This window comes from Podarcis bocagei, assembly GCF_964188305.1.
Source record: "Podarcis bocagei genome assembly, chromosome: Z".
NCBI lineage: Eukaryota > Metazoa > Chordata > Lepidosauria > Squamata > Lacertidae > Podarcis > Podarcis bocagei.
The window spans coordinates 13,640,823-13,887,285 of record NC_138140.1 but is presented as its reverse complement, the minus strand read 5'-3'; the positions used below and the strand labels follow the sequence as shown (position 1 = coordinate 13,887,285).

Genomic DNA, 246,463 nt, shown 5'->3' with positions numbered 1-246,463 from the left:
CTGCTGCTGGGAGTAGCGATGGGTATCACCTTGAACAGCTCCTCTCTGTGGAAACCAAATTTAACCTATTGCCATAGCTCACCTCCAGTTTTGAACCTTGGCAAAACCGGATCTTGAAGAAAATAATAATAAAGTGCAATTAAAATAAATTAACCCTGTTGCCTTAGTTTTTTCACTTTAGCAAGGCAAGAAGGGGAGGGGTATTTGTGTGGTTCTGTACGCCAAAAACCGACTCACCATTTATAGGGCACCTTAGGTGCTTCACGTACATACACCCAATATGTTAAGAATTAACACCAGTCCTGTGAGGGAGGCCAGTATTAGTAATCTCTTCGTATTGCAGATGGGGAGGCTGAAACAGAGTGGCTTGCCCAAAGGTTGAATGGTAAACTCGGGATAGGCACAAGGCGGTGCCTTGGTCCTCATCTCTGATACAAAACTACAAAGTATATACAAAAGTAACAAATGTGGTGACAGTAATAATAATGCAGCAAAACAACACCACCACAAACTGGCTTAGAAGTATAAAATCAAATTTACTAGAATAATAACTAGAATACAGATAGACTTGTAACCATTCAAGCAACAAACATACTAAGGTGCCATGTGCAAAACAAAGCCTGGAGATACTGTAAACATGGAGTGGATAAATGTACAACTGTATCTTAACAAGTTGCATGTGCAATAAATGTTACACAGACTGGATAAATGAACCTTTCAACAAGTAGCGTAAGTCCAATCACAGAACGGCAACCCCGTGCCGCCACAATGGCAAGGGTAGCACACTGGAGAATATGAAAAAGTTTTTCAAAGCTGTTTTTCAAAGATTGAACTGGATGAGATGGTCTTCAATAGGTCTTGAGTTGGAAACACAAAGGCGTTTGCATGGATCAATCACAGGAAGGCAAATCAAAGCCACCACCCTGGTGAGAATAACGCAAGTGGGCAAAAGGAGACCTGTTCTCCGGATATATTACAGATTTCGCTACACGCTTCATCAGTCCGAAAAAAGTCATAGAAAACTGTTTGCTCAGGATAAAGAAAGTATTCACAGGCACAGCGTGTTGTGAAACGCCTCGCTCTTCCCCAGTTCCCATTTACCGTGATTGGGCATGCTCCACTGATGCAGAGCACTTTCCCTTGACCCGCCACTGAGCGCACCACACCGGAAGTCTCATATATAAAAACATAAAACATTACTTTTTAAAAAAACTTCCCTATTCAGGATTGCCTTCAGATGGCTCAGGGGACGGATAACTCCATACCCTCCAACCTTTCTCCATTGAAAATAGGGACATCCTAAGGAAAAGTGGGACACTCCAAGATCAAATCATAAACCAGGATGGCATCTTTAAATCAGGAACATCCCTGGTAAATATGGACACTTGGAGGGTCAGCAACCAGTGCCATTTTTCTAGAAAAAGATGTGCCAGAACGCACCGTGAACACCTCCCTCATTCTCTTAGAATGGCAATGGTACCCAGAGCTAGTGCTCTGCACTCTGGGGCAGGGCTAGCTGCCCGTGGGGGTGGGGCTAGCCACCTGCAGGGACAAGGTGAGTGTCGGGGGGGTGAGCATCCCAGGGAGGCATGGTGAGTATCCCAGGGAAGTGGCGCAGTGATGTTCCCCCACAGCGATGACACCCAGGGCAGCCCGCACCCACATACCCCTTCCTCTGCCAGTGATAGCGCCCACCTGAGATGTGCCAGAACTGAGTTCCAGCAAGTTCCAGCTGAAAAAGCCCTGCTTCCAACATTATAATTATCGTACCAAAGAGCTTCGTAGCTTCTCTCTCTCTCTTTCACATACCCCACCTGTCACACACTCCAAACTTACATAACAGCAAAGGTTATTCCCCAGGGTTGCCAGTTCAGGAACATTCCAGACCCTTCCATTTCAGGTGTAACAGGGAGTCCTTGGAGCACCCCACAATCACCCAACCCTAACTTCTATAAGTTCAGGTCGAGCGTCACAAGCAAGAGACTTTAGCCAGGTGATAGAAACAAAACAGCAGCCAGTAGGCCTGATCTTTCTTGTTGCAACAAGACTTCCCACTGCCGCAAAGACAAAGCAGCCAGAAGCCCCCAACAATAGTTACATCCGTATTTTAAAGTTTCCCATAAAATATCTCAGGATGCATCATCAAGACATCATAGATCTGTCACAGAAAAGGTGTGGTCTCAGGTAGAACCTGAGATCCAGGCATACCCCTGTCACGCAAATATGCTCTTTGACACCTACTCCCATCCCAGTACCAAGGAATGTATTTACAGCTCCTTGGTCCCTGAGTCAAATCAAATACACCCCTCTGTCTTGTCTGGCTTCATCCCACTATAGGATGGATAGGCATTGTGATTGAGGTGGTTGGATATCTGTCTGACACTCTTGGGGCAGGATATCACTGGCCATGACTCCTTTGGAAGGCCCTGCAGAGGTGTCTGTTCATCTCGGGGATTATGGTGGGCTCACTCACCCCTCCCCTTATACCTCACTTCCCTGGATCCTAAATGCCATTGGAACTGAGATGATTGATACACTGAGTGATTTCCGATGAATTTCTAAAGTTTTCCCATTGAACCAGTACATAAATACATCGATCAGCGAATAGTTCCCAACCCCTTCTTTCCTGCTTCCAAGAGCTGGGACTCATGATTTTACAGCTTTTAAATGGAATTATGTCTTGACAAGACACTGGCTTTTTCTGCCATCTATTAATTCCAACTCTGGGGAGTCCAACTCTCCCTCCCACCCCACCCCCACACCTTTTCAATGTCATGCTGGAGGAATATGTTGACCTGACTGATATTTTGGGAAATGGTTTGCCCATTTACCCTCTATACAATTGGAGAACTCTCCATTTATAATACTAAACTTGGCATGAGGGTTCCCAGGGTGGGGCGGCAGACCTTATTGCTGTTTGTATGCTGGGTGCCATTTTGAATCAAGATGGCAGACTAAAATTTCAGTTTGGCATGACTTTGCCCATTTTGTGGCACATGGTAAGCTACAAGTAGAGATATGATCGCGAGATTCAGCTCAGGAGTGCTCAAGGTGTGTGTGGGGGGGGGTCTTCATTGATGTTTGGATGTTGGGTGCCATTGTGAATCCTGGACAGTGCCTGTGTCTGTGATATTAGTGTGGTGGTTGTTAGAGGAGAGGTAGTACTTTGGTGGAGGACACACCATGCTCCTTCTGTGGTAGTTCATTTTCAGCGAGCCAGCCAGCAAGAAATCATACGGAGTAAGTGAAGTTAACTCTTTATTAGAAGAAAAAAGGCCTGCTTGCTCACTTCATCAGGGCAAGGAGTCAGATGTGCTCTTGTGAGTGAGGTCTGAGGCCTTCTTCTGACATTAGAGCCACTCAGGGATAGAAATAATTTCTCCCTCTGCAGTCCCAAACATGGTTAGAAGCCCACAGCTTGCTTTAGTTCTGCACTTGCTGGGTGTGAACAGAGAGCCAAAACAAACCTCTATCTTAGCTTTCTGGCTCTGAGCTGGAGGAAGATGATGCAGGTGCAGAAACAGGGAAAGATATCACACCCTTGCATCTTTGTCCTTCATCTTACACCATGTTCCAGTGCTGCAGTAGGCTCTATGTAGCAAGGGCACGTTCTGGTGACCACAAATTTTGAATTGGCTACCCAGGTTACATAGATTGTAGAAAAATCAGCAATGCTTCTGTTCACTGATTCCTGGAACTTTCTTGAAATGTAGGCTTCAGCTGGAAACATTACTGGAGCAGCATGTGGGAATGAAAGGCACACCACTTGTTCAATGCAACAATCAACCTCAAGAGATGATCCCAGAGTTGGATTATTTTCTACGACATGTCATGGGTGTTTAGAGTAAGATGCATACCACTTCCGGAAGCGGCGCCATCGGCAATGGCGGATTCCCTCTAGTTCTGAGGGAATAGCTCAGCGGAAATCGGGTCTTGCCGCTACGGCGAAGCAGGGACCCCTTCGAAATCACAGGCGGGTAAAGCCTGTGACCGTGGGACTCGGCGGGCACCTTTGGCGCCCCCCCAATCTGCGAGGGAACCCTGTAAGGGGCTCCGGAGCAAAACGGGGAGTCTGGCGTGGTGCTAAGAGTCAACTGCTTCTTCCGTGGAGTGAAGCCGCACAGCTGTTGCTGGAGAGCGCTGACCTTTTTCCTGTGACAATTCGGCTACTAAACAATTACCCGTGAGTAGGTCAAGTTTAAAGATTGGGGAATTTAAGAAAAAAAATGATTAATTTGGCACTGAACCGGGAAGGCGTAAACAGGAATTCCGCCTTCCGTTTTCTGTATATAGATCAAAGACTGTCTAAGCTAAGACCTGGAGAGTTGCGCTAAAAGGACTTAAATCCTAACGTCAAATCAAAAGAACTCCCTCCCTGAACTGAAGGAGAGGGGAGGGAAGAGGGGAAAGTATTTTTTGCCTGCAAAAAAAGGGGGGAAAGGTGGAAAGGGAATAAAGACCACCATTTAATCCTTGGGAATGGACTGCCAGGATCAATAGAATTGCTGTATTGAGAGTTGCACTGTTTATGGACAATGTAACTTTTTGACAGTTAACTCTGCAAGTGAGATACTTTTATTCTGAAGGGCTCCTTTGGACTTGAAACTGTTGCTTATTTTGTTGAAGGGGGACTTTGGAAAGTTGGAAAAGAAACTTTATTGTAATACCATTGACTGTTACTGTGTCCCCCTAGTGGAACACTGAAATTGCTACAACTAGCTGGGGAATTTTCCACTTCTAACTGGTTAGGGAAATTTCCACTGCAAAACAAGCTTTGGCCGTGGGACTGACCTTGATCCTCAGATAAAGTGTTATGGCAAACTTGTCTCAGGAAAAAACAACAAGATCCGGCAAGGTTAGACTGCAGCAGACCAGTGCAGTATTGCAGCAACGCAGAGCATCTGCATCCAGCCCTTCTGCACCACAAGGGGAAGATCCTGCACAAGCTGGGTCAAAAGGAATAGCATCTGAAGAGGGATTTACTTCAGTATTAAGTAAAATCTATGAAACCTTGGAAAAATTAAGCAAACAAGTTACTGAAGCAACAACTAAAATTGACCAAAATACCACTAGCATTAATAACTTGGGGCAGAAGGTGAACTCAAACACAGAATCTATTGAAAAACTGCTGCAAGAATCTACTTTGAATTGAAAGACAGCTAAGGAAGCAAAGGAAAAAGCATCGGCTGTGGAGGAAAAGATAACACCGATATGTAAGCAGCTTGAGGACCACCGGTCGCTTTTGTCTATGATTGAACTGAAGGAGAAACAGACTAATTTGAGGATCAGGCGGTACCTGAACTTGAAAAAGACAGCCTAAGTGATTTTCTTACACAGGAATTTGCAGACTTCTGGAACTTGGATGATAAGCAAGACTTCCAGATAGTAAGTGCTTTTAGACTTGGAAGAGGAGGGAGAAAGAACAGGGTGAGAGACTGTTTGATTACCCTCCGAACAAAAGAAGAGAGAGATAAAATATTGAATCTGCATTTCCAGCAGACTTTGGAGATACAAGAATCAAGAGTGGAGATTTTTAAGGACATTCCAAAATATTTATTGGATCTTAGGGCTAACTATGGAGAGTTGGTGGCCCTGCTGAGAGGAAACAGAATTGTTTTCAGGTGGGAGTTTCCCCAAGGCCTTTCTTTTACCTTTTGTCAGGGAACTGACATCGGAGCGAGAGGTGAAGGGGAGGCTCCCAGATGATGCTGGCGAAGGACCCAGCAGCAGGGGGAGAAACAGCTCAGTAGAGGGGGAAGCTAATCAGCACAACACCAGGGATAAAGGGGGGCAGATGGGGGAATTGGAGAGAGGGCTCCAGGACTCTTCACTGGACATCAGTGAGGAGAGCCCAGGTCCTCTGCTACCCACGCCTTCCCTGCGCAGAAGACTCCCGCGCAGTGAGAGGAGGAGGAGACTGGGTGTCAAACAACTTTTATGTTGGAAGAGGTTCAAGAAACGCCCACTGACGGATTCTGCCAGCAACTGAGGCAGCCACGATGAGAAAGGGCTGTGCAGTCAGAAAGGTTTAACAAGGCAAATTAGCCGAGAAAGGCACCAGTTTACGCACGAGTAACTCATACCCATTACACCTTTAAAGGGAAAAAAATCAAAATAAGATCAGTAGAAGATAAAGAAAAAATTTTGAGAGAACACAGAGAAAACCTACAAAAGGAAGCTGAAGAAGAAGAGCCAAGAGTACTAAAACCAGGAATATTAGACTTAGTGTCACTACCTTTGGGATTGGACAAACTAGAGAAAGTGACTCCACCAACAGAACAAGAACAATTACAGTGGTGCCTCGCAAGACGAAATTAATTCATTCCGCAAGTTTTTTCTTCTTGCGAGTTTTTCGTCTTGTGATGCACGGTTTCCCATAGGAATGCATTGAAAATCAATTAATGCGTTCCTATGGAAACCGCCTTCAGACCAGGTCCGGGGAAAGTCTGTCCCCCGACCTCTTCTGAAGGCTGGGGGGGGGGACAAGGGCTTTTCTTCCCACCCCCAGCATTTTAAAAAACCCTGGGACAGTGGAGGACTTCTCCGCTGTCCGGGGCGATGTAAAAGCCCCTGGGAAGGCAGGCAGGGGGGACAAAGACTTTTGCCCCCCGCCCGCCTTCAGAAGAGGTCCTGGACCTCTTCTGAAGGCGGGCGGGGGGCGAAAGTCTTTGCTCCCCACCGCCTGCCTTCCAAAGCCGTCCGGGACAGAGGAGAAACGTGCTGCCTTTCTCCACTCTCCCGGGAAGGCAGGCAGGGGGGAGCGAAGACTTTCACCCCCCGCCCTCCTTCAGAAGAGGTCCTGGACCTCTTCTGAAGGTGGGTGGGGGGCGAAAGTCTTCGCTCCCCCCTGCCTGCCTTCAAAAGCCGTCCGCGATAGCGGGAAGCACTTCCCTGCTATCCCGGACTGCTTTTAAAATGCTGGCGGTGGGGAGCAAAGCCTTTCGGCCCCCGTCGGCCTTCCTGGACCTCTTCTGAAGGCCGGAGGGGGGGAAAGGCTTTGCTCCCCACCACCAGCATTTAAAAGAGGTCCCCGGAGATTTCCCTATGGGCTTTCTTCTTGCGAAGCAAGCCCATAGGGAAATTCGTCTTGCGAAGCGCCTCCAAAACAGAAGACCCTTTCGTCTTGCGGGTTTTCCGTCTTGCGAGGCATTCGTCTTGCGAGGTACCACTGTACTTGGCGCAGTTGGAGGAGAAGCAAAATAACGACATCATGTCTCTGCAACTATTAAGCTGGAACATTCACGGTTTTAATTCCCCAGAGAAAAGGAAAAAAGTTTTTCATTTGTTGAAAAAGGAACAATTGGACTTGATTTGTTTACAGGAAACTCACGTGATAAGGCTACACAGGAAAGTATTGATTAACAAAAGATTGGGCCAAGAGTTTATTTCATCGGATAAGGTTAAAAAGAGAGGAGTTGTAATTTATGCTAAAGAGAGCCTATCACCAAAATTCATTTTTAAAGATGACCAAGGAAGATTTGTGGCAATTGAAATTCAAATTCAAGGAGAGAAATTCTTGATAGTAGGAGTTTATGCACCAAACGAGGGGAAATCTGAATTTTTTAAGAAGTTGCATGAGACATAGTTGGACTACATGGAGTATAACATCATTATGATGGGAGACATGAATGGAGTGGTGTCCACAAATATGGATAAGGCAAAAAGACAGGTAGTCACGAAAGACGGCAGACTGCCAAAAACCTTTTTTGACATGACTGACAACATGGACTTGATTGACATTTGGAGAACTAAGAACCCCCTGGGTAGAGAGGGAACTTTCTTCTCTGAAGCCAAAATGACATGGACAAGAATTGACCATATTTGGATAACTAGAGGATTGGCTCCTAAAATTCAAAAAGCGGAAATTTGTCCTAAAACTTGCTCCGACCATAATGCTGTGAGAATGAAGATGAAATTAACACCAATTGGTTCCTTTAGATGGAGGATGAATGACACCTTGTTTAGAGATGTAGAGGTTACCAAGAAGGCCCAAAAAATCTTGAGAGACTATTTTGAGATAAATTTGAATACCACGGTTGAAAAAAGAGTAATCTGGGACACAAGCAAAGCGGTCATGAGAGGATTTCTGATTCAACAGAATGCAATAAAGAAGAGAACTCAAAATGAGAAAAAAGATAAAATTCTGGAGAAAATAAAAGAAGGAGAGAAGAAATTAAGAGCGAAACCAAAGTCGCAAGAGATTCTGAGAGAAATAAAGTTATATCAAGTACAAAATATGAAAATGATAAATCAGGAAATAGAATGGAAAATTAAAAAGATGAGACAAAAGACATTTGAATCGGCTAATAAATGTGGGAAACTGCTAGCCTGGCAGATGAAAAAAAGACAAAAATTAAACACCATCACAAATTTGGAAGTGGAAGGAAAGAATATACAGAATCCATTGGAGATTAGAAAGTGTTTCCAGAGATATTTTAAACAACTATATACACAAGGGCCACAGAAAGAGACTGATATAGACCAATTTTAAGAACAAATGGATTACAAAAAAATTCTCAAGAAAATAAGTTAATGCTGAACTATAAAATAACGGAACAGGAGGTTGAAGGTGCCATCCAGAATATGCAGTTGGGCAAATCTCCAGGGCCGGACGGTTTAAACTCAAAATACTATAGATCTTTGAAAGATTGGTTAATTCAACCACTAAAGTAGGTTTGCAATGAAATTTTGGAGTGGAAAAAAGCGCCAGAGTCGTGGAAGGAAGCTTACAGCACACTTATACCGAAAACTGAGTTTGAAAAAACCCAACTTGAGAATTACCGCCCCATATCCCTGCTTAATGTGGATTACAAAATTTTTGCAGATATATTGGCTAAAAGATTGAAAAAAGTTTTAGTTGAGGAGATACATAAAGACCAAGCTCGCTTTCTCCCGGGCAGACACTTGTCTGACAACACGAGAAATATAATTAACATTTTAGAGAAGCTGCAAGAGAACATTAATACTAAAGCAGTTTTGATATTTGTTGAGGCAGAGAAAGCCTTTGATAATATTTCTTGGAGTTTTATGAAGAAGAATCTTCATGGGATGGGGGTTAGACAAGGCTTTGAAAATGGTATAGGTGCAATTTGGGACTTCCGGGTTGGCGCGATCTGGAAATGGCGGATTCCCTCCGAGCTCCGGAGGGAATCGGCTCAGCGGTGGATGGGTCTTTGCCGTGCCGGCGACACGGGGACCCTTAAAAACCGCAGGCGCGGAAGCCTGCGGACTGAAGACTCGGCGGGTGCCTTAAGCGCCCCCCCTGATTCGCAATGAGCCTTTTTAAAGGCTACGGAGGGGATACGGGGGACGGCGCGGCACTGAGAGTCGACCGCTACCGCCGCTGAGCGAAGCCGCGAGCCATAACTGGAGAGCGCTGACTTCCTTCCTTGAAATTTGGAATGAAAAAGGAACCCGTGAGTAATTTGGAACCGATCTTTAAAAACTTTTACCCTTTGAATTTGAGACGACCGGGGGGTGTGCCAAAAGGAAGTCCCCATCCCCCCCCTTGCAGACGATCCAGAGCAAAGATATAAGAGCTAAGCTGGAGTGCCTACCCTGTAAAGGGTGAGTTTTAATAAAGACAGTAACTTCCAGGATTTGGAAAAGCAAATTTAAGCAGGAGAGTGGAGTGTTGGAAGAGTTTCTGTTTTGTGGCAAACAACCCTCCCTCCCGAGCCCGGGAGCGACCTGCTTTGGAGCCTGTATAGAGGAGCAGAATTTGACAGCTGTCAAAGCTGTCAAATGGACTGTTAATAGTAAAAAATTGCTACTTAAAACCTCTCCGGATAAAAAGGTGTTACAATTGAACTAAAATTCTGGGAAACAAAGAAACAATAACAGGACAGAGGATTGTTGGAGAAAAGACCATCCAGTAACCAGATTCCCTCTAGGGGGAATTCTGTGGAATTACAATGGCTGTGGGTGGAAAGATACTGAGAGAAATCGAAAGGATGTTTTCACTGGTGGGAACCTTACAGGAGCAGACTACAGCTATGAGTAAACAATTGACGGCCTTGGATTTGGAAACAAGTAGTTCTGCTGAATGTAATGAGGACCTGAATGAGAAAGAACCCACAGCTGAATTTGAAATAATAAACAAAGAAGAGGAGAAGACAAAACAAGAAAGAGAACAAGTTATGTGGGAAAATACAAACCAGAAGCCGACATCTGGAGAACACAAGCAAGGAGACTATTGGATGAAATTCATTTTAAGCCTACGAAAGATACAGAAGACGAAAGTGGAGGCCCTGGGAGTTTATGGAACTCAGGAACTCGAAATAAAGAAGTACAATTGGGGCCTCCACATAGACTTTGACTCTGACTATCACCAAGACTCAGGCCTTGTGGAAATTCTTCAGCAGTTGTTTCTAAATATGGGAAGAGACTATGGACTGATTGGATTGATTGCTAAGGAAATCTTTCGAGACTCAATGACAGACAAAGAGGACTACCAACAAAACCGGCGGAGAGGGACTGAAATAGATTTGAGAGCCTCGGATGTGCGGAATCCAGGCTAAAAACTGTTACTTTGGACATGTCTTGGGAAAGGACGCAAAGCGGGGATGGGAGGGAGGGAAGTAAATTTAAACAACACTCAAGACCAGGGGGTTTAGTAATAAGGAAATTATTCAAGAAAAAATGAGAAATCGAGGGAAGAGAATTGGGGTCCAACTTAGGGAAAATTTATTTTTGTTTTTATAAAAGGACTAATATTAAGACGGAAGAAATGCCAATTTGCTGACATAAACTTGGGAATAGGGATGCAAGGGAGGGGGTGGGGGGAAGTCAAGGACTAGGGTTAGAAAATAAGATTTTCTGGAACTATTCATGTTTGCTGTCTTTTATGTTTGTTTTGGTGTTATGTGTTTTGTTTTTGTCTATAAAAAATGTGAAAACCCAATAAAAATTATTAAAAAAAAAAAAAAGAAAATGGTATAGGTGCAATTTATTCAGAACAAAAGGCCAAATTGATTGTTAACAACGTGGTGACAGAAGAATTTAAGATGGAGAAAGGGACACGACAAGGATGCCCAATTTCCCCTTTGCTTTTTATTTCAGTCCTGGAGGTTTTGCTAAATATGATTAGAAGGGACCATTTGATCAAAGGTATTCAGGTCGGAGCTAAACAGTACAAACTTAAAGCTTTTGCAGATGATTTAGTATTGACATTACAGAAGCCAGAATCTAGTACTAAAAGAGTATTAGAATTGATTGAGGAATTTGGCCAAGTGGCAGGATTTAAGTTGAACAAGTTAAAGACTAAGGTGCTTGAGAAAAATTTAACACCGTTCGAGAAAGAGAGGTTTCAGAAGGAGACGGGTTTAACACTAGTTAAGAAAGTAAAATACCTGGGGGTTAACATGACTGCTAAGAACTTGAATTTATTTAAAGATAACTATGAGAAATGCTGGTCAGAAGTGAAAAAGGATCTTGAAATATGGTCAAACTTGAAGCTTTCCTTGTTTGGTCGAATTGCTGTGATAAAAATGAATGTATTGCCTAGAATGGCAGAGAGACATTTCTAGATTTGTCTGGCAGGGCAAGAAGCCCAGAATAAAATTTAAAATATTAACTGATGCAAAGGACAGAGGTGGATTTGCCCTGCCAGACCTTAAACTTTATTATGAATCAGCGGCATTTTGCTGGTTGAAAGAATGGCTGCTTCTTGAGAACACAGACATTTTGGATTTAGAAGGTTTTAATAACGTTTTTGGGTGGCATGCATATTTGTGGTATGACAAGGTTAAAGCACATAAAGCATTTAAAAACCATATTGTCAGAAGAGCATTGTTTAATGTCTGGACAAGATATAAAGACTTACTTGAAAATAAAACCCCAAGGAGGCTATCACCGATGGAGGCGAAGGCTCAGAAAAAACTCAATATGGAGGCCAAATGGCCCAAATATTGGGAGATTTTGGAACAGGAGGGTGACAAACTGAAACTGCAGAGTTTCGAGAAATTAAAAGACAGAGTGCGAGATTGGCTTCATTATTATCAAATAAGGGAGGCTTACAATTTGGACAAAAAAATTGGTTTCCAGGTGGAAAAATCAAAACTGGAAACAGAACTGTTAGATCCCAAAACCAAGATATTATCAAGAAGTGGCAGAAATATATTTCGAAATTTGTCTGGCAGGGCAAGAAACCCAGAATAAAATTTAAGATTTTAACTGATGCAAAAGAAAAGAGGGGGGTTTGCCCTGCCAGACTTTAAACTTTACTATGAATCAGCAGCTTTCTGCTGGTTGAAAGACTGGCTGCTTCTTGAGAACACAGACATTTTGGATTTGGAAGGCTTCAACAATGTTTTTGGGTGGCATGCATATTTATGGTATGACAAGGTCAGAGCACATAAAGCCTTTAAAAATCATATTGTCAGGAAAGCATTATATAATGTCTGGATTAGATATAAAGATCTGTTGGAAAATAAAACCCCAAGGTGGTTGTCGCCAATAGAAGCTAAAGCTGTGAGAAAACTCAATATGGAGGCCAAATGTCCGAAATATTGGGAAATTTTGGAACAAGAGGGGGATAAAATGAAATTGCAGAGTTTTGAAAAATTAAAGGACAAAGTGCGAAATTGGCTCCATTATTACCAAATAATGGAGGTTTTCAAGGTGGACAGGAAAATTGGCTTCCAGGTGGAAAAATCAAAACTAGAAACAAAACTGATAGAACCCAATACTAAGAATTTGTCAAGAATGTATAACTTGCTGTTGAAATGGAATACACAAGATGAAACAGTGAAATCAGCCATGATAAAGTGAGCACAAGATATTGGTCATAACATTATGTTTGCTGACTAGGAACAGTTGTGGATGAAATTTACGGCATGTAATACCTTAAAGGAAAATATTATGAAAATGATTTATAGGTGGTACATGACCCCAGTCAAGCTTGCAAAAATTTACCACTTTTCTGATAACAAATGTTGGAAATGTAAATAAATTGAAGGTACCTTTTTTCACCTTTGGTGGACGTGCCCAAGGATTAAGGCTATCTGGGAAATGATGTATAATGAAATGAAAAAGGATTTAAATATACCTTCCCTAAGAAACCAGAGGCCTTTCTGCTGGGCATTGTCGGCCAGTCGGTGCAAAAGAAAGACAGAACTTTTATTATGTATGCTACAACAGCGGCAAGAATACTCATCGCAAAGTATTGGAAGACACAGGATCTACCCACCTTGGAAGAGTGGCAGATGAAGGTGATAGACTATATGGGACTAGCAGAAATGACTGGCAGAATCCGAGACCGGGGAAAAGTGACAGCGGAAGAAGATTGGAAGAAATTTAAGAACTACCTTAAGAAATATTGTAAAATTTATGAATTTTAGAATAATGTGGCTTTTAAAACTAAATGGAGTACAGCTGTAAAGATTAAGTGAAAGGAAAGTAAGGATGATAATTAGATACAATCAAGGGTGAGGATTTGCTGAATTAAATTTTTGAAATGGGAATGCAGAAAGGGGAGGTATGAGGAGGTTGGTGAAATCAGTTTAAAGAAAATAAGGTATTGAAATTATACTTGTTCTTTTCATGTTATCTTTGTTTGTGTGTGTGTGTGCATTGTTATGTTTGTTATAATCTGTAAAATTTTAATAAATATTTGTAAAAAAAGAAGAAGATATTATCAAGAATGTATAACTTGCTGTTGAAATGGAATAGGATGAAACGGTTAAATCTGCTATGATTAAATGGGCTCAAGATGTTGGACATAATATAATGTTTGCTGACTGGGAACAGTTGTGGACCACAGGTATGAAATTCACGGCATGTAATGCCTTAAGAGAGAATATTATGAAAATGATATACAGGTGGTATATGACACCAGTCAAGCTTGCAAAAGTATATCATTTGCCCGATAAATAGTGTTGGAAATGTAAAGAAAATGAAGGCACATTCTTTCACCTTTGGTGGACGTGCCCAAGGATTAAGGCCTTCTGGGAGATGATCTATAATGAATTGAAAAAGGTATTTAAATATACGTTCTTGAAGAAACCAGAGGCCTTCCTCCTGGGCATGGCTGGTCAATTGGTGTTAAAGAAGGATAGAACTTTGTTTATGTACGCTACAACAGCAGCAAGAATACTCATCGCAAAGTATTGGAAGACACAAGATCTACCCACCTTGGAAGAATGGCAGATGAAAGTGATACACTACATGGAACTGGCGGAAATGTCTGGCAGAATCCGAGACCAGGGAGAAGAGTTGGTGGAAGAAGATTGGAAGAAATTTAAAGACTATTTGCAGAAATATTGTAAAATTAATGAATGTTAAAATGATGTTGGATTGAAATGAAACGGCTTTAGCAATAAGGTTAAAAAGAATATGTAAGAATGGATTGATAACTAGATGAAAATACGAAGTTATAATATGTTAAGATATAGAATTAAGATAAAAACAAAGAGGGAAGGGATTTGCTGAATTAACCATGTGAACTGGAATACAAAAAAGGGAGGTGTGAGGAGTGTTGTGACGTGGGGTTTGTGATTTCAGCTCTCTTGACATAATATGCTGGAGACAGTTCTCTAGTAACACTTCTTTATTAAAGCAAACAAGACTGAAGACTGAGGAGGGGAAAGCTACATTTATAGGGACAGGGGACTAGCTAGAAAGGATACATTTTGGAGGGAACAATATCAGGCAAGCACAGTCCTGCCTTTTGGAGGAAACCAATAAGACAGAGGATCCAAATACAGCAGCTTAAATGAACCAATAGTAGTTGTACCCTTTGAAACCAAAAGGCAGTTACTTTACCCTAATGCAAATACAGACAATAATAATACAGATATAAAATCCTTTAACTCAATACACAACAAGGAGGTCAGGAAACAAGTAAATGAAATATAAGACATGAAAATATTGATTTGTTTTTAATTGTTTTTTACTTTTCATGTATTTTGTCTTTGTATCTTTATATCTTTTTTATTATTGTTGTTGTTATTTTTTATTTTTTATTTTTAATTCTGTAACTCTCTACTGTCTGTAAAATTTCAATAAATATAATTTAAAAAAAAATAGAGTAAGATGCATCACCAAACCTCTTAAATCCGACATTATTTTTGCATTCAGGTACCTCAAAGCGACTTACACAGTAAAGCAACTGAGGGTGTGAACACACTACATTGTCAAAGCACACAATTTCCCCTTACCACAAAAACCTCTTAAATCCCACATTATTGGCTACACCAGCTCAGTTTCCTCTTCAGCTATTTGTACGATCTAACCAACATCTGTTAGGATTTGAATGAGTACAAAGAATTTGAACCTGCTGTTTCTGGTAACAGTGATATCATCCCCACAAAAACGGACTGGCAAGCAAAAATGATAGAAGATCAAAATTTAAGATACTGACAGATGTAAAGGAAAGGGGTGGATTTGCCCTGCCAGACTTTAAACTTTATTATGAATCAGCAGCTTTTTGCTGGTTGAAGGAATGGCTGGTTGAAGGAAAACACAGACATTTTGGATTTAGAAGGTTTTAACAATGTATTTGGATGGCATGCATACTTGTGGTATGACAAGGTCAAAGCCCATAAAGCATTTAAAAATCATATTGTCAGGAAAGCTTTGTTTAACGTTTGGATAAGATATAAAGATTTGTTGGAAAATAAAACCCCAAGGTGGCTGTCACCAATGGAAGAAAAAGCTTTGAAAAGGCTCAATATGGAGGCCAAATGGCTGACATATTGTGAGATTTTTGAGCAAGAAGGAGATAAATTGAAATTGCAGAGTTTTGAAAAATTAAAGGATAAAGTGAGAGACTGGCTCCATTATTATCAGATAATGGAGGTATATAATTTGGATAAGAAAATTGGCTTCCAGGTGGAAAAGTCAAAATTAGAAACAGAACTGTTAGAACCCAAAACTAAGAATCTGTCAAGAATGTATAACTTGTTGAAATGGAATAGAATATTATGAAAATGATATACAGGTGGTACATGACCCCAGTCAAGCTTGCAAAAATCTATCATTTGCCCGATAATAAATGTTGGAAATGTAAGGAAACTGAAGGTACATTCTTTCACCTTTGGTGGACGTGCCCTAGGATTAAGGCTTTCTGGGAATTAAAGAAGGATAGAACTTTTTTTATGTATGCTACAACAGCAGCAAGAATACTAATCGCTAAGTATTGGAAGACACAAGATCTACCCACTCTGGAAGAATGGCAGATGAAGGTGATCGACTACAGGGAATTGGCTGAGATGACTGGCAGAATCCGAGATCAGGGAGAAGAGTCGATGAAAGAAGACTGGAAGAAATTTAAAGACTATTTAAAGAAATACTGTAAAATTAATGAATGTTAGAAAGATGTTGGATAGAAACTAAGCGGTTTTCAGCTGTTATGTTCTAGGAGATATAAAAAAAGGAGTATAAAATGGGTAAAAGTTTAATGGTAAGGATTTGCTGAATTAACAAATTGAACTGGAATACAAAGAAGGGAAGTATGAGGAGGTCGGAGAAAATAAGGGTATGGAAGTTATGTTATTGAAAATTAATATGTGTTTTTAATTGCTTATTATTTTGTATGTTTATTTTTTATTTTTGCTTACATTCAAAAAAAAATTTCAATAAATATCTTTATAAAAAAAACACCAGAAGGTATTAGGAAGGTATCGGCCGGTAAAGAAACTAAAGTTAAGGTACTGACAGGAATATTATCGGGAAAACCATAAACTTGTTGATGTTTGTAAAATAAACTTTTTTTTTTGGTTCACTTTTTTATAAAAAATGATAGAAGATCTACAACTTGCCAGAACAACAGGGAGAATAAGAGGAAATTCAATACCAAAAGTTAATCAAGATCGGATAACATTTAAGGAAGATCTTAAAAATGAGTGGCAACGTTAATCTCCTGACAGACCTAGAATGAATCTTGGAATATGGAGAATGTACATAGTAAAAGTTTATGGGTATTAAACGAGAACGCTAAATAAGAAGAAAGAAATGTGTTTTGCCAGACCAAGTGTAAATAGCACAATGAGAAGATTCGGAAGGTAGCTACCTGCGCCTTCCTCGCCTTCTCTTCCTTCCCTCGATCTCCTCAGACGCGTCCCTTCTTCGCCCGGCGAGCGGAGGCGCCACCTCATTGGCCAGCATCGAGCGAGCGTCACCCGCCCTCCCGCCTCCCTCTCCCAGAAACCAGCTTCCCATTGGTCCAGCCGTGTCCCCCTCCCTTTCCGTCAAACTTAAGAGTCCCGCCGCCAAATTCGCGGCAGCGGCAGCAACAGCTGATCGCTGGCGTCCCCGTGCACGCGTTTCTTCCCTCCGCGTTGAAGTTTGCCCCGTTTGGGGACCGCGAATGCCGCCGGCCGCTTTGGCTTGCTGGTTTCGCTTCTGCAGCCCAGCACTTGAGCCATGGCCGAGAAGTTGCAGCCGCGCACTTTGCGGCTCTCGCCTCCCGGCTTGGGCTTAGTCGAGGGGCGCGGGGAGCGAGGGGCCGTCAGGATGTTGGGGGACATGGATGAAGAAGACGAGGCCTTCCAGCTTCCGACGGGAGGGTGAGAATGCGGCGCCTCTCTGCGTGGGGGGAGATGCGGGGTGTGCGGGTGTCTTTGGGTCCGCGTGAGGGGGCGGGGCTGTGTGAGGGGACCATAGCTGTGGGGGGGGCTGGGGCTGCATGTGGGGCTGGGGCTGCATGTGGGGCTGGGGCAGCATGTGGGGTTGGGGCAGCATGTGGGACTAGAGCTGTATGTGGGGCTGGGGCAGCATGTGGGACTAGAGCTGTATGTGGGGCTGGGGCAGCATGTGGGACTAGAGCTGTATGTGGGCCTGGGGCAGTATGTGGGGTTGGGGCAGCAGCATGTGGGGTTGGGGCAGCATGTGGGACTAGAGCTGTATGTGGGGCTGGGGCAGCATGTGGGACTAGAGCTGCATGTGGGGCTGGGGCTGCATGTGGGGCTGGGGCAGCATGTGGGACTAGAGCTGTTGTGGGGCTGGGGCAGCATGTGGGACTAGAGCTATATGTGGGCCTGGGGTGGGTGTGGGGCTGGGACTGCATGTGGTTCTGGGACTGCATGTGGTTCTGGGGCTGTATGTGGGGCTGGGGCAGTATGTGGTTCTGGGGCTGCATGTGGGACTAGAGCTGTATGTGGGGCTGGGGTGGGTGTGGGGCTGGGACTGCATGTGCTTCTGGGGCTGTATGTGGGGCTGGGGCAGTATGTGGTTCTGGGGCTGCAGGTGGGACTAGAGCTGTATGTGGGGTTGGGGCAGCATGTGGGGCTGAGGTGGGTGTGGGTCTGGGACTGTATGTGGTTCTGGGGCTGCATGTGGGGCTGGGGCAGCATGTGGGGCTGGGGCAGCATGTGGGGCTGGGGTGGGTGTGTGCAGGCTTGCGAAGGGTGATTCCGAGCACATGCAGAGGGGTTTGTCTGCAAATACCTGCTGTTAGGCGCTGAGAGAGAGGCGAAGTTCAGCTGAGCTAGGCGTCTTTGAGCCAGCTGGTGAGGATGAAATGGGCGGGGTTTCGTCCAGCTAAGGATGAAATGGGAGGCACTGGCTTGCATCCGACTAAACTATGCCTTGGTTACGCCCGCCCATTTCAGTGGACCTACTCTGAGCAGAGCCAGCATTGAGCTGAAACTGAAGTGCCTTGTGTTTTCACTGTTTCTTACATGCTTAGCTTTGGAGCATGCAGTGGCTAAAAAGCTCGCCTCTCATGATGATTGGGTGCGAGCAGCAGGGACCACTTCTTCTGTGCTAATGTTACACTAAGAGAGAGTCACAAAGTGAGCTTCATCTCCAAGTGGGGGTCTGCACCCTGATCTCCCAGGTCACAATTTGGCATTCTAACTCCTGCCCTAAAGTGGGTGCCAGTAACAGGACTGAATGGAGGTGTTTTGTGGTCTTAGATTCCTTCTACAAAAGGAACCCTAAGAAAGATTTCTAGTGCCCTTTACACTGTGACATTTTAGGTGTTCAAAATAAGGGCACTGCACTACTGCTTTTGGCAACGCTGGCAGTGAGCAAAGGTCAGAGTGACATATACCCAGTGGGAGTTGTAGTTCAGAAATTTATGGAGAACTGCAAATGCCCCCCCAATATTCAAAATATAGTCCGGTACCCCACAAGGTTTTGGGGACCATGGACTGCCCCCTGCTTATGACCCCTGATCTATGTCTTCCCAGAATGTCACTCTCCCCAGAAGGAGAAGCCAAGCTCACAATCTCTGTTCCGCTCGCTTCTTTTGGGAGCCCCTCAAACATGCATGTTTTCACTTGTGGTTTTTCTCTAGCTGTTTGGAGTGCTGTCAGGCATTTAAAATGGGCACTTCACCCCTTGCATATTTTTGCTTTCAGTTCTGTATAGCATGGAGTTTGGGTCTAAGGCTGGAGATTTAATGTTTGTAGATACTTGGCCTTAGTATGTGTGTGTTGTTTGTTTCTTTCTTTGTTTTAATCTGCAAGTTTCTAGCTCTCAAGTGTGCGGGGAAGTGGGCTAGGATGTGCGGTAACTGGTAAGTTTCTGCTTCCAGAACAACCCTGAGATGAGATACTTCTGAATGTCTGTAGGGAAAATCACTTGTGTTCAGCCAGGTTTATTCCCTCTCCCCACCTTCCTGGCAGTGAATCTCCGCATGTGGGGAAAGATAAACCGCAAGGGCAGGGCTTGTATCTTTGCAGTACAATAGTACCTCGGGTTACATACGCTTCAGGTTACAGACTCCACTAACCCAGAAATAGTACCTCAGATTGAGAACAGAAATCGTGCTCCAGTGGCGCGGCAGCAGCAGGAGAGGCCCCATTAGCTAAAGTGGTGCTTCAGGTTAAGAACAGTTTCAGGTTAAGAACAGACCTCTTCAACAAATTAAGTACTTAACCCGAGGTACCACTGTAATGGATACGTTTTAAATTTTTGTTTTGTTTACAGTGTCTTCTGGACATCTGTTCCAAAACCAAAGCATTCCAAAACCAAGGCATACTTTCCTATAGAAAGTAATGCAAAATGGATTAATCCATTCCAGACAATTAAAAACAACCCCCAGAATAGCAATTTAGCATGAAAATGACTATCTAATTATACTATTGATCCATAAAATGAAAGCAATAGACCAGGCTGCTATCTGCTAACCAGTATTAAAAACTGGCAGTGATTTACCCATTGCCATTGGAGGGATGAGTGCACGGGGTGTGTGATGGGGGAGTTCCAGTGGCGGAGGGGGGATGGAAAGGAAGGCAAAAGTCATCTCTCTGAGGAGCAAGTTGGCTTCTCTTCCTCCCCCCATGCCAGCCTTTCTAGATCCATCCCCCCACCCACCCAACCCGCCACTTGGGTGTGTGAAGAACTCTTACTGCAGTGGTGGCACCAGCATCCTGTCACGGCAGTCACTTCTGGGTGTGGATCGGTGGCAGCGAAAGCGGAGAAGGCGAAGTCGCTACATCATTAACGACACCCTTCTCTGCTTCCAGATTTCACTGCCGGCACCAACTGAGGGAAGGCCATGCCGCGCAGGCAGGGGGTGTCGCTGCCACCCTCTGGGCCCCTCTGCCACCACTGTCCTTGCAGCATCAGCCACTCCCTCCTCCGCTTTTGGGTGTCGCCCAGTGGCTGGTGCAGCTGGTGCTGAATAAGGGAAGCCCAGGTCAGGCAGCAAACAAGCAGGCAATGGAATTGTGGCACTCAAAACAAAAGTGCACCCCCCCCCCACCGAAGTACGTCCAGATGCCAAAAAAAGTTTGAAAACCTGAACACTCATTTCCGGGTTTGAAGCATTCGGGTTCCAAGTAGTTTGTGAACTAAGCTGTTCAAAAACCAAGGTACCACTGTACTAGGTTCTATAAAAGCTTGGGTGCAATAATTGGGCAACAGCCTTTTCCGTTTTAGGGACTTTGTAGTTTAGACAAAAAGCAAGTAAGAGATAATATGATAGAAGTTTATCAAATTAGGCATGGCATGGAGAAAGTGGATAGGGAACAATTTCTCTCCCTCTTGTGAACATCTGATGAAGCTGAATGTTGGAAGACCTTCAGGAAAGGCAAAAGAAAGTACTTTCTCACACCATGCACAGTTAAACTACAGAACTCTCGCGCAGGAGGCAGGAATGGCCACCAACTTGGGTGACTTTAAAAGAGGATTAGAAAAATTCAGGGAGGAGAAGGCTAGCAATGTTTTGTCACCGTGGCTGTGCTCACCAAGTTGGTGGCAGCAGGGCTTCTGAACAACTGTTGCTGGAGACCACAGGAGGGGAGAGGCCTCTTGTGCCTGGGTTCTGTTGGCTACTGTAAGAACAGAATGCTGGACTCGCTGGGCCTTTGGCCAGATCCTGCAGGCTTTTCTTTTGTTCTGAAGAGAGGTTATAGAAACTAATAGGAAAAGGAAGGGATTGTCTCCAACTAAGTTCTGCTTAGAGAAGACCCACAATGCGTCTACTCCTTTAGTTGTGTGCATTAATTTCTTATGACAGCTCTGCCAGGCTGGTTACCCCCAAGAGAGACTGGGCAAAGCTCCCCTCGGCAAGCACCCCTAAGTGGGGTGGCCAACATCCTAATCCCTAACAGGATTCTAGTTTTTGAATCCATTACCCTCTGGTCTTTGGGGAAGGCTGCAACAAAATCGCCAACCTGCAGTTGGCTTGCAGATACATGTCTTGTTCTGTTCCCACCCGCTTGCCTCTCTCTGTGAATGAAGTGAATGGTTACTTTTCTCTCTGCCCAGGACCAGGCTGGCCTCTCTCTTTGGACAGGATCAGACAACTACAGAATCTGGAAATGTGCTCTTCCAATACATGCCACCCAAGCAGCCTAAAAAAGGTCAACCAGCTACTGGTAAGTAAACTGTTCACAATGCCTAGGAACATAAGACGAGCCCTTGTGGACCATCTAGTCCAACCTTTGGTTCTGAAGCCCCACAGAATCAACTGGGTTGGTCAACTCCCGAGTAGTGCTGGGGAGAGACCCCTGACCTGGGGCCCCAGAAAGGTGCTGGTGGTGTGTATTCACCACACTGGGGTAGATGGACCCAGTGATTTGACGCCATACAAGGCAACTTCCTGTTCTTATATAATTTTGTGAGAAGGGCACTATATGAAGTATGGGGGAGAAGTAAAATATCAGTAGTGACCAAAACACCATGGTGGCTGTCACCGATGGAATCTATGACAGTTCATAGGAAAAATATGAACAGTGATTGGTTAACATACAAGGATTTAGTAGAGGAAATAAGTAGCAACCCGAAAATAAAGGACCTAAGAGAACTGAAACAGAAGGGAATAACCTGGCTGGAATATTATCAACTAAAAGCCGCCAAACTATTTTTGAATTGGGAAAGAAAGGAGGAGGATATCAAAGAAATTACAGTAAAATGGGAGAGGGACCTGGGACATATGATCAAACCCAGTATTTGGAATGAATAATGGGCTAAAAAATCATGGCTGGCTTCCTTATAAGGGAAGATCTTATTAAAATGTACTAAAGATGGTACTTGACCCCCGTAAAACTAGCAAAAATAAATAAATCATATAATAAGTGCAGGAGATGTAAAGAACAGTTAGGAACATACTACCATATGTGGTGGTCCTGTCTAGAGATATAAAGATTTTGGAATATGATTTATAAAGAGATTGATAAGAACTACATTTAGCAAGAATCTGGAAGAATTTTTACTAGGAATGGTTTCAGATAATATTCCCAAAAACAAAACCAGGTTATTTATGTATGCAATGTCAGCAGCAAGGGTTATTGTGGCAAAACACTGAAAATATAAAAATACACCCACTAAAGATGAATGGGGAGTCAAATTATGCGAGTACTTGGAGCTCGTGAAGCTGACAGATGCAATAAGAGATAAACCTAAAAAGATGGTGAAAGAATAACGGGAATGTTTAAATAATTATCTAGGGGATAAGGGTACATCAATAAAGACCTGGTTATGTTTAGAATGATACCACATAGGGAAATGTTCCCTGATACCAAGATGAGGGATTCTATGGAATGCAGATAGAGAGAATTGATAAGAAGAATGATCTGTTGTGATCTTGACGGAAGCATACAATGGACGAGCCTTCTTGTGTTTTGGCTCATTCCCCCCCCCCCACTTTTTTCTTTTCCCTCCTCCTCCTCCTCCTTTCCTCTTTTTTTCCCTTCCCCATAATGGCTTATGTTCTATGCCATGTACTTTGATATTTTTTGTAGTTTTTTAGCTTTTTCCATTATTGTTATTAATAATTTTTCTTTTGTAATTGTGGTTGTTTATATTTATCTGTATTTGTTTAAAGCAAAAAAAAAGTATTAAAAGAAAAAAAAGTCAACTTCCTGTTTTCCATAAATCTGAGCTACTGGCTCAGACAAGGGAGCTAACTTGGCCTGATATTTGCAAGCAATGCTCTGTTTGCAACAGAGCACTTACCCTTCTCATGTGCTGCTCCAGCTGCAGGTCTGTCTACCCAGAAGCATCCTCCTGCAGCTGCTGCTGCTGCTGCACCCACTGCTTCTCCTGTGCCAACTGCAGCAGTGCATTCAGTCTTCTTCGCTACAGCTGTTCATGCATATTTGTTGTGAGTACTACAGCAGAGGGGATGAGCTGCAGGGTGTTCTTGCTACCAAAATCCTGTGCTCACATCTTTTGCAATCATCTCTCCATCTTGCCTGGCTTGTTTGGGAAGAGGTGCAGCTGAATAATAATAATTTATTTTTTATACCCCAGCCACTCTGGGCAGCTTCCAACCAAATATTAAAAACAGTACAGCATCAGACATTAAAAACTTCCCTAAACAGGACCACCTTCAGTTGTCTTTTAAAAGTAAAATAGTTGCTCACTGCCTTATTGCCTTGACATCTGCTGGGAGGGCGTTCCACAGGGCAGGTGGCACTACCGAGAAGGCCCTCTGCCTGGTTGCCTATAACCTCACTTCTCACAGCGAGGGAACCACCAGAAGGGCCTTGGGGCTGGACCTCAGTGTCTGGGCTGGACGATGGAGGTAGAGCAACAGTGGGGGGGTGTCAATCGGGGCGAATGGGGCATCCCTCCCCAACCTCAGCCTGCCCGCACCTGCCTGTTGTTGTTTTTTTACTTCCAGCCAATCAGGCTATGGATATCATTGACTCTGGCTCTATGTGCTGGCTCAATTGCCGTATGCCATACCAGTGAAAGCAGGTCCAGTAGGACGCCACCCCCTCATTCTGCCCTCAGTTGGCTCCCACCTGCCTGCCTTCTTACGTCCAACCGATCCAGAGGGCAGGACTTCCTGTCAGCTTCCTCTTCCCCCTCAGTCTCCATGCTGCCATGGTAGAGCACAGCAGGGAGGAGGATGGGGACATCCCTAGACTTAGCTGGCCCTTCTTGTCGTTGGCTCTGGTGCCACCTAGAGTTGGGCTCCCTGCATTCACCCCATTGAGGCACCAGCCAACACTGAACTGAACTGAGGGTAGAGACCTCCTGGGATGGGGAGCTTGTGGGCTGATAAAATGTTGCTGGGCTGCTACCGCCCGCCCCCCACATCGCCCCTCACTGTTGGCCAGATGGCCTGGGCTGATGGGAGTTAAACAACCCCTGGGAAGTCTTTGTAAAGAGCTGCTTAATATAACCCATGGGGTTGGCATGGTGGCAACAATTGTGGGAAGCTAAGAGGTGTTCTCTTCTCATTCCAGTACCAATGGGAAATATGTGAAACATGGCAAGTATGGAGCAGCTGTAGTGGGCAGCAATGCAACCAAGGAGGTAAGAGGAGGAGGTGTGGTGTCTTGAAGTAGCCTGGCTTTCTGCCAACCTGCTGTCCTCCAGATGTTTGGGACTACAGCTGCTGTTGGTCCTAAACATCTGGAGGATACAGGGTTGATGTAGGTTGGGCTAAGGAAATGCTTCCCTTTGTCTGAATCCTGGTTTCCTGATGGTGTCTTACTCTGGAAAAAGCAAAGGTGCTGTTTTGGTTCTTGTCTCTTTCTGCCTAATCAGCTCACAAGGGTTATAGCTCCCATTTTTCTTATTCTGACCTCACTTCTCTACAAAAAGTATTCTCAGCAGGGAAGGGGCTGTCGCACAGCAACACAGCATCCAGTTTGCAGATAGAAGCTCCCAAATCCAATTGCTAGCTCCTCTGGGTAGGGCTGGGGACACTGCTGCCGGTCAGAGTAGGCAGTCCTGAGTTAGAAAGACCAGTGGTTTGATTCAGTCTGAGGCAGCTCCCTGTGCTCTTATGTAACTAGAACCATGTGGACTAGCATCTTGACAAAAGAAGGGCCTAGGGGGTATTGTGTGCAGAGTGGACAGAGGAGTGTGAGACAGTAACTTTGTCGTGGCTTGAAAAATCAGTAAACGTTCCCACCACACTCAAAAAAGGACAGGGGTTTCAGCAGCTTATGTTGGAAAAGGGATTCAGTTTTTCCAGCCTCTGTCCTTTCAGCTCAGTCAGTAGCTCTTCAGTGGTTTGTTCTGCCCCACTTTCTATGAAAGGATTCACAGGTGTTTTACAAGCAACAGATAAAATATGTCAGGAAACATATGCGTTTATTCCAGGAAGACTCTGGTATGATTGCCTTGTCCCACTCCCCTGTTGCAGGTGAGGGTGGTGGGGACAGGAGAAAACACTGGGCTGTCATTCCCATTTAGCTGATTGGGCGGAAAAGGACAGATCTCACCCCTTGGTTTCTCCAGGTGTAGGGAGCCTTTGGTTCTCCAGATGTCGCTGAATGACTGCTCCCATCATCAGCCAATGGGTGTTGTAGCTCAGCACCAAAGGCTCCCCACTCCTGCTCCATTGTAACGAAGTCACTCCACATGTAACTAAGCCAGGCACCTGCAACCAAAGCAATTCCTACGATGAACACCTCTGATGTATTTATATGTTAATATGTCATTTGGCTGTTGGGGTGCTGTGGAAACGCTACCTGGTATAAGAAGAGCTCCAGGTGCTTTTGAAAACAGCCAGCCCCGTAGTTTTTGATTCCTCACTTTTGCTCTTGTTTTCTTCTGTCCTTCCGTCTCTTGTGGAATCCAGTACAGAGTGCTTCTCTATATCAGCCAGCTGCAGCAGATTGCGACTGCCAACATCCATGCCTGTTTTGTATTCACGGTAAGCTTTGACGTTAAGACCTGCAAGGACCATGGCATAGGCTGAAGCTAAGCAGAATTCTTTGGTGGTTGGAAATGCACATTGCATATGAGGTCTCAGCTGTGGTCAATTAATTTCAGTGGGTCTGCTTTGAGTGGGGCTAATGCTTGTTGCAGGAGTGCCTGGCATGCTCTGGTCCATGGGGTCACAAAGAGTCGGACACGACTAAATGACTAAACAACAACAACAATGCTTGTTGCAACCCATTAGATTTGAATGGTGTTAGAACCAGGGGGCCCCTCTATGGATAAAATGCTTACATGGAGGCAACAAAGTAAAGGAAATGACATTCTACCTACTGTAGCTAACATCCCTTGGGGTAGCCCTCCACCCCGAAATCCTATAGCATTTTTCCATTTCTAAACATGACACACTACATATGTTGGTGTGTGTGTGTGTGTGTGTGTGTGTGTGTGTGTGTACTTAGAGTAGATTCACTGAAATTAATGCACCAAAGTTCATCATGTCCATCAATTTTCATGGGTCTGTTCTGAGTAGGGCTAACATTGGGACACAACCCAAAGTCTTTAGCAATACCCATCAGGAAGAAAGGTTTTTTGAGCAGAGGCTGTCTGCTGCTCAGAATTCCATTTTCTCCTTTCTCTTTCCGCAGGTGCAGCCCAACAACTACTGCACATTTTATGATGATCAGAGGCAGATTTGGTCCATCATGTTTGAATCAGAAATGGCGGCTGTGGACTTCAGCAAGCAGGTGCTAGAGGCGTGCATTGCATTGTGGGGTGGGGGGTGACTGTCCTGCAGACACTGAACTAGTGTTCGTGGGAGGTCAGCTCTCTTGCATCAGTCACCAGAAGCTTTCTCTGCCAACTACTAAGAAGTATCCAGGGAGAGCAAGGAATGGTGGTGTAGCCAGTTGGGGCCTTTTCAGGCCCCTGGGGTCTTCAGCCAGTCCTGCGCTGGGCCAGATTGCATAGGTGCGGATGACAATGCAGGCTAATGACACAAAGGGCCTTGGTTCTTCCTCCTTGCAGCTGTGCATTGCCAAGTATAACAGCAGTCGTTCTCCTGACTCAGTGCTGTGCCAGGATCTTGTTCTCGGAAACGGCCAAGGTGTGGCGACTGGAGATGTCCTGGGGATCACTTTTACAGGCTGGCTGTTCCAGAACGGTGGTCTTGGGCAGGTGAGACCTGGCAGAGGGGGTGGCTGGGGATGATGGGGGTTGAAGTCTCTAGCAGCACTGCATGGTCACAGCTTTCCCACTCCTGGTTTATAGATTGCATACAGCCCTTTTCTCCCACAACCCCATCCTTTTGCCTTTCAATAACATTGCAAGGAAATGAAACAGGAGAGGGACTTGGTGAGGTTCACCCAGCTTGCTTCACAGCTCAATGTGCATTTGACCCCAACCCCAATGGGCTCTAGCCAGTGCTTTTCCATGGGGGTTGCATTGGTTGCTCTCCATAGGTGGGGCCTATCCCAGCCTTGCCGCCCTTTCTCAACTGGGGATGCTGGAGAGGGAACCCAGGACCTTCTTCCTGGGAAGCACATGCTGTTAGGTCCTAAGCTACACCTGTCTTCAAGGTGTAGATCCTATTTCTCAACCATAATTCTACCCAATCTGCAACATGGGAGGCACCGCTAGGTAGGGGATTCAACATAGAAAGCTGCCTTGCACTGCATCAGGCCACTGGTCTAGGTTGGCATCGCCCACATTGAGTGGCAGTAGCTCTCCAGGCTTTCAAGCAAAAGCCTTTCCCTGACCTTCCTTGGAGATGCCAGGATTGAACCTGGAGCCTTCTGCCTGCAAAACAGGTCTGTGTCCCTGAGCTGTGCCCCGTCCTTCGGTACTCATTGCTGTTGGCTCAGCAACTGGAGTAGCGGAATGTGAACCTATTACCTTCCGCATTAAAAGTAATTTCACCTCATCGACCTTCCACTTTTGGAACAGGTTTTCGACTCAAATGTAAATAAAGAGAAGTTACTCCGTCTGAAGCTAGGCTCTGGCAAAGTCATCAAGGTAAGATGGCGCTATCTTCCCCCCGCAGTGCAAGAATTCTTTCTTCCACTTCCACATCTAAGCAGAGTTCAGCAGCCCGGGATGTGTGGAAGGCTGAATAGCAGTGATGTTTTTTGAGCTCAAACCCTGATCAAATGGCTTCCTCAAGAACGGCAGGCAGGTAACTGTCCCAGCTTGTCTACGCCTGCCAGGATCTGCTGGAGTGGGAGACCCAAACAGAGTACCTCGATCCATGCAAAATTCCTCATCCTCCCCTACTGGTCAGTCAGGCTTGGCCTTTCTTTACAGGAGGGGTGGGGAACCTCAGGCCCAGCAGGGACTGAAACTGGCCCTCAGGATTCACCCCAGGCCATGCCCCTCGCCAAGCCTGCTCTGTGGCCTGGACCAAAACAGTCCTGGACCTCCAGTGCTGCCTCTTGCTGTCCTGGATGAGAGGCAGAGGGGGGAGTGTGAGTGGGTGTCTAAGGTAGCCTATTGTACAAAGGGAAAAATTACATTCGTTGCCCCTCCCGCTTTCCCCTCTAGCCCCGCCCACTCCTGGCATGCTCCTCCCCACCAAGAAGGTTTCCCCAGAGGGAATGGTTTTCATCCCTGCTTTAAACTACAGTACTGTCCTCAAGAGTGCAAGAGATGTGTCAGTATTCCTGTGCCCTGCTCTCGACCAGCCTTTACCAACCTGACAAACATACACACAGATCCTGTGGACTCCAACTCCCATCATCCCCAGCCAGCACATGCTGATTGGAGTTGGAGTCCCAGGTATCTGGATGACGTCAGGTTGGCGAAGGCTGTGTGGTTCTGGCACTTAGCGAAGGTGGTCACCTAAACTTGTTTTCTGCTTGGTTCTCCATTTCTGGAACTTGAAGGGCTGGGAAGATGGGATGATTGGCATGAAGAGAGGAGGTAGGCGGTTCCTCCTTGTCCCGCCAGCATTGGCTTACGGGCCTTTGGCAGAAGCTGAACGCATTCCTCCGGACTCAACTCTGGCCTTTGAGGTGCAAGTCAAACGGGTGAGTGTGTCTTCCTCCCAACGTGTTAGCAACCAAGAGAACCTCAGAAGGTTGTTGGGTGGTCGGTCTACTGCCTGGATGAAGTTCTACAAATGGAGGCAGTGGTTGCCTTGACCAGACTCCATGATGCCTCTTTTTTGCTCCCTTAGGTGAGGTTTGCAAAGGGTGCTGACTCCGCCGGACAAAGCCTGGGCCCAAGGGACTCCCTCACACCTTCATCAGCACCACAATCAGAAAACCCCGCTACATACCCAGCATGGCTGACTCCTCCTACTCCCGCTCCAAAGCCAGGGTGAGAAATAAATTGAGGGTGCCCTTAGCTTTGAAGCCTTCCATTCTCCCAGTTGTCGCATCCTAACTCTGTATAACCTCAGCTGCATAACTCAGACCCCATCTGCACTGTACCACCTTGGGATCTACGGATGAAGTCTGGTATACAAATTCAATAAATCACAATAAATCATAAGTTCCAAATAGCGCCATGCCATTTTCAACAGCTGTGGCTTCCTCCAAAGAATCCTGAGGGCCACCTTTTCTCATAGACAACCTGGCAGGGGCCACATTCCAGGGCTGGGCTGGGGCTCCAGTGGACAGAGCAACAGATGCTGCTCCTGCCTTCTGTGCAGCCAGAAAATACTCCATGTGGGGCTTCTTTCTGCACACACCTCTCCCTGTCCAGGGAAGCAAGGTGCACTGTCACAGTTCAAGGACATATTCCAGCCAGGCTCAAGCTCCCTTGGGGAGGTAATGAGGTGGGGTAGGTGAGGGGCTTGGCCGAGGCAGAGTCCCAAAGGCCACTTGAGTATCCTACCCCTTAACAGACTCTTCATACTGTGCTCAGGTTTGTTAACTCCCTTCCTTCTATACTGCAGGGAGCCAGCTGTGCGTGCCAAATCAAGCTCTATTAACAAACATCTAGCGGTAAGTCCCAATTGAAGCCAAATCTGCCTATAGATTGTATAGTTCCTGTTGAATGTGACCAAAGCAATGAGAAGTAACTTGGTCCTCCCATAGAGAGTGGGATCCTTATTGGTGAGCATTTTTTGAGAAACTCAAAAGCTCCCACATAATAAAAGTACCGTATTTTTCGGTCTATAAGACGCCCCCTATTTTTTGGGACTTTGATTTAAGAAAATGGGGGGAAATGTATCCGTGTATAAGATCCCCCCTAATTTTGACATTATTTTTAAGAGAAAAAGCCTAGTCTTATACACGGAAAAATAGTGTGTCACAGGAAAAGCATATCATCAGTAACTATGAGTAATTAACATTTGATATTGTGCTTGCATAGACTTCTGAGATGGGTTTCTAAGTGGTTTTTTTTTTTTTTAAATATGCAGTTTTAAAGTTCTTTCATTAATAGTTTTAGAGTGAAAATGTAGCAAGGAAATGGTGTGTTCATGAGGGACCCCCCCCCCTTTCTCTTTCCCTGGACAGTTTCAAAAGTGAAACTGATTTCCCGTATGGCGAAGATGGGTCAGCCTATGCTACCTGTCCCATCCAGCACATTTGCACCCCAGCAAGACTCAGCTGACAAGGAGGTAGAGGTGTGTTAGCTTCAATTCCCAGGTTCTTTTCAGTGGGGTTTGTGTGTGTTGGCTGTTGCTGAAATTCAGGTAGGTTGGCAGGATGACTGTTGAGGAACATAGCAAGCTGCCTTATACCAAGTGAGACTGCTCATCCACCTAGCTTCCTACTGTCTACACTGACTGGCAGTGAAGGAGGGGAGGCCCTTTTTTTTAGTTGATTACAAACCTACCTGGTTCTCCAGGGTTTCAGACAGGGGGCATTCCCTGCCTACCGGGTATCAAACCTGGGGCCTTTTGCATGAAACTGAGGGTCTTGCCCTCCCCAGATCTAGTAGTCACCCCAAACTGGTTTTGGGTGTGAATCTTAATTTGCGGGAAAGCCTTGTAAGGATCATCAATCATTTTATTTGTATGTCGCCTTTCCCAAGTTAAAACAATGCTCAAAGCGGCTTACAACGTATTAAAAAAAAACCATAACTACAAATGTTCTGGCATGCCTCTCTCTCGTCAATGTGGGATTTGAAGCCTCCAGGGTCCCTTTCCACTTCCCAGGAGGGTTAATTGTGCACTTTCTTCTTCAGGAGCCGCATGTCATTCAAGAATTTTCAACCCTCTGTCTGAACGACTACCGTCCAATGGCCCCTCCTCAGTGGGCAATGCAAGGTAAAAAGTGTGTTCCCTTGTTGTGCCTTGGTGATGGTCACCAACTTGGGTGGCTTCAAAAGAGGGTTAGGCAAGTTCATGGAGGAGAGGGCTGTCAGTGGCTGGAAACCGCAGGAGGGGAGAGGGCTCTTGCGCTCAGGTGCTGTTTGCAGGCTTCCCATGGGGGCACCAGCATCTTAAAAAGCAGAGACATCACCTTACCAACAAAGGTCAGTATAGTTAAAGCCATAGTTTTCCCAGTAGTGATGTATGGAAGTGATAGCGGAACCATCAAGAAGGCTGATGGCTGAAGAATTGATGCTTTTGAATTATGGTGCTGGAGGAGACTCTTGAGATTCCCATGGACTGCAAGAAGATCAAACGTATCCATTCTGAAGGAAACCAGCCCCGAGTGCTCACTGGAAGGACAGATCGTGAAGTTGAGGCTCCAGTACTTTGGCCACCTCATGAGAAGAGAAGACTCCCCGGAAAAGACCCTGATGTTGGGAAAGATGGAGGGCACAAGGAGAAGGGGATGATAGAGGACGAGATGGTTGGACAGTGTTCTCGAAGCTGCAAACATGAGCCTGACCAAACTGCGGGAGGCAGTGGAAGACAGGAGTGCCTGGCGTGCTCTGGTCCAGGGGGTCACGAAGAGTCGGACATGACTAAACGACTAAACAACAACAACATGGGGGCACCTGGTTGGCCACTGTGAGAAGAGGGTGCCGGACTAGATGGGCCACTGGCCTGATCTGGCAGGGTTCTTCTTGAGTGCAGTGGCTCTACTCAGTAGAATTTAGTTGGACACAACCCAGAAGCCAGCATGATGATTGTGCATGGAAAGCGGAGGAAATCTGGATGTGTGGGGATGGGGGGAGCAGTGTCCTTCATTTGCTGTAGATCAGCTTGAGCAGAGTCTGCATCGGTCACTGGCATTGTGTTTAGATGCTTGAATTGATCTGTTTGTGTGCTGACTCTTCTGGGCTCCTTTGGGTGGAAATAGAGACAAACATGTTGATGATGATGACGATGATGATGGACTGCTTGTATTGAGATGGGCAACGCTGATGCCTCTGCTTTCTTCCTAGCTCCTCATCCAGCTGTGTCGGGGCTCCAGCCGCCTGCTGCCCCCCAGCCACACCCACCTCTTTCAAGAACCCCTCAAAACTGTCAGGTAAGGAGTCCTTTGTAGGCAGGGAAAGGTTCTTTCATAGGCTGCCAGGTGAGCCACAACATCATGCTCTGTTCCCTGGTTTGCTCAAGACAGGGGCATGCGACTAGCAGGCTTGACTAAGTTTCCTCATCCTTTTCTGTCAGTGTCAGGTCTTCATTTGCAAAATAGGGAGGGTGCAGCATAACCATGTAGCCTTATTGGAGTTCACCGATTGGGTCTGCGTTGCTCCGGGACAGGAGGAAGGAAGTCAAAATGACACCGAGGTTGGTTCAAAGAAAGAGTTTATTCTGCTCTCCGGATAGCAGAAGGCACTTGCGTGATTAGTCCCCAGCAAGTCCAAAGAAATGACAAGTTTCATGCAGTATATATATCCTCCAGGCACCCTCTCCCTCCTTCCAACCACATCAGCCTTTGTATGCAGGTTAACATCACATATGTTCCTGCTCTGGTACTCTCAACCATAAAAGGATCTTCCTTCCTGTACTTCTGACCATATCTGGGAAGAGGTAATCATCTCCGGGAACACGCTCTGGTGTTTGTTCCCGGACCTGGGTTTGTGTGTCAGAGTGTGTCCAGGACGTAAGATAAAGCACAGACGTGTCTGCTCTCTGTTCTGTTCTACTACTGGTACAGTGAAGGCCATGGTTGCCGTCACAACTGATAAAGAAGAGGGCTCTGAGCACTTGTCTATACAGCCGGGCTTTTGTTTATGCATTGAGCTCTGCTGGATGAGGCCAATGGCCTATCTCACCCAGCATCCTGTTCAGATGGGGGCACCAGTTCTCAGTGGCTACCTGGATGCCCCAGTGCAAAGTGCACAAACAGTGCCTGCATGCAAGAGCTCTTTCCCCTCCTACAGTTTCCAGCAACTGGCATTCAGAAGCATTCCTTCTTCCAGCCATTAGCTGTCGAGGCCAGTAGCCATCAATAGGCGCCTACCCATGGATTTGCCCAATCCTCTTTTAAAGCTATCCAAATGGTTGTCCATCATTGCCTTTTGCAGGAGAGGATCCCTTGCAGTCCTTGGCCTTTGGGTCTTCTAGCCCTTGAGAGCAGGCTTAAGCAATCCTGCTGTTTTAATGGGGGACCTTGTTGCCGTCTGTTTGGTCAGTGTGACAAGTCACCTGACTCTCCTTTCCCTCCCCCACCTGTGTTCTCAGCCTTATGCAGGGATGCCATATGCTTACCCCCAAGTGAGTGCCGCAGTTTCCCAGCTCCAGCCTGTTGGGTTGTGCCCAGCTCCTTTCCAAGGTATGTTCAAACTGTGCACTATGTAGCTTTGGGAGCTGCTTCCAAACATTAACTTTTTTAAAAAAGCAAACCCCTTTATTAACATTGTTGACAACCCAAAAGTCTGGTAGCAGGTTTGCTATATATGAAGAAAGCAAACAATAAATAATAAGAGAAAGCAATGGTGACTCACCAGTATTAATTAAGACACCTATATTTCCCAAACTGGTACGGATAGGGAATCTTGAGCATCTGCCTCTGTAGCCCAGGAAATGAAATCCTACCTGTTGAGCATTAACTCAAGTTAGAAATCCCCCTGTTCAGAGCATCACAGCCTACTGGATCAGGCCAGTGACCCATGTAGTCCAGCATTTTCTTCTTACAGTGGCCAATCATTATGCCTGTGGGAAACCCACAAGCAGGATCTGAGCACCTTTCCCTTCCTGTGCTTTTCAGCAGCTGGTATTCAGAAGCATTTATTGCCCCCAATTGTGAAGTCGGAACATGGACTCATGGCTAGTTGCCATCAATAGCCTTCTCCTCCTCCGTGAATTTGTCCAATCCTCTTTTAAAGCCATCCAAGTTGGTGGCCATCACTGCCTCCAGCAGAAGAGAGTTGCTCGGTTTAAGTCTGCACTGTGTGAAGAAGCATTTCCTTTTGCCTTATTCCAGCCGTTTAAAAGCTGGGAAGAGGCAGCTAAGTTGCCTTATAGTCCCCCACCCTAGAAGATTCACGGCTGCTTGTTAAGATGCTCAAGGACAACTGTGTTCTTTTCTCCCTGCCCTTTCTTATTGGTGTGACCCCTCTTGTCCCGCCCTGTCCACTTCTACAGTGGTACCTCGGGTTAAGTACTTAATTCGTTCGGGAGGTCCGTTCTTAACCTGAAACTGTTCTTAACCTGAAGCACCACTTTACCTAATGGGGCCTCCCGCTGCTGCTGCTGCGCGGTTTCAGTTCTCATCCTGAAGCAAAGTTCTTAACCCGAGGTACTATTTCTGGGTTAGCGGAATCTGTAACCTGAACCCAAGGTACCACTGTATTTGCTTCTGCTGGCAGTCTCATTTTGAAACAACAATAACAAACACAACCTTGCAAAGTCTTCTTTCCTGTCACAGCAGCTGGAGACCTTGGTTCATTCCTGCTGACAGAGACCCGGCAGCAGAACACAGAGATCCGCCTGGCCGTTGGGAAGGTGGCTGACAAGATGGACCAGCTGTCAGTCAAGGTAATACAGAACTTTCAGGATAGGAAGCTGCTTAAGAACTGCCTTGCTAGCACTTTCCAGAAACAATAGGAAGGTGTTTTTCTCGCAACAGGCTTTTCCAGTGGGCTGAAAAGCTCCCTCCCCTGAGGTGTTGGTTTTGTATTGTTGATTATTTTATTTCATAAAAAACTCAAAGCACTTTACCAAAAGAATAAAACAATAGAATTATTAGTAAAAACAATTTAAATACTCAAAAAATTAAAACCAGCGATAAACTAGAAACCTATCAGCATTCTAGAAATCTAAAGAAGCATGTGCCGAAAAGGGTACAGGCGGTTCTCCATTTACACGGGGTTTGCGTTCTGAGGCACTGTGCATGTCAGCTTGCCCCACACCCCTGCAGGGCCAAAACTGGTGCGCCCACAGATGGGGAGTTGCCGGTACAGTGAAGGTGCCTGCCTCATATTGATAGTTGTTGTTCAACTGTTTTAAGGCTTTTAAACAACTTTGGCGTTTTATCTTCATTAAAAAATACATATATCAGGCAGTATATACATTTTCTGAAATAATAAATCAGTCTACCTTCAGGTTTTGCTTCCGTTTCATACTGTTTGGAGAACTGTATCTAGCTGTTTTTATAGTAGGCTTGTGAATTGTCTTTTTAATCTCTGATGGGGGGGGAGGTTTGGGACGAGGGAAGTTGCTTCAGCTAGGTGGTGGAGCACCTTTTTGCATGCAGAAGGTTCCATGTTAGCTCCCTGACGTCTCCAGGAAGGACTGGGTGACTCCCCAGTCTGAAAACCCAGGGAGATGCTGCCCGCCAGTGTTGACAGCACTGAGCTAGATGGACCCAGTGGTCTGATACTGAGCCAGGTTCCTGTGCTCCCGGCAGTTTCTCTCCTTGGCAAACAAGTGAGCAGCTCAAAGGGCCCAGGCCTGATCTGGCTTCTTCTCTCCCATGTGCTGATGCTTCAAGCTGCATCTCCTTTCTCTCCCCACATCCCTTGCAGCTGGAGGAACTACGGAAGCAAAACTCTGGCCCCGGTTTGCTGCCAGGCGTCTCTTCTGTTACCATGGAAACCTCTATGATCATGAGTAACATCCAGCGTATCCTGCAGGTAAAGAGCCTGTCTACTTGAGAGCATGAAGACTAGAACCTTGCTTTTACCTTCAGGTGAAGGGTCACAGCTAAGCGGCAGAGCATGTGATTCGCAGGCAAAAGGTCCTAGGTACAGCCCCAGTGGTGTCTCCTGGCAGGGCTGAGAGAGACCCTGTGCCTGAAACCCTGGAGGAGACCCTGCCAGTCAGTGGGGAGCCTTGGGCACAGATGCTGCCCTGTCCTTCCCTGTTCCTGCTCTGCACCTTCCTTGAGTTCTTTTGGCCAGCTGGAAGTGTCTTTGTTGCTAGCCTGGATGTGGAGCAATCGGTGTAGAGACTTCTAGTCTCCTGTATTATAGCCACATCTGTTGCTCCACCCACTTTTGTCCCTAGCCCCGCCCACACCTGGACAGTTGATCCAGAGGCAAGGCAGCCTTTGGACTGGCAGAGGTTCTTTGCCCCTGTTGTAGGCTGCACTGAGCTGGATACACACAACTATCTGGCTTGAGCTAAGGGAGCTTCCTCTGTTCCAGTTCCTCTAAGGCTCCACTAGCAATTGGGCTTTTAGTATTGCAGCTCCAGACAGTTTCCAGCCCAAATCAGACCAGGGCCTAGTGTGACGCTGTTCAGATGCCTCTTGAAAGCATGCTTGCTTTGGAGGGCTTTCCATCCTGAGATGTCAGTTATGCAGATCAAGTTTTATACCTGCTGAAATGGTGTTGTTTTTTAAAGTTGAGTAGAATAGATGGGCTTATTGTATCAGAGTTTGTGAAACTGATTTTATTCATTCTCAGAGCTTGGATTTCTGTGTTGTATTTTGCTTTTACCATGTATCTTGCTTCCATGGCTTCATGCAGTACAGCTGTCTCACAATTTGCTTACTAAATAAAGTTTACCTAAGAGGCTTGCTAAAGGGGAGCAGCTCCAAACTGCCCATGTTCTGTCCATGACCATGGCGGAAGACCACAATGATTTCTCTCCTCAAATCTGGGTCCCCGAGAGAGGTTGGGGAAGACATTGTGGCTGGAGATTGTGAGAGTTGTAGAGGCCAGGACTGCCTCTGACACATTCCGTTTTGCTCTTTGTGCCACAGGAAAATGAGAGGTTGAAGCAGGAGATCGTTGAGAAGAGCAGCCGCATTGAGGAGCAGAACAAGAAGATTGGTGAACTGATTGACCGCAACCAACGGTGAGGGAGACTCTTGCTCACTTTTGATGCTCTGTGAGAAACAGCTGGTATTTGTGGCTGAAGCCTAAAGCTCAGGTGGCCTGGCTCAATCCCCAGGCACCCCAAGGCTGCTGCCAGTCAAAGTGGACAATACTGGGCTGGATGGACAAATAGAGGATTACAGGAATATAGCCAGTGTGGGGTGGCAGATAAGAGGGTCTGTCAGAGTAAGATCTGGGAGACCAGGGTTCCAATCTCCACTCTGCCTTGAAGGTGACCTTGGGCCAGTCACACTCTCTCAGCCTAAGCTACCTCACAGGCTTGTGAAGATAAAAAAGGGAGGAAAACTATATACCAGTATTTGAGCTCCTTGGAGGAAAGATGGAACATGAAATAAGAACTATTCTGATTCTGATATAAAGGATAGAAGCTCTCCTAGGGTGGCTTTTCAAAAGTGAGATCTACATATGATACTGCCTTGATTCACGTGTGTAAAAAACAATTCTTCCCCCAGCTATGTGGAGCAGAGCAACCTGTTATCTGAGCAGAGCAACAGCTCACTGCAGAGGACCATGGAGCACACCCAGGCAAGGGTCCTACATGCTGAACAGGAGAAGGTAAGCCCTGGCAGTGTGGCAGCCACAACAGGAAGGCCAAGTGACTGAGGCTGTGGGGAGGGCAAGGGCTATCCCAGGAGTTCACAATCGCTAGTGCAGGTCACAATTCCCCTTTGCCTGCAGGCCAGAAAGAAGTTACATTTCTGAGCAGCAGCAACAACAAAATAGAACAAACGACTGGCTAGGTATACATGCACATACAGGTAAAAGATTCATAAGCTTCAGGTAATCCTTTGCAAAGCACCTCAGGTTGAATATGAGAGAACAACAGAATGTCCCTTTAAAATCTAACAGAGTGGGTAAGGGAAAAAATGCAATACATTAGTCTACAGTAAGTTCTCATTGGCTGCATTCACATGCCATGCTGAACTGTGGATTGGGATGACGTGAGCAAGGACAGTGAATATCCCCCTCACTTCCTCCTATGCAGCCAAGAAGAAGGGTGTGAGAGTTTCCACTTCTAGGTAACTGCTGCTTCCTCTGTTTTCTGGACTGAGAACAGCCATTAATGTTAAGCAGAATTAGTTTCTGAAGTTAGCTTATTGAAACAAACATTTGAAGTTGGTGTGTTTGATATTACCCATAGTTGATGTTAGCTGCAGCTCGTTGTCCCAGGCAACACAGCAAACCATGGCTGGGCACAAGTGTCAGGGTTCCTGGCCGCATGAGAGGAGGAGATGTAAGGGGAGAGCATGCAAGTCCAGGTTTGCTGTGGCTTGTTCTTGCTTGGGCATCAGCGTGCAAACCCTGCCATTAAGGGATCTTCCATGCATCTTACCCTGAGTCTCTTTGGATTTTGAGTGATATAATCAGCCCTTGGACCACAGAATAAGCAGAGTGCTCTTAACCCAAAATGCCATTGCCTCTTTTGATAAAACTTTCTCCCCTCTTGCTGTTCTTGCTTCTGGTGGTGTTAACTCTCCTCTCCTTGTCGCCGCTTTTCTCTCTAGCACATGCCGCCACTGGATCAGGGGTGGGACCAGGTGAGGCATTGTCCTTGGGTGTCCTGATCACCTGAGCACTTCCTTATTCCTTTCATACTTTCCAGGTCAACCATTTCATACTTTTAGCAGGGGAAAACCCCACGCCTTCTGCAGGTGTCTCTCGTTGCGAAGCCTCTCTGTGCCTTGGCATACCGGCTTCAGTGACAATGGGTTTTTCTAAATCAGGGGTGGGGGGACTCCAGGCCCCTGGACTAAAGGCCACCTTCCAGGCCTATGTGCCTGGCCCTCAAAACTCCTTCCAAGCCACGCACCCTCACCAGTCCTACATTGCACCCTCCTTGAGTGCTTTTGCCTGGCTGGATCAGGCCCAAAGCCTGTCTTATTCTCACAACCAGATGTGAATCCTACAAGCAGGATCTGCACTCACCCCACTTGCAATTCCCAGGAACAGCATGCTGTCTCCAACAGTGGAGGGAGACCCTAGCCCTTGTGGCTGCTGGCTGTGTATAGCTTTTCCTGCCCCATTGTTTTGTCTAATCTGCTGCTAAAGCCATCCACCTTTTTGGCCTTCATTCCATCTTGTGGGAGAGAGCTCTGCTGTGTGAAGATGTCCTTTATTTTGTCTGTCCTGAATTTTCTGGGGAATCCTTTTCTGCTCTCCATTTTATGCACCTTTGTCGTGCATGCTTTCTCCTGACCTAACTAAAAAGCCCAAGGCTTCTGCCTCCCCCTGCTCCTCATAGCCTTGCCAGTAGACCAGTTCTTCAGGGTGTTTTCTGGGAGACTCATTCTTAGCATTTGGGACCCTCCAAAAGCACAGCTCTTGCATCCTCCCAGGAAAGGTCTTGTGGGCTCTCCTTCCCCATATGTTCTCCTATCTCTTCTGCTCCTTTGCATTGCAGGTCAGGATCAGCAAGGAGCTAGCGGAAGCCACGGCGCAGATCTCCCAGCTCCAGCTGGAGTTGACCCGTCATCAGAAGCAGGAGATAGATCTCCACTCCCAACTGAATGAAGCCCTGACAGAGTCGGAGAGGCAGAGAGCCCAGGTCAGCCGACTGCATGCACAGCTGGCAGGTAAGGGAAGCTGAGAGGAGGCGCTGAAATGGCAGAAGAGCACTATCCAAGCACATGCAGAGTAGTTTTATCATCCTAGGAAATTCTTTAGCTTGCGGGTAGGGAGCCTGTGGTCCTCCAAGTATTACTGGCCTTCACCTCTCATGAGCCCCAGCAAGCGTAGCCAGGGATGATGGGGTTGGAGTCCAGCAATCTCTGGAGGTCCTGCTCCTTAGGGCCTCCTGCAGTGTAGCTGTTAAAAACTCAGACACACAATCTCCAAAAAGACTCTTGACTTTAATTCCATCTGTTTAAAAAAGGCAAGCTTCTGATCTCTGCAAACTTGATTGATTGTTTTTCTATGCTCCTTTTTGTTGAAATGAATCTCCAGCTTACAAACAATAACATAATGTAACATAATAGAAAATGGGTTCGTGCATATTCTGCACCTTCCTTGCCCTGCATGCAAGAGCAGAGCAGTGTAAGAGTGAGATATGTCTATAAACGCCATGATCATCACAATTATAACAAATAAAGGCTTGACCTATCTCGCTTTGCATGTCATGAGTTATCTCATATATTAGTTTCACCTTTTAAGTTGAAGTACTGAAATAAATGAACTTTTCCATGATATTCTAATTTTTCAAGTTTCACCTGTATGTCTTTAAAGTTACACGGAGGCCCCATCCACACTATACAGCGTTATCATGGCCACTGCAGTCAGTCATGGCTTTCTCCCAAGGAATCCTGGGAAGTGTGGTTCATTCCAGCTGCCAATAGTTGTGTTGAAGTTGAGAGCCCTGCTTAAGTGGCCATTTCCAGCATAGTTTAACAGTCTGGGAATTGTAGCTGTCTCCGGTCTCCCACCACCCCTCAGCACCCTTAAGAGAATGTTCCCATTTCCCAGAATGTTTTCTGGGAAGCTGTGAGTGTTTGACGCATATAGTGCAGATGGCGCTTTACTTAGGCTTAGCTACAGCAGTGGATGGAAACAAGGACATGCATTGTAACCGGCTCTGTGGCCCACCTCCACAGAACTTCAGAAATCGTCTGACGTCATGAAAAGCAGATACCATGAGGAGAAGCTGAGTGGGGAGAAGTTGGATGAGAAGGTGGTAGCCCTGGAAGAGGAGCTGGCTGATCTCCGCATTAAGAAGGAGAATCTGGAGAAGGTAGTGCCCAGGGGTGGCAAAAGTCATCACCCGAGGCCAGAAGTGGCTCCCTGGAAAACTCTCTCTGACCCTTAGGATTATCCCAGTGCCACACCCCTCCCCTTCCCTCACAGCTTTGCACCCTTGACTGTTCTTTGCCTCCCTGGAAGATCTAATAATAATGATGATGATGATGAAAGAATCTATACCCCGCCCATCTGGCTGGGCTTCCTCTTTCATTCTTAAAGGGAGGATTGAAAGGGACAAGTGGGGAAATTAACGTGTGTTGCTCCACCTACTTTTACTCCTGGCAGGCGGCCCCCAAGAAGTGATAGTCAGTGGAGTCTAGTCTATTAGGCAAACAGGGCACTGCCCTCACCCAGCCACCACTGGCTTGCCTTCTTCCTTACAGCCAATCAGGATGTGGCTCTGCCTGTCATTGGACTCCTTGCCTTCTGCCCCACCCACCTCAATGGGCAGGAGCCACCTATCCTTGGAACACCTCTGCTCACTCTGCTGGGTTCTCATGTCTGCCATAGGTCTCTCTGCTTACTGTTTATTACAAGGGCTCCTGAACTGTGGTCTGCGGACCACCACTTAGTTAATGCTGGTTTCCTTCTAGCTTTCCCTGCTTAAAACCACAAGAAGCTCAGGGAACGAGAAGCTGTCACCACAGCAGGAACAGCCAGAGCCTGTGAAAGGCAAGGTCAGTGGGGCTCTCTTAAAACATCTTGATGGAGGGTCTGCGGTTCTAATGTGTCCCACAAGCTTGTTACACATCTGTGCTGTGAACCAGTGTGATGCTGTGTAGTAATGCAGAGACTGAACTGCATTACTGTATATAGAGCTTAGCGTTAGCTGAAAAAGCAACTCATAAATTACATGTTGTCAAAGGCTGGAGGACCCTGAAAAATTCGATGCAGGCAGCTGGGTAGGAGTTTACCTTGTATACAATCTGTAGAGAGAGACACTGGACTCCCTGTCCATAGTACAGTGTGAAATGTGACTTGCCTAATTGGTCCCAAACTTTTGGAAGGGCACCAGGTTGGCAGAGGCAACAGCAGTTAACAACAGTTTAAAACAGTTTACAGTCTCACAAATAAGGTATCTCCTAAAAATACACACTCTGTAACCTCTCTCTGTAACAAACCCTGAAGTGCTCTTGAAATAAGAAGTGTTAAGGAAAGCGGCGGGGGGACAAGCAGTAGAGAGAAATCTTAGTCACATTCAGCAAAAGCAATGGCAAACCACACTTCTGTAACTTCAATCGGGAGTTCTTACCTGTTAGTCTGAACAGCACTGCAATGTCATCTATCTCTTGGCACGTGGATGCTATCCAGATAATGTATGTTGGTTGTAAAATAAATGAATAAATGAAATCACCACCACATTTGGCTGTCCAGAAGCTCTTGCAAGCCCACTGTCCTTGCTGGTGTTGCTTCCCTGCCTTCTGACTCTTTGGCATCATCCTGCCCCAGGTGAAGAAGATCATGAATGAGGTCTTCCAGTCCCTGCGGGGCCAGTTCAACTTAGAGGAGTCCTATACTGGCCAGGAGGTCCTGGGTATCGTCCTGAACGCCATCAAGGTACAGCCCAGGGCAGATGGATCCTGACACATGAATAAGATGCAGATTGAGTGAACTGGTCTAGCATTTCTCTTCCTTTTTGTATGGTTCCAAATGTCATGAGTTTGGGTGCCAGAGTTTTGGGTGCAAGATGCCCATAACTACTGGGTTTAGTAAGTGTTAGAATTTAATCACTGCTTGGAGAGTGAAACTGAAAGTCAGACGCTTAACAGCTGGACTCAGCTTCCTGTGTTGAGGAGATCGCTTGAGAGGTGGGCCATTAGAGAACTAATAATGAAGATGATGATGATGATGATGATGATGATGATGATTTATTTTGTTTATACCCAGCCACTCTGGGTGGCTTCCAACACATATATAAAACATAGTCAAACATTAAACATCTTTAAAAAATGGAACACTTTACCAATTTGCAGAGGCCATGCTAACCTCTTTATCAATCCAATTTTAGTATACAGTATGTGCTGCAGACAGAAAGATGGGCCATCAGCAAGACAGACACTCTACCAGCCAGCAGATGGGTGAAGCCCCACCCAGAGCTTTGAGATAGTGAGTTTGAAGACAGTGCCAATGTTTTAGTTAGGAGGAAGTTTTAGGATTTCAGTTGGCTATGGTGTGATCAAAAGAAAAAAGGCTTTCAGTCTGTTAAATGCAGCAAGCTGGAGAGGCAGGATCAGAGCACAATGCAGACTGACAGTTTGAATTAGAGATTGCAGCAATGGGAAAAACGGGACTCTCTTGGAGTGTATGCTGGGGGCCCCCTCCATTACAGGCTCAGGTGTAAATAAACTATATATCATTATGACACCACAGTCTACACTGTGCCTCATTTCCAAAGAAACACAGGCTAAGTGTCTAGACCCCTGCAATATTGCACATATTAGGGTGGCATTTAGCCCCATATTACTAATCATGGGAGCAGCAGAGAGGGTGAAGCCCAGCTCTCTAGAAATACAGTGGTACCTTGCAAGACGGAAAACTCGCAAAACGAAAGGGGTTTTGGTTTTTTGAGTTGCTTCGCAAGACGATTTTCCCTATGGGTTTGCTTTGCAAGACGGAAACGTCTTGCAAGTTTGTTTCCTTTTTCTTAAAACCGTTAATACAGTTGCGACTTGACTTCGAGGAGCAACTCATAGCACGCGGTGTGGTAGCCTTTTTTTAGGTTTTTGAAGACTTGGGTGATTTTTGAAGCTTTTCCAAAACTTTTCCGACACCGTGCTTCGCAAGAAGAAAAAAACCGCAGGACGAAAAAACTCGCAGAACGAATTAATCTCGTCTTGCAAGGCACCACTGTAACAGGTTGTATCTAAGGTACTACAAAGTGAAAGTCACTTAGCTGTGCCTGTGTGGCTGAGTAGGGATTCAAACCCTGGTCTCCTGAGTCCTGGTTAGAGACCAACCATTACACAGTACTTTCATCAGGGGCTGCAGTCGTTTTTGTGGCAAATAATCCCCCCTCCCCTCTACTTGTTCCAGACAACAACTCTGCAGCTGCTGGAGAGTCAGGAGGAGCAAAGGGGGAGCAGCAGCACCGAGGAGGAAGGACCTGCGGGAAGGAAGCAGCCAAGTGCCGTACCCCTTTATGGGGATCCCCACAGCAACTCTCTCCTAGAACCAGCACCAGTGGCATCCCCCGCTCCTTTGGCTAATCTGAAAGAAAGCTCAAGCAGTCCTCCATCCACCGCTCTCGAAGGAGCCCAAGACAGTCTGCTTTTTGCAGCTCCTGAGGCTCATTCTTCGGAAGCACCGGTTGAAGAAACACGTGCAGCCTCTGCTCAAGCTGCAAGGCTGCCTCTCAGGCTCTCCGCCAGAATTGAGAAGGAGAGGCCAAGCACTCAGGGTGAAATGGACACAATAGACACCGCCATTCTGGCACCTCCAAATCCAGCAGCGGATGAGATGGCCCCTGCAATGGAGGGGCCCACAACGGGTCCAGAGGGCAAGGAGGAGAGTGGGGCAAGTCAGCACACTGCTGGCCCCACTTCTCAAGCTGCTGTAGCCGACAAGCAGCAGGACTTGGCTGGAGCCTCACAGCCAAGACCAGCGTCCAGCCCCATGGAAGCGGATTCCAGGTCTGTGCCAGGGCGGGAGGGGGACGGGAACTGTACCCATTATGAGTCTCTTGCCTTTCCGTGCCTTCCCCCCCACCCCCTAATAACATGGGGTTTAAGGCACAAAGGAAGACCCTGGCTCCCCCTTGTTGGGTGATAACGCCAAGGCCTGTTGCCTCCCCCCAACTGCAGCGTCGCCTGGGATTCATTCCTCGGGTCTCCCGTCACACTGATGTGGCCCATATCCAGGGACATGAGCACACAGTGAGCAGAGTTCAAAACAGAAGCTCAGCCTTGAGTAGTAACATCTAAGCCTAATTTATTGCAAATTAAATCAAAGGTAACAGAACAAAGAAAACATGGCTGCTCTCTCTGTCTTTCTTCCTCGGAGAGAGAGCGGCAAAAAACTAAAGCTATACAGAGTGGAAACAACATATCTCAATTTCATCTCACAAGACTCCCACAATCAGTGCTGGAATGTAAACAGACATGTGACATGTAACAATCCCACACACATCTGCAGTATGGGAGGAATGGAATTCTCAACACCCCTCTGCTCCATTCATTGACATCAGCGCTAGCACTCCCCGACTCCCTCATTTAACCCCCACATCAACCCTGTAAGGTAGGCACTACCCAATGAGCTTCAGGACTGAGTAGAGATTTGAACTCTGGTCTCCCAGGGTTCTGGTCCGTTAACCACTGCATCACTCCCACTCTCCTTTTCCTTCTGTCTTTTTCTCTTGCAGTCTTCTTGAGGACAAGGGTGGTTTCTTCAAAGTTGCCACTCCCAAGCCATCAGCATTGGGAACTCTCTTGGCAGAAGACGACGACGAGGAAGAGGTGGTAAGAGCTTTGAGGGAGTGCAGTGGTGTATGGTGCCATTTGGGACGGCTTAAGGTGGCAGGCATAGAGGCCCTCAATAGGTGTTTGATAAACTAAAGTGGTAGTGTTTTGTTACCAGGGCACCACCAATCTTTCCTGTGGCTGTTAGGGGCACTATATTGTTACGGTTTTGTGGCATGTTCATATTTGTTTCAAGCATGTTTTCAGCCGCTATGGCCTTTGAGTAACAAGTGACTAACAAGTCCAATTAGTCCAATCACTTTATTAGGGTCAATGTCCACTATTCAATACTAACAATAGCTGGAACCATAGCCACTGACGGGCAGCAGAGCCAACTACTTCCCGTTTTGTCCTCTTCTTCCCTGCTGAGTCCCACAAGGGCCAACCCTGAGACTTACTAGGAGAAAGCTAGAGCCCGCATCCTTGGCTTCCTTCTCCCGCTTGCCTTGCTGATGGTCCTGCTCAGCTGGCCACCTGAGTCAGAGCCTGCTCTGCCAAGCAGCAGTGACCTAACCCTGCCTTTTTTTCTCTCGGTTTCAGAGCCTTAAGGGTCGGCCTCCCCCCACCCCACTCTTTGATGATGATGACGATGACGACGATGACCTGTACCTGCTGGGATGAGCAGCTTGGAAAATGCCATGGCAATACTTTCTTTTCTCAAGAGCTTCAGTGATTGCTATCTGGGGCTGAGATGGATGGAGCTGGGGGTTTTCCTGTGGGCCTCCCCAGATTGCTCATTTGGGCTTTGGTGGCCTTAATTTGTGGTTTTTGAGGCTGCTAGCAGGAAGAGGGGTGACTCTCTCTCTCTTGGTAGCAAATATCAATTGGGGACTTTGTCTAGCTTCAAAGTCCTGACTGTTTAATTCACCACTGCCGAACACACCTGTACCCTACACACTTTTGACCCAGCTGCTGCTGGGAGTAGCGATGGGTATCACCTTGAACAGCTCCTCTCTGTGGAAACCAAACTTAACCTATTGCTATAGCTCACTTCCAGTTTTGAACCTTGGCAAAACGGATCTTGAAGAAAATAATAATAAAGTGCAATTAAAATAAATTAACCCTGTTGCCTTAGTTCTTTCACTTTAGCACGCCAAAAACTGACTCACCATTTATAGGGCACCTTAGGTGCTTCACGTTCATACACCCAATATGTTAAGAATTAACACCAGTCCTGTGAGGGAGGCCAGTATTAGTAATCTCTTCGTATTGCAGATGGGGAGGCTGAAACAGAGAGTGGCTTGCCCAAAGGTTGAATGATATGCAGAAGGTGATACAGTGGTGCCTCGCAAGACGAAATTAATCCGTTCCGCGAGTCTCTTCGTCTAGCGGTTTTTTCGTCTTGCGAAGCAACGCTATTAGCGGTTTAGCGCTATTAGCGGTTTAGCGGCTATTAAAGGCTTAGCGGCTTCCCTGGGTCCTAAATGCCATTGGAACGGAGAAGATTGATACAATGAGTGATTTCCGATGAATTTCTAAAGTTTTCCCATTGAGCCAGTGCATAAATACATTTATCAGTGAATCGCTCCCAACTCCTTCTTTCCTGCTCCCAAGAGCTGGGACTCATGATTTTACAGCCTTTAAATGGAATTATGTATTGACAAGACACTGGCTTTTTCTGCCATCTATTAATTCCAACTCTGGGGAGTCCAACTCTCCCTCCCACCCTACCCCCAACACTTTTTCTATGTCATGCTGGAGGAATATGTTGACCTGACTGATATTTTGGGAAATGGTTTGCCCATTTACCCTCTATACAATTGGAGAACTCTCCATTTATAATACTAAACTTGGCATGAGGGTTCCCAGGGTGGGGCGGCAGACCTTATTGCTGTTTGTATGTTGGGTGCCATTTTGAATCAAGATGGCAGACTGAAATTTCAGTTTGGCAAGACTTTGCCCGTTTTGTGGCACATGGTAAACCACAAGTAGAGATATGATCGCGAGATTCAGCTCAGGAGTGCTCAAGGTGTGTGTGTGTGGGGGGGTCTTCATTGATGTTTGGATTTTGGGTGCCATTGTGAATCCTGGACAGTACCTGTGTGTGTGTTATTAGTGTGGGGGGTGTTAGAGGAGAGGTAGTACCTTTGGTGGAGGACACACCATGCTCCTTCGGTGGTAGTTTGTTCTCAGCGAGCCAGCCAGCAAGAAATCATACGGAGTAAGTGAAGTTAACTCTTTATTAGAAGAAACAAGGCCTGCTTGCTCCCTTCATCAGAGCAAGGAGTTAGACGTGCTCTTGCGAGTGGGTCAAGTCTGAGGCCTTCTTCTGACATTAGAGCTGCTGAGGGATAAAAATAATTACGCTCTCCGCAGTCCCAAACATGGTTAGAAGCCTACAGCTTGCTTTATAAACACTTGCTGGGTGTGAACAGAGAGCCAAAACAAACCTCTGTCTTACCTTTCTGGCTCTGAGCTGGAGGAAGATGATGCAGGTGCAGAGACAGGGAAAGATACCACACCCTTGCATCTTTGTCCTTCACCTTACTCCATCTTTCAGTGGTGCAGCAGGCTCTTTGTAGCAAGGGCATGTTCTGGTGAGCACAAATTTTGAATTGGCTACCCAGGTTACACTAGCTTTACAAGCTCGTTATAAGACATTGTAGAAAAATCAGCAATGCTTCTGTTCACTGATTCCTGGAACTTTCTTGAAATGTAGGCTTCAGCTGCAAACATTACTGGAGCAGCGCGTGGGAATGAAAGGCACACCACTTGTTCAGTGCAAGAATCAACCTCAAGAGATGATCCCAGAGTTGGATTATTTTCTACGACATGTCATGGGTGTTTAGAGTAAGATGCATCACCAAACCTCTTAAATCCGACATTATTTTTGCATTCAGGTACCTCAAAGCGACTTACATAATAAAGCAAACTGAGGGTGTGAACACACTACATTGTTAAAGCAGACAATTCCCCCTCACGACAAAAGAATGTTGGGAACTATGGTCTGTTAAGGGTTTGGGGAACTTGAAGGTGGGAAATGTAATTTAAATTTATGTTGCATATGCAACCAGGTTGCACAAATGCCACACATTTAAAGCACATTCCCCTCAAAGTACCCTGGGCACTTTAGTTTAAAGGTGCTTGGAACTGTAGCCCAATGAGGGGTACACTATGATTTCCAGGGTTCTTTGGGGGGGAAAGATGCATGCTTTAAACGTATGATGTGTATGCAGCCAACCGGGGAACTTAAGTTTAAGGGTGCTGGGAAATGTAGCTCCACGATGAACAAGCTACGATTCCCAGGATCCTTTGGGGGAGGGAAGCATGTACTTTGAATGTGACTTAAGTGACTGGGAAGTCAACGAGGAGGAACTAAAATGGGTTATGATACACTGGGCCCAACATATTGGACACGATATATATGGAGGAGTGAGAAAGGCTGTGGAAGGAGGACATAAGATTCACTGCATGCTATAATCTTAGAGAAAATGTGATGAAGATGATGGAAGCTAAAGCTGTTAAGAAGCTTAATATGGAGTCTAAATGGCCGAGATACTGGGAAATTCTGGAACATGAAGGGGACAGACTGAAATTGCAGAGTTTTGAGAAATTAAAAGGGAAAGTGAGAGACTGGCTTCACTATTATCAAATAATGGAGCTTTTTAAGATGGACAGGAAAATTGGCTTCCAGGTGGAAAAATCGAAATTGGAGAGTGAGTTGTTAGAATCCAGTACTAAAAATTTGTCAAAAATGTATAATTTGCTGCTGAAATGGAATACACAAGATGAAACAGTTAAATCGGCCATGATTAAGTGGGCACAGGACATTGGTCATAACATTATGTTTGCTGACTGGGAATGGTTGTGGAACACCGGTATAAAATTTACGGCATGTAATGCCTTAAAGGAAAATATTATGAAAATGATCTACAGGTGGTACATGACCCCAGTCAAGCTAGCAAAAATCTACCATTTGCCTGACAATAAGTGTTGGAAATGTAAAGAAATTGAAGGTACTTTCTATCACCTTTGGTGGACGTGCCCGAAGATTAAGGCTTTCAGGGAAATGATATATAATGAAATGAAAAAGGTACTTAAATGTACTTTCCCTAAGAAGCCAGAGGCCTTTCTCTTGGGCATTGTCGGCCAATTGGTGCCAAAGAAAGACAGAATTTTTTTTATGTACGCTACGACAGCAGCAAGAGTACTCATCGCAAAGTATTGGAAGACACAAGATCTACCCACCGTGGAAGAATGGCAGATGAAAGTGATGGACTATATGACACTGGCTGAGATGACTGGCAGAATCCATGATCAGAGGAAAGAGACGACGGAAGAGGACTGGAAGAAATTCAAAATTTATCTTAAGAACTATTATAAAATTTTCTAACAAGAACCAATCTCTCAACCAGCAGAGGGATGCAGCTTCATAGTACAGTCTTAAGTCCGGCAGGGCAAACCCCCCTCTTTCCTTTGCATCTGTTAATATTTTAAATTTTATTCGGGGCTTTTTGCCCTGCCAGACAAACTTCGCAATGTCCCTCTGCCACTTTCCAAAACATTCCACTCTGTCCACGATCTGAAGGGTTTGAAACAGAAACAACATTCTTGGCAATACATTCATCTTGACTGCAGCTATTCTGCCCGACAAGGTAAGTCTCAATCTTGACCATATTTCTAAATCCTTTTTAATTTCCGACCAGCATTTTTCATAATTGTCTTTAAACAAATTCAAGTTTCTCCCAGTCAGATTAACCCCCAGGTATTTCACTTTTGGAACAACATTTAATTCTGTTTCCTTCTGAAACCCATCTATTTCTGAAGGTGTCAGATTTTTAGCCAAAACCTTGGTTTTTTGTTTGTTCAGCTTAAATCCCGCCACCCGACCAAATTCAGAAATTAGTTCTAAGGCTCTTTTTGTACTAGCTTCTGGCTCCTGTAATGTCAAAACCAAGTCATCTGCAAAAGCCTTCAATTTGTATTGTTTTTCTCCGACCTGTATTCCTTCCACCCGCTGGTCCTTCCTAATCATATTCAGCAACACCTCCAGGACAGAAATAAATAACAAGGGTGATAAGGGGCACCCCTGTCGTGTCCCTTTTTCAATTTTAAACTCCTCAATCACCACGTTATTTACTATCAATTTAGCTTTTTGCTCTGAATAGATTGCTTCAATACCATTTTGAAACGCCCTTCCCACTCCCATCCCTTCCAGATTTTTCTTCATAAATTTCCAAGATACATTATCAAAGGCTTTCTCGGCATCTATAAATATCAAAGCTGCCTTCGTGTTCAGATTTGTCTGTAATAACTCCAAAACATCAATGATATTCCTAGTGTTGTCAGACATATGCCTGCCAGGGAGAAAGCCTGCTTGGTCTTTATGAATTACTTCATTTAAGACTTTTTTCAATCTGTTTGCCAAAATGTTTGCAAAAATTTTGTAATCCACATTTAGGAGTGAGATAGGGCGATAATTCCTGAGTTGAGTCTTTTCAGATTCCAATTTTGGAATCAAGGTGATGAATGCCTCTTTCCACGATTCGGGTGCCCCCTTTCCTTCCATAATTTGGTTACATACCTCCATTAATGGCTGAACCAAATATTCCTTCAATGTCTTGTAGTATTTGGAGGTAAGCCCATCTGGGCCTGGAGATTTGCCTAATTGCATGTTCTGAATGGCACTTTCAATCTCCTGTTGTGTTATTTTGTAATTCAGTGCTGTTTGCTTGTCTTGTGTTAATTTTTGAAGGCCATAACTTCCTAGAAAATTATCTATCTCAGTCTCCACTTGGGGTCCTTGAGTAAACAATTTTCTAAAATATCTCTGGAAGCACTTTCTAATATCTTCTGGTTTCTGAATACATTCTCCTTCAACCTCTAGATTGGAAACAAAGTTCAACTTTTGTCTCTTTTTCAGCTGCCATGCCAGCAGCTTCCCACATTTATTTGCCGATTCGAATGATCTTTGTTTCATTTGTTTAATTTTCCATTCAACTTCTTGATTTATCAATTTTGCATATTGTGCTTGATGGAATTTTATTTCTCTTAAAACTTCTTTTGATTTTGGGTTTAGTCTCAACTTTTTCTCGCCATCTCTTATCTTCTCCAAGATCTTATCCTTTTTACCATTCCAGAGTTTTTTCTTGATAGAGTTCTGCTGTATCAGAAATCCTCTCATCACAGCTTTACTTGCGTCCCAGATTGTTTTCTTTTCCACCAAAGTATTCAAATTTATTTCGAAATAATCTTTCAACGTTTTTGGGGCCTTCTTCACAATCTCCTGATCTCTAAACAAATAGTCATTCATTCTCCATCTGAAGGATCCAGCTGGTGTAAGTCTTAAATCTATTTTCAAGGCGTTGTGGTCGGAGCAAGTTTTAGGGCAGATCTCGACCTTCTTTGTCTTAGGTGCCAGTCCTCTAGATGTCCAAATCTGGTCGATTCTTGTCCACGAAAGATGGGCCTCAGAGAAAAAAGTTCCCTCTTTACCTAGAGGGTTCTTTATTCTCCAAATGTCAATCAAGTCCATATTGTCTGTAAGTTCAAAAAAGGTCTTTGGGAGTCTGCCATCTTTGGTCAAGTTCTGATTTTGAGACTTATCCATATATGTGGAGACAACTCCATTCATATCACCCATCAGGATGATGTTAGTATAATCAATATAGTCCAACATTGTCTCATGTAGCTTCTTATAGAATTCCGATTTCCCGTCGTTTGGTGCATAAATTCCTACAATCAAAAATTTCTCTCCTTGTGCTTGAATTTCAATCGCCACAATTCTTCCTTGTTCATCTTTAAAGATCAATTTTGGTGCTAGGGCCTCCTTTGCATAAATCACTACTCCTCTTTTTTTTACCTTATCTGATGAGATAAATTCTTGGCCTAGTCTCTTGTTAATTAGTATTCTCCTATGGAGCCTAGTCACATGTGTTTCTTGAAGGCAAATAATGTCTAATTGTTCTTTTCTCAAGATATGAAAAATCTTTTTCCTTCTTTCGGGAGAATTTGCGCCATTAATGTTCCAGCTAAGAAGCTGTAGAGACATCTTGGACTAATTATTTACCTGCTGGGGTGTCTCCTTTATCGTTTTTGTCAGGAGGTGGAACCGGATTCAATCCAAACAGAGGAGGTGGCCCGGCACCTGCTATTCCTTTCCGAAGGTCTTCCCCGTGGTCGTTTAGGAACTTTTCTTGCTCCTCTGCTGTTCTGATTCTTACCCTCACCCCTTTCAAAGTAAAAGATAATCCTTGAGGGAATTCCCACCTGTATGGGATTGTGTTGTTTCTCAGTAAGCTTGCTAGGTCTTTATATGTGGCTCTTAAGTCCAAAAGTTGTTTTGGTATATCTCTAAAGATTTCTGCCTTTTTTCCCTGGATCACCAGTGGGTTTTTAAAATGCAAGCCGAGTATGGTTTCTTTTTCTTGCCTAGATCTCAAAATGACCAGGCAATCTCTTGGTTTGTCCTTCTTAGCCACTCTTCCTAGTCTAAAAGCGGTGGCAATTTTAAAGTCTTTTTCCTCTGCCAGACCCCAGAATTTGGATAATTCTATTGTCAAAAATCCAATCAAATCCTCCTTTTCTAATTCTGGGATGTTTCTAATTCTGAGGTTATTTTCCCTATTTTTCAGCTCTGCAAGAGACAGGTACACTTGTTGTTCATTCACCTGTCTACTCAGTGGTCTGACTTCGCCTCTTAATTCCTCTATCCTCTTTTTATTTTCGTCTGCTTTTGTGTTTGCTTCCTGTGCTAGTTTCCGATTTTCTGTTGCAGTCTTTTCAATATTATCTATGGCCTGAGAATTTTTAGAAACTTGGTCTGTCAATTTGTTAATTGAGGCTGTTACCTGGTCAAGTTTAGCAGCTTGTTCATCAAACCTAAGTGCTTGTTCATCCGCTTTCTTGTTCAGTGCTGCCAGCTGCTCCAATATTTCTTTAGAGACAGAGTCTATCCCTCCAGCAGCCATCTCTCCAAGAGTAGGCTGTATAGCTTGTCCTTCCTGCAGACCTGTCACGATTGGGACAGATGATCTGCGTGGCTGCACAGGCAGAGTTAATTGCAAAAGTTCAGTTTGTTTTGCTTTTTTTCTTTCTGCAGCCCTTGTTTTTGCTGTGCCACTCATTCCACAGCTGTCCCAGTATCAAGGTCAAATTGTAAATCCCATGGGAAAATTAATTCCAGAAAAAATAAACATCCAAGCAGGAAAATTCCAAAACAAGTGGCAGTTCTCAGAGACTATTAAATCCACAATCCAGCAGGGGGAGCTCCCTGAAAATTAGGGAGAAGGATAGGAAATTTCCACCAAAAGTTCCCTTGCACACAAAAGAAAAATATTATCCAAGACAAAAGGGGAACCCCTCTCCTTAAGTTTAAACTGCAGAGAATAAAAGTTCTTTACCAAGGTGCTTGCAACAGTTCCTTTTCCCGCTTACAAAGTAGCCCAATGTTACTTCTAACTTTGTCTATAGTTACTGCAGACCGATGTTACTTGTATCCAGTCAGACCGAGAGCAGGGTTTCAAAAATTTGTAATCCACAAGGTAAAAGAAAGAGGAACATAAATTTGTCTCTCATAAAACTGTTATATCCTTTCTTTAACTTTTAATCAATCAAGGTCGAATTTGCAAATAAATTCCAACTCTTTTAAGGTTCCTTTCAGCGCTTCAGCTTTAAAGGGGCTTTGCTCAATACTTTAAACAGAGCCGGGAGACTGACTTCCTTTTTAGTGTCTCCCGCTTTCAGCCGAATTTCTCCAAATTTAGTTCGTACAAAGCTTCAAATTTCCTACTCACGAGTAAGTTGTTTCAGTTCGATTGTTGAAGGAAGAAAGGTCAGCGCTGGTCAGCAGCAGCCGCGCGGCTTCACTTCCGCGGAAAGAGCGATGGATCCACAGCACCGCTACCCCCTCCACGTTCCGAAACCCCTTACGGGGTCCCTTCTGCGTTTCGGAGGTCGCTCCTGGTGCCCGCCGAATCCCACGGCCACTGGCTCACTCTACCAGTGGTTTTTCTTCATGGGTCGTCGCTGTGCCGCAGCGCACGACCCTTTTCCGCGGAGCCCCTCTTCAGCAGCTGAAGAGGACCGCCATTGCTGAGCGCGCCGCCTCCGGAAGTATGGTGTCCTAGATCTGGAAGGGCATAGCAATGCTTTTGGATGGCATGCGTATCTCTGGTACGACAAGGCAAAGTCTCATAAACTGTTTAAAAACCATATTGTCAGGAAAGCCCTACTCATTGTCTGGACTAAATACAAAGACTTATTTGAAAGTAAGACTCCGAGGTGGCTATCACCGGTGGAGGCTAAGGCCGTAAAACTTCGTAATATGGAGACTGGCTGGTTGAAATATTGTGAGATAATTGAAAGAGATGGTGACACTTGGAGGTTGCAGAGTTTTGAAAAACTGAAAGGAAAGGTGCGAGATTGGTTTCATTATGCCCAAATTTTAGAGACTTTTAAAAAAGACAAAAAAATTGGTTTCCAGGTGGAAAAATCAAAATTAGAGACAGAATTACTTGAACCTAAGACGAAAGTGCTTTCAAGAATGTATAATTTGCTGCTTAAGTGGAACACCCAAGATGAGATAGTTAAATCAGCTATGATTAAATGGGCACAAGACATTGGGCACAACATTATGTCTGAAGACTGGGAAAGGTTATGGACCACCGGTATGAAATTTACGGCATGTACTGCCTTAAAGGAAAACATTATGAAAATGGTATACAGGTGGTACATGACCCCAGTCAAACTTGCAAAGATATATCATTTGTCTGACAATAAATGTTGGAAATGTAAGGAAGCTGAGGGAACCTTTTTTCACCTCTGGTGGGCATGCCCGAGGGTGAAGGCCTTCTGGGAAATGATCTATAACGAGTTGAAAAAGGTGTTTAAATACACCTTTCATAAGAAACCAGAGGCCTTCCTCCTGGGCATTGTGGGCCAGAGAGTGTTAAAAAAAGATAGAACTTTCTTTCTATATGCAACCACAGCAGCAAGAATTCTTATTTATTGCTAAACACTGGAAGGCACAGGAGTTACCCACGCTGGAAGAATGGCATTCGCAGCTGATGGACTATATGGAATTAGCTGAAATGACAGGCAGAATCCGAGACCTGGGAGAAGACGCCGTGGAAGAGGACTGGAAAAAATTTAAGGACTATTTACAAAAATATTATAAGCTATATGAATGTTGAGAATTTGCTAAATGTTCTGGAAAAACATGCTTCAGTATTGAATTTGGTAAACGTTGAAAATTAAGTTAAGATCTTGAAATGTATAAAATATGGACCATATAACTAAATGAAAACACAAAAACATATGAAATAAGGTATTAATTTGCTGTTTATTTTTATTGTAAAGAAAACAGGGGATGGGGGACGTGGGGAAGTCTGATCGATCATGAAAATGGATGTGAAAAAGTGAATCTTTTCCTTTTCTTCTTTTATAACTTCTTTTCTTTTCTGTAAAACTGCTTTTGATGTGCTATGGATGACATACCTTTCTTTTACCCTGGAAAAAAGCAATAAAAAATTTTTATTAAAAAAAAAAAGAACTATTATAAAATTGATGAATGTTGAAATGCCGAGGTGTTGAGAGAAAAAGGAATACAGTGACATAAGATTAAGTTAAAGAAAAGATTAAGAGGACACATATTTGATAAAATTGCTTAGAAGTTGCTAAAATAATTTGGTAAATTGGGATGCAGAAAGGGGAGGTATGGGGGAGTCCGAGAAACGAAGGTTATGGAAAAGAGGTTATGAAATTATACATGTTTGTTTGTCTTTTTACTTGTTTGTATTGTTTAAAAATTGTTGTAAAACCAATAAAAAAATTTATAAAAAAGAAAAAGGTATTTAAATATACCTTCCCGAAGAAACCAGAGGCCTTTCTCTTGGGTATTGTCGACCAGGGGGTGTTAAATAAGGATAAAACTTTTTTTATGTATGCTACAACAGCAGCAAGAATACTCATCGCAAAGTACTGGAAGACACAAGATCTACCCACCTTGGAAGAATGGCAGAAGAAGGTGATGGACTACATGGGTTTGGCAGAAATGACGAGCAGAATCCGAAACCAGGGAAGAGAAACAGCGGAAGAAGATTGGAAAAAATTTAAGGACTATTTAAAGAAGTATTGCAAAATTAATGAGTGTTAAAATGATGTTGGATTAGAAAATAATCAGTTACTAGCGGTAACGGATAAGCTAAGGAGAATAAGTAAGATTAAATTCAAGTTAAAAGAAGGGAAGGATTTGCTGAATAATTGATTAGAAATTGGAATACAGAAAGGGGAAGTATGAGGAAGTCGGGGAAGTAAATTATAAGAAAATAAGATTTTGAAATTGTACCTGTTTTTTGTTTGTTGTGTTTATTGTATTGTCTTGTTTTGTTTTTGTTGTTATAAAAATTATGGAAACTCTAATAAAAAAATTATTTTTTAAAAAAGAAAATGTGATGAAGAAGTTATACAGGTGGTACCTAACCCCGGCCAAATTGGACAAGATGTACAAAAACAGTTCAGATGTTTCTTGGAGAGGCAAAAGTGTGGTTGGTACCTTTATACACATGTGGTAGGAATGCAAGAGGATAAAAGAATTCTGGGATATAATTTCTAAGAAGAAGAAGAAGAAGAAGAAGAAGAAGAAGAAGAAGAAGAAGAGTTTGGATTTGATATCCCGCTTTGTCACTACCCTAGGGAGTCTCAAAGCGGCTAACATTCTCCTTTCCCTTCCTCCCCCACAACAAACACTCTGTGAGGTGAGTGGGGCTGAGAGACTTCAGAGAAGTGTGACTAGCCCAAGGTCACCCAGCAGCTGCATGTGGAGGAGCGGAGACCGAACCCGGTTCCCCAGATTACCGCTCCTAATCACTACACCACACTGGCTCTTTACTCTTTACTCTAAAATTTAAAAGATCTTCAAACTCTCATTTCCAAAAAAAAACCCTGAATCCTTCCTGTTAGGTATTATGTCCATGGAAATTAAGAAAAACCACAGACCACTTTTTATGTATGAAACCACAGCAGCCAGGATTTTAGTAGCAAGGAATTGGAAAGGTGATGTTATAAGTTCTATAACAGTGATATCATCCCCACAAAAACGGACTGGCAAGCAAAAATGATAGAAGATCTACAACTTGCCAGAACAACAGGGAGAATAAGAGGAAATTCAATACCAAAAGTTAATCAAGATCGGATAACATTTAAGGAAGATCTTAAAAATGAGTGGCAACGTTAATCTCCTGACAGACCTAGAATGAATCTTGGAATATGGAGAATGTACATAGTAAAAGTTTATGGGTATTAAACGAGAACGCTAAATAAGAAGAAAGAAATGTGTTTTGCCAGACCAAGTGTAAATAGCACAATGAGAAGATTCGGAAGTTAGCTACCTGCGCCTTCCTCGCCTTCTCTTCCTTCCCTCGATCTCCTCAGACGCGTCCCTTCTTCGCCCGGCGAGCGGAGGCGCCACCTCATTGGCCAGCATCGAGCGAGCGTCACCCGCCCTCCCGCCTCCCTCTCCCAGAAACCAGCTTCCCATTGGTCCAGCCGTGTCCCCCTCCCTTTCCGTCAAACTTAAGAGTCCCGCCGCCAAATTCGCGGCAGCGGCAGCAACAGCTGATCGCTGGCGTCCCCGTGCACGCGTTTCTTCCCTCCGCGTGGAAGTTTGGCCCGTTTGGGGACCGCGAATGCCGCCGGCCGCTTTGGCTTGCTAGTTTCGCTTCTGCAGCCCAGCGCTTGAGCCATGGCCGAGAAATTGCAGCCGCGCACTTTGCGGCTCTCGCCTCCCGGCTTGGGCTTAGTCGAGGGGCGCGGGGAGCGAGGGGCCGTCAGGATGTTGGGGGACATGGATGAAGAAGACGAGGCCTTCCAGCTTCCGACGGGAGGGTGAGAATGCGGCGCCTCTCTGCGTGGGGGGAGATGCGGGGTGTGCGGGTGTCTTTGGGTCCGCGTGAGGGGGCGGGGCTGTGTGAGGGGACCATAGCTGTGGGGGGGGCTGGGTCTGCATGTGGGCCTGGGGCAGTATGTGGGGTTGGGGCAGCATGTGGGGTTGGGGCAGCATGTGGGATAGAGCTGTATGTGAGGCTGGGGCAGCATGTGGGACTAGAGCTGTGTGTGGGGCTGGGGCTGCATGTGGGGTTGGGGCTGCATGTGGGGTTGGGGCAGCATGTGGGGTTGGGGCTGCATGTGGGACCATAGCTGTGTGTGGGGCTGGGGCAGCATGTGGGGTTGGGGCAGCATGTGGGGTTGGGGCAGCATGTGGGACCATAGCTGTGTGTGGGGCTGGGGCAGCATGTGGGGTTGGGGCAGCATGTGGGGCTGGGGTGGGTGGGTGGAGGCTTACGAAGGGTGATTCCGAGCACATGCAGAGGGGTTTGTCTGCAAATACGTGCTGTTAGGCGCTGAGAGAGAGGCGAAGTTCAGCTGAGCTAGGCGTCTTTGAGCCAGCAAGGTTCCTTCTCTCTTTTTCTCTCTTTTTCCTTCTTTCTGTCTCTCTGCCTCACAGCGTTGCTGGTGAGGATGAAATGGGCGGGGTTTCGGACAGCTAAGGATGAATTGGGAAGCGCTGGGTTGCATCCGACTAAGCTATGCGTTGGTTACGCCCGCCCATTTCAGTGGACCAACTCTGAGCTGAAACCGAAGTGCCTTGTGTTTTCACTGTTTCTTACATGCTTAGCTTTGGAGCTAAAAAGTTTGCCTCTCATGATGATTGGGTGCGGGAGGCAGGGACCCTGCTGCAGAAATAGTAACCTCCGCAACCCCAGACCCCTACACCACTGGTGATGGGAGTGCACTTGCTCTACAATCCAGAGGGCCAAAGGAACCCCACACCTTTTGTAGAGTGAGGGAATACATTATGTTTTAGTAGTGGTTTGGGAGTAGGAAGTTCAGCCCAAGGGTTAATGGGGAAAGGAGCATTTTTCTTAAAAAGCAAGACTTATTGGGGAGTAGACTCCACTGAATTCAACTGAACTTCCCCATGAATGTACATAGGGTTGATTTGCATACAAATGCCTGTTGCCTGTGCTGTGGTGAAATATTTTCCCTTTTCCTAATTCTAGCTTTCTGTTTCCACTTCTTCTGTGCTGATGTTACACTGAGAGAGAGTCACAAAGTGAGCTTCATCTCCAAGTGGGGGTCTGCACCCTGATCGCCCAGGTCACAATTTGGCATTCTAACTCCTGCCCTAAAGTGGGTGCCAGTAACAGGACTGAATGGAGGTGTTTTGTGGTCTTAGATTCCTTCTACAAAAGGAACCCTAAGAAAGATTTCTAGTGCCCTTTACACTGTGACATTTTAGGTGTTCAAAATAAGGGCACTGCAGTGCTGCTTTTGGCAACGCTGGCAGTGAGCAAAGGTCAGAGTGACATATAGCCAGTGGGAGTTGTAGTTCAGAAATTTATGGAGAACTGCAGATGCCCCCCCCCCAAATATTCAAAATATAGTCCGGCCCCCCACAAGGTCTGAGGGACAGTGGACTGGCCCCCCTGCTTAAAAAGTTTACTGGCCCCCGATCTATGTCTTCCCAGAATGTCACTCTCCCCAGAAGGAGAAGCGAAGCTCACAATCTCTGTTCCGCTCGCTTCTTTTGGGAGCCCCTCAAACATGCATGTTGCCACTTGTGGTTTTTCTCTAGCTGTTTGGGGTGCTGTCAGGCATTTAAAATGGGCACTTCACCCCTTGGATATTTTTGCTTGCTGTTCAGTATAGCATGGAGTTTGGGTCTAAGGCTGGAGATTTAATGTTTGAAGATACTTGACCTTGGTATGTGTGTGTTGTTTCTTTCTTTGTTTTAATCTGCAAGTTTCTAGCTCTCAGGAGTGCGGGGAAGTGGGCTAGGATGTGTTGTAACTGGTAAGTTTCTGCTTCCAAAACAACCCTGAGATGAGATACTTCTGAATGTCTGTAGGGAAAACCACTTGTGTTCAGCCAGGTTTATTCCCTCTCCCCACCTTCCTGGCAATGAATCTCCGTATGTGGGGAAAGGTAAGCCGCAAGGGCAGGGTTGTATCTTTGCAATACAATAGTACCTCGGGTTACATACGCTTCAGGTTACAGACTCCACTAACCCAGAAATAGTACCTCAGATTGAGAACAGAAATCGTGCTCCGGTGGCGTGGCAGCAGCAGGAGGCCCCATTAGCTAAAATGGTGCTTCAGGTTAAGAACAGTTTCAGGTTAAGAACGGACCTCTTCAACAAATTAAGTACTTAACCCGAGGTACCACTGTAATGGATACCTTTTAAATTTTTGTTTTGTTTACAATGTCTTCCGGACATCTGTTCCAAAACCAAAGCATTCCAAAACCAAGGCGTACTTTCCTATAGAAAGTAATGCAAAATGGATTAATCCATTCCAGACAATTAAAAACAACCCCCAGAATAGCAATTTAGAATGAAAATGACTATCTAATTAGACTATTGATCCATAAAATGAAAGCAATAGACCAGGCTGCTATCTGCTAACCAGTATTAAAAACTGGCAGTGATTTACCCATTGCCATTGGAGGGATGAGTGCACGGGGTGTGTGATGGGGGAGTTCCAGTGGCGGGGGGGGGGATGGAAAGGAAGGCAAAAGTCATCTCTCTGAGGAGCAAGTTGGCTTCTCTTCCTCCCCCCATGCCAGCCTTTCTGGATCCATCCCCCCACCCACCCAACCCGCCACTTGGGTGTGTGAAGAACTCTTACTGCAGTGGTGGCACCAGCATCCTGTCACGGCAGTCACTTCTGGGTGTGGATCGGTGGCAGCGAAAGCGGAGAAGGCGAAGTCGCTACATCATTAACGACACCCTTCTCTGCTTCCAGATTTCACTGCTGGCACCAACTGAGGGAAGGCCGTGCCGAGCAGACAGGGGGTGTCGCTGCCACCCTCTGGGCCCCTCTGCCACCACTGTCCTTGCAGCATCAGCCACTCCCTCCTCCGCTTTTGGGTGTCGCCCAGTGGCTGGTGCAGCTGGTGCTGAATAAGGGAAGCCCAGGTCAGGCAGCAAACAAGCAGGCAATGGAATTGTGGCACTCAAAACAAAAGTGCAACCCCCCCCCCCCGAAGTACGTCCAGATGCCAAAAAAAGTTTGAAAACCTGAACACTCATTTCCGGGTTTGAAGCATTCGGGTTCCAAGTAGTTTGTGAACTAAGCTGTTCAAAAACCAAGGTACCACTGTACTAGGTTCTATAAAAGCTTGGGTGCAATAATTGGGCAACAGCCTTTTCAGTTTTAGGGACTTTGTAGTTTAGACAAAAAGCAAGTAAGAGATAATATGATAGAAGTTTATCAAATTAGGCATGGCATGGAGAAAGTGGATAGGGAACAATTTCTCTCCCTCTTGTGAACATCCGATGAAGCTGAATGTTGGAAGACCTTCAGGAAAGGCAAAAGAAAGTACTTTCTCACACCATGCACAGTTAAACTACAGAACTCTCGCGCAGGAGGCAGGAATGGCCACCAACTTGGGTGACTTTAAAAGAGGATTAGAAAAATTCAGGGAGGAGAAGGCTAGCAATGTTTTGTCACCGTGGCTGTGCTCACCAAGTTGGTGGCAGCAGGGCTTCTGAACAACTGTTGCTGGAGACCACAGGAGGGGAGAGGCCTCTTGTGCCTGGGTTCTGTTGGCTACTGTAAGAACAGAATGCTGGACTCGCTGGGCCTTTGGCCAGATCCTGCAGGCTTTTCTTTTGTTCTGAAGAGAGGTTATAGAAACTAATAGGAAAAGGAAGGGATTGTCTCCAACTAAGTTCTACTTAGAGAAGACCCACAATGCGTCTACTCCTTTAGTTGAGTGCATTAATTTCTTACGACAGCTCTGCCAGGCTGGTTACCCCCAAGAGAGACTAGGCAAAGCTCCCCTCGGCAAGCACCCCTAAGTGGGGTGGCCAACATCCTAATCCCTAACAGGATTCTAGTTTTTGAATCCATTACCCTCTGGTCTTTGGGGAAGGCTGCAACAAAATCGCCAACCTGCAGTTGGCTTGCAGATACATGTCTTGTTCTGTTCCCACCCGCTTGCCTCTCTCTGTGAATGAAGTGAATGGTTACTTTTCTCTCTGCCCAGGACCAGGCTGGCCTCTCTCTTTGGACAGGATCAGACAACTACAGAATCTGGAAATGTGCTCTTCCAATACATGCCACCCAAGCAGCCTAAAAAAGGTCAACCAGCTACTGGTAAGTAAACTGTTCACAATGCCTAGGAACATAAGACGAGCCCTTGTGGACCATCTAGTCCAACCTTTGGTTCTGAAGCCCCACAGAATCAACTGGGTTGGTCAACTCCCGAGTAGCGCTGGGGAGAGACCCCTGACCTGGGCCCCCAGAAAGGTGCTGGTGGTGTGTATTCACCACACTGGGGTAGATGGACCCAGTGGTTTGACGCCATACAAGGCAACTTCCTGTTCTTATATCATTTTGTGAGAAGGGCACTATATGAAGTATGGGGGAGAAGTAAAATATCAGTAGTGACCAAAACACCATGGTGGCTGTCACCGATGGAATCTATGACAGTTCATAGGAAAAATATGAACAGTGATTGGTTAACATACAAGGATTTAGTAGAGGAAATAAGTAGCAACCCGAAAATAAAGGACCTAAGAGAACTGAAACAGAAGGGAATAACCTGGCTGGAATATTATCAACTAAAAGCCGCCAAACTATTTTTGGAAAGGAGGATATCAAAGAAATTACAGTAAAATGGGAGAGGGACCTGGGACATATGATCAAACCCAGTATTTGGAATGAATAATGGACTAAAAAATCATGGCTTGCTTCCTTATAAGGGAAAATCTTATGAAAATGTACTATAGATGGTACTTGACCCCTGCAAAACTAACAAAAGTAAATAAATCATATAATAACAAGTGCAGAAGATGTAAAGAACAGTTAGGAATATACTACCATATGTGGTGGTCCTGTATAGAGATATAAAGGTTTTGGAATATGATTTATGAAGAGATAAAGAGATTGATAAAAACTACATTTAGCAAGAATCCGGAAGAATTTTTATTAGGAATGGTCTCAGATAATATTCCCAAAACCAAAACCAGGTTATTTATGTATGCAATGTCAGCAGCAAGAGTTATTGTGGCAAAACACCGGAAAGATAAAAATACACCCACTAAAGAGGAATGGGTAGTTAAATTGTGCGAGTACTTGGAGCTCATGAAGCTGACAGATGCAATAAGAGATAAACCTAAAAAGATGGTGAAAGAAGAATGGAAATGTTTAAATAATTATCTTTTTCTTTTTTTAAAATAAATTTTTATTAAATTTTTCCACCATAATAACACAAGCCACAAAGCAGAATAATACACAAAAATAGAAAAGGAAAAACAGAAGAAGAGAAAAAAGGGGGGAAAGGGAGGGGGGAAAGGGAGGGAACAATAAACAAATAAACAATAATAACAAACTTAATTCTTCACAAATCCAACTTTTTAAACATCTTGATTGACTTCCTCAAATCCCTCCCTTCTGAGTTTCCTTGTAATTTAAAAGTAAGAGCTTTCCAATATCATTATTAAACTAAAACAATTTCCAATTATAGTCATCTTATTCACTTTTCTTGACATTCTGAATCCCATTTATTTAATTATAACTTAATTTGTCCTAGGCCTATTTGTTTCTTTCAGGTAATTTCTAATTTTTTATATTACAATATTTGTTCAAATAGTCCTTGAATTTCCTCCAGTCCTCTTGAAACTCCTCTTCTTTCTGGTCGCGGATTCTTCAGCTAGCTCCGAAAAGTCCATCATCTTCATCTGCCAATCTTCCACTGTTGGTAGTTCTTGTATTTTCCAATTTTTAGCAAGTCATATTCGAGCGGCCGTTGTGGCATACAAAAATAATTTAACATTTTTCTTGGGCAATTCTAAACCTGTTATTCCAAGGAGAAAGGCCTCTGGTTTCTTAATAAATGTATATTTCAACATTTTTTCCAGTTCATTATAAATCTTCTCCCAGAAGTCTTTCACCTTGGGACAAGTCCACCACATATGGAAAAAAGTACCTTCTTTTTCTTTACATTTCCAACAAAGATTATCACTTTTGTGATAAATCTTTGCTAATTTTACAGTGGTCAAGTACCATCTATACATCATCTTCATAATGTTTTCCTTTAACATCATACATGCAGTGAACCTAACCCCTTTCCTCCATAGCCTCTCCCAGTCCTCCGTCATTATATTATGTCCCACATCCCTTGCCCAATCAATCATGACCGATTTAACTTGTTCATCCTTTGTATGCCACCCCAACAACAAACTGTACATTTTAGACATATTCTTATCATTAGTGTCTAACAACTTCGTTTCCAATTTGGTTTTTTCTGTTGCAAAACCATTTCTCTTATCCATCTTATATAATTTGTTAATTTGATAATATTGCAACCAATTCACTTTATCTTTAATTTGTTCAAATGGTTTTAATTTAAAACTTTCCTGATTTTCTAACAACAAATCTGAATACCTCAACCATTTGTTTTCCATATTTAACTTTTTTTGGGCCTGTGCTTCCATTGGTGAAATCCATTTTGGTGTTTTTCTTACTAAGAGATCTTTGTATCTAGTCCATACATTGTATAATGCCTTTCTAATTACATGATTCTTAAAACCCCTGTGGGCCTTTACCTTGTCATACCATAGATATGCATGCCATCCAAATCGATTATCCAGTCCCTCCAAGTCTAACACATCATCATTCTCTAATTGAATCCAATCCTTGATCCAGCAGAATGCAGCAGCTTCAAAATATATCTTCAAATCTGGCAGGGAAAAGCCCCCTCTTTCTTTTATATCTGTAAGTAATTTATATTTAATTCTAGGTTTTTCCCCCTGCCAGATAAATTTAGACAATACGTTCTGCCATTCTTTAAAACATTTGACATTATCAATGATTGGTAAAACTTGAAATAAGAACATCTTCGGCAATACATTCATCTTAACCACCGATATTCGGCCCATCAATGAGAGTTTTAAATTTGATCATACCTCAAGATCTCTCTTTAATTCCATAATTTTTCATAGTTATCTTTGTAAAGATTCAAATTCTTTACTGATAAATTCACACTCAAATATTTAACTTTTTTCACCAAAACAAGGCCTGTCCTTTCAAAAACGTTTTTTCTTTCCTCATTATCTAAGTTTTTTTCTAAAACTTTGGTTTTGCTCTTGTTTAATTTAAATCCTGCTACCTGCCCAATCTCTTGAATCAGCTCCAGTGCTTTCACTACACTGGTTTCTGAATCTTGTAATGTTAAAACCAAATCATCAGCAAAGGCTTTTAATTTATATTGCTTGAATCCTACTACAATGCCTTTAACCACCTCCTCTTTCTTCAACATGTTTAACAAAACCTCCAGAACAGAAATAAATAGCAGAGGGAAAAGCGGGCATCCTTGCCTGGTTCCTTTCTCAATTCTGATTTCCTCTGAGACATTATTAACTATGATTTTTGCTTTTTGTTCAAAATAGATCGCATTAATACCATTAAAAAATTCCTGGCCAACCTCAATTCTTTCTAGATTTTTCATCATAAATAACCAAGAAACATTATCAAAGGCCTTTTCAGCATCAATAAACATTAACATTGCTTTACAATTTCTTTTCGCTTCCAACCTTTCTATTATATCAATTATATTTCTAATGTTATCTTTCCTATGTCTCCCAGGCAGAAATCCTGTCTGGTCCTTATGTATATAATTTGATAGAACCTTTTTTTAATCTATTGGCCAAAATGTTTGCAAAGATTTTATCCACATTAAGTAATGAGATTGGTCTATAATTTTTTCACATGAGATCTATCTTGATCTGTTTTTGGAATCAGAGTAATAAATGCATCTTTCCAGGTTTCGGGAGCTTTGTCCCCTCTTAAAATCTTAGTACACACATCTGCCAATGGTTGAATTAGCCAATCTTTCAATATTTTATAATATTTTGCAGAAAGACCATCCGGTCCCGGGGCTTTGCCTGACTGCATCTTATTTATTGCCATCTCAACCTCCTGTCTTGTAATCATGCCATTTAGTAGGAACCTTTTATCCTCGGGAATTTTCTGCATTTCATTTGCCACAAGAAATTGCTCAATTTTATCCTTATCTTCTTTACCTTTTTTATACAGCTGTTTAAAGTATTTCTGAAAACATTTTCTTATATCTCCAGGGTTTTCCATAGATTTTCCTTCAGATACAATGTTTGTAATAGTACTTTGCTTCTGTCTCTTTTTTAATTGCCAAGCCAACAATTTCCCACATTTATTTGCAGATTCAAAATTTCTCTGTTTCATCATTTTAATTTTCCATTCTATTTCCTGGTTAATAATTTGAGAAAATTGAATCTGCAATGCTTTAATTTCTTTTGGAATCTGTTGACTCTTTGGCATTAATCTTAAACTTTTCTCTTTGTCTTTTATTTGAGACAGAATTTTCTCTTTTTTCTCATTCTGTATCTTTTTCCTTATCGAGTTCTGTTGTATGAGGAAACCTCTCATTACTGCCTTACTTGCATCCCAAATGACTCTTGTTTCAACCTCTGTGTTCATATTTAGTTCAAAATAGTCTTTTAGAGTCTTTTGGGTCTTACTAATTATCTGTTCATTCCTCAACAACTCATCATTCATCCTCCATCTAAAGGAACCCTGCAGGTATAATTTCATCTCCAAAACCACTGCATTATGATCTGAGCAAGTCTTAGGGCAAATTTCTGTTTTAGGAACCTTAGGAACCAAATCTCTGGATACCCATATATAGTCGATTCGCAAGAAAGATTGATTTGAATTTAAGAAAAAAGTGAAATCTCTCTCCATTGGATTTCGTAGCCTCTGTATGTCCGACAAATCGTATTTATCAGTCATATCAAAGAAAATCTTTGGTAATCTGCCGGAACTTGGATTTTTCTGTCCCTGTGTTTTATCCATTCATGTTGATGCTACTCCATTCAGATCTCCCATTAAAATCAATTTGTAATCCATACAATCCATGTTTTAAGTCCAGATTCTTAAAGAATTCCACTTTACCATCATTTGGTGCATAAATTCCCAGCAAAAGAAATTTATCGCCTTGTGCAGTAATTTCAACTGCAATGTACCTCCCTTCCTCATCTTTAAACAACAATTTGGGATTCCATTTTTCTTTAACATAAAAAACCACACCTTTTTTCACTTTGTCGGAAGAAATAAATTCCTGCCCAAGTTTCTTATTTTGGAGAATTTTCTTATGAAGTCTTATAACATGTGTTTCTTGTAAACAAATTAAATCCAAATTCTGTCTTGCCAGTACGTGATAAACTTGGTTCCTCTTAAAACATGAATTTAGACCATTCACATTCCAGGAGTAGATTTTCAAAGACATCCTGATTTATTAGGGGCCCACTGCCCCTGCCCCTGATGAAGGAGAACTTTCCAGTCCAAGCTCTTTTGCGTTTTTCGCCAAGAATCTTTCTTTCTCTCCGACAGTTGTTATTCTTTGTTTCCTTCCTTGAAATTTAAAAGATAGTCCTTCCGGGAACTCCCACCTGAAGAAAATGTTCTTTCTTCTTAGGGCACTGGCCAAATCCGTATAATTATTTCTCAGGGCCAAAAAATATGTCGGAATATCTTTAAACAAAATTATTCCCTTCTCATCTATCTTTAGACTTTATTTATAATGGTGGCCTAAAATAATGTCTCTCTGCTCTTTAGTTTTAAAAATCACCATACAGTCATGTGTGATCTTAGTGTCTTTTTTAGGTCCAAATCTGTAGGCCTTGTCTATCCAGGAATTTAGATCTTCCAACATGGAAGATGGTGAAAGAAGAATGGGAATGTTTAAATAATTATCTAGGGGATAAGGGTACATCAATAAAGACCTGGTTATGTTTAGAATGATACCACATAGGGAAATGTTCCCTGATACCAAGATGAGGGATTCTATGGAATGCAGATAGAGAGAACTGATAAGAATAATGATCTGTTGTGATCTTAACGGAAGCGTACAATGGACGAGCCTTCTTGTGTTTTGGCTCATTTCCCCCCTCTTCCCCCCCCACTTTTTTCTTTTCCCTCCTCCTCCTCCTTTCCTCTTTTTTCTTCTTCCCCATAATGGCTTATGTTCTATGCCATCTACTTTGATATTTTTTGTAGTTGTTTAGCTTTTTCCATTATTGTTATTAATAATCTTTCTTTTGTAATTTTGGTTGTTTACATTTATCTGTATTTGTTTAAAGCAAAATAAAAGTATTAAAAGAAAAAAAAAGTCAACTTCCTGTTTTCCATTAATCTGAGCAACTGGCTCAGACAAGGGAGCTAACTTGGCCTGATGTTTGCAAGCAATGTTCTGTTTGCAACAGAGCACTTACCCTTCTCATGTGCTGCTCCAGCTGCAGGTCTGTCTACCCAGAAGCATCCTCCTGCAGCTGCTCCTGCGGCCGCTGCTGCTCCTGCGCCCACTGCAGCAGTTCAGTCAGTCTTCTTCACTACAGTTGTTCATGCATATTTGTTGTGAGTACTACAGCAGAGGGGATGAGCTGCAGGGTGTTCTTGCTACCTAAGTCCTGTGTTCACATCTTTTGCAATCATCTCTCGATCTTGCCTGGCTTGTTTGGAAAGAGGTGCAGCTGAATAGTAATAATAATAATTTATTTTTTATACCCCAGCCACTCTGGGCAGCTTCCAACCAAATATTAAAAACAGTACAGCATCAGACATTAAAAATTTCCCTAAACAGGACCACCTTCAGTTGTCTTTTAAAAGTAAAATAGTTGCTCATTGCCTTATTGCCTTGACATCTGCTGGGAGGGCGTTCCACAGGGCAGGTGGCACTACCAAGAAGGCCCTCTGCCTGGTTGCCAGTAACCTCACTTCTCACAGCGAGGGAACCACCAGAAGGGCCTCGGGGCTGGACCTCAGTGTCTGGGCTGGACAATGGAGGTAGAGCAACAGTGGGGGGTTTTCAATTGGGCTGAATGGGGCATCCCTCCCCAAACTCAGCCTGCCCCCACCTGCCTGTTGTTGTTTTTTTACTTCCAGCCAATCAGGCTGTGGATATCATTGACTCTGGCTCAATGTGCTGTTGATTTCCTTCCCTTATGCCACACCAGTGAAAGCAGGTCCAGTAGGAAGGTACCCCCTAATTCTGCCCTCAGCTGGCTCCCACCTACCTGCCTTTTTATGTCCAACTGATCCAGAGGGCAGGACTTCCTGTCAGCTTCCTCTTCCCCCTCAGTCTCCATGCTGCCATGGTAGAACACAGCAGGAGGAGGATGGGGACAGCCCTAGACTTAGCTGGCCCTTCTTGTCGTTGGCTCTGGTGCCACCTAGAGTTGGGCTCCCTGCATTCACTCCATTGAGGCACCAGCCAACACTGAACTGAAATGAGGATAGAGACCTCCTGGGATGGGGAACTTGTGGGCTGATAAAATGTTGCTGGGCTGCTACCGCCCACCCCCCAACATTGCCCCTCACCGTTGGCCAGATGGCCTGGGCTGATGGGAGTCACACAACCCCTGGGAAGTCTTTGTAAAAAGCTGCTTAATATAACCCATGGGGTTGGCATGGTGGCCACAATTGTGGGAAGCTAAGAGGTGTTCTCTTCTCATTCCAGTACCAATGGGAAATATGTGAAACATGGCAAGTATGGAGCAGCTGTAGTGGGCAGCAATGCAACCAAGGAGGTAAGAGGAGGAGGTGTGGTGTCTTGAAGTAGCCTGGCTTTCTGCCAACCTGCTGTCCTCCTGATATTTCGGACTACAGCTGCTGTTGGTCCTAAACATCTGGAGGATACAGGGTTGATGTAGGTTGGGCTAAGGCAGGGGTCTGCAACCCGCGGCTCCGGAGCCGCATGTGGCTCTTTTACACCTTTGCCGCGGCTCCGGGGCGGATACTAGCGAGGGGAGGAGGCACATTGTGCGCCTCGACACTCCCCACTGTGGCGGGCGCTGTACTGGCTGTGACATCGCATGGGGGCGGTGAGTGCGTTAGTCATGCACCGTCCTGACGTCACCTTCCCAGTTTTGCGGCTCCCAGGTTTTTTTCCTTCGGAAACGGGTCCAAGTGGCTCTTTTTAGGTTGCAGACCCCTGGGCTAAGGAAATGCTTCCCTTTGTCTGAATCCTGGTTTCCTGATGGTGTCTTACTCTGAAAAAAGCAAAGGTGCTGTTTTGGCTCCTGTCTCTTTCTGCCTCATCAGCTCACAAGGGTTATAGCTCCCATTTTTCTTATTCTGACCTCACTTCTCTACAAAAAGTATTCTTAGCAGGGAAGGGGCTGTCGCTCAGTAACACAGCATCCACTTTGCAGACAGAAGCTCCCAAATCCAATTGCTAGCTCCTCTGGGTAGGGCTGGGGACACTGCTGCCGGTCAGAGTAGGCAGTCCTGAGCTAGAAAGACCAGTGGTTTGATTCAGTCCAAGGCCCTGTGTTCTTATGTAACTAGAACCATGTGGACTAGAATCTTGACAAAAGAAGGGCCTAGGGGGTATTGTGTGCAGAGTGGATAGAGGAGTGTGAGACAGTAACTTTGTCGTGGCTTGAAAAATCAATAAACGTTCCCACCACACTCAAAAAAGGAAGGGGGTTTCAGCAGCTTATGTTGGAAAAGGGATTCAGTTTTTCCAGCCTCTGTCCTTTTCAGTAGCTCTTCAGTGGTTTGTTCTGCCCCACTTTGCTATGAAAGGATTCACAGGTGTTTTACAAGCAACAGATAAAATATGTCAGGAAACATATGCATTTATTCCAGGAAGACTCTGGTATGATTGCCTTGTCCCACTCCCCTGTTGCAGGTGAGGGTGGTGGGGACAGGATAAAACACTGGGCTGTCATTCCCGTTTAGCTGATTGGGCGGAAAAGGACAGATCTCACCCCTTGGTTTCTCCAGGTGTAGGGAGCCTTTGGTCCTCCAGATGTCGCTGAACGACAGCTCCCATCACCCCTCTCCACTGGCCATGCTGACAAGAGCCAATGGGTGTTGTAGCTCAGCACCAAAGGCTCCCCACGCCTGCTCCATTGTAACGAAGTCACTCCACATGTAACTAAGCCAGGCACCTGCAACCAAAGCAATTCCTACGATGAACACCTCTGATGTATTTGTATGTTAATGTGTCATTTGGCTGTTGGTATAAGAGCAGCTCCAGGTGCTTTTGAAAAGAGCCAGCCCCGTAGTTTTTGATTCCTCACTTTTTCTCTTGTTTTCTTCTGTCCTTCCGTCTCTTGTGGAATCCAGTACAAAGTGCATCTATATATCAGCCAGCTGCAGCAGATTGCAACTGCCAGCATCCATGCCTGTTTTGTATTCACGGTAAGCTTTGACATTAAGACCTTCAAGGACCATGGCATGGGCTGAAGCTAAGCAGAATTCTTTGGTGGTTGGAAACGCACATTGCATATGAGGTCTCAGCTGTGGTCAATTAATTTCAGTGGGTCTGCTTTGAGTAGGGCTAATGCTTGTTGCAACCCATTAGATTTGAGTAGTGTTAGATCCAAGGGGCCCCTCTATGGTTAAAACGCTTACCTAGAGGTAACAAAGTAAAGTAGATGACATTCTACCTACTGTAGCTTACATCCCTTGGGGTAGCCCTCCACCCCGAAGTCCTATAGCATTTTTCCATTTCTAAACATGACACACTACAGACGTTGATGTGTGTGTGTGTGTGTGTGTGTGTGTGTGTGTGTGTGTGTACTTAGAGTAGACTCACTGAAATTAATGCACCAAAGTTCATCATGTCTATCAATTTTCATGGGTCTGCTCTGAGTAGGGCTAACATTGGGACACAACCCAAAGTCTTTAGCAATATCCATCAGGAAGAAAGGTTTTTTGAGCAGAGGCTGTCTGCTGCTCAGAATTCCACTTTCTCCTTTCTCTTTCCGCAGGTGCAGCCCAACAACTACTGCACATTTTATGATGATCAGAGGCAGAATTGGTCCATCATGTTTGAATCAGAAATGGCGGCTGTGGACTTCAGCAAGCAGGTGCCAGAGGCGTGCATTGCATTGTGGGGTGGGGGGTGACTGTCCTGCAGACACTGAACCAGTGTTTGCGAGAGCTCAGCTCTGTTGCATCAGTCACCAGAAGCTTTCTCTGCCAACTACAGTGGTGCCCCGCAAGACGAATGCCTCGCAAGACGAAAAACCCGCTAGAGGATAGGGTTTTCCGTTTTTCGATGCGCTTCGCAAGACGAATTTCCCCATGGGCTTGCTTTGCAAGACAAAAACGTCTTGCGAGTCTTGCGATTTTATTCGCTCCCCCCTTTTTCTAAGCCGCTAATAGCCTTTTAGCCACTAAACCGCTAATAGCGCTAATCCGCTAATAGGGTTGCTTCGCAAGACAAAAAAACCGCTAAACGAAGAGACTCGCGGAACGGATTATTTTCGTCTTGCAAGGCACCACTGTACTAAGAAGTATCCAGGGAGAGCAAGGAATGGTGGTGTAGCCAGTTAGGGCCTTTTCAGGCCCCTGGGGTCTTCAGCCAGTGCTGTGTTGGGCCAGATTGCATAGGTGCGGATGACAATGCAGGCTAATGACACAAAGGGCCTTGGTTCTTCTTCTTCACAGCTGTGCATTGCCAAGTATAACAGCAGCCGTTCTCCTGACTCCGTGCTGTGCCAGGATCTTGTTCTCGGAGACGGCCAAGGTGTGGCGACTGGAGATGTCCTGGAGATCACTTTTACAGGCTGGCTGTTCCAGAACGGTGGTCTTGGGCAGGTAAGGCTGGCAGAGGGGGTGGGTGGGGATGATGGGGGTTGAAGTCTCTAGCAGCACTGCATGGTCACAGCTTTCCCACTCCTGGATTATAGATTGCATACAGCCCTTTTTGTCCCACAAAACCATCCTTTTGCCTTGCCATAACATTGCAAGGAAATTCCCCATGAAACAGGAGAGGGACTTGCTGAGGCTCACCCAGCTTGCTTCACAGCTCAATGTGCATTTCAACCTGACCTTTGCTCACTGAGGCTTTAATGAGCCCTAGCCAGATTGTTTCTATAGAAAAAAGGCTTTTTCATGGTGTTTGCATTGGTTGCTCTCCAGAGGGGAGGCCTTGCCCAGCCTTGCCGCCCTTTCTCAGTTGGGGATGCTGACCTTCTTCCTGGGAAGCACATTCTGTTAGGTCCTAAGCTACACCTGTCTTCAAGGTGTAGATCCTATTTCTCAACCATAATTCTACCCAATCTACAACATGGGAGGCACCGCTAGGTAGGGGATTCAACATGGAAAGCTGCCTTGCACTGCATCAGGCCACTGGTCTAGGTTGGCATCGCCCACATTGACTGGCAGTAGCTCTCCAGGCTTCCAAGCAAAAGCCTTTCCCTGACCTTCCTTGGAGATGCCAGGATTGAACCTGGAACCTTCTGCCTGCAAAACAGGTCTGTGTCCCTGAGCTGTGCCCCGTCCTTCGGTACTCATTGCTGTTGGCTCAACAGTGGGAGTAGCAAAACGTGAACCTAATACCTTCCGCGTTAAAAGTAATTTCACCCCATTGACCTTCCACTTTTGGAACAGGTTTTCGACTCAAATGTAAATAAAGAGAAGTTACTCCGTCTGAAGCTAGGCTCTGGCAAAGTCATCAAGGTAAGATGGCGCTATCTTCCCCCCGCAGTGCAAGGATTCTTTCTTCCACTTCCACATCTAAGCAGAGTTCAACCCGGGCTGTGTGGAAGGCTGAATAGCAGTGATATTTTTTGAGCTCAAACCCTGATCAAATGGCTTCCTCAAGAACAGCAGGCAGGTAGCTGTCCCAGCTTGTCTACGCCTGCCATGATCTGCTGGAGTGGGAGGCCCAAACAGAGTACCTCGATCCATGCAAAATTCCTCATCCTGCCCTACTGGTCAGTCAGGCTTGGCCTTTCTTTACAGGAGGGGTGGGGAACCTCAGGCCCAGCAGGGACTGAAACTGGCCCTCAGGATTCACCCCAGGCCATGCCCCTCGCCAAGCCTGCTCTGTGGCCTGGACCAAAACAGTCCTGGACCTCCAATTAAAGCCTCTTGCTGTCCTGGATGAGAGACAGAGGGGGGAGTGTGAGTGGGTGTCTAAGGTAGCCTATTGTACAAAGGGAAAAATTACATTCGTTGCCCCTCCCGCTTTCCCCTCTAGCCCCGCCCACTCCTGGCATGCGCCTCCCCACCAAGAAGGTTTCCCCAGAGGGAATGGTTTTCATCCCTGCTTTAAACTACAGTACTGTCCTCAAGAGTGCAAGAGAACTGTCAGTATTCCTGTGCCCTGCTCTCGACCAGCCTTTACCAACCTGACAAACACACACACAGATCCTGTGGACTCCAACTCCCTGCTGATTGGAGTTGGAGTCCAAGGTATCTGGACGACGTCAGGTTGGCGAAGGCTGTGTGGTTCTGGCACTTAACGAAGGCGGTCACCCAAACTTGTTTTCTGTTGGTTCTCCATTTCTGCAACTTGAAGGCCTGGGAAGATGGGATGATTGGCATGAAGAGAGGAGGCAGGCGGTTCCTCCTTGTCCCGCCAGCATTGGCTTACGGGCCTTTGGCAGAAGCTGAACGCATTCCTCCGGACTCAACTCTGGCCTTTGAGGTGCAAGTCAAACGGGTGAGTGTGTCTTCCTCCTAACGTGTTAGCAACCAAGAGAACCTCAGAAGGTTGTTGGGTGGTCGGTCTACGGCCTGGATGAAGTTCTACAAATGGAGGCAGTGGTTGCCTTGACCAGACTCCATGATGCCTCTTTTTTGCTCCCTTAGGTGAGGTTTGCAAAGGGTGCTGACTCCGCTGGACAAAGCCTTGGCCCAAGGGACTCCCTCACACCTTCATCAGCACCACAATCAGAAAACCCCACTACATACTCAGCATGGCTGACTCCTCCTACTCCCGCTCCAAAGCCAGGGTGAGAAATAAATTGAGGGTGCTCTTAGCTTTGAAGCCTTCCATTCTCCCAGTTGTCCCATCCTAACTCTGTATAACCTCAGCTGCATAACTCAGACCCTATCTGCACTGTACCACCTTGGGATCTACGGATGAAGTCTGGTATACAAATTCAATAAATCACAATAAATCATACGTTCCAAATAGCGCCATGCCATTTTCAACAGCTGTGGCTTCCTGCAAAGAATCCTGAGGGCCACCTTGTCTCATAGACAACCTGGCAGGGGCCACATTCCAGGGCTGGGCTGGGGCTCCAGTGGACAGAGCAACAGATGCTGCTCCTGCCTTCTGTGCAGCCAGAAAATACACCATGTGGGGCTTCTTTCTGCACACACCTCTCCCTGTCCAGGGAAGCAAGGTGCACTGTCACAGTTCAAGGACACATTCCAGCCAGGCTCAAGCTCCCTTGGGGAGGTAATGAGGTGAGGTAGGTGAGGGGCTTGGCCGAGGCAGAGTCCCAAAGGCCACTTGAGTATCCTACCCCTTAATAGACTCTTCATACTGTGCTCAGGTTTGTTAACTCCCTCCCTTCCCTACTGCAGGGAGCCAGCTGTGCGTGCCAAATCAAGCTCTATTAGCGAACAACTAGCGGTAAGTCCCCATTGGAGCCAAATCTGCCTATAGATTGTATAGTTCCTGTTGGATGTGGCCAAAGCAATGAGAAGTAACTTGGTCCTCTCATAGAGAGTGGGATCCTTATTGGTGGGCATTTTTTGAGAAACTCAAAAGCTCTCACATAAAAAAGGTACTGTATTTTTCGGTCTATAAGAGAATACTTAGATTTGGGACTTAGATTTAAGAAAATGGGGGGAAATGTATCCGTGTATAAGATCCCCCCTAATTTTTGACATTATTTTTAAGAGAAAAGGCCTAGTCTTATACACGGAAAAATACGGTGTGTCACAGGAAATGCATATCATCAGTAACCACGAGTAATTAACATTTGATATTGTGCTTGCATAGACTTCTGAGATGGGTTTCTAAGTGGTTTTTAAAAAATAATAATGCAGTTTTAAAGTTCTTTCATTAATAGTTTTAGAGTGAAAATGTAGCAAGGAAATGGTGTGTTCATGAGGAACCCCCCCCCCACCCACCCACACATTGGAAGGTTCTATAAATGTAAGGCCCCCCCGTATGGGTGTGCATGTTTACAGCATCTTAGTTGATTATCTGTATATTTCATTCCCGTTTCCTATCAGAGGGCATGCTGGCTGGGGGTTGATGGGAGTTGTAGTCCGTTACACCTATAGGGCCCCAGGTTGGTGAAGGTTGCTGTGCCCTTTTCTATAATTTTATTAAGTTTTCTATTTTGCATTTCAAAATAAACATTTTACAAACTGTAAAATATCCAGTCACTTCCCTTCTCCTTCCATGGTTCTTTTTATATATTATACATTCCTGCATATTTTAGTATACCATTCAAACCAGTTTTCCACTTTTACACCCATCAAAAATTATTTACTCTGTTGAATTTATCTCAGTTCTGCCGTCATTTTCAGCTGGTTGATATGCCCTTAACTAAGGCCTAAGTACTGAGCATCTGACATGCATTGTCAGGCACACAAAGGAAGCCACAGGGCGAGGTGGGGGGTAAGAGAAGGACAAACCAGCTGCTTTCTCTTAGGGGATCTTGGTTGGGCTCTGGTCCCCTTGGCTTAATCCTGCCCAGGGGATGTGACAGCCCTCACCACCATTTTGAAATCCCACTGTTAGGCTTTGAAAGGGTATGAGAGGTTGTTTTACTGGATGCATCCCATGATATGGGAAGAGGAATCTCTCTCTTTTTTTAGGAAACCATGAAGATATCTAATGCAGGAAGATTGGAAATCTAAATGAAATTTAAGCTGTTGTATGAGCTTGTAAACCACTTTTATTTTCCCTGAAGGAAGGGAGGCCCTTCTTTTTTTTAACTTAATTACAAACCTACCTGGTTCTCCAGGGTTTCAGACAGGGGGCATTCCCTGCCTACCGGGTATCAAACCTGGGGCCCTTTGCATGAAACTGAGGGTCTTGCCCTCCCTAGATCTAGTAGTCACCCCAAACTGGTGTTGGGTCTGAATCTTAATTTGAGGGAAAGCCTTGTAAGGATCATCAATCATTTTGTTTGTATGTCGCCTTTCCCAAGTTAAAACAATGCTCAAAGCATCTTACAACGTATTAAAAAAAACCCATAGCTACAAATGTTCTGGCATGCCTCTCTCTCGTTAATGTGGGATTTGAAGCCTCCAGGGTCCCTTTCCACTTCCCAGGAGGGTTAATTGTGCATTGTCTTCTTCAGGAGCCGCATGTCATTCAAGAATTTTCAACCTTCTGTCTGAACGACTACCGTCCAATGGCCCCTCCTCAGTGGGCAATGCAAGGTAAAAAGTGTGTTCCCTTGTTGTGCCTTGGTGATGGTCACCAACTTGGGTGGCTTCAAAAGAGGGTTAGGCAAGTTCATGGAGGAGAGGGCTGTCAGTGGCTGGAAACCGCAGGAGGGGAGAGGGCTCTTGCGCTCAGGTGCTGTTTGCAGGCTTCCCATGGGGGCACCAGCATCTTAAAAAGCAGAGACATCACCTTACCAACAAAGGTCAGTATAGTTAAAGCCATAGTTTTCCCAGTAGTGATGTATGGAAGTGATAGCGGAACCATCAAGAAGGCTGATGGCTGAAGAATTGATGCTTTTGAATTATGGTGCTGGAGGAGACTCTTGAGATTCCCATGGACTGCAAGAAGATCAAACGTATCCATTCTTAAGGAAACCAGCCCCGAGTGCTCACTGGAAGGACAGATCGTGAAGTTGAGGCTCCAGTACTTTGGCCACCTCATGAGAAGAGAAGACTCCCCGGAAAAGACCCTGATGTTGGGAAAGATGGAGGGCACAAGGAGAAGGGGATGATAGAGGACGAGATGGTTGGACAGTGTTCTCGAAGCTGCAAACATGAGCCTGACCAAACTGCGGGAGGCAGTGGAAGACAGGAGTGCCTGGCGTGCTCTGGTCCAGGGGGTCACGAAGAGTCGGACATGACTAAACGACTAAACAACAACAACATGGGGGCACCTGGTTGGCCACTGTGAGAAGAGGGTGCCGGACTAGATGGGCCACTGGCCTGATCTGGCAGGGTTCTTCTTGAGTGCAGTGGCTCTACTCAGTAGAATTTAGTTGGACACAACCCAGAAGCCAGCATGATGATTGTGCATGGAAAGCGGAGGAAATCTGGATGTGTGGGGATGGGGGGAGCAGTGTCCTTCATTTGCTGTAGATCAGCTTGAGCAGAGTCTGCATCGGTCACTGGCATTGTGTTTAGATGCTTGAATTGATCTGTTTGTGTGCTGACTCTTCTGGGCTCCTTTGGGTGGAAATAGAGACAAACATTTTGATGTTGATGATGATGATGATGATGATGATGGACTGCTTGTATTGAGATGGGCAACGCTGATGCCTCTGCTTTCTTCCTAGCTCCTCATCCAGCTGTGTTGGGGCTCCAGGTGCCTGCTGCCCCCCAGCCACACCCACCTCTTTCAAGAACCCCTCAAAACTGTCAGGTAAGGAGTCTTTTGTAGGCAGGGAAAGGTTCTTTCATAGGCTGCCAGGTGAGCCACAACATCATGCTCTGTTCCCTGGTTTGCTCAAGACAGGGGCATGTGACTAGCAGGCTTGACTAAGTTTCCTCATCCTTTTCTGTCAGTGTCAGGTCTTCATTTGCAAAATAGGGAGGGTGCAGCATAACCATGAAGGTAATAGCCCTTCGGTGCAAATCCCAAAAGCGCTAGATTAAGAGCTGGCAGCATCCATTGCCTTGGGTTGGAGGGAAGCAGTTTGTTACCTCGGCAGTGCTGAGGTAGTTTCCACCAAATCCAGCGGGGATCTTCTATATGTTGGATTATCTTTAGAAGAATGTAAGAAGAACCTCTGCTGGATCAGGCCAATGGCCTATCTTGCCCAGCATCCTGTTCACATGGGGGCACCTGTTCTCAGTGGCTACCTGGATGCCCCAGTAGCTCTTTCCCCTCCTCCAGTTTCCAGCAACGGCATTCAGAAGCATTCCTTCTTCCAGCCATTAGCTGTCGAGGCCAGTAGCCATCAATAGGCGCCTACCCATGGATTTGCCCAATCCTCTTTTAAAGCTATCCAAATGGTTGTCCATCATTGCCTTTTGCAGGAGAGGATCCCTTGCAGTCCTTGGCCTTTGGGTCTTCTAGCCCTTGAGAGCAGGCTTAAGCAATCCTGCTGTTTTAATGGGGGACCTTGTTGCCGTCTGTTTGGTCAGTGTGACAAGTCACCTGACTCTCCTTTCCCTCCCCCACCTGTGTTCTCAGCCTTATGCAGGGATGCCATATGCTTACCCCCAAGTGAGTGCCGCAGTTTCCCAGCTCCAGCCTGTTGGGTTGTGCCCAGCTCCTTTCCAAGGTATGTTCAAACTGTGCACTATGTAGCTTTGGGAGCTGCTTCCAAACATTAACTTTTTTAAAAAAGCAAACCCCTTTATTAACATTGTTGACAACCCAAAGGTCTGGTAGCAGGCTTGCCATATATGAAGAAAGCAAACAATAAATAATAAGAGAAAGAAATGGTGACTCACCAGGATTAATTAAGACACCCATATTTCCCAAACTGGTACAGATAGGGAATCTTGAGCATCTGCCTCTGTAGCCCAGGAAATGAAATCCTACCTGTTGAGCATTAACTCAAGTTAGAAATCCCCCTGTTCAGAGCATCACAGCCTACTGGATCAGGCCAGTGACCCATGTAGTCCAGCATTTTCTTCTTACAGTGGCCAATCATTATGCCTGTGGGAAACCCACAAGCAGGATCTGAGCACCTTTCCCTTCCTGTGCTTTTCAGCAGCTGGTATTCAGAAGCATTTATTGCCCCCAATTGTGAAGTCGGAACATGGACTCATGGCTGGTTGCCATCAATAGCCTTCTCCTCCTCCGTGAATTTGTCCAATCCTCTTTTAAAGCCATCCAAGTTGGTGGCCATCACTGCCTCCAGCAGAAGAGAGTTGCTCGGTTTAAGTCTGCACTGTGTGAAGAAGCATTTCCTTTTGCCTTATTCCAGCCGTTTAAAAGCTGGGAAGAGGCAGCTAAGTTGCCTTAAAGTCCCCCACCCTAGAAGATTCACGGCTGCTTGTTAAGATGCTCAAGGACAACTGTGTTCTTTTCTCCCTGCCCTTTCTTATTGGTGTGACCCCTCTTGTCCCGCCCTGTCCACTTCTACAGTGGTACCTCGGGTTAAGTACTTAATTCGTTCGGGAGGTCCGTTCTTAACCTGAAACTGTTCTTAACCTGAAGCACCACTTTACCTAATGGGGCCTCCCGCTGCTGCTGCGCGGTTTCAGTTCTCATCCTGAAGCAAAGTTCTTAACCCGAGGTACTATTTCTGGGTTAGCGGAATCTGTAACCTGAACCCAAGGTACCACTGTATTTGCTTCTGCTGGCAGTCTCATTTTGAAACAACAATAACAAACACAACCTTGCAAAGTCTTCTTTCCTGTCACAGCAGCTGGAGACCTTGGTTCATTCCTGCTGACAGAGACCCGGCAGCAGAACACAGAGATCCGCCTGGCCGTTGGGAAGGTGGCTGACAAGATGGACCAGCTGTCAGTCAAGGTAATACAGAACTTTCAGGATAGGAAGCTGCTTAAGAACTGCCTTGCTAGCACTTTCCAGAAACAATAGGAAGGTGTTTTTCTTGCAACAGGCTTTTCCAGTGGGCTGAAAAGCTCCCTCCCCTGAGGTGTTGGTTTTGTATTGTTGATTATTTTATTTCATAAAAAAACTCAAAGCACTTTACAAAAAGAATAAAACAATACAGTGGTACCTCGCAAGACGAATGCCTTGCAAGACGGAAAACTCGCAAGATGAAAGGGTTTTCCATTTTTGAGTTGCTTCGCTAGACGATTTTCCTTATGGGCTTGCTTCGCAAGATGGAAACGTCTTGCAAGTTTGTTTCCTTTTTCTTAAAACTGTTAATACAGTTGCGACTTGACTTCAAGGAGCAACTCATAGCACGCGGTGTGCGTCTCCGTAGGGGCAAGAACGCATGAAGGCGGGTTCTGAGGGAGAGGGAGCTTTGTTTCGGCGAAAAATAGCAAGGCGAGCACACTTCCCTTCTCATAACTCTCAGTTAGGGAGGCGGGGCTCTTCGGACGGGGCTCCTTCCTTCTCCCCAACCCCCAGCGCCCCGGCGGTGACAAGAGCGCCTGCCCGGGCCCTCCAGCACTCGCCCTGCGAGGGGCGCCACCTACCTGCATCTCTGCGCTTTCTAACCCCGCGACTTCTGCGGCTGTGGCAAGTTTGCCTCTCGGTGTGTGCGCGCGCGAGTGTGTGTTCTCCTTGCCCCGCTCGAGTTAGTCCCGGCGCAGCGCAGGCAGCAGGTGAGTCACCCTTTGGCAGCGCGGAAGGCGCCGGGCCAGGCAAGGTCAGCTCGGGAGCCACCAGGGACGCGCCCCCGCGCTCCTCTCCAACGGGCTGGATGCACCCCTCTCCGCTCGTGCGCTTCTGGCTGGCTGGCCGGCTGCAGCAGCAACAGGGGCAATAGGCATCCACCGTCGCCGACGCTCCCTCCCTCCCTCCTGCCCGCAGCGGGCAGCTGGCTGGCTGGCGCTCTCGCTTTCTTTTGGGCTGCTGCTGCAGAAGGGATTTTCCACCAGACAACTTTTAGGCCGGTAGGAGTTTTGACTACTGTGGCGACAGCAGCAGCAAGACGGCGCTGACTGTAGTGCAAAGGGTCGGAGCAAGGTGAGCCGAACCGATCCCAGGGGCTCAGGCAGCAACCTCCGCCCCGCGCCCGCCTCTCCCTCCCTCCCAAGCACCCCCTTTTTTGAGGTTTTTGAAGACTTTGGTGATTTTTGAAGCTTTTCCAAAACTTTCCCAACACCGTGCTTCGCAAGACGAAAAAAATCGCAAGACGAAAAAACTCGCGGAACGAATTAATTTCATCTTGCGAGGCACCACTTTAGAATTATTAGTAAAAACAATTTAAATATTCAAAAAAGTAAAACCAGCCATAAACTAGAAACCTATCAGCATTCTAGAAATCTAAAGAAGCATGTGCCGAAAAGGGTACAGGCGGTTCCCCATTTACACGGGGTTTGCGTTCTGAGGCACTGTGCATGTCAGCTTGCCCCACACCCCTGCAGGGCCAAAACTGGTGCGCCCACAGATGGGGAGTTGCCTGTACAGTGAAGGTGCCTGCCTGATATGATTGTTGTTGTTCAACTGTTTTAAGGCTTTTAAACAACTTTGGCGTTTTATGTTCATTAAAAAATACATATATCAGGCAGTATATACATTTTCTGAAATAATAAATCAGTCTACCTTCAGGTTTTGCTTCCGTTTCATACTGTTTGGAGAACTGTATCTAGCTGTTTTTATAGTAGGCTTGTGAATTGTCTTTTTAATCTCTGATGGGGGGGGAGGTTTGGGACGAGGGAAGTTGCTTCAGCTAGGTGGTGGAGCACCTTTTTGCATGCAGAAGGTTCCATGTTAGCTCCCTGACGTCTCCAGGAAGGACTGGGTGACTCCCCAGTCTGAAAACCCAGGGAGATGCTGCCCGCCAGTGTTGACAGCACTGAGCTAGATGGACCCAGTGGTCTGATACTGAGCCAGGTTCCTGTGCTCCCGGCAGTTTCTCTCCTTGGCAAACAAGTGAGCAGCTCAAAGGGCCCAGGCCTGATCTGGCTTCTTCTCTCCCGTGTGCTGATGCTTCAAGCTGCATCTCCTTTCTCTCCCCACATCCCTTGCAGCTGGAGGAACTACGGAAGCAAAACTCTGGCCCCGGTTTGCTGCCAGGCGTCTCTTCTGTTACCATGGAAACCTCTATGATCATGAGTAACATCCAGCGTATCCTGCAGGTAAAGAGCCTGTCTACTTGAGAGCATGAAGACTAGAACCTTGCTTTTACCTTCAGGTGAAGGGTCACAGCTAAGCGGCAGAGCATGTGATTCGCAGGCAAAAGGTCCTGGGTACAGCCCCAGTGGTGTCTCCTGGCAGGGCTGAGAGAGACCCTGTGCCTGAAACCCTGGAGGAGACGCTGCCAGTCAGTGGGGAGCCTTGGGCACAGATGCTGCCCTGTCCTTCCCTGTTCCTGCTCTGCACCTTCCTTGAGTTCTTTTGGCCAGCTGGAAGTGTCTTTATTGCTAGCCTGGATGTGGAGCAATCGGTGTAGAGACTTCTAGTCTCCTGTATTATAGCCACATCTGTTGCTCCACCCACTTTTGTCCCTAGCCCCGCCCACACCTGGACAGCTGATCCAGAGGCAAGGCAGCCTTTGGACTGGCAGAGGTTCTTTGCCCCTGTTGTAGGCTGCACTGAGCTGGATACACACAACTATCTGGCTTGAGCTAAGGGAGCTTCCTCTGTTCCAGTTCCTCTAAGGCTCCACTAGCAATTGGGCTTTTAGTATTGCAGCTCCAGACAGTTTCCAGCCCAAATCAGACCAGGGCCTAGTGTGACGCTGTTCAGATGCCTCTTGAAAGCATGCTTGCTTTGGAGGGCTTTCCATCCTGAGATGTCAGTTATGCAGATCAAGTTTTATACCTGCTGAAATGGTGTTGTTTTTTAAAGTTGAGTAGAATAGATGGGCTTATTGTATCAGAGTTTGTGAAACTGATTTTATTCATTCTCAGAGCTTGGATTTCTGTGTTGTATTTTGCTTTTACCATGTATCTTGCTTCCATGGCTTCATGCAGTACAGCTGTCTCACAATTTGCTTACTAAATAAAGTTTACCTAAGAGGCTTGCTAAAGGGGAGCAGCTCCAAACTGCCCATGTTCTGTCCATGACCATGGCGGAAGACCACAATGATTTCTCTCCTCAAATCTGGGTCCCCGAGAGAGGTTGGGGAAGACATTGTGGCTGGAGATTGTGAGAGTTGTAGAGGCCAGGACTGCCTCTGACGCATTCCGTTTTGCTCTTTGTGCCACAGGAAAATGAGAGGTTGAAGCAGGAGATCGTTGAGAAGAGCAGCTGCATTGAGGAGCAGAACAAGAAGATTGGTGAACTGATTGACCGCAACCAACGGTGAGGGAGACTCTTGCTCACTTTTAATGCTCTGTGAGAAACAGCTGGTATTTGTGGCTGAAGCCTAAAGCTCAGGTGGCCTGGCTCAATCCCCAGGCACCCCAAGACTTTTGCCAGTCAGAGTGGACAGTACTGGGCTGGATGGACAAATAGAGGAATACAGGAATATAGCCAGTGTGGGGTAGCAGTTAAGAGGGTCTGTCAGAGTAAGATCTGGGAGACCAGGGTTCCAATCCCCACTCTGCCTTGAAGGTGACCTTGGGCCAGTCACACTCTCTCAGCCTAAGCTACCTCACAGGCTTGTGAAGATAAAAAAGGGAGGAAAACTATATACCAGTATTTGAGCTCCTTGGAGGAAAGATGGAACATAAAATAAGACCTATTATGATTCTGATATAAAGGATAGAAGCTCTCCTAGGGTGGCTTTTCAAAAGTGAGATCTACATATGATACTGCCTTGATTTATTATTATTTTTCACATGAGAGGATGGAAAGTATCAAATCATGCAAACATTCACGTGTGTAAAAAACAATTCTTCCCCCAGCTATGTGGAGCAGGGCAACCTGATATTTGAGCAGAGCAACATCTCACTGCAGAGGACCATGAAGCACACCCAGGCAAGGGTCCTACATGCTGAACAGGAGAAGGTAAGCCCTGGCAGTGTGGCAGCCACAACAGGAAGGCCAAGTGACTGAGGCTGTGGGGAGGGCAAGTGCCATCCCAGGATCATAGAATCATAGAATCGTAGAGTTGGAAGAGACCGCATGGGCCATCGAGTCCAACCCCCTACCAAGCAGGAAACACCATCAGAGCACTCCTGACATATGGTTGTCAAGCCTCTGCTTAAAGGCCTCCAAAGTAGGAGACTCCACCACACTCCTTGGCAGCAAATTCCACTGTCGAACAGCTCTTACTGTCAGGAAGTTCTTCCTAATGTTTAGGTGGAATCTTCTTTCTTGTAGTTTGGATCCATTGCTCCGTGTCCGCTTCTCTGGAGCAGCAGAAAACAACCTTTCTCCCTCCTCTATGTGACATCCTTTTATATATTTGAACATGGCTATCATATCACCCCTTAACCTCCTCTTCTCCAGGCTAAACATGCCCAGCTCCCTTAGCCATTCCTCATAAGGCATCGTTTCCAGGCCTTTGACCATTTTGGTTGCCCTCCTCTGGACACGCTCCAGTTTGTCAGTGTCCTTCATGAACTGTGGTGCCCAGAACTGGACACAGTACTCCAGGTGAGGTCTGACCAGAGCAGAATACAGTGGCACTATTACTTCCCTTGATCTAGATGCTATACTCCTATTGATGCAGCCCAGAATTGCATTGGCTTTTTTAGCTGCCGCGTCACACTGTTGGCTCATGTCAAGTTTGTGGTCAACCAAGACTCCTAGATCCTTTTCACATGTACTGCTCTCAAGCCAAGTGTCACCCATCTTGTATTTGTGCCTCTCATTTTTTTTGCCCAAGTGCAATACTTTACATTTCTCCCTGTTAAAATTCATCTTGTTTGTTTTGGCCCAGTTCTCTAATCTGTCAAGGTCGTTTTGAAGTGTGATCCTGTCCTCTGGAGTGTTAGCCACCCCTCCCAATTTGGTGTCATCTGCAAATTTGATCAGGATGCCCTTGAGTCCATCATCCAAGTCGTTGATAAAGATGTTGAATAAGACCGGGCCCAAGACAGAACCCTGTGGCACCCCACTAGTCACTCTTCTCCAGGATGAAGAGGAACTATTGATGAGCACCCTTTGGGTTCGGTCAGTCAGCCAGTTACAAATCCACTGAGTGGTAGCATAGTCAAGACCGCATTTTACCAGCTTCTTTACAAGAATATCATGGGGCACCTTGTCAAATGCCTTGCTGAAATCAAGGTAGGCTACATCCACTGCGTTCCCTTCATCTACCAGGCTTGTAATTCTGTCAAAAAACGAGATCAGGTTAGTCTGACATGACTTATTTTTCAGAAATCCATGCTGACTATTGGCATCACAGCATTCCTTTCTAGGTGCTCACAGACTGTTTGCTTAATGATCTGCTCCAAGATCCCGTCCTTGAGTTCACAATCGCTAGTGCAGGTCGCTATTCCCCTTTGCCTGCAGGCCAGAAAGAAGTTACGTTTCTGAGCAGCAGCAGCAACAAAATAGAACAAACGATTAGCTAGGTATACATGCACATACAGGTAAAAGATTCATAAGCTTCAGGTAATCCTTTGATAAGCACCTCAGGTTGGCATGATGTGAGCAAGGACAGTGAATATCCCCCTCACTTCCTCCTATGCAGCCAAGAAGAAGGGCGTGAGAGTTTCCACTTCTAGGTAACTGCTGCTTCCTCTGTTGTCTGGACTGAGAACAGCCATTAATGTTAAGTAGAATTATTTAGATTTAGATTTAGATTTAGATAAATTTATTGTCATTGTCCGTATATACACAGTATACACAACAACGAAAATCAAACACCCACCCAAAGACCGGGTTCACATATACATTTGCACGTATCTCCGAACTCTCATCCTATTTAGACGTAATCTATAAAACATAACATAATCCAGAATATAGCATGACCTATTAAAAACATAACATAACCTAAAACCTATCTCATTCCTTCCACTCCCTACTTACTAAACCTTGCAACTGGCCCTGAGATCATTATTTAGTGCAATCAGAGCTCTTGGATAGAAACTATTCAGAAGGCGTGTGGTTCGTGTTTTCATTGTCCTATATCTTCTGCCCGAAGGCAATAGTTCAAAGAAGTTGTGAGCAGGGTGGGTGGGATCTCTCAGAATATTATGTGACTTCTTCAAGATGCGAGACGTGAAGATCTCATCCAGGGTTGGTAGTCGGAGCCCAATAACGTTCTGGGCAATTTTAATTGTTCGCTGTAAAGCTTTTTTATCCGTTTCAGAGCTGCTCCCATACCACGATAATATACTATAGGTTAGGACACTCTCGATGGTACTATGATAATAGGACAGGAGTAGGTGCTGGGATAGATTCAGTCCCCTGAGCATTCTCAGGAAATACAACCTCCCCTGCACCTTCCTCACAACCATATTAACATTTGCAGTCCATGAGAGGTCCTCCGAGATATAAATGCCCAGGTATTTAAAACTACCAACCCTCTCCACTTCCTCGCCATTTATGTGCAATGGTAACAATACACTTTTCTTTCTCCTAAAGTCAATTATGAGTTCTTTGGTTTTTTTGGTGTTAAGCATAAGATTATTTTCTTTACACCATTGAATTAACCCCTGTACTTCTTTCCTATAAGCAGTCTCATTGTTCTCACTGATGAGCCCCACCACTGTTGTATCATCCGCAAATTTGATGATTGTGTTGGACTTATACAGTGGGGTGCAATCAAATGTGTACAGAGAATAGAGAAAGGGACTTAGCACGCATCCCTGAGGGGCTCCTGTGCTTAATACTAGAGTAGAAGAATAGTAAGGTCCCATTCTCACTGTCTGCGGCCTATCAGTCAGGAAATTCCTTACCCACAGACAGATCTTCTGATGTATACCCAAGTTGGTCATTTTAAGAAATAACCTGTCTGGCAGAATTGTATTGAAGGCAGAACTGTAGTCCACAAACAACAGCCTTGCGTAGGTTCCCTGTCGTTCTAGATGACTCAATACAGTATGGACGGCGATGGAAATAGCATCATCAGTAGATCTGTTTCTTCTGTATGCAAACTGGAACGGGTCTAAAGTGGATGGAAGACTAGCCTTAATATAATCTAGCACCAATCTCTCAAAACATTTCATAACAACAGATGTTAAGGCTATTGGTCTATAATCATTGAGAGATACCACCACTGGCTGCTTGGGGACTGGCACTATAATCGATGTCTTCAGGCAGGTAGGGACATAACCCTGCAACAGGGATAGGTTGAAAATGTCCGTAAATACGCCAGCTAATTCTGCAGCACAGTCCCTAATAGCCCGTCCCATGATTCCATCCGGTCCAGCTGCCTTCCTGATGTTAATGCTCCGAAAGGCACGTTGTACGTCACAGGTCTGTAATAAAAGTGGTTGTCTATCAGTAGTAGTTTCTGATAATGTGCTGGTGGTCAATGCTGTAGTGACGGTAGTTCCAGTTCCCTCCTCAAAGCGGCTAAAAAATTGATTCAGTTGATCAGCCAGGTGCGCACTGCTGCTAGCCAATTCGTTTTTAGTATTTTGCCCTGTAATTTGTCTCAAGCCTTGCCATACTCGACGAGGGTCGGAGCTCTCAAAATGTTTTTCGATCCTCCGGCAGTACATAGCTTTGGCGTTCCTAATGCCCTTTTTCAATTTGGCTCTAGCTTCTCTATACTGCTGCGCATCACCAGAGTGAAAAGTGAATTAGTTTCTGAAGTTAGCTTATTGAAACAAACATTTGAAGTTGGTGTGTTTGATATTACCCATTGTTGATGTTAGCTGCAGCTCGTTGTCCCAGGCAACACAGCAAACCATGGCTGGGCATAAGTGTCAGGGTTCCTGGCTGCATGAGAGGAGGAGATGTAAGGGGAGAGCATGCAAGTCCAGGTTTGCTGTGGCCTGTTCTTGCTTGGGCATCAGCGTGCAAACCCTGCCATTAAGGGATCTTCCATGCATCTTACCCTGAGGCCGCTGGGATTTTCAGTGATATAATCAGCGCTTGGACCACAGAATAAGCAGAGTGCTCTTAACCCAGAATGCCATTGCCTCTTTTGATAAAACTTTCTCCCCTCTTGCTGTTCTTGCTTCTGGTGGTGTTAACTCTCCTATCCTTGTCGCCGCTTTTCCCTCTAGCACAGGCCGCCACTGGATCACTTGCAATTCCCAGGAACAGCATGCTGTCTACAACAGTGGAGGGAGACCCTAGCCCTTGTGGCTGTTGGCTGTGTATAGCTTTTCCTGCCCCATTGTTTTGTCTAATCCGCTGCTAAAGCCATCTAACTGTTTGGCCTTCATTTTATCTTGTGGGAGAGAGCTCTGCTGTGTGAAGATGTCCTTTATTTTGTCTGTCCTGAATTTTCTGGGGAAACCTTTTCTGCTCTCCATTTTATGCACCTTTGTCGTGCATGCTTTTTGCTGAACTAACTAAAAAGCCCAAGGCTTCTGCCTCCCCCTGCTCCTCATAGCCTTGCCAGTTCTTCTGGGTGTTTCCTGGGAGACTCATTCTTAGCATTTGGGAGCCTCCAAAAGCACAACTCTTGCATCCTCCCAGGAAAGGTCTTGTGGGCACTCCTTTTTTATGATATTTATTAAAGTTTCAAAAAAGGTTACAAAAATAAGAAAAAGTGGGGAAAAAAGAAAAGAAAAAATACAGAATACAGAAAAATAAAAACACTTAAAAACAGACCAATCTTTCCATATCTTGTCTTTCATTTACTTGTTTCCCTGACCTCCTCACACCTCCCTTTTTTGTATTCCAGTTCAGTTAGTTAGTTAGTTAGTTAGTTAGTTCAGCAAATCCTTTCCCTCTTTGTTTTTATCCTAATCCTTTAACTTAATATATTGTAACTTTGGGTTCTCACCTGTTAACAAACCATTTTTACATACTCCTTTGTAACATTGCTGCTAAAACCACTTAACTTCATTCTGACATAATTCTATCATTCATTAATTTTGCAGTATTTCTGTAAATAGTCTTTAAATTTCTTCCAATCTTCTTCCACCGACTCTTCTCCCTGGTCTCGGATTCTGCCAGCCATTTCCGCCAGTTCCATGTAGCTTCATCCAGGGGCGCCGACTTATAAAAAATATTGGGGGGGGCCCATACCGGGGTCCTGCCGCTGGTTCGCTCGGGTAGCCGGGAGAACGCAGTTCGAGGTGGCGGTGTTGGGGAGAGACCCTCGCTCAGGGCGCCACGAGACTTGGCGGCCGGCGGCCTATCTGGCGGGTTTTGGAGCGTATTTCGGCGGAGCGATTGGGGAGGAGGGGGCTTGTTGCCGGATTCTTCAGCCGGGCCGGAGATCCGCTGCTGGGGGTCCCTGGGCCGAGTTGTGAGCACGGCCTGCTGAAGGGAGATCCAGCCGATTGCGCGACGGGGACGGCTGGGGCTCTCCGGCTAGGGTGCGCGGCTGGCTGGCTGGCTGGCTGGCTGGTGAGGGAGCAGGTGGGGAGGAGGCGGGGGTCCTCACTCTCTTAGGAAACGCACCCGCGCGCCCGATTGCCACGAAGTCCGAAGGGTGCGTGTGTGGAATTAAAAAGCAAAAACGAGATACGGGCAGGGCAGGAAAAGAGTTTTCCGCAAGAGGATGGAGGGCAGGTTGAAGAGAAAATCACTCAAGATGAGACAGTCAAATCAGCCATGATAAAATGGGCTCAGGATATTGGGTATAACATCATGTTTGAGGACTGGGAAAGGTTATGGACCACCGGAATGAAATTCACGGCATGTAATGCCTTGAAGGAAAATATTATGAAAATGATTTATAGGTGGTACATGACCCCAGTCAAGCTTGCAAAAATATATCACCTGTCTGATAATAAATGTTGGAAATGTAAGGAGGCTGAAGGGACATTCTTTCACCTCTGGTGGACTTGTCCAAAAGTGAAGGCCTTCTGGGAAATGATCTATAATGAGTTAAAAAAGGTATTTAAGTATACCTTTCCCAAGAAACCAGAGGCCTTCCTCTTGGGCATTGTTGGCCAGAAAGTGTTAAAGAAGGATAGAACTTTCTTTATGTATGCAACTACAGCAGCAAGAATACTTATCGCAAAATATTGGAAGACACAAGATTTGCCCACACTGGAAGAGTGGCAGACGCAAATGATGGACTACATGGAACTGGCTGAAATGACTGGCAGAATCCGAGATTTGGGAGAAGAAACAACGGAAGAGGACTGGAAAAAATTTAAGGACTATTTACAAAAACAATATAAGTTGTATGAATGTTAAAAATTTACACGATTCGGAAACTATAGCTTCAGCAATTAGATTTGGGAAACAGGAAATTATATTTTAAGTAAGAAAAGGTCAAAATCTAAGGTAATACTATGTTTAATTTAAGATATAAGTAACTGATGAAAAGTATGTTAAATTTAGAGGTATAGTATTTGAAAAGTACAAAATAAGGTACGAAACAAGGTAATAATTTGCTGATATCTTTATTATAAAGAATGCAGGGTAAGGGAGATGCGAGGAAGTCCAGTTAGTTATATAAAAAATGTGTTGAATGGTTGGTTTTCTTTTCTTCTTTTTCTTCTTTTCTTTTTCTTGTTCTTTTACTTTTTTCTTCAGTGTATGTTTCTAACTTTGTATTTGAAAACTTAATAAAATATTTATAAAAAAAAGAGAGAGAAAATCCTTTCGCTTTTCTGGGGCGCAGGGAAGTCTCAGAGCTGGAGGTTGGGGAAGGGACCCCCTTTGCTCTGCCCTCTTCTCCCGTCTTAGATTCGCATGGGGGTCCCCGCCCGAGCTTGCCTGGCCACCGGGCCACACAAGGGCCGCGCTCTACGCGGCGTACCTTGCTAGCCGCGCAGCTGTCCTCCGTGGCTGCGGAGCGGCCCTGCGCCGGTGCCCAGCCCCTCTGGGTGCCCGCTGCGCTGCCAATGACAAGCGGCGACGTCGCGGGCGGGGAAGGCGTCGCTTTCTTTCCCGATCCTTCATCCTCCCAGTCTTCCAGCCCTTTTTTGGGTTGGAAGCTCGTCTCGTTCGCCCTTCCCCTTTCTTCACCCTGCGCGCAATTTTCCTCCCTCGTCTCCCTCCCCATTTCTCCTTCCTTCCTTCCTTCCTGACTGGCTGGCTGGCTTGGGCTTGGGCTTCGGCTCGGGCTCAGGCAGCCACAGCGTTGGCGGTGTTGGCGATCGGCGGCGCGGGGAGATGGCCCTCCCGGGGGAGCTGGCACTGCTCAATGGGGTTGCCAAGGAGACAGGCCGGCCACCCCCCTCCCCCGGCCCGGCGCCCCCCGCCGCGCCAGTGCCCTATAAAAGCCGCGGACGCGCCAAGCGTCGACAGGCAGAGCCAGCGCGGCGGCGGCGCTCTGCTGGAGGGGCGCTCGAGATTATTGGGGGGCTGAGCCCCCCCAAACGAATTATTGAGGGGGCTCGGGCCCCCTCAAGCCCCATGGAGTCGGCGCCTATGGCTTCATCTGCCATTCTTCCCTGGTGGGTAGATCTTGTGTCTTCCAGTGCTTTGCAATAAGTATTCTTGCTGCTGTTGTAGCATACATAAAGAAAGTTCTATCCTTCTTTGGCACCAATTGGCAAACCATGCCCAGGAGAAAGGCCTCTGGTTTCTTCAGAAAGGTATATTTAAATACCTTTTTCATTTCATTATAGATCATCTCCCAGAAAGCCTTAATCCTTGGGCATGTCCACCAAAGGTGAAAGAATGTACCTTCAATTTCTTTACATTTCCAAAATTTATTATTGGGCAAATGATAGATTTTTGCAAGCTTGACTCGTGTCATGTACCACCTGTATATCATTTTCATAATATTCTCTCTTAAGGCATTACATGCCGTAAACTTCATACCTGTGGTCCATAACTGTTCCCAGTCAGCCATCATTATGTTATGTCCAACATCTTGTGCCCATTTAATCATAGCAAATTTCACCGTTTCATCCTGAGTATTCCATTTCAACAGCAAGTTACACATCTTTGACAAAATCTTGGTTTTGGGTTCTAACAGTTCTGTTTCCAATTTTGATTTTTCCACCTGGAAGCCAATTTTCTTGTCCAAATTGTATGCCTCCATTATCTGATAATAATGAAGCCAATCTCGCACTTTATTTTTTAGTTTTTCAAAACTCTGCAATTTCAATCTGTCTCCCTCTTGTTCCCAAATTTCCCAATATTTTGGCCATTTGGCCTCCATATTGAGCTTTTTCTGCGCCTTCGCTTCCATCGGTGACAACCACCTTGGGGTTTTATTTTCAAGTAGGTCCTTGTATCTTATCCAGACATTAAACAATGCTTTCCTGACAATATGATTTTTAAATGCTTTATGTGCTTTGACCTTATCATACCATAAATATGCATGCCATCCAAATACATTATTAAAGCCTTCTAAATACAAAATGTCTGTGTTTTCAAGAAGCAGCCATTCTTTCAGCCAGCAAAAAGCTGCTGATTCATAATAAAGTTTAAGGTCTGGCAGGGCAAATCCACCTCTTTCATTTGCATCCGTTAGTATTTTAAATTTTATTCTAGGCTTCTTGCCCTGCCAGACAAATCTAGAAATATCTCTCTGCCACTTCTTGAAGCAATCCATTTTATCCAAAATTTGCAATGTTTGAAACAGAAATAACATTCTAGGCCATACATTCATTTTTATCGCAGCAATACGGCCTAGCAGTGAAAGCTTCAAATTTGACCAGATTTCTAGATCTTTTTTCACTTCAGTCCAGCATTTTTCATAATTGTCTTTAAATAAATTCCCATTTTTAGCTGTCATGATAATCCCCAGGTATTTCACTTTCTTAACCACTGTTAAACCTGTCTCATTCTGAAACCTCTCTCTCTCAATCTGTTAAATTTTTCTCTAAGACCTTTGTTTTTAACTTATTTAGTTTAAATCCTGCAACCTGACCAAATTCTTGAATCAGTTCCAAAACTCTTTTAGTACTAGATTCTGGCTCCTATAACGTCAATACTAAGTCATCTGCAAATGCTCTCAATTTGTACTGTTTGGCTCCGACTTGTATACCTTTAACCAATTGGTCCCTTCTAATCATATTCAACAGGACCTCCAGGACTGATATAAAAAGCAGTGGGGAGATTGGGCAACCTTGTCATGTCCCTTTTTCTATCTTAAATTCCTCTGTCACCACGTTATTCACAATTAATTTAGCCTTTTGTTCTGAATAAATTGCACTTATACCATTTCCAAAGCCTTGACCTACCCCCATCCCCTGTAGATTCTTCTTCATAAAACTCCAAGAAATGTTGTCAAAAGCTTTCTCCGTGTCCACAAATATCAAAACTGCCTTGGTATTAATATTCACTTGTAATTTTTCTAAAATATTGATTATGTTTCTCATATTATCAGACAAGTGTCTACCCGGGAGAAAGCCTGCTTGATCTTTATGAATCTCTTCCATTAACACTTTTTTTAGTCTTTTAGCCAGAATGTCTGCAAAGATTTTATAATCCACATTAAGCAGTGATATGGGGCGGTAGTTCTTAAGCTGCGTCTTTTCAGTCTCTGTTTTTGGTATAAGTGTAATATATGCTTCTTTCCACGACTCTGGTGCCCTTTTCCCATCCATTATTTCATTACAGACTTCCTTTAAAGGTTGTACTAACCATTCTCTTAAAGATCTGTAGTATCTAGAAGTCAGTCCATCCGGTCCTGGAGATTTACCTAATTGCATATTCTGAATGGCACCTTCTACCTCCTGTTCAGTTATTTTATAGTTCAGCATTAATTTATTTTCTTGAGAGATTTTTTGTAATCCATTTATTTTCAAAAATCGGTCTACATCAATTTCTTTCTGTGGCCTTTGTGTATATAGTTGTTTAAAATACCTCTGCAAACAGCTTCTAATCTCAACTGGGTTCTGTATGTTCTTTCCTTCCACTTCTAAATTTATAATAGCATTTAGTTTTTGTCTTTTTTATTTGCCAAGCCAACAATTTCCCACATTTATTAGCCGACTCAAAGGTCTTTTGTCTCATTTGTTTAATTTTCCATTCTATCTCCTGATTCATCATTTTCATGTATTGTACTTGATATAACTTTATTTCTCTCAAGATCTCTTGCGACTTTGGTTTTGCTCTCAATTTCTTTTCACTTTCCTTTATTTTCTCCAATATTTTATCCTTCTTCTCATTTTGAATTCTCTTCTTTATTGCATTCTGTTGTATCAAGAACCCTCTCATAACAGCTTTGCTTGCATCCCAGATTACTCTTTTTTCAACATTAGTGTTCATATTTGTCTCGAAATAGTCTCTCAAGGTTTTTTGGGCCTTCTTAGTCACTTCTTCATCTCTAAATAAGGTGTCATTCATCCTCCATCTGAAGGAGCCAGTTGGTGTTAGTTTCATCTCCATCTTCACAGCATTATGGTCGGAGCAGGTTTTTGGGCAAATTTCCACTTTTCTTGTCTTTGGTGCCATTCCTCTAGTGACCCATATTTGGTCAATTCTTGTCCCTGTCATTTTGGCTTCAGAGAAGAAGGTTCCCTCTCTAGCCAAGGGATTCTTTGTTCTCCAGATATCAGCTAAGTCCAAGTTGTCTGTCATCTCAAAAAAGGTTTTTGGTAGTCTGCCATCCTTAGTGACTACCTGTCTTTGTGCCTTGTCCATATGTGTAGATACTACTCCATTCATATCTCCCATCAAAATCACATTATAATCCAAATAGTCCATCAAGGTCTCATGCAACTTTTTAAAGAATTCAGATTTCCCCTCATTTGGTGCGTAAACTCCTACTATTAAGAATTTCTCTCCTTGTATTTGAATTTCAATTGCCACAAATCTTCCTTGGTCATCCTTAAAGATAAATTTCGGTGATAGTCTCTCCTTTGCATAAATCACTACTCCTCTTTTTTTAACTTTATCCAATGAGATAAATTCCTGGCCCAGTCTTTTATTAATCAATACTTTTCTATGTAGCCTTATCACATGTGTTTCCTGTAGAAAAATCAAGTCCAATTGTTCCTTTTTTAATAAATGAAACACACTTTTCCTTTTCTGGGGGGAGTTGAGACCATTACAATTCCAGCTTAATAGTTGCATAGCCATGATGTAGTTACTTTACTTTTCCTCCAACTGCACCAAGTGCCTGTTCCTGCTCTATCGGTGGTATCACCTTCTCTGGCAGTCTTTTAATCCAAAAGGTAATTTTGCTATGTCTAATATTCCTCTTTCTAGTGCTCTTAACTCTTCTCCAGATTCTTTCTGCAGGTCTTCTCCGTGGTCTTTCAAAAATCTTTCTTTGTCGTCCACTGATCTTATATTTACCTTTCTTCCTTTGAAGCTAAAAAATAGGCCTTGGGGAAATTCCCACCTAAAGATGATTCTGTTGCTTCTCAACAGGGCAACCAAATCTCCATAATTGGACCTAAGGTCCAAAAGATATTTCAGAATGTCTTTAAATATCTCCACTTTTGACTGGTGTATTTCCAAAGTCTTCTGGAAGTGCAGACTCAAGATTTTGTCTCTCTCCTCTTTTGTTCGGAGGGTGATCAAACAGTCTCTCACCCTGTTCTTCTTCCCTCCTCTTCCCAGCCTGAAAGCACTCACTATCTTGAAATCTTCCTTCTCCAAATCTGGGTTCCAAAAGTCTGCAAATTCCTGCATAAGAAAGTCAGTCTTTCTCAAGTTCAGGTACGGCCCTGATCCTCAAATTTGTTTGTTTCTCCTTCAATTCAGCCATAGACAATATCGACCTGTGGCCTTCAAGTTGCTTATGTATCGGTGGTATCTTCTTTTCTACAGAAACTGCTATTTCCTTTTTTTAAAATAGATATTTATTGAGGTTTTAGAAATTATATAAAGAAAACAAAAAAAACACAGACAAAAAAACAAGTATAATTTCGATCCCTTATTTTCTTATACCTAACTTCGCTGACCTCCTCCTACCTCCCCTTTCTGTATTCCAATTTCAAATTTTTTATTCAGCAAGTCCTCTCCCTTAATTTCATTTAGTTTTTTAACCTTTCTTTTCTTTTAACTTAAACATTACTGTTGTAAACCACTTAGCTTCTAAACCATCATCATTCTAACATTCATTAATTTTACAGTGTTTCTCAGCCCTTCCTTCAATTTGTTTTTGATAACCTTATTTTCATTTAGTTTGGTTCATTTAAGAAAATAGGAAGAAAAAGAAGAAGATCCAATTTTACCTTGTCCAAACTTAAGCATCAAACTTATACATCAGTTCTTATTCTTAAAACATTTTTTCTAAGGTCGACCAAAATTCCCTTCCACGAATTTCCCAATTTACATAACAATAACAAACAAAAAAATAAAAAGAAAAATGAAATACATTATAGTTATGAACCCTTTGGATTCCCAAACTCCACCCCCCCTTTCCCGGTTTCAGCCCCCAACAATGTCCATCAGTCTTAATCTACTATCAGCCTGGAGATCTCACGTCCGAGGCTCTTGATAGTCTCTCAGTTCCTCTCTGTCGGTCTTTTTGATGGACCTTGATATTAAACACCAAATCTTGGAGAAACTCCAGCCCAACAGTGTCCATATTTTTTCCAGCTAGGCCTCCATACTTAAAAGTAGAGCCTATGGGGTGTTCCATTTCTTGTTTCTTGCTCCTTTCCAGTTCAAAAATCCCCAAAGCTCTAACCTCCACCTTAATCACATTTGTAATCCTTAGGTCTTCTGATCTCCACATAAGAAGATCTCTCCATTTCTCGATCTCGCAATTCAGGCCGGGCTTTCCACATCAGATTTTTATTTTCCTTTATTGCCATCATGCTTGGCCTCAAAGTAGAACTCTCTTTTAACATCTGCACGCCAGCTCCTCCCTTTTCTTCAAGGGCAACATATGTCTCCTTCTCCATATTATCAAGATTCTCGGATTTCTCTATTCGTCCAGTTAAATAAGCTCCTTGTTTCCAATCCTTATCCAATCCAAGAATGTTATTTACTGTTAAGTCCAGAGTTGAAACATTTGTAGCCATAACATCAAATTGGCCTTGTAACTTTCCCAAGAGAACAAATGCTCTGTCTAATTCAGCCTGGATTTTCTCTCCTCCAGCCATTTCTGTAATGTCACTAAGTCCCTCTAGGGGGATTTTAGTTCCTTAATATTCTTTTCAGCATGAGTCCAGAAATCCAGTTATTTTGTAACAGCCCTTCCTCATTGTCAACAAATTGTAACCAGTGTAACCGGCAGAAGCAACAAATACAGGGTTCTCTTTTTCCGTCTTGACAGCTGACTTGACAGCTGTCAAGCTCTTCAATACTTCATCAACAGGCTCTCTCACGGGGCGATCCCGGGCCCGGGGGGGGTGGAACTTCAGCTCTCTAAAACAGTTCTTAATCCTCAGGGAAAAACTTGTAATATCAAATCGTGAAATTAAAATCTTTTGCGAAAAAGAAAGAAGAAATTCTCTCGACCTTAGCTAGCAGGTCCTTTGCTTTATATTGTTTACAAAGAGGGGGGGCAGACTTCCTTTTTAACCCTTCCCCGCTCGTTCCTGATTCCAATAATTTTTTCTTTAAAGTTCCAATTTCCGTATTACTCACGGGTTGATGTTTTAAAGTCCGAATGTCCCAAGGAAAAAGTTGGCGCTCTCCGATAATGGCTTGCGGCTTCACTCTGCAGATGAGGGAGTACTCTCAGCACCGCGCCACACCCCGTCCCCGTTCCGAAGCCCTTAGAAGGGCTCCTTCACGGATTGGGGGGCGTAAATGGTGCCCGCTGAGTCACTACGCTCACAGGCTTCTGGGCCTGTGATTTTAAGGGTCCCTGCGTCGCCGCCGCGGCAAGACCCAGCTCTGCAGAGCCGATTCCCTCCGGAGCTCGGAGGGAATCCGCCATTAAACGATGGTGTCAACCCGGAAGTCCTGAAACTGCTATTTCCTTTGCTTCTTCAGCTGTCTTTCAGGTCAAAGTAGATTCCTGTAGCAGTTTCTCAATAGTTTCTGTATTAGTATTTACCTTCTGTCCCAAATTGTTGATACTTGTAGTATTTTGGTCAATTTTGATTGATGCTTCAGCTACTTGTTTACTTAGCTTTTCCAGAGATTCATTAATTTTGCCTAATGTTTGAGCTAAAACATCTTTGGGAGTCATTTCTTTAGGTTTAGGTTGTACAAATGCAGCCCCTGATGATACAGAGGGGCCAGATGTTGAAGCTCTTCGCTGAAGCCCAGCGTCTGGGCGAAAAGATCTACCAGACCTCGTTGTTTTTTCCTGAGGCAAATCTGTCTTTTCTTTTCCATCTGCCATAACACTCTAGCTAAAGCCCAAGGTCTGTCCCACAGCCAGAATTTGTTTTGAAGTGGAAAATTCCCCTGGCCCAGTTGTTATTGTAACAATTTCAAACTTCCTCTAGGGGGACACAGTAGCAGTCAAAAGTTGTTGCCTTAAAATAAATAAACTTTTTTTTAATCCCCCAATTCACAAAATAGACAAGTTTCAATTTCAGTTATTTTCCAGTTACTTTAGAACCAGGAGAAGCCAGCCAGAAACATTGTATCTCACTTACAGAGTTAGCTGTCAAAAAGTACTCTATTCACTAACAGTGCATTTCACAGTACGGCATTCTTGTTGTCCAATGGCAGCCCGCGGTGGATTTTAGCTTCCTTTTCTCTCTTTCTGCAGGGAAATACAGTTCACACCTTTCCCCCTCCTCTCCTGCAGCCAAGGGGGGAGATCGCTTGTTTTGATGTTAGAATTATAGTTCTTTTCAAGTGTCTTTCAAGGTTTTAGCTTACAAGTTCATTGCTTTGCTCTATTTACAAAGAACGGAAGGCAGACTTCCTGTTTATGCCTCCCTGCTTCGGTATCAAATTACGTCTTTGTTCTCCTTTATTTCCAAAATTTGTTTCCTTTATTTGTTCTCCTTTATTTCCCAAATTAACCTACTCACGAGTAGTTGTTTTTGTAGCCAGATTGTCACAGGAAAAAGGTAGTGCTCTCCGGTAACGGCTGTGCGGCTTCGCTCCACGGAAGAAGCAGTTGACTCTCAGCGCCACGCCACTTCCCCGCTTCACTCCAGAGCCCGTAATTGGACTCCTTTGCAGATTGGGGGGGCGCAAAAGGTGCCTGCCGAGTCCCACGGTCACAGGCTTCACCCGCCTGCGATTTTTTCAAGGGTCCCCGCTTCGCCGTAGCGGAACAGACCCGATTCGCGTAGAGCCAGTCCCTCCGGATCAGTGAGAGTCCGCCATTACCGATGGCGCCACCCCGGAAGTCCAACCGTGGGCACTCCTTCCCCATATGTTCTCCTGTCTCTTCTACTCCTTTGCATTGCAGGTCAGGATCAGCAAGAAGCTAGCGGAAGCCACGGCGCAGATCACCCAGCTCCAGCTGGAGTTGACCCGTCATCAGAAGCAGGAGATAGATCTCCACTCCCAACTGAATGAAGCCCTGACAGAGTTGGAGAGGCAGAAAGCCCAGGTCAGCCGACTCTGTGCACAGCTGGCAGGTAATGGAAGCTGAGAGGAGGTGCTGAAAAGGCAGAAGAGCACTATCCAAGCACATGCAGAGTAGTTTTATCATCCTAGGAAATTTTTAGCTTGCGGGTAGGGAGCCTGTGGCCCTCCAAGTATTACTGGCCTTCACCTCTCATGAGCCCCAGCAAGCGTAGCCAGGGATGATGGGGTTGGAGTCCAGCAATCTCTGGAGGTCCTGCTCCTTAGGGCCTCCTGCAGTGTAGCTGTTAAAAACTCAGACACACAATCTCCAAAAAGACTCTTGACTTTAATTCCATCTGTTTAAAAAAGGCAAGCTTCTGATCTCTACAAACTTGATTGATTATATTTCTATGCTGCTTTTTGTTGAAATGAATCTCCAGCTTACAAACAATAACATAATGTAACATAATAGAAAATGGGTTTGTGCAGATTCTGCACCTTCCTTGCCCTGCATGCAAGAGCAGAACAGTGTAAGAGTGAGAAGAAACATGTGATATGTCTTTAAAGTTACACGGAGGCCCCATCCACACTATACAGCATTATCATGCCACTGCAGTCAGGCATGGCTTTCTCCCAAGGAATCCTGGGAAGTGTGATTTTTTCCCCAGCTGCCAATACAGTGGTACCTCGAGTTACAGACGCTTCAGGTTACACATGCTTCAGATTACGGACTCCACTAACCCAGAAATAGTACCTCGGGTTAAGAATTTTGTTTCAGGATGAGACAGAAATTGTGCTCCGGTGGCGTGGCAGCAGCAGCAACAGCGGGAGGACCCATTAGGTAAAGTGGTACCTTAGATTAAGAACAGTTTCAGGTTAAGAACGGACCTCCAGAACGAAGTAAGTACTTAACCTGAGGTACCACTGTAGTTGTATAGAAGTGGAGAGCCCTGCTTAAGCAGCCATTTCCAGCATAGTTTAACAGTCTGGGAATTGTAGTTGGGGGTGATGGCAGACTGGGGTTTCCCACCACCTCTCAGCTCCCTTAACAGAATGTTCTCAGTTCATAGAATGTTTTGTGGGAAGCTGTGAGTGTTTAAAGCATGTAGTGCAGATGGCGCTGTACTTAGGCTTAGCTACAGCAGTGGATGGAAACAAGGACATGCATTGTAACTGGCTCTGTGGCCCACCTCCACAGAACTTCAGAAATCGTCTGACGACATGAAAAGCAGATACCAGGAGGAGAAGCTGAGTGGGAAGAAGTTGGATGAGAAGGTGGCAGCCCTGGAAGAGGAGCTGGCTGATCTCCGCGTTAAGAAGGAGAATCTGGAGAAGGTAGTGCCCAGGGGTGGCAAAAGTCATCACCCGAGGCCAGAAGTGGCTCCCTGGAAAACTCTTTCTGACCCTTAGGATTCTCCCAGTGCCACCCCTCCCCCCAGCTTTGCACCCTTGACTGTTTTTTGCCTCCCTGGAAGATGCCCTTGAACCCTGATCATGCGTCTTCTTTCATTCTTAAAGGGAGGATTGAAAGGGACAAGTGGGGAAATTAACGTATGTTGCTCCACTACCATCATCCCTCTTATATCATCTGGGTTATGACACTGCCCTTGAATCCTTGAGGCAAAGGCTTTGGGACATCTCACATAGGGACCTGCGATCCCGATCTTATGTAATTTGTAGCCTGGTCGCAGCTGGAATCCAATGCGGGTATGACTATCAAATATCGTCATACCTTAGGAATTTGTCTGTACCTACCTATCGGCATTTATTTACCAAAGCCAGACTAAATATATTTCCCTTGGAAGTTCTAAATGACAGGCTGAGAGGCATCCTCTATCAGAATAGGTTTTGTTTATGTTCTGCAGACATCGGTTGCATGAACACGCAAGGGACCAACTGATCAATCCCCTACTGGCAAATTTTCCAGGAAAATCTGAATCCTCCCATATTAAATACCTTTTGGATGACAGGTCAAATGATATTACACTGGCCGTGGCAAAGTTTCTTTCGGAGGTTGTAAGAAACAAAGATCATTATGCCCTAGATAAAACAAATGACTGCCTTGGTTTCTTCCATCTGTCTGTCTGGTTGTTTTAACTGTATCTAGTTTAGAAATTGTTTTGTGGATCTTTGGACCACAATAAAGGATAGATAGATAGATGATAGATAGAGATAGATAGATAGATAGATAGATGATAGATAGATAGATAGATAGATAGATAGATAGATAGATAGATAGATAGATGATAGATAGATAGATATCATTATGACACCACAGTCTACACTGTGCCTCATTTCCAAAGAAACACAGACTAAGTGCCTAGACCCCTGGAGATTGGGGTGGCATTTAGCCCCATATTACTAATCATGGGAGCAGCAAAGAGGGTGAAGCCCAGCTCTCTAGAAATAACAGGTTGTATCTAAGGTACTACAAAGTGAAAGTCACTTAGCTGTGCCTGTGTGGCTGAGTAGGGATTCAAACCCTGGTCTCCTGAGTCCTGGTTAGAGACCAACCATTACACAGTACTTTCATCAGGGGCTGCAGTCGTTTTTGTGGCAAATAATCCCCCCTCCCCTCTACTTGTTCCAGACAAGAATTCTGCAGCTGCTGGAGAGTCAGGAGGAGCAAAGGGGGAGCAGCAGCACCGAGGAGGAAGGACCTGCGGGAAGGAAGCAGCCAAGTGCCGTACCCCTTTATGGGGATCCCCACAGCAACTCTCTCCTAGAACCAGCACCAGTGGCATCCCCCGCTCCTTTGGCTAATCTGAAGGAAAGCTCAAGCAGTCCTCCATCCACCGCTCTCGAAGGAGCCCAAGACAGTCTGCTTTTTGCAGCTCCTGAGGCTCATTCTTCGGAAGCACCGGTTGAAGAAACACGTGCAGCCTCTGCTTAAACTGCAAGGCCGCCTCTCAGGCTCTCCGCCAGAATTGAGAAGGAGAGGCCAAGCACTCAGGGTGAAATGGACACAATAGAAATAATTTTGAAATAATTTCTTTTTTTTTTTTTTACTTGCATTTTCATTCTTTGGGTCTTTGGCTAATATTTTCTCATTTGCTTCTATTTCCTTTCTAATTTGATCGAATTTTTCCTCTCTAATTCTTTTTTGTATCGCATCATGTTGTATATAAAAGCCTCTTATGAAAGGTTTGCTTGCATCCCATATCACTCTGATGTATGTTTCTTGTGCCATGTTTATTTGAAAAAATTCCTTCAGAAGTTCTTGTGCTTTGTTCATTATCTTTTCATTGTTTAAGATTTTTTCATTCATTCTCCATCTTCGGTTACGAATTGGATCTGTGCTGGAGCCTGGCCACATCCCAAAAACCTTTGAAACTGGAGATGCCCTTCTGTGCATGCGCACAGCTCGATTGAGCACTTCTGTGCATGACCACGCAGTGAAACCCGGAAGTATACACTTCCAGGTTTGCAACCCAAGTATTACATTACCCAAAGGTAACATAACCTAAGGGTCAACTGTATTTTTCTGTTGTTTCTTAACTCCATCATAATTGAATTATGGTCTGTTATTGATTTAGGTTGTATTTCTACCTTTTTGATTTTCCAAATTAAATTGTTTGATATCCAAATTCCAGCTATTCTTCCTGCCTATTGCTTGGCCTCAGAATAATTAGTGTATTATTTTTTCATTTGGGTATCTATGTCTCCATGCGTTTTTTAAATTTAAATTTTCTGCCATTTGAAAAAATGAATATGGTAATCTCCCTTCTTTTGATTTTTCCCCTCTCTCTGTTCTAATTCTATTGAGGTAATGCCTGAGAACCTGAGATCCAGGCATACCCCTGTCACGTAAATATAGTCTTTCACACTTACTCCCATCTCAGTACAAAGGAAAGTATTTACAGCTCCTTGGTCCCTGAGTCAAATCAAATACACCCCTCTGTCTTGTCTGGCTTCATCCCACTATAGGATGGATAGGCATTGTGACTGAGGTGGTTGGATATCACTGGCCATGACTCCTTGGGAAGGCCCTGCAGATGTGTCTGTACATCTCGGGGATTATGGTGGGCTCACTCACCCCTCCCCTTATACCTCACTTCCCTGGGTCCTAAATGCCATTGGAACGGAGATGATTGATACAATGAGTGATTTCCGATGAATTTCTAAAGTTTTCCCATTGAGCCAGTGCATAAATACATTTATCAGTGAATCGCTCCCAACCCCTTCTTTCCTGCTCTCAAGAGCTGGGACTCATGATTTTACAGCTTTTAATTGGAATTATATATTGACAAGACACTGGCTTTTTTGCCATCTATTAATTCCAACTCTGGGGAGTCCAACTCTCCCTCCCACCCTACCCCCAACACTTTTTCTATGTCATGCTGGAGGAATATGTTGACCTGACTGATATTTTGGGAAATGGTTTGCCCATTTACCCTCTATACAATTGGAGAACTCTCCATTTATAATACTAAACTTGGCATGAGGGTTCCCAGGGTGGGGCAGCAGACCTTATTGCTGTTTGTATGTTGGGTGCCATTTTGAATCAAGATGGCAGACTGAAATTTCAGTTTGGCAAGACTTTGCCCGTTTTGTGGCACATGGTAAACCACAAGTAGAGATATGATCGCGAGATTCAGCTCAGGAGTGCTCAAGGTGTGTGTGTGGGGGGGTCTTCATTGATGTTTGGATTTTGGGTGCCATTGTGAATCCTGGACAGTACCTGTGTGTGTGTTATTAGTGTGGGGGGTGTTAGAGGAGAGGTAGTACCTTTGGTGGAGGACACACCATGCTCCTTCGGTGGTAGTTTGTTCTCAGCGAGCCAGCCAGCAAGAAATCATACGTAGTGTTAAGTAGTGGGTTGACATAGCAGCCGGCACAGCGATTTCTTCAAGTAGCTCTTTATTAAGGTAAGCTGGAATAGAACTGACAGCGAACAGCTCAGCCGGCCTGTATTTATAGGCAGCCGGCTGTCAACATTGTAACCACAACAGCCCAGAGTTCCCGCCTAAAATAACTGCCGCGGACCTGAGTGAAAACTATCTACAGACCTGAGTGAAAACTATATACAGTATCCCCCTGTTGGCCCAGGGTGAAACTACACTACATAACACCCCTCCCCACCGAGATAAGGCGTTAGTTACAATCGTAATGGTTTCCTTATATACAGCACTACGCGTAATGGTTCAATTAGGCACAAAAGCATATCGGTTACATTTCCCATAGTTAGACCAACAGTGATACCTGTCCAACAACATAGTCCTTTAAATAAGTTGGGCGCTTGGAAACTCTGCCAGACCGCTGGGGACTGGTAGCCAAGTCCGGAGGGCCACACAGTTCTCGCTGCGGCTGTGGTGCGACCCTAGGTGGCGTTGGAACCAACTCCCCTGGATCCGCTGCTGTGGGTGGAGCCTCCGCAAGTGGAGTGGTCTGAGTCTGTTCTGAAACGGCTTGGTTCGGCTCCCCGCTGGCAGTTTGCGAGGGAGGTGTAGGTGGGGCCTCGCCATCTGTACGTGTCTCTTCTGGAGCCGCAAGCGCAGTTGGGGGCACCTCGGTAGTGTCCAAGTCGCCAACCCTGCGCCTAAGCTGGTCTATGTGCCGTCGCCACAAACGTCCGTCTTCGAGTGCCACCTGGTACGAGCGAGGTCCAGTGACTCCCACTACTGTGGCTGGCACCCAAGGGATGTCCCCCACATAGTTCCGGGCAAAGACCTGGTTTCCTGGGACAAATGACCGTGGTGCGTTGGCACAGCCTGGGGGTTCAGCCACGGCAAAGTCTGGGTGTAGCCGGTCGAGCGGTGACCTGAGGCGGCGGCCCATAAGCAGTTCAGCAGGACTCCTCCCTGTGGCCGCATGAGGGGTGATGTGTTGCACGAACAAGTATTCGGCGACCCGCTCATGCCAGTCTCCCCGGTCCAGGCGCGCCAGTGCCTCTTTTGTCGAGCGCACCATTCTTTCCGCTTGCCCGTTGCTGGATGGATGAAAAGGTGCCGTTAGGGCATGGCGGATGCCCAGTCCCAAAAGATACCGCTCAAACGTGCCTGACGTGAACTGCGGTCCGTTGTCAGAGACAAGGACATCAGGACACCCATGCGTTGCAAACAGGCCTCGCAGCACCCGGATGACAGCTTCGGTAGTGGTGGAGGGCATCAGGGCGACCTCCAGCCATTTGGAATAGGCGTCCACCACTACCATAAAGGTCCGGCCGTGAAAGGGGCCAGCCAGATCGATGTGCACCCTCGACCAAGGTGTCTTTGGCGTCTCCCAGGTGTGTCCCTTAGCTGCCAGTGGTGCAGGCCTCGACTCTTGGCACGCTTGACAGGCGGACACCCAGGCAGTGATGGCATCGTCCATATTAGGCCACCAGACGTAACACCGAGCCAACGCCTTCATTTTGACAATTCCTGGGTGGCCAATGTGCAGAGCCTCCAGGACGCGCTGACGGAGTCCCTGGGGAATCACGACGCGGTCTCCCCACAGCAGACAGCCGCGATGAGCTGAGAGTTCATGTTGTCTGGTTGCGAAGGGCTGGAACTCCGATGCAAAAGGCCCTTGTGGCCACCCCCTCCACACCCAGTTGAGCACCCGGCTGATGGTGCGATCCTGGGCAGACGCGGAGGCCACAGTGGCAGCCGATACAGGCACTGCCGGAAGATCCTCAATCAGAAGGAGCGATGAAGCTGGAGCCGGGTCTTCCACAAATGCTGGAAGAGGGCAACGGCTGAGGGCGTCGGCATGGCCCATCGATTTCCCCGGGCGATGGACGAGCCGGTAGTGGTAGGCAGCCAGGAAAACAGTCCATCGCAGCATGCGTGGTGAGAGGACCGGTGGAGTTGGACGATCACCGGCGAGGAGGCCCAGGAGTGGCTTGTGGTCAGTGATGAGGTCAAAAGTCCTGCCATAGAGGTATTCATGGAACCTCTTCACTCCAGCCACAAGTGCCAATGCCTCCTTGTCGAGCTGGCTGTAATTCCGTTCCGTCGGAGATAGTGTCCTGGAAAAGTAGGCGAGCGGTGCTTCTCTTCCATCTGGAAAACGGTGACTAAGGACAGCACCGATGCCAAAAGGTGAGGCGTCGCAGGCAAGGACCAGCGGCCTGGATTCACTGTACTGTACCAGCACACTGTCCGAAGAAAGGAGAGCCTTGACCGCGTTGAAGGCCGCCGTCTCTCGATGACCCCAGGCCCAAGGCGTCTTAGTGCTAAGGAGTCGGTGAAGAGGCTCAGCCACTGTGGCTTTGTGGGGCAGGAACATGTTATAAAAGTTCAGCAGCCCCAGGAATGCCTGCAACTCCGTTTTGTTCTTTGGGGTGGGGGCCTGCTGGATAGCGCGGATCTTGGATGTGGTTGGATGAAGGCCGGAGGCATCGATAAGATAGCCCAGGAACTCTACCTGTGGAACGGCAATCAGGCACTTCTCCCTTTTTACCTTGAGCCCGGCCTCCTGGAACCTGGTCAGCACGGCATGGAGGCGCTCGAACAGCTGCTGGTGTGAGTCTGCAGACACCAAGACGTCATCAAAATATGGTACCACGCCCGGAAGCCCTTGCAGGAGACGCTCCATAAGGCTTTGGAAGATGCCAGGAGCCACACTCACCCCGAACTGCAACCGGCGGCAACGGAATGCCCCCCGGTGGGTGACGATCGTCTGGGCTTCAGCAGTGGCATCATCGACTGGCAGTTGTTGATAGGCTTGGACAAGGTCCAGCTTAGCGAAGACCTTACCCTCACCCAGGGAATGCAGCAGGTGTTGGACAACAGGAACCAGATAAGCGTGCTGCTGAAGTGCCTTGTTGATCGTGCACTTGTAGTCAGCGCAGATTCTCACCGACCCATCTGGCTTGACAGGCGTGACGATGGGGGTTTCCCACTTTGCGTGGTCAACGGGCTCCAAAACTCCTTGGGCGATCAGTTTGTCCAGTTGTTCGTCCACCTTAGCCTTGAGAGCAAAGGGAACCCGGCGTGGCTTTAGCTTGATGGGGGCGACTTGTGGATCAAGGCTAAAGGAGATGGGCGTACCAGTATATTGTCCCAAGGTGCCGTCAAAAACCTCGGCAAAGTCTTTGACCAGACCCTCAGTCTCTGCGTTAGAGATGCAGTTGATGCCGGTGACTTCCAGGCCGAGGGCATCAAACCAGTCTAGCCCTAGGAGGCTTGGCCGCTGACCTTCGACCACCACCAACCGGAGCAGGCCCGAAAAATCCTTGAAGGCGATCCGGAACCGGCCAACGCCTACCACGGGAATGTCGTTTCCCTGGTAGTCTCTCAGGTGTACGCGGTGAGAGTCGAGTAGCCTTTTGGACACTCTGGGTACCAGTCTTTTGATGGTGCTCCATGACACGACGGACAGGGCAGACCCGGTGTCGATCTCCATGTCACATGGAGCTCCTTCAATGAGCACCGTGACGTTCAGCTTGCGTCGCGTAGGCGAGTCGGTTTGGCCAATCGTGGTTCCAGACGGGCAGCGGCAGTTGGTGAGAGCGAAACAACTTTCCTTGGCAGACTGGAGTGAAGACTTGAACTTGCGAGTCGATGAAGGGGGGGTGTCAGACGGAGCCGATCGGCAGACCTTAGCGATGTGGCCCCTTCTGGAACACCTCCTACAGATGGCGTCTCTGAATCGACACTTGGCACGGGAATGGTTGCCTCCGCAGCCAGCACATTCCGGTTGTCCCTTGGACTTCTGTTGGGACTTCCTGCGCTCCCGCTTTGTCTGGTGCACGTCATCGTCTTCACTGGAGGATGCCTCATCACTGCTGGCCTCTTCATGATGCACCGGAACTGGCTCCCTAGCAAGACGCGGGCTGCTGGACTTGCGGATCTCCTGGGCGGAGCGTTCAGCAGCTTCTGAGGCCACAGCCTCCTCAATGGCTTTCTGTAGCGTGAGGTCTGGCTTGGCTAGGAGACGCCGTTGCAGATGGATGTCCCGGACCCCGCAGACGATTCGATCCATCAGGGCATCGTCTAAGTCTCGGAACTCACAGTGCATTGCAGCCTGTCGCAGGGCGGTGGCGTAGTTGTTGATTGACTCCCCCTCTGCCTGGTTCCGGTGGTAGAACGCATGGCGGGCAGCAATCTTGGACGGCTTTGGTGCGTAGTGGTTGCGAAGCTTCTCTTGGATCGTGTCCCATGGTGTTGCCTGGACTGCTTCAGGCGCAACCAATGCTCGGGCCGTCTCAAACACCTCAGGCCCACAGAGGCTGAGGAATAGGCCCCGCTTCCGATCCATGGATACTGCTGTCAGCTCGTTGGCTTGGAGGTAGCAGTCGAACCGAGCGAGGTAGGAGTCCCATGACTCAGAGGCTGGCGCAAACGGCGGTAGAGGCACAAGTGAAGCCATGATTCCGATGCCGGCGTGAAGGGCGATGGATGGAACACAGTGCTCTAGCCAGAACAGTCAGCTCTGAATTGGTTCTGCCCAGTGATTTCGCTCAGTGATTTCGCTCAGTGATTTCGCTCTGTGATTCAGCTCAGTTCAGAGGCTGGCCGCATCTGGCTGTGCTCTGATGTCCATCTATCCCATCCTCGTCGCCAGTGTTAAGTAGTGGGTTGACATAGCAGCCGGCACAGCGATTTCTTCAAGTAGCTCTTTATTAAGGTAAGCTGGAATAGAACTGACAGCGAACAGCTCAGCCGGCCTGTATTTATAGGCAGCCGGCTGTCAACATTGTAACCACAACAGCCCAGAGTTCCCGCCTAAAATAACTGCCGCGGACCTGAGTGAAAACTATCTACAGACCTGAGTGAAAACTATATACAGTATCCCCCTGTTGGCCCAGGGTGAAACTACACTACATAACACGTAGTAAGTGAAGTTAACTCTTTATTAGAAGAAACAAGGCCTGCTTGCTCCCTTCATCAGAGCAAGGAGTTAGACGTGCTCTTGCGAGTGGGTCAAATCTGAGGCCTTCTTCTGACATTAGAGCTGCTGAGGGATAAAAATAATTACGCTCTCCGCAGTCCCAAACATGGTTAGAAGCCTACAGCTTGCTTTAGTTCTGCTAAACACTTGCTGGGTGTGAACAGAGAGCCAAAACAAACCTCTGTCTTACCTTTCTGGCTTTGAGCTGGAGGAAGATGATGCAGGTGCAGAAACAGGGAAAGATATCACACCCTTGCATCTTTGTCCTTCATCTTACTCCATCTTTCAGTGGTGCAGCATGCTCTTTGCAGCAAGGGCATGTTCTGGTGAGCACAAATTTTGAATTGGCTAGCCAGGTTACACTAGCTTTACAAGCTCGTCATAAGACATTGTAGAAAAATCAGCAATGCTTCTGTTCACTGATTCCTGGAACTTTCTTGAAATGTAGGCTTCAGCTGCAAACATTACTGGAGCAGTGTGTGGGAATGAAACGCACAACACTTGTTCAGTGCAAGAATTAACCTCAAGAGATGATCCCAGAGTTGGATTATTTTCTATGACATGCCATGGGTGTTTAGAGTAAGATGCATCACCAAACCTCTTAAATCCGACATTATTTTTGCATTCAGGTACCTCAAAGCGACTTACACAGTAAAGCAACTGAGGGTGTGAACACACTACATTGTCAAAGCACACAATTCCCCCTTACCACAAAAACCTCTTAAATCCCACATTATTGGCTACACCAGCTCAGTTTCCTCTTCAGCTATTTGTCCGATCTAACCAACATCTGTTAGGATTTGAATGAGTACAAAGAATTTGAACCTGCTGTTTCTGGTAACAGTGATATCATCCCCACAAAAACGGACTGGCAAGCAAAAATGATAGAAGATCTACAACTTGCCAGAACAACAGGGAGAATAAGAGGAAATTCAATACCAAAAGTTAATCAAGATCGGATAACATTTAAGGAAGATCTTAAAAATGAGTGGCAACGTTAATCTCCTGACAGACCTAGAATGAATCTTGGAATATGGAGAATGTACATAGTAAAAGTTTATGGGTATTAAACGAGAACGCTAAATAAGAAGAAAGAAATGTGTTTTGCCAGACCAAGTGTAAATAGCACAATGAGAAGATTCGGAAGTTAGCTACCTGCGCCTTCCTCGCCTTCTCTTCCTTCCCTCGATCTCCTCAGACGCGTCCCTTCTTCGCCCGGCGAGCGGAGGCGCCACCTCATTGGCCAGCATCGAGCGAGCGTCACCCGCCCTCCCGCCTCCCTCTCCCAGAAACCAGCTTCCCATTGGTCCAGCCGTGTCCCCCTCCCTTTCCGTCAAACTTAAGAGTCCCGCCGCCAAATTCGCGGCAGCGGCAGCAACAGCTGATCGCTGGCGTCCCCGTGCACGCGTTTCTTCCCTCCGCGTGGAAGTTTGCCCCGTTTGGGGACCGCGAATGCCGCCGGCCGCTTTGGCTTGCTGGTTTCGCTTCTGCAGCCCAGCACTTGAGCCATGGCCGAGAAATTGCAGCCGCGCACTTTGCGGCTCTCGCCTCCCGGCTTGGGCTTAGTCGAGGGGCGCGGGGAGCGAGGGGCCGTCAGGATGTTGGGGGACATGGATGAAGAAGACGAGGCCTTCCAGCTTCCGACGGGAGGGTGAGAATGCGGCGCCTCTCTGCGTGGGGGGAGATGCGGGGTGTGCGGGTGTCTTTGGGTCCGCGTGAGGGGGCGGGGCTGTGTGAGGGGACCATAGCTGTGTGGGGGGCTGGGTCTGCATGTGGGACTAGAGCTGTATGTGGGCCTGGGGCAGTATGTGGGGTTGGGGCAGCATGTGGGGTTGGGGCAGCATGTGGGATAGAGCTGTATGTGAGGCTGGGGCAGCATGTGGGACTAGAGCTGTGTGTGGGGCTGGGGCTGCATGTGGGGTTGGGGCAGCATGTGGGGTTGGGGCTGCATGTGGGACCATAGCTGTGTGTGGGGCTGGGGCAGCATGTGGGGTTGGGGCAGCATGTGGGGTTGGGGCAGCATGTGGGACCATAGCTGTGTGTGGGGCTGGGGCAGCATGTGGGGTTGGGGCAGCATGTGGGGCTGGGGTGGGTGGGTGGAGGCTTACGAAGGGTGATTCCGAGCACATGCAGAGGGGTTTGTCTGCAAATACGTGCTGTTAGGCGCTGAGAGAGAGGCGAAGTTCAGCTGAGCTAGGCGTCTTTGAGCCAGCAAGGTTCCTTCTCTCTTTTTCTCTCTTTTTCCTTCTTTCTGTCTCTCTGCCTCACAGCGTTGCTGGTGAGGATGAAATGGGCGGGGTTTCGGACAGCTAAGGATGAATTGGGAAGCGCTGGGTTGCATCCGACTAAGCTATGCGTTGGTTACGCCCGCCCATTTCAGTGGACCAACTCTGAGCTGAAACCGAAGTGCCTTGTGTTTTCACTGTTTCTTACATGCTTAGCTTTGGAGCTAAAAAGTTTGCCTCTCATGATGATTGGGTGCGGGAGGCAGGGACCCTGCTGCAGAAATAGTAACCTCCGCAACCCCAGACCCCTACACCACTGGTGATGGGAGTGCACTTGCTCTACAATCCAGAGGGCCAAAGGAACCCCACACCTTTTGTAGAGTGAGGGAATACATTATGTTTTAGTAGTGGTTTGGGAGTAGGAAGTTCAGCCCAAGGGTTAATGGGGAAAGGAGCATTTTTCTTAAAAAGCAAGACTTATTGGGGAGTAGACTCCACTGAATTCAACTGAACTTCCCCATGAATGTACATAGGGTTGATTTGCATACAAATGCCTGTTGCCTGTGCTGTGGTGAAATATTTTCCCTTTTCCTAATTCTAGCTTTCTGTTTCCACTTCTTCTGTGCTGATGTTACACTGAGAGAGAGTCACAAAGTGAGCTTCATCTCCAAGTGGGGGTCTGCACCCTGATCGCCCAGGTCACAATTTGGCATTCTAACTCCTGCCCTAAAGTGGGTGCCAGTAACAGGACTGAATGGAGGTGTTTTGTGGTCTTAGATTCCTTCTACAAAAGGAACCCTAAGAAAGATTTCTAGTGCCCTTTACACTGTGACATTTTAGGTGTTCAAAATAAGGGCACTGCAGTGCTGCTTTTGGCAACGCTGGCAGTGAGCAAAGGTCAGAGTGACATATAGCCAGTGGGAGTTGTAGTTCAGAAATTTATGGAGAACTGCAGATGCCCCCCCCCCAAATATTCAAAATATAGTCCGGCCCCCCACAAGGTCTGAGGGACAGTGGACTGGCCCCCCTGCTTAAAAAGTTTACTGGCCCCCGATCTATGTCTTCCCAGAATGTCACTCTCCCCAGAAGGAGAAGCGAAGCTCACAATCTCTGTTCCGCTCGCTTCTTTTGGGAGCCCCTCAAACATGCATGTTGCCACTTGTGGTTTTTCTCTAGCTGTTTGGGGTGCTGTCAGGCATTTAAAATGGGCACTTCACCCCTTGGATATTTTTGCTTGCTGTTCAGTATAGCATGGAGTTTGGGTCTAAGGCTGGAGATTTAATGTTTGAAGATACTTGACCTTGGTATGTGTGTGTTGTTTCTTTCTTTGTTTTAATCTGCAAGTTTCTAGCTCTCAGGAGTGCGGGGAAGTGGGCTAGGATGTGTTGTAACTGGTAAGTTTCTGCTTCCAAAACAACCCTGAGATGAGATACTTCTGAATGTCTGTAGGGAAAACCACTTGTGTTCAGCCAGGTTTATTCCCTCTCCCCACCTTCCTGGCAATGAATCTCCGTATGTGGGGAAAGGTAAGCCGCAAGGGGCAGGGTTGTATCTTTGCAATACAATAGTACCTCGGGTTACATACGCTTCAGGTTACAGACTCCACTAACCCAGAAATAGTACCTCAGATTGAGAACAGAAATCGTGCTCCGGTGGCGTGGCAGCAGCAGGAGGCCCCATTAGCTAAAATGGTGCTTCAGGTTAAGAACAGTTTCAGGTTAAGAACGGACCTCTTCAACAAATTAAGTACTTAACCTGAGGTACCACTGTAATGGATACCTTTTAAATTTTTGTTTTGTTTACAATGTCTTCCGGACATCTGTTCCAAAACCAAAGCATTCCAAAACCAAGGCGTACTTTCCTATAGAAAGTAATGCAAAATGGATTAATCCATTCCAGACAATTAAAAACAACCCCCAGAATAGCAATTTAGAATGAAAATGACTATCTAATTAGACTATTGATCCATAAAATGAAAGCAATAGACCAGGCTGCTATCTGCTAACCAGTATTAAAAACTGGCAGTGATTTACCCATTGCCATTGGAGGGATGAGTGCACGGGGTGTGTGATGGGGGAGTTCCAGTGGCGGGGGGGGGGTGGAAAGGAAGGCAAAAGTCATCTCTCTGAGGAGCAAGTTGGCTTCTCTTCCTCCCCCCATGCCAGCCTTTCTGGATCCATCCCCCCACCCACCCAACCCGCCACTTGGGTGTGTGAAGAACTCTTACTGCAGTGGTGGCACCAGCATCCTGTCACGGCAGTCACTTCTGGGTGTGGATCGGTGGCAGCGAAAGCGGAGAAGGCGAAGTCGCTACATCATTAACGACACCCTTCTCTGCTTCCAGATTTCACTGCTGGCACCAACTGAGGGAAGGCCGTGCCGAGCAGACAGGGGGTGTCGCTGCCACCCTCTGGGCCCCTCTGCCACCACTGTCCTTGCAGCATCAGCCACTCCCTCCTCCGCTTTTGGGTGTCGCCCAGTGGCTGGTGCAGCTGGTGCTGAATAAGGGAAGCCCAGGTCAGGCAGCAAACAAGCAGGCAATGGAATTGTGGCACTCAAAACAAAAGTGCAACCCCCCCCCCCCGAAGTACGTCCAGATGCCAAAAAAAGTTTGAAAACCTGAACACTCATTTCCGGGTTTGAAGCATTCGGGTTCCAAGTAGTTTGTGAACTAAGCTGTTCAAAAACCAAGGTACCACTGTACTAGGTTCTATAAAAGCTTGGGTGCAATAATTGGGCAACAGCCTTTTCAGTTTTAGGGACTTTGTAGTTTAGACAAAAAGCAAGTAAGAGATAATATGATAGAAGTTTATCAAATTAGGCATGCCACAGAGAAAGTGGATAGGGAACAGTTTCTCTCCCTCTTGTGAACATCCGATGAAGCTGAATATTGGAAGACCTTCAGGAAAGGCAAAAGAAAGTACTTTCTCACACCATGCACAGTTAAACTACAGAACTCTCGCGCAGGAGGCAGGAATGGCCACCAACTTGGGTGACTTTAAAAGAGGATTAGAAAAATTCAGGGAGGAGAAGGCTAGCAATGTTTTGTCACCGTGGCTGTGCTCACCAAGTTGGTGGCAGCAGGGCTTCTGAACAACTGTTGCTGGAGACCACAGGAGGGGAGAGGCCTCTTGTGCCTGGGTTCTGTTGGCTACTGTAAGAACAGAATGCTGGACTCGCTGGGCCTTTGGCCAGATCCTGCAGGCTTTTCTTTTGTTCTGAAGAGAGGTTATAGAAACTAATAGGAAAAGGAAGGGATTGTCTCCAACTAAGTTCTGCTTAGAGAAGACCCACAATGCGTCTACTCCTTTAGTTGTGTGCATTAATTTCTTATGACAGCTCTGCCAGGCTGGTTACCCCCAAGAGAGACTGGGCAAAGCTCCCCTCGGCAAGCACCCCTAAGTGGGGTGGCCAACATCCTAATCCCTAACAGGATTCTAGTTTTTGAATCCATTACCCTCTGGTCTTTGGGGAAGGCTGCAACAAAATCGCCAACCTGCAGTTGGCTTGCAGATACATGTCTTGTTCTGTTCCCACCCGCTTGCCTCTCTCTGTGAATGAAGTGAATGGTTACTTTTCTCTCTGCCCAGGACCAGGCTGGCCTCTCTCTTTGGACAGGATCAGACAACTACAGAATCTGGAAATGTGCTCTTCCAATACATGCCACCCAAGCAGCCTAAAAAAGGTCATCCAGCTACCGGTAAGTAAACTGTTCACAATGCCCAGGAACATAAAGACGAGCCCTTATGGACCATCTAGTCCAACCTTTGGTTCTGAAGCTCCACAGAATCAACTGGGTTGGTCAACTCCCGAGTAGCGCTGGGGAGAGACCCCTGACCTGGGCCCCCAGAAAGGTGCTGGTGGTCTGTATTCACCACACTGGGGTAGATGGACCCAGTGGTTTGACGCCATACAAGGCAACTTCCTGTTTTTCATTAATCTGAGCAACTGGCTTGGTCCCAAGACAAGGGAGCTAACTTGGCATGATATTTGCAAGCAATGCTCTGTTTGCAACAGAGCACTTACCCTTCTCATGTGCTGCTCCAGCTGCAGGTCTGTCTACCCAGAAGCATCCTCCTGCAGCTGCTCCTGCGGCCGCTGCTGCTCCTGCGCCCACTGCAGCAGTTCAGTCAGTCTTCTTTGCTACAGCTGTTCATGCATATTTGTTGTGAGTACTACAGTAGAGGGGATGAGCTGCAGTGTGTTCTTGCTACCCAAGTCCTGTGCTCACATCTTTTGCAATCATCTCTCCATCTTGCCTGGCTTCTTTGGAAAGAGGGGGAACTGAACAACAGTTGGGGGTGGTCGATTAGGGTGAATGAGGCACTGCCAACTCAACCTCAGCCTGGCCCCACCTGCCCGTTGTTGTTTTTTTACTTCCAGCCAATCAGGCTGTGGATATCATTGACTCTGGCTCAATGTGCTGGCTCAATTGCCTTATGCCATGCCAGTGAAAGCAGGTCCAGTAGGATGCCACCCTCTCATTCTGCCCTCAGCTGTCTCCCACCTGCCTGCCTTCTTACGTCCAACCGATCCAGAGGGCAGGACTTCCTGTCAGCTTCCTCTTCCCCCTCAGTCTCCATGCTGCCATGGTAGAGCACAGCAGGGAGGAGGATGGGGACAGCCCTAGACTTAGCTGGCCCTTCTTGTCGTTGGCTCTGGTGCCACCTAGAGTTGGGCTCCCTGCATTCACCCCATTGAGGCACCAGCCAACACTGAACTGAACTGAGGATAGAGACCTCCTGGGATGAGGAGCTTGTGGGCTGATAAAATGTTGCTGGGCTGCTACCGCCCGCCCCCCACATCGCCCCTCACTGTTGGCCAGATGGCCTGGGCTAATGGGAGTTAAACAACCCCTGGGAAGTCTTTGTAAAGAGCTGCTTAATATAACCCATGGGGTTGGCATGGTGGCAACAATTGTGGGAAGCTAAGAGGTGTTCTCTTCTCATTCCAGTACCAATGGGAAATATGTGAAACATGGCAAGTATGGAGCAGCTGTAGTGGGCAGCAATGCAACCAAGGAGGTAAGAGGAGGAGGTGTGGTGTCTTGAAGTAGCCTGGCTTTCTGCCAACCTGCTGTCCTCCAGATGTTTGGGACTACAGCTGCTGTTGGTCCTAAACATCTGGAGGATAACAGGTTGATGTAGGTTGGGCTAAGGAAATGCTTCCCTTTGTCTGAATCCTGGTTTCCTGATGGTGTCTTACTCTGAAAAAAGCAAAGGTGCTGTTTTGGCTCCTGTCTCTTTCTGCCTCATCAGCTCACAAGGGTTATAGCTCCCATCTTTCTTATTCTGACCTCACTTCTCTACAAAAAGTATTCTCAGCAGGGAAGGGGCTGTCACACAGCAACACAGCATCCACTTTGCAGACAGAAGCTCCCAAATCCAATTGCTAGCTCCTCTGGGTAGGGCTGGGGACACTGCTGCCGGTCAGAGTAGGCAGTCCTGAGCTAGAGAGACCAGTGGTTTGATTCAGTCCAAGGCCCTGTGCTCTTATGTAACTAGAACCATGTGGACTAGAATCTTGACAAAAGAAGGGCCTAGGGGGTATTGTGTGCAGAGTGGACAGAGGAGTGTGAGACAGTAACTTTGTCGTGGCTTGAAAAATCAGTAAACGTTCCCACCACACTCAAAAAAGGAAGGGGGTTTCAGCAGCTTATGTTGGAAAAGGGATTCAGTTTTTCCAGCCTCTGTCCTTTCAGCTCAGTCAGTAGCTCTTCAGTGGTTTGTTCTGCCCCACTTTGCTGTGAAAGGATTCACATGTGTTTTACAAGCAACAGATAAAATATGTCAGGAAACATATGCGTTTATTCCAGGAAGACTCTGGTATGATTGCCTTGTCCCACTCCCCTGTTGCAGGTGAGGGTGGTGGGGACAGGATAAAACACTGGGCTGTCATTCCCGTTTAGCTGATTGGGCGGAAAAGGACAGATCTCACCCCTTGGTTTCTCCAGGTGTAGGGAGCCTTTGGTCCTCCAGATATCGCTGAACGACAGCTCCCATCACCCCTCTCCACTGGCCATGCTGACAAGAGCCAATGGGTGTTGTAGCTCAGCACCAAAGGCTCCCCACGCCTGCTCCATTGTAACGAAGTCACTCCACATGTAACTAAGCCAGGCACCAGCAACCAAAGCAATTCCTACGATGAACACCTCTGATGTATTTATATGTTAATATGTCATTTGGCTGTTGGTATAAGAGCAGCTCCAGGTGCTTTTGAAAAGAGCCAGCCCCGTAGTTTTTGATTCCTCACTTTTGCTCCTGTTTTCTTCTGTCCTTCCGTCTCTTGTGGAATCCAGTACAGAGTGCTTCTTTACATCAGCAAGCAGCAGCAGATTGCAACCGCCAGGATTGATGCCTGGTTTGTATTCACGGTAAGCTTTGGTGTTAAGACCTGCAAGGACCATGGCATAGGCTGAGGTTACACGATGCAACGCATCTTGCTGAAGCTAAGGACAGCAGATCTTCTAGGAACCCTGTGGGGCTGCCTTGAGATCTCTCATGTAATACAGTGGTGCCTCACAAGACGAAATTAATTCGTTCCATGAATTTTTTCGTCTAGCGAATTTTTCGTCTTGCGAAGCACGGTTTCCCATAGGAATGCATTGAAAAACAATTAATGTGTTCCTATGGTCAAAAAAAGTCCAAACAAAGCCAAATTTGGTACAACAAGAGTTTATTAAGTGCTCCTTAAAGTTACACATACTGTAAAGAGCATTTCAAAATTCAAACCCAGAATTTTTTTTAAAAAACAGCAGAGTGGCCCAATGGTCACAGAAAATCAGAAAAATGCAGAAAAAACCCACAAGCTTCCAGATTCTTGCAAACCCCTCCCCAACTGTTCCGCCAGCCACCCAGCACACAGAAATTCAAATCCAGAATTTTTTTAAAAAAACAGCAGAGTGGCCCAATGGTCACAGAAAATCATAAAAATGCAGAAAAAACCCACAAGCTTCCAGATTCTTGCAAACCCCTCCCCAACTGTTCCCCCAGCCACCCAGCACACAGAAATTCAAATCCAGAATTTTTTTAAAAAAACAGCAGAGTGGCCCAATGGTCACAGAAAATCATAAAAATGCAGAAAAAAACAACACAAGCTTCCAGATTCTTGCAAACCCCTTCCCAACACCAAGTCCTTGAATTCCAAACACCCCAACCCAAAATCCAAAACCCCCCAAAAAAGTTTTAGAAGCTTAACTTACCAAATGGCTGCAAAAGAAGTTTTGGAAAAGCTTCAAAAATCACCAAAGTCTTTTAAAACCTCAAAAAAGGCTACTATGTACACTGCGTTCTATGAGTTGCTCCTCGAAGTCAAGTTGCAACTGTATTAACGGTGTTAAGAAAAAGGAAACAAACTTGCAAGACATTTTTGTCTTGCGAAGCAAGCCCATAGGGAAATTCGTCTTGCGAAGCAGCTCAAAAATGGAAAACCCTTTCGTCTAGCGAGTTTTCTGTCTTGCGAGGCATTCGTCTTGCGGGGCACCACTGTAATAGAAATCACTCGGCATAAGCCAGGTATTGTGCATCCAGAAGGCCAGCAAAAATAATTGATGCAAAAAAATCCTGGAAACCTAATGGCCTGCCTTTTTGCTTATTTTTTTGCATTTCTATGCTTCCTTTTTCTCAAGGTGGTATGTGTGGTTCTCTTTTTGCCTCATTTAATCCCCTCAAACACCCTGGGGGGGGGGAGGCTGAGAAGCAGTGATTGGCCCAAGGTCACACCCAGCGATCTTCCTGTTTCAACGGTCAGTCCCTCTTCGTACAGAACTGGGGGGGATTGTAACCCTTTGGTGAGGGGAGTAGGGGCGTCTCCCAACAACATTTCAGCACTCTTTGCAAACTGCAATTCCCAGGATTCTTTGGTGGTATGATATTGTTTGAAATGCACATTGCATATGAGGTCTCAGCTGTGGTCAATTAATTTCAGTGGGTCTGCTTTGAGTAGGGCTAATGCTTGTTGCAACCCATTAGATTTGAGTAGTGTTAGATCCAAGGGGCCCCTCTATGGTTAAAACGCTTACCTAGAGGTAACAAAGTAAAGTAGATGACATTCTGCCCTCTGTCCTACTGTAGCTTACATCCCTTGGGGTAGGCCTCCACCCCGAAATCCTATAGCATTTTTCCATTTCTAAACATGACACACTACAGACGTTGATGTGTGTGGTGGGTGGGTGTGTGTGTGCTCAGAGTAGATTCACTGAAATTAATGCACCAAATTCATCATATCCATCAATTTTCATGGGTCTGCTCTGAGTAGGGATAACATTGGGACACAACCCAAAGTCTTTAGCAAGACCCATCAGGACAAAAGTTGTTTTGAGCAGAGGCTGTCTGCTGCTCAGAATGCCACTTTCTCCTTTCTCTTTCCGCAGGTGCAGCCCAACAACTACTGCACATTTTATGATGATCAGAGGCAGAATTGGTCCATCATGTTTGAATCAGAAATGGTGGCTGTGGACTTCAGCAAGCAGGTGCCAGAGGCGTGCATTGCATTTTGGGGTAGGGGGTGACAGTCCTGCAGACACTGAACCAGTGTTTGTGGGAGGTCAGCTCTCTTGCATCCGTCGCCAGATGCTTTCTCTGCCAACTACTAAGAAGTATCCAGGGAGGGCAAGGAATGGTGGTGTAGCCAGTTGGGGCCTTTTCAGGCCCCTGGGGTCTTCAGCCAGTCCTGCGTTGGGCCAGATTGCATAGGTGGGGATGACAATGCAGGCTAATGACACAAAGGGCTTGGTTCTTCTTCTTCACAGGTGTGCATTGCCAAGTATAACAGCAGCCGTTCTCCTGACTCTGTGCTGTGCCAGGATCTTGTTCTTGGAGACGGCCAAGGAGTGGAGACTGGAGATGCCCTGGAGATCACTTTTACAGGCTGGCTGTTCCAGAACGGAAGTCTTGGGCAGGTGAGACCTGGCAGAGGGAGTGGCTGATACTGTTTTTATACTGCATATGGGGCACTTCTGTGACATCCTCCAGGTGCTGGGGATGATGGGAGTTGAAGTTTCTAGCAGCACTTCATGGCCACAGCTTTCCCTCTCCTGGTTTATAATTTGCATACAGCCCTTTTCTCCCACAACCCCGTCTTTTTGCCTTTCAATAACATTGCAAGGAAATTCCTCCTGAAACAGGAGAGGGACTTGGTGAGGTTCACCCAGCTTGCTTCACAGCTCAATGTGCATTTGACCCCAACCCCAATGAGCTCTAGCTGGTGCTTTTCCATGGGGGTTGCATTGCTTGCTCTCCAGAGGTGAGGCCTTTCCCAGCCTTGCCGCCCTTTCTCAACTGGGGATGCTGGGGAAGGAACCCAGGACCTTCTTCCTGGGAAGCACATGCTGTTAGGCCCTGAGCTACACCTGTCTCCAAGGACTAGATCCTATTTCTCAGCCTCATTTTACCCAATCTGCAACATGGGAGGCACCACTAGGTAGGGGATTCAAAATAGAAAGCTGCCTTGCATGCATCAGGCCACTGGTCTAGGTTGGCATCGCCCACATTGACTGGCAGTAGCTCTCCAGGCTTCCAAGCAAAAGCCTTTCCCTGACCTTCCTTGGAGATGCCAGGATTGAACCTGGAACCTTCTGCCTGCAAAATAGGTGCTGTGTCCCTGAGCTGTGCCCCGTCCTTCGGTACTCATTGCTGTTGGCTCAGCAACTGGAGTAGCGGAACGTGAACCTATTACCTTCCGCATTAAAAGTAATTTCACCCCATCTACCTTCCACTTTTGGAACAGGTTTTTGACTCAAATGTAAATAAAGAGAAGCTGCTCCGTCTGAAGCTAGGCTCTGGCAAAGTCATCAAGGTAAGATGGCACTATCTTCCCCCCGCAGTGCAAGGATTCTTTCTTCCACTTCCACATCTAAGCAGAGTTCAGCAGCCCGGGCTGTGTGGAAGGCTGAATAGCAGTGATGTTTTTTGAGCTCAGACCCAGATCAAATGGCTTCCTCAAGAACGGCAGGCAGGTAGCTGTCCCAGCTTGTCTACGCCTGCCATGATCTGCTGGAGTGGGAGGCCTGCTCTGTGGCCTGGACCAAAACAGTCCTGGACCTCCAGTGCTGCCTCTTGCTGTCCTGGATGAGAGACAGAGGGGGGAGTGTGAGTGGGTGTCTAAGGTAGCCTATTGTACAAAGGGAAAAATTACATTTGTTGCCCCTCCCACTTTCTCCTCTTGCCCCGCCCACTCCTGGCATGCTCCTCCCCACCAAGAAGGTTTCCCCAGAGGGAATGGTTTTCATCCCTGCTTTAAACTACAGTACTGTCCTCAAGAGTGCAAGAGAACTGTCAGTATTCCTGTGCCCTGCTCTCGACCAGCCTTTACCAACCTGACAAACATACACACAGATCCTGTGGACTCCAACTCCCATCATCCCCAGCCAGCACCTGCTGATTGGAGTCGGAGTCCAAGGTATCTGGACGACATCAGGTTGGCGAAGGCTGTGTGGTTCTGGCACTTAGCGAAGGCGGTCACCCAAACTTGTTTTCTGCTTGGTTCTCCATTTCTGGAACTTGAAGGCCTGGGAAGATGGGATGATTGGCATGAAGAGAGGAGGTAGGCGGTTCCTCCTTGTCCCGCCAGCATTGGCTTACGGGTCTTCGGGAGAAGCTGAACGCATTCCTCCGGACTCAACTCTGGCCTTTGAGGTGCAAGTCAAACGGGTGAGTGTGTCTTCCTCAAAACGTGTTAGCGACCAAGAGAACCTCAGAAGGTTGTTGGGTGGTTGGTCTACTGCCTGGATAAAGTTCTACAAATAGAGGCAGTGGTTGCCATGACCAGACTCCATGATGCCTCTTTTTTGCTCCCTTAGGTGAGGTTTGCAAAGGGTGCTGACTCCGCCGGACAGAGCCTGGGCCCCAGGGACTCCCTCACACCTTCACCAGCACCACAATCAGAAAGCCCCGCTACAGACCCAGCCTGGCTGACTCCTCCTACTCCCGCTCCAAAGCCAGGGTGAGAAATAAATTGAGGGTGCCCTTAGCTTTGAAGCCTTCCATTCTCCCAGGTGTCCCATCCTAACTCTGTATAACCTCAGCTGCATAACTCAGACCCCATCTGCACTGTACCACCTTGGGATCTACGGATGAAGTCCGGTATACAAATTCAATAAATCACAATAAATCATAAGTTCCAAATAGCGCCATGCCATTTTCAACAGCTGTGGCTTCCTCCAAAGAATCCTGAGGGGCTCCTTGTCTCATAGACAACCTGGCAGGGGCCACATTCCAGGGCTGGGCTGGGGCTCCAGTGGACAGAGCAACAGATGCTGCTCCTGCCTTCTGTGCAGCCAGAAAATACTCCATGTGGGGCTTCTTTCTGCACACACCTCTCCCTGTCCAGGGAAGCAAGATGCACTGTCACAGTTCAAGGACACATTCCAGCCAGGCTCAAGCTCCCTTGGGGAGGTAATGAGGTGAGGTAGGTGAGGGGCTTGGCCGAGGCAGAGTCCCAAAGGCCACTTGAGTATCCTACCCCTTAACAGACTCTTCATACTGTGCTCAGGTTTGTTAACTCCCTCCCTTCCCTACTGCAGGGAGCCAGCTGTGCGTGCCAAATCAAGCTCTATTAGCGAACAACTAGCGGTAAGTCCCCATTGGAGCCAAATCTGCCTATTGATTGTATATTTCCTGTTGAATGTGACCAAAGCAATGAGAAGTAGCTTGGTCCTCTCACAGAGAGAGGGATCCTTATTGGTGAGCATTTTTTGAGAAACTCAGGTTACCATTCCCTGTTGATCCTGTGATATATTTTTTAAATAAAAGCTCCCACGTAATAAAGATACAGTATTTTTCCGTCTATAAGACGCTCCCATGTTTTAAGAAAATGGGGGAAGATGTATCCGTGTACAAGTTCCCCCTAATTTTTGACAATATTTTTAAGAGAAAAAAACCTAGTCTTATACATGGAAAAATACGGTGTGTCACAGGAAAAGCATATCATCAGTAACCACGAGTAATTAACATTTGATATTGTGCTTGCATAGACTTCTGAGATGGGTTTCTAAGCGGGTTTTTTAAAAAAATAATGCAGTTTTAAAGTTCTTTCATTAACAGTTTTAGAGTGAAAAGGTAGCAAGGAAATGGTGTGTTCATGAGGAACCCCCCCCCCACACACACACACATTGGAAGGTTGTATAAATGTAATCCCCCCCCCCAAATGGGTGTGCATGTTTACAACATCTTAGTTGATTATCTGTGTATTTCATTCCCGTTTCCTATCAGAGGGCATGCTGGCTGAGGGTTGATGGGAGTTGTAGTCCGTTACACCTATAGGACCCCAGTTTATAATAATTTTTATAAAGTTTTCTATTTTACATTTCAAAATAAACATTTTACAAACTGTAAAATATCCAATCATTTCCCTTCTTTTCCTTCCATGGTTCTTTTTATATATTATACATTCCTGCATATTTTAGTATACCATTCAAATCAGTTTTCCACTTTTACACCCATCAAAAATTATTTACTCTGTTGAATTTATCTCAGTTCTGCCGTCATTTTCAGCTGGTTGATATGCCCTTAACTAAGGCCTAAGTACTGAGCATCTGACATGCATTGTCAGGCACACAAAGGAAGCCACAGGGCGAGGTGGGGGGTAAGAGAAGGACAAACCAGCTGCTTTCTCTTAGGGGATCTTGGTTGGGCTCTGGTCCCCTTGGCTTAATCCTGCCCAGGGGATGTGACAGCCCTCACCACCATTTTGAAATCCCACTGTTAGGCTTTGAAAGGGTATGAGAGGTTGTTTTACTGGATGCATCCCATGATATGGGAAGAGGAATCTCTCTCTTTTTTTAGGAAACCATGAAGATATCTAATGCAGGAAGATTGGAAATCTAAATGAAATTTAAGCTGTTGTATGAGCTTGTAAACCACTTTTATTTTCCCTGAAGGAAGGGAGGCCCTTCTTTTTTTTAACTTAATTACAAACCTACCTGGTTCTCCAGGGTTTCAGACAGGGGGCATTCCCTGCCTACCGGGTATCAAACCTGGGGCCCTTTGCATGAAACTGAGGGTCTTGCCCTCCCTAGATCTAGTAGTCACCCCAAACTGGTGTTGGGTCTGAATCTTAATTTGAGGGAAAGCCTTGTAAGGATCATCAATCATTTTGTTTGTATGTCGCCTTTCCCAAGTTAAAACAATGCTCAAAGCATCTTACAACGTATTAAAAAAAACCCATAGCTACAAATGTTCTGGCATGCCTCTCTCTCGTTAATGTGGGATTTGAAGCCTCCAGGGTCCCTTTCCACTTCCCAGGAGGGTTAATTGTGCATTGTCTTCTTCAGGAGCCGCATGTCATTCAAGAATTTTCAACCTTCTGTCTGAACGACTACCGTCCAATGGCCCCTCCTCAGTGGGCAATGCAAGGTAAAAAGTGTGTTCCCTTGTTGTGCCTTGGTGATGGTCACCAACTTGGGTGGCTTCAAAAGAGGGTTAGGCAAGTTCATGGAGGAGAGGGCTGTCAGTGGCTGGAAACCGCAGGAGGGGAGAGGGCTCTTGCGCTCAGGTGCTGTTTGCAGGCTTCCCATGGGGGCACCAGCATCTTAAAAAGCAGAGACATCACCTTACCAACAAAGGTCAGTATAGTTAAAGCCATAGTTTTCCCAGTAGTGATGTATGGAAGTGATAGTGGAACCATCAAGAAGGCTGATGGCTGAAGAATTGATGCTTTTGAATTATGGTGCTGGAGGAGACTCTTGAGATTCCCATGGACTGCAAGAAGATCAAACGTATCCATTCTTAAGGAAACCAGCCCCGAGTGCTCACTGGAAGGACAGATCGTGAAGTTGAGGCTCCAGTACTTTGGCCACCTCATGAGAAGAGAAGACTCCCCGGAAAAGACCCTGATGTTGGGAAAGATGGAGGGCACAAGGAGAAGGGGATGATAGAGGACGAGATGGTTGGACAGTGTTCTCGAAGCTGCAAACATGAGCCTGACCAAACTGCGGGAGGCAGTGGAAGACAGGAGTGCCTGGCGTGCTCTGGTCCAGGGGGTCACGAAGAGTCGGACATGACTAAACGACTAAACAACAACAACATGGGGGCACCTGGTTGGCCACTGTGAGAAGAGGGTGCCGGACTAGATGGGCCACTGGCCTGATCTGGCAGGGTTCTTCTTGAGTGCAGTGGCTCTACTCAGTAGAATTTAGTTGGACACAACCCAGAAGCCAGCATGATGATTGTGCATGGAAAGCGGAGGAAATCTGGATGTGTGGGGATGGGGGGAGCAGTGTCCTTCATTTGCTGTAGATCAGCTTGAGCAGAGTCTGCATCGGTCACTGGCATTGTGTTTAGATGCTTGAATTGATCTGTTTGTGTGCTGACTCTTCTGGGCTCCTTTGGGTGGAAATAGAGACAAACATGTTGATGATGATGACGATGATGATGGACTGCTTGTATTGAGATGGGCAACGCTGATGCCTCTGCTTTCTTCCTAGCTCCTCATCCAGCTGTGTCGGGGCTCCAGCCGCCTGCTGCCCCCCAGCCACACCCACCTCTTTCAAGAACCCCTCAAAACTGTCAGGTAAGGAGTCCTTTGTAGGCAGGGAAAGGTTCTTTCATAGGCTGCCAGGTGAGCCACAACATCATGCTCTGTTCCCTGGTTTGCTCAAGACAGGTTCATGCGACTAGCAGGCTTGACTAAGTTTCCTCATCCTTTTCTGTCAGTGTCAGGTCTTCATTTGCAAAATAGGGAGGGTGCAGCATAACCATGAAGGTAATAGCCCTTCGGTGCAAATCCCAAAAGCGCTAGATTAAGAGCTGGCAGCATCCATTGCATTGGGTTGGAGGGAAGCAGTTTGTTACCTTGGCAGTGCTGAGGTAGTTTCCACCAAATCCAGCGGGGATCTTCTATATATTGGATGATCTTTAGAAGAACGTAAGAAGAACCTCTGCTGGATCAGGCCAATGGCCTATCTTGCCCAGCATCCTGTTCAGATAGGGGCACCAGTTCTCAATGGCTACCTGGATGCCCCAGTGCAAAGTGCACAAACAGTGCCTGCATGCAAGAGCTCTTTCCCCTCCTCCAGTTTCCAGCAACGGCATTCAGAAGCATTCCTTCTTCCAGCCATTAGCTGTCGAGGCCAGTAGCCATCAATAGGCGCCTACCCATGGATTTGCCCAATCCTCTTTTAAAGCTATCCAAATGGTTGTCCATCATTGCCTTTTGCAGGAGAGGATCCCTTGCAGTCCTTGGCCTTTGGGTCTTCTAGCCCTTGAGAGCAGGCTTAAGCAATCCTGCTGTTTTAATGGGGGACCTTGTTGCCGTCTGTTTGGTCAGTGTGACAAGTCACCTGACTCTCCTTTCCCTCCCCCACCTGTGTTCTCAGCCTTATGCAGGGATGCCATATGCTTACCCCCAAGTGAGTGCCGCAGTTTCCCAGCTCCAGCCTGTTGGGTTGTGCCCAGCTCCTTTCCAAGGTATGTTCAAACTGTGCACTATGTAGCTTTGGGAGCTGCTTCCAAACATTAACTTTTTTAAAAAAGCAAACCCCTTTATTAACATTGTTGACAACCCAAAGGTCTGGTAGCAGGCTTGCCATATATGAAGAAAGCAAACAATAAATAATAAGAGAAAGCAATGGTGACTCACCAGGATTAATTAAGACACCCATATTTCCCAAACTGGTACGGATAGGGAATCTTGAGCATCTGCCTCTGTAGCCCAGGAAATGAAATCCTACCTGTTGAGCATTGACTCAAGTTAGAAATCCCCCTGTTCAGAGCATCACAGCCTACTGGATCAGGCCAGTGACCCATGTAGTCCAGCATTTTCTTCTTACAGTGGCCAATCATTATGCCTGTGGGAAACCCACAAGCAGGATCTGAGCACCTTTCCCTTCCTGTGCTTTTCAGCAGCTGGTATTCAGAAGCATTTATTGCCCCCAATTGTGAAGTCGGAACATGGACTCATGGCTAGTTGCCATCAATAGCCTTCTCCTCCTCCGTGAATTTGTCCAATCCTCTTTTAAAGCCATCCAAGTGGTGGCCATCACTGCCTCCAGCAGAAGAGAGTTGCTCGGTTTAAGTCTGCACTGTGTGAAGAAGCATTTCCTTTTGCCTTATTCCAGCCGTTTAAAAGCTGGGAAGAGGCAGCTAAGTTGCCTTAAAGTCCCCCACCCTAGAAGATTCACGGCTGCTTGTTAAGATGCTCAAGGACAACTGTGTTCTTTTCTCCCTGCCCTTTCTTATTGGTGTGACCCCTCTTGTCCCGCCCTGTCCACTTCTACAGTGGTACCTCGGGTTAAGTACTTAATTCGTTCGGGAGGTCCGTTCTTAACCTGAAACTGTTCTTAACCTGAAGCACCACTTTACCTAATGGGGCCTCCCGCTGCTGCTGCGCGGTTTCAGTTCTCATCCTGAAGCAAAGTTCTTAACCCGAGGTACTATTTCTGGGTTAGCGGAATCTGTAACCTGAACCCAAGGTACCACTGTATTTGCTTCTGCTGGCAGTCTCATTTTGAAACAACAATAACAAACACAACCTTGCAAAGTCTTCTTTCCTGTCACAGCAGCTGGAGACCTTGGTTCATTCCTGCTGACAGAGACCCGGCAGCAGAACACAGAGATCCGCCTGGCCGTTGGGAAGGTGGCTGACAAGATGGACCAGCTGTCAGTCAAGGTAATACAGAACTTTCAGGATAGGAAGCTGCTTAAGAACTGCCTTGCTAGCACTTTCCAGAAACAATAGGAAGGTGTTTTTCTCGCAACAGGCTTTTCCAGTGGGCTGAAAAGCTCCCTCCCCTGAGGTGTTGGTTTTGTATTGTTGATTATTTTATTTCATAAAAAACTCAAAGCACTTTACCAAAAGAATAAAACAATAGAATTATTAGTAAAAACAATTTAAATACTCAAAAAATTAAAACCAGCGATAAACTAGAAACCTATCAGCATTCTAGAAATCTAAAGAAGCATGTGCCGAAAAGGGTACAGGCGGTTCTCCATTTACACGGGGTTTGCGTTCTGAGGCACTGTGCATGTCAGCTTGCCCCACACCCCTGCAGGGCCAAAACTGGTGCGCCCACAGATGGGGAGTTGCCGGTACAGTGAAGGTGCCTGCCTCATATTGATAGTTGTTGTTCAACTGTTTTAAGGCTTTTAAACAACTTTGGCGTTTTATCTTCATTAAAAAATACATATATCAGGCAGTATATACATTTTCTGAAATAATAAATCAGTCTACCTTCAGGTTTTGCTTCCGTTTCATACTGTTTGGAGAACTGTATCTAGCTGTTTTTATAGTAGGCTTGTGAATTGTCTTTTTAATCTCTGATGGGGGGGGAGGTTTGGGACGAGGGAAGTTGCTTCAGCTAGGTGGTGGAGCACCTTTTTGCATGCAGAAGGTTCCATGTTAGCTCCCTGACGTCTCCAGGAAGGACTGGGTGACTCCCCAGTCTGAAAACCCAGGGAGATGCTGCCCGCCAGTGTTGACAGCACTGAGCTAGATGGACCCAGTGGTCTGATACTGAGCCAGGTTCCTGTGCTCCCGGCAGTTTCTCTCCTTGGCAAACAAGTGAGCAGCTCAAAGGGCCCAGGCCTGATCTGGCTTCTTCTCTCCCATGTGCTGATGCTTCAAGCTGCATCTCCTTTCTCTCCCCACATCCCTTGCAGCTGGAGGAACTACGGAAGCAAAACTCTGGCCCCGGTTTGCTGCCAGGCGTCTCTTCTGTTACCATGGAAACCTCTATGATCATGAGTAACATCCAGCGTATCCTGCAGGTAAAGAGCCTGTCTACTTGAGAGCATGAAGACTAGAACCTTGCTTTTACCTTCAGGTGAAGGGTCACAGCTAAGCGGCAGAGCATGTGATTCGCAGGCAAAAGGTCCTAGGTACAGCCCCAGTGGTGTCTCCTGGCAGGGCTGAGAGAGACCCTGTGCCTGAAACCCTGGAGGAGACGCTGCCAGTCAGTGGGGAGCCTTGGGCACAGATGCTGCCCTGTCCTTCCCTGTTCCTGCTCTGCACCTTCCTTGAGTTCTTTTGGCCAGCTGGAAGTGTCTTTGTTGCTAGCCTGGATGTGGAGCAATCGGTGTAGAGACTTCTAGTCTCCTGTATTATAGCCACATCTGTTGCTCCACCCACTTTTGTCCCTAGCCCCGCCCACACCTGGACAGTTGATCCAGAGGCAAGGCAGCCTTTGGACTGGCAGAGGTTCTTTGCCCCTGTTGTAGGCTGCACTGAGCTGGATACACACAACTATCTGGCTTGAGCTAAGGGAGCTTCCTCTGTTCCAGTTCCTCTAAGGCTCCACTAGCAATTGGGCTTTTAGTATTGCAGCTCCAGACAGTTTCCAGCCCAAATCAGACCAGGGCCTAGTGTGACGCTGTTCAGATGCCTCTTGAAAGCATGCTTGCTTTGGAGGGCTTTCCATCCTGAGATGTCAGTTATGCAGATCAAGTTTTATACCTGCTGAAATGGTGTTGTTTTTTAAAGTTGAGTAGAATAGATGGGCTTATTGTATCAGAGTTTGTGAAACTGATTTTATTCATTCTCAGAGCTTGGATTTCTGTGTTGTATTTTGCTTTTACCATGTATCTTGCTTCCATGGCTTCATGCAGTACAGCTGTCTCACAATTTGCTTACTAAATAAAGTTTACCTAAGAGGCTTGCTAAAGGGGAGCAGCTCCAAACTGCCCATGTTCTGTCCATGACCATGGCGGAAGACCACAATGATTTCTCTCCTCAAATCTGGGTCCCCGAGAGAGGTTGGGGAAGACATTGTGGCTGGAGATTGTGAGAGTTGTAGAGGCCAGGACTGCCTCTGACGCATTCCGTTTTGCTCTTTGTGCCACAGGAAAATGAGAGGTTGAAGCAGGAGATCGTTGAGAAGAGCAGCCGCATTGAGGAGCAGAACAAGAAGATTGGTGAACTGATTGACCGCAACCAACGGTGAGGGAGACTCTTGCTCACTTTTGATGCTCTGTGAGAAACAGCTGGTATTTGTGGCTGAAGCCTAAAGCTCAGGTGGCCTGGCTCAATCCCCAGGCACCCCAAGGCTGCTGCCAGTCAAAGTGGACAGTACTGGGCTGGATGGACAAATAGAGGATTACAGGAATATAGCCAGTGTGGGGTGGCAGATAAGAGGGTCTGTCAGAGTAAGATCTGGGAGACCAGGGTTCCAATCTCCACTCTGCCTTGAAGGTGACCTTGGGCCAGTCACACTCTCTCAGCCTAAGCTACCTCACAGGCTTGTGAAGATAAAAAAGGGAGGAAAACTATATACCAGTATTTGAGCTCCTTGGAGGAAAGATGGAACATGAAATAAGAACTATTCTGATTCTGATATAAAGGATAGAAGCTCTCCTAGGGTGGCTTTTCAAAAGTGAGATCTACATATGATACTGCCTTGATTCACGTGTGTAAAAAACAATTCTTCCCCCAGCTATGTGGAGCAGAGCAACCTGTTATCTGAGCAGAGCAACAGCTCACTGCAGAGGACCATGGAGCACACCCAGGCAAGGGTCCTACATGCTGAACAGGAGAAGGTAAGCCCTGGCAGTGTGGCAGCCACAACAGGAAGGCCAAGTGACTGAGGCTGTGGGGAGGGCAAGTGCTATCCCAGGAGTTCACAATCGCTAGTGCAGGTCACAATTCCCCTTTGCCTGCAGGCCAGAAAGAAGTTACATTTCTGAGCAGCAGCAACAACAAAATAGAACAAACGACTGGCTAGGTATACATGCACATACAGGTAAAAGATTCATAAGCTTCAGGTAATCCTTTGCAAAGCAACTCAGGTTGAATATGAGAGAACAACAGAATGTCCCTTTAAAATCTAACAGAGTGGGTAAGGGAAAAAATGCAATACATTAGTCTACAGTAAGTTCTCATTGGCTGCATTCACATGCCATGCTGAACTGTGGATTGGGATGACGTGAGCAAGGACAGTGAATATCCCCCTCACTTCCTCCTATGCAGCCAAGAAGAAGGGTGTGAGAGTTTCCACTTCTAGGTAACTGCTGCTTCCTCTGTTTTCTGGACTGAGAACAGCCATTAATGTTAAGCAGAATTAGTTTCTGAAGTTAGCTTATTGAAACAAACATTTGAAGTTGGTGTGTTTGATATTACCCATAGTTGATGTTAGCTGCAGCTCGTTGTCCCAGGCAACACAGCAAACCATGGCTGGGCACAAGTGTCAGGGTTCCTGGCCGCATGAGAGGAGGAGGAGATGTAAGGGGAGAGCATGCAAGTCCAGGTTTGCTGTGGCCTGTTCTTGCTTGGGCATCAGCGTGCAAACCCTGCCATTAAGGGATCTTCCATGCATCTTAACCTGAGTCTCTTTGGATTTTGAGAGATATAATCAGCGCTTGGACCACAGAATAAGCAGAGTGCTCTTAACCCAGAATGCCATTGCCTCTTTTGATAAAACTTTCTCCCCTCTTGCTGTTCTTGCTTCTGGTGGTGTTAACTCTCCTCTCCTTGTCGCCGCTTTTCTCTCTAGCACATGCCGCCACTGGATCAGGGGTGGGACCAGGTGAGGCATTGTCCTTGGGTGTCCTGATCACCTGAGCACTTCCTTATTCCTTTCATACTTTCCAGGTCAACCATTTCATACTTTTAGCAGGGGAAAACCCCACGCCTTCTGCAGGTGTCTCTCGTTGCGAAGCCTCTCTATGCCTTGGCATACCGGCTTCAGTGACAATGGGTTTTTCTAAATCAGGGGTGGGGGGACTCCAGGCCCCTGGACTAAAGGCCACCTTCCAGGCCTATGTGCCTGGCCCTCAAAACTCCTTCCAAGCCACGCACCCTCACCAGTCCTACATTGCACCCTCCTTGAGTGCTTTTGCCTGGCTGGATCAGGCCCAAAGCCTGTCTTATTCTCACAACCAGATGTGAATCCTACAAGCAGGATCTGCACTCACCCCACTTGCAATTCCCAGGAACAGCATGCTGTCTCCAACAGTGGAGGGAGACCCTAGCCCTTGTGGCTGCTGGCTGTGTATAGCTTTTCCTGCCCCATTGTTTTGTCTAATCTGCTGCTAAAGCCATCCACCTTTTTGGCCTTCATTCCATCTTGTGGGAGAGAGCTCTGCTGTGTGAAGATGTCCTTTATTTTGTCTGTCCTGAATTTTCTGGGGAATCCTTTTCTGCTCTCCATTTTATGCACCTTTGTCGTGCATGCTTTCTCCTGACCTAACTAAAAAGCCCAAGGCTTCTGCCTCCCCCTGCTCCTCATAGCCTTGCCAGTAGACCAGTTCTTCAGGGTGTTTTCTGGGAGACTCATTCTTAGCATTTGGGACCCTCCAAAAGCACAGCTCTTGCATCCTCCCAGGAAAGGTCTTGTGGGCTCTCCTTCCCCATATGTTCTCCTATCTCTTCTGCTCCTTTGCATTGCAGGTCAGGATCAGCAAGGAGCTAGCGGAAGCCACGGCGCAGATCTCCCAGCTCCAGCTGGAGTTGACCCGTCATCAGAAGCAGGAGATAGATCTCCACTCCCAACTGAATGAAGCCCTGACAGAGTCGGAGAGGCAGAGAGCCCAGGTCAGCCGACTGCATGCACAGCTGGCAGGTAAGGGAAGCTGAGAGGAGGCGCTGAAATGGCAGAAGAGCACTATCCAAGCACATGCAGAGTAGTTTTATCATCCTAGGAAATTCTTTAGCTTGCGGGTAGGGAGCCTGTGGTCCTCCAAGTATTACTGGCCTTCACCTCTCATGAGCCCCAGCAAGCGTAGCCAGGGATGATGGGGTTGGAGTCCAGCAATCTCTGGAGGTCCTGCTCCTTAGGGCCTCCTGCAGTGTAGCTGTTAAAAACTCAGACACACAATCTCCAAAAAGACTCTTGACTTTAATTCCATCTGTTTAAAAAAGGCAAGCTTCTGATCTCTGCAAACTTGATTGATTGTTTTTCTATGCTCCTTTTTGTTGAAATGAATCTCCAGCTTACAAACAATAACATAATGTAACATAATAGAAAATGGGTTCGTGCATATTCTGCACCTTCCTTGCCCTGCATGCAAGAGCAGAGCAGTGTAAGAGTGAGATATGTCTATAAACGCCATGATCATCACAATTATAACAAATAAAGGCTTGACCTATCTCGCTTTGCATGTCATGAGTTATCTCATATATTAGTTTCACCTTTTAAGTTGAAGTACTGAAATAAATGAACTTTTCCATGATATTCTAATTTTTCAAGTTTCACCTGTATGTCTTTAAAGTTACACGGAGGCCCCATCCACACTATACAGCGTTATCATGGCCACTGCAGTCAGTCATGGCTTTCTCCCAAGGAATCCTGGGAAGTGTGGTTCATTCCAGCTGCCAATAGTTGTGTTGAAGTTGAGCGCCCTGCTTAAGTGGCCATTTCCAGCATAGTTTAACAGTCTGGGAATTGTAGCTGTCTCCGGTCTCCCACCACCCCTCAGCACCCTTAAGAGAATGTTCCCATTTCCCAGAATGTTTTCTGGGAAGCTGTGAGTGTTTGACGCATATAGTGCAGATGGCGCTTTACTTAGGCTTAGCTACAGCAGTGGATGGAAACAAGGACATGCATTGTAACCGGCTCTGTGGCCCACCTCCACAGAACTTCAGAAATCGTCTGACGTCATGAAAAGCAGATACCATGAGGAGAAGCTGAGTGGGGAGAAGTTGGATGAGAAGGTGGTAGCCCTGGAAGAGGAGCTGGCTGATCTCCGCATTAAGAAGGAGAATCTGGAGAAGGTAGTGCCCAGGGGTGGCAAAAGTCATCACCCGAGGCCAGAAGTGGCTCCCTGGAAAACTCTCTCTGACCCTTAGGATTATCCCAGTGCCACACCCCTCCCCTTCCCTCACAGCTTTGCACCCTTGACTGTTCTTTGCCTCCCTGGAAGATCTAATAATAATGATGATGATGATGAAAGAATCTATACCCCGCCCATCTGGCTGGGCTTCCTCTTTCATTCTTAAAGGGAGGATTGAAAGGGACAAGTGGGGAAATTAACGTGTGTTGCTCCACCTACTTTTACTCCTGGCAGGCGGCCCCCAAGAAGTGATAGTCAGTGGAGTCTAGTCTATTAGGCAAACAGGGCACTGCCCTCACCCAGCCACCACTGGCTTGCCTTCTTCCTTACAGCCAATCAGGATGTGGCTCTGCCTGTCATTGGACTCCTTGCCTTCTGCCCTACCCACCTCAATGGGCAGGAGCCACCTATCCTTGGAACACCTCTGCTCACTCTGCTGGGTTCTCATGTCTGCCATAGGTCTCTCTGCTTACTGTTTATTACAAGGGCTCCTGAACTGTGGTCTGCAGACCACCACTTAGTTAATGCTGGTTTCCTTCTAGCTTTCCCTGCTTAAAACCACAAGAAGCTCAGGGAACGAGAAGCTGTCACCACAGCAGGAACAGCCAGAGCCTGTGAAAGGCAAGGTCAGTGGGGCTCTCTTAAAACATCTTGATGGAGGGTCTGCGGTTCTAATGTGTCCCACAAGCTTGTTACACATCTGTGCTGTGAACCAGTGTGATGCTGTGTAGTAATGCAGAGACTGAACTGCATTACTGTATATAGAGCTTAGCGTTAGCTGAAAAAGCAACTCATAAATTACATGTTGTCAAAGGCTGGAGGACCCTGAAAAATTCGATGCAGGCAGCTGGGTAGGAGTTTACCTTGTATACAATCTGTAGAGAGAGACACTGGACTCCCTGTCCATAGTACAGTGTGAAATGTGACTTGCCTAATTGGTCCCAAACTTTTGGAAGGGCACCAGGTTGGCAGAGGCAACAGCAGTTAACAACAGTTTAAAACAGTTTACAGTCTCACAAATAAGGTATCTCCTAAAAATACACACTCTGTAACCTCTCTCTGTAACAAACCCTGAAGTGCTCTTGAAATAAGAAGTGTTAAGGAAAGCGGCGGGGGGACAAGCAGTAGAGAGAAATCTTAGTCACATTCAGCAAAAGCAATGGCAAACCACACTTCTGTAACTTCAATCGGGAGTTCTTACCTGTTAGTCTGAACAGCACTGCAATGTCATCTATCTCTTGGCACGTGGATGCTATCCAGATAATGTATGTTGGTTGTAAAATAAATGAATAAATGAAATCACCACCACATTTGGCTGTCCAGAAGCTCTTGCAAGCCCACTGTCCTTGCTGGTGTTGCTTCCCTGCCTTCTGACTCTTTGGCATCATCCTGCCCCAGGTGAAGAAGATCATGAATGAGGTCTTCCAGTCCCTGCGGGGCCAGTTCAACTTAGAGGAGTCCTATACTGGCCAGGAGGTCCTGGGTATCGTCCTGAACGCCATCAAGGTACAGCCCAGGGCAGATGGATCCTGACACATGAATAAGATGCAGATTGAGTGAACTGGTCTATCATTTCTCTTCCTTTTTGTATGGTTCCAAATGTCATGAGTTTGGGTGCCAGAGTTTTGGGTGCAAGATGCCCATAACTACTGGGTTTAGTAAGTGTTAGAATTTAATCACTGCTTGGAGAGTGAAACTGAAAGTCAGACGCTTAACAGCTGGACTCAGCTTCCTGTGTTGAGGAGATCGCTTGAGAGGTGGGCCATTAGAGAACTAATAATGAAGATGATGATGATGATGATGATGATGATGATTTATTTTGTTTATACCCAGCCACTCTGGGTGGCTTCCAACACATATATAAAACATAGTCAAACATTAAACATCTTTAAAAAATGGAACACTTTACCAATTTGCAGAGGCCATGCTAACCTCTTTATCAATCCAATTTTAGTATACAGTATGTGCTGCAGACAGAAAGATGGGCCATCAGCAAGACAGACACTCTACCAGCCAGCAGATGGGTGAAGCCCCACCCAGAGCTTTGAGATAGTGAGTTTGAAGACAGTGCCAATGTTTTAGTTAGGAGGAAGTTTTAGGATTTCAGTTGGCTATGGTGTGATCAAAAGAAAAAAGGCTTTCAGTCTGTTAAATGCAGCAAGCTGGAGAGGCAGGATCAGAACACAATGCAGACTGACAGTTTGAATTAGAGGTTGCAGCAATGGGAAAAACGGGACTCTCTTGGAGTGTATGCTGGGGGCCCCCTCCATTACAGGCTCAGGTGTAAATAAACTATATATCATTATGACACCACAGTCTACACTGTGCCTCATTTCCAAAGAAACACAGGCTAAGTGTCTAGACCCCTGCAATATTGCACATATTAGGGTGGCATTTAGCCCCATATTACTAATCATGGGAGCAGCAAAGAGGGTGAAGCCCAGCTCTCTAGAAATACAGTGGTACCTTGCAAGACGGAAAACTCGCAAAACGAAAGGGGTTTTGGTTTTTTGAGTTGCTTCGCAAGACGATTTTCCCTATGGGTTTGCTTTGCAAGACGGAAACGTCTTGCAAGTTTGTTTCCTTTTTCTTAAAACCGTTAATACAGTTGCGACTTGACTTCGAGGAGCAACTCATAGCATGCGGTGTGGTAGCCTTTTTTGAGGTTTTTGAAGACTTGGGTGATTTTTGAAGCTTTTCCAAAACTTTTCCGACACCGTGCTTCGCAAGAAGAAAAAAACCGCAGGACGAAAAAACTCGCAGAACGAATTAATCTCGTCTTGCAAGGCACCACTGTAACAGGTTGTATCTAAGGTACTACAAAGTGAAAGTCACTTAGCTGTGCCTGTGTGGCTGAGTAGGGATTCAAACCCTGGTCTCCTGAGTCCTGGTTAGAGACCAACCATTACACAGTACTTTCATCAGGGGCTGCAGTCGTTTTTGTGGCAAATAATCCCCCCTCCCCTCTACTTGTTCCAGACAACAACTCTGCAGCTGCTGGAGAGTCAGGAGGAGCAAAGGGGGAGCAGCAGCACCGAGGAGGAAGGACCTGCGGGAAGGAAGCAGCCAAGTGCCGTACCCCTTTATGGGGATCCCCACAGCAACTCTCTCCTAGAACCAGCACCAGTGGCATCCCCCGCTCCTTTGGCTAATCTGAAAGAAAGCTCAAGCAGTCCTCCATCCACCGCTCTCGAAGGAGCCCAAGACAGTCTGCTTTTTGCAGCTCCTGAGGCTCATTCTTCGGAAGCACCGGTTGAAGAAACACGTGCAGCCTCTGCTCAAGCTGCAAGGCCGCCTCTCAGGCTCTCCGCCAGAATTGAGAAGGAGAGGCCAAGCACTCAGGGTGAAATGGACACAATAGACACCGCCATTCTGGCACCTCCAAATCCAGCAGCGGATGAGATGGCCCCTGCAATGGAGGGGCCCACAACGGGTCCAGAGGGCAAGGAGGAGAGTGGGGCAAGTCAGCACACTGCTGGCCCCACTTCTCAAGCTGCTGTAGCCGACAAGCAGCAGGACTTGGCTGGAGCCTCACAGCCAAGACCAGCGTCCAGCCCCATGGAAGCGGATTCCAGGTCTGTGCCAGGGCGGGAGGGGGACGGGAACTGTACCCATTATTAGTCTCTTGCCTTTCCGTGCCTTCCCCCCCACCCCCTAATAACATGGGGTTTAAGGCACAAAGGAAGACCCTGGCTCCCCCTTGTTGGGTGATAACGCCAAGGCCTGTTGCCTCCCCCCAACTGCAGCGTCGCCTGGGATTCATTCCTCGGGTCTCCCGTCACACTGATGTGGCCCATATCCAGGGACATGAGCACACAGTGAGCAGAGTTCAAAACAGAAGCTCAGCCTTGAGTAGTAACATCTAAGCCTAATTTATTGCAAATTAAATCAAAGGTAACAGAACAAAGAAAACATGGCTGCTCTCTCTGTCTTTCTTCCTCGGAGAGAGAGCGGCAAAAAACTAAAGCTATACAGAGTGGAAACAACATATCTCAATTTCATCTCACAAGACTCCCACAATCAGTGCTGGAATGTAAACAGACATGTGACATGTAACAATCCCACACACATCTGCAGTATGGGAGGAATGGAATTCTCAACACCCCTCTGCTCCATTCATTGACATCAGCGCTAGCACTCCCCGACTCCCTCATTTAACCCCCACATCAACCCTGTAAGGTAGGCACTACCCAATGAGCTTCAGGACTGAGTAGAGATTTGAACTCTGGTCTCCCAGGGTTCTGGTCCGTTAACCACTGCATCACTCCCACTCTCCTTTTCCTTCTGTCTTTTTCTCTTGCAGTCTTCTTGAGGACAAGGGTGGTTTCTTCAAAGTTGCCACTCCCAAGCCATCAGCATTGGGAACTCTCTTGGCAGAAGACGACGACGAGGAAGAGGTGGTAAGAGCTTTGAGGGAGTGCAGTGGTGTATGGTGCCATTTGGGACGGCTTAAGGTGGCAGGCATAGAGGCCCTCAATAGGTGTTTGATAAACTAAAGTGGTAGTGTTTTGTTACCAGGGCACCACCAATCTTTCCTGTGGCTGTTAGGGGCACTATATTGTTACGGTTTTGTGGCATGTTCATATTTGTTTCAAGCATGTTTTCAGCCGCTATGGCCTTTGAGTAACAAGTGACTAACAAGTCCAATTAGTCCAATCACTTTATTAGGGTCAATGTCCACTATTCAATACTAACAATAGCTGGAACCATAGCCACTGACGGGCAGCAGAGCCAACTACTTCCCGTTTTGTCCTCTTCTTCCCTGCTGAGTCCCACAAGGGCCAACCCTGAGACTTACTAGGAGAAAGCTAGAGCCCGCATCCTTGGCTTCCTTCTCCCGCTTGCCTTGCTGATGGTCCTGCTCAGCTGGCCACCTGAGTCAGAGCCTGCTCTGCCAAGCAGCAGTGACCTAACCCTGCCTTTTTTTCTCTCGGTTTCAGAGCCTTAAGGGTCGGCCTCCCCCCACCCCACTCTTTGATGATGATGACGATGACGACGATGACCTGTACCTGCTGGGATGAGCAGCTTGGAAAATGCCATGGCAATACTTTCTTTTCTCAAGAGCTTCAGTGATTGCTATCTGGGGCTGAGATGGATGGAGCTGGGGGTTTTCCTGTGGGCCTCCCCAGATTGCTCATTTGGGCTTTGGTGGCCTTAATTTGTGGTTTTTGAGGCTGCTAGCAGGAAGAGGGGTGACTCTCTCTCTCTTGGGAGCAAATATCCATTGGGGACTTTGTCTAGCTTCAAAGTCCTGACTGTTTAATTCACCACTGCCGAACACACCTGTACCCTACACACTTTTGACCCAGCTGCTGCTGGGAGTAGCGATGGGTATCACCTTGAACAGCTCCTCTCTGTGGAAACCAAACTTAACCTATTGCTATAGCTCACTTCCAGTTTTGAACCTTGGCAAAACGGATCTTGAAGAAAATAATAATAAAGTGCAATTAAAATAAATTAACCCTGTTGCCTTAGTTCTTTCACTTTAGCACGCCAAAAACTGACTCACCATTTATAGGGCACCTTAGGTGCTTCACGTTCATACACCCAATATGTTAAGAATTAACACCAGTCCTGTGAGGGAGGCCAGTATTAGTAATCTCTTCGTATTGCAGATGGGGAGGCTGAAACAGAGAGTGGCTTGCCCAAAGGTTGAATGATATGCAGAAGGTGATACAGTGGTGCCTCGCAAGACGAAATTAATCCGTTCCGCGAGTCTCTTCGTCTAGCGGTTTTTTCGTCTTGCGAAGCAACGCTATTAGCGGTTTAGCGCTATTAGCGGTTTAGCGGCTATTAAAGGCTTAGCGGCTTCCCTGGGTCCTAAATGCCATTGGAACGGAGAAGATTGATACAATGAGTGATTTCCGATGAATTTCTAAAGTTTTCCCATTGAGCCAGTGCATAAATACATTTATCAGTGAATCGCTCCCAACTCCTTCTTTCCTGCTCCCAAGAGCTGGGACTCATGATTTTACAGCCTTTAAATGGAATTATGTATTGACAAGACACTGGCTTTTTCTGCCATCTATTAATTCCAACTCTGGGGAGTCCAACTCTCCCTCCCACCCTACCCCCAACACTTTTTCTATGTCATGCTGGAGGAATATGTTGACCTGACTGATATTTTGGGAAATGGTTTGCCCATTTACCCTCTATACAATTGGAGAACTCTCCATTTATAATACTAAACTTGGCATGAGGGTTCCCAGGGTGGGGCGGCAGACCTTATTGCTGTTTGTATGTTGGGTGCCATTTTGAATCAAGATGGCAGACTGAAATTTCAGTTTGGCAAGACTTTGCCCGTTTTGTGGCACATGGTAAACCACAAGTAGAGATATGATCGCGAGATTCAGCTCAGGAGTGCTCAAGGTGTGTGTGTGGGGGGGGTCTTCATTGATGTTTGGATTTTGGGTGCCATTGTGAATCCTGGACAGTACCTGTGTGTGTGTTATTAGTGTGGGGGGTGTTAGAGGAGAGGTAGTACCTTTGGTGGAGGACACACCATGCTCCTTCGGTGGTAGTTTGTTCTCAGCGAGCCAGCCAGCAAGAAATCATACGGAGTAAGTGAAGTTAACTCTTTATTAGAAGAAACAAGGCCTGCTTGCTCCCTTCATCAGAGCAAGGAGTTAGACGTGCTCTTGCGAGTGGGTCAAGTCTGAGGCCTTCTTCTGACATTAGAGCTGCTGAGGGATAAAAATAATTACGCTCTCCGCAGTCCCAAACATGGTTAGAAGCCTACAGCTTGCTTTATAAACACTTGCTGGGTGTGAACAGAGAGCCAAAACAAACCTCTGTCTTACCTTTCTGGCTCTGAGCTGGAGGAAGATGATGCAGGTGCAGAAACAGGGAAAGATACCACACCCTTGCATCTTTGTCCTTCACCTTACTCCATCTTTCAGTGGTGCAGCAGGCTCTTTGTAGCAAGGGCATGTTCTGGTGAGCACAAATTTTGAATTGGCTACCCAGGTTACACTAGCTTTACAAGCTCGTTATAAGACATTGTAGAAAAATCAGCAATGCTTCTGTTCACTGATTCCTGGAACTTTCTTGAAATGTAGGCTTCAGCTGCAAACATTACTGGAGCAGCGCGTGGGAATGAAAGGCACACCACTTGTTCAGTGCAAGAATCAACCTCAAGAGATGATCCCAGAGTTGGATTATTTTCTACGACATGTCATGGGTGTTTAGAGTAAGATGCATCACCAAACCTCTTAAATCCGACATTATTTTTGCATTCAGGTACCTCAAAGCGACTTACATAATAAAGCAAACTGAGGGTGTGAACACACTACATTGTTAAAGCAGACAATTCCCCCTCACGACAAAAGAATGTTGGGAACTATGGTCTGTTAAGGGTTTGGGGAACTTGAAGGTGGGAAATGTAATTTAAATTTATGTTGCATATGCAACCAGGTTGCACAAATGCCACACATTTAAAGCACATTCCCCTCAAAGTACCCTGGGCACTTTAGTTTAAAGGTGCTTGGAACTGTAGCCCAATGAGGGGTACACTATGATTTCCAGGGTTCTTTGGGGGGGAAAGATGCATGCTTTAAACGTATGATGTGTATGCAGCCAACCGGGGAACTTAAGTTTAAGGGTGCTGGGAAATGTAGCTCCACGATGAACAAGCTACGATTCCCAGGATCCTTTGGGGGAGGGAAGCATGTACTTTGAATGTGACTTAAGTGACTGGGAAGTCAACGAGGAGGAACTAAAATGGGTTATGATACACTGGGCCCAACATATTGGACACGATATATATGGAGGAGTGAGAAAGGCTGTGGAAGGAGGACATAAGATTCACTGCATGCTATAATCTTAGAGAAAATGTGATGAAGATGATGGAAGCTAAAGCTGTTAAGAAGCTTAATATGGAGTCTAAATGGCCGAGATACTGGGAAATTCTGGAACATGAAGGGGACAGACTGAAATTGCAGAGTTTTGAGAAATTAAAAGGGAAAGTGAGAGACTAGCTTCACTATTATCAAATAATGGAGCTTTTTAAGATGGACAGGAAAATTGGCTTCCAGGTGGAAAAATCGAAATTGGAGAGTGAGTTGTTAGAATCCAGTACTAAAAATTTGTCAAAAATGTATAATTTGCTGCTGAAATGGAATACACAAGATGAAACAGTTAAATCGGCCATGATTAAGTGGGCACAGGACATTGGTCATAACATTATGTTTGCTGACTGGGAATGGTTGTGGAACACCGGTATAAAATTTACGGCATGTAATGCCTTAAAGGAAAATATTATGAAAATGATCTACAGGTGGTACATGACCCCAGTCAAGCTAGCAAAAATCTACCATTTGCCTGACAATAAGTGTTGGAAATGTAAAGAAATTGAAGGTACTTTCTATCACCTTTGGTGGACGTGCCCGAAGATTAAGGCTTTCAGGGAAATGATATATAATGAAATGAAAAAGGTACTTAAATGTACTTTCCCTAAGAAGCCAGAGGCCTTTCTCTTGGGCATTGTCGGCCAATTGGTGCCAAAGAAAGACAGAATTTTTTTTATGTACGCTACGACAGCAGCAAGAGTACTCATCGCAAAGTATTGGAAGACACAAGATCTACCCACCGTGGAAGAATGGCAGATGAAAGTGATGGACTATATGACACTGGCTGAGATGACTGGCAGAATCCATGATCAGAGGAAAGAGACGACGGAAGAGGACTGGAAGAAATTCAAAATTTATCTTAAGAACTATTATAAAATTGATGAATGTTGAAATGCCGAGGTGTTGAGAGAAAAAGAAATACAGTGACATAAGATTAAGTTAAAGAAAAGATTAAGAGGACACATATTTGATAAAATTGCTTAGAAGTTGCTAAAATAATTTGGTAAATTGGGATGCAGAAAGGGGAGGTATGGGGGAGTCCGAGAAACGAAGGTTATGGAAAAGAGGTTATGAAATTATACATGTTTGTTTGTCTTTTTACTTGTTTGTATTGTTTAAAAATTGTTGTAAAACCAATAAAAAAATTTATAAAAAAGAAAAAGGTATTTAAATATACCTTCCCGAAGAAACCAGAGGCCTTTCTCTTGGGTATTGTCGACCAGGGGGTGTTAAATAAGGATAAAACTTTTTTTATGTATGCTACAACAGCAGCAAGAATACTCATCGCAAAGTACTGGAAGACACAAGATCTACCCACCTTGGAAGAATGGCAGAAGAAGGTGATGGACTACATGGGTTTGGCAGAAATGACGAGCAGAATCCGAAACCAGGGAAGAGAAACAGCGGAAGAAGATTGGAAAAAATTTAAGGACTATTTAAAGAAGTATTGCAAAATTAATGAGTGTTAAAATGATGTTGGATTAGAAAATAATCAGTTACTAGCGGTAACGGATAAGCTAAGGAGAATAAGTAAGATTAAATTCAAGTTAAAAGAAGGGAAGGATTTGCTGAATAATTGATTAGAAATTGGAATACAGAAAGGGGAAGTATGAGGAAGTCGGGGAAGTAAATTATAAGAAAATAAGATTTTGAAATTGTACCTGTTTTTTGTTTGTTGTGTTTATTGTATTGTCTTGTTTTGTTTTTGTTGTTATAAAAATTATGGAAACTCTAATAAAAAAATTATTTTTTAAAAAAGAAAATGTGATGAAGAAGTTATACAGGTGGTACCTAACCCCGGCCAAATTGGACAAGATGTACAAAAACAGTTCAGATGTTTCTTGGAGAGGCAAAAGTGTGGTTGGTACCTTTATACACATGTGGTAGGAATGCAAGAGGATAAAAGAATTCTGGGATATAATTTCTAAGAAGAAGAAGAAGAAGAAGAAGAAGAAGAAGAAGAAGAAGAAGAAGAGTTTGGATTTGATATCCCGCTTTGTCACTACCCTAGGGAGTCTCAAAGCGGCTAACATTCTCCTTTCCCTTCCTCCCCCACAACAAACACTCTGTGAGGTGAGTGGGGCTGAGAGACTTCAGAGAAGTGTGACTAGCCCAAGGTCACCCAGCAGCTGCATGTGGAGGAGCGGAGACCGAACCCGGTTCCCCAGATTACCGCTCCTAATCACTACACCACACTGGCTCTTTACTCTTTACTCTAAAATTTAAAAGATCTTCAAACTCTCATTTCCAAAAAAAAACCCTGAATCCTTCCTGTTAGGTATTATGTCCATGGAAATTAAGAAAAACCACAGACCACTTTTTATGTATGAAACCACAGCAGCCAGGATTTTAGTAGCAAGGAATTGGAAAGGTGATGTTATAAGTTCTATAACAGTGATATCATCCCCACAAAAACGGACTGGCAAGCAAAAATGATAGAAGATCTACAACTTGCCAGAACAACAGGGAGAATAAGAGGAAATTCAATACCAAAAGTTAATCAAGATCGGATAACATTTAAGGAAGATCTTAAAAATGAGTGGCAACGTTAATCTCCTGACAGACCTAGAATGAATCTTGGAATATGGAGAATGTACATAGTAAAAGTTTATGGGTATTAAACGAGAACGCTAAATAAGAAGAAAGAAATGTGTTTTGCCAGACCAAGTGTAAATAGCACAATGAGAAGATTCGGAAGTTAGCTACCTGCGCCTTCCTCGCCTTCTCTTCCTTCCCTCGATCTCCTCAGACGCGTCCCTTCTTCGCCCGGCGAGCGGAGGCGCCACCTCATTGGCCAGCATCGAGCGAGCGTCACCCGCCCTCTCGCCTCCCTCTCCCAGAAACCAGCTTCCCATTGGTCCAGCCGTGTCCCCCTCCCTTTCCGTCAAACTTAAGAGTCCCGCCGCCAAATTCGCGGCAGCGGCAGCAACAGCTGATCGCTGGCGTCCCCGTGCACGCGTTTCTTCCCTCCGCGTGGAAGTTTGGCCCGTTTGGGGACCGCGAATGCCGCCGGCCGCTTTGGCTTGCTAGTTTCGCTTCTGCAGCCCAGCGCTTGAGCCATGGCCGAGAAATTGCAGCCGCGCACTTTGCGGCTCTCGCCTCCCGGCTTGGGCTTAGTCGAGGGGCGCGGGGAGCGAGGGGCCGTCAGGATGTTGGGGGACATGGATGAAGAAGACGAGGCCTTCCAGCTTCCGACGGGAGGGTGAGAATGCGGCGCCTCTCTGCGTGGGGGGAGATGCGGGGTGTGCGGGTGTCTTTGGGTCCGCGTGAGGGGGCGGGGCTGTGTGAGGGGACCATAGCTGTGTGGGGGGCTGGGTCTGCATGTGGGACTAGAGCTGTATGTGGGCCTGGGGCAGTATGTGGGGTTGGGGCAGCATGTGGGGTTGGGGCAGCATGTGGGATAGAGCTGTATGTGAGGCTGGGGCAGCATGTGGGACTAGAGCTGTGTGTGGGGCTGGGGCTGCATGTGGGGTTGGGGCAGCATGTGGGGTTGGGGCTGCATGTGGGACCATAGCTGTGTGTGGGGCTGGGGCAGCATGTGGGGTTGGGGCAGCATGTGGGGTTGGGGCAGCATGTGGGACCATAGCTGTGTGTGGGGCTGGGGCAGCATGTGGGGTTGGGGCAGCATGTGGGGTTGGGGCAGCATGTGGGACCATAGCTGTGTGTGGGGCTGGGGCAGCATGTGGGGTTGGGGCAGCATGTGGGGCTGGGGTGGGTGGGTGGAGGCTTACGAAGGGTGATTCCGAGCACATGCAGAGGGGTTTGTCTGCAAATACGTGCTGTTAGGCGCTGAGAGAGAGGCGAAGTTCAGCTGAGCTAGGCGTCTTTGAGCCAGCAAGGTTCCTTCTCTCTTTTTCTCTCTTTTTCCTTCTTTCTGTCTCTCTGCCTCACAGCGTTGCTGGTGAGGATGAAATGGGCGGGGTTTCGGACAGCTAAGGATGAATTGGGAAGCGCTGGGTTGCATCCGACTAAGCTATGCGTTGGTTACGCCCGCCCATTTCAGTGGACCAACTCTGAGCTGAAACCGAAGTGCCTTGTGTTTTCACTGTTTCTTACATGCTTAGCTTTGGAGCTAAAAAGTTTGCCTCTCATGATGATTGGGTGCGGGAGGCAGGGACCCTGCTGCAGAAATAGTAACCTCCGCAACCCCAGACCCCTACACCACTGGTGATGGGAGTGCACTTGCTCTACAATCCAGAGGGCCAAAGGAACCCCACACCTTTTGTAGAGTGAGGGAATACATTATGTTTTAGTAGTGGTTTGGGAGTAGGAAGTTCAGCCCAAGGGTTAATGGGGAAAGGAGCATTTTTCTTAAAAAGCAAGACTTATTGGGGAGTAGACTCCACTGAATTCAACTGAACTTCCCCATGAATGTACATAGGGTTGATTTGCATACAAATGCCTGTTGCCTGTGCTGTGGTGAAATATTTTCCCTTTTCCTAATTCTAGCTTTCTGTTTCCACTTCTTCTGTGCTGATGTTACACTGAGAGAGAGTCACAAAGTGAGCTTCATCTCCAAGTGGGGGTCTGCACCCTGATCGCCCAGGTCACAATTTGGCATTCTAACTCCTGCCCTAAAGTGGGTGCCAGTAACAGGACTGAATGGAGGTGTTTTGTGGTCTTAGATTCCTTCTACAAAAGGAACCCTAAGAAAGATTTCTAGTGCCCTTTACACTGTGACATTTTAGGTGTTCAAAATAAGGGCACTGCAGTGCTGCTTTTGGCAACGCTGGCAGTGAGCAAAGGTCAGAGTGACATATAGCCAGTGGGAGTTGTAGTTCAGAAATTTATGGAGAACTGCAGATGCCCCCCCCCAAATATTCAAAATATAGTCCGGCCCCCCACAAGGTCTGAGGGACAGTGGACTGGCCCCCCTGCTTAAAAAGTTTACTGGCCCCCGATCTATGTCTTCCCAGAATGTCACTCTCCCCAGAAGGAGAAGCGAAGCTCACAATCTCTGTTCCGCTCGCTTCTTTTGGGAGCCCCTCAAACATGCATGTTGCCACTTGTGGTTTTTCTCTAGCTGTTTGGGGTGCTGTCAGGCATTTAAAATGGGCACTTCACCCCTTGGATATTTTTGCTTGCTGTTCAGTATAGCATGGAGTTTGGGTCTAAGGCTGGAGATTTAATGTTTGAAGATACTTGACCTTGGTATGTGTGTGTTGTTTCTTTCTTTGTTTTAATCTGCAAGTTTCTAGCTCTCAGGAGTGCGGGGAAGTGGGCTAGGATGTGTTGTAACTGGTAAGTTTCTGCTTCCAAAACAACCCTGAGATGAGATACTTCTGAATGTCTGTAGGGAAAACCACTTGTGTTCAGCCAGGTTTATTCCCTCTCCCCACCTTCCTGGCAATGAATCTCCGTATGTGGGGAAAGGTAAGCCGCAAGGGCAGGGTTGTATCTTTGCAATACAATAGTACCTCGGGTTACATACGCTTCAGGTTACAGACTCCACTAACCCAGAAATAGTACCTCAGATTGAGAACAGAAATCGTGCTCCGGTGGCGTGGCAGCAGCAGGAGGCCCCATTAGCTAAAATGGTGCTTCAGGTTAAGAACAGTTTCAGGTTAAGAACGGACCTCTTCAACAAATTAAGTACTTAACCCGAGGTACCACTGTAATGGATACCTTTTAAATTTTTGTTTTGTTTACAATGTCTTCCGGACATCTGTTCCAAAACCAAAGCATTCCAAAACCAAGGCGTACTTTCCTATAGAAAGTAATGCAAAATGGATTAATCCATTCCAGACAATTAAAAACAACCCCCAGAATAGCAATTTAGAATGAAAATGACTATCTAATTAGACTATTGATCCATAAAATGAAAGCAATAGACCAGGCTGCTATCTGCTAACCAGTATTAAAAACTGGCAGTGATTTACCCATTGCCATTGGAGGGATGAGTGCACGGGGTGTGTGATGGGGGAGTTCCAGTGGCGGGGGGGGGGTGGAAAGGAAGGCAAAAGTCATCTCTCTGAGGAGCAAGTTGGCTTCTCTTCCTCCCCCCATGCCAGCCTTTCTGGATCCATCCCCCCACCCACCCAACCCGCCACTTGGGTGTGTGAAGAACTCTTACTGCAGTGGTGGCACCAGCATCCTGTCACGGCAGTCACTTCTGGGTGTGGATCGGTGGCAGCGAAAGCGGAGAAGGCGAAGTCGCTACATCATTAACGACACCCTTCTCTGCTTCCAGATTTCACTGCTGGCACCAACTGAGGGAAGGCCGTGCCGAGCAGACAGGGGGTGTCGCTGCCACCCTCTGGGCCCCTCTGCCACCACTGTCCTTGCAGCATCAGCCACTCCCTCCTCCGCTTTTGGGTGTCGCCCAGTGGCTGGTGCAGCTGGTGCTGAATAAGGGAAGCCCAGGTCAGGCAGCAAACAAGCAGGCAATGGAATTGTGGCACTCAAAACAAAAGTGCAACCCCCCCCCCCCCCCGAAGTACGTCCAGATGCCAAAAAAAGTTTGAAAACCTGAACACTCATTTCCGGGTTTGAAGCATTCGGGTTCCAAGTAGTTTGTGAACTAAGCTGTTCAAAAACCAAGGTACCACTGTACTAGGTTCTATAAAAGCTTGGGTGCAATAATTGGGCAACAGCCTTTTCAGTTTTAGGGACTTTGTAGTTTAGACAAAAAGCAAGTAAGAGATAATATGATAGAAGTTTATCAAATTAGGCATGCCACAGAGAAAGTGGATAGGGAACAGTTTCTCTCCCTCTTGTGAACATCCGATGAAGCTGAATATTGGAAGACCTTCAGGAAAGGCAAAAGAAAGTACTTTCTCACACCATGCACAGTTAAACTACAGAACTCTCGCACAGGAGGCAGGAATGGCCACCAACTTGGGTGACTTTAAAAGAGGATTAGAAAAATTCAGGGAGGAGAAGGCTAGCAATGTTTTGTCACCGTGGCTGTGCTCACCAAGTTGGTGGCAGCAGGGCTTCTGAACAACTGTTGCTGGAGACCACAGGAGGGGAGAGGCCTCTTGTGCCTGGGTTCTGTTGGCTACTGTAAGAACAGAATGCTGGACTCGCTGGGCCTTTGGCCAGATCCTGCAGGCTTTTCTTTTGTTCTGAAGAGAGGTTATAGAAACTAATAGGAAAAGGAAGGGATTGTCTCCAACTAAGTTCTACTTAGAGAAGACCCACAATGCGTCTACTCCTTTAGTTGAGTGCATTAATTTCTTACGACAGCTCTGCCAGGCTGGTTACCCCCAAGAGAGACTAGGCAAAGCTCCCCTCGGCAAGCACCCCTAAGTGGGGTGGCCAACATCCTAATCCCTAACAGGATTCTAGTTTTGAATCCATTACCCTCTGGTCTTTGGGGAAGGCTGCAACAAAATCGCCAACCTGCAGTTGGCTTGCAGATACATGTCTTGTTCTGTTCCCACCCGCTTGCCTCTCTCTCTGAATGAAGTGAATGGTTACTTTTCTCTCTGCCCAGGACCAGGCTGGCCTCTCTCTTTGGACAGGATCAGACAACTACAGAATCTGGAAATGTGCTCTTCCAATACATGCCACCCAAGCAGCCTAAAAAAGGTCAACCAGCTACTGGTAAGTAAACTGTTCACAATGCCCAGGAACATAAGACGAGCCCTTGTGGACCATCTAGTCCAACCTTTGGTTCTGAAGCCCCACAGAATCAACTGGGTTGGTCAACTCCCGAGTAGCGCTGGGGAGAGACCCCTGACCTGGGCCCCCAGAAAGGTGCTGGTGGTGTGTATTCACCACACTGGGGTAGATGGACCCAGTGGTTTGACGCCATACAAGGCAACTTCCTGTTCTTATATCATTTTGTGAGAAGGGCACTATATGAAGTATGGGGGAGAAGTAAAATATCAGTAGTGACCAAAACACCATGGTGGCTGTCACCGATGGAATCTATGACAGTTCATAGGAAAAATATGAACAGTGATTGGTTAACATACAAGGATTTAGTAGAGGAAATAAGTAGCAACCCGAAAATAAAGGACCTAAGAGAACTGAAACAGAAGGGAATAACCTGGCTGGAATATTATCAACTAAAAGCCGCCAAACTATTTTTGGAAAGGAGGATATCAAAGAAATTACAGTAAAATGGGAGAGGGACCTGGGACATATGATCAAACCCAGTATTTGGAATGAATAATGGACTAAAAAATCATGGCTTGCTTCCTTATAAGGGAAAATCTTATGAAAATGTACTATAGATGGTACTTGACCCCTGCAAAACTAACAAAAGTAAATAAATCATATAATAACAAGTGCAGAAGATGTAAAGAACAGTTAGGAATATACTACCATATGTGGTGGTCCTGTATAGAGATATAAAGGTTTTGGAATATGATTTATGAAGAGATAAAGAGATTGATAAAAACTACATTTAGCAAGAATCCGGAAGAATTTTTATTAGGAATGGTCTCAGATAATATTCCCAAAACCAAAACCAGGTTATTTATGTATGCAATGTCAGCAGCAAGAGTTATTGTGGCAAAACACCGGAAAGATAAAAATACACCCACTAAAGAGGAATGGGTAGTTAAATTGTGCGAGTACTTGGAGCTCATGAAGCTGACAGATGCAATAAGAGATAAACCTAAAAAGATGGTGAAAGAAGAATGGAAATGTTTAAATAATTATCTTTTTCTTTTTTTAAAATAAATTTTTATTAAATTTTTCCACCATAATAACACAAGCCACAAAGCAGAATAATACACAAAAATAGAAAAGGAAAAACAGAAGAAGAGAAAAAAGGGGGGAAAGGGAGGGGGGAAAGGGAGGGAACAATAAACAAATAAACAATAATAACAAACTTAATTCTTCACAAATCCAACTTTTTAAACATCTTGATTGACTTCCTCAAATCCCTCCCTTCTGAGTTTCCTTGTAATTTAAAAGTAAGAGCTTTCCAATATCATTATTAAACTAAAACAATTTCCAATTATAGTCATCTTATTCACTTTTCTTGACATTCTGAATCCCATTTATTTAATTATAACTTAATTTGTCCTAGGCCTATTTGTTTCTTTCAGGTAATTTCTAATTTTTTATATTACAATATTTGTTCAAATAGTCCTTGAATTTCCTCCAGTCCTCTTGAAACTCCTCTTCTTTCTGGTCGCGGATTCTTCAGCTAGCTCCGAAAAGTCCATCATCTTCATCTGCCAATCTTCCACTGTTGGTAGTTCTTGTATTTTCCAATTTTTAGCAAGTCATATTCGAGCGGCCGTTGTGGCATACAAAAATAATTTAACATTTTTCTTGGGCAATTCTAAACCTGTTATTCCAAGGAGAAAGGCCTCTGGTTTCTTAATAAATGTATATTTCAACATTTTTCCCAGTTCATTATAAATCTTCTCCCAGAAGTCTTTCACCTTGGGACAAGTCCACCACATATGGAAAAAAGTACCTTCTTTTTCTTTACATTTCCAACAAAGATTATCACTTTTGTGATAAATCTTTGCTAATTTTACAGTGGTCAAGTACCATCTATACATCATCTTCATAATGTTTTCCTTTAACATCATACATGCAGTGAACCTAACCCCTTTCCTCCATAGCCTCTCCCAGTCCTCCGTCATTATATTATGTCCCACATCCCTTGCCCAATCAATCATGACCGATTTAACTTGTTCATCCTTTGTATGCCACCCCAACAACAAACTGTACATTTTAGACATATTCTTATCATTAGTGTCTAACAACTTCGTTTCCAATTTGGTTTTTTCTGTTGCAAAACCATTTCTCTTATCCATCTTATATAATTTGTTAATTTGATAATATTGCAACCAATTCACTTTATCTTTAATTTGTTCAAATGGTTTTAATTTAAAACTTTCCTGATTTTCTAACAACAAATCTGAATACCTCAACCATTTGTTTTCCATATTTAACTTTTTTTGGGCCTGTGCTTCCATTGGTGAAATCCATTTTGGTGTTTTTCTTACTAAGAGATCTTTGTATCTAGTCCATACATTGTATAATGCCTTTCTAATTACATGATTCTTAAAACCCCTGTGGGCCTTTACCTTGTCATACCATAGATATGCATGCCATCCAAATCGATTATCCAGTCCCTCCAAGTCTAACACATCATCATTCTCTAATTGAATCCAATCCTTGATCCAGCAGAATGCAGCAGCTTCAAAATATATCTTCAAATCTGGCAGGGAAAAGCCCCCTCTTTCTTTTATATCTGTAAGTAATTTATATTTAATTCTAGGTTTTTCCCCCTGCCAGATAAATTTAGACAATACGTTCTGCCATTCTTTAAAACATTTGACATTATCAATGATTGGTAAAACTTGAAATAAGAACATCTTCGGCAATACATTCATCTTAACCACCGATATTCGGCCCATCAATGAGAGTTTTAAATTTGATCATACCTCAAGATCTCTCTTTAATTCCATAATTTTTCATAGTTATCTTTGTAAAGATTCAAATTCTTTACTGATAAATTCACACTCAAATATTTAACTTTTTTCACCAAAACAAGGCCTGTCCTTTCAAAAACGTTTTTTCTTTCCTCATTATCTAAGTTTTTTTCTAAAACTTTGGTTTTGCTCCTGTTTAATTTAAATCCTGCTACCTGCCCAATCTCTTGAATCAGCTCCAGTGCTTTCACTACACTGGTTTCTGAATCTTGTAATGTTAAAACCAAATCATCAGCAAAGGCTTTTAATTTATATTGCTTGAATCCTACTACAATGCCTTTAACCACCTCCTCTTTCTTCAACATGTTTAACAAAACCTCCAGAACAGAAATAAATAGCAGAGGGAAAAGCGGGCATCCTTGCCTGGTTCCTTTCTCAATTCTGATTTCCTCTGAGACATTATTAACTATGATTTTTGCTTTTTGTTCAAAATAGATCGCATTAATACCATTAAAAAATTCCTGGCCAACCTCAATTCTTTCTAGATTTTTCATCATAAATAACCAAGAAACATTATCAAAGGCCTTTTCAGCATCAATAAACATTAACATTGCTTTACAATTTCTTTTCGCTTCCAACCTTTCTATTATATCAATTATATTTCTAATGTTATCTTTCCTATGTCTCCCAGGCAGAAATCCTGTCTGGTCCTTATGTATATAATTTGATAGAACCTTTTTTTAATCTATTGGCCAAAATGTTTGCAAAGATTTTATCCACATTAAGTAATGAGATTGGTCTATAATTTTTTCACATGAGATCTATCTTGATCTGTTTTTGGAATCAGAGTAATAAATGCATCTTTCCAGGTTTCGGGAGCTTTGTCCCCTCTTAAAATCTTAGTACACACATCTGCCAATGGTTGAATTAGCCAATCTTTCAATATTTTATAATATTTTGCAGAAAGACCATCCGGTCCCGGGGCTTTGCCTGACTGCATCTTATTTATTGCCATCTCAACCTCCTGTCTTGTAATCATGCCATTTAGTAGGAACCTTTTATCCTCGGGAATTTTCTGCATTTCATTTGCCACAAGAAATTGCTCAATTTTATCCTTATCTTCTTTACCTTTTTTATACAGCTGTTTAAAGTATTTCTGAAAACATTTTCTTATATCTCCAGGGTTTTCCATAGATTTTCCTTCAGATACAATGTTTGTAATAGTACTTTGCTTCTGTCTCTTTTTTAATTGCCAAGCCAACAATTTCCCACATTTATTTGCAGATTCAAAATTTCTCTGTTTCATCATTTTAATTTTCCATTCTATTTCCTGGTTAATAATTTGAGAAAATTGAATCTGCAATGCTTTAATTTCTTTTGGAATCTGTTGACTCTTTGGCATTAATCTTAAACTTTTCTCTTTGTCTTTTATTTGAGACAGAATTTTCTCTTTTTTCTCATTCTGTATCTTTTTCCTTATCGAGTTCTGTTGTATGAGGAAACCTCTCATTACTGCCTTACTTGCATCCCAAATGACTCTTGTTTCAACCTCTGTGTTCATATTTAGTTCAAAATAGTCTTTTAGAGTCTTTTGGGTCTTACTAATTATCTGTTCATTCCTCAACAACTCATCATTCATCCTCCATCTAAAGGAACCCTGCAGGTATAATTTCATCTCCAAAACCACTGCATTATGATCTGAGCAAGTCTTAGGGCAAATTTCTGTTTTAGGAACCTTAGGAACCAAATCTCTGGATACCCATATATAGTCGATTCGCAAGAAAGATTGATTTGAATTTAAGAAAAAAGTGAAATCTCTCTCCATTGGATTTCGTAGCCTCTGTATGTCCGACAAATCGTATTTATCAGTCATATCAAAGAAAATCTTTGGTAATCTGCCGGAACTTGGATTTTTCTGTCCCTGTGTTTTATCCATTCATGTTGATGCTACTCCATTCAGATCTCCCATTAAAATCAATTTGTAATCCATACAATCCATGTTTTAAGTCCAGATTCTTAAAGAATTCCACTTTACCATCATTTGGTGCATAAATTCCCAGCAAAAGAAATTTATCGCCTTGTGCAGTAATTTCAACTGCAATGTACCTCCCTTCCTCATCTTTAAACAACAATTTGGGATTCCATTTTTCTTTAACATAAAAAACCACACCTTTTTTCACTTTGTCGGAAGAAATAAATTCCTGCCCAAGTTTCTTATTTTGGAGAATTTTCTTATGAAGTCTTATAACATGTGTTTCTTGTAAACAAATTAAATCCAAATTCTGTCTTGCCAGTACGTGATAAACTTGGTTCCTCTTAAAACATGAATTTAGACCATTCACATTCCAGGAGTAGATTTTCAAAGACATCCTGATTTATTAGGGGCCCACTGCCCCTGCCCCTGATGAAGGAGAACTTTCCAGTCCAAGCTCTTTTGCGTTTTTCGCCAAGAATCTTTCTTTCTCTCCGACAGTTGTTATTCTTTGTTTCCTTCCTTGAAATTTAAAAGATAGTCCTTCCGGGAACTCCCACCTGAAGAAAATGTTCTTTCTTCTTAGGGCACTGGCCAAATCCGTATAATTATTTCTCAGGGCCAAAAAATATGTCGGAATATCTTTAAACAAAATTATTCCCTTCTCATCTATCTTTAGACTTTATTTATAATGGTGGCCTAAAATAATGTCTCTCTGCTCTTTAGTTTTAAAAATCACCATACAGTCATGTGTGATCTTAGTGTCTTTTTTAGGTCCAAATCTGTAGGCCTTGTCTATCCAGGAATTTAGATCTTCCAACATGGAAGATGGTGAAAGAAGAATGGGAATGTTTAAATAATTATCTAGGGGATAAGGGTACATCAATAAAGACCTGGTTATGTTTAGAATGATACCACATAGGGAAATGTTCCCTGATACCAAGATGAGGGATTCTATGGAATGCAGATAGAGAGAACTGATAAGAATAATGATCTGTTGTGATCTTAACGGAAGCGTACAATGGACGAGCCTTCTTGTGTTTTGGCTCATTTCCCCCCTCTTCCCCCCCACTTTTTTCTTTTCCCTCCTCCTCCTCCTTTCCTCTTTTTTCTTCTTCCCCATAATGGCTTATGTTCTATGCCATCTACTTTGATATTTTTTGTAGTTGTTTAGCTTTTTCCATTATTGTTATTAATAATCTTTCTTTTGTAATTTTGGTTGTTTATATTTATCTGTATTTGTTTAAAGCAAAATAAAAGTATTACAAGAAAAAAAAAGTCAACTTCCTGTTTTCCATTAATCTGAGCAACTGGCTCAGACAAGGGAGCTAACTTGGCCTGATGTTTGCAAGCAATGTTCTGTTTGCAACAGAGCACTTACCCTTCTCATGTGCTGCTCCAGCTGCAGGTCTGTCTACCCAGAAGCATCCTCCTGCAGCTGCTCCTGTGGCCGCTGCTGCTCCTGCGCCCACTGCAGCAGTTCAGTCAGTCTTCTTCACTACAGTTGTTCATGCATATTTGTTGTGAGTACTACAGCAGAGGGGATGAGCTGCAGGGTGTTCTTGCTACCTAAGTCCTGTGTTCACATCTTTTGCAATCATCTCTCGATCTTGCCTGGCTTGTTTGGAAAGAGGTGCAGCTGAATAGTAATAATAATAATTTATTTTTTATACCCCAGCCACTCTGGGCAGCTTCCAACCAAATATTAAAAACAGTACAGCATCAGACATTAAAAATTTCCCTAAACAGGACCACCTTCAGTTGTCTTTTAAAAGTAAAATAGTTGCTCATTGCCTTATTGCCTTGACATCTGCTGGGAGGGCGTTCCACAGGGCAGGTGGCACTACCAAGAAGGCCCTCTGCCTGGTTGCCAGTAACCTCACTTCTCACAGCGAGGGAACCACCAGAAGGGCCTCGGGGCTGGACCTCAGTGTCTGGGCTGGACAATGGAGGTAGAGCAACAGTGGGGGGTTTTCAATTGGGCTAAATGGGGCATCCCTCCCCAACCTCAGCCTGCCCCCACCTGCCTGTTGTTGTTTTTTTACTTCCAGCCAATCAGGCTGTGGATATCATTGACTCTGGCTCAATGTGCTGTTGATTTCCTTCCCTTATGCCACACCAGTGAAAGCAGGTCCAGTAGGAAGGTACCCCCTAATTCTGCCCTCAGCTGGCTCCCACCTACCTGCCTTTTTATGTCCAACTGATCCAGAGGGCAGGACTTCCTGTCAGCTTCCTCTTCCCCCTCAGTCTCCATGCTGCCATGGTAGAACACAGCAGGAGGAGGATGGGGACAGCCCTAGACTTAGCTGGCCCTTCTTGTCGTTGGCTCTGGTGCCACCTAGAGTTGGGCTCCCTGCATTCACTCCATTGAGGCACCAGCCAACACTGAACTGAAATGAGGATAGAGACCTCCTGGGATGGGGAACTTGTGGGCTGATAAAATGTTGCTGGGCTGCTACCGCCCACCCCCCAACATTGCCCCTCACCGTTGGCCAGATGGCCTGGGCTGATGGGAGTCACACAACCCCTGGGAAGTCTTTGTAAAAAGCTGCTTAATATAACCCATGGGGTTGGCATGGTGGCCACAATTGTGGGAAGCTAACAGGTGTTCTCTTCTCATTCCAGTACCAATGGGAAATATGTGAAACATGGCAAGTATGGAGCAGCTGTAGTGGGCAGCAATGCAACCAAGGAGGTAAGAGGAGGAGGTGTGGTGTCTTGAAGTAGCCTGGCTTTCTGCCAACCTGCTGTCCTCCAGATGTTTGGGACTACAGCTGCTGTTGGTCCTAAACATCTGGAGGATACAGGGTTGATGTAGGTTGGGCTAAGGCAGGGGTCTGCAACCCGCGGCTCCGGAGCCGCATGTGGCTCTTTTACACCTTTGCCGCGGCTCCGGGGCGGATACTAGCGAGGGGAGGAGGCACATTGTGCGCCTCGACACTCCCCACTGTGGCGGGCGCTGTACTGGCTGTGACATCGCATGGGGGCGGTGAGTGCGTTAGTCATGCACCGTCCTGACGTCACCTTCCCAGTTTTGCGGCTCCCAGGTTTTTTTCCTTCGGAAACGGGTCCAAGTGGCTCTTTTTAGGTTGCAGACCCCTGGGCTAAGGAAATGCTTCCCTTTGTCTGAATCCTGGTTTCCTGATGGTGTCTTACTCTGAAAAAAGCAAAGGTGCTGTTTTGGCTCCTGTCTCTTTCTGCCTCATCAGCTCACAAGGGTTATAGCTCCCATTTTTCTTATTCTGACCTCACTTCTCTACAAAAAGTATTCTTAGCAGGGAAGGGGCTGTCGCTCAGTAACACAGCATCCACTTTGCAGACAGAAGCTCCCAAATCCAATTGCTAGCTCCTCTGGGTAGGGCTGGGGACACTGCTGCCGGTCAGAGTAGGCAGTCCTGAGCTAGAAAGACCAGTGGTTTGATTCAGTCCAAGGCCCTGTGTTCTTATGTAACTAGAACCATGTGGACTAGAATCTTGACAAAAGAAGGGCCTAGGGGGTATTGTGTGCAGAGTGGATAGAGGAGTGTGAGACAGTAACTTTGTCGTGGCTTGAAAAATCAATAAACGTTCCCACCACACTCAAAAAAGGAAGGGGGTTTCAGCAGCTTATGTTGGAAAAGGGATTCAGTTTTTCCAGCCTCTGTCCTTTTCAGTAGCTCTTCAGTGGTTTGTTCTGCCCCACTTTGCTATGAAAGGATTCACAGGTGTTTTACAAGCAACAGATAAAATATGTCAGGAAACATATGCATTTATTCCAGGAAGACTCTGGTATGATTGCCTTGTCCCACTCCCCTGTTGCAGGTGAGGGTGGTGGGGACAGGATAAAACACTGGGCTGTCATTCCCGTTTAGCTGATTGGGCGGAAAAGGACAGATCTCACCCCTTGGTTTCTCCAGGTGTAGGGAGCCTTTGGTCCTCCAGATGTCGCTGAACGACAGCTCCCATCACCCCTCTCCACTGGCCATGCTGACAAGAGCCAATGGGTGTTGTAGCTCAGCACCAAAGGCTCCCCACTCCTGCTCCATTGTAACGAAGTCACTCCACATGTAACTAAGCCAGGCACCTGCAACCAAAGCAATTCCTACGATGAACACCTCTGATGTATTTGTATGTTAATGTGTCATTTGGCTGTTGGTATAAGAGCAGCTCCAGGTGCTTTTGAAAAGAGCCAGCCCCGTAGTTTTTGATTCCTCACTTTTTCTCTTGTTTTCTTCTGTCCTTCCGTCTCTTGTGGAATCCAGTACAAAGTGCTTCTATATATCAGCCAGCTGCAGCAGATTGCGACTGCCAGCATCCATGCCTGTTTTGTATTCACGGTAAGCTTTGACATTAAGACCTTCAAGGACCATGGCATGGGCTGAAGCTAAGCAGAATTCTTTGGTGGTTGGAAACGCACATTGCATATGAGGTCTCAGCTGTGGTCAATTAATTTCAGTGGGTCTGCTTTGAGTAGGGCTAATGCTTGTTGCAACCCATTAGATTTGAGTAGTGTTAGATCCAAGGGGCCCCTCTATGGTTAAAACGCTTACCTAGAGGTAACAAAGTAAAGTAGATGACATTCTACCTACTGTAGCTTACATCCCTTGGGGTAGCCCTCCACCCCGAAGTCCTATAGCATTTTCCCATTTCTAAACATGACACACTACAGACGTTGATGTGTGTGTGTGTGTGTGTGTGTGTGTGTGTGTGTGTGTGTACTTAGAGTAGACTCACTGAAATTAATGCACCAAAGTTCATCATGTCTATCAATTTTCATGGGTCTGCTCTGAGTAGGGCTAACATTGGGACACAACCCAAAGTCTTTAGCAATATCCATCAGGAAGAAAGGTTTTTTGAGCAGAGGCTGTCTGCTGCTCAGAATTCCACTTTCTCCTTTCTCTTTCCGCAGGTGCAGCCCAACAACTACTGCACATTTTATGATGATCAGAGGCAGAATTGGTCCATCATGTTTGAATCAGAAATGGCGGCTGTGGACTTCAGCAAGCAGGTGCCAGAGGCGTGCATTGCATTGTGGGGTGGGGGGTGACTGTCCTGCAGACACTGAACCAGTGTTTGCGAGAGCTCAGCTCTGTTGCATCAGTCACCAGAAGCTTTCTCTGCCAACTACAGTGGTGCCCCGCAAGACGAATGCCTCGCAAGACGAAAAACCCGCTAGAGGATAGGGTTTTCCGTTTTTCGATGCGCTTCGCAAGACGAATTTCCCCATGGGTTTGCTTTGCAAGACAAAAACGTCTTGCGAGTCTTGCGATTTTATTCGCTCCCCCCTTTTTCTAAGCCGCTAATAGCCTTTTAGCCACTAAACCGCTAATAGCGCTAATCCGCTAATAGGGTTGCTTCGCAAGACAAAAAAACCGCTAAACGAAGAGACTCGCGGAACGGATTATTTTCGTCTTGCAAGGCACCACTGTACTAAGAAGTATCCAGGGAGAGCAAGGAATGGTGGTGTAGCCAGTTAGGGCCTTTTCAGGCCCCTGGGGTCTTCAGCCAGTGCTGTGTTGGGCCAGATTGCATAGGTGCGGATGACAATGCAGGCTAATGACACAAAGGGCCTTGGTTCTTCTTCTTCACAGCTGTGCATTGCCAAGTATAACAGCAGCCGTTCTCCTGACTCTGTGCTGTGCCAGGATCTTGTTCTCGGAGACGGCCAAGGTGTGGCGACTGGAGATGTCCTGGAGATCACTTTTACAGGCTGGCTGTTCCAGAACGGTGGTCTTGGGCAGGTAAGGCTGGCAGAGGGGGTGGGTGGGGATGATGGGGGTTGAAGTCTCTAGCAGCACTGCATGGTCACAGCTTTCCCACTCCTGGATTATAGATTGCATACAGCCCTTTTTGTCCCACAAAACCATCCTTTTGCCTTGCCATAACATTGCAAGGAAATTCCCCATGAAACAGGAGAGGGACTTGCTGAGGCTCACCCAGCTTGCTTCACAGCTCAATGTGCATTTCAACCTGACCTTTGCTCACTGAGGCTTTAATGAGCCCTAGCCAGATTGTTTCTATAGAAAAAAGGCTTTTTCATGGTGTTTGCATTGGTTGCTCTCCAGAGGGGAGGCCTTGCCCAGCCTTGCCGCCCTTTCTCAGTTGGGGATGCTGACCTTCTTCCTGGGAAGCACATTCTGTTAGGTCCTAAGCTACACCTGTCTTCAAGGTGTAGATCCTATTTCTCAACCATAATTCTACCCAATCTACAACATGGGAGGCACCGCTAGGTAGGGGATTCAACATGGAAAGCTGCCTTGCACTGCATCAGGCCACTGGTCTAGGTTGGCATCGCCCACATTGACTGGCAGTAGCTCTCCAGGCTTCCAAGCAAAAGCCTTTCCCTGACCTTCCTTGGAGATGCCAGGATTGAACCTGGAACCTTCTGCCTGCAAAACAGGTCTGTGTCCCTGAGCTGTGCCCCGTCCTTCGGTACTCATTGCTGTTGGCTCAACAGTGGGAGTAGCAAAACGTGAACCTAATACCTTCCGCGTTAAAAGTAATTTCACCCCATTGACCTTCCACTTTTGGAACAGGTTTTCGACTCAAATGTAAATAAAGAGAAGTTACTCCGTCTGAAGCTAGGCTCTGGCAAAGTCATCAAGGTAAGATGGCACTATCTTCCCCCCGCAGTGCAAGGATTCTTTCTTCCACTTCCACATCTAAGCAGAGTTCAGCAGCCCGGGATGTGTGGAAGGCTGAATAGCAGTGATATTTTTTGAGCTCAAACCCTGATCAAATGGCTTCCTCAAGAACAGCAGGCAGGTAGCTGTCCCAGCTTGTCTACGCCTGCCATGATCTGCTGGAGTGGGAGGCCCAAACAGAGTACCTCGATCCATGCAAAATTCCTCATCCTGCCCTACTGGTCAGTCAGGCTTGGCCTTTCTTTACAGGAGGGGTGGGGAACCTCAGGCCCAGCAGGGACTGAAACTGGCCCTCAGGATTCACCCCAGGCCATGCCCCTCGCCAAGCCTGCTCTGTGGCCTGGACCAAAACAGTCCTGGACCTCCAATTAAAGCCTCTTGCTGTCCTGGATGAGAGACAGAGGGGGGAGTGTGAGTGGGTGTCTAAGGTAGCCTATTGTACAAAGGGAAAAATTACATTCGTTGCCCCTCCCGCTTTCCCCTCTAGCCCCGCCCACTCCTGGCATGCGCCTCCCCACCAAGAAGGTTTCCCCAGAGGGAATGGTTTTCATCCCTGCTTTAAACTACAGTACTGTCCTCAAGAGTGCAAGAGAACTGTCAGTATTCCTGTGCCCTGCTCTCGACCAGCCTTTACCAACCTGACAAACACACACACAGATCCTGTGGACTCCAACTCCCTGCTGATTGGAGTTGGAGTCCAAGGTATCTGGACGACGTCAGGTTGGCGAAGGCTGTGTGGTTCTGGCACTTAACGAAGGCGGTCACCCAAACTTGTTTTCTGTTGGTTCTCCATTTCTGCAACTTGAAGGCCTGGGAAGATGGGATGATTGGCATGAAGAGAGGAGGCAGGCGGTTCCTCCTTGTCCCGCCAGCATTGGCTTACGGGCCTTTGGCAGAAGCTGAACGCATTCCTCCGGACTCAACTCTGGCCTTTGAGGTGCAAGTCAAACGGGTGAGTGTGTCTTCCTCCTAACGTGTTAGCAACCAAGAGAACCTCAGAAGGTTGTTGGGTGGTCGGTCTACTGCCTGGATGAAGTTCTACAAATGGAGGCAGTGGTTGCCTTGACCAGACTCCATGATGCCTCTTTTTTGCTCCCTTAGGTGAGGTTTGCAAAGGGTGCTGACTCCGCTGGACAAAGCCTTGGCCCAAGGGACTCCCTCACACCTTCATCAGCACCACAATCAGAAAACCCCACTACATACTCAGCATGGCTGACTCCTCCTACTCCCGCTCCAAAGCCAGGGTGAGAAATAAATTGAGGGTGCTCTTAGCTTTGAAGCCTTCCATTCTCCCAGTTGTCCCATCCTAACTCTGTATAACCTCAGCTGCATAACTCAGACCCTATCTGCACTGTACCACCTTGGGATCTACGGATGAAGTCTGGTATACAAATTCAATAAATCACAATAAATCATACGTTCCAAATAGCGCCATGCCATTTTCAACAGCTGTGGCTTCCTCCAAAGAATCCTGAGGGCCTCCTTGTCTCATAGACAACCTGGCAGGGGCCACATTCCAGGGCTGGGCTGGGGCTCCAGTGGACAGAGCAACAGATGCTGCTCCTGCCTTCTGTGCAGCCAGAAAATACATCATGTGGGGCTTCTTTCTGCACACACCTCTCCCTGTCCAGAGAAGTAAGGTGCACTGTCACAGTTCAAGGACACATTCCAGCCAGGCTCAAGCTCCCTTGGGGAGGTAATGAGGTGGGGTAGGTGAGGGGCTTGGCCAAGGCAGAGTCCCAAAGGCCACTTGAGTATCCTACCCCTTAATAGACTCTTCCTACTATGCTCAGGTTTGTTAACTCCCTTCCTTCCATATTGCAGGGAGCCAGCTGTGCGTGCCAAATCAAGCTCTATTAGCGAACAACTAGCGGTAAGTCCCAATTGAAGCCAAATCTGCCTATAGATTGTATAGTTCCTGTTGGATGTGGCCAAAGCAATGAGAAGTAACTTGGTCCTCTCATAGAGAGTGGGATCCTTATTGGTGGGCATTTTTTGAGAAACTCAAAAGCTCTCACATAAAAAAGGTACTGTATTTTTCGGTCTATAAGAGAATACTTAGATTTGGGACTTAGATTTAAGAAAATGGGGGGAAATGTATCCGTGTATAAGATCCCCCCTAATTTTTGACATTATTTTTAAGAGAAAAGGCCTAGTCTTATACACGGAAAAATACGGTGTGTCACAGGAAATGCATATCATCAGTGACTACGAGTAATTAACATTTGATATTGTGCTTGCATAGACTTCTGAGATGGGTTTCTAAGTGGTTTTTAAAAAATAATAATGCAGTTTTAAAGTTCTTTCATTAATAGTTTTAGAGTGAAAATGTAGCAAGGAAATGGTGTGTTCATGAGGAACCCCCACCCACCCACCCACACATTGGAAGGTTCTATAAATGTAAGGCCCCCCCGTATGGGTGTGCATGTTTACAGCATCTTAGTTGATTATCTGTATATTTCATTCCCGTTTCCTATCAGAGGGCATGCTGGCTGGGGGTTGATGGGAGTTGTAGTCCGTTACACCTATAGGGCCCCAGGTTGGTGAAGGTTGCTGTGCCCTTTTCTATAATTTTATTAAGTTTTCTATTTTGCATTTCAAAATAAACATTTTACAAACTGTAAAATATCCAGTCACTTCCCTTCTCCTTCCATGGTTCTTTTTATATATTATACATTCCTGCATATTTTAGTATACCATTCAAATCAGTTTTCCACTTTTACACCCATCAAAAATTATTTACTCTGTTGAATTTATCTCAGTTCTGCCGTCATTTTCAGCTGGTTGATATGCCCTTAACTAAGGCCTAAGTACTGAGCATCTGACATGCATTGTCAGGCACACAAAGGAAGCCACAGGGCGAGGTGGGGGGTAAGAGAAGGACAAACCAGCTGCTTTCTCTTAGGGGATCTTGGTTGGGCTCTGGTCCCCTTGGCTTAATCCTGCCCAGGGGATGTGACAGCCCTCACCACCATTTTGAAATCCCACTGTTAGGCTTTGAAAGGGTATGAGAGGTTGTTTTACTGGATGCATCCCATGATATGGGAAGAGGAATCTCTCTCTCTTTTTTAGGAAACCATGAAGATATCTAATGCAGGAAGATTGGAAATCTAAATGAAATTTAAGCTGTTGTATGAGCTTGTAAACCACTTTTATTTTCCCTGAAGGAAGGGAGGCCCTTCTTTTTTTTAACTTAATTACAAACCTACCTGGTTCTCCAGGGTTTCAGACAGGGGGCATTCCCTGCCTACCGGGTATCAAACCTGGGGCCCTTTGCATGAAACTGAGGGTCTTGCCCTCCCTAGATCTAGTAGTCACCCCAAACTGGTGTTGGGTCTGAATCTTAATTTGAGGGAAAGCCTTGTAAGGATCATCAATCATTTTGTTTGTATGTCGCCTTTCCCAAGTTAAAACAATGCTCAAAGCATCTTACAACGTATTAAAAAAAACCCATAGCTACAAATGTTCTGGCATGCCTCTCTCTCGTTAATGTGGGATTTGAAGCCTCCAGGGTCCCTTTCCACTTCCCAGGAGGGTTAATTGTGCATTGTCTTCTTCAGGAGCCGCATGTCATTCAAGAATTTTCAACCTTCTGTCTGAACGACTACCGTCCAATGGCCCCTCCTCAGTGGGCAATGCAAGGTAAAAAGTGTGTTCCCTTGTTGTGCCTTGGTGATGGTCACCAACTTGGGTGGCTTCAAAAGAGGGTTAGGCAAGTTCATGGAGGAGAGGGCTGTCAGTGGCTGGAAACCGCAGGAGGGGAGAGGGCTCTTGCGCTCAGGTGCTGTTTGCAGGCTTCCCATGGGGGCACCAGCATCTTAAAAAGCAGAGACATCACCTTACCAACAAAGGTCAGTATAGTTAAAGCCATAGTTTTCCCAGTAGTGATGTATGGAAGTGATAGCGGAACCATCAAGAAGGCTGATGGCTGAAGAATTGATGCTTTTGAATTATGGTGCTGGAGGAGACTCTTGAGATTCCCATGGACTGCAAGAAGATCAAACGTATCCATTCTTAAGGAAACCAGCCCCGAGTGCTCACTGGAAGGACAGATCGTGAAGTTGAGGCTCCAGTACTTTGGCCACCTCATGAGAAGAGAAGACTCCCCGGAAAAGACCCTGATGTTGGGAAAGATGGAGGGCACAAGGAGAAGGGGATGATAGAGGACGAGATGGTTGGACAGTGTTCTCGAAGCTGCAAACATGAGCCTGACCAAACTGCGGGAGGCAGTGGAAGACAGGAGTGCCTGGCGTGCTCTGGTCCAGGGGGTCACGAAGAGTCGGACATGACTAAACGACTAAACAACAACAACATGGGGGCACCTGGTTGGCCACTGTGAGAAGAGGGTGCCGGACTAGATGGGCCACTGGCCTGATCTGGCAGGGTTCTTCTTGAGTGCAGTGGCTCTACTCAGTAGAATTTAGTTGGACACAACCCAGAAGCCAGCATGATGATTGTGCATGGAAAGCGGAGGAAATCTGGATGTGTGGGGATGGGGGGAGCAGTGTCCTTCATTTGCTGTAGATCAGCTTGAGCAGAGTCTGCATCGGTCACTGGCATTGTGTTTAGATGCTTGAATTGATCTGTTTGTGTGCTGACTCTTCTGGGCTCCTTTGGGTGGAAATAGAGACAAACATTTTGATGTTGATGATGATGATGATGATGATGGACTGCTTGTATTGAGATGGGCAACGCTGATGCCTCTGCTTTCTTCCTAGCTCCTCATCCAGCTGTGTTGGGGCTCCAGGTGCCTGCTGCCCCCCAGCCACACCCACCTCTTTCAAGAACCCCTCAAAACTGTCAGGTAAGGAGTCTTTTGTAGGCAGGGAAAGGTTCTTTCATAGGCTGCCAGGTGAGCCACAACATCATGCTCTGTTCCCTGGTTTGCTCAAGACAGGGGCATGTGACTAGCAGGCTTGACTAAGTTTCCTCATCCTTTTCTGTCAGTGTCAGGTCTTCATTTGCAAAATAGGGAGGGTGCAGCATAACCATGAAGGTAATAGCCCTTCGGTGCAAATCCCAAAAGCGCTAGATTAAGAGCTGGCAGCATCCATTGCCTTGGGTTGGAGGGAAGCAGTTTGTTACCTTGGCAGTGCTGAGGTAGTTTCCACCAAATCCAGCGGGGATCTTCTATATGTTGGATTATCTTTAGAAGAATGTAAGAAGAACCTCTGCTGGATCAGGCCAATGGCCTATCTTGCCCAGCATCCTGTTCACATGGGGGCACCTGTTCTCAGTGGCTACCTGGATGCCCCAGTAGCTCTTTCCCCTCCTCCAGTTTCCAGCAACGGCATTCAGAAGCATTCCTTCTTCCAGCCATTAGCTGTCGAGGCCAGTAGCCATCAATAGGCGCCTACCCATGGATTTGCCCAATCCTCTTTTAAAGCTATCCAAATGGTTGTCCATCATTGCCTTTTGCAGGAGAGGATCCCTTGCAGTCCTTGGCCTTTGGGTCTTCTAGCCCTTGAGAGCAGGCTTAAGCAATCCTGCTGTTTTAATGGGGGACCTTGTTGCCGTCTGTTTGGTCAGTGTGACAAGTCACCTGACTCTCCTTTCCCTCCCCCACCTGTGTTCTCAGCCTTATGCAGGGATGCCATATGCTTACCCCCAAGTGAGTGCCGCAGTTTCCCAGCTCCAGCCTGTTGGGTTGTGCCCAGCTCCTTTCCAAGGTATGTTCAAACTGTGCACTATGTAGCTTTGGGAGCTGCTTCCAAACATTAACTTTTTTAAAAAAGCAAACCCCTTTATTAACATTGTTGACAACCCAAAGGTCTGGTAGCAGGCTTGCCATATATGAAGAAAGCAAACAATAAATAATAAGAGAAAGCAATGGTGACTCACCAGGATTAATTAAGACACCCATATTTCCCAAACTGGTACGGATAGGGAATCTTGAGCATCTGCCTCTGTAGCCCAGGAAATGAAATCCTACCTGTTGAGCATTAACTCAAGTTAGAAATCCCCCTGTTCAGAGCATCACAGCCTACTGGATCAGGCCAGTGACCCATGTAGTCCAGCATTTTCTTCTTACAGTGGCCAATCATTATGCCTGTGGGAAACCCACAAGCAGGATCTGAGCACCTTTCCCTTCCTGTGCTTTTCAGCAGCTGGTATTCAGAAGCATTTATTGCCCCCAATTGTGAAGTCGGAACATGGACTCATGGCTGGTTGCCATCAATAGCCTTCTCCTCCTCCGTGAATTTGTCCAATCCTCTTTTAAAGCCATCCAAGTTGGTGGCCATCACTGCCTCCAGCAGAAGAGAGTTGCTCGGTTTAAGTCTGCACTGTGTGAAGAAGCATTTCCTTTTGCCTTATTCCAGCCGTTTAAAAGCTGGGAAGAGGCAGCTAAGTTGCCTTATAGTCCCCCACCCTAGAAGATTCACGGCTGCTTGTTAAGATGCTCAAGGACAACTGTGTTCTTTTCTCCCTGCCCTTTCTTATTGGTGTGACCCCTCTTGTCCCGCCCTGTCCACTTCTACAGTGGTACCTCGGGTTAAGTACTTAATTCGTTCGGGAGGTCCGTTCTTAACCTGAAACTGTTCTTAACCTGAAGCACCACTTTACCTAATGGGGCCTCCCGCTGCTGCTGCGCGGTTTCAGTTCTCATCCTGAAGCAAAGTTCTTAACCCGAGGTACTATTTCTGGGTTAGCGGAATCTGTAACCTGAACCCAAGGTACCACTGTATTTGCTTCTGCTGGCAGTCTCATTTTGAAACAACAATAACAAACACAACCTTGCAAAGTCTTCTTTCCTGTCACAGCAGCTGGAGACCTTGGTTCATTCCTGCTGACAGAGACCCGGCAGCAGAACACAGAGATCCGCCTGGCCGTTGGGAAGGTGGCTGACAAGATGGACCAGCTGTCAGTCAAGGTAATACAGAACTTTCAGGATAGGAAGCTGCTTAAGAACTGCCTTGCTAGCACTTTCCAGAAACAATAGGAAGGTGTTTTTCTCGCAACAGGCTTTTCCAGTGGGCTGAAAAGCTCCCTCCCCTGAGGTGTTGGTTTTGTATTGTTGATTATTTTATTTCATAAAAAAACTCAAAGCACTTTACAAAAAGAATAAAACAATACAGTGGTACCTCGCAAGACGAATGCCTTGCAAGACGGAAAACTCGCAAGATGAAAGGGTTTTCCATTTTTGAGTTGCTTCGCTAGACGATTTTCCTTATGGGCTTGCTTCGCAAGATGGAAACGTCTTGCAAGTTTGTTTCCTTTTTCTTAAAACTGTTAATACAGTTGCGACTTGACTTCAAGGAGCAACTCATAGCACGCGGTGTGCGTCTCCGTAGGGGCAAGAACGCATGAAGGCGGGTTCTGAGGGAGAGGGAGCTTTGTTTCGGCGAAAAATAGCAAGGCGAGCACACTTCCCTTCTCATAACTCTCAGTTAGGGAGGCGGGGCTCTTCGGACGGGGCTCCTTCCTTCTCCCCAACCCCCAGCGCCCCGGCGGTGACAAGAGCGCCTGCCCGGGCCCTCCAGCACTCGCCCTGCGAGGGGCGCCACCTACCTGCATCTCTGCGCTTTCTAACCCCGCGACTTCTGCGGCTGTGGCAAGTTTGCCTCTCGGTGTGTGCGCGCGCGAGTGTGTGTTCTCCTTGCCCCGCTCGAGTTAGTCCCGGCGCAGCGCAGGCAGCAGGTGAGTCACCCTTTGGCAGCGCGGAAGGCGCCGGGCCAGGCAAGGTCAGCTCGGGAGCCACCAGGGACGCGCCCCCGCGCTCCTCTCCAACGGGCTGGATGCACCCCTCTCCGCTCGTGCGCTTCTGGCTGGCTGGCCGGCTGCAGCAGCAACAGGGGCAATAGGCATCCACCGTCGCCGACGCTCCCTCCCTCCCTCCTGCCCGCAGCGGGCAGCTGGCTGGCTGGCGCTCTCGCTTTCTTTTGGGCTGCTGCTGCAGAAGGGATTTTCCACCAGACAACTTTTAGGCCGGTAGGAGTTTTGACTACTGTGGCGACAGCAGCAGCAAGACGGCGCTGACTGTAGTGCAAAGGGTCGGAGCAAGGTGAGCCGAACCGATCCCAGGGGCTCAGGCAGCAACCTCCGCCCCGCGCCCGCCTCTCCCTCCCTCCCAAGCACCCCCTTTTTTGAGGTTTTTGAAGACTTTGGTGATTTTTGAAGCTTTTCCAAAACTTTCCCAACACCGTGCTTCGCAAGACGAAAAAAATCGCAAGACGAAAAAACTCGCGGAACGAATTAATTTCATCTTGCGAGGCACCACTTTAGAATTATTAGTAAAAACAATTTAAATATTCAAAAAAGTAAAACCAGCCATAAACTAGAAACCTATCAGCATTCTAGAAATCTAAAGAAGCATGTGCCGAAAAGGGTACAGGCGGTTCCCCATTTACACGGGGTTTGCGTTCTGAGGCACTGTGCATGTCAGCTTGCCCCACACCCCTGCAGGGCCAAAACTGGTGCGCCCACAGATGGGGAGTTGCCTGTACAGTGAAGGTGCCTGCCTGATATGATTGTTGTTGTTCAACTGTTTTAAGGCTTTTAAACAACTTTGGCGTTTTATGTTCATTAAAAAATACATATATCAGGCAGTATATACATTTTCTGAAATAATAAATCAGTCTACCTTCAGGTTTTGCTTCCGTTTCATACTGTTTGGAGAACTGTATCTAGCTGTTTTTATAGTAGGCTTGTGAATTGTCTTTTTAATCTCTGATGGGGGGGGAGGTTTGGGACGAGGGAAGTTGCTTCAGCTAGGTGGTGGAGCACCTTTTTGCATGCAGAAGGTTCCATGTTAGCTCCCTGACGTCTCCAGGAAGGACTGGGTGACTCCCCAGTCTGAAAACCCAGGGAGATGCTGCCCGCCAGTGTTGACAGCACTGAGCTAGATGGACCCAGTGGTCTGATACTGAGCCAGGTTCCTGTGCTCCCGGCAGTTTCTCTCCTTGGCAAACAAGTGAGCAGCTCAAAGGGCCCAGGCCTGATCTGGCTTCTTCTCTCCCGTGTGCTGATGCTTCAAGCTGCATCTCCTTTCTCTCCCCACATCCCTTGCAGCTGGAGGAACTACGGAAGCAAAACTCTGGCCCCGGTTTGCTGCCAGGCGTCTCTTCTGTTACCATGGAAACCTCTATGATCATGAGTAACATCCAGCGTATCCTGCAGGTAAAGAGCCTGTCTACTTGAGAGCATGAAGACTAGAACCTTGCTTTTACCTTCAGGTGAAGGGTCACAGCTAAGCGGCAGAGCATGTGATTCGCAGGCAAAAGGTCCTGGGTACAGCCCCAGTGGTGTCTCCTGGCAGGGCTGAGAGAGACCCTGTGCCTGAAACCCTGGAGGAGACGCTGCCAGTCAGTGGGGAGCCTTGGGCACAGATGCTGCCCTGTCCTTCCCTGTTCCTGCTCTGCACCTTCCTTGAGTTCTTTTGGCCAGCTGGAAGTGTCTTTATTGCTAGCCTGGATGTGGAGCAATCGGTGTAGAGACTTCTAGTCTCCTGTATTATAGCCACATCTGTTGCTCCACCCACTTTTGTCCCTAGCCCCGCCCACACCTGGACAGCTGATCCAGAGGCAAGGCAGCCTTTGGACTGGCAGAGGTTCTTTGCCCCTGTTGTAGGCTGCACTGAGCTGGATACACACAACTATCTGGCTTGAGCTAAGGGAGCTTCCTCTGTTCCAGTTCCTCTAAGGCTCCACTAGCAATTGGGCTTTTAGTATTGCAGCTCCAGACAGTTTCCAGCCCAAATCAGACCAGGGCCTAGTGTGACGCTGTTCAGATGCCTCTTGAAAGCATGCTTGCTTTGGAGGGCTTTCCATCCTGAGATGTCAGTTATGCAGATCAAGTTTTATACCTGCTGAAATGGTGTTGTTTTTTAAAGTTGAGTAGAATAGATGGGCTTATTGTATCAGAGTTTGTGAAACTGATTTTATTCATTCTCAGAGCTTGGATTTCTGTGTTGTATTTTGCTTTTACCATGTATCTTGCTTCCATGGCTTCATGCAGTACAGCTGTCTCACAATTTGCTTACTAAATAAAGTTTACCTAAGAGGCTTGCTAAAGGGGAGCAGCTCCAAACTGCCCATGTTCTGTCCATGACCATGGCGGAAGACCACAATGATTTCTCTCCTCAAATCTGGGTCCCCGAGAGAGGTTGGGGAAGACATTGTGGCTGGAGATTGTGAGAGTTGTAGAGGCCAGGACTGCCTCTGACGCATTCCGTTTTGCTCTTTGTGCCACAGGAAAATGAGAGGTTGAAGCAGGAGATCGTTGAGAAGAGCAGCTGCATTGAGGAGCAGAACAAGAAGATTGGTGAACTGATTGACCGCAACCAACGGTGAGGGAGACTCTTGCTCACTTTTAATGCTCTGTGAGAAACAGCTGGTATTTGTGGCTGAAGCCTAAAGCTCAGGTGGCCTGGCTCAATCCCCAGGCACCCCAAGACTTTTGCCAGTCAGAGTGGACAGTACTGGGCTGGATGGACAAATAGAGGAATACAGGAATATAGCCAGTGTGGGGTAGCAGTTAAGAGGGTCTGTCAGAGTAAGATCTGGGAGACCAGGGTTCCAATCCCCACTCTGCCTTGAAGGTGACCTTGGGCCAGTCACACTCTCTCAGCCTAAGCTACCTCACAGGCTTGTGAAGATAAAAAAGGGAGGAAAACTATATACCAGTATTTGAGCTCCTTGGAGGAAAGATGGAACATGAAATAAGAACTATTCTGATTCTGATATAAAGGATAGAAGCTCTCCTAGGGTGGCTTTTCAAAAGTGAGATCTACATATGATACTGCCTTGATTTATTATTATTTTTCACATGAGAGGATGGAAAGTATCAAATCATGCAAACATTCACGTGTGTAAAAAACAATTCTTCCCCCAGCTATGTGGAGCAGGGCAATCTGATATAAAGGATAGAAGCTCTCCTAGGGTGGCTTTTCAAAAGTGAGATCTACATATGATACTGCCTTGATTTATTATTATTTTTCACATGAGAGGATGGAAAGTATCAAATCATGCAAACATTCACGTGTGTAAAAAACAATTCTTCCCCCAGCTATGTGGAGCAGGGCAACCTGATATTTGAGCAGAGCAACATCTCACTGCAGAGGACCATGAAGCACACCCAGGCAAGGGTCCTACATGCTGAACAGGAGAAGGTAAGCCCTGGCAGTGTGGCAGCCACAACAGGAAGGCCAAGTGACTGAGGCTGTGGGGAGGGCAAGTGCCATCCCAGGATCATAGAATCATAGAATCGTAGAGTTGGAAGAGACCGCATGGGCCATCGAGTCCAACCCCCTACCAAGCAGGAAACACCATCAGAGCACTCCTGACATATGGTTGTCAAGCCTCTGCTTAAAGGCCTCCAAAGTAGGAGACTCCACCACACTCCTTGGCAGCAAATTCCACTGTCGAACAGCTCTTACTGTCAGGAAGTTCTTCCTAATGTTTAGGTGGAATCTTCTTTCTTGTAGTTTGGATCCATTGCTCCGTGTCCGCTTCTCTGGAGCAGCAGAAAACAACCTTTCTCCCTCCTCTATGTGACATCCTTTTATATATTTGAACATGGCTATCATATCACCCCTTAACCTCCTCTTCTCCAGGCTAAACATGCCCAGCTCCCTTAGCCATTCCTCATAAGGCATCGTTTCCAGGCCTTTGACCATTTTGGTTGCCCTCCTCTGGACACGCTCCAGTTTGTCAGTGTCCTTCATGAACTGTGGTGCCCAGAACTGGACACAGTACTCCAGGTGAGGTCTGACCAGAGCAGAATACAGTGGCACTATTACTTCCCTTGATCTAGATGCTATACTCCTATTGATGCAGCCCAGAATTGCATTGGCTTTTTTAGCTGCCGCGTCACACTGTTGGCTCATGTCAAGTTTGTGGTCAACCAAGACTCCTAGATCCTTTTCACATGTACTGCTCTCAAGCCAAGTGTCACCCATCTTGTATTTGTGCCTCTCATTTTTTTTGCCCAAGTGCAATACTTTACATTTCTCCCTGTTAAAATTCATCTTGTTTGTTTTGGCCCAGTTCTCTAATCTGTCAAGGTCGTTTTGAAGTGTGATCCTGTCCTCTGGAGTGTTAGCCACCCCTCCCAATTTGGTGTCATCTGCAAATTTGATCAGGATGCCCTTGAGTCCATCATCCAAGTCGTTGATAAAGATGTTGAATAAGACCGGGCCCAAGACAGAACCCTGTGGCACCCCACTAGTCACTCTTCTCCAGGATGAAGAGGAACTATTGATGAGCACCCTTTGGGTTCGGTCAGTCAGCCAGTTACAAATCCACTGAGTGGTAGCATAGTCAAGACCGCATTTTACCAGCTTCTTTACAAGAATATCATGGGGCACCTTGTCAAATGCCTTGCTGAAATCAAGGTAGGCTACATCCACTGCGTTCCCTTCATCTACCAGGCTTGTAATTCTGTCAAAAAACGAGATCAGGTTAGTCTGACATGACTTATTTTTCAGAAATCCATGCTGACTATTGGCATCACAGCATTCCTTTCTAGGTGCTCACAGACTGTTTGCTTAATGATCTGCTCCAAGATCCCGTCCTTGAGTTCACAATCGCTAGTGCAGGTCGCTATTCCCCTTTGCCTGCAGGCCAGAAAGAAGTTACGTTTCTGAGCAGCAGCAGCAACAAAATAGAACAAACGATTAGCTAGGTATACATGCACATACAGGTAAAAGATTCATAAGCTTCAGGTAATCCTTTGATAAGCACCTCAGGTTGGCATGATGTGAGCAAGGACAGTGAATATCCCCCTCACTTCCTCCTATGCAGCCAAGAAGAAGGGCGTGAGAGTTTCCACTTCTAGGTAACTGCTGCTTCCTCTGTTGTCTGGACTGAGAACAGCCATTAATGTTAAGTAGAATTATTTAGATTTAGATTTAGATTTAGATAAATTTATTGTCATTGTCCGTATATACACAGTATACACAACAACGAAAATCAAACACCCACCCAAAGACCGGGTTCACATATACATTTGCACGTATCTCCGAACTCTCATCCTATTTAGACGTAATCTATAAAACATAACATAATCCAGAATATAGCATGACCTATTAAAAACATAACATAACCTAAAACCTATCTCATTCCTTCCACTCCCTACTTACTAAACCTTGCAACTGGCCCTGAGATCATTATTTAGTGCAATCAGAGCTCTTGGATAGAAACTATTCAGAAGGCGTGTGGTTCGTGTTTTCATTGTCCTATATCTTCTGCCCGAAGGCAATAGTTCAAAGAAGTTGTGAGCAGGGTGGGTGGGATCTCTCAGAATATTATGTGACTTCTTCAAGATGCGAGACGTGAAGATCTCATCCAGGGTTGGTAGTCGGAGCCCAATAACGTTCTGGGCAATTTTAATTGTTCGCTGTAAAGCTTTTTTATCCGTTTCAGAGCTGCTCCCATACCACGATAATATACTATAGGTTAGGACACTCTCGATGGTACTATGATAATAGGACAGGAGTAGGTGCTGGGATAGATTCAGTCCCCTGAGCATTCTCAGGAAATACAACCTCCCCTGCACCTTCCTCACAACCATATTAACATTTGCAGTCCATGAGAGGTCCTCCGAGATATAAATGCCCAGGTATTTAAAACTACCAACCCTCTCCACTTCCTCGCCATTTATGTGCAATGGTAACAATACACTTTTCTTTCTCCTAAAGTCAATTATGAGTTCTTTGGTTTTTTTGGTGTTAAGCATAAGATTATTTTCTTTACACCATTGAATTAACCCCTGTACTTCTTTCCTATAAGCAGTCTCATTGTTCTCACTGATGAGCCCCACCACTGTTGTATCATCCGCAAATTTGATGATTGTGTTGGACTTATACAGTGGGGTGCAATCAAATGTGTACAGAGAATAGAGAAAGGGACTTAGCACGCATCCCTGAGGGGCTCCTGTGCTTAATACTAGAGTAGAAGAATAGTAAGGTCCCATTCTCACTGTCTGCGGCCTATCAGTCAGGAAATTCCTTACCCACAGACAGATCTTCTGATGTATACCCAAGTTGGTCATTTTAAGAAATAACCTGTCTGGCAGAATTGTATTGAAGGCAGAACTGTAGTCCACAAACAACAGCCTTGCGTAGGTTCCCTGTCGTTCTAGATGACTCAATACAGTATGGACGGCGATGGAAATAGCATCATCAGTAGATCTGTTTCTTCTGTATGCAAACTGGAACGGGTCTAAAGTGGATGGAAGACTAGCCTTAATATAATCTAGCACCAATCTCTCAAAACATTTCATAACAACAGATGTTAAGGCTATTGGTCTATAATCATTGAGAGATACCACCACTGGCTGCTTGGGGACTGGCACTATAATCGATGTCTTCAGGCAGGTAGGGACATAACCCTGCAACAGGGATAGGTTGAAAATGTCCGTAAATACGCCAGCTAATTCTGCAGCACAGTCCCTAATAGCCCGTCCCATGATTCCATCCGGTCCAGCTGCCTTCCTGATGTTAATGCTCCGAAAGGCACGTTGTACGTCACAGGTCTGTAATAAAAGTGGTTGTCTATCAGTAGTAGTTTCTGATAATGTGCTGGTGGTCAATGCTGTAGTGACGGTAGTTCCAGTTCCCTCCTCAAAGCGGCTAAAAAATTGATTCAGTTGATCAGCCAGGTGCGCACTGCTGCTAGCCAATTCGTTTTTAGTATTTTGCCCTGTAATTTGTCTCAAGCCTTGCCATACTCGACGAGGGTCGGAGCTCTCAAAATGTTTTTCGATCCTCCGGCAGTACATAGCTTTGGCGTTCCTAATGCCCTTTTTCAATTTGGCTCTAGCTTCTCTATACTGCTGCGCATCACCAGAGTGAAAAGTGAATTAGTTTCTGAAGTTAGCTTATTGAAACAAACATTTGAAGTTGGTGTGTTTGATATTACCCATTGTTGATGTTAGCTGCAGCTCGTTGTCCCAGGCAACACAGCAAACCATGGCTGGGCATAAGTGTCAGGGTTCCTGGCTGCATGAGAGGAGGAGATGTAAGGGGAGAGCATGCAAGTCCAGGTTTGCTGTGGCCTGTTCTTGCTTGGGCATCAGCGTGCAAACCCTGCCATTAAGGGATCTTCCATGCATCTTACCCTGAGGCCGCTGGGATTTTCAGTGATATAATCAGCGCTTGGACCACAGAATAAGCAGAGTGCTCTTAACCCAGAATGCCATTGCCTCTTTTGATAAAACTTTCTCCCCTCTTGCTGTTCTTGCTTCTGGTGGTGTTAACTCTCCTATCCTTGTCGCCGCTTTTCCCTCTAGCACAGGCCGCCACTGGATCACTTGCAATTCCCAGGAACAGCATGCTGTCTACAACAGTGGAGGGAGACCCTAGCCCTTGTGGCTGTTGGCTGTGTATAGCTTTTCCTGCCCCATTGTTTTGTCTAATCCGCTGCTAAAGCCATCTAACTGTTTGGCCTTCATTTTATCTTGTGGGAGAGAGCTCTGCTGTGTGAAGATGTCCTTTATTTTGTCTGTCCTGAATTTTCTGGGGAAACCTTTTCTGCTCTCCATTTTATGCACCTTTGTCGTGCATGCTTTTTGCTGAACTAACTAAAAAGCCCAAGGCTTCTGCCTCCCCCTGCTCCTCATAGCCTTGCCAGTTCTTCTGGGTGTTTCCTGGGAGACTCATTCTTAGCATTTGGGAGCCTCCAAAAGCACAACTCTTGCATCCTCCCAGGAAAGGTCTTGTGGGCACTCCTTTTTTATGATATTTATTAAAGTTTCAAAAAAGGTTACAAAAATAAGAAAAAGTGGGGAAAAAAGAAAAGAAAAAATACAGAATACAGAAAAATAAAAACACTTAAAAACAGACCAATCTTTCCATATCTTGTCTTTCATTTACTTGTTTCCCTGACCTCCTCACACCTCCCTTTTTTGTATTCCAGTTCAGTTAGTTAGTTAGTTAGTTAGTTAGTTCAGCAAATCCTTTCCCTCTTTGTTTTTATCCTAATCCTTTAACTTAATATATTGTAACTTTGGGTTCTCACCTGTTAACAAACCATTTTTACATACTCCTTTGTAACATTGCTGCTAAAACCACTTAACTTCATTCTGACATAATTCTATCATTCATTAATTTTGCAGTATTTCTGTAAATAGTCTTTAAATTTCTTCCAATCTTCTTCCACCGACTCTTCTCCCTGGTCTCGGATTCTGCCAGCCATTTCCGCCAGTTCCATGTAGCTTCATCCAGGGGCGCCGACTTATAAAAAATATTGGGGGGGGCCCATACCGGGGTCCTGCCGCTGGTTCGCTCGGGTAGCCGGGAGAACGCAGTTCGAGGTGGCGGTGTTGGGGAGAGACCCTCGCTCAGGGCGCCACGAGACTTGGCGGCCGGCGGCCTATCTGGCGGGTTTTGGAGCGTATTTCGGCGGAGCGATTGGGGAGGAGGGGGCTTGTTGCCGGATTCTTCAGCCGGGCCGGAGATCCGCTGCTGGGGGTCCCTGGGCCGAGTTGTGAGCACGGCCTGCTGAAGGGAGATCCAGCCGATTGCGCGACGGGGACGGCTGGGGCTCTCCGGCTAGGGTGCGCGGCTGGCTGGCTGGCTGGCTGGCTGGTGAGGGAGCAGGTGGGGAGGAGGCGGGGGTCCTCACTCTCTTAGGAAACGCACCCGCGCGCCCGATTGCCACGAAGTCCGAAGGGTGCGTGTGTGGAATTAAAAAGCAAAAACGAGATACGGGCAGGGCAGGAAAAGAGTTTTCCGCAAGAGGATGGAGGGCAGGTTGAAGAGAAAATCACTCAAGATGAGACAGTCAAATCAGCCATGATAAAATGGGCTCAGGATATTGGGTATAACATCATGTTTGAGGACTGGGAAAGGTTATGGACCACCGGAATGAAATTCACGGCATGTAATGCCTTGAAGGAAAATATTATGAAAATGATTTATAGGTGGTACATGACCCCAGTCAAGCTTGCAAAAATATATCACCTGTCTGATAATAAATGTTGGAAATGTAAGGAGGCTGAAGGGACATTCTTTCACCTCTGGTGGACTTGTCCAAAAGTGAAGGCCTTCTGGGAAATGATCTATAATGAGTTAAAAAAGGTATTTAAGTATACCTTTCCCAAGAAACCAGAGGCCTTCCTCTTGGGCATTGTTGGCCAGAAAGTGTTAAAGAAGGATAGAACTTTCTTTATGTATGCAACTACAGCAGCAAGAATACTTATCGCAAAATATTGGAAGACACAAGATTTGCCCACACTGGAAGAGTGGCAGACGCAAATGATGGACTACATGGAACTGGCTGAAATGACTGGCAGAATCCGAGATTTGGGAGAAGAAACAACGGAAGAGGACTGGAAAAAATTTAAGGACTATTTACAAAAACAATATAAGTTGTATGAATGTTAAAAATTTACACGATTCGGAAACTATAGCTTCAGCAATTAGATTTGGGAAACAGGAAATTATATTTTAAGTAAGAAAAGGTCAAAATCTAAGGTAATACTATGTTTAATTTAAGATATAAGTAACTGATGAAAAGTATGTTAAATTTAGAGGTATAGTATTTGAAAAGTACAAAATAAGGTACGAAACAAGGTAATAATTTGCTGATATCTTTATTATAAAGAATGCAGGGTAAGGGAGATGCGAGGAAGTCCAGTTAGTTATATAAAAAATGTGTTGAATGGTTGGTTTTCTTTTCTTCTTTTTCTTCTTTTCTTTTTCTTGTTCTTTTACTTTTTTCTTCAGTGTATGTTTCTAACTTTGTATTTGAAAACTTAATAAAATATTTATAAAAAAAAGAGAGAGAAAATCCTTTCGCTTTTCTGGGGCGCAGGGAAGTCTCAGAGCTGGAGGTTGGGGAAGGGACCCCCTTTGCTCTGCCCTCTTCTCCCGTCTTAGATTCGCATGGGGGTCCCCGCCCGAGCTTGCCTGGCCACCGGGCCACACAAGGGCCGCGCTCTACGCGGCGTACCTTGCTAGCCGCGCAGCTGTCCTCCGTGGCTGCGGAGCGGCCCTGCGCCGGTGCCCAGCCCCTCTGGGTGCCCGCTGCGCTGCCAATGACAAGCGGCGACGTCGCGGGCGGGGAAGGCGTCGCTTTCTTTCCCGATCCTTCATCCTCCCAGTCTTCCAGCCCTTTTTTGGGTTGGAAGCTCGTCTCGTTCGCCCTTCCCCTTTCTTCACCCTGCGCGCAATTTTCCTCCCTCGTCTCCCTCCCCATTTCTCCTTCCTTCCTTCCTTCCTGACTGGCTGGCTGGCTTGGGCTTGGGCTTCGGCTCGGGCTCAGGCAGCCACAGCGTTGGCGGTGTTGGCGATCGGCGGCGCGGGGAGATGGCCCTCCCGGGGGAGCTGGCACTGCTCAATGGGGTTGCCAAGGAGACAGGCCGGCCACCCCCCTCCCCCGGCCCGGCGCCCCCCGCCGCGCCAGTGCCCTATAAAAGCCGCGGACGCGCCAAGCGTCGACAGGCAGAGCCAGCGCGGCGGCGGCGCTCTGCTGGAGGGGCGCTCGAGATTATTGGGGGGCTGAGCCCCCCCAAACGAATTATTGAGGGGGCTCGGGCCCCCTCAAGCCCCATGGAGTCGGCGCCTATGGCTTCATCTGCCATTCTTCCCTGGTGGGTAGATCTTGTGTCTTCCAGTGCTTTGCAATAAGTATTCTTGCTGCTGTTGTAGCATACATAAAGAAAGTTCTATCCTTCTTTGGCACCAATTGGCAAACCATGCCCAGGAGAAAGGCCTCTGGTTTCTTCAGAAAGGTATATTTAAATACCTTTTTCATTTCATTATAGATCATCTCCCAGAAAGCCTTAATCCTTGGGCATGTCCACCAAAGGTGAAAGAATGTACCTTCAATTTCTTTACATTTCCAAAATTTATTATTGGGCAAATGATAGATTTTTGCAAGCTTGACTCGTATCATGTACCACCTGTATATCATTTTCATAATATTCTCTCTTAAGGCATTACATGCCGTAAACTTCATACCTGTGGTCCATAACTGTTCCCAGTCAGCCATCATTATGTTATGTCCAACATCTTGTGCCCATTTAATCATAGCAAATTTCACCGTTTCATCCTGAGTATTCCATTTCAACAGCAAGTTACACATCTTTGACAAAATCTTGGTTTTGGGTTCTAACAGTTCTGTTTCCAATTTTGATTTTTCCACCTGGAAGCCAATTTTCTTGTCCAAATTGTATGCCTCCATTATCTGATAATAATGAAGCCAATCTCGCACTTTATTTTTTAGTTTTTCAAAACTCTGCAATTTCAATCTGTCTCCCTCTTGTTCCCAAATTTCCCAATATTTTGGCCATTTGGCCTCCATATTGAGCTTTTTCTGCGCCTTCGCTTCCATCGGTGACAACCACCTTGGGGTTTTATTTTCAAGTAGGTCCTTGTATCTTATCCAGACATTAAACAATGCTTTCCTGACAATATGATTTTTAAATGCTTTATGTGCTTTGACCTTATCATACCATAAATATGCATGCCATCCAAATACATTATTAAAGCCTTCTAAATACAAAATGTCTGTGTTTTCAAGAAGCAGCCATTCTTTCAGCCAGCAAAAAGCTGCTGATTCATAATAAAGTTTAAGGTCTGGCAGGGCAAATCCACCTCTTTCATTTGCATCCGTTAGTATTTTAAATTTTATTCTAGGCTTCTTGCCCTGCCAGACAAATCTAGAAATATCTCTCTGCCACTTCTTGAAGCAATCCATTTTATCCAAAATTTGCAATGTTTGAAACAGAAATAACATTCTAGGCCATACATTCATTTTTATCGCAGCAATACGGCCTAGCAGTGAAAGCTTCAAATTTGACCAGATTTCTAGATCTTTTTTCACTTCAGTCCAGCATTTTTCATAATTGTCTTTAAATAAATTCCCATTTTTAGCTGTCATGATAATCCCCAGGTATTTCACTTTCTTAACCACTGTTAAACCTGTCTCATTCTGAAACCTCTCTCTCTCAATCTGTTAAATTTTTCTCTAAGACCTTTGTTTTTAACTTATTTAGTTTAAATCCTGCAACCTGACCAAATTCTTGAATCAGTTCCAAAACTCTTTTAGTACTAGATTCTGGCTCCTATAACGTCAATACTAAGTCATCTGCAAATGCTCTCAATTTGTACTGTTTGGCTCCGACTTGTATACCTTTAACCAATTGGTCCCTTCTAATCATATTCAACAGGACCTCCAGGACTGATATAAAAAGCAGTGGGGAGATTGGGCAACCTTGTCATGTCCCTTTTTCTATCTTAAATTCCTCTGTCACCACGTTATTCACAATTAATTTAGCCTTTTGTTCTGAATAAATTGCACTTATACCATTTCCAAAGCCTTGACCTACCCCCATCCCCTGTAGATTCTTCTTCATAAAACTCCAAGAAATGTTGTCAAAAGCTTTCTCCGTGTCCACAAATATCAAAACTGCCTTGGTATTAATATTCACTTGTAATTTTTCTAAAATATTGATTATGTTTCTCATATTATCAGACAAGTGTCTACCCGGGAGAAAGCCTGCTTGATCTTTATGAATCTCTTCCATTAACACTTTTTTTAGTCTTTTAGCCAGAATGTCTGCAAAGATTTTATAATCCACATTAAGCAGTGATATGGGGCGGTAGTTCTTAAGCTGCGTCTTTTCAGTCTCTGTTTTTGGTATAAGTGTAATATATGCTTCTTTCCACGACTCTGGTGCCCTTTTCCCATCCATTATTTCATTACAGACTTCCTTTAAAGGTTGTACTAACCATTCTCTTAAAGATCTGTAGTATCTAGAAGTCAGTCCATCCGGTCCTGGAGATTTACCTAATTGCATATTCTGAATGGCACCTTCTACCTCCTGTTCAGTTATTTTATAGTTCAGCATTAATTTATTTTCTTGAGAGATTTTTTGTAATCCATTTATTTTCAAAAATCGGTCTACATCAATTTCTTTCTGTGGCCTTTGTGTATATAGTTGTTTAAAATACCTCTGCAAACAGCTTCTAATCTCAACTGGGTTCTGTATGTTCTTTCCTTCCACTTCTAAATTTATAATAGCATTTAGTTTTTGTCTTTTTTATTTGCCAAGCCAACAATTTCCCACATTTATTAGCCGACTCAAAGGTCTTTTGTCTCATTTGTTTAATTTTCCATTCTATCTCCTGATTCATCATTTTCATGTATTGTACTTGATATAACTTTATTTCTCTCAAGATCTCTTGCGACTTTGGTTTTGCTCTCAATTTCTTTTCACTTTCCTTTATTTTCTCCAATATTTTATCCTTCTTCTCATTTTGAATTCTCTTCTTTATTGCATTCTGTTGTATCAAGAACCCTCTCATAACAGCTTTGCTTGCATCCCAGATTACTCTTTTTTCAACATTAGTGTTCATATTTGTCTCGAAATAGTCTCTCAAGGTTTTTTGGGCCTTCTTAGTCACTTCTTCATCTCTAAATAAGGTGTCATTCATCCTCCATCTGAAGGAGCCAGTTGGTGTTAGTTTCATCTCCATCTTCACAGCATTATGGTCGGAGCAGGTTTTTGGGCAAATTTCCACTTTTCTTGTCTTTGGTGCCATTCCTCTAGTGACCCATATTTGGTCAATTCTTGTCCCTGTCATTTTGGCTTCAGAGAAGAAGGTTCCCTCTCTAGCCAAGGGATTCTTTGTTCTCCAGATATCAGCTAAGTCCAAGTTGTCTGTCATCTCAAAAAAGGTTTTTGGTAGTCTGCCATCCTTAGTGACTACCTGTCTTTGTGCCTTGTCCATATGTGTAGATACTACTCCATTCATATCTCCCATCAAAATCACATTATAATCCAAATAGTCCATCAAGGTCTCATGCAACTTTTTAAAGAATTCAGATTTCCCCTCATTTGGTGCGTAAACTCCTACTATTAAGAATTTCTCTCCTTGTATTTGAATTTCAATTGCCACAAATCTTCCTTGGTCATCCTTAAAGATAAATTTCGGTGATAGTCTCTCCTTTGCATAAATCACTACTCCTCTTTTTTTAACTTTATCCAATGAGATAAATTCCTGGCCCAGTCTTTTATTAATCAATACTTTTCTATGTAGCCTTATCACATGTGTTTCCTGTAGAAAAATCAAGTCCAATTGTTCCTTTTTTAATAAATGAAACACACTTTTCCTTTTCTGGGGGGAGTTGAGACCATTACAATTCCAGCTTAATAGTTGCATAGCCATGATGTAGTTACTTTACTTTTCCTCCAACTGCACCAAGTGCCTGTTCCTGCTCTATCGGTGGTATCACCTTCTCTGGCAGTCTTTTAATCCAAAAGGTAATTTTGCTATGTCTAATATTCCTCTTTCTAGTGCTCTTAACTCTTCTCCAGATTCTTTCTGCAGGTCTTCTCCGTGGTCTTTCAAAAATCTTTCTTTGTCGTCCACTGATCTTATATTTACCTTTCTTCCTTTGAAGCTAAAAAATAGGCCTTGGGGAAATTCCCACCTAAAGATGATTCTGTTGCTTCTCAACAGGGCAACCAAATCTCCATAATTGGACCTAAGGTCCAAAAGATATTTCAGAATGTCTTTAAATATCTCCACTTTTGACTGGTGTATTTCCAAAGTCTTCTGGAAGTGCAGACTCAAGATTTTGTCTCTCTCCTCTTTTGTTCGGAGGGTGATCAAACAGTCTCTCACCCTGTTCTTCTTCCCTCCTCTTCCCAGCCTGAAAGCACTCACTATCTTGAAATCTTCCTTCTCCAAATCTGGGTTCCAAAAGTCTGCAAATTCCTGCATAAGAAAGTCAGTCTTTCTCAAGTTCAGGTACGGCCCTAATCCTCAAATTTGTTTGTTTCTCCTTCAATTCAGCCATAGACAATATCGACCTGTGGCCTTCAAGTTGCTTATGTATCGGTGGTATCTTCTTTTCTACAGAAACTGCTATTTCCTTTTTTTAAAATAGATATTTATTGAGGTTTTAGAAATTATATAAAGAAAACAAAAAAAACACAGACAAAAAAACAAGTATAATTTCGATCCCTTATTTTCTTATACCTAACTTCGCTGACCTCCTCCTACCTCCCCTTTCTGTATTCCAATTTCAAATTTTTTATTCAGCAAGTCCTCTCCCTTAATTTCATTTAGTTTTTTAACCTTTCTTTTCTTTTAACTTAAACATTACTGTTGTAAACCACTTAGCTTCTAAACCATCATCATTCTAACATTCATTAATTTTACAGTGTTTCTCAGCCCTTCCTTCAATTTGTTTTTGATAACCTTATTTTCATTTAGTTTGGTTCATTTAAGAAAATAGGAAGAAAAAGAAGAAGATCCAATTTTACCTTGTCCAAACTTAAGCATCAAACTTATACATCAGTTCTTATTCTTAAAACATTTTTTCTAAGGTCGACCAAAATTCCCTTCCACGAATTTCCCAATTTACATAACAATAACAAACAAAAAAATAAAAAGAAAAATGAAATACATTATAGTTATGAACCCTTTGGATTCCCAAACTCCACCCCCCCTTTCCCGGTTTCAGCCCCCAACAATGTCCATCAGTCTTAATCTACTATCAGCCTGGAGATCTCACGTCCGAGGCTCTTGATAGTCTCTCAGTTCCTCTCTGTCGGTCTTTTTGATGGACCTTGATATTAAACACCAAATCTTGGAGAAACTCCAGCCCAACAGTGTCCATATTTTTTCCAGCTAGGCCTCCATACTTAAAAGTAGAGCCTATGGGGTGTTCCATTTCTTGTTTCTTGCTCCTTTCCAGTTCAAAAATCCCCAAAGCTCTAACCTCCACCTTAATCACATTTGTAATCCTTAGGTCTTCTGATCTCCACATAAGAAGATCTCTCCATTTCTCGATCTCGCAATTCAGGCCGGGCTTTCCACATCAGATTTTTATTTTCCTTTATTGCCATCATGCTTGGCCTCAAAGTAGAACTCTCTTTTAACATCTGCACGCCAGCTCCTCCCTTTTCTTCAAGGGCAACATATGTCTCCTTCTCCATATTATCAAGATTCTCGGATTTCTCTATTCGTCCAGTTAAATAAGCTCCTTGTTTCCAATCCTTATCCAATCCAAGAATGTTATTTACTGTTAAGTCCAGAGTTGAAACATTTGTAGCCATAACATCAAATTGGCCTTGTAACTTTCCCAAGAGAACAAATGCTCTGTCTAATTCAGCCTGGATTTTCTCTCCTCCAGCCATTTCTGTAATGTCACTAAGTCCCTCTAGGGGGATTTTAGTTCCTTAATATTCTTTTCAGCATGAGTCCAGAAATCCAGTTATTTTGTAACAGCCCTTCCTCATTGTCAACAAATTGTAACCAGTGTAACCGGCAGAAGCAACAAATACAGGGTTCTCTTTTTCCGTCTTGACAGCTGACTTGACAGCTGTCAAGCTCTTCAATACTTCATCAACAGGCTCTCTCACGGGGCGATCCCGGGCCCGGGGGGGGTGGAACTTCAGCTCTCTAAAACAGTTCTTAATCCTCAGGGAAAAACTTGTAATATCAAATCGTGAAATTAAAATCTTTTGCGAAAAAGAAAGAAGAAATTCTCTCGACCTTAGCTAGCAGGTCCTTTGCTTTATATTGTTTACAAAGAGGGGGGGCAGACTTCCTTTTTAACCCTTCCCCGCTCGTTCCTGATTCCAATAATTTTTTCTTTAAAGTTCCAATTTCCGTATTACTCACGGGTTGATGTTTTAAAGTCCGAATGTCCCAAGGAAAAAGTTGGCGCTCTCCGATAATGGCTTGCGGCTTCACTCTGCAGATGAGGGAGTACTCTCAGCACCGCGCCACACCCCGTCCCCGTTCCGAAGCCCTTAGAAGGGCTCCTTCACGGATTGGGGGGCGTAAATGGTGCCCGCTGAGTCACTACGCTCACAGGCTTCTGGGCCTGTGATTTTAAGGGTCCCTGCGTCGCCGCCGCGGCAAGACCCAGCTCTGCAGAGCCGATTCCCTCCGGAGCTCGGAGGGAATCCGCCATTAAACGATGGTGTCAACCCGGAAGTCCTGAAACTGCTATTTCCTTTGCTTCTTCAGCTGTCTTTCAGGTCAAAGTAGATTCCTGTAGCAGTTTCTCAATAGTTTCTGTATTAGTATTTACCTTCTGTCCCAAATTGTTGATACTTGTAGTATTTTGGTCAATTTTGATTGATGCTTCAGCTACTTGTTTACTTAGCTTTTCCAGAGATTCATTAATTTTGCCTAATGTTTGAGCTAAAACATCTTTGGGAGTCATTTCTTTAGGTTTAGGTTGTACAAATGCAGCCCCTGATGATACAGAGGGGCCAGATGTTGAAGCTCTTCGCTGAAGCCCAGCGTCTGGGCGAAAAGATCTACCAGACCTCGTTGTTTTTTCCTGAGGCAAATCTGTCTTTTCTTTTCCATCTGCCATAACACTCTAGCTAAAGCCCAAGGTCTGTCCCACAGCCAGAATTTGTTTTGAAGTGGAAAATTCCCCTGGCCCAGTTGTTATTGTAACAATTTCAAACTTCCTCTAGGGGGACACAGTAGCAGTCAAAAGTTGTTGCCTTAAAATAAATAAACTTTTTTTTAATCCCCCAATTCACAAAATAGACAAGTTTCAATTTCAGTTATTTTCCAGTTACTTTAGAACCAGGAGAAGCCAGCCAGAAACATTGTATCTCACTTACAGAGTTAGCTGTCAAAAAGTACTCTATTCACTAACAGTGCATTTCACAGTACGGCATTCTTGTTGTCCAATGGCAGCCCGCGGTGGATTTTAGCTTCCTTTTCTCTCTTTCTGCAGGGAAATACAGTTCACACCTTTCCCCCTCCTCTCCTGCAGCCAAGGGGGGAGATCGCTTGTTTTGATGTTAGAATTATAGTTCTTTTCAAGTGTCTTTCAAGGTTTTAGCTTACAAGTTCATTGCTTTGCTCTATTTACAAAGAACGGAAGGCAGACTTCCTGTTTATGCCTCCCTGCTTCGGTATCAAATTACGTCTTTGTTCTCCTTTATTTCCAAAATTTGTTTCCTTTATTTGTTCTCCTTTATTTCCCAAATTAACCTACTCACGAGTAGTTGTTTTTGTAGCCAGATTGTCACAGGAAAAAGGTAGTGCTCTCCGGTAACGGCTGTGCGGCTTCGCTCCACGGAAGAAGCAGTTGACTCTCAGCGCCACGCCACTTCCCCGCTTCACTCCAGAGCCCGTAATTGGACTCCTTTGCAGATTGGGGGGGCGCAAAAGGTGCCTGCCGAGTCCCACGGTCACAGGCTTCACCCGCCTGCGATTTTTTCAAGGGTCCCCGCTTCGCCGTAGCGGAACAGACCCGATTCGCGTAGAGCCAGTCCCTCCGGATCAGTGAGAGTCCGCCATTACCGATGGCGCCACCCCGGAAGTCCAACCGTGGGCACTCCTTCCCCATATGTTCTCCTGTCTCTTCTACTCCTTTGCATTGCAGGTCAGGATCAGCAAGAAGCTAGCGGAAGCCACGGCGCAGATCACCCAGCTCCAGCTGGAGTTGACCCGTCATCAGAAGCAGGAGATAGATCTCCACTCCCAACTGAATGAAGCCCTGACAGAGTTGGAGAGGCAGAAAGCCCAGGTCAGCCGACTCTGTGCACAGCTGGCAGGTAATGGAAGCTGAGAGGAGGTGCTGAAAAGGCAGAAGAGCACTATCCAAGCACATGCAGAGTAGTTTTATCATCCTAGGAAATTTTTAGCTTGCGGGTAGGGAGCCTGTGGCCCTCCAAGTATTACTGGCCTTCACCTCTCATGAGCCCCAGCAAGCGTAGCCAGGGATGATGGGGTTGGAGTCCAGCAATCTCTGGAGGTCCTGCTCCTTAGGGCCTCCTGCAGTGTAGCTGTTAAAAACTCAGACACACAATCTCCAAAAAGACTCTTGACTTTAATTCCATCTGTTTAAAAAAGGCAAGCTTCTGATCTCTACAAACTTGATTGATTATATTTCTATGCTGCTTTTTGTTGAAATGAATCTCCAGCTTACAAACAATAACATAATGTAACATAATAGAAAATGGGTTTGTGCAGATTCTGCACCTTCCTTGCCCTGCATGCAAGAGCAGAACAGTGTAAGAGTGAGAAGAAACATGTGATATGTCTTTAAAGTTACACGGAGGCCCCATCCACACTATACAGCATTATCATGCCACTGCAGTCAGGCATGGCTTTCTCCCAAGGAATCCTGGGAAGTGTGATTTTTTCCCCAGCTGCCAATACAGTGGTACCTCGAGTTACAGACGCTTCAGGTTACACATGCTTCAGATTACGGACTCCACTAACCCAGAAATAGTACCTCGGGTTAAGAATTTTGTTTCAGGATGAGACAGAAATTGTGCTCCGGTGGCGTGGCAGCAGCAGCAACAGCGGGAGGACCCATTAGGTAAAGTGGTACCTTAGATTAAGAACAGTTTCAGGTTAAGAACGGACCTCCAGAACGAAGTAAGTACTTAACCTGAGGTACCACTGTAGTTGTATAGAAGTGGAGAGCCCTGCTTAAGCAGCCATTTCCAGCATAGTTTAACAGTCTGGGAATTGTAGTTGGGGGTGATGGCAGACTGGGGTTTCCCACCACCTCTCAGCTCCCTTAACAGAATGTTCTCAGTTCATAGAATGTTTTGTGGGAAGCTGTGAGTGTTTAAAGCATGTAGTGCAGATGGCGCTGTACTTAGGCTTAGCTACAGCAGTGGATGGAAACAAGGACATGCATTGTAACTGGCTCTGTGGCCCACCTCCACAGAACTTCAGAAATCGTCTGACGACATGAAAAGCAGATACCAGGAGGAGAAGCTGAGTGGGAAGAAGTTGGATGAGAAGGTGGCAGCCCTGGAAGAGGAGCTGGCTGATCTCCGCGTTAAGAAGGAGAATCTGGAGAAGGTAGTGCCCAGGGGTGGCAAAAGTCATCACCCGAGGCCAGAAGTGGCTCCCTGGAAAACTCTTTCTGACCCTTAGGATTCTCCCAGTGCCACCCCTCCCCCCAGCTTTGCACCCTTGACTGTTTTTTGCCTCCCTGGAAGATGCCCTTGAACCCTGATCATGCGTCTTCTTTCATTCTTAAAGGGAGGATTGAAAGGGACAAGTGGGGAAATTAACGTATGTTGCTCCACTACCATCATCCCTCTTATATCATCTGGGTTATGACACTGCCCTTGAATCCTTGAGGCAAAGGCTTTGGGACATCTCACATAGGGACCTGCGATCCCGATCTTATGTAATTTGTAGCCTGGTCGCAGCTGGAATCCAATGCGGGTATGACTATCAAATATCGTCATACCTTAGGAATTTGTCTGTACCTACCTATCGGCATTTATTTACCAAAGCCAGACTAAATATATTTCCCTTGGAAGTTCTAAATGACAGGCTGAGAGGCATCCTCTATCAGAATAGGTTTTGTTTATGTTCTGCAGACATCGGTTGCATGAACACGCAAGGGACCAACTGATCAATCCCCTACTGGCAAATTTTCCAGGAAAATCTGAATCCTCCCATATTAAATACCTTTTGGATGACAGGTCAAATGATATTACACTGGCCGTGGCAAAGTTTCTTTCGGAGGTTGTAAGAAACAAAGATCATTATGCCCTAGATAAAACAAATGACTGCCTTGGTTTCTTCCATCTGTCTGTCTGGTTGTTTTAACTGTATCTAGTTTAGAAATTGTTTTGTGGATCTTTGGACCACAATAAAGGATAGATAGATAGATGATAGATAGAGATAGATAGATAGATAGATAGATGATAGATAGATAGATAGATAGATAGATAGATAGATAGATAGATAGATGATAGATAGATAGATATCATTATGACACCACAGTCTACACTGTGCCTCATTTCCAAAGAAACACAGACTAAGTGCCTAGACCCCTGGAGATTGGGGTGGCATTTAGCCCCATATTACTAATCATGGGAGCAGCAAAGAGGGTGAAGCCCAGCTCTCTAGAAATAACAGGTTGTATCTAAGGTACTACAAAGTGAAAGTCACTTAGCTGTGCCTGTGTGGCTGAGTAGGGATTCAAACCCTGGTCTCCTGAGTCCTGGTTAGAGACCAACCATTACACAGTACTTTCATCAGGGGCTGCAGTCGTTTTTGTGGCAAATAATCCCCCCTCCCCTCTACTTGTTCCAGACAAGAATTCTGCAGCTGCTGGAGAGTCAGGAGGAGCAAAGGGGGAGCAGCAGCACCGAGGAGGAAGGACCTGCGGGAAGGAAGCAGCCAAGTGCCGTACCCCTTTATGGGGATCCCCACAGCAACTCTCTCCTAGAACCAGCACCAGTGGCATCCCCCGCTCCTTTGGCTAATCTGAAGGAAAGCTCAAGCAGTCCTCCATCCACCGCTCTCGAAGGAGCCCAAGACAGTCTGCTTTTTGCAGCTCCTGAGGCTCATTCTTCGGAAGCACCGGTTGAAGAAACACGTGCAGCCTCTGCTTAAACTGCAAGGCCGCCTCTCAGGCTCTCCGCCAGAATTGAGAAGGAGAGGCCAAGCACTCAGGGTGAAATGGACACAATAGAAATAATTTTGAAATAATTTCTTTTTTTTTTTTTTACTTGCATTTTCATTCTTTGGGTCTTTGGCTAATATTTTCTCATTTGCTTCTATTTCCTTTCTAATTTGATCGAATTTTTCCTCTCTAATTCTTTTTTGTATCGCATCATGTTGTATATAAAAGCCTCTTATGAAAGGTTTGCTTGCATCCCATATCACTCTGATGTATGTTTCTTGTGCCATGTTTATTTGAAAAAATTCCTTCAGAAGTTCTTGTGCTTTGTTCATTATCTTTTCATTGTTTAAGATTTTTTCATTCATTCTCCATCTTCGATTACGAATTGGATCTGTGCTGGAGCCTGGCCACATCCCAAAAACCTTTGAAACTGGAGATGCCCTTCTGTGCATGCGCACAGCTCGATTGAGCACTTCTGTGCATGACCACGCAGTGAAACCCGGAAGTATACACTTCCAGGTTTGCAACCCAAGTATTACATTACCCAAAGGTAACATAACCTAAGGGTCAACTGTATTTTTCTGTTGTTTCTTAACTCCATCATAATTGAATTATGGTCTGTTATTGATTTAGGTTGTATTTCTACCTTTTTGATTTTCCAAATTAAATTGCTTGATATCCAAATTCCAGCTATTCTTCCTGCCTATTGCTTGGCCTCAGAATAATTAGTGTATTATTTTTTCATTTGGGTATCTATGTCTCCATGCGTTTTTTAAATTTAAATTTTCTGCCATTTGAAAAAATGAATATGGTAATCTCCCTTCTTTTGATTTTTCCCCTCTCTCTGTTCTAATTCTATTGAGGTAATGCCTGAGAACCTGAGATCCAGGCATACCCCTGTCACGTAAATATAGTCTTTCACACTTACTCCCATCTCAGTACAAAGGAAAGTATTTACAGCTCCTTGGTCCCTGAGTCAAATCAAATACACCCCTCTGTCTTGTCTGGCTTCATCCCACTATAGGATGGATAGGCATTGTGACTGAGGTGGTTGGATATCACTGGCCATGACTCCTTGGGAAGGCCCTGCAGATGTGTCTGTACATCTCGGGGATTATGGTGGGCTCACTCACCCCTCCCCTTATACCTCACTTCCCTGGGTCCTAAATGCCATTGGAACGGAGATGATTGATACAATGAGTGATTTCCGATGAATTTCTAAAGTTTTCCCATTGAGCCAGTGCATAAATACATTTATCAGTGAATCGCTCCCAACCCCTTCTTTCCTGCTCTCAAGAGCTGGGACTCATGATTTTACAGCTTTTAATTGGAATTATATATTGACAAGACACTGGCTTTTTTGCCATCTATTAATTCCAACTCTGGGGAGTCCAACTCTCCCTCCCACCCTACCCCCAACACTTTTTCTATGTCATGCTGGAGGAATATGTTGACCTGACTGATATTTTGGGAAATGGTTTGCCCATTTACCCTCTATACAATTGGAGAACTCTCCATTTATAATACTAAACTTGGCATGAGGGTTCCCAGAGTGGGGCAGCAGACCTTATTGCTGTTTGTATGTTGGGTGCCATTTTGAATCAAGATGGCAGACTGAAATTTCAGTTTGGCAAGACTTTGCCCGTTTTGTGGCACATGGTAAACCACAAGTAGAGATATGATCGCGAGATTCAGCTCAGGAGTGCTCAAGGTGTGTGTGTGGGGGGGTCTTCATTGATGTTTGGATTTTGGGTGCCATTGTGAATCCTGGACAGTACCTGTGTGTGTGTTATTAGTGTGGGGGGTGTTAGAGGAGAGGTAGTACCTTTGGTGGAGGACACACCATGCTCCTTCGGTGGTAGTTTGTTCTCAGCGAGCCAGCCAGCAAGAAATCATACGTAGTGTTAAGTAGTGGGTTGACATAGCAGCCGGCACAGCGATTTCTTCAAGTAGCTCTTTATTAAGGTAAGCTGGAATAGAACTGACAGCGAACAGCTCAGCCGGCCTGTATTTATAGGCAGCCGGCTGTCAACATTGTAACCACAACAGCCCAGAGTTCCCGCCTAAAATAACTGCCGCGGACCTGAGTGAAAACTATCTACAGACCTGAGTGAAAACTATATACAGTATCCCCCTGTTGGCCCAGGGTGAAACTACACTACATAACACCCCTCCCCACCGAGATAAGGCGTTAGTTACAATCGTAATGGTTTCCTTATATACAGCACTACGCGTAATGGTTCAATTAGGCACAAAAGCATATCGGTTACATTTCCCATACTTAGACCAACAGTGATACCTGTCCAACAACATAGTCCTTTAAATAAGTTGGGCGCTTGGAAACTCTGCCAGACCGCTGGGGACTGGTAGCCAAGTCCGGAGGGCCACACAGTTCTCGCTGCGGCTGTGGTGCGACCCTAGGTGGCGTTGGAACCAACTCCCCTGGATCCGCTGCTGTGGGTGGAGCCTCCGCAAGTGGAGTGGTCTGAGTCTGTTCTGAAACGGCTTGGTTCGGCTCCCCGCTGGCAGTTTGCGAGGGAGGTGTAGGTGGGGCCTCGCCATCTGTACGTGTCTCTTCTGGAGCCGCAAGCGCAGTTGGGGGCACCTCGGTAGTGTCCAAGTCGCCAACCCTGCGCCTAAGCTGGTCTATGTGCCGTCGCCACAAACGTCCGTCTTCGAGTGCCACCTGGTACGAGCGAGGTCCAGTGACTCCCACTACTGTGGCTGGCACCCAAGGGATGTCCCCCACATAGTTCCGGGCAAAGACCTGGTTTCCTGGGACAAATGACCGTGGTGCGTTGGCACAGCCTGGGGGTTCAGCCACGGCAAAGTCTGGGTGTAGCCGGTCGAGCGGTGACCTGAGGCGGCGGCCCATAAGCAGTTCAGCAGGACTCCTCCCTGTGGCCGCATGAGGGGTGATGTGTTGCACGAACAAGTATTCGGCGACCCGCTCATGCCAGTCTCCCCGGTCCAGGCGCGCCAGTGCCTCTTTTGTCGAGCGCACCATTCTTTCCGCTTGCCCGTTGCTGGATGGATGAAAAGGTGCCGTTAGGGCATGGCGGATGCCCAGTCCCAAAAGATACCGCTCAAACGTGCCTGACGTGAACTGCGGTCCGTTGTCAGAGACAAGGACATCAGGACACCCATGCGTTGCAAACAGGCCTCGCAGCACCCGGATGACAGCTTCGGTAGTGGTGGAGGGCATCAGGGCGACCTCCAGCCATTTGGAATAGGCGTCCACCACTACCATAAAGGTCCGGCCGTGAAAGGGGCCAGCCAGATCGATGTGCACCCTCGACCAGGGTGTCTTTGGCGTCTCCCAGGTGTGTCCCTTAGCTGCCAGTGGTGCAGGCCTCGACTCTTGGCACGCTTGACAGGCGGACACCCAGGCAGTGATGGCATCGTCCATATTAGGCCACCAGACGTAACACCGAGCCAACGCCTTCATTTTGACAATTCCTGGGTGGCCAATGTGCAGAGCCTCCAGGACGCGCTGACGGAGTCCCTGGGGAATCACGACGCGGTCTCCCCACAGCAGACAGCCGCGATGAGCTGAGAGTTCATGTTGTCTGGTTGCGAAGGGCTGGAACTCCGATGCAAAAGGCCCTTGTGGCCACCCCCTCCACACCCAGTTGAGCACCCGGCTGATGGTGCGATCCTGGGCAGACGCGGAGGCCACAGTGGCAGCCGATACAGGCACTGCCGGAAGATCCTCAATCAGAAGGAGCGATGAAGCTGGAGCCGGGTCTTCCACAAATGCTGGAAGAGGGCAACGGCTGAGGGCGTCGGCATGGCCCATCGATTTCCCCGGGCGATGGACGAGCCGGTAGTGGTAGGCAGCCAGGAAAACAGTCCATCGCAGCATGCGTGGTGAGAGGACCGGTGGAGTTGGACGATCACCGGCGAGGAGGCCCAGGAGTGGCTTGTGGTCAGTGATGAGGTCAAAAGTCCTGCCATAGAGGTATTCATGGAACCTCTTCACTCCAGCCACAAGTGCCAATGCCTCCTTGTCGAGCTGGCTGTAATTCCGTTCCGTCGGAGATAGTGTCCTGGAAAAGTAGGCGAGCGGTGCTTCTCTTCCATCTGGAAAACGGTGACTAAGGACAGCACCGATGCCAAAAGGTGAGGCGTCGCAGGCAAGGACCAGCGGCCTGGATTCACTGTACTGTACCAGCACACTGTCCGAAGAAAGGAGAGCCTTGACCGCGTTGAAGGCCGCCGTCTCTCGATGACCCCAGGCCCAAGGCGTCTTAGTGCTAAGGAGTCGGTGAAGAGGCTCAGCCACTGTGGCTTTGTGGGGCAGGAACATGTTATAAAAGTTCAGCAGCCCCAGGAATGCCTGCAACTCCGTTTTGTTCTTTGGGGTGGGGGCCTGCTGGATAGCGCGGATCTTGGATGTGGTTGGATGAAGGCCGGAGGCATCGATAAGATAGCCCAGGAACTCTACCTGTGGAACGGCAATCAGGCACTTCTCCCTTTTTACCTTGAGCCCGGCCTCCTGGAACCTGGTCAGCACGGCATGGAGGCGCTCGAACAGCTGCTGGTGTGAGTCTGCAGACACCAAGACGTCATCAAAATATGGTACCACGCCCGGAAGCCCTTGCAGGAGACGCTCCATAAGGCTTTGGAAGATGCCAGGAGCCACACTCACCCCGAACTGCAACCGGCGGCAACGGAATGCCCCCCGGTGGGTGACGATCGTCTGGGCTTCAGCAGTGGCATCATCGACTGGCAGTTGTTGATAGGCTTGGACAAGGTCCAGCTTAGCGAAGACCTTACCCTCACCCAGGGAATGCAGCAGGTGTTGGACAACAGGAACCAGATAAGCGTGCTGCTGAAGTGCCTTGTTGATCGTGCACTTGTAGTCAGCGCAGATTCTCACCGACCCATCTGGCTTGACAGGCGTGACGATGGGGGTTTCCCACTTTGCGTGGTCAACGGGCTCCAAAACTCCTTGGGCGATCAGTTTGTCCAGTTGTTCGTCCACCTTAGCCTTGAGAGCAAAGGGAACCCGGCGTGGCTTTAGCTTGATGGGGGCGACTTGTGGATCAAGGCTAAAGGAGATGGGCGTACCAGTATATTGTCCCAAGGTGCCGTCAAAAACCTCGGCAAAGTCTTTGACCAGACCCTCAGTCTCTGCGTTAGAGATGCAGTTGATGCCGGTGACTTCCAGGCCGAGGGCATCAAACCAGTCTAGCCCTAGGAGGCTTGGCCGCTGACCTTCGACCACCACCAACCGGAGCAGGCCCGAAAAATCCTTGAAGGCGATCCGGAACCGGCCAACGCCTACCACGGGAATGTCGTTTCCCTGGTAGTCTCTCAGGTGTACGCGGTGAGAGTCGAGTAGCCTTTTGGACACTCTGGGTACCAGTCTTTTGATGGTGCTCCATGACACGACGGACAGGGCAGACCCGGTGTCGATCTCCATGTCACATGGAGCTCCTTCAATGAGCACCGTGACGTTCAGCTTGCGTCGCGTAGGCGAGTCGGTTTGGCCAATCGTGGTTCCAGACGGGCAGCGGCAGTTGGTGAGAGCGAAACAACTTTCCTTGGCAGACTGGAGTGAAGACTTGAACTTGCGAGTCGATGAAGGGGGGGTGTCAGACGGAGCCGATCGGCAGACCTTAGCGATGTGGCCCCTTCTGGAACACCTCCTACAGATGGCGTCTCTGAATCGACACTTGGCACGGGAATGGTTGCCTCCGCAGCCAGCACATTCCGGTTGTCCCTTGGACTTCTGTTGGGACTTCCTGCGCTCCCGCTTTGTCTGGTGCACGTCATCGTCTTCACTGGAGGATGCCTCATCACTGCTGGCCTCTTCATGATGCACCGGAACTGGCTCCCTAGCAAGACGCGGGCTGCTGGACTTGCGGATCTCCTGGGCGGAGCGTTCAGCAGCTTCTGAGGCCACAGCCTCCTCAATGGCTTTCTGTAGCGTGAGGTCTGGCTTGGCTAGGAGACGCCGTTGCAGATGGATGTCCCGGACCCCGCAGACGATTCGATCCATCAGGGCATCGTCTAAGTCTCGGAACTCACAGTGCATTGCAGCCTGTCACAGGGCGGTGGCGTAGTTGTTGATTGACTCCCCCTCTGCCTGGTTCCGGTGGTAGAACGCATGGCGGGCAGCAATCTTGGACGGCTTTGGTGCGTAGTGGTTGCGAAGCTTCTCTTGGATCGTGTCCCATGGTGTTGCCTGGACTGCTTCAGGCGCAACCAATGCTCGGGCCGTCTCAAACACCTCAGGCCCACAGAGGCTGAGGAATAGGCCCCGCTTCCGATCCATGGATACTGCTGTCAGCTCGTTGGCTTGGAGGTAGCAGTCGAACCGAGCGAGGTAGGAGTCCCATGACTCAGAGGCTGGCGCAAACGGCGGTAGAGGCACAAGTGAAGCCATGATTCCGATGCCGGCGTGAAGGGCGATGGATGGAACACAGTGCTCTAGCCAGAACAGTCAGCTCTGAATTGGTTCTGCCCAGTGATTTCGCTCAGTGATTTCGCTCAGTGATTTCGCTCTGTGATTCAGCTCAGTTCAGAGGCTGGCCGCATCTGGCTGTGCTCTGATGTCCATCTATCCCATCCTCGTCGCCAGTGTTAAGTAGTGGGTTGACATAGCAGCCGGCACAGCGATTTCTTCAAGTAGCTCTTTATTAAGGTAAGCTGGAATAGAACTGACAGCGAACAGCTCAGCCGGCCTGTATTTATAGGCAGCCGGCTGTCAACATTGTAACCACAACAGCCCAGAGTTCCCGCCTAAAATAACTGCCGCGGACCTGAGTGAAAACTATCTACAGACCTGAGTGAAAACTATATACAGTATCCCCCTGTTGGCCCAGGGTGAAACTACACTACATAACACGTAGTAAGTGAAGTTAACTCTTTATTAGAAGAAACAAGGCCTGCTTGCTCCCTTCATCAGAGCAAGGAGTTAGACGTGCTCTTGCGAGTGGGTCAAATCTGAGGCCTTCTTCTGACATTAGAGCTGCTGAGGGATAAAAATAATTACGCTCTCCGCAGTCCCAAACATGGTTAGAAGCCTACAGCTTGCTTTAGTTCTGCTAAACACTTGCTGGGTGTGAACAGAGAGCCAAAACAAACCTCTGTCTTACCTTTCTGGCTTTGAGCTGGAGGAAGATGATGCAGGTGCAGAAACAGGGAAAGATATCACACCCTTGCATCTTTGTCCTTCATCTTACTCCATCTTTCAGTGGTGCAGCATGCTCTTTGCAGCAAGGGCATGTTCTGGTGAGCACAAATTTTGAATTGGCTAGCCAGGTTACACTAGCTTTACAAGCTCGTCATAAGACATTGTAGAAAAATCAGCAATGCTTCTGTTCACTGATTCCTGGAACTTTCTTGAAATGTAGGCTTCAGCTGCAAACATTACTGGAGCAGTGTGTGGGAATGAAACGCACAACACTTGTTCAGTGCAAGAATTAACCTCAAGAGATGATCCCAGAGTTGGATTATTTTCTATGACATGTCATGGGTGTTTAGAGTAAGATGCATCACCAAACCTCTTAAATCCGACATTATTTTTGCATTCAGGTACCTCAAAGCGACTTACACAGTAAAGCAACTGAGGGTGTGAACACACTACATTGTCAAAGCACACAATTCCCCCTTACCACAAAAACCTCTTAAATCCCACATTATTGGCTACACCAGCTCAGTTTCCTCTTCAGCTATTTGTCCGATCTAACCAACATCTGTTAGGATTTGAATGAGTACAAAGAATTTGAACCTGCTGTTTCTGGTAACAGTGATATCATCCCCACAAAAACGGACTGGCAAGCAAAAATGATAGAAGATCTACAACTTGCCAGAACAACAGGGAGAATAAGAGGAAATTCAATACCAAAAGTTAATCAAGATCGGATAACATTTAAGGAAGATCTTAAAAATGAGTGGCAACGTTAATCTCCTGACAGACCTAGAATGAATCTTGGAATATGGAGAATGTACATAGTAAAAGTTTATGGGTATTAAACGAGAACGCTAAATAAGAAGAAAGAAATGTGTTTTGCCAGACCAAGTGTAAATAGCACAATGAGAAGATTCGGAAGTTAGCTACCTGCGCCTTCCTCGCCTTCTCTTCCTTCCCTCGATCTCCTCAGACGCGTCCCTTCTTCGCCCGGCGAGCGGAGGCGCCACCTCATTGGCCAGCATCGAGCGAGCGTCACCCGCCCTCCCGCCTCCCTCTCCCAGAAACCAGCTTCCCATTGGTCCAGCCGTGTCCCCCTCCCTTTCCGTCAAACTTAAGAGTCCCGCCGCCAAATTCGCGGCAGCGGCAGCAACAGCTGATCGCTGGCGTCCCAGTGCACGCGTTTCTTCCCTCCGCGTGGAAGTTTGCCCCGTTTGGGGACCGCGAATGCCGCCGGCCGCTTTGGCTTGCTGGTTTCGCTTCTGCAGCCCAGCACTTGAGCCATGGCCGAGAAATTGCAGCCGCGCACTTTGCGGCTCTCGCCTCCCGGCTTGGGCTTAGTCGAGGGGCGCGGGGAGCGAGGGGCCGTCAGGATGTTGGGGGACATGGATGAAGAAGACGAGGCCTTCCAGCTTCCGACGGGAGGGTGAGAATGCGGCGCCTCTCTGCGTGGGGGGAGATGCGGGGTGTGCGGGTGTCTTTGGGTCCACGTGAGGGGGCGGGGCTGTGTGAGGGGACCATAGCTGTATGTGGGGTGGGGCTGCATGTGGGGCTGGGGCTGCATGTGGGGCTGGGGCTGCATGTGGGGCTGGGGCAGCATGTGGGACTAGAGCTGTATGTGGGGCTGGGGCAGCATGTGGGACTAGAGCTGTATGTGGGCCTGGGGCAGCATGTGGGACTAGAGCTGTATGTGGGCCTGGGGCAGCATGTGGGACTAGAGCTGTATGTGGGGCTGGGGCAGCATGTGGGACTAGAGCTGTATGTGGGGTTGGGGCAGCATGTGGGACTAGAGCTGTATGTGGGGCTGGGGCAGCATGTGGGACTAGAGCTGCATGTGGGGCTGGGGCTGCATGTGGGGCTGGGGCAGCATGTGGGACTAGAGCTGCATGTGGGGCTGGGGCTGTATGTGGGGCTGGGGCTGCATGTGGGGTTGGGGCAGCATGTGGGGCTGGGGCAGCATGTGGGACTAGAGCTGTATGTGGGGTTGGGGCAGCATGTGGGACTAGAGCTGTATGTGGGGCTGGGGCAGCATGTGGGACTAGAGCTGCATGTGGGGCTGGGGCTGTATGTGGGGCTGGGGCTGCATGTGGGACTAGAGCTGTATGTGGGGCTGGGGCTGCATGTGGGACTAGAGCTGTATGTGGGGCTGGGGCTGGGGCTGCATGTGGGGCTGGGGCAGCATGTGGGGCTGGGGTGGGTGGGTGCAGGCTTGCGAAGGGTGATTCCGAGCACATGCAGAGGGGTTTGTCTGCAAATACGTGCTGTTAGGCGCTGAGAGAGAGGCGAAGTTCAGCTGAGCTAGGCGTCTTTGAGCCAGCAAGGTTCCTTCTCTCTTTTTCTCTCTTTTTCCTTCTTTCTGTCTCTCTGCCTCACAGCGTTGCTGGTGAGGATGAAATGGGCGGGGAGCGAGGGGCCGTCAGGATGTTGGGGGACATGGATGAAGAAGACGAGGCCTTCCAGCTTCCGACGGGAGGGTGAGAATGCGGCGCCTCTCTGCGTGGGGGGAGATGCGGGGTGTGCGGGTGTCTTTGGGTCCGCGTGAGGGGGCGGGGCTGTGTGAGGGGACCATAGCTGTAGGTGGGGTGGGGCTGCATGTGGGGCTGGGGCAGCATGTGGGGTTGGGGCAGCATGTGGGACTAGAGCTGTATGTGGGCCTGGGGCAGCATGTGGGACTAGAGCTGTATGTGGGGCTGGGGCTGGGGCTGCATGTGGGGCTGGGGCAGCATGTGGGACTAGAGCTGTATGTGGGGCTGGGGCAGCATGTGGGGCTGGGGTGGGTGGGTGCAGGCTTGCGAAGGGTGATTCCGAGCACATGCAGAGGGGTTTGTCTGCAAATACGTGGTGTTAGGCGCTGAGAGAGAGGCGAAGTTCAGCTGAGCTAGGCGTCTTTGAGCCAGCAAGGTTCCTTCTCTCTTTTTCTCTCTTTTTCCTTCTTTATGTCTCTCTGACTCACAGCGTTGCTTGTGAGGATGAAATGGGCGGGGAGCGAGGGGCCGTCAGGATGTTGGGGGACATGGATGAAGAAGACGAGGCCTTCCAGCTTCCGACGGGAGGGTGAGAATGCGGCGCCTCTCTGCGTGGGGGGAGATGCGGGGTGTGCGGGTGTCTTTGGGTCCGCGTGAGGGGGCGGGGCTGTGTGAGGGGACCATAGCTGTAGGTGGGGTGGGGCAGCATGTGGGACTAGAGCTGTATGTGGGGCTGGGGCAGCATGTGGGACTAGAGCTGTATGTGGGGCTGGGGCAGCATGTGGGACTAGAGCTGTATGTGGGGCTGGGGCAGCATGTGGGACTAGAGCTGTATGTGGGGCTGGGGCTGCATGTGGGACTAGAGCTGTATGTGGGGCTGGGGCTGCATGTGGGACTAGAGCTGTATGTGGGGCTGGGGCTGCATGTGGGGCTGGGGCAGCATGTGGGGCTGGGGTGGGTGGGTGCAGGCTTGCGAAGGGTGATTCCGAGCACATGCAGAGGGGTTTGTCTGCAAATACGTGGTGTTAGGCGCTGAGAGAGAGGCGAAGTTCAGCTGAGCTAGGCGTCTTTGAGCCAGCAAGGTTCCTTCTCTCTTTTTCTCTCTTTTTCCTTCTTTCTGTCTCTCTGCCTCACAGCGTTGCTTGTGAGGATGAAATGGGCGGGGAGCGAGGGGCCGTCAGGATGTTGGGGGACATGGATGAAGAAGACGAGGCCTTCCAGCTTCCGACGGGAGGGTGAGAATGTGGCGCCTCTCTGCGTGGGGGGAGATGCGGGGTGTGCGGGTGTCTTTGGGTCCGCGTGAGGGGGCGGGGCTGTGTGAGGGGACCATAGCTGTATGTGGGGCTGGGGCTGCATGTGGGGCTGGGGCAGCATGTGGGACTAGAGCTGTATGTGGGGCTGGGCAGCATGTGGGACTAGAGCTGTATGTGGGGCTGGGGCTGCATGTGGGACTAGAGCTGTATGTGGGGCTGGGGCTGGGGCTGCATGTGGGGCTGGGGCAGCATGTGGGACTAGAGCTGTATGTGGGGCTGGGGCAGCATGTGGGGCTGGGGTGGGTGGGTGCAGGCTTGCGAAGGGTGATTCCGAGCACATGCAGAGGGCTTTGTCTGCAAATACCTGCTGTTAGGCGCTGAGAGAGAGGCGAAGTTCAGCTGAGCTAGGCGTCTTTGAGCCAGCAAGGTTCCTTCTCTCTTTTTCTCTCTTTTTCCTTCTTTCTGTCTCTCTGCCTCACAGCGTTGCTGGTGAGGATGAAATGGGCGGGGTTTCGGCCAGCTAAGGATGAATTGGGAGGCGCTGGGTTGCATCCGACTAAGCTATGCGTTGGTTATGCCTGCCCATTTCAGTGGACCAACTCTGAGCAGAGCCAGCATTGAGCTGAAACCGAAGTGCCTTGTGTTTTCACTGTTTCTTACATGCTTAGCTTTGGAGCTAAAAAGTTCGCCTCTCATGATGATTGGGTGTGGGAGGCAGGGACCCTGCTGCAGAAATAGTAACCTCCGCAACCCCAGACCCCTATACCACTGGTGATGGGAGTGCACTTGCTCTACAATCCAGAGGGCCAAAGGAACCCCACACCTTTTGTAGAGTGAGGGAATACATTATATTTTAGTAGTGGTTTGGGAGTAGGAAGTTCACCCCAAGGGTTAATGGGGAAAGGAGCATTTTTCTTAAAAAGCAAGACTTATTGGGGAGTAGACTCCATTGAATTCAACTGAACTTCCCCATGAATGTACATAGGGTTGATTTGCATACAAATGCCTGTTGCCTGTGCTGTGGTGAAATATTTTCCCTTTTCCTAATTCTAGCTTTCTGTTTCCACTTCTTATGTGCTGATGTTACACTGAGAGAGAGTCACAAAGTGAGCTTCATCTCCAAGTGGGGGTCTGCACCCTGATCTCCCAGGTCACAATTTGGCATTCTAACTCCTGCCCTAAAGTGGGTGCCAGTAACAGGACTAAATGGAGGTGTTTTGTGGTCTTAGATTCCTTCTACAAAAGGAACCCTAAGAAAGATTTCTAGTGCCCTTACACTGTGACATTTTAGGTGTTCAAAATAAGGGCACTGCACTGTTGCTTTTGGCAACACTGGCAGTGAGCAAAGGTCAGAGTGACATATAGCCAGTGGGAGTTGTAGTTCAGAAATTTATGGAGAACTGCAGATGCCCCCCCCAATATTCAAAATATAGTCCGGCCCCCCACAAGGTCTGAGGGACAGTGGACTGGCCCCCTGCTGAAAAAGTTTGCTGACCCCTGACCTATGTCTTCCCAGAATGTCACTCTCCCCAGAAGGGGAAGCCAAGCTCACAATCTCTGTTCCGCTCGCTTCGTCTTCTTTTTTTAAGATAATTTTATTTATTTATACATACAACAAGAAAAACACACACAGAGAAAAACACAAATACCAAATTACACACAAATTACAAAAATAACCATAGACACATAATTTTCTTGGCAAACAATAAAACATCTATTGGTCTTAACACTAAAGACCCAACTTCCCGTCTATTCCATATTTCAAATTCATATTACGTATTGCCAATACACATTTTTTTTCATAATTAAACTTATTCTCAATAAATCTAATTTCTTCTATCTACCTAGCACTATCACTGAAGTTCCTCGAATGCTGCAACAGAATTTAAACTACTATATTTATTTTTCAGATATTCTTTGAAAACCTCCCATTTAGAAACAAATTCTTGTTTTTATTTATTCTTTATTTTTTCTGATAAACCATCTAATTCGGCATATTCTGTCAGCTTTTGGATCCAATCTTGTATAGAGGGGATTTCATTACTCTTCCATTTTGCTGCGATCAAAACTCTTGCTGCTGCCATCGCATATAAAAAGATACCCTTACTCTTTTGTGGAATATCCAAATCTGTTATTCCCAGGAGGTAGGCCTCTGGTTTTTTATTGAAAGAGATCTTTAGCATTTTTTGCAGTTCTGCATGTATACTCTCCCAGAATACCTGGATTTTCCTACATATCCACCACATATGATAGAATGTTCCTGAGTCTCCGCATCTCCAACAATTACTTGACACATTTTTATACATTTTTGAAAGTTTCTGTGGTGTTAGATACCATCGATGTTGCATTTTTTGAAAGTTCTCTCTAATTGTGTAACAGTTTGTGAATTTCCAATTGATCTTCCATAAATTTTCCCATTGGGCCATGGTTATTGGATGGCCAAAATCCTGGGACCACCTCACCATTGCCACTGTTACCTCCTCCTCCTTGACTGTCCAGTCAAGGAGGAGTCGGTAAGTTTTGGAAAGAGTTTTTCTTTTAGAGTTTACAAGATCAGATTCGAATCGGGAAATTTCTGCTGAGAACCCCTTTTGTTTGTCAGATTTAAATTTTTCAAATAACTGATGGTATTGGAACCAGTCTGAAATGTGTTCTCTTATCTCCTCAAAGTTTTTTAATTTTATTTGGTTATCCTCATTTTTTAGAAGTATTTAATATGTTGGCCAGCTTTCCCGAGTATTTTTCCGTTTTACTGCTATGGCTTCTACTGGAGAAGTCCACCACGGGACTTTAGGCTCCATCAGGTCTTTATATTTTTCCCATACAGCAAAGAGTGACTTTCTTATTATATGGTTGGTAAAATTTTTATGAATTTTTGCTTTTCCATATATTAGGTAGGCGTGCCATCCCCAACGGTTGTCAAAACCTTCCAGATCCAGGAGGTCCGGATCCTGCAACGTGCACCAATCTTTTAGCCAAGTGAAACAGGCAGCCTCGTAGTAAAGTTTTAGATCGGGTAGGGAAAAGCCTCCTCTCTCTTTTATGTCTATTAAGATCAGGTGTTTAATCCTAGGTTTCTTCCCTTCCCACAAGAATTTGGAAATTTCTCTTTGCCATATCTTGAGACAACCTGCTTCACCCAGTATCGGAATCATTTGAAATAAGAAGATTAATTTTGGAAGCACATTCATCTTTATAATGGAAATCCTACCCAGAAATGTTAATTTTAGTTTACTCCAGATTACCAATTTTTTTCTAATCTCTAACCAAGTTTTGGTGTAATTATCCTGAAATAAGTTTATGTTCTTGGGGGTGATCCAAATACCCAAGTATTTCGCTTTTGAAGAGATTTTCAGGCCCAGTATTTTTTCTAAGTCGTCCTTTTCTTCTGTGGTTACATTTTTAACAAGCATTTTTGTTTTTGTTATATTCAGTTTAAAGCCTGCCACATCTCCAAATTCTTTAATCAATTCCAGCACTCTTTTCAGACTTTCTTTAGGGTTTTCAGTCATAACAAGTAAATCGTCCGCAAAAGCTTTGATTTTATATGTTTTGTTTCCCAGAGTGATGCCTTTAACAAGCTCATCCTTTCTTATCTGATTGTTCAAGACTTCCATCACCAAGATAAATATCAGTGGTGACAGTGGGCAGCCCTGTCTTGTTCCCTTGTTTATTTTGCACTCCTCAGTAATTCTTCCGTTGATTATCAATTTTGCATATTGTTCCGAATAGATGGCATTTATTCTTTTAGAAATATTTTCTCCCAGTCTGATTTCTTCCATTAATTTTTTCATAAACTTCCAGGATACATTATCAAAAGCTTTTTCAGCGTCTACCAACATAATAGCTGCTTGTTTATCAATTTTAATATCCAAATATTCTAATACATTAATCACACATCTAATTTGGATTGCATAAATCGTCCGGGAAGAAATCCTGTTTGATCTTTATGAATTATATCTTTCAGCACCATTTTTTATCTATTTGCAAGAATGTCTGCGAATATCTTGTAATCGTTATTTAGCAGTGCAATGGGTCTGTAATTGGCCATGTTCGAGGCATCTGTTCCCTGTTTATGGATAAGAGTAATAAAGCTGTCCTTCCAGGTTTTAGGAAGCATTCCATTTGCCAGAATATTATTCATTAGGTCTTTCATGGGAAGAAATAATGCTTGTTCTAACTTTTTATAGTAATTAGCTGGAAGACCATCTGGGCCCGGTGTCTTTCCTAATTTTGATCTCTGTATAGCTTGTTGCATCTCCATAGCTGTTATTGGTGAGTTCAGGCTTTCAGTTTTTTCCTTAGGTATTATTGGTAGTTTATTTTTGCCCAAATAATCAATTATTTTTTCTAGAGTCTCTGGATCTTCTTTATATAGTTTTCCGAAAAAACTAGCAAAGTTTTTACTAATTTCCTTCGGTTCTTGAATCCATTTGTCTTCAATTTAAATTTTATTGATAATTCTATCTTCCTTTTTCTTCTTTAATTGCCAGGCCAGAAGTTTGCCAGGTTTATTTGCAAACTCAAAATTTCTATGTCTCAACCATTTTATCTTCCATTCTATCTCTTCATTTATTATCATGGAGAATTGCGTCTGTAAAATTTTTATACTTTGCTTAATTAGTTCATCATCTGGTTTTTGGAAAAGGATCCTTTCCTTTTTTCTAATTTCCTCCCAGATCTCCATTTTCTTCTTCTCTTTTATTTTCCTTTGGAATGTGTTTTGTTGTATAAAGAAGCCTCTTATGATGGCTTTACCCGCGTCCCAAACCGTCTCTAGATCTACTCCTTGATTTAAATTAAACTTAAAATATTCTTCTAAGATTTGCTTGGCCTTCTCTACAATTTTTTCATCATTTAGCATACTCTCATTAAGTCGCCACCTTTTAACCTTTTCTTCTTTTCCTTTAAAGTTAACCCAGACCGCGCTGTGATCAGAAATTGTCCTTGGATGGATTTCGGCTTTTGTAATATTATTTAATAAATCCTTTGTTGTCCAGATCGCGTCGATTCATCCCGCCAATTTATGTGGCTCTGAGTAATGTGTAAATTCTTTCTCTGTTGGATTCTTAAACCTCCAAGCGTCAAACAAATTCAGGAGTTCTATTAATTGGAAAAATGTAGTTGGGAGTTTGTTCTGCCTCTTTTCTTTCTTTATTGTTCTGTCCATGTTTGGATTGACTACTCCATTAAAATCTCCTAATAATATAATTCCCCCCCCCCCTAAATATTCTATGACTTTTTCTTCCAGGAATTGATAGAATTAGGATTTTCTTTCATTTGGTGCATAAATTCCAATAACTATCACTTTTTCATTATTGATCTTAACCTCTATAATCACTGTTCGACCTTTTTCATCATTGTAAAGCAGTTTTGGCTCTAGCTGAGGTTTTACATAGATTACCACCCCTCTCTTTTTTTCTTTACTTGATGCAATAAACTCAAGCCCCAATCTCTTATTTATTAATACTCTTTTATGTTTTTCCGCTACATGAGTTTCTTGCAGACAGATTAGATCATATTTTTGCTTAACGAGAATATATTCCACCTTGTTCCTTTTTGATTTTTCATTTAAACCATTTACGTTCCAAGTAATAAATTTATAATCCATACTTTATTTCTTATGATACGTCAACGGGATAAAAAAATAAAAAAATTACACATTCAAGGTCTCAGTATACATTTAATAAATTCCCTTCTTAGATCTGTCTCCTAACTCTCAACTGTTTGTTCAATTTCCTCTGATTCTCCCAACAATTGCCTTTTTCCTCCGAGGTCTTTCCGGTACTTTCTCCAGAACTTGTCCGCATCTAATGCCGACAAGCACTTTCTACGTTTCCCTTTAAAGAAAAAAGAGATGCCTTCCGGGTACTCCCACCTATAGTCCACTGCCTTTGCCTTTAGTGCCTCGGCCAGAGGTCTATAAGCTTCTCTCTTTTTTATCAACCGATTTGGAATAATCTTGTGGACGATAATATCATTTCCTTCCGATTGAAATTTCTTCTTGTTACTAGCTTGTAAAATTCTATTTCTGAAATCCATAGAGTTAAAAGAGACTAAATAATCAGCCGGCCAGTTGTTTGCTTTTGCTACATTAGATTTTTCTATTTTTTGTGCTACTTCTGCTTCTTCTAGGTCTAACCAAGCTGCTAGCTCTTTTGAGATTTTTTCCTCAATTATTTCCTCTGCGTCCTCTGTTAGTCCTCTGAATCTTAGGGTATTCTCCCTTCTCTGCATTTGCAACATCGCAATAGAGTCCAAAGTTGAATCCTGCTGTGCTTTCAGATCTGCTGTTTCTTTCCTTATCTTATCGCATTCCCTTTTCAACTCTCTATTTTCATTTTGTAATTTTTTCTGAGCTTCCTCTAGATTCTGTGTTTTACCTTTAAGGTCTAGCACTATTTTCGTCAGTTCTGAATTTTTTTGTACTAAATTATTGACCTGAGTTGATAACTCAGCTGTTATTTTCACATTTTCATCTATTTTGACTCCCATTGAAATAAGTTTTTCTTCTGTTGCTTTTGCCTTTTCATTTACATTATTTTTTAAATCTTGGATATATTTCTTCAAACTTAAAATTAATTCTCTCATATCTAGTGATTGATGCATGTCAGTTACAGAAGTTCTCCTGTTTTGTGAGGCTGAAACTGCCGCAGAACCTGTCACAGTTGTTTTTTTTACCATACATCACTAAGAAATTCAGTTAGCTCACTAGGTAATTTGTTCTCTTTCCTTCTGTCTTACAGATTGGATATCAATTAAGTTCAATCTTTCTTAATACAATCATGTCAATATTCCAATGTGATAATTAATGAATGTCAATTAAGTTCAATCTTTCTTAATACAATCATGACAATTTTACCAATCTGATAGTAATCTCCGGCCTATGTATCCACTAATTTTTATATTCCCAGTTTCACTAAATATATTTTAAATTGAATATGAACAATTATCTAATTAGTTACAGCCAAGCATCAGTACAGCAATATCACAAATTCATCAGATCAAATAAATATAAACTAATCACTGACAGGATTCTAGTTTTTGAATCCATTACCCTCTGGTCTTTGGGGAAGGCTGCAACAAAATCGCCAACCTGCAGTGAAACATGAGCATCTGTGAATGAAGTGAATGGTTACTATTTTTTTCTGCCCAGGACCAGGCTGGCCTCTCTCTTTGAACAGGATCAGACAACTACAGAATCTGGAAATGTGCTCTTCCAATACAGGCCATCCAAGCGGGCCAAAATTAGTCATCCAGCTACCGGTAAGTAAACTGTTCACAATGCCCAGGAACATAAGATGAGCCCTTGTGGACCAGGCCAGTGGCCCATCTAGTCCAACCTTTGGTTCTGAAGCCCCACATAATCAACTGGGTTGGTCTGTGACAACTCACGAGTAGTGCTGGGGAGAGACCCCTGACCTGGGGCCCCAGAAAGGTGCTGGTGGTCTGTATTCACCACACTGGGGTAGATGGACCCGGTGGTTTGACGCCATACAAGGCAACTTCCTGTTTTTCATTAATCTGAGCAACTGGCTTGGTCCCAAGACAAGGGAGCTAACTTGGCCTGATGTTTGCAAGCAATGTTCTGTAACAGAGCACTTACCCTTCTCATGTGCTGCTCCAGCTGCAGGTCTGTCTACCCAGAAGCATCCTCCTGCAGCTGCTGCTGCTGCACCCGCTGCTTCTCCTGTGCCAACTGCAGCAGTGCAGTCAGTTTTCTTCGCTACAGTTGTTCATGCATATTTGTTGTGAGTACTACAGCAGAGGGGATGAGCTGCAGGGTGTTCTTGCTACCCAAGTCCTGTGCTCACATCTTTTGCAATCATCTCTCCATCTTGCCTGGCTTCTTTGGAAAGAGGGGGAACTGAACAACAGTTGGGGGTGGTCGATTAGGGTGAATGGGGCACTGCCAACTCAACCTCAGCCTGCCCCCACCTGCCCGTTGTTGTTTTTTTACTTCCAGCCAATCAGGCTGTGGATATCATTGACTATGGCTCTATGTGCTGTTGATTTCCTTGCCTTATGCCACACCAGTGAAAGCAGCTCCAGTAGGAAGGTACCCCCTCATTCTGCCCCCAGCTGGCTCCCACCTGCCTGCCTTCTTACGTCCAACCGATCCAGAGGGCAGGACTTCCTGTCAGCTTCCTCTTCCCCCTCAGTCTCCATGCTGCCATGGTAGAGCACAGCAGGGAGGAGGATGGGGACAGCCCTAGACTTAGCTGGCCCTTCTTGTCGTTGGCTCTGGTGCCACCTAGAGTTGGGCTCCCTGCATTCACCCCATTGAGGCACTAGCCAACACTGAACTGAAATGAGGATAGAGACCTCCTGGGATGGGGAGCTTGTGGGCTGATAAAATGTTGCTGGGCTGCTATCCCCCCCCCCACATCACCCCTCACTGTTGGCCAGATGGCCTGGGCTGATGGGAGTTAAACAACCCATGGGAAGTCTCTGTAAAGAGCTGCTTAATATAACCCATGGGGTTGGCATGGTGGCAACAATTGTGGGAAGCTAAGAGGTGTTCTCTTCTTATTCCAGTACCAATGGGAAATATGTGAAACATGGCAAGTATGGAGCAGCTGTAGTGGGCAGCAATGCAACCAAGGAGGTAAGAGGAGGAGGTGTGGTGTCTTGAAGTAGCCTGGCTTTCTGACAACCTGCTGTCCTCCTGATTTTTGGGACTACAGCTGCTGTTGGTCCTAAACATCTGGAGGATACAGGGTTGATGTAGGTTGGGCTAAGGAAATGCTTCCCTTTGTCTGAATCCTGGTTTCCTGATGGTGTCTTACTCTGGAAAAAGCAAAGGTGCTGTTTTGGCTCCTGTCTCTTTCTGCCTCATCAGCTCACAAGGGTTATAGCTCCCATTTTTCTTATTCTGACCTCACTTCTCTACAAAAAGTATTCTCAGCAGGGAAGGGGCTGTCGCTCAGTAACACAGCATCCACTTTGCAGACAGAAGCTCCCAAATCCAATTGCTAGCTCCTCTGGGTAGGGCTGGGGACACTGCTGCCGGTCAGAGTAGGCAGTCCTGAGCTAGAGAGACCAGTGGTTTGATTCAGGCCAAGGCAGCTCCCTGTGCTCTTATGTAACTAGAACCATGTGGACTAGCATCTTGACAAAAGAAGGGCCTAGGGGGTATTGTGTGCGGAGTGGATAGAGGGAGGTGAGACGGTAACTTTGTCGTGGCTTGAAAAATCAATAAACGTTCCCACCACACTCAAAAAAGGAAGGGGGTTTCAGCAGCTTATGTTGGAAAAGGGATTCAGTTTTTCCAGCCTCTGTCCTTTCAGCTCAGTCAGTAGCTCTTCAGTGGTTTGTTCTGCCCCACTTTCTATGAAAGGATTCACAGGTGTTTTACAAGCAACAGATAAAATATGTCAGGAAACATATGCGTTTATTCCAGGAAGACTCTGGTATGATTGCCTTGTCCCACTCCCCTGTTGCAGGTGAGGGTGGTGGGGACAGGATAAAACACTGGGCTGTCATTCCCGTTTAGCTGATTGGGCGGAAAAGGACAGATCTCACCCCTTGGTTTCTCCAGGTGTAGGGAGCCTTTGGTTCTCCAGATGTCGCTGAATGACTGCTCCCATCATCAGCCAATGGGTGTTGTAGCTCAGCACCAAAGGCTCCCCACTCCTGCTCCATTGTAACGAAGTCACTCCACATGTAACTAAGCCAGGCACCTGCAACCAAAGCAATTCCTACGATGAACACCTCTGATGTATTTATATGTTAATATGTCATTTGGCTGTTGGGGTGCTGTGGAAACGCTACCTGGTATAAGAAGAGCTCCAGGTGCTTTTGAAAAGAGCCAGCCCCGTAGTTTTTGATTCCTCACTTTTGCTCCTGTTTTCTTCTGTCCTTCCGTCTCTTGTGGAATCCAGTACAAAGTGCTTCTATATATCAGCCAGCTGCAGCAGATTGCGACTGCCAGCATCCATGCCTGTTTTGTATTCACGGTAAGCTTTGACATTAAGACCTTCAAGGACCAGGGCATGGGCTGAAGCTAAGCAGAATTCTTTGGTGGTTGGAAATGCACATTGCATATGAGGTCTCAGCTGTGGTCAATTAATTTCAGTGGGTCTGCTTTGAGTAGGGCTAATGCTTCTTGCAGGAGTGCCTGGCGTGCTCTGGTCCATGGGGTCACAAAGAGTCGGACACGACTAAACGACTAAACAACAACAACAATGCTTGTTGCAACCCATTAGATTTGAATGGTGTTAGAACCAGGGGGCCCCTCTATGGATAAAATGCTTACATGGAGGCAACAAAGTAAAGGAAATGACATTCTACCTACTGTAGCTAACATCCCTTGGGGTAGCCCTCCACCCCGAAATCCTATAGCATTTTTCCATTTCTAAACATGACACACTACATATGTTGATGTGTGTGTGTGTACTTAGAGTAGATTCACTGAAATTAATGCACCAAAGTTCATCATGTCCATCAATTTTCATGGGTCTGCTCTGAGTAGGGCTAACATTGGGACACAACCCAAAGTCTTTAGCAATACCCATCAGGAAGAAAGTTGTTTTGAGCAGAGGCTGTCTGCTGCTCAGAATTCCACTTTCTCCTTTCTCTTTCCGCAGGTGAAGCCCAACAACTACTGCACATTTTATGATGATCAGAGGCAGAATTGGTCCATCATGTTTGAATCAGAAATGGCGGCTGTGGGCTTCAGCAAACAGGTGCCAGAGGCGTGCATTGCATTTTGGGGTGGGGGGGTTGCTGACCTGCAGACACGAACTAGTGTTCGTGGGAGGTCAGCTCTCTTGCATCAGTCACCAGATGCTTTCTCTGCCAGCTACTAAGAAGTATCCAGGGAGAGCAAGGAATGGTGGTGTAGCCAGTTGGGGCCTTTTCAGGCCCCTGGGGTCTTCAGCCAGTCCTGCACTGGGCCAGATTGCATAGGTGCGGATGACAATGCAGGCTAATGACACAAAGGGGCTTGGTTCTTCCTCCTTGCAGCTGTGCATTGCCAAATATAACAGCAGCCCTTTTCCTGACTCTGTGCTGTGCCAGGATCTTGTTCTCGGAAACGGCCAAGGTGTGGCAACCGGAGATGTCCTGGAGATCACTTTTACAAGCTGGCTGTTCCAGAACGGTAGTCTTGGGCAGGTGAGACCTGGCAGAGGGGGTGGCTGGGGATGATGGGGGTTGAGGTCTCTAGCAGCACTGCATGGTCACAGCTTTCCCACTCCTGGTTTATAGTTTGCATACAGCCCTTTTCTCCCACAACCCCATCCTTTTGCCTTTCAATAACATTGCAAGGAAATGAAACTAGAGAGGGACTTGGTGAGGCTCACCCAGCTTGCTTCACAGCTCAATGTGCATTTGACCCCAACCCCAATGGGCTCTAGCCACTGCTTTTCCATGGGGGTTGCATTGGTTGCTCTCCAAAGGTAGGACCTTTCCCAGCCTTGCCGCCCTTTCTCAACTGGAGATGCCAGGGAGGGAACCCAGGACCTTCTTCCTGGGAAACACATGCTGTTAGGTCCTAAGCTACACCTGTCTTCAAGGTGTAGATCCCATTTCTCAACCATAATTCTACCCAATCTGCAACATGGGAGGCAACGCTAGGTAGGGGATTCAACATAGAAAGCTGCCTTGCACTGCATCAGGCCACTGGTCTAGGTTGGCATCGCCCACATTGACTGGCAGTAGCTCTCCAGGCTTCCAAGCAAAAGCCTTTCCCTGACCTTCCTTGGAGATGCCAGGATTGAACCTGGAACCTTCTGCCTGCAAAACAGGTCTGTGTCCCTGAGCTGTGCCCCGTCCTTCGGTACTCATTGCTGTTGGCTCAGCAGTGGGAGTAGCAAAACATGAACCTATTATCTTCTGTATTAAAAGTAATTTCATCCCATTGACCTTCCACTTTTGGAACAGGTTTTCGACTCAAATATATACGCAAAGTTGCTGCGTGTGAAGCTAGGCTCTGGTAAAATCATCAAGGTAAGATGGCGCTATCTTCCCACTGCAGTGCAAGGTTCCAGTTAGGGATTCTTGCCTCCACTTCCACATCTAAGCAGAGTTCAGCAGCCCGGGATGTGTGGAAGGCTGAATAGCAGTGATGTTTTTTGAGCTCAGACCCAGATCAAATGGCTTCCTCAAGAACGGCAGGCAGGTAACTGTCCCAGCTTGTCTACGCTTGCCAGGATCTGCTGGAGTGGGAGACCCAAACAGAGTACCTCGATCCATGCAAAATTCCTCATCCTGCCCTACTGGTCAGTCAGGCTTGGCCTTTCTTTACAGGAGGGGTGGGGAACCTCAGGCCCAGCAGGGACTGAAACTGGCCCTCAGGATTCACCCCAGGCCATGCCCCTCGCCAAGCCTGCTCTGTGGCCTGGACCAAAACAGTCCTGGACCTCCAGTGCTGCCTCTTGCTGTCCTGGATGAGAGACAGAGGGGGGAGTGTGAGTGGGTGTCTAAGGTAGCCTATTGTACAAAGGGAAAAATTACATTCGTTGCCCCTCCCGCTTTCCCCTCTAGCCCCGCCCACTCCTGGCATGCGCCTCCCCACCAAGAAGGTTTCCCCAGAGGGAATGGTTTTCATCCCTGCTTTAAACTACAGTACTGTCCTCAAGAGTGCAAGAGAACTGTCAGTATTCCTGTGCCCTGCTCTCAACCAGCCTTTACCAACCTGACAAACATACACACAGATGCAGTTGGCCCTTAGCGAAGGCGGTCACCCAAATTTGTTTTCTGCTTGGTTCTCCATTTCTGCAACTTGAAGAGCTGTGAAGATGGGATGATTGGCATGAAGAGAGGAGGTAGGCGGTTCCTCCTCATCCCGCCAGCATTGGCTTACAGGTCTTTGGCAGAATCTGAATGCATTCCTCCGGACTCGACCCTGGCCTTTGAGTTGGAAGTCAAACGGGTGAGTGTGTCTTCCTCCCAACGTGTTAGCAACCAAGAGAACCTCAGAAGGTTGTTGGGTGGTCGGTCTACTGCCTGGATGAAGTTCTACAAATGGAGGCAGTGGTTGCCTTGACCAGACTCCATGATGCCTCTTTTTTGCTCCCTTAGGTGTGGTTTGCAAAGGGCGCTGACTCCGCCGGACAGAGCCTGGGCTCCAGGGACTCCCTCACACCTTCACCAGCACCACAATCAGAAAGCCCCGCTACAGACCCAGCCTGGCTGACTCCTCCTACACCTGCTCCAAAGCCAGGGTGAGAAATAAATTGAGGGTGCCCTTAGCTTTGAAGCCTTCCATTCTCCCAGTTGTCACATCCTAACTCTGCAGTAAACAGGTTGCCACCTCTGTGTTTGAGGCTTTCGGCCTTCACCTCAGCTGCATAACTCAGGCCCCATCTGCACTGTACCACCTTGGGATCTACGGATGAAGTCCAGTATACAAATTCAATAAATCATAGTAAATCATACGTTCCAAATAGCGCCATGCCATTTTCAACAGCTGTGGCTTCCTCCAAAGAATCCTGAGGGCCTCCTTGTCTCATAGACAACCTGGCAGGGGCCACATTCCAGGGCTGGGCTGGGGCTCCAGTGGACAGAGCAACAGATGCTGCTCCTGCCTTCTGTGCAGCCAGAAAATACACCATGTGGGGCTTCTTTCTGCACACACCTCTCCCTGTCCAGGGAAGCAAGGTGCACTGTCACAGTTCAAGGACACATTCCAGCCAGGCTCAAGCTCCCTTGGGGAGGTAATGAGGTGGGGTAGGTGAGGGGCTTGGCCGAGGCAGAGTCCCAAAGGCCACTTGAGTATCCTACCCCTTAACTGACTCTTCCTACTGTGCTCAGGTTTGTTAACTCCCTTCCTTCCATACTGCAGTAAAGCTCAGGTGGCCTGACTCAATCCCCAGGCACCTCAAGGCTGCTGCCAGTCAAAGTGGACAGTACTGGGTTGGATGGACAAATAGAGGAATACAGGAATATAGCCAGTGTGGGGTAGCAGTTAAGAGGATCTGTCAGAGTAAGATCTGGGAGACCAGGGTTCCAATCCCCACTCTGCCTTGAAGGTGACCTTGGGCCAGTCACACTCTCTCAGCCTAAGCTACCTCACAGGCTTGTGAAGATAAAAAAGGGAGGAAAACTATATACCAGTATTTGAGCTCCTTGGAGGAAAGATGGAACATGAAATAAGAACTATTCTGATTCTGATATAAAGGATAGAAGCTCTGCTAGGGTGGCTTTTCAAAAGTGAGATCTACATATGATACTGCCTTGATTTATTATTATTTTTCACATGAGAGGATGGAAAGTATCAAATCATGCAAACATTCACATGTGTAAAAAACAATTCTTCCCCCAGCTATGTGGAGCAGGGCAACCTGATATTTGAGCAGAGCAACAGCTCACTGCAGAGGACCATGGAGCACACCCAGGCAAGGGTCCTACATGCTGAACAGGAGAAGGTAAGCCCTGGCAGTGTGGCAGCCACAACAGGAAGGCCAAGTGACTGAGGCTGTGGGGAGGGCAAGTGCTATCCCAGGAGTTCACAATCGCTAGTGCAGGTCACAATTCCCCTTTGCCTGCAGGCAAGAAAGAAGTTACATTTCTGAGCAGCAGCAACAACAAAATAGAACAAACGACTGGCTAGGTATACATGCACATATAGGTAAAAGATTCATAAGCTTCAGGTAATCCTTTGCAAAGCACCTCAGGTTGAATATGAGAGAACAACAGAATGTCCCTTTAAAATCTAACAGAGTGGGTAAGGAAAAAAAATGCAATACATTGGTCTACAGTAAGATCTCATTGGCTGCATTCACATGCCATGCTGAACTGTGGATTGGGATGAGGTGAGCAAGCACAGTGAGCGTCCCCCTCACCTCCTCCTATGCTGCCAAGAAGAAGGGCGTGAGAGTTTCCACTTCTAGGTAACTGCTGCTTCCACTGTTGTCTGGACTGAGAACAGCCATTAATGTTAAGCAGAATTAGTTTCTGAAGTTAGCTTATTGAAACAAACATTTGAAGTTGGTGTGTTTGATATTACCCATAGTTGATGTTAGCTGCAGCTCGTTGTCCCAGGCAACACAGCAAACCATGGCTGGGCACAAGTGTCAGGGTTCCTGGCCGCATGAGAGGAGGAGATGTAAGGGGAGAGCATGCAAGTCCAGGTTTGCTGTGGCCTGTTCTTGCTTGGGCATCAGCGTGCAAACCCTGCCATTAAGGGATCTTCCATGCATCTTAACCTGAGTCTCTTTGGATTTTGAGAGATATAATCAGCGCTTGGACCACAGAATAAGCAGAGTGCTCTTAACCCAGAATGCCATTGCCTCTTTTGATAAAACTTTCTCCCCTCTTGCTGTTCTTGCTTCTGGTGGTGTTAACTCTCCTCTCCTTGTCGCCGCTTTTCTCTCTAGCACATGCCGCCACTGGATCAGGGGTGGGACCAGGTGAGGCATTGTCCTTGGGTGTCCTGATCACCTGAGCACTTCCTTATTCCTTTCATACTTTCCAGGTCAACCATTTCATACTTTTAGCAGGGGAAAACCCCACGCCTTCTGCAGGTGTCTCTCGTTGCGAAGCCTCTCTGTGCCTTGGCATACCGGCTTCAGTGACAATGGGTTTTTCTAAATCAGGGGTGGGGGGACTCCAGGCCCCTGGACCAAAGGCCACTTTCCAGGCCTATGTGTCTGGCCCTCAAAACTCCTTCCAAGCAATGCACCCTCACCAGTCCTACATTGCACCCTCCTTGAGTGCTTTTGCCTGGCTGGATCAGGCCCAAAGCCCGTCTTATTCTCACAACCAGATGTCCCAAAAGGGAATTCTACAAGCAGGATCTGTACTCACCCCACTTGCAATTCCCTGGAACAACATGCTGCCTACAACAGTGGAGGGGAGACCTTGTGGCTGTTGGCTGTATATAGCTTTTCCTGCCCCATTGTTTTGTCTAATCCGCTGCTAAAGCCATCTAACTGTTTGGCCTTCATTTTATCTTGTGGGAGAGAGCTCTTCTGTGTGAAGATGTCCTTTATTTTGTCTGTCCCGAATTTTCTGGGGAAACCTTTTCTGCTCTCCATTTTATGCACCTTTGCCGTGCATGCTTTCTCCTGTTCTAAAATTTCCCAGTATTTTGGCCATTTGGCCTCCATGTTAAGTTTTTTCAAAGCTTTCGCTTCCATAGGTGATAGCCACCTTGGGGTTTTACTCTCCAGAAAGTCTTTATATCTTATCCAGACATTAAACAATGCTTTCCTGACAATATGGATTTTAAATGCCTTATGTGCTTTTACCCTGCCATACCACAAATATGCATGCCACCCAAATATGTTGTCATAACCTTCAAGATCCAAATCATCTGTATTTTCAAGAAGCAGCCATTCCTTCAGCCAGCAAAAAGCTGCTGACTCATAATAAAGTTTAAGGTCTGGCAGGGCAAACCCCCCTCTGTCTTTACCATCAGTAAGTATCTTAAATTTTATTCTGGGCTTTTTGCCCTGCCAGACAAATCTAGATATATCTCTTTGCCACTTCTTGAAACAATCCATCTTATCAATAATTTGCAGTGATTGAAATAGAAATAACATTCTCGGCAATACATTCATCTTGATAACAGCAATTCGACCCAGCAAGGAAAGCTTCAAATTCAACCAAATTTCTAAATCTTTTTTCACTTCTGACCAACATTTCTCATAGTTATCTTTAAATAAATTCACATTCTTAGAAGTCATATTCACCCCCAGGTATTTTACCTTCTTTACTAATGTTAAGTCTGTCTCTTTCTGAAACCTCTCTCTCTCTATTGGCGTCAAATTTTTCTCCAAAACCTTGGTTTTTAACTTATTCAATTTAAAACCTGCCTCCTGCCCAAAATCCTGGATTAAAGCCCTCTTAGTGCTAGATTTTGGCTCCTGTAATGTCAGAACAAGGTCATCTGCAAAAGCTTTAAGTTTGTATTGTTTAACTCCGACCTGAATACCTTGAATCAAATGGTCCCTTCTAATCATATTTAGCAAAATCTCCAGAACCGAAATAAAAAGCAATGGGGAAATTGGGCAGCCTTGTCGTGTCCCTTTCTCTATTTTAAATTCTTCTGTCACCACATTATTGACTGTCAATTTGGCCTTTTGTTCGGAATAAATCGCACCTATGCCGTTTTCAAAGTTTTGTCCAACCCCCATCCCCTGAAGATTTTTCTTCATGAAACTCCAGGAAATGTTATCTAGGCTTTCTCTGCATCTACAAATATCAAAACTGCTTTTGTGTTGATGTTCACCTGCAGCTTTTCTGAGATGTTAATTATATTCCTCATATTATCCGATAGATGTCTTCCAGGGAGAAAGCCAGCTTGGTCTTTATGTATCCCCTCTGCCAATACTTTTTTCAGTCTTCTAGCCAGAATGTCTGCAAAAATTTTATAATCCACATTAAGCAGGGATATGGGGCGATAGTTCTTAAGTTGTGTCTTTTCAGACTCAGTTTTCGGTATAAGTGTGATATAAGCTTCTTTCCATGACTCAGGCGCTCCCCCCCCTCCATAATTTCATTGCAAACCTCCTTTAGTGGTTGAATTAAGTAGTCTTTCAAAGTTCTATAATATTTGGAGGTTAACCCATCAGGCCCTGGAGATTTGCCCAATTGCATATTCTGAATCGCACCTTCCACCTCTTGTTCAGTTATTTTGTAGTTCAATAATAATTTATTTTCTTGGGAAATTTATTGTAATCCGTTAGTCTTCAAAAATTGGTCAATTTTTGTCTCAATCTGCGGCCCTTGTGTATAAAGTTGTTTAAAATATCTCTGGAAGCAATTTCTAATCTCCTGTGGGTTCTGTATGTTCTTTCCATCCACTTCAAGGTTGGTAACCGTGTTAAACTTTTGTCTCCTCTTCAACTGCCACGCTAACAGCTTCCCACATTTATTAGCTGATTCGAAGGTCTTTTGTCTCATCTGTTTAATTTTCCATTCAATGTCCTGATTTATCATTTTCATATATTGTTCTTGATATAACTTAATTTCTCTCAAGATCTCTTGTGACTTTGGTTTAGCTCTAAGTTTCTTCTCTCCTTCTCTTATTTTCTCCAAAATCTTTTCTTTTTTCTCATTTTGAATACTCCTTTTTATTGCATTCTGGTTTTTTTAAATAAATATTTATTAAGTTTTCACAAATTTTAAAAACACATACAATACACACAATACAAAGATATACATACAATAACAAACAAACACGTATAATTTCAACTTCTTTATTTCCTTAAACTTACTTCATCGACTTCCCCATACCTCCCCTTTCTGCATTCCAGTTCCCAAAATTATTTCAGCAAATCCTTCCCCTTAATTTATCCGATTTTTTCCTTTTCTTTTCTTTTACTTAATCTTTAACAGCTGTAATTCCTTACTTTATATAACCACAACATTTTAACATTCATTAATTTTGCAATATTTTTTAAGATAAATTTTAAATTTCTTCCAGTCTTCTTCCGCCGTCTCTTTCCCCTGGTTTCGGATTCTGTCAGTCATTTCAGCCAGTCCCATATAGTCAATCACCTTCATCTGCCACTCTTCCAAGGTGGGTAGATCTTGTGTCTTCCAATACTTTGCTATAAGTATTCTTGCTGCTGTTGTAGTATACATAAAGAATGTTCTGTCCCTCTTTGACACCAATTGGCCGACAATGCCCAAGAGAAAGGCCTCTGGTTTCTTAGGGAAGGTACATTTAAGTACCTTTTTCATTTCATTATATATCATTTCCCAGAAGGCCTTAATCTTCGGGCACGTCCACCAAAGGTGAAAGAAAGTACCTTCAGTTTCTCTACATTTCCAACATTTATTATCGGGCAGATGATAGATCTTTGCAAGCTTGACTGGGGTCATGTACCACCTGTAAATCATTTTCATGATATTCTCTCTTAAGGCATTACATGCCGTAAATTTTAAACCGGTGGTCCACAACTGTTCCCAGTCAGCAAACATAATGTTATGACCAATGTCTTGTGCCCACTTAATTATGGCCGATTTAACCGTTTCATCTTGTGTATTCCATTTCAGCAACAAATTGTACATTCTTGACAAATTCTTAGTATTGGGTTCTAACAGTTCTGTTTCTAATTTTGATTTCTCCACCTGGAAGCCAATTTTCCTGTCCTGTTCGTAAACCTCCATTATTTGGTAATAATGGAGCCAGTCTCGTACTTTAAACTTCAATTTCTCGTAACTCTGTAATTTCAATTTATCACCCTCTTGTTCCAAAATTTCCCAATATTTTGGCCATTTGGCCTCCCTATTAAGCTTTTTCACGGCTTTCGCCTCCATCGGCGACAACCACCTTGGGGTTTTATTTTCCAACAAATCTTTATATCTTATCCAAACATTGTATAGAGCTTTCCTGACAATATGGTTTTTAAAAGCTTTATGAGCTTTAACCTTGTCATACCATATATATGCATGCCATCCAAATACATTGTTAAAACCTTCCAAATCCAAAATGTCTGTATTCTCAAGAAGTAGCCATTCTTTCAACCAGCAAAAGGCTGCTGTTTCATAATAAAGTTTAAGGTCTGGCAGAGCAAATCCCCCTCTTTCCTTTGCATCAGTTAAAATCTTAAATTTTATTCTGGGTTTTTTGCCCTGCCAGACAAACTTCGAAATGTCTTTCTGCCACCTCTTGAAACAATCCATCTTGCCCACAATTTGCAATGTTTGAAATAAAAATAACATTCTAGGCAATACATTCATCTTAATAACAGCAATTCGGCCTAACAAGGAAAGCTTCAAATTTGACCATGTTTCTAGATCTTTTTTTACTTCTGTCCAACATTTCTCATAGTTATCTTTAAATAGATTCACATTCTTAGATGTCATATTGATCCCCAAGTATTTCACCTTCTTAACCACAGTTAATCCTGCTTCATTCTGGAACCTCTCTCTTTCAATAACTGTTAAATTTTTCTCCAATACCTTAGTTTTTTGTTTGTTCAGCTTAAATCCTGCAACTTGACCAAATTCTTGAATCAATTCTAACACCCTTTTCGTACTAGTGTCTGGCTCTTGTAAAGTAAGTACCAAATCATCTGCAAAAGCCCTCAATTTGTACTGTTTAGCTCCGACCTGTACCCCTTTAACCAGCTGGTCCCTTCTAATCATATTTAGCAAAACCTCCAGAACCGATATGAAGAGTAATGGGGAGATTGGGCACCCCTGTCGTGTCCCTTTTTCTATTTTAAATTCTTCCGTTATCACATTATTTACAATTAATTTGGCCTTTTGTTCTGAATATATTGCACCCATACCATTCTCAAATCCTTGTCCTACCGCCATCCCATGTAGATTCTTCTTCATAAAACTCCAAGAGATATTGTCAAAGGCTTTCTCCGCGTCCACAAATATCAGTACTGCTTTAGTGTTTATGTTCGCTTCTAATAGTTCCAAAATGTCTATTATATTCCTCACATTGTCTGACAAATGCCTTCCTGGGAGAAAGCCTGCTTGATCCTTATAAATCTCTTCCATCAGCACCTTTTTCAGTCTTTTTGCCAAAATGTCTGCAAAAATTTTGTAATCCACATTAAGTAATGAAATGGGGCGGTAGTTCTTAAGCTGAGTCTTTTCAGTCTCTGTTTTCGGTATGAGTGTGATATAAGCTTCTTTCCACGATTCTGGTGCCCTTTTCCCCTCCAAAATTTCATTACAGACTTCCTTCAAAGGTTGTAGTAACCACTCCTTCAAGGCTTTGTAATATCTGGAAGTCAACCCATCCGGTCCTGGAGATTTGCCCAATTGCATGTTTTGAATGGCACCTTCTATCTCTTGTTTGGTTATTTTCTGATCTATCTTATTTTGATGAGAGATTTTTTGTAATCCATATTTCTTTAGAAACTCATCTATATCCCCTTCTTTCTGCGGCCCTTGCGAATAAAGTTTTTTAAAGTAACTTTGGAAACAGTTTCTAATCTCATTTGGCTTATAGATATTCTTTCCTTCAACCTCTAAGCTTGTAACCGTATTTATTTTTTGTCTTTTCTTCAATTGCCATGCCAGAAGTTTGCCACATTTATCTGCAGATTCATATGTCCTTTGTCTCATTTGTTTAATCTTCCATTCTATTTCTTGATTTGTCAATTCCATATATTGCGTCTGATATAGCTTAATTTCTCTCAAAATCTCTTGGGACTTTGGTTTAGATCTCAATTTCTTTTCCCCTTCTTTTATCTTTTCCAAAATCTTGTCCTTTTTCTCATTTTGGCTTCTCTTCTTTATTGTATTTTGTTGTATTAAAAATCCTCGCATAACAGCTTTCCTTGCGTCCCAAATTACTCTTTTTTCAACATCTGTTTTTAAATTTATTTCGAAATAGTCTCTCAAAGTTTTTTGGGCCTTTTTGTAGATCTCTTCATCTCTAAATAAGGTGTCATTCATCCTTCATCTGAAGGAGCCAGCTGTTGTTAACTTCATCTCCATCTTTACAGCATTGTGGTCGGAGCAGGTTTTTGGGCAGATTTCCACTTTCTTTATCTTTGGAGCCATCCCACTAGTAACCCATATTTGGTCAATTCTAGTCCATGTCATCATAGCTTCAGAAAAGAAAGTTCCCTCTCTCTCGAGAGGGTTCTTTGTTCTCCAGATGTCAATCAAGTCCATGTTTTCAGTCATTTCAAAGAAAGTCTTTGGTAGGCTCCCATCTTTGGAGATTACCTGTCTTTGTGCTTTGTCCATATTTGTAGATACTACTCCGTTCATGTCCCCCGTCAAAATTAAATTATAATCCAAGTAATCCAGTAGAGTCTCATGCAACTTCTTAAAAAATTCAGATTTCCCCTTGTTTGGTGCATAAATTCCCACGATCAGAAATTTTTCTCCTTGAACTTGAATTTCAATTGCCAAAAATCTTCCTTGTTCATCTTTAAACATCAATTTCGGTAACAGTTTTTCCTTTGCATAAATCACAACTCCTCTTTTCTTAACTTTGTCAGAGGAAATAAATTCTTGTCCCAATCTTTTGTTGATAAGTAATTTTCTATGCAGCCTCGTCACATGTGTTTCTTGTAACAAATCAAGTCCAATTGTTCTTTTTTCAATATATAAAACACATTTCTCCTCTTTCGAGGAAGGTTCAAACCATTGCAGTTCCAGCTTAGAAGTTGCAGAGCCATCTTACAGTTATTTACTTGCCCCTCCTGCCGCTCCGAGTAGTTGTTCGTCAGTAATCGGTAATTTCAGTCCAAATGATAGATTGGCAATGTCAGGTATTACTTCTGCTGATGATCTAGGTTCCACTCCAACCACTTCTTTCAGAAGGTCTTCTTCGTTGTCTCTTAAAAATATCTCCTTGTCACTCACAGATTTAATTTTTATTTTCCTTTCCTTGTACTTAAAAGATAGGCCTTGAGGAAATTCCCACCTGAAGAGTATTCTGTTCTTTTTCAGTAAATCAACCAAATCTTTATAATGAGCTCTGGCGTCTAAAATGTGCTTGGGTATGTCCTTGAAGATTTCCACAAAGGAATTTTCAATTTCCAAAGTCCTTTGGTAATGTAGATTCAATATTTTATCTCTTTCTTCTTTTGATCTTAAAGTTATCAGACAGTCCCTTGGTTTCTTTCTGTTTTGTCTTCTGCCCAATCTGAAAGCAGCCTCTATTTTAAATTCTTCTTTCCGCAGCTCCTGTTGCCAAAAGTTCAAAAGTTCTTTTATGAGAAAGTCCGCCAAACTATCTTTCTCACTTTCAGGCACTGCTCTTATTCTCAAATTTCTCTCTTTTCTTTGCATTTCAAGCATAGACAAAGCTAGCTCATGTTCTTCCAATTTTTTCTGAACTGGTGGTATCTTTTCCTGGGTGGTGACAGCAATCTCTTTAGCTTCTTCTGCAATCTTTCGAGTTGTAGCTGATTCTTCTAAAAGTTTCCCGATAGACTGCGTGTTAGAATTCACCTTCTCACCCAGGTCATTAATACTTTTCGTGTGCAAATCAAGCTTTGCTGCAACCTCAGCCAGTTGTTTCCTAGATTCCGCCAATTGTTTGCTGGATTCCTCACCTTGTTTTGTCAAATGTTCCAAAGATTCATTTATCTTACAAAGAGCTTGCGTTACAGCATCGGTAGACATAGCTTTTGGTTTTGTCTGGTCAGCTGCAGCTGTTACTGTACCAGAAACTGAGGCCCTTCTCTGGTGTGAGGCGTCAGTCCTGTGTTGTTTACCCGATCTAGTTCCATATGCCATAACACTCTCACATCAGCCAAGGTTGTTCCCACGCTTGTAGGTTGTTTTCAAGTGGAAGTTTCCAGTGGCTTAACTTCTACAGTCCCATTTACAGCTATTTTAACCAAATCCTCTAGAGGGGGAAATCTCCAACGTTCTTGCAACAAAATGTCTCTTTTAAAAGAGTCCAAGTTTCCTGTTGTAACAATTCCCCCAAAGTCTTATAATCCAGTAATTCTGTATCTTTCACAGAGTTAAGTTAAATTAAGTATCAATTTAGAAGAATTTCCTTTAACAAAGTGACAGTCCTCTATTTGGCTTCCCTGTCAAGACAGTCCGTTCCCAGGGTTTTAAGACAGCAGATGTAATTCCAAAAAGTTCCTTTTTCATGCAGGCATATCAAATAAGTCTTCCTCCCTCTCTGCTCCTGCATGCATGAGGGGGATTTCAAATTCAATGTCTAGTTTACTGATTTTCAAAATAGTCCTCTCAAGTTACGCTTTGCGCTCTCTTTGCTTTGATCTTTCTGCAGTCCGGAAAGGCAGACTTCCTTATTTTTTGCCTTTCCTGTTTCCGGCCGAATTGTTCAATAATTTGTTCCAATTCCAGATAGTTATTTGTATCCTACTCATGGGTAGTTGTTTTCAGTCCGAATTACAGGAAGGAATCCGCGCTCTCCGACAATGGTGACGCGGCTTCGCTCCACGGGCTTGAGTAACGACTCTCAGCACCGCTCCTCACACCCGCTGCCGTTTCAGAGCCTTTAAAAAGGCTCCTTCGCGATTTCGGGGGGGAGCAAAGGTGCCCGCCGAGTCTCCTTGTTCACAGGCTTCCGCGCCTGTGACTTTTAAGGGTCCCCACTTCGCCGTAGCAGTCAGACCCGAACTTGCGGAGCAGACTCCCTCCGGAGCTCGGAGGGAAATCCGCCATTAATCGCTGCTGTATCAAGAACCCTCTCATTACAGCTTTACTTGCGTCCCAGATTACTCTTTTTTCCACAGTGGTCTTCAAATTTATCTCAAAGTAGTCTTTCATAATTTTTTTGGCCTTCTTGGTAATTTCTGAATCTCTAAACAAGGTGTCATTCATCCTCCATCTGAAGGAACCAGTCGGTGTTAGTTTCATTTCCATTTTCACAGGGTTATGGTCAGAGCAAGTTTTTGGGCAAATTTCCACTTTTCGAATCTTGGGAGCCATTCCTCTGGTTATCCAGATTTGGTCAATTCTTGTCCAGGTCTTTTGGGCTTCAGAAAAGAAAGTCCCCTCTCTACCTAGGGGGTTCTTAGTTCTCCAAGTATCGATTAAGTCCATATTGTCTGTCATTTCAAAAAAAGTTTTCGGTAGTCTTCCATCTTTTGTCACCACTTGTCTTTCTGACTTATCCATATTTGTCGATACCACTCCATTCATGTCTCCAAGCATAATAATATTATAGTCCATAAAGTCCAACAACGTCTTATGCAGTTTCTTAAAAAAATCTGATTTCCCCTCATTTGGTGCATATACCCCTACTATCAAGAGTCTCTCTCCTTGAAATTGTATTTCAATTGCCACAAATCTTCCTTGATCATCTTTAAAAATGAATTTTGGTGATAAACTTTCTTTTGCGTAAATCACCACTCCTCTCTTTTTAACTTTATCTGATGAAATAAATTCTTGACCTAGTCTTTTATTAGTTAATACTTTCCTATGTATTCTAGTCACATGGGTTTCTTGCAAACATATCAAGTCCAATTTTTCCTTTTTCAATAAATGAAAGATTCTTTTGTCAGGGGAGTTCAGACCTCGAATGTTCCAACTTAATACCTGCAGAGACATTATATAGTTATTCTGTTTCCCCTCCAACTGCTCCTAATAGTTGTTCTTGATCTGTGGGTGGTATCACTTTCTCTGGTTTATCCAATTCCAATGGTAGCTTTGCTGGGTCCTAAACTCCTGGTTTTGGTATCTTTGGTTCTTTTCCCTCTGCCTCTTTTTGTAAATCTTCCTCGTGGTCCTTCAGGAATCTCACTTTGTCCTCCTCTGATCTTATCTTCACCTTTTTCCCTTTGTAAGTAAAAGACAAGCCCTGGGGAAACTCCCACCTGAAGATAATACTGTTTCTTCTTAACAGGTTCACTAGATCTCCGTAATTAGCTCTAAGGTCCAGTAAATATTTTGGGATATCTTTAAAAATTTCTATCCTTGAATCCTCTATTTCCAATGATTTCTGGTAATGCAGGCTCAGTATTTTATCCCCCTCTTCTTTGGATCTGAATGTAATCAAACAGTCTCTTACCCTGTTCTTTCTTCCCCCTTTGGTCCCTTTACCAAGTCTGAAGGCAGTCACTATCTTAAAGTCTTTTTCTAGATCAAGCCCCCAGAATTCTTCAAATTCCTGTGTAAGGAAATCACTCAAATTACCTTCTTCCAATTCCAGTACCGCTCTGATCCTTAAATTGGTCTGTTTGTCTTTAAGTTCAATTAAGGACAATTGTACCTTATGGTCCTCTAGTTGTTTATTAATTGGCTGTATTTTTCCTTTTACCACCAACACCTTTTCTTTTGCTTCCTCGGCAATTTTTCTTGTCAATTTAGATTCCTGCAGCAACCGATCAATGGCCCATGTATTAGAGCTGATAGTTGTAGTGTTTAAATCAATTTTGGTTGACAATTTTTCCAAAGCTCCAAATATTTTATCTAGTGATGCATTTAATGTCTCTTCAGAGCCCACATCTTTTGCTCCAGACTGCCCAGTATCTTCTTTTTCTAGAACAGGAGGTGCTACTACTGATTGTCTTAATTGCTGCTGCCTGGTTTTTATCCTTGAAGGCTGGGGTTTTTCCTGATCCACTACTTTATCTTTAAAATTCAAGGTCACTCACACAGTTCGGATTTCTTTTGTGGTGGGAAAATTTCCTAGCCAACTGTAATGGAAAATCCCCAGCTATGTCCCAAGCCTCCTCTAGGGGAGCACCTTGGCAACAATGTTCCTTTCAAAGCAACTTATTTCTAAAGGCAGTCGTATCCTTTTTAACTTCCAATTTTCCAATAAAAAGCAACAATTACAGAGAGGGTCTTTCAATATTTTCAGTTCAATTGCAGAGTAGTCACATATGGTTACAAATGTCTATAAACGGTGCAACACTTTCTTACTGTCTCTGGCAGACCAATATCAGGGATTAAGCGGTGGTCTTTTTTCCCACCCTTTTTCCTCAAATCCGAAAGTTTCTTCTCCCCCCCCCCCCCCCGCTCTGAGAGGGAGTTCTTGTATCTGGCGTTAAAATTTAGCTCCTCTTAATTCAGCTTTTCCAGTTCCTAGCTTCAAAAGTCTTTGGTTTAGTCCTATTTACAAAACCGGAAGACGGACTTCCTTTTTGCGCCTTCCCGCTTCAGTGCCAAATTCAAGTTCATTGCGTCGATCAAAAGAAACGAATCCTTTGATCTCCCAAATTTTACAGGATCTTACTCACGGGTTGTAGTTTAGAAGCCGAAATTTCAAAGGAAAAAGGTCAGCGGTCTCCGGCATCAGCTGTGCAGCTTCACTCTGCAGAAGTAGCGATCAACTCTAAGCACCGCGCCGCACACCCCGTCTCACTCCGGAACTCTTTGCCGAGTTCCTTTACAAAACGGGGGGCGCAAAGGGTGCCCGCCGAGTCCCACGGTCGCAGGCTTCACTCGCCTGTGGTTTTCGATAGGGTCCCCCGCTTCGCTGCAGCAGGTAGACCCGATTTCTGCGGAGCTTCTCCCTCCGATTCAGAGGGATTCCGCCATTGCCGATGGCGCCGCCTCTGCTGGGTTCTCATGTCTGCCGTAGGTCTCTCTGCTTACTGTTTATTACAAGGGCTCCTGAACTGTGGTCTGCAGACCACCACTTAGTTAATGCTGGTTTCCTGCTAGCTTTCCCTGCTTAAAACCACAAGAAGCTCAGAGAACAAGAAGCTGTCACCACAGCAGGAACAGCCAGAGCCTGTGAAAGGCAAGGTCAGTGGGGCTCTCTTAAAACGTCTTGATGGAGGGTCTGCGGTTCTAATGTGTCCCACAAGCTTGTTACACATCTGTGCTGTGAACCAGCGTGATGCTGTGTAGTAATGCAGAGACTGAACTGCATTACTGTATATAGAGCTTAGCGTTAGCTGAAAAAGCAACTCATAAATTACATGTTGCCAAAGGCTGGAGGACCCTGAAAAATTCAATGCAGGCAGCTGGGTAGGAGTTTACCTTGTATACAATCTGTAGAGAGAGACACTGGACTCCCTGTCCACAGTACAGTGTGAAATGTGGCTTGCCTAATTGGTCCCAAACTTTTGGAAGGGCACCAGGTTGGCAGAGGCAACAACAGTTAACAACAGTTTAAAACAGTTTACAGTCACACAAATAAGGTATCTCCTTAAAAAAAAACACAGATGTGTTCCTCTCTCTGTAACAAACCGTGAAGTGCTCTTGAAATAAGAAGTGTTAAGGAAAGTGGTGGTGGGGACAAGCAGTAGAGAGAAATCTTAATCACATTCAGCAAAAGCAATGGCAATCCACACTTCTGTAACTTCAATCAGGAGTTGTTACCTGTTAGTCTGAACAGCACAATTCAATGTCATCCATCGCTTAGCACGTGGATGCTATCCAGATAATGTATGTTGGTTGTAAAATAAATGAATAAATGAAATCATCACCACATTTGGCTGTCCAGAAGCTCTTGAAAGCCCACTGTCCTTGCTGGTGTTGCTTCCCTGCCTTCTGACTCTTTGACATCATCCTGCCCCAGGTGAAGAAGATCATGAACGAGGTCTTCCAGTCCCTGCGGGGCCAGTTCAACTTAGAGGAGTCCTATACTGGCCAGGAGGTCCTGGGTATCGTCCTGAACACCATCAAGGTACAGCCCAGGGCAGATGGATCCTGACACATGAATAAGATGCAGATTGAGTGAACTGGTCTATCATTTCTCTTCCTTTTTGTATGGTTCCAAATGTCATGAGTTTGGGTGCCAGAGTTTTGGGTGCAAGGTGCCCATAACTACTGGGTTTAGTAAGTGTTAGAATTTAATCACTGCTTGGAGAGTGAAACTGAAAGTCAGACGCTTAACAGCTGGACTCAGCTTCCTGTGTTGAGGAGATCGCTTGAGAGGTGGGCCATTAGAGAACTAATAATGAAGATGATGATGATGATGATTTATTTTGTTTATACCCAGCCACTCTGGGTGGCTTCCAACACATATATAAAACATAGTCAAACATTAAACATCTTTAAAAAATGGAACACTTTACCAATTTGCAGAGGCCATGCTAACCTCTTTATCAATCCAATTTTAGTATACAGTATGTGCTGCAGACAGAAAGATGGGCCATCAGCAAGACAGACACTCGCCAATGTTTTGGTTAGGAGGAAGTTTTAGGATTTCAGTTGGCTATGGTGTGATCAAAAGAAAAAAGGCTTTCAGTCTGTTAAATGCAGCAAGCTGGAGAGGCAGGATCAGAGCACAATGCAGACTGACAGTTTGAATTAGAGGTTGCAGCAATGGGAAAAAAGGGACTATCTTGGAGTGTATGCTGGGGGGCCCCTCCATTACAGGCTCAGGTGTAAATAAACTATATGTCATTATGACACCACAGTCTACACTGTGCCTCATTTCCAAAGAAACACAGACTAAGTGCCTAGACCCCTGCAATCTTGTACCAGTCAGAGATTGCGGTGGCATTTAGCCCCATATTACTAATCATGGGAGCAGCAAAGAGGGTGAAGCCCAGCTCTCACTTCCGGGGTGGCGCCATCGACAATAGCGGACTCCCTCTGATCTGGAGGGACTAGCTCCACGCGAAACAGGTCTTTTCCGCTACGGCGAAGCGGGGACCCTTTAAAAAATCACAGGCAGATGAAGCCTGTGACCATGGGACTCGGCGGGCACCTTTAGCGCCCCCCAACCAGCAAAGGAACCCACTAACGGGCTCTGGAGCGAAGAGGGGGAAGTGGCGCGGTGCTGAGAGTCAACTGCTTCTTCCATGGAGTGAAGCCGCACAGCCGTTGCCGCAGAGCGCTGCCTTTTTCCTGGGACAATTCAGCTTCTAAAATAATCACCCGTGAGTACTTAAATCTCGGACAATTGGACTTTAAATAAGGACTTGCGAGCAGAAAGGAAAATTGGACTTAAAAGTTTACTTCAATTTGGCACTGAAACGGGAAGGTCTAAACAGGAAGTCAGCCTTCCGTTTCTTTATAGATAGATTAAAGCAAAGACATGGCAAACTAGAGCTCAGAAAATTGCTTGTAAAAGGTTAACTTTCATCATTTAAAATTGTTGAACCCCCTTTGGAAGCAGGAGAAGAAGGGGTTTTTTTTCCGGACTGTTTAAACCTGCAGAAGTGAGTGCAAAATAAAGTAACTTTCCACTGTCTTGATCCTGGAGCGGGGTGTCAGGACTGACGTTTTTTGAAGCTCATTGACCAGAGACAAACGTCCCTGACAGATAGCTAAAAGAAGAGAAACATAGTGATTCCATTGTTCCCTTTTGCATTTTAAAGGAACAAATATTTACAAAATATCTGAAAAAGGAAACTTTGTTGTCAGACTTGTCTTTAAAAGAAAGAACAAATAGAAGTTTTCCCCCTAGAGCAGGGGTCTGCAACCTTTAAGACAAAAAGAGCCACTTGGACCCGTTTCCGAAGGGAAAAAAACTGGGAGCCGCAAAACCGGGAAGGTGATGTCAGGACGGTGCATGACTAACGCACGCACCGCCCCCATGCGACGTCACAGCCAGTACAGCGCCCGCCAAAGTGGGGAGTGTTGAGGCGCACAATGTGCCTCCTCCCCTCGCTAGTATCCGCCCCGGAGCCGCGGCAAAGGTGTAAAAGAGCCACATGCGGCTCCGGAGCTGCGGGTTGCAGACCCCTGCCCTAGAAGGAGACTGTGAAACTGTAACCAGCTTGCAGCTGTTACTGGTTACAATCGTGGGAATAGACTCTGACCTTGCAGGACAATGTATTCAGAAGCTCTGTTGTGTGCTCTCTGTAAAACAAATGCCCTACTGGAACAGCTACATGAGAAGACAGACTTGATGACTGATGCGATCAGAAATTTAGAACAGGCAGTGGGAAATTATATGGAGCCCACCCAGGAATTAAATCAGGAGTATGCCCTGACAGAACAGATGAGGGAAGAGGATGTTGCTGAATCTGGGGCGCCAGAGATGGAGGGAGTTGTGGCCCAGAAGGATCATGAGCTTTTGGATTTGACAAATGAACTTGGAAAAAGCCAGATTTGGAAAGATAAAGTTTGGTTTGGTTTGGAAATGGGGGGTTGGATAGACCCCTATGCAGGGATGTTTGGACTTTTCGAGTCTGGCAATGGGCCGTGAGATGTTTGGGGTTGTGGGGGTTCTTAATTTTGGAGGGACTTTGAAACATGTTCTTAAATACCATATGGAGTTTAGTGTGGACTATGGAAAAGGGGCTGATTTGTCGAGAAGGGACAAAGGAAAATACAGCTATAAATATGAAGAAGAGCCGCGGAAGGGACATGGAAGAGACTTAAGGGCCTCGGATATAAGATTGCCAGGTTAATGCGCTAGATTTATGGGATAAAAAGGACTGACAAAACCCGGGACCAGGAGGAAGGGACGTTGGATGAAGATTGGATTGTCTTTATTTTCTTTTTATTACTAGGAGTGTCTTATAAAATTGATGAATGTTAGAAAAATGTTGGAACAAAATTACCTGGCTTTAGCAAAAATGTTTAAAGAATTATGTAAGAATATCATGGTTATGAGAAGTTGGTAAAAATAAGACTTAAGTTTTAAGCTTTAAGGTTTTTTATAGTAAGGTAAGATTAAAATAGATTAAGGTAATGTAATGACAGAATATTATGAAATATGGAAAGGATTTGCTGCGACAATTAATAACCAGGATACAAAAAAGGGAGGAGGAGGAGGAGGTCAAAGAAAGAAGGTAATGACAGTTGAGGATTTGAGAATGATGGATTTGTTTTTGAGTGTCTGTGGGGTATTTTTGTTTTTTGAACTTGTATTGTTTGATGTGGTTTGTTTTTTCTTGTTTTTTCTTTTTCTGCTTTGTTTTCTTTTGTAATTCTAAAATTTTTTTCAATAAATATCATATTTTTAAAAAAAAAATGAAGCCCAGCTCTCTAGAAATAACAGGTTGTATCTAAGGTACTACAAAGTGAAAGTCACTTAGCTGTGCCTGTGTGGCTGAGTAGGGATTCAAACCCTGGTCTCCTGAGTCCTGGTTAGAGACCAACCATTACACAGTACTTTCATCAGGGGCTGCAGTCGTTTTTGTGGCAAATAATCCCCCCTCCCCTCTACTTGTTCCAGACAACAACTCTGCAGCTGCTGGAGAGTCAGGAGGAGCAAAGGGGGAGCAGCAGCACCGAGGAGGAAGGACCTGCGGGAAGGAAGCAGCCAAGTGCCGCACCCCTTTATGGGGATCCCCACAGCAACTCTCTCCGAGAACCAGCACCAGTGGCATCCCCCGCTCCTTTGGCTAATCTGAAGGAAAGCTCAAGCAGTCCTCCATCCACCGCTCTTGAAGGAGCCCAAGACAGTCTGCGTTTTGCAGCTCCTGAGGCTCATTCTTCGGAAGCACCGGTTGAAGAAACACGTGCAGCCTCTGCTCAAGCTGCAAGGTCGCCTCTCAGGCTCTCCGCCAGAATTGAGAAGGAGAGGCCAAGCACTCAGGGTGAAATGGACACAATAGACACTGCCATTCTGGCACCTCCAAATCCAGCAGCGGATGAGACGGCCCCTGCAATGGAGGGGCCCACAACGGGTCCAGAGGGCAAGGAGGAGAGTGGGGCAAGTCAGCACACTGCTGGCCCCACTTCTCAAGCTGCTGTTGCCGACAAGCAGCAGGACTTGGCTGGAGCCTCACAGCCAAGACCAGCGTCCAGCCCCATGGAAGCGGATTCCAGCTCTGTGCCAGGGCGGGAGGGGGACGGGAACTGTACCTATGATGGGTCTTATGGTACTCAGTGCCTTGTGTTCTGATCTGGGGCTGATCTGGATGGAGATGGGGTTTTTCTGTGAGCCTCCCCAGATTGCTCATTTGGGCTGAGGTCATCTTGACTTGTGGTTTTTGAGGCTGCTGGCAGGAAGAGGAGTGACACCATCTCTCTCTCTGTAGCAAATGTCAATTTGGGACTTTGTCTGGCTTCAAAGAACTGACTATTTAATTCACCACTGCCGAACACACCTGTACCCTACACGCTTTTGACCCAGCTGCTGCTGGGAGTAGCGATGGGTATCACCTTGAACAGCTCCTCTCTGTGGAAACCAAATTTAACCTATTGCCATAGCTCACCTCCAGTTTTGAACCTTGGCAAAACCGGATCTTGAAGAAAATAATAATAAAGTGCAATTAAAATAAATTAACCCTGTTGCCTTAGTTTTTTCACTTTAGCAAGGCAAGAAGGGGAGGGGTATTTGTGTGGTTCTGTACGCCAAAAACCGACTCACCATTTATAGGGCACCTTAGGTGCTTCACGTACATACACCCAATATGTTAAGAATTAACACCAGTCCTGTGAGGGAGGCCAGTATTAGTAATCTCTTCGTATTGCAGATGGGGAGGCTGAAACAGAGTGGCTTGCCCAAAGGTTGAATGGTAAACTCGGGATAGGCACAAGGCGGTGCCTTGGTCCTCATCTCTGATACAAAACTACAAAGTATATACAAAAGTAACAAATGTGGCGACAGTAATAATAATGCAGCAAAACAACACCACCACAAACTGGCTTAGAAGTATAAAATCAAATTTACTAGAATAATAACTAGAATACAGATAGACTTGTAACCATTCAAGCAACAAACATACTAAGGTGCCATGTGCAAAACAAAGCCTGGAGATACTGTAAACATGGAGTGGATAAATGTACAACTGTATCTTAACAAGTTGCATGTGCAATAAATGTTACACAGACTGGATAAATGAACCTTTCAACAAGTAGCGTAAGTCCAATCACAGAACGGCAACCCCGTGCCGCCACAATGGCAAGGGTAGCACACTGGAGAATATGAAAAAGTTTTTCAAAGCTGTTTTTCAAAGATTGAACTGGATGAGATGGTCTTCAATAGGTCTTGAGTTGGAAACACAAAGGCGTTTGCATGGATCAGTCACAGGAAGGCAAATCAAAGCCACCACCCTGGTGAGAATAACGCAAGTGGGCAAAAGGAGACCTGTTCTCCGGATATATTACAGATTTCGCTACACGCTTCATCAGTCCGAAAAAAGTCATAGAAAACTGTTTGCTCAGGATAAAGAAAGTATTCACAGGCACAGCGTGTTGTGAAACGCCTCGCTCTTCCCCAGTTCCCATTTACCGTGATTGGGCATGCTCCACTGATGCAGAGCACTTTCCCTTGACCCGCCACTGAGCGCACCACACCGGAAGTCTCATATATAAAAACATAAAACATTACTTTTTTAAAAAACTTCCCTATTCAGGATTGCCTTCAGATGGCTCAGGGGACGGATAACTCCATACCCTCCAACCTTTCTCCATTGAAAATAGGGACATCCTAAGGAAAAGTGGGACACTCCAAGATCAAATCATAAACCAGGATGGCATCTTTAAATCAGGAACATCCCTGGTAAATATGGACACTTGGAGGGTCAGCAACCAGTGCCATTTTTCTAGAAAAAGATGTGCCAGAACGCACCGTGAACACCTCCCTCATTCTCTTAGAATGGCAATGGTACCCAGAGCTAGTGCTCTGCACTCTGGGGCAGGGCTAGCTGCCCGTGGGGGTGGGGCTAGCCACCTGCAGGGACAAGGTGAGTGTCGGGGGGGTGAGCATCCCAGGGAGGCATGGTGAGTATCCCAGGGAAGTGGCGCAGTGATGTTCCCCCACAGCGATGACACCCAGGGCAGCCCGCACCCACATACCCCTTCCTCTGCCAGTGATAGCGCCCACCTGAGATGTGCCAGAACTGAGTTCCAGCAAGTTCCAGCTGAAAAAGCCCTGCTTCCAACATTATAATTATCGTACCAAAGAGCTTCGTAGCTTCTCTCTCTCTCTTTCACATACCCCACCTGTCACACACTCCAAACTTACATAACAGCAAAGGTTATTCCCCAGGGTTGCCAGTTCAGGAACATTCCAGACCCTTCCATTTCAGGTGTAACAGGGAGTCCTTGGAGCACCCCACAATCACCCAACCCTAACTTCTATAAGTTCAGGTCGAGCGTCACAAGCAAGAGACTTTAGCCAGGTGATAGAAACAAAACAGCAGCCAGTAGGCCTGATCTTTCTTGTTGCAACAAGACTTCCCACTGCCGCAAAGACAAAGCAGCCAGAAGCCCCCAACAATAGTTACATCCGTATTTTAAAGTTTCCCATAAAATATCTCAGGATGCATCATCAAGACATCATAGATCTGTCACAGAAAAGGTGTGGTCTCAGGTAGAACCTGAGATCCAGGCATACCCCTGTCACGCAAATATGCTCTTTGACACCTACTCCCATCCCAGTACCAAGGAATGTATTTACAGCTCCTTGGTCCCTGAGTCAAATCAAATACACCCCTCTGTCTTGTCTGGCTTCATCCCACTATAGGATGGATAGGCATTGTGATTGAGGTGGTTGGATATCTGTCTGACACTCTTGGGGCAGGATATCACTGGCCATGACTCCTTTGGAAGGCCCTGCAGAGGTGTCTGTTCATCTCGGGGATTATGGTGGGCTCACTCACCCCTCCCCTTATACCTCACTTCCCTGGATCCGAAATGCCATTGGAACTGAGAAGATTGATACACTGAGTGATTTCCGATGAATTTCTAAAGTTTCCCCATTGAACCAGTACATAAATACATCGATCAGCGAATCGTTCCCAACCCCTTCTTTCCTGCTTCCAAGAGCTGGGACTCATGATTTTACAGCTTTTAAATGGAATTATGTCTTGACAAGACACTGGCTTTTTCTGCCATCTATTAATTCCAACTCTGGGGAGTCCAACTCTCCCTCCCACCCCACCCCCACACCTTTTCAATGTCATGCTGGAGGAATATGTTGACCTGACTGATATTTTGGGAAATGGTTTGCCCATTTACCCTCTATACAATTGGAGAACTCTCCATTTATAATACTAAACTTGGCATGAGGGTTCCCAGGGTGGGGCGGCAGACCTTATTGCTGTTTGTATGCTGGGTGCCATTTTGAATCAAGATGGCAGACTAAAATTTCAGTTTGGCATGACTTTGCCCATTTTGTGGCACATGGTAAGCTACAAGTAGAGATATGATCGCGAGATTCAGCTCAGGAGTGCTCAAGGTGTGTGTGGGGGGGGTCTTCATTGATGTTTGGATGTTGGGTGCCATTGTGAATCCTGGACAGTGCCTGTGTCTGTGATATTAGTGTGGTGGTTGTTAGAGGAGAGGTAGTACTTTGGTGGAGGACACACCATGCTCCTTCTGTGGTAGTTCATTTTCAGCGAGCCAGCCAGCAAGAAATCATACGGAGTAAGTGAAGTTAACTCTTTATTAGAAGAAAAAAGGCCTGCTTGCTCACTTCATCAGGGCAAGGAGTCAGATGTGCTCTTGTGAGTGAGGTCTGAGGCCTTCTTCTGACATTAGAGCCACTCAGGGATAGAAATAATTTCTCCCTCTGCAGTCCCAAACATGGTTAGAAGCCCACAGCTTGCTTTAGTTCTGCACTTGCTGGGTGTGAACAGAGAGCCAAAACAAACCTCTATCTTAGCTTTCTGGCTCTGAGCTGGAGGAAGATGATGCAGGTGCAGAAACAGGGAAAGATATCACACCCTTGCATCTTTGTCCTTCATCTTACACCATGTTCCAGTGCTGCAGTAGGCTCTATGTAGCAAGGGCACGTTCTGGTGACAACAATCTGGTGACAACAATCTGGTGCAACAATCAACCTCAAGAGATGATCCCAGAGTTGGATTATTTTCTACGACATGTCATGGGTGTTTAGAGTAAGATGCATACCACTTCCGGAAGCGGCGCCATCGGCAATGGCGGATTCCCTCTAGTTCTGAGGGAATAGCTCAGCGGAAATCGGGTCTTGCCGCTACGGCGAAGCAGGGACCCCTTCGAAATCACAGGCGGGTAAAGCCTGTGACCGTGGGACTCGGCGGGCACCTTTGGCGCCCCCCCAATCTGCGAGGGAACCCTGTAAGGGGCTCCGGAGCAAAACGGGGAGTCTGGCGTGGTGCTAAGAGTCAACTGCTTCTTCCGTGGAGTGAAGCCGCACAGCTGTTGCTGGAGAGCGCTGACCTTTTTCCTGTGACAATTCGGCTACTAAACAATTACCCGTGAGTAGGTCAAGTTTAAAGATTGGGGAATTTAAGAAAAAAAATGATTAATTTGGCACTGAACCGGGAAGGCGTAAACAGGAATTCCGCCTTCCGTTTTCTGTATATAGATCAAAGACTGTCTAAGCTAAGACCTGGAGAGTTGCGCTAAAAGGACTTAAATCCTAACGTCAAATCAAAAGAACTCCCTCCCTGAACTGAAGGAGAGGGGAGGGAAGAGGGGAAAGTATTTTTTGCCTGCAAAAAAAGGGGGGAAAGGTGGAAAGGGAATAAAGACCACCATTTAATCCTTGGGAATGGACTGCCAGGATCAATAGAATTGCTGTATTGAGAGTTGCACTGTTTATGGACAATGTAACTTTTTGACAGTTAACTCTGCAAGTGAGATACTTTTATTCTGAAGGGCTCCTTTGGACTTGAAACTGTTGCTTATTTTGTTGAAGGGGGACTTTGGAAAGTTGGAAAAGAAACTTTATTGTAATACCATTGACTGTTACTGTGTCCCCCTAGTGGAACACTGAAATTGCTACAACTAGCTGGGGAATTTTCCACTTCTAACTGGTTAGGGAAATTTCCACTGCAAAACAAGCTTTGGCCGTGGGACTGACCTTGATCCTCAGATAAAGTGTTATGGCAAACTTGTCTCAGGAAAAAACAACAAGATCCGGCAAGGTTAGACTGCAGCAGACCAGTGCAGTATTGCAGCAACGCAGAGCATCTGCATCCAGCCCTTCTGCACCACAAGGGGAAGATCCTGCACAAGCTGGGTCAAAAGGAATAGCATCTGAAGAGGGATTTACTTCAGTATTAAGTAAAATCTATGAAACCTTGGAAAAATTAAGCAAACAAGTTACTGAAGCAACAACTAAAATTGACCAAAATACCACTAGCATTAATAACTTGGGGCAGAAGGTGAACTCAAACACAGAATCTATTGAAAAACTGCTGCAAGAATCTACTTTGAATTGAAAGACAGCTAAGGAAGCAAAGGAAAAAGCATCGGCTGTGGAGGAAAAGATAACACCGATATGTAAGCAGCTTGAGGACCACCGGTCGCTTTTGTCTATGATTGAACTGAAGGAGAAACAGACTAATTTGAGGATCAGGCGGTACCTGAACTTGAAAAAGACAGCCTAAGTGATTTTCTTACACAGGAATTTGCAGACTTCTGGAACTTGGATGATAAGCAAGACTTCCAGATAGTAAGTGCTTTTAGACTTGGAAGAGGAGGGAGAAAGAACAGGGTGAGAGACTGTTTGATTACCCTCCGAACAAAAGAAGAGAGAGATAAAATATTGAATCTGCATTTCCAGCAGACTTTGGAGATACAAGAATCAAGAGTGGAGATTTTTAAGGACATTCCAAAATATTTATTGGATCTTAGGGCTAACTATGGAGAGTTGGTGGCCCTGCTGAGAGGAAACAGAATTGTTTTCAGGTGGGAGTTTCCCCAAGGCCTTTCTTTTACCTTTTGTCAGGGAACTGACATCGGAGCGAGAGGTGAAGGGGAGGCTCCCAGATGATGCTGGCGAAGGACCCAGCAGCAGGGGGAGAAACAGCTCAGTAGAGGGGGAAGCTAATCAGCACAACACCAGGGATAAAGGGGGGCAGATGGGGGAATTGGAGAGAGGGCTCCAGGACTCTTCACTGGACATCAGTGAGGAGAGCCCAGGTCCTCTGCTACCCACGCCTTCCCTGCGCAGAAGACTCCCGCGCAGTGAGAGGAGGAGGAGACTGGGTGTCAAACAACTTTTATGTTGGAAGAGGTTCAAGAAACGCCCACTGACGGATTCTGCCAGCAACTGAGGCAGCCACGATGAGAAAGGGCTGTGCAGTCAGAAAGGTTTAACAAGGCAAATTAGCCGAGAAAGGCACCAGTTTACGCACGAGTAACTCATACCCATTACACCTTTAAAGGGAAAAAAATCAAAATAAGATCAGTAGAAGATAAAGAAAAAATTTTGAGAGAACACAGAGAAAACCTACAAAAGGAAGCTGAAGAAGAAGAGCCAAGAGTACTAAAACCAGGAATATTAGACTTAGTGTCACTACCTTTGGGATTGGACAAACTAGAGAAAGTGACTCCACCAACAGAACAAGAACAATTACAGTGGTGCCTCGCAAGACGAAATTAATTCATTCCGCAAGTTTTTTCTTCTTGCGAGTTTTTCGTCTTGTGATGCACGGTTTCCCATAGGAATGCATTGAAAATCAATTAATGCGTTCCTATGGAAACCGCCTTCAGACCAGGTCCGGGGAAAGTCTGTCCCCCGACCTCTTCTGAAGGCTGGGGGGGGGGACAAGGGCTTTTCTTCCCACCCCCAGCATTTTAAAAAACCCTGGGACAGTGGAGGACTTCTCCGCTGTCCGGGGCGATGTAAAAGCCCCTGGGAAGGCAGGCAGGGGGGACAAAGACTTTTGCCCCCCGCCCGCCTTCAGAAGAGGTCCTGGACCTCTTCTGAAGGCGGGCGGGGGGCGAAAGTCTTTGCTCCCCACCGCCTGCCTTCCAAAGCCGTCCGGGACAGAGGAGAAACGTGCTGCCTTTCTCCACTCTCCCGGGAAGGCAGGCAGGGGGGAGCGAAGACTTTCACCCCCCGCCCTCCTTCAGAAGAGGTCCTGGACCTCTTCTGAAGGTGGGTGGGGGGCGAAAGTCTTCGCTCCCCCCTGCCTGCCTTCAAAAGCCGTCCGCGATAGCGGGAAGCACTTCCCTGCTATCCCGGACTGCTTTTAAAATGCTGGCGGTGGGGAGCAAAGCCTTTCGGCCCCCGTCGGCCTTCCTGGACCTCTTCTGAAGGCCGGAGGGGGGGAAAGGCTTTGCTCCCCACCACCAGCATTTAAAAGAGGTCCCCGGAGATTTCCCTATGGGCTTTCTTCTTGCGAAGCAAGCCCATAGGGAAATTCGTCTTGCGAAGCGCCTCCAAAACAGAAGACCCTTTCGTCTTGCGGGTTTTCCGTCTTGCGAGGCATTCGTCTTGCGAGGTACCACTGTACTTGGCGCAGTTGGAGGAGAAGCAAAATAACGACATCATGTCTCTGCAACTATTAAGCTGGAACATTCACGGTTTTAATTCCCCAGAGAAAAGGAAAAAAGTTTTTCATTTGTTGAAAAAGGAACAATTGGACTTGATTTGTTTACAGGAAACTCACGTGATAAGGCTACACAGGAAAGTATTGATTAACAAAAGATTGGGCCAAGAGTTTATTTCATCGGATAAGGTTAAAAAGAGAGGAGTTGTAATTTATGCTAAAGAGAGCCTATCACCAAAATTCATTTTTAAAGATGACCAAGGAAGATTTGTGGCAATTGAAATTCAAATTCAAGGAGAGAAATTCTTGATAGTAGGAGTTTATGCACCAAACGAGGGGAAATCTGAATTTTTTAAGAAGTTGCATGAGACATAGTTGGACTACATGGAGTATAACATCATTATGATGGGAGACATGAATGGAGTGGTGTCCACAAATATGGATAAGGCAAAAAGACAGGTAGTCACGAAAGACGGCAGACTGCCAAAAACCTTTTTTGACATGACTGACAACATGGACTTGATTGACATTTGGAGAACTAAGAACCCCCTGGGTAGAGAGGGAACTTTCTTCTCTGAAGCCAAAATGACATGGACAAGAATTGACCATATTTGGATAACTAGAGGATTGGCTCCTAAAATTCAAAAAGCGGAAATTTGTCCTAAAACTTGCTCCGACCATAATGCTGTGAGAATGAAGATGAAATTAACACCAATTGGTTCCTTTAGATGGAGGATGAATGACACCTTGTTTAGAGATGTAGAGGTTACCAAGAAGGCCCAAAAAATCTTGAGAGACTATTTTGAGATAAATTTGAATACCACGGTTGAAAAAAGAGTAATCTGGGACACAAGCAAAGCGGTCATGAGAGGATTTCTGATTCAACAGAATGCAATAAAGAAGAGAACTCAAAATGAGAAAAAAGATAAAATTCTGGAGAAAATAAAAGAAGGAGAGAAGAAATTAAGAGCGAAACCAAAGTCGCAAGAGATTCTGAGAGAAATAAAGTTATATCAAGTACAAAATATGAAAATGATAAATCAGGAAATAGAATGGAAAATTAAAAAGATGAGACAAAAGACATTTGAATCGGCTAATAAATGTGGGAAACTGCTAGCCTGGCAGATGAAAAAAAGACAAAAATTAAACACCATCACAAATTTGGAAGTGGAAGGAAAGAATATACAGAATCCATTGGAGATTAGAAAGTGTTTCCAGAGATATTTTAAACAACTATATACACAAGGGCCACAGAAAGAGACTGATATAGACCAATTTTAAGAACAAATGGATTACAAAAAAATTCTCAAGAAAATAAGTTAATGCTGAACTATAAAATAACGGAACAGGAGGTTGAAGGTGCCATCCAGAATATGCAGTTGGGCAAATCTCCAGGGCCGGACGGTTTAAACTCAAAATACTATAGATCTTTGAAAGATTGGTTAATTCAACCACTAAAGTAGGTTTGCAATGAAATTTTGGAGTGGAAAAAAGCGCCAGAGTCGTGGAAGGAAGCTTACAGCACACTTATACCGAAAACTGAGTTTGAAAAAACCCAACTTGAGAATTACCGCCCCATATCCCTGCTTAATGTGGATTACAAAATTTTTGCAGATATATTGGCTAAAAGATTGAAAAAAGTTTTAGTTGAGGAGATACATAAAGACCAAGCTCGCTTTCTCCCGGGCAGACACTTGTCTGACAACACGAGAAATATAATTAACATTTTAGAGAAGCTGCAAGAGAACATTAATACTAAAGCAGTTTTGATATTTGTTGAGGCAGAGAAAGCCTTTGATAATATTTCTTGGAGTTTTATGAAGAAGAATCTTCATGGGATGGGGGTTAGACAAGGCTTTGAAAATGGTATAGGTGCAATTTGGGACTTCCGGGTTGGCGCGATCTGGAAATGGCGGATTCCCTCCGAGCTCCGGAGGGAATCGGCTCAGCGGTGGATGGGTCTTTGCCGTGCCGGCGACACGGGGACCCTTAAAAACCGCAGGCGCGGAAGCCTGCGGACTGAAGACTCGGCGGGTGCCTTAAGCGCCCCCCCTGATTCGCAATGAGCCTTTTTAAAGGCTACGGAGGGGATACGGGGGACGGCGCGGCACTGAGAGTCGACCGCTACCGCCGCTGAGCGAAGCCGCGAGCCATAACTGGAGAGCGCTGACTTCCTTCCTTGAAATTTGGAATGAAAAAGGAACCCGTGAGTAATTTGGAACCGATCTTTAAAAACTTTTACCCTTTGAATTTGAGACGACCGGGGGGTGTGCCAAAAGGAAGTCCCCATCCCCCCCCTTGCAGACGATCCAGAGCAAAGATATAAGAGCTAAGCTGGAGTGCCTACCCTGTAAAGGGTGAGTTTTAATAAAGACAGTAACTTCCAGGATTTGGAAAAGCAAATTTAAGCAGGAGAGTGGAGTGTTGGAAGAGTTTCTGTTTTGTGGCAAACAACCCTCCCTCCCGAGCCCGGGAGCGACCTGCTTTGGAGCCTGTATAGAGGAGCAGAATTTGACAGCTGTCAAAGCTGTCAAATGGACTGTTAATAGTAAAAAATTGCTACTTAAAACCTCTCCGGATAAAAAGGTGTTACAATTGAACTAAAATTCTGGGAAACAAAGAAACAATAACAGGACAGAGGATTGTTGGAGAAAAGACCATCCAGTAACCAGATTCCCTCTAGGGGGAATTCTGTGGAATTACAATGGCTGTGGGTGGAAAGATACTGAGAGAAATCGAAAGGATGTTTTCACTGGTGGGAACCTTACAGGAGCAGACTACAGCTATGAGTAAACAATTGACGGCCTTGGATTTGGAAACAAGTAGTTCTGCTGAATGTAATGAGGACCTGAATGAGAAAGAACCCACAGCTGAATTTGAAATAATAAACAAAGAAGAGGAGAAGACAAAACAAGAAAGAGAACAAGTTATGTGGGAAAATACAAACCAGAAGCCGACATCTGGAGAACACAAGCAAGGAGACTATTGGATGAAATTCATTTTAAGCCTACGAAAGATACAGAAGACGAAAGTGGAGGCCCTGGGAGTTTATGGAACTCAGGAACTCGAAATAAAGAAGTACAATTGGGGCCTCCACATAGACTTTGACTCTGACTATCACCAAGACTCAGGCCTTGTGGAAATTCTTCAGCAGTTGTTTCTAAATATGGGAAGAGACTATGGACTGATTGGATTGATTGCTAAGGAAATCTTTCGAGACTCAATGACAGACAAAGAGGACTACCAACAAAACCGGCGGAGAGGGACTGAAATAGATTTGAGAGCCTCGGATGTGCGGAATCCAGGCTAAAAACTGTTACTTTGGACATGTCTTGGGAAAGGACGCAAAGCGGGGATGGGAGGGAGGGAAGTAAATTTAAACAACACTCAAGACCAGGGGGTTTAGTAATAAGGAAATTATTCAAGAAAAAATGAGAAATCGAGGGAAGAGAATTGGGGTCCAACTTAGGGAAAATTTATTTTTGTTTTTATAAAAGGACTAATATTAAGACGGAAGAAATGCCAATTTGCTGACATAAACTTGGGAATAGGGATGCAAGGGAGGGGGTGGGGGGAAGTCAAGGACTAGGGTTAGAAAATAAGATTTTCTGGAACTATTCATGTTTGCTGTCTTTTATGTTTGTTTTGGTGTTATGTGTTTTGTTTTTGTCTATAAAAAATGTGAAAACCCAATAAAAATTATTAAAAAAAAAAAAAAGAAAATGGTATAGGTGCAATTTATTCAGAACAAAAGGCCAAATTGATTGTTAACAACGTGGTGACAGAAGAATTTAAGATGGAGAAAGGGACACGACAAGGATGCCCAATTTCCCCTTTGCTTTTTATTTCAGTCCTGGAGGTTTTGCTAAATATGATTAGAAGGGACCATTTGATCAAAGGTATTCAGGTCGGAGCTAAACAGTACAAACTTAAAGCTTTTGCAGATGATTTAGTATTGACATTACAGAAGCCAGAATCTAGTACTAAAAGAGTATTAGAATTGATTGAGGAATTTGGCCAAGTGGCAGGATTTAAGTTGAACAAGTTAAAGACTAAGGTGCTTGAGAAAAATTTAACACCGTTCGAGAAAGAGAGGTTTCAGAAGGAGACGGGTTTAACACTAGTTAAGAAAGTAAAATACCTGGGGGTTAACATGACTGCTAAGAACTTGAATTTATTTAAAGATAACTATGAGAAATGCTGGTCAGAAGTGAAAAAGGATCTTGAAATATGGTCAAACTTGAAGCTTTCCTTGTTTGGTCGAATTGCTGTGATAAAAATGAATGTATTGCCTAGAATGGCAGAGAGACATTTCTAGATTTGTCTGGCAGGGCAAGAAGCCCAGAATAAAATTTAAAATATTAACTGATGCAAAGGACAGAGGTGGATTTGCCCTGCCAGACCTTAAACTTTATTATGAATCAGCGGCATTTTGCTGGTTGAAAGAATGGCTGCTTCTTGAGAACACAGACATTTTGGATTTAGAAGGTTTTAATAACGTTTTTGGGTGGCATGCATATTTGTGGTATGACAAGGTTAAAGCACATAAAGCATTTAAAAACCATATTGTCAGAAGAGCATTGTTTAATGTCTGGACAAGATATAAAGACTTACTTGAAAATAAAACCCCAAGGAGGCTATCACCGATGGAGGCGAAGGCTCAGAAAAAACTCAATATGGAGGCCAAATGGCCCAAATATTGGGAGATTTTGGAACAGGAGGGTGACAAACTGAAACTGCAGAGTTTCGAGAAATTAAAAGACAGAGTGCGAGATTGGCTTCATTATTATCAAATAAGGGAGGCTTACAATTTGGACAAAAAAATTGGTTTCCAGGTGGAAAAATCAAAACTGGAAACAGAACTGTTAGATCCCAAAACCAAGATATTATCAAGAAGTGGCAGAAATATATTTCGAAATTTGTCTGGCAGGGCAAGAAACCCAGAATAAAATTTAAGATTTTAACTGATGCAAAAGAAAAGAGGGGGGTTTGCCCTGCCAGACTTTAAACTTTACTATGAATCAGCAGCTTTCTGCTGGTTGAAAGACTGGCTGCTTCTTGAGAACACAGACATTTTGGATTTGGAAGGCTTCAACAATGTTTTTGGGTGGCATGCATATTTATGGTATGACAAGGTCAGAGCACATAAAGCCTTTAAAAATCATATTGTCAGGAAAGCATTATATAATGTCTGGATTAGATATAAAGATCTGTTGGAAAATAAAACCCCAAGGTGGTTGTCGCCAATAGAAGCTAAAGCTGTGAGAAAACTCAATATGGAGGCCAAATGTCCGAAATATTGGGAAA

The 246,463-nt window shown here is 45.6% G+C and overlaps 6 protein-coding genes across 7 annotated transcripts; all 6 read left to right on the top strand.

The window, feature by feature from the left end:
- Window positions 1-17,348: 17,348 nt before the first annotated feature.
- On the top strand, window positions 17,349-45,869 carry LOC308578660 (FK506-binding protein 15-like). Its single transcript, XM_081179139.1, has 26 exons — window positions 17,349-17,507; window positions 21,661-21,770; window positions 23,371-23,497; window positions 24,591-24,660; window positions 25,937-26,011; window positions 26,664-26,762; window positions 27,043-27,192; window positions 27,961-28,029; window positions 28,896-29,039; window positions 29,189-29,331; window positions 29,912-29,964; window positions 30,477-30,586; window positions 31,150-31,231; window positions 32,302-32,387; window positions 33,548-33,638; window positions 34,734-34,843; window positions 35,833-35,940; window positions 37,014-37,108; window positions 37,602-37,704; window positions 38,655-38,687; window positions 39,551-39,722; window positions 40,737-40,873; window positions 41,475-41,558; window positions 42,331-42,438; window positions 43,915-44,510; window positions 45,239-45,869. The coding sequence occupies exons 1-26, from the start codon at window positions 17,365-17,367 to the stop codon at window positions 45,429-45,431; spliced, it is 3,291 nt and encodes a 1,096-aa protein (XP_081035265.1). The 5' UTR covers window positions 17,349-17,364; the 3' UTR covers window positions 45,432-45,869.
- Window positions 45,870-57,876: 12,007 nt separating this feature from the next.
- Window positions 57,877-70,032, top strand: LOC308578947 (FK506-binding protein 15-like). 2 transcript variants are annotated; one of them, XM_081179549.1, is made up of 4 exons: window positions 57,877-58,160; window positions 62,325-62,434; window positions 68,611-68,731; window positions 69,834-70,032. In XM_081179549.1, exons 1-4 carry the CDS (start codon window positions 58,018-58,020, stop codon window positions 69,928-69,930), a joined length of 471 nt encoding a protein of 156 aa, XP_081035675.1. In that variant the 5' UTR covers window positions 57,877-58,017; the 3' UTR covers window positions 69,931-70,032. The 2 variants fall into 2 exon arrangements, with proteins under 2 accessions (XP_081035675.1, XP_081035676.1); XM_081179550.1 differs by lacking the exon at window positions 68,611-68,731 and having other exon boundaries at window positions 69,834-69,880.
- Window positions 70,033-71,294: 1,262 nt separating this feature from the next.
- On the top strand, window positions 71,295-102,966 carry LOC308578688 (FK506-binding protein 15-like; the record flags this gene model as incomplete). The annotated part of the gene is made up of 16 exons (XM_081179160.1): window positions 71,295-71,315; window positions 71,450-71,524; window positions 72,097-72,195; window positions 72,779-72,928; window positions 73,724-73,792; window positions 74,637-74,780; window positions 74,930-75,072; window positions 75,653-75,701; window positions 79,410-79,500; window positions 80,593-80,702; window positions 82,841-82,948; window positions 84,022-84,116; window positions 84,662-84,764; window positions 99,973-100,144; window positions 101,272-101,408; window positions 102,664-102,966. 16 exons carry the CDS (start codon window positions 71,295-71,297, stop codon window positions 102,964-102,966), a joined length of 1,869 nt encoding a protein of 622 aa, XP_081035286.1.
- Window positions 102,967-111,400: 8,434 nt separating this feature from the next.
- LOC308578687 (FK506-binding protein 15-like) lies at window positions 111,401-234,227 on the top strand (the record flags this gene model as incomplete). The annotated part of the gene is made up of 24 exons (XM_081179159.1): window positions 111,401-111,543; window positions 115,708-115,817; window positions 116,165-116,285; window positions 117,072-117,141; window positions 118,416-118,490; window positions 120,489-120,587; window positions 120,867-121,016; window positions 121,844-121,912; window positions 122,623-122,766; window positions 122,916-123,058; window positions 123,639-123,798; window positions 125,283-125,469; window positions 126,540-126,625; window positions 127,431-127,521; window positions 128,613-128,722; window positions 129,712-129,819; window positions 130,893-130,987; window positions 131,481-131,583; window positions 132,537-132,569; window positions 133,433-133,604; window positions 189,220-189,356; window positions 228,756-228,839; window positions 229,618-229,725; window positions 233,176-234,227. 24 exons carry the CDS (start codon window positions 111,401-111,403, stop codon window positions 233,845-233,847), a joined length of 3,270 nt encoding a protein of 1,089 aa, XP_081035285.1. The 3' UTR covers window positions 233,848-234,227.
- On the top strand, window positions 134,642-140,271 carry LOC308578658 (uncharacterized protein; the record flags this gene model as incomplete). The annotated part of the gene is made up of 5 exons (XM_081179138.1): window positions 134,642-134,755; window positions 136,213-136,320; window positions 137,794-138,389; window positions 139,118-139,214; window positions 139,755-140,271. The coding sequence occupies 5 exons, from the start codon at window positions 134,642-134,644 to the stop codon at window positions 139,833-139,835; spliced, it is 996 nt and encodes a 331-aa protein (XP_081035264.1). The 3' UTR covers window positions 139,836-140,271.
- Window positions 165,054-171,909, top strand: LOC308578945 (FK506-binding protein 15-like). The gene is made up of 6 exons (XM_081179547.1): window positions 165,054-165,247; window positions 166,324-166,409; window positions 167,184-167,274; window positions 168,367-168,476; window positions 170,615-170,722; window positions 171,796-171,909. The coding sequence occupies exons 1-6, from the start codon at window positions 165,220-165,222 to the stop codon at window positions 171,892-171,894; spliced, it is 522 nt and encodes a 173-aa protein (XP_081035673.1). The 5' UTR covers window positions 165,054-165,219; the 3' UTR covers window positions 171,895-171,909.
- Window positions 234,228-246,463: the final 12,236 nt, after the last annotated feature.

Coding starts and splice junctions, on each gene's coding strand:
- LOC308578660 (XM_081179139.1), top strand. CDS start 17,365: ATGGCCGAGAAGTTGCAGCCGCGCACTTTGCGGCTCTCGCCTCCCGGC. Junction 21,771..23,370: donor AAAAGGTCAACCAGCTACTG/GTAAGTAAACTG, acceptor GTGCTGCTCCAG/CTGCAGGTCTGTCTACCCAG. Junction 26,763..27,042: donor CTGTGGACTTCAGCAAGCAG/GTGCTAGAGGCG, acceptor TCCTCCTTGCAG/CTGTGCATTGCCAAGTATAA.
- LOC308578947 (XM_081179549.1), top strand. CDS start 58,018: ATGGCCGAGAAATTGCAGCCGCGCACTTTGCGGCTCTCGCCTCCCGGC. Junction 58,161..62,324: donor TTCCAGCTTCCGACGGGAGG/GTGAGAATGCGG, acceptor CTCTCTGCCCAG/GACCAGGCTGGCCTCTCTCT. Junction 62,435..68,610: donor AAAAGGTCAACCAGCTACTG/GTAAGTAAACTG, acceptor GTGCTGCTCCAG/CTGCAGGTCTGTCTACCCAG.
- LOC308578945 (XM_081179547.1), top strand. CDS start 165,220: ATGGCCCCTCCTCAGTGGGCAATGCAAG. Junction 166,410..167,183: donor GAACCCCTCAAAACTGTCAG/GTAAGGAGTCTT, acceptor CTGTGTTCTCAG/CCTTATGCAGGGATGCCATA. Junction 168,477..170,614: donor TGGACCAGCTGTCAGTCAAG/GTAATACAGAAC, acceptor CATCCCTTGCAG/CTGGAGGAACTACGGAAGCA.